This window comes from Lissotriton helveticus, chromosome 2_2, assembly GCF_964261635.1.
Source record: "Lissotriton helveticus chromosome 2_2, aLisHel1.1, whole genome shotgun sequence".
Lineage (NCBI taxonomy): Eukaryota > Metazoa > Chordata > Amphibia > Caudata > Salamandridae > Lissotriton > Lissotriton helveticus.
The window spans coordinates 517,741,214-518,029,571 of NC_136060.1; the positions used below are offsets into that span (position 1 = coordinate 517,741,214).

General features: G+C 48.1%; 2 protein-coding genes across 8 annotated transcripts in view; one reads left to right on the forward strand and one right to left on the reverse strand.

The window, feature by feature from the left end:
* Positions 1-25,517: 25,517 nt before the first annotated feature.
* M1AP (meiosis 1 associated protein) lies at positions 25,518-223,744 on the forward strand. 4 transcript variants are annotated; one of them, XM_078678829.1, is made up of 10 exons: positions 25,520-25,815; positions 37,840-38,131; positions 46,287-46,472; positions 58,947-59,127; positions 127,377-127,544; positions 127,943-128,075; positions 160,083-160,224; positions 184,043-184,249; positions 206,652-206,813; positions 219,594-223,744. In XM_078678829.1, the coding sequence occupies exons 2-10, from the start codon at positions 37,868-37,870 to the stop codon at positions 219,765-219,767; spliced, it is 1,617 nt and encodes a 538-aa protein (XP_078534955.1). In that variant the 5' UTR covers positions 25,520-25,815; positions 37,840-37,867; the 3' UTR covers positions 219,768-223,744. The 4 variants fall into 4 exon arrangements, with proteins under 4 accessions (XP_078534959.1, XP_078534955.1, XP_078534956.1 ...); XM_078678830.1 differs by lacking the exon at positions 25,520-25,815 and adding an exon at positions 26,360-26,521; XM_078678832.1 differs by lacking the exon at positions 25,520-25,815 and adding an exon at positions 28,175-28,193.
* Positions 223,745-248,596: 24,852 nt separating this feature from the next.
* Positions 248,597-288,358, reverse strand: part of DOK1 (docking protein 1) — a 203,335-nt gene continuing 163,573 nt past the window's right edge. Inside the window, exons 4-7 of one of the 4 annotated variants that reach the window (XR_013608392.1) lie at positions 278,577-278,749; positions 251,472-253,284; positions 249,556-251,439; positions 248,597-249,511 (exon numbers count right to left, since the gene is read on the reverse strand). Coding sequence is in view for 1 of the 4 variants with exons in the window: in XM_078678834.1 (XP_078534960.1) it covers positions 251,995-253,284; positions 278,577-278,749 (1,463 nt within the window). In the remaining 3 variants the exon portion in view is untranslated. Of the gene's footprint in view, positions 253,285-278,576; positions 278,750-288,358 lie in introns of all 4 variants that reach the window. The other 3 variants (XR_013608393.1, XR_013608391.1, XM_078678834.1) reach the window with 3 other exon arrangements.

Genomic DNA, 288,358 nt, shown 5'->3' on the forward strand with positions numbered 1-288,358 from the left:
TGTATACAGTTACATGCTGGCCTTCAGAAACCAGACCAGGCGCTTCAGACAACTTGCTGAGGCAAATCTGGAAGCCAGCCAGGAAGAGATGAAGCGGTGGTACGACCAGAATGCCACTCTGTTAGAGCTTCAGCCTGGACAAGAGGTGTGGGTCTTGGCCCCAGTGGAGCCCTGTGTACTTCAGGATAAGTGGACGGGTCCATTTGAGGTTGTGGAGCGCAAGAGTCCAGTAACCTACTTGGTGGACATGCAGACTCCCAGGAACCCTTTAAGGGTCCTACATGTTAACCGCCTCAAGCCCCACTTGAAAAGGTCCGAAGTGGGCATGTTGTTGGCAACTGATGATGGAATGGAAGAGGAGTCTGAGCCTCTTCCTGACCTCTTAGTGGCCTGTGAGAAAGATGGTTCAGTGGATGGAGTTGACTTCTCACCCACCCTGACCCCTGAGCAACAGGAAGACTGCCGCCAATTGCTGGGGCAGTTTCCAGATCTGTTCTCCCTGGTTCCTGGTGTCACAGATTGGTGCGTCCATGATGTGGACACAGGAGACAGCTTACCTGTGAAGCATAAGGCTTACAGAGTGACTGACAGGGTCAGGGCCTGCATCAAGGAGGAGGTCTCCAAGATGCTTGCTCTTAGGGTGGTTGAGTCCTCCAGCAGTCCTTGGTCCAGCCCCGTGGTCTTGGTCCCAAAGGCTGCTGCGCCGGGAGCCACACCTGAACTCCGGTTCTGTGTGGACTACAGAGGACTCAATTCAGTCACCAAGACTGACGCGCACCCTATCCCCAGAGCTGATGAGCTCATAGATCGGCTAGGGGCTGCCCGGTTCCTCAGCACGTTTGATTTAACGTCTGGGTACTGGCAGATCGCCTTGACCGATGGGGCAAAGGAGAGGTCAGCATTCTCTACACCAGATGGGCATTTCCAGTTCCGGGTTATGCCATTTGGAATGAAGAATGCCCCTGCCACCTTTCAGAGGTTGGTCAACCAGGTGTTGGCTGGGCTGGATGAGTTCAGTGCCGCCTACCTGGATGACATCGCAGTGTTCAGTGGTACCTGGCCAGAACACCTGCGACACCTCTGGGAAGTGTTGACGGCCCTGCGCATGGCAGGCCTCACAATCAAGGTGAGCAAGTGCCAGATTGGGCAGGGTTCCGTGGTGTACTTGGGACACCAAGTGGGGAGTGGCAAGGTGGCACCCTTGCAACCCAAAATTGAGACCATCCTGGCTTGGGAACCCCCCAAGACCCAGACTGCAGTGAGAGCCTTCCTGGGGCTCACTGGGTATTACAGGAGGTTTGTCAAGGGCTATGGCACTATTGTGACCCCCTTGACAGAGCTGACTTCTAAGAAGCAGCCCAGGAATGTGATTTGGACTGACACCTGTCAGAAGGCTTTTGACACCTTGAAGACTGCCATGTGCACGGCGCCCGTGCTCTTGGCTCCTGATTTCTCCAAGGAATTCATAGTGCAAACAGACGCTTCAGAGCATGGTGTAGGGGCTGTTCTCTCACAGATGACTGAGGAGGGCTGGGACCAACCTGTAGCCTTCATCAGTAGGAGGTTACTTCCACGGGAAAGTAGGTGGAGTGCAATAGAGCGAGAAGCATTTGCTGTGGTCTGGGCGCTGAAGAAGCTAAGACCCTACTTGTTTGGGTCTCACTTCCGGGTTCAGACAGACCACAGGCCCCTCAGATGGTTGATGCAAATGAGGGGTGAGAACCCAAAACTGTTGAGGTGGTCCATCTCCCTACAGGGTATGGACTTCACGGTGGAACATCGCCCTGGCACAGATCACGCCAATGCTGACGGTCTGTCCAGGTTTTTCCGCCTTAGTGATGTGGAACTCCCTGGGGTAGGGTAGTTCCCCCCACATTTCAGCTGGAGGGGACACGTGTTAGACCTGGCACCTTGGCGTGAGTTTCCCTTCCACTTTTTGCTGTTGTGCCTCAGATGTTTTTGCTGGTGTCCGCTGCTCAGGGCACTGCGCCACGGCCAACCCGTGCCGCAGTGCAAGTGCTCCCTACTGTAAAGTGTACATGTGATTGATGTCCATGATTGGTTCATTGGATTTACTGTTAGTCCCCAGTAAAGTGTACCAGGAGTGCCAGGGCTTGTAAATGCCAATACTGCTAGTGGACCTGCAGCGCTGGTTGCGCCACCCACAGAAGCAGCCTTTTAAAATGTGTCTAGGGTCTGCCATTGCAGAACCTGCGTGCAGTCTGGTACTGTCATGCTGGCTGGGCAAGTGCACACACTTGCCAGCCCCTAAACCTTCCCTTAACTTCATATTAGTCACCCCTATGGTAGGCCTGAGGGCAGGGTGCATTGTAAGTGTAAGGTAGGACATGCTCTGATGTGTGTGGCATGTCCTAATAGTGAATTACTGCCAAATTCATTTTTCACTATTGTAAGGCTACCTGTTCCCTTTAGGCCAGATGGGCTGCTGGAATTATTACACTCTATAATCCCAGCAGGCTCAGGGAACATGGTAGAAATTAATGTTTAGTATGCCTGAACTCAGAATAATAAAATACTTCTTTTAGTAAAGTTTATTTTAATATCCTGTGTTTGCAAATGCTACTTTTAGAAAGCTAGCCTTTGCTTGCCTAACCATTTCAGCCCGCCTCTGCTTTTGTGTGTATCTGACTGTCTGAGTTGTATGAGTGACAGGGCTGGGAGGTGACAGGTGGTGAATGGCAGATGACACCTTAGTGGGAGGTGGGAGTTTCCCTGAACTATGCATCAGGCTGTGCTCTGCCACCACAATGCTGGCTCCGCCCCCCTGGGGAGCGACTGATGACTCAGCCTGCACCTGGCCCAGGAAGGACCGAAGCTTGTCAACAAAGTGCTCCTGGCTGCCCCTATCCTCACAATGCTGGCTCCGCCCCCCTGGGGAGCGGCTGATGTGCCTGCCCTCACACTGAATGAAGAAGCCAGAAGTACCCACCACAAGTGCTCAGGGGCTGGGAGCAGTTATGCAAAGCCCCCCCTGGCCTGTAAGAACAAAAGAAACTGGGTATAAAAGTAGGAGCCCTGCTCCTTGTAAATTAGATCCTGTTTGCGCAACAAAGAAGAAGCTCTGCCTGAAGAGAAGGACCCTGGAAGCTGCATGGAGAAGTACTGCCTCTGACCCCAAGAGACTGGCCTGTGGTGGGTGCCTTGCTGCTGAAGGAAAGCAGGAGAAAGACTGAAAAGACTTTGCTTTATTTTTCAACTTGTGCCAAACTTTTACCAAGATGTCCAAGGGCTTGCTGTGGAACTTGCCCCCTGAACTGCGCCCCAGGAACAGTGGGCGCTACCCTCCCCCCTGAAGGAAGCTGCTGCTGGCGTGTGCTGTTTGTCCCTGCAGCGCCGAGTGAAGGAGAGCTGAGAGCGTCGTGCTTCTTTGCCGCGCTCTCTACCAATTTGGGCATCTGTGTCCCCTGAGCACCGAGACTGTGGCCTGATCGTGTGCCAGCTGCAAAGTGAAGACCAGCCCCTCGCTGGTCCGAGCACCGTGACTGCCCCCGTTCTGAGCCGTAGCTCACACCGTGAAGGAGGACCTGTCCGGTCCGAGCATCCCCGCCTGCTGATCCCCGTGTTGCAGGCTGCCCAGCAAAGACGGACTCTGCCTGTAATTGTGCCCTCTGTGACCCGGGCGCTGAGACACGCTCCCCGCAGCTGTGAAGTGAAGTGCTGCGGGGCCGCGCCTGGCTGGTACGTCTGGTTCTGTGGATTGTACCCCCATCAGCCCCGCCTGCAGCCGCTCCCCCTCCAGGGTCGAAGCGTACGCTGCGGGTACGTCTGTTTGCCCCACAACGCACCGTCCTTTGAGAGCCCTGCGCCTACGCCTGACGAGCCGTAGCCCACCTTGCCCCCAAGGAGCACCGCGACGTGAGAAGAACTGACCCCCGCTGCTGGACCCTTCGCATCACCCCCAAGAAGGTACTGTGACTGTGTGTAAGTGCGTGGCGCTCAGGACCCGAAGTCCGTGAGGCACGCACTCCCTCGAGCCCCCTGAGGCCCCTCCGCTGTGTGGCCGTACCTGCGAGACGTCCCCATCCTGTCTCCCAGCTCCAGTACGCCTCGCACAGCTCCAGCGCCCAGTACGCCTCGCCCCCCTGTGGTAAATAAATAAATAATACCTCTATTTTTGACTAGATATAACAATAACAGATAGCTCAATAAATAAGAGTCAAGATTCGAGGTAGTAGGAGTTTGCAGGTTTAATACAGCATAAAGGACAGGAACAGGACAACCTGCACGGGCAAGATCTGGGATGGCTAGCCAACAGGGGGCCCCGACAGCTGTCGGGCAGGATCTGGAATGAGCGCGCTGTCTTTTAATAACAATACACAAGTATATATACTAAAACAATTGCATTACAGTACATACAGTAGGTGTGACAGTGGGTGGAGTTAGCAACAGTCGCGAAAGATAAGGATGAAAGTGGGTGTAACAGGAGGCGTATACATAGACATGTGATGTAGACGTAACAGAATATGTCATAAATGGGGCGGAAACATGGAGGGGGCTACCTAAGGAGCCGGGACCTCTAACCTAGTGGTGCGCGCAAGCTGGCAATGACGTGTAACTAGGGAGAAGCTGGGGGCTATGACTTCTGCGCTAAGAGCAGAGACTGAAGTCTGGAGAGTCAGAGCGACATGTACCTAAACACTATCTAGTATCTGATGTTTAGAGAACATGTTGATAGAATCCAAAAGTTATCAGGGCAAAGGCTAACAGATTCTAAGACTGGTGCATGAATTATTCTACATGTAGTGTGTGTTGAGGAATATTAAATGACCATTAATACAGTATTTCTCTTACATGGAGACGTAAAGGCTAGACTGTGACGGAAACTATTGATGCGATTCAGTAGCTTAGGAATGCATAGAAGGAGGGCTGGACTGATAACTAGAATCATAACATACTCTTGGCAGACTGGCAGGCAGAGCCAGGACGAGCCGGGCACTGTGAGGCAGGAAGTAAGTGAAGGGTCAGGGATACAGGTGGGGGCTGTATCGCTCCTCAGCGAGGGTTCAGGAGACAGGAGCTGAATCTGAGTCCGGGCCCTTTTGAGGCCTAGAAACGGGGACTTTACAATGAAATAACGTGCACACTGAGAAACGTGGCAACATAACTTTACATAGGCCTGATGCTCGTTGTATTCACGAAAACTAGGAACTGGCATACTAGAGATGGACACAGCTGTAATTGCGTCTTTAATCGATCATGGGGAATACATATGCATATTAATCATGCACACATAACATAAGATGGGGAACACGTAGGGACACAGAACATGGCAAAATTTACTTTTCCACATTCCCTCCTTGTCACTACGTTTCCATCAGGAAACATCAATATTCATGATACCATCTATCATTTCATACAGTATCATTTGCTCGTCTCGAATCTTCTTGGAACGGGATTTAGGACGGGACTTGGGACTAGGAATACAAGAGGTAGCACAAATGCCGCAAATCGCAGGGCCACATTGTATACAGAGGCAGCAACTGAATATGATCGCTACTGCAATACCTAGAAATGACAATACTTTCCATCCCCAGGCAGAAATTATACTCCAGAACCAACCGGACCATGTCCAGGTGCCTGGATTCTGGTGTAACTGATGGGCAATTTTATGATGTCTGGTTATAGCTGAATAAACAGACGGCGCGTTATTAGGAATGAAAATGCAGCAACTAGATCCGATGACTCTACATGCTCCTCCTCTATCGGCCAGTATGACGTCAAGAACGAGACGATTTTGGAGCACGACAAATCTCATAGCAGATTGCTCTTCGGTTAAGTTACCTAGGGCAGAAGCAGTCTCATTCACTACTGCCTCAAGGGTTCTGGTTAATCTACGTATTAACTTACTATTCTGGATAGGTCCTATAAAGAAAAAGAATCCTCTATTGAAATCTGTATACTGTTCTAGAGCAGTTTCAGTTTGATCGACAATCGGGGACTCAATCTCCCTTCTATGTCTAATGTGTACTAGATGTGTGTTTCTATGATAATCAGATGGGGCTAGAAAAACTGGTGGCAGTAGGAAGGCAATGTAACAGGTTCCCTCCCAATCGAGGGGCAGACGAACATATGCGGTCTGACCACAAACAAAATAAGAATGACGTGAAGCTTTGAAAATAGATTTCCCACTGTCACTATACTTGACAATAGTAGTACAATCACTATGTCCTACATGTACAGAACCATTATTTCTGACACATAATTCGCCTTTGACTGGTAGTACTGAAATAGCAGGTAAGTCTGGAGTAGGATCAGACTGAACATTCAGGACCATGAAATTCGAAGAATAATTACCTAAATTATAAACTTCATTTTCTAGATCTAGCCCGATTCTGTGGGGAAGACCTTGCTTGTCTGGAAAACATGTACTGTTTAGAAGGGACATATCATTTGAGGATGACGTTAACGTGGACCAGGCTCCACATGAGCCATTATGTGAAAATGGATAAGGAAACAGTGGCAGAACTCCCTTCGGTGTCTGGAAAGGGGGGAGTCGACCACACACCCAACAATTAGTGGCATTGCTGGTCTGGTGTGAATAATGTAACATACGGATAAATGAATTGTTGCGCATAGCAAGACGATAGGATAGTTCGTGAGGAGGTAGATCACTAAACGTGTTCCTTACTGTAGCATTAGAAGACTTATTTACATGAGAAATTGGAAAACATAAATGAAATGCATAACTCGTGCAGGTAACCATCAGGCTGAGAAACAATATAAAACTTAGGAAAACGATACATCGGATTGAGTTTTGACTAACTCACTCACTATGGGGGTCTATTTCATACATGTCAGATACCTGTCTAACCGTTTCACCTAGGGGAGGACTTAGACAATTAAACTGGCTGACTTATTTTACTAGACCGTAACTTCTGCTTATACTCCTGCTGCGGAGTTTTCTCTAACAGGGGAGGCTTGGTATCAATGTCATTTGCGGGACAGTCCTTAAGAATAGTATCTTGGCAGTCTTTAAAATCTTGACAATCCTTGGAAAAGTTCTTGGAAACAGTTTGTAGTCGGGGTCCGTGAAATTTCTTAACATGAGACAAATGGACCCACCCCTTCCTGCCTTCCAACTTGACGGCAGTACGGGTGGTTAAGAGGACCAACTTCGGCTCCTTCCAGCGAGGCTCCAGCGGACTTGAACGATCGAAATTTCGGACAAGAACCAAGCTTCCTGGAACGATTTCATGCGGTTTCACCTCGGTATTGTCTGGGAATGCGGCGGCAACCTGTGAACGACAAGAGTGTAGGGCAGACATCAAGGAAGCTAGGTAATCTGTCAGCATATTACTGGAAACATCTGTAATACTTCGGGGTCTAGGTGTACCCCATACATTCGGGGGGCGGCCGAATACGACCTCATAAGGGGACAGACCTGATCTGAAATGTGCGACCATGCGCATATAGAACAGAGTGACTGGCAGGGCAACTAACCAGTCTACACCTTTTTCTTGACAGATTTTGGCAATGCGGATTTTCAAGGTTTGATTATGTCTCTCTACGAGACCGGCTGCTTCTGGATGGCGTACACAATGGAACTTCCACTGGTACCCTAACAAAAGGGAAACGTGCTTCATTAGTTCAGATGAGAATGGCTGGCCGTTATCAGAATATACGACCCTTGGGAGTCCATAACGGGGGAAGAATTCACGAACCAACTGCTTGGCAGTGGTTGCGGCTGTGTAATCTGGGACTGGATATGCTTCTGTCCACCTGGACAAAGCACATACAACTACAAGGACATACTTGAAACCTCGACATCGCTCCATCTGAATATAATCCATCTGGAGGACTTCAAAAGGGTGGACAGGGGGCTGGAATCCACCTTGTTCCACCGGGACACTTTTACCTGGATTGAATTGACAACATATCATACAAGTACGGACTTTCTGCTTGGCTGCAGCTCGTAAATGCTTGTTAAACCAAATGTTCTGGATACTGTCTAACATGGCTTTTTCTCCTAAGTGTGCAGGACTATGTGCGGTATTGATAATGACTTGAACCATTGAGTCGGGGAGAAACCATGTGGCTTTTCCCTTCGTCAACCATCCTTGATCTGTCTGGACCCCTCCTTGTTCGGACCATTTCTTGATTTCTTCGGGAGTAGCATGTAACTGGATATCTATGACATCTTGAGTAGGGTCCTTAACTGTCATACAAGTAGTCTGTTCTAGAGTGGATGTCGGTGTCTTGTTAACTGATATGTCTGGTGTCTGTGCTGTAAGCTTGGCTGTTCGATCTGCTAGATCATTACCTTGGGAAATAATGTCAGTGACTTTCGTATGTGCTTTGCACTTCATGATAGCGATAGATGTCGGTAAATGTATTGCATCTAGCAGAGCCTGAATAAGGAGACCATGCTGAATCTTGGTTCCATGAGAAGTCATAAAACCTCTCTCCTGCCAGAGCACTCCAAAGTCGTGTACGACTCCGAATGCGTAACGTGAATCTGTGTAAATATTAACTTTCAGGTTCTTGGCGTGTATGCAGGCTTGAGTCAGAGCAACTAGCTCTGCGGCTTGAGCAGACAGAGTGTCAATACGGTGTGTCTCAATAACTTTAGTGTCAGTGGTCACTGCATACGCGGCTACTAGTTCTCCTGTACTTGTTCTCATACATGAACCATCCACATAAAGTGTCAGGTCAGGATCTGGTAATGGAATATCTGTCAGGTCTTGTCTTGGTTTAGTCATAGTGTTAACTATTTCCACACAGTCATGTGTGGCAGGATCTGAGGAAACTGACGGTAACAGTGTAGCAGGATTCAGAACATTGCAGCGTCTGATTTCTATGTGTGGCTGGAACAGTGTCAATTCATAACCTGTTAAACGTGCAATTGTCAAGTGCTGGGTCTGTGTTCGATTTAAAAGAACTTCCACGGAGTGTGGAACTTGTACTGTCAAGGAATGTCCTAATACTATGGAATCACTTTGTCTGATAGCTAGTGCTGTGGCTGCAACTGACTTGAGGCACGCAGGCAGAGCCTGGGCTACTGGATCTAATGTGCTCGAAAAATAAGCACAGGGCTTGTATTGTCCTGCTTGATCTTGTGTAAGAACAGATAATGCTGTACCATCACGTTCTGTGACAAAAAGTGTAAAAGACTTACTGTAGTTCGGTGTAGCTAGAACAGGAGCTTGGCATAAAGCTTTCTTTAGCTCATTAAAACTAAGTGTATGTTCAGATGTCCAAGGGAGGACAGTCGATACGGCTGCCTCCTGTGTCGTTAACTGTATCAGTGGCTTGGCTAGAAATGCATACTGAGGAATCCATTGTCTGCAATAGGAAGTAAGGCCGATAAAAGCACGTACCTCCTTCTGGGTCTTGGGCTGTGGAAGACTCGCTATTAACTGGATACGGTCAGGTGTCAACTGCCTACCCCACTTGGACAGTAAGTGGCCTAAGTAGATCACTTGCTGGACACAGAATTGAAGCTTTGAAGGAGACACCTTGTGCCCCATCTCGGCTAGGAAATACAGGACTGTAAGCGATGCTCGCTCGCAAGCATGTTCAGAACGGGCTGTGATCAGTAGATCATCGACATACTGGAGCAGGGCAGTGTCAGTTGGCATGTGAATGTTGTCTAGTTGTCTCTTAAGTGCTTGACTGTAAATACTAGGACTTTCTGTGAAACCTTGAGGAGCTCGTGTGAATTTATAGCTCCTTCCATTTAAACAAAAACCGAAAAGGTACTGGCTGTCTGGATGAATTGGAACACTGAAAAATGCGTTTTTGAGGTCTATGACTGTGAAAAATGTAGCCTCAGAATCAATGGCTGTCAATAGAGATGAGATATCTGGAACAACTGGATACTGGGGAATGATACATTTATTGAGTTCTCGAAGATCAATCACTAATCGATATACTGGGGGTGCATTTGGATCAGTACGTTTCATGACTGGAATGATAGGAGAATTACATACATTGGAGTCAGTTTCTACAACTACTCCTTGAGCAATGAGCTCGTCAATAATTTTGGATAAGGCTGCTACAGCCTCAGGTGGCAATCTGTACTGTCTGATTCGTGGCAAGACTATACCTTGCTTGAGAGTCACACGATGAGGTGTGATTTGCATGAAACCAACATCAGTTGGACCTTGCGCCCATAGATGCTGCGGAACATTAGACAATCTCGGATCAAAATCTCGTAAAACATAGTGACCCTTGAAGTCACGTAAAAACAAACTTATTCCCTCTGGGGAACAGCAAATAACTGCACCTAATTCTTTCAGTGTCTTAATGCCTAACAAATTTTCTGGACATGTTTTCGTAAGCAATAGATCAGTAGTTCGGGACAATGGACCTACTTCTAGAGTAACTGGCTTTGATATCTCGTTTACAATAGGCTTTCCTGAAAATCCAAGGGAAACATTTCTAGAGCCTGAGAGCGGAGCCCCTGGAACCTCGTCGTGACTAATGGTAGTCCTACTTGCCCCTGTATCAATCAGAAACTTTCTGTCTTTCCCTAATACTTGACTGTGAACATAGGGACCTTCTTGATCTACAGGAATCTCGATGAGAGGCAAGCCTACCTCCCTCTCTAGGCTGTTTCATGAATACGCTTGATACTCTGGATACTCTGTCTGTGCATACTGGTACATCTGCTGTGTAACATGCTGTGTTGCAGCGATAGGCTGCGGTGCTGGAACTGTCTGTTGTGCATTCTGTGGCTGAGAAGTCTGTGAAACTTGTTCTTGTCTAGGCGGACGTGGTCTTTCTTTAGTTTTACCAGTGGCTATATTATGTTTCAGAACTGCACACTCGTTTATAAAATGACCTGGCTGTTTACAATAATTGCATGTCCCTTTAACGGGAGCTGCAGGATGACTGGCTTGATTCGGACCCCTCTTCTGACTGTCTTGTGGAACAGATTGTGCAACTAGTACTTTCATTTTCGTGTCTTTCATACGTCTTCTCTCGTGTTCTTGCTCTTCTCTGATTCTATTCTGGTGATACTGGAGCATCTGTAACATCTGGGACGGGGTACTAGCTTGCCATGTACTTTCGACTTTCAAAACTCGATTTTTAACTTGTGGACTTGAATTCTCGACTAATTTAGTAACAAAAAGATGAGGGTATGACTCGCTACTCGTCTTCAAACCACTGTTTATTTTCAAGCATTTCTCAAATCTGGAATAAAAATCACTAGTGTCTTCGTCTTGTTTCTGTTTACAGGCTGAGATTGCCTCCCAGTCTTCCTTTTTAGTGGCTAATAATCTTGGCAAAACTTGTATTAATAGTTCAGGTAATTCTTTACATTTACCTCCTAGACCGGTACCTGGTACACGTGTATTTTCTTCAGCTTCTAGAGCTGTCCAATCTATCTTTTTCTCTCCCACCTCCCAATCTTTTTCCTTGAGTTTTTCATATATGCCTGCAGGCAACAGGACTTTTAACATTTTAATAATATCTGGATACGTGTATTCTCCCATACGGAGCATGTCTTTTAATTCTCGGTGGAACCCTGCTGGATCTTTGTCGTGACAGGGAATTAATTTCTTCATCTCTAAGAGTTCCATCTTGGTAACTGGGGTGTAAACAAATACTCGTTGCATTTCACCATCTGGTGTCCTAACTGGGTGTACTTCTCGTAACGGATGCTGCCTGTCTATGTAAAACGGTTTACTTTCTGGAGGTGAGACATGAACAAAATGCGGGTTCAAAAACGTTCTGTATTTGTGGCGCTGTTCTAGAATGACACTAATTAAATCAGTACCTAAACCTTTCCATCTATACTGGAGTAACTCGTTCAGGACATCATGTAACGGACCTGGATCAGAATGTTGACCCTCATACAGCGTAATGAGGTGCTGGATCATATACATACCCACCAGTCGCTGCTCGGCTGGGGGCAGTTTCAGAAACATTTGTGCCACTATTTCGTCTGGAAAAGTGGTAGAATCAGTAATCCATCGGACTGCTGATCGGGCTAGTTCTTGTTCATGCATAGTACTTAATTCACTATAACCGATTCGTGATTTCAGAATTTGATCGGTAGCTTGAAATACTTGTTCTAGAGAACCTTGTTCTGGTGCTGGAAGATGAACAGTTTTCTTGTGTTCTAGGCGTAAATGTCGGTCTAGAATTCTAGATTTACCTACATACGCTATTCTGGCGGTATTCTCGTCGTCTACCTCTTCAGTAGAAGAGTCATTTTCTTTCTCGCTTACTTGTGCTTCTTTGCGTTGTTCGTGTAACCTTATTATTTCTTTACGTATTTTCTTGTACATACTCTCTATACTATTGAGTGTCTTGTGCTTACCCTCGGCTATATTATCACTCCATTTTGTCAGTATTTTCATTTCGTTCGGATCTTTAGTCGGGGAATCTTGTTCCCTAATTAAACAATTGATCAGAAACTTTAATAGCATGAACTGAATCTCAGATTTCCTGAGAGACATGACTTCACCAATACTTTCTGGATCTTGTCCTGTACGAATGAAACGATACATTCTGTCTAGATCTTCTTTCATATTCGGTAGGGTGACCAAATACTCGGACACCTGTCTTATACGTACGGAATATATAACCATACTATCCTCGCCTGGGACTGGATCATAACAGCATTCAGTAAGAAGTCGCCTGATTTCTGCAATGGACTTATATTTGGGCGTACGCTGTAACGCACGTTCATGTAACTCGACTGCTCCTAAACGTCTACTTGGCGGCGGGGTACCAGGAGGACCTCCTCCCGCGGCCCCTATACTGGAATCGTCGACTGATACTCTTCGTGCTGGCAGAGTGACTGATGTGGCGGGAAGTTGTACTACGGGCTGGACCGGGGGTACCGTAGCAGGTACTGCAAAAGGTGCCCCGGTGTCTGGAGGAGCAGGAATTACATTATTTACAGGAGCTGGCGGAACAGGATTTGCATATTCTGGGACTGTGTCGTCCAAATAGGACGAGATAAAAATATCAGCTGCGGTCGGTTTGTGACGTAGCTTGGTCGGAACTAAGGGTGGCGGAAAATTACTGGATGCCTCCGGGGTTGCTTTTGGCAAGCCCTCGGCAAGAAGAGGATACATACCCTTAATGAGGGCATTCCTCTGTCTGTCTGACTGTTCGGTTTTAACTCGTTCACCTATTTCGATTAATTCCCTTTCTTGGGCTCTTTCTAAGGATTCTCTACTTAATTCTGACTTTCTGATTTCTTTTTCGGTTCTTTTATGAGATTCTTTGCGCCATAACTCGATGGCATCTTTCTGTGACTGTCTGGCTTTCTTTTTCCATAATACTTCTTCTACTCGCATGATGCACTCGGCATCCCATGTACCCGATACGGGCCATCTGTACTTTTCTTCTAACTGTTTGGTGTACTCCACCCATAAATCTAGATATAATATGGCACTTATGCCATGCTTTTGATACATAAAATGACCTGGACTGTCCCTAGGCGGGACAGGAACTGCTTCTTCTAACAGACCTTTTCTAGTTTTTAACTGACGTAGTTTTGAGAGCAGCGGCATGACTGAACTGTAGTCTAGACACAATACAATACACAATGAACACGATAATTACACCACTTTCATACCACGACATTGAAATACATGAATGACATTTAAATTAACAGTTTTGACAAAATACTACCTGGAATACTGAAAACAGAATACATGAATTTCTCGAGAACAGAACGGACTAGAACAGAAACTAGATGCACTGCTAAAACAGTACGAAACTTACCGGTCTCATAAAGAGACACGTCAGGACCCGCATCCACCTAAGCGGACACTTCGTGTTGGATCTGTGTACCCAAACCCACGGACCAGAGACAATGCAATTGACCCTGTCTAGATACTACCCCAGCAACGGTACTCACCGGGCAGCAAGAACGGAAGGCCTCGGACTGGACTGGACTGCTTCGACGCCGGACGGACGAACTTCGGACTTCTGTTACGGGTGGGCCTCCGGATACCTCGGACCTTGGACTCTCGGCTTGGGCTCTGGTCGGGACTCGCCGCGTTCCTCCACCGCCTCGTCTGGATGCTGGACCGCAACCTCCGTCTCCTCCGTGGGCCTGAGGGATACTTGAAGCAGAAATATCTGCACGTGCACGGTATGGTTCCGTCACGGCTGCAGAGGATCAGGGGGCTTGCGTGGCTTCTCCGGCGCGTGGGGAAAGGGCAAGTCCCTGTTCGGGCGCCATTATGTGGTAAATAAATAAATAATACCTCTATTTTTGACTAGATATAACAATAACAGATAGCTCAATAAATAAGAGTCAAGATTCGAGGTAGTAGGAGTTTGCAGGTTTAATACAGCATAAAGGACAGGAACAGGACAACCTGCACGGGCAAGATCTGGGATGGCTAGCCAACAGGGGGCCCCGACAGCTGTCGGGCAGGATCTGGAATGAGCGCGCTGTCTTTTAATAACAATACACAAGTATATATACTAAAACAATTGCATTACAGTACATACAGTAGGTGTGACAGTGGGTGGAGTTAGCAACAGTCGCGAAAGATAAGGATGAAAGTGGGTGTAACAGGAGGCGTATACATAGACATGTGATGTAGACGTAACAGAATATGTCATAAATGGGGCGGAAACATGGAGGGGGCTACCTAAGGAGCCGGGACCTCTAACCTAGTGGTGCGCGCAAGCTGGCAATGACGTGTAACTAGGGAGAAGCTGGGGGCTATGACTTCTGCGCTAAGAGCAGAGACTGAAGTCTGGAGAGTCAGAGCGACATGTACCTAAACACTATCTAGTATCTGATGTTTAGAGAACATGTTGATAGAATCCAAAAGTTATCAGGGCAAAGGCTAACAGATTCTAAGACTGGTGCATGAATTATTCTACATGTAGTGTGTGTTGAGGAATATTAAATGACCATTAATACAGTATTTCTCTTACATGGAGACGTAAAGGCTAGACTGTGACGGAAACTATTGATGCGATTCAGTAGCTTAGGAATGCAGAGAAGGAGGGCTGGACTGATAACTAGAATCATAACATACTCTTGGCAGACTGGCAGGCAGAGCCAGGACGAGCCGGGCACTGTGAGGCAGGAAGTAAGTGAAGGGTCAGGGATACAGGTGGGGGCTGTATCGCTCCTCAGCGAGGGTTCAGGAGACAGGAGCTGAATCTGAGTCCGGGCCCTTTTAAGGCCTAGAAACGGGGACTTTACAATGAAATAACGTGCACACTGAGAAACGTGGCAACATAACTTTACATAGGCCTGATGCTCGTTGTATTCACGAAAACTAGGAACTGGCATACTAGAGATGGACACAGCTGTAATTGCGTCTTTAATCGATCATGGGGAATACATATGCATATTAATCATGCACACATAACATAAGATGGGGAACACGTAGGGACACAGAACATGGCAAAATTTACTTTTCCACACCCCTTCCTCAGCGCCGTACGCGTCTCACGCGAGATGCGTGAGGCTTAGCGGGGCCGCGCTGGATTCACCGAACGAGCCGCTCTGAGGCTCTGTGAAGCGTACCAAAGGGAGCGAAAGGAGTCCACACGCAGCGCACGGTGCTTGGACCATTGTAAACCTAAAATTAAACTGGGAAAGGTCATTTTTCACCCAGGAACATTGGTCCAAGGATTAAGAGAAATAAGCTAATTTAAACACTGTGACTTTGCTGAGAGTAACTGGAACCTGACATTTTTGAAGTAATTGAACTGTATTTACAAGCCTGCTGCTAAAAAGATAAAGAGAATATATTTTACTACAATACAGTTTGGTGTCATTGTGTGGTGGGTTGGTGGTGATGGTGTGATACTGCAAATGTTTAACCATATGTGCCCCAGAGATTAGCCTAGACTGCTTGCGCCACACTACCTAGAGGGTAAGCAGGGGTTGTTCTTGAAGGTAATCCTTTGCCCTGACTTGGGAGAGAGGGTCCCTGCTTGTCGCCAGTGCTGCACTGCGCCAACCAGAGACCCCCATTTCCAACAGTGACCCACTGGCGGTACTTCTGGGTGTTGATCGGAATCTGGTCTCGGGGGATCATGTCTTTGTCGCCCAGGGAGGCGAGGCACATGGCCGCGGACTCCCATTCTTCTGGTTCCATAGGGATCTCTTCTTCTTCATCCTTTTCTTCGCTCAGAGCGGCTGCAGTGATTCGTCGACCGGGGGGGCCGGTGGTGCCGGGCCGCTGGTACATGGGGCAGAGAGGATCATTGGCATAGTGACCCAGCCGCTGGCATCTGTGGCACGTAACGTTGGGGCGTGGCCCCGGTCGGGCTGGATGGGCCCCCCTCGGGCTGGAGGCTGGTGTAGAGGAGGCGGGCGAAGACCCCGGCGGGAGGTCTCGGCCTCGGCTGATGCCAGACCCGCCGCCTCGCGGCCGGTGGTTCCCCGGGGACCCTCGTCCGTATTCTCCTGTGGTGTTCCGGTGGACGCGGTTGCTCGCCCACCGATCTGCCTCGACCGCTAGCTTTCGCGGCTCGGTCAACTTGCTGTCGAGGAGGTGCTGTCGTAGTTCAATGAAGCAGTTGTTGGAGAGATGCTCCCATAACATAAGGTCGACCAACTGCTGGTAGATAGTGACCTGACTGCCTTTGACCCACCCTTCGAAGGCTCTGCTGAAAAAGTTCACATATTCCACCCAAGTGGTACCGGGGATTTTTTTACAGTCTCGGAACCTCTGCCGGTACATTTCGGGGGTGAGTCCGTAGCGCGTGAGTAGGGCCGTTTTCATGTGTTCATAGGTGGTCATTTCGGTGTCAGGGAGTTCCAGCAGGGCGTCCCTCCCTTCGTTGACGAACTTACCCACAGTCCGGCGCCCCAATCCTTCAGGGGCACCCGATGGGCGGTCATGGCCACCTCGTAGGCTTTGAACCATTGCTGCATATCATCGTTCTTGTAGTATTCTTTGACTACATCTTTCGGTAGGTGAACCTTGGTGTCCCCGGGAGGGGCCGAGGTCTTGGCCCCAGCCGCGCTATCTTCGTTGATCTTGGCTTTGATTTCTAGTTCTCTCAGGCCTCGTTCGTGTTCATATGCTAGCCGTTTTTCTTCGAGGTCACGTTGTCTCCGTTTCTCTTCTAGATCCCCCTCCAGCCGTAGTTGCTCGAGGGCTATCTTTTTCTCCGCTAGCTGGAGTTCTCCGTCTAGCCGGAGTCGTTTAAGCTCCAATTCGTGTAGCCGGTTGCGCTCTCGTTCTCGAGCGTCTTCATAGATGAGGTCCGCGTTTAGTGTTGCGGTTCTTTCCCCCGTCGGGGGTGCGCTGGCTTCCTGTTGCCCGTTCGGGCTATTCTCCTCTTGGGGTGGTCTGTCTCGGGTTTCCACCCAGGCTTGTAGGGCCGATTTGAAGTCCTCTTTTGTGCTCAGGCCAGTGGTAGCAATACCCATGTCTTTACAGAATTGTTTTAGTTCTTTGTGGCTGTATTCTTCTATCTTCTCTTTCTGGAATTCGGCAGGTAGGTTGGTTCCTTGGGTCGTCATGGTCTCTGTGTGTTTTTCCGTCGTAGCGGGTAGATCACTTTCTGTACGATGTTGCGTTGGCTCGGATCGCAGCGCCTGCCACCAATGTTAGAAAGGCAAACCCGGGGGAGGCAGAAGGTGTCTGACTGACCACCCCTAGGTCTACCCCTCCTTCAGAGAAGGGACCGAGCGATGTCGAGAGGCCTCCGACGTGAGGCCTCTCGACATCGACATCGTCTTAGAATCGTACAGCAGAGTAACCACACCACTACAAATGTACACCACACGTAGATAGAGTTTTCAATCTTTATCTGGCAATAAGTATTGTTTCAATATATACAGCAGATCCCGAGATCTGGAAAGTCTCGTGACAAGGGGCAAGGTAGCGGGACAGTCTTATAGATGGTCGGTAGCAAGGAGACCCTACGCACAGCTCTCAATCCTCGAGCTGGGGGGTTCCGGAAGGTTGGGCCGCGGTAGCGCCAGCAGGCTCCAAGATGGTTCAGCGAGTGTGGACCGCGGCAGTGCCAGCAGGTTCCAAGATGGTTCAGCGAGGGTGGACCGCGGCAGCGCCAGCAGGTTCCAAGATGGTTCAGCGAGGGTGGACCGCGGCAGCGCCAGCAGGTTCCAAGATGGTTCAGCGAGGGTGGACCGCGGCAGCGCCAGCAGGTTCCAAGATGGTTCAGCGAGTGTGGACCGCGGCAGCGCCAGCAGGTTCCAAGATGGTTTAGCGAGTGTGGACCGCGGCAGCGCCAGCAGGTTCCAAGATGGTTCAGCGAGTGTGGACCGCGGCAGCGCCAGCAGGCTCCAAGTAGAACAGCAAGGTGAGTTCGTCTCGGGGTCAGCCGCGACAGCATCAGCAGGGCTTCTCGACTCCGGGATCCAACTGCCGTCCTACTCCGGGGCTGGCCCAGATATAGGTCTGGAGTCCTTTGATGTCCGGACCCTCTCGCCTGGGGGTCCGAGGGGCCGGGATGATGGTGTCCAGACACCCAGCAGGGGGTGGAGCCAGCGCTCAGGGAGGCCGGAGGCCGATCGAAACCAGACATCCGGGGACGGTTGGAGAGCCATCGAAACTCCCCTCTCCTTGTCTCTGGTTGAGTGGCCACTCTACCACCCGGAGGGCTCTTGGTGCCTCGATGGCGGCTCGCTGGGGCCGTGGCCGCGGCTGGGCCGGGACCACGTGTCTGTGACGTGATGGGCCCAAGATGGCGTCGGGCCTGGAATGAGGGTCCGGGGGGGGGCACCGGACCGGTAATGCGGGGGTGGCCCGAGTGTGCCGTGTCAGTGGTTGCGGGCCGCCGGGTGGCGGATCTGGGGGTTTGTAGGTCGTGCACAGGTGTGCCCGAGCCCGACCCGGGCTGGATGGAGGGCCGATGTCGTTCGGGGCCCGCCATGCGGGAGGGGTAGGACCACGCCACGAGGCCGGGTCCAACACTACAGATAGATATAATTTTTGTGTTAGAATACCAATGTGCACTACATTATCTTTCTGTACTTATATACCATCAATGGTTGGACCAAAAAAATTACACAATCAATGCTATCTATAAATTAAAAACAATAGAAAAGTCGCTAAGTCCGTTCTCTACAGTAAAAGTAGGATCGGTTGGGGTCTGATTAATTACAATTTGTTAAATCCTTCCTTTTTGACTAACCTTGTAAAAGCTTTCTAATTAATAGTTAATCTTATGCAATAAATATGCGCCAGTTAAAATACTAAACTTGAGGTGTATTACTTGAATAAATGTTCTTCACGGTGGAGAAACATTATAATAGTTGTTTAGTCTGTTTTTCAGTTCTATAACAACAGAGAGCCTTGATTAAGTAAAATCGGTCAAGTCTGTTTTCTATGTTTTAACTACCAAGAAGTCTCCTTCAGCAGTCTATACGTCATGTAAATGCGCTGGTTAACAACAACACACCTGATGGTCATTACCCGAAAAACGCGGGACTGTGGATGTATATAAACGCCCTGAGTGAAAGTGGGCTTGTTTAAATATTTGGTCAACGAGACAATGCAGATGTCGGACGAGAACCCCCGTTTACCGTAAAGCCGCACACAAGCAAAGATACGTTTTAAATCGGTATTAGTCGGGATGCGGTTAGATATCTAGAAGGTTGTCGAGTATAATACAAGTATAGACGCTCATTAGCGTTTCTTTTTCTTTTTTTCTTTTCAGACAATCTATTTTACTTATCACAAAAAAACGACTACCCGTTATCAAACATATATCAGGTAATATTTGTTCGGCATATTAGATTACAAAACATAAGGTTTACCGTCTTGTGCAAATCAATATATATTTATATGATCTTATTGGCGGTTTTTCAGATTGAGAATCACAAAAACGGATGTTAGCGGCTTACAAGTAAAATAAACAATATCGATATAGACGAGCGGGTCTTCTGCATCTAAAACAAGACACTGTTAAAGGTAATAATATCTATCTCTAGGCCTGTTACATATCCAGCAATTGAAATGGTTGCATGTAAATGCAACTAGATGGAAATATCGTTTGCTTTCAATCTTTGCCTGCATATTCAGGAACATCCAGCACGCCTTCGCTGTGTATGAATTCAATAACATACTCCTCTTACTTTCATCTTAGACATAAAGGTATATCTTTTTTGCTTGTATCTTAGGGAAACAAACATCTTTCAAAATCAGAAGTGCTTTTGCTGAAATTTCCCGAAAAAATATTGCCCGGTGTGCAGACATCTACTAGCTGCAGTGATGTGAAAGATATTTTTAAAGGTATAAATATGAACATAGTAAGATCTTCCTGTGACACTACAGGTTTAGAGTCCCTTAATATGATTCTTTCTCCTCTTCTGTAGTAAAAATCAAGTGCTTTCTTGAAGAATAACAATAAAGGGGAATACTAAATAGAAGCACCGCTATATACCACACTTGTGAGTACCAGTTAGTCATCTTTTAGCCTTATCTCATAAAGAGGCCTTGTCAATAAATATAAGATAGGAGCCCTGATTGCTATTTTCTTTTACTAGCTGAAAGCGTTTTATTTACGTTCTATCTTTCTCTTTCTTCTTTTTTCTTTCTATGCTCTACTTTCATGTTTTTAAACAACAGAGAAAATGCCACAACCCTCGTGTCTTAATGAAGAAGAATCTATCAAATGGAAACCAAGTACAACTTCATGGAACTTGGTACGGTTCTTTTATTTATACCAGTTATTCTTATTTTTTAATTGTTTTTGAAGAAATTTTATCTATTGGCAAAAAAAGTTACACAATTAAACAATTATACAATATTTACAATTCTGACAACAAGACACCAAATCAAGACAATATCACAGTAACACAAGACATTATATATACAATATACATCTTCATCATTGTTTTGGAAATTAATTAATTAATTGAAAAAACAAAGCGATGTGAAATCAAGAGCAAGGACAAAAGTGCAACGTCTTTAAATTAATCAGTCAATGATATGACTTGCTCTTGTAGATGTGCCGACGCGTTTCAGGTTCGAATATCAAGTTTTCGAACCCTCATTAGGGCTTTGTTATTCGTCTGTGATTTTCAGGCAGGGCATCTTTTCATCTATAACCCTTAGGGACGTGGCTTCAAGCTTTTAATTCTCGCTGCACAGCGTCAAATGCCTCGTGAAGGGAGGGGATTGTGGTCACAGGGCCGACCTTGAATCTGCTTGTTCAAGTTCAGAAAAGGGGGTTTCAGTCTGTTAGTGGTGCGCCGCTTTTGTGTGGAATAACCTGAAGTGCCGGCTCGATTCCGGTATTCTTTTCGTAGTGCCACAAAGTCTCCGTCTGCTCGTTACGCACTTAATGAGTACGCGGGTGCCTACTTTCATGTTTTGACATGTTAATAAATGATGGCCCCAAGTTAGAATGTAAAGGAATTTGTACAATGTGAAAAATTGAACATAATGTTCATAACATTTTATTGCGTCTATTGATTAAAACATAAATACAATAGAGACAGTTATCAGCAAGGATAAGAGAATGCCCATAAACTGACGTTGGAGGTATAAGGAGATTTAATGTGTAAAAAACAAGTGAAACTATAAAGGACAGTACTGAGTGTCAAAAATGAAAACTAAGATTACTGATCTGTTAATGTGTTTTGTGCTGCTACTTATATGATGAAATGTACAATACTTTGATTGTAAATACTGACCCTATAGATTTTTAATATTTAAGAGTCTTTGTGTAATAGCGACCGACATGTATATATATGTTTATTCTGTTGTTTTATTTATCTTTTCTTTTAGATTTGTGTTGCACATTGTCATGTTTATAATCTGTGAATGACGGTCACCTGACGAAGGCTACTGGCCGAAACGCGCGTAGTTCTATTCCACCGCATTGCCTCCTTTAAATTTTCCAACGACCGAATATGTCGTATAGCACCTTTCTTTCTTTGATCTTATGTGTTATGTGATTACATGTGATATATGTAGTTGTATGTATTTTGTTAAATTAATTGCTACTAATGTTGAAAATATATTTAAAAATAACATAAAATATTTATAACAAATGAAAAAATATATAAATAAAATGGTTTCTGAATTTGGATATACATTTTTGTAGTATTTATGAACTGTATTAGGTCGCAAATAATTTGATTGTCTGTATAATCAGGGCGGTACAACAATATTGGTTTGCTATATAGTCTCTTTTCCTACTCATTTCCACAGAGACAACATGCCTAATTAAACAAAGTTAAGCTGATCAGAGGTCCAGAATGACACTCGTCATTGCTCTGTTCTGAAAGCATTAAGCATTACGTTCACGCCATGCCCACTGCTGTACTACATTTTGAAATTCTTTAGCTGTTACCATCTAAAGTGCAGCATATTTTTTTCCTCTTTTTGCAAATTATTTAAATAGCGCTTGTTTTGTACAAATTTAATGCCTGGGTACGTGCTGGCTACTGCCTCTAACTTGCATCATGAACGATCTGCTGTTTGCACTAAGTGCATCCCTTTCACCACAAGGTAAACTGGCTCCTGCACATGCATACCTATAATATCTTGTATTTTATTTCCACTAGCCGGATGTACTGTTTAAAAATGGAAATATTGGTATTTTGCAACCTGAAATGCCTTTTTAATAAAGTTAAAAATATGAAGTTGTGAAGGATCTAACACAGATCTAACCTGTCACTGAAACGGCCACAAAACCTCCGTAGTTTGCCAGCCAGCTCTCTTGTTCTCATTTTCCCCACCCCATGCTACCAGGGGTTACAGGAGTCCAAATTTCCACAACACAGTCCATTCTTTACTTCCCTCTCCATGCCATTGGTGTTCTGCAGTGAGCTCAGGGGTTCTGCTGGCTCAGACTGATCACAGCGCTGTCATAATTTCTATAACTCTGCTCTCTGGTCTTTCTTTTGTGTCTGATGGTAGTGCTTAGAAGCAGGCACTCTGGGTCATATTCTTTGTCCGTGCTGCTCACTCTTTCCACCAGGGAGGTCGAATGCTTCTTTCCCACTCAGCATGCCCTTTGCCACCACTTTACTTCCTAAGTGACCTTCCATTTTTGGTGCTTTGTAGCGCTTTTAAGATCTTCTTACAGTTTCTACTTGCTCAAATGTGTGTAATTTCTGATATTTATATATTTCCCTTATTCATTGATTGATTTGTTCGTGAGAACATGTCACTCATAGTGGTTGAAATGTCACTCATAGTGGTTGAAATGTCACTTATAGTCGTTGAAAGTCACTCATAGTGGTTGAAATGTCACTCATAGTCCTTGAAATGTCACTCATACAGTCCTGCCAAGTATCACGCATCGGGCGTGACTCTTACGCATTTCAGTGGAATGTTCCGCAACATCGCACTGAAATGCATTGTCACGCATTTTTAATGGTATTCTGAAACTCACTTATGGCAGGGTGCTGCGGGCACACCGATGCCTGTGCCGACAATGGCTTGCAGCTCGATAGTTGAGGACGTCCTGTATTGCTTACTTGACTTCGGACTTACTTGGAGGCTGGCTGGTTTTGCGTAAATATGGGCGCCGCGCTGCCTGTGTGGCGTGGAGTGCGTGCGCTCCTCCCTCTAGCATGCGGCTCGTTACGTGCCGACATCCTGTAGATAGTGCTCACTTCAATTCGGAGTTGTTCGTTGGAGGCTGGGTGATTTTTGCGTAAATCTGGGCGCAGCGCTGCCTGCAGTGTTCACACAGGGAGATGTGTGGCTCAGCTTCAGTACGTTTAAAATCATTCACTGACCCCGGTTCGAGGGGCCATGAAGACGGAGTCGGCAGGGGGGACTTCAATGGACTCTCAGGTGGCGGGCGGCAAACCTGTATTCCCGTGTCTCACGGCCTCAGCCTGCCGCAAGTTGAAGTAAGTGACTGTACTTGCTTCAGTGCAGCATTGTGCGAGTGAATTTAAATTTCTCCGTACAGTCTCACAGTCTCCGTACTATTAGGGCTGCATAATTATGTTTGGTCGTGGTCAATTGAAACCGTCACTTTCCTGCTTAACAGAACACTACGTTTAAAGATTAACTACTTGCCATGATCAATGTCACGTCGTAGCACATGTAGTCTCACTTTGGTTACAGACTGCGGCCGCCCGCAAGCCTCGCCTCTATTCATGCCAGGAATTCTGAGCTACTAACACAGTTAGCTCTCCTCTTTAACATGACCGGGCGGCAGCTACTGACTACAGGCGGAACTGCCTGATCTTGCGCTGCTGAAAAGGAAATTTATAGCCCTAATAGCACAGAGACTGTTGTCTTTGTGCCCTGTGAGACATCCTTATGCAGTGATTGCTTAGGGGAAGGGCATTTCATGCAAGAGACAAGAGTCAGTCTGGAGTTGAAATAAAGGGCTCTTAACCCAACTAGCAATTGAACAGGAAGTGCTCATCTGTAGGCGACTACTGCAGATTTGTATTTTTCTGAATATTACATTTTAGTGAATAAAAGATGCACTTTTTGTTTTCCCCGGCTGAAAGGGTTGCTTCAATCGGTTATTTTTTCTTGTTTGAAGCAGCCCTTTATTGTTTTTTCCTATCTACATAGAGCAATAATACATCATAAGGCTGTGCTCATTTTAACATGCCTGACAGCCATATTATTAACCCCTTATCATCCGAGGCAATTTATCACGTTAAAATTGTGACTTTATTATATGTGCTGTCTGCATTGATACTTATCTGGTGTTGTTGTTAGATTTCTAGTACTTTGACAGACCGACATCAACTGTGCGCCAGAAACAAAAAATAATTACACAGTTTGCAAATGGTTGTTCGCTTTTAAACAGCGGGGTCACCAGTGCTGTTAGTTGTTACCACCTCCTCCTTTTTTTCCTTTTCTCATCGGATTATGGGTACCTGATTTTGTACATGGTGGCAGAGCCTCATGGGCTACCGTTGCTTCCATTGCAGATAGCTGTGAGTTTCTGTGGTGAGTGGAGCTTGGCTCATGGAAGCTGATGCCGGGTTGCTATGAGTTGGTCGGCTGTGGTGCTGTCCACATCAGAGCAGCCAGGATGATGTGATGGAGTATGGCGGTATTTTGTGTTTGTGGCTGCACTTCCATGTTGGAGTCCACAGGTTGCGCTGTTTGGGGCGTTCTGTGCGAAAAGCAGGGCTTTCATGTGGATAGAAGCAAAAAGAGTGATTGGCCCACTTGGGCATACATTTATTGTTTGTGCTATTATTTTTAGCCTGCTTTTTATAGGTAGACAAGTTATTTCTGTCTATTGGAGAGCTTACCCGGAGTCCTGTGTGGTTTGTGCGAGAAATTAGCACAATTACATTGCTTGATTTTGCTTATGAGAAAGTGTCACTCATAGTTGTTAAAATGCCACTCATAATTGCACTGAAATTATGGAAATGTCACCCATGGCCAATCTGAAACCTTGGCAGCTGTGACCTTAGAAGAGCGCCGCTGCTTCCTGATTGGTCAGAAAGAATCGATAGCAAAATAGTACTATCTCGAGCGAACTGAACCTGTCTCCTGATTGGCCAATGGGCATCCCTCTCGTAGTAGGACTGTGTCCTCATTGGTGCCGTCTGCTTTGTGGTGAGAGTAGATAGAGAGGAAGGACTCTGAAGAGCCCCGGTCGGTCAGTGGAAAGAGACGAAGGACCAGGCGGGAACCGGAAGTCGTGGTGGACGCGGGAGCCGGGAGGGTCAGAGGCTGAGGAGGCGGCGGCGGCGGCGGCGGCTGAGGGAGCCCCCGGGCCCTCCGTCCTCGGTGCGGGGGGTGAGCCCAGGGGGCGGGAGCCCCCGGGCCCTGCGTCCTCGGTGTGGAGCTGTGAGCCCCGGCGGCGGCCTGAGCGCTGCGGGAGCCGCCGGGCCTTCCTTCCTCCTCGGCCTGGGAGGCCGGGCCCACCCCTGACGGGGGCCGAGGCTCGCCCCCGTGTGGCGGGGCCCCTCGTCTGCAGGGAGAGGGAGAGGTAAAGCCCTCGCCCGGCCCTGGCAGGAGATGCTTGCAATCTGGTGTTGTTCGTTGTGTTGTCAATAAAAGTCCAGTCACAAACGCCTCCTCAGACAGGACAACATTGAGTCCAGGCTCCTGGGAGATTTACAATAAAAAAATCGAGAGAATGAAAATTCCCCATTGACTTCCATTGTAGAATATGCAATTTCAGGCGGGAGACACTGAAATAAAGCCATTTTTGGCTTGATAAATCAGTAGTGTCCCACCTGAATCGGGTGTATTTGCCTGTACGCCTCCTGCCCGTCCTCCCTTGTGGCTGCACCTCGAACCCGGACCGTCCGCGCGCCGCCCCCATTCACCAGCCTGTCCACACGAGAATACCTACAGCTCTGTGTTGCACGGCGCCCACAGCCTTGCCTTGCACTGCTGTTATGATCTACGCTTTCAGCAGTGCACTGTGATGCCTCACGCAGGCCGTGTCAGCAGTGTCTGGACCCTACAGGCCGGAGCGCGGTCGGAAGCAGGGCGGTGGTAGACAGGAAGAGGAATGGGAGGGGTCAGTAAGAGGTTGGGGGAAGGACAGGGAATTCGGCACAGGAAAATAAGAAAAGAAAGTTATTCCATCTAACCAGTGTCCAATCACTGTTTTCAGGACACGACAACTAGCGACAAGAGTGGTCAACGTCCGTGACCTCCAGATGCCTGCGGTGTAGCTGTCCATAGTAAGTGCCTGCTGTGTGCCATTTCTAAGCCATCATCTCTCCGTATTACCAGCAACCACCATGACTTATCCTTGTAGCAGGAGCCCACCCTACTCTTCACCTGGCGGAAACCACTCCGCACTTCACCGTCTCCCTCCCACCCTTCTTTGTAACAGGAGCCCACCCTCCTCATCACTTGGTGAATTTTCCGTGGTCACGGGAGAACGCCCTGCACCAAAAAATTCAGGAACATACGCACACCTTCGAGAGCCCAGCCTACCTATATGCCGTCCTGCTGGCCTGACTGTTCCCCCGCTGCATTGGGGTAAGCTGATCTCCATCTTCTGTCTTCCCCGATATTTTCTGGTGACCTCCCTGCACTCCTGAAGCCTCGTGCAACTGTGTCCCTCCCAATTGGCCATTTTGAAGTCCGGCAGCTTGTTCAGGAACTTCGTTTCTACCGCATTAGCCATCTTAGAGTCGAGCACCCATGCTCCTGTTAGCCTGTATCTATACCTGGGGACAGTTTACATGCACACATGCGCTTACCTCACGATCCAAGCAATTCAGCACCTGGCAGATCTCTGACCTCACACATAACTGAAAATCTGAAGGATTCCTATTGCTGAATACGTTTGCTCCTCTTGCTGGACACCCTGGCTGTCCCGAAAAGGAAACAACTAATTGGAAAACACCCCTGCTGCACATCTTTGACGCATACAGAGCGTCAGATGTCGTACTCACTGGATACATTGCGTAACGCACAGCCTAAACCAGCTATGCTTGGTTTCTCCTTCTGACGCCCTCCAGAGCCTTTGACTCTCACCTGGCAGCAACTTCGGTCCCCATTGGCAAGAATGGCTGGATGACTTTGAAAAATTCATGAAGGGGTCACAAGTCACCAACGTAGATCAACAGCTTGCGTAACTTGAAAGGTAAAGACATTGGTCGTATCATCAAAGAACTGCTGGTGCTGTTTCCATGTCCTATCAAGACCTGAGAGACGCACTAAACAGGAAGTTTCTCCCAAAGGCAATTTTGATTAAGAACACTACACTTTCAGGGAAACGGATGAATCCATTGGAGACTTTATTACGGGTCTGAAATGCCTAGCCCGATACTGCACATTTGACAACTTAACTACTGAGGATGCCCTCTGCCTACAAATCCTAGGCGGTGGTCAATCACAATGACTACATCATCGTCTGCTGAAGAAACATTACTCACTGGATGACATTGAAGAACTGACGAGAGTCAATTATCAGGCCAAAGAACATGCTAAGAAAATGAAAGCAGGAAAAGTGGAAAAATGCAAACAAGTGTTCTGTTTTCAGTTTCAGCTGAAAGCACGATGCCAGTCGAAACAATGGCGAACTCCCAAATCCACGGACCGTACTTGCAGCACAAAACAGAGTTGAAGCAGTCAAAGACAATCAATCAATCAAGAGTTTTTGTAAAGCGCGCTACTCACCCGCTAGGGCAGGGGTTCTCAAAGTACGGCCCGCGGGCCAGTAGCGGCCCGGCAAGCCTACTGTGGCGGCCCGTGGACCTTGAGACATCGCACCTGTGTGTTTATTTTTTTAATTTCAGCAAACACCTCGGGGAGCAGCAGTGCATAATCAGAGAGACTGCTCTGTGGGGGCCCGGGCGATTCCAGCCACAGTCAAGAGTGGAGCTGCAGGGGCGCTAAGAGGTGAACAAAGCCTCATTAGGAAAACAAATGGTCGTTTAAAGACCTGTGAAGTACTGGGGTGCCCGGGAGGCTGTGTCAGCCAGGCTGACACACAGGGGAGAGGGGGTGGGAGGGGGGAGGACAGCAGGAACTGAGAGCCCGGGTGAGGGAGGTGGAGGGCAGAGCAGGGAGGGAGAGCCCGGGTGAGGGAGGTGGAGGGCAGCAGGGAGTGAGAGCCCGGGTGAGGGAGGTAGAGGGCAGCAGGGAGTGAGAGCCTGGGTGAGGTGGGAGGGCAGAGCAGGGAGTGAGAGCCAGGTGAGGTGGGAGGGCAGAGCAGGGAGTGAGAACCTGGGTGAGGGAGGTGGAGGGCAGAGCAGGGAGTGAGAGTTCGGGTGAGGGAGGTGGAGGGCAGAGCAGGGAGTGAGAGCCCGGGAGAGGGAGGTGGAGGGCAGCAGGGAGTGAGAGCCAGGTGAGGTGGGAGGGCAGAGCAGGGAGTGAGAGCCAGGTGAGGTGGGAGGGCAGAGCAGGGAGGAGAGCCCGGGTGAGGGAGGTGGAGGGCAGCAGGGAGTGAGAGCCTGGGTGAGGGAGGTGGGAGGGCAGAGCAGGGAGTGAGAGCCCGGGTGAGGGAGGTGGAGGGCAGCAGGGAGTGAGAGCCCGGGGGAGGGAGGTGGAGGGCAGCATGGAGTGAGAGCCCGGGTGAGGGAGGTGGAGGGCAGAGCAGGGAGTGAGAGCCCGGGTGAGGGAGGTGGAGGGCAGAGCAGGGAGTGAGAACCCAGGTGAGGGAGGTGGAGGGCAGAGCAGGGAGTGAGAGCCCAGGGGAGGGAGGTGGAGGGCAGAGCAGGGAGTGAGAGCCTGGGTGAGGTGGGAGGGCATAGCAGGGAGTGAGAGCCCGGGTGAGGTGGGAGGGCAGAGCAGGGAGTGAGAGCCTGGGTGAGGGAGGTGGGAGGGAGCAGGGAGTGAGAGCCTGGGTGAGGTGGGAGGGCAGCAGGGAGTGAGAGCCTGGGTGAGGGAGGTGGAGGGCAGAGCAGGGAGTGAGAGCCCGGGTGAGGGAGGTGGATGGCAGAACAGGGAGTGAGAGCCCGGGTGAGGGAGGTGGAGGGCAGCGAATTGGGCGGTTTCTGCGTTGTGAATGTTGCGTTGTGCGTTGCCCAAACGGCCGCTATCTCTTTTGTTCGATCAGCCGGCGGCCCAGTGGGTGTCTCTTAGTGGCTTTTCTGGAGGCAGATGGGCGCTCATTACCTCCCTTTTAGGAACAGGCAGAGGTGTTACTCCCTTTGTCTCGCTGGCCGGCCCATTATTGTGTCCACATACATAGCGGGGGGCAGGGGGCCTGAGCAGAAGTGGCCGCACTTGTTTCACCACTGTAAACTGACTCGTGCATTATTTTATGCCCCCCCAACGTTTTTTTTCTAAGATTACGCCAAATCAGTGATTTGACTGAGGAATGATTATGCAAATGTGGGCCGATTTTTTTTTTTTTTTTTTTTTATTTTTTTTTTTTGCGTGCCCGGGCCGATTTTCGATCCCAATCCAACCCTGGTGGAGGGCAGAGCAGGGAGTGAGAGCCTGGGTGAGGTGGAGGGCAGAGCAGGGAGTGAGAGCCTGGGTGAGGTGGAGGGCAGAGCAGGGAGTGAGAGGTCGGGTGAGGTGGGAGGGCAGCAGGGAGTAAGAGCCTGGGTGAGGGAGGTGGGAGGGCAGAGCAGGGAGTGAGAGCCCGGGTGAGGTGGGAGGGCAGCAGGGAGTGAGAGCCTGGGTGAGAGAGGTGGAGGGCAGAGCAGGGAGTGAGAGCCTGGGTGAGAGAGGTGGAGGGCAGAGCAGGGAGTGAGAGCCTGGGTGAGGTGGAGGGCAGAGCAGGGAGTGAGAGCCTGGGTGAGGTGGAGGGCAGAGCAGGGAGTGAGAGGTCGGGTGAGGTGGGAGGGCAGCAGGGAGTGAGAGCCTGGGTGAGGGAGGTGGGAGGGCAGAGCAGGGAGTGAGAGCCCGGGTGAGGTGGGAGGGCAGCAGGGAGTGAGAGCCTGGGTGAGGGAGGTGGAGGGCAGAGCAGGGAGTGAGAGCCTGGGTGAGGGAGCTGGGAGGGCAGAGCAGGGAGTGAGAGCCCGGGTGAGGGAGGTGGAGGGCAGAGCAGGGAGTGAGAGCCTGGGTGAGGGAGGTGGAGGGCAGAGCAGGGAGTGAGAGCCCGGGTGAGGGAGGTGGAGGGCAGAGCAGGGAGTGAGGGCCCGGGTGAGGGAGGTGGAGGGCAGAGCAGGGAGTGAGGGCCCGGGTGAGGGAGGTGGGAGGGCAGCAGGGAGTGAGAGCCTGGGTGAGGGAGGTGGGAGGGCAGAGCAGGGAGTGAGAGCCCGGGTGAGGTGGGAGGGCAGCAGGGAGTGAGAGCCTGGGTGAGGAAGGTGGGAGGGCAGCAGGGAGTGAGAGCCCGGGTGAGGGAGGTGGGAGGGCAGAGCAGGGAGTGAGAGCCTGGGTGAGGGAGGTGGAGGGCAGAGCAGGGATTGAGAGCCAGGTGAGGGAGGTGGGAGGGCAGAGCAGGGAGTGAGAGCCTGGGTGAGGGAGGTGGAGGGCAGAGCAGGGAGTGAGAGCCCGGGTGAGGGAAGTGGAGGGAGACAGACAGAGGGAGAGAGGGAGACAGACAGAGGGAGACAGACAAAGGGATGGAGACAGACAGAGGGAGACAGACAGAGGGAGACAGACAGAGGGAGACAGACAGAGGGAGGGAGGCACACAGAGGGAGAGAGGGATGGAGACAGACAGACAGCGGGAGGGAGCCAGAAAGACAGAGGGAGGGAGGGAGACAGACAGAGGGAGGGAGACAGGAAGACAGAGGGAGACAGACAGAGAGAGGGAGGGAGGGAGACAGAGGGAGGCAGAGGGATAGAGGGAGACAGACAGAGGGAGACAGACAGAGGGAGGGGGAGAGAGGGAGACAGACAGAGACAGACAGGCAGAGGGAGGGAGGGAGACAGACAGACAGAGGGAGACAGACAGAGGGAGGGAGACAGACAGAGGGAGGAAGGGAGACAGAGGGAGGGATGGAAACGGAGGGAGAGAGGGAGGGAGGGAGACAGACAGAGGGCAGACGGAGGGAGGGAGACAGAGGGAGAGAGACAGAGAGAGGGAGGGAGAGAGAGAAAGAGAGATGTGTGTGTATGCTGGTCTGTTGACTCAGTGGATGAACGCGTCAGCTGCAGGGGCCTGTGTTCAACTTCATGGTCCCAGTTTTTTTCTTTCTAGCCCCTTCCCCCTCCCCCACTGACCCCGCCTCCACCGGTGCGGCCCTCGGCCACAAACCACACTGTAAATTTGGCCCCTGAGAGAAAGTTTGTGAGTACCCATGCGCTAGGGTCTCAAGGCGCTGGGGGTGGTGGGGGGCTGCTACTGCTCGAAAAGCCAGGTCTTGAGTTGCTTCCTGAAGGAGAGATGGTCCTGGGTGAGTCGTAGGTGGGTGGGGAGGGTGTTCCAGGTCTTGGCCGCCAGGTAGGTGAAGGATCTTCCTCCGGTGGTGTTTCTGCGGATCCGTGGGACGGTGGTGAGGGCGAGGCTGGCGGAGCGGAGCTGGCGGGTTGGCGTGTAGAACGTGAGGCGGTTGTTGAGGTATTCGGGGCCCAAGTCGTGGAGAGCCTTGTGTGCGTGGGTGAGGAGTCTGAACGTGATCCTCTTGCTGACGGGGAGCCAGTGCAGGTCCCTCAGGTGGGCGGAGATGTGGCTGTGTCGGGGGATGTCCAAGACGAGTCGTGCTGAGGCGTTCTGGATGCGGTGGAGTCTTTTCTGTAGGTAGAATGTTATTACCGCGGCCAAAAATATCCTCATGTAGGATCTTACCAGGCCATGGGTCCATAATGTCGCTGTTGTGGAAAGGAGAATCACTTCGAAAACCTGCAGAGCCTCTCAAAAGGACTTGTCGCAACCCTCAAAAGATTACAGGTGCCCTCACCATGTGAAAGCAGTACATGACAGGCAAGAATGCTAACCAGCTCGTCACGAACCAGCTTAAAATCCCATGTTACATACAGATCTCAACGCCACTGATCTCGTGAGTCATCATCCCTCTCCCCGATTTCTGAAGACAGTGACAAATATGTGTGCTTGGTAGCTGATTCCGACAGACTAAAGAAATCCCAGAGACCGCATATTCAAATGAGAAATCATCCAGCAAAGTTTGTACTAGACAGCGTAACATCTCTCAACTATATATGCGTCATGGAATACAATAAAATGAATCAGAAACCTAAGCTGCAGATGGCTGCTGAGCGTGTGTACACCCGTATGTCCAAAGAACCACTACCATGCCTAGGGCAATTTCACACATCCCGGACAAACAAGGACAGAATGGTGCATGGCCCAACTCCATGTCATTGATGGGCCTGAAGCGGCCAACTGCCTTCTCATTCTGCCCACTTCAAAATGCCTGAATCGTGTAAATACTGTAAAAAGTGGATGACGAACCAGACATTGTAAGCAAATTTCCCAAATTGTTCACCAGGCTTGGAAAATTGACTCATTTTAAAGTCCGGCTACACATCAACGAACAGGTAACACCTGTGGCTCAACTTCACTGTAAAGTGCCATTCCACCTTAAACAAGCTGTGGACGATGAGTTACAGGATTTACTGGGGGCCGATATCATTGAGAGATCAACTGGCCTAGTGGTAGTACCTAAACGGAGATTGAACAACAAAGTGCGCCTCTGTGTTGACATGAGGGTGCTAAACACAGCAACGAACGAAGAGAGGCACACGGGGCAGCACATCAGTGATATGATTACTCGACTGAATGGGGCAAAGGTCTTTTCCAAATTGTACCCAGGCAAAGGTTATCATCAGCTCGAGCTTTATGAGAGGTTCCACTATATCACCACATTTTGAACTCATCAAGGCCTTTTCCGATACAAACACCTCAATTTTGGCACTTCATCAGCCGCGAAAATATTCCAAGAAGCAATGAGGCGAGTCATTAATCACAGTTCCATCTCCTTCAGCTACAGCAATGACATCCTGTTTTTGGATGACACCATCAAGGAGCACGGCAAAGCTCTGGATCGGGTATGTCACCTCCTTCTGGAAGCTAATCTGACCCACAATCGAGATAAATGTGAGATTCACAAATCCACGCTAAAATTCTGAGGTTACATTTTCTCCAGTGAAGGGCTGAGGCTTAATCCTGAAAAATTGACTGCATTAACTGACACTCCCTTTCCCCAAGCCAAGACGCCAGTGATATAAAGTCCTTCCTGGGAATGGCCAGCTATTGTGCCCAATGCATAAAGGACTACATCACCATCAGCTATCCCTTACGAGAACTCACAAAGCAAGGTCAACCCTTTCAATGGTCTGCAAACTGAGAGCAAACATTCACCAGAATCAAAACGGCTGTAGGATCAGCCGCCAACCCGCCATGGGAAACATCCTTTACAACACAACTGTTAAAACGCACTACCATTATGACGCAACCATTACAACGCAAGTCATTACAACGACTTGCGCTGGGGGGCGCTCTAGGATAGGGAATAGTTTTAATTTACTATCCAACACCTTCCCTACCAGCGACGGGGACTGGAGTTGGAATAGTAAATTAAACTATTCACTATCCCCCGCCCCCCAACGCAAGTCGTTGTAACGACTTGCGTTGTAAAACTTGCGTCGTAAAGGCATGCGTTGTAACGACATACATCCACCTGCCATACTTCAATCCTTGCAGGAAGACCAAAATTGCTGTAAACGCCAGTCCGTTGGAACTCAAAGCTATTCTAGTCCAATATGAAAACAAAGATGACCAACGACACATCGTAGGGTACACCAGCCTGCAGTTTGACAGACACGAGAGAGTATACTCAGCCAGAAAAAGGAAGCCTGGCAGTCGCCTGGGCCTATGAGCATTTCTATATCTTTATTTATGGAAAGCATTTTACTTTTATTATGGTTCACCAGGCCCTCATAAGCATATTTGGCAACCCTCGAGCAAAGATGCCACCTAGGATCGAGCGCTGTGGTATTTGCCTTCAAGAATACACCTATACAATTGTCCACAACCCAGGAAAGGCAGAAAACCCAGCTGACTACATGTCAAGACATCCTAGGACATCATCAAAGACGAGACACTTGCTGGCTGGTGAATCCATTAATATCATCATTGATCAAGCAAGACCACCTTCTGTTCCACTGGAAGCAACCACAGAAGCCACGGCTAAAGATGCTACGCTGAAAGACAGAATGTTTCACCTTCGAGCAAACTCATGGAGACACCTCAATGAATCACATGATGACAAAGGAATTTACTCATACGATCTGGCTTCCCTCTGACATGTCAAAGAAGAAGTCACAACTACGAGGTAAACGGATTGTCATACCACAACTGTTACGCAGGGCGCCATTAATTTGGTGCATGAAGGGCACAGGGGCATAGTGACCACCAAAAGGCTCTATTGGAATGAGCCTGGTTTACCCCTCTCGATTAAATTGTTGGAAGCCACGCTTCGAGACTTCCCTCCGAGCCAAGTGGTAGGGCGAGAAGAACCATGCCCCCCATTGTAGATGTCCGACTTGCTAGACGGCGTGTTGCAACATGTAGACATTGACTTCTTTGGCCCTTTAAATCCTGGCTGGTATATGATCGTCATAATGGACGAGTACTCAAGATTTCTCATCGCATAACAAGTATCGTCAACAAGAGCAACCATCATCATACCACACCTGGATGAGGCCTTTGCCGCCTGGGGCATCCCAAAGTAGTTAAAATTGATAATGGCCCTCCATTTAACGGACATGGCTTTTCAGATTTCGCCTGCTACCTCAACTTCAAACACTAGAAAATCTCTCCCATTTGGCCTCAAGTCAATGGGATGGTAGAGAGGTTTATGGCCACACTAAAGAAAAACATACCATAGGCAGAACTAACCATGTGAGATGTTCAGCTCGCTCTGAATGAAGTAGTAGGAGCATATCGACCACGCCTCATAGTCAGTAGAACTAGTGAGCCTTATCTTTTTTCTGTCATTTTTTACTATGATTCAGTGCTACTGCTTAGCATGGGGACACTCCTTGGAGTAACCAGGTGCTCTACAAATCTCAAAATAAATAGCACCACTGATAAATGTCCAGACACTCTGATGTTGGGTAGGACACGGCGTACGAGAATACCCATCATGCACACTGCAATACACACAAGTCCTCAGCAGCATAATCATGCAACATTGGCGGAAGTAGACAGGACCAAGAAAGCCAAACTTAAAGAATACGCAGATGCTCGATGGAACACAAGGCCATCTAACATTCAGAAAGGAGATTGGGTGCTAGTCCGACTAGAACAAAAGACAAAGACAGATAGCGGATACTATGGCCAACCCCGGCGTGTAATCACCCCCAAAGGGCCCATGGTCACAACTGCTTCGAAGACAAGAGAATCACACAAAATGTGTCTAATTTCAAGAAGTGTGATCCAGCAACTAATGCCCTAGTGGAATTTTCAGAACATGACCCTGATGAATCAAGAAAAGAATTACATAGCAGTGAAAGAATTGATGCTGCTTCGGACCTGAGGAATTTGATGGAACCAGACCCACCACTTTGGTTGCAGCGAACCACTTGGTGACCCTCTCGGCTCATTGAAGAACCGCAAGAGTGACTATTCACTGAACATTCTGCTGGGGATGGGGTGGAGGATGTAGTGTTTGCATGCATACTGTGTCAGCATAGCGCTATGGCCATGCAGGCTGGGGCAAGGTCGGAAGAAGGGAGGTGATAGACCGGAAGAGGAAAGGGAGGGGTCGGTAAGAGGTTGGAGGAAGGAAAGGGGCGAGTGCCGCAGGGAGTTCCAACACAGAAAATTAGAGAAAAGAAATAAAAAGGAAGTTATTACATCCAAACATTGTCCGTCTTTATTTACAGGACACGACAAGACTGGAATGATTCTTCATGCCTCAGTGAGCGGTATTATAATCGAACTCCATAATATTCATTTTAACAACCATTGAAGGTTGAAAGCCTGTGCTCAGCTATCAATCACTCCATGGTTCAGCCTTGTTGGGCCAATATGTGGCTGCGCTCAGATGAACAGTTTTAGGAAAGTGAACAATAGCAAACATACATTAAACAACTAAACAGGGTGCAAGAATGGTAAGTCCACAACACAATATTTTAGAAAACATTTTTTTTATTATTCTGTTCTTTTGATAGTTTTTAAATTCATTATTATTTTTTAGATTTAGGGATTTACACATATTTCAAGATATCTGATACATTTTGACATATTATTTACATCTCTAAGACATATTTATCAATCAGAATTTAGACAGCGGATCTATATGATGATGGCTAGCGGCAGAATAGAGACTACACGCGTTTCGGCACTGCTGCCTTCATCAGGACACCGTCTTATATGAACTTCATCTGGCCGTTGTACCTAGGATTAAGAAGGCCAGAAGTGGGGTTCGGCTTTTTTCCTACAATGCTGCAAAACTGTGGAACTCCCTTCCTCCTCTCTTAAGAAAGGCACCCAACCATCAGGCCTTTCGTATACTGCTGAAAACGTGGCTCTTCCCCTAACTGACTCCCTTGTTGCCTTAGTTTTTAAAATCGCTTAGCGCTGGGATCCCTCAGGGTAGCTACGTGCTCAATAAGTGCTACTTCATCTGAAGGCTACACACCCCAGGCCAGGAGTGTGTCTTGCACCTCTGATAACCTATCATCACATGCTTTGTTCCTGGCTGTCAGTTCCTGCCCTCATACACTTGTACTCAACTCACACGCAAACTCATCTCATCAACCTCATACATGTTTCACTCAATTCCAGCCCAATGCATGCAGATGGGATGAACATTACAGATCCTACTCACCAGTGCATGTCACAGTATGCAGTGCGGTAAACAGCACACCCTGCCTTAAAACACTTACGGAGCCATAGCTGAAACTTCAACACATCCTATACATCATCAGCATAAAAGATAAGGCATAGCCTGGCACCTTCCAATATCCCCCAAACTGCAGTTTAATAGAACTCCTTCTCTTCTAATTTCACTTATTCCCCTTCCATGCCACCACCTTTTATTTGCTCTACAGGATACCGGTACCTAATACACAACATGTGGAAGACAGGGCATGCAGTTTCTGTGCATTCTCTTTTAGGAAGCCATTTGTAAATATATCTTGACATAAACAGAATTTGACCACAAGGAATGGAACTGGAGTTGACTGATGAATAGTGATTCTCAAGCCTTAAACTAATGATCTTTAGTGAAGTTGCATTTTTAACCCCCCTCTTATTATGAAAAGACAGACCTGCTGCAGACTGACAAAGGATTATCTATAGAGCTTTCTCAAGATGAAAAGTTACGGGATACAATTCGACACAGGCACATCATTAGAGTTTTTCCTTGTGTTTCCTCTAATAGGATGCAAGGTTAAAAGCTTTATGATGCCCTAGGTACACAAGTAAAGCTACCTGCGTTCTCAGTAACAGAGATGAAGAGCTTTGACACGTATATATCTAGTTCTGTGTGTGCCTCAAGGGATGGAATAGCATGGGTGCTGTAGAAGAAGAGACGTGTGTTAAAAGGTCTGTAATAAGCTAGCAAGAGTTTAAGTATGTACTGACCTGATGCACCACTAGAAGTGTGACCTCTTGAAACCTGGATCAAGTGTTTCTCTGATGAGTTATGTTTCCATTTTACTCCCTCGTGTTCCTGCAGTCGACACCATCTCAGCGCTTCATGGACAATGAATTCCTCCAGTATGCGATTGGAAACAAGGACCGAGGCCTATGCTGGCAGACCACTGCCTGGCACAACACACGGACGACAGCCTCCAAGAATCCTGATCGTAGACGTGCTACCTCCGTTTTGGACTGGCACCTGCAACAGCCTTTGTGAAGCTCTGGAGAACTTCTTCTCGTTGGCCTGCAGCCTGGGCGGTCCCTGCCGTATACCCCTCTTGAGCGTGTATGCTGCACAGACCCAGCATGAATGCCTCCTTCCATTTGTGGTGAGTATTAAATTCCCACTTTTCAAATCATCGCCAGGGTCTGTTATAAACCCTTCTTCTTCCTAAAAGTATCATCTGCTATTACCCACCTTGAAACCTAATTGCGCTCCATTAATCCTGGTTATCCTGTGAGTGTTTCAAACATGATCCCACAGAAAAGGCACTTATGCACTCCCTATGTACCACTGATTTATCACCTTCACATGTAAATCCTGCTGTTAGCCATGGATTTCATAAACTTCACTCTACTTCATATCTCGTATTTGTAAGAGAATGTAGCTCCTCCAGTTCCTAGATGAGCAGCTCTGTTGTGCAAAGTAACCCTTTTTCCCAGAATCATCAATTTCTGCACCTGTCCAGGCCCTGGTCCTCCCACAGCAACACTGCACTGTTGTCTTTCTTATCACCATCCACTACCTTTCACTGGCCTCCATGTGAAAGCTGTTTGTCTCATTAAAAGGGCAATCAGCTGCTTCACCTCAATCCACTTGGAACTGCTCACGTAGCAAGGTGACATCATGTAGGCGTATGGCATTAATGATACATTTACTGGCCTGTCTGGCAGAGAAAAGAGCTTTTTCTGGTGGACTTTGTACAGCACAAGTAGATCACTTTCCAGAATTAAGTGAAAAATTACAAGATCGAGAAAACCAAAAAGGATCATTCTCATTTGTGAGCTGTAAAGAGCAGATTGCATACCCTTCCCTAAAACAAACAGCCGCAACCACCCCAACTCTTATTGCCACCTCAAGGTTGCATCAAAGCACTGAGATGGATAGAGCTCTAGTAAAGAAGGATGAAAAGAGAAGAAACATGGGGTCTACTAGGAGGAGCATTGTGGTTAAAGGGATTGTCGCAAAATTGTTGTAACCCACACGAGAGAGTAATAGTGTTTTTTTTATGGCCATTAGGAACCAGCAGTGACATAGTATTAGAATACTGTTTTCAGAATATCGTTTAACTTTAGAATTGTCTCCTAAATATTGTCTACAAAAAATTACCAGATTGTAGTTAATGGTTCAGTATTTTTCTAAATGATATTTTGGACACAGTATTCATATCAGATTATAGTTCTTAGTGTGATATTCTGACATAATGTGCCAGACAGGTCTAACCTCTGCATCCTACTGGAACTGTGCACTCTTCTGCCCATTATCACATCCCCCGCTGCCCACACATAGTAAGAAGAAGTGAGTCCAGTATTAAAAAGGGAAAAGGATGGGGCAAGAGAGAAAACAGAGACAATGGTTATTACTGCTGTGAATTTTCACTCTCCTGGGCAATGATGTCTGCAGGTAAAAGTGGATATCTGAAGACAAGATGAGATATATTATTATTCTATTTGATATTTGATATTTATTGACACTTGTAGAGCGCGGCTATCGCTCCGGAAGGAGCATCTTGGCGCTAAGCGATCAGAGAGCCAGCATGGCGAGGAGTGTATCAGATGGCTGCAAGAACTGCTGAGTCGGGCTGGAGGAAAATCCAGGTCTTCAAGAGTTTCCTGAACTGGCTTTCCGAGGGGACGTGCCTAAGGTTAAAGGGGAGACTGTTCCATGCCTTCGATGCCAGGAATGAAAAAGTTTTTCCCCCTTTTGTTTTTAGTTTTATTCTAGGTACTACAATCAGATTTGCTTCGGCTGACCTCAAACAGCGCGATGGAATGTAGCGCTGAAAGCGTTTGGCTAGATAAAGAGGGCCGGTTTCCTAGTGGCTTTGAAGACCGTGATAAGGAGTTTAAAAAGGACTCTTTTGTGAAGGGGAAGCCAGTGCAGCGTGTTGAGGGCTGCAGAGGCCGAGGACCTTTTTGGGAGTTTAAGAACTAATCTGGCTGCAGCGTGTTGGACGCTTTGCAATTTCTTTAGCGAAGACTTTTTTATTCCCGCCAGGAGGCCGTTGCAATCGTCCAGCCGGGAAAGGATTAGAGCCACCGCGACTGTTTTCCTGGCGGAGATAGGGAGGAAGTCAAAGAATTTCCTCAGCTGTCGAATGAGGTTAAAGCAGCACCCAGCTGTGATGCGTACATGGTCATCGAAACTCAAGGAGGAGTCAAATTGGACACCTAGATTGCGGGCCGAGGAAACCGCACAAGGCGGTACATCAGAATTTTGGGGCCACCAGTCCTTTGGTGAGAAAAGGACGTCTTTGCCCAGTGGAATAATTTCAGTTTTTGCACTGTTGCATTTTAGGTGGTTAAGATTGAGCCAGGAAAAGACTTGGGAGAGGCAGTTCTGGAATCTGAGAGCTGTGTCGGGGTATTTTTTATCAATGGTGACGACAAGTTGAGTGTCGTCAGCGTATGAAGTAACGAGGATGTTGTGGGATTCAATCAATGTTAAGAGGGGGGCCATATATAGATTGAAAAGGAGGGGGCTAAGTATGGATCCTTGGGGCACCCCGGATGTGACGGGTCTTTCGCTGGAAAGAAAAGGTCCAAGCGAGACTGTTTGTGTTCTATGTGATAGAAATGATGTAATCCATGTTAAAGCAGTACCAGACACACCAATCTCACGCATTCTGTTAACAAGGATAGCGTGAGAGATGGTGTCGAATGCCGCGGTCAAGTCGAGTAGGATGAGTACGGCATGTTTTCCGTCATCCTGCAGGAACTTGATGGTGTCTGATAGCTCAATCAGTGCGGTTTCTGTGGAGTGGCCAGGGCGAAAACCCGATTGCTGTGGATGCAAGATGTGGTTGTTTTCCACGAAGGCTTTTAATTCTTCGTGGACCAGCCGCTCGGTAATTTTGCCTAGTACAGGGAGTAGAGAAATGGGGCGCATATTAGCTAAGTCTGTGGGGGATTTGTTTTGTTTTTTCAACAAGGGCTTGACTGTTGCCTTCTTCCATTCAGCGGGGACAATGCCAGTGCTGAGGGAGTCATTAATAATGGCGTTGATGGAAGGGTTGACGGCTTCAATGAGGTGGTGAAGAATAATCGGAGGGCAGGAGTCAGTGGGTGCTCCTGACTTGCAAGTCATAATGGCTTCCTGTGTCTGTAGCAGGGATACCACAGAAAAGTTGTCGAGTGAAGGTAGTATGGGGCCGGCATCTTGCATATGAATTGAGGGGGGGGGAAAGTCTCTGTGAATGGTGTTAATTTTGTCAATAAAAAAATCCGCAATTTGATCGCAGAGTGCTTGAGATGGGGGAATTTCCGTTATCAGGGCCTTGGGGTGGGTGAAGGACTTGACTATGTTGAAAATGGTCTGTTGTTTTTGTTTGGCTGCTTCTATAGCTGAGGTAAAAAACTCCCTTTTGGCTATTTTTATGTTGGAGAGGTATTGTTTCCTCTGTAAGATGTAGAGGGATCTCGAAGTATCATCGTATGTTTTCCTCCATTCTCTTTCCAGGACCCTGCATTTGAGGTGACATTCGGCAAGGGTCTGGGTATACCAAGGGGCATTGGGTTTTTTTACGCGACGGGCTGATTTCAAGCTGGTTGGGTTGGAGAAGGATGTGACCATAGTGTCAATCCAGATGTGAAGATTTTTAGAATCTAAAGTTACATCTCTGACAAGAGTGGGAAGAGGGGCAGTGGGCCGGGGACTTAGCATAATACGTTCCGCGACTTTCTTCCAATTAGTCGGGAAGGGTGCGGGAGAGCGCATGGTGTTAGATTGCGCAGAGTGTTGTGTTGCAATGGAAAAGGGGATGAAACAGTGGTCCGTCCATATATGTGGGATAGGGGGCGAGACAGTTAGGGCAGTCAAGTTAGTGCAGATGCCATCCAGCGTGTGGCCGGCCCGGTGAGTGGGGGGGGAAACCAATTGGGTGAGGCCAAAAGTATCCAAGGAGTGTTGGAAACTCAGCGTGTGGGGGTCTGAAAGGGCTTCGAGATGGAGATTGAAATCACCAAGAAGTGTGAAGGTGGGGTAGTGGGTCAGGAGAGTGGCAAGGGTCTCGTCCAGGGAATCCAGAAATGAAGAGGCATTCCCAGGGGGGCGATAGACGAGACCACCTGAGAAAGAAGTGGATGGATTGATTTGAATAACAAATCCTATAGCCTCACAGTGCTTGATAAAGGTCAGGTCAAATGTATGGCACGTGAGGGACGACCTGACGATAATGGCTATACCCCCACCCCTACCAGAGGGTCTATCACGCCTAAGGATGGAATAATCAGTGGGGAGGGTGGTTGCTAAATCGGGGTTAGATGTATCGTTTAGCCACGTTTCGGTAATGAAGATGGCATCGAGGTCATGCGACAGTATAAGATCGTGAATATCCTGCGCGTGGCATGTTAGGGATCTGGCATTGATGAGGCCACAGTTGAGAGTGACAGTTTTATGAGGAGGGGGAGGGGGAGAGATTGCGTCAGGAGGTCCTAGAGATGCCCATTTACAGAGGCGGCATGAAAAAGGGCCCCATAGATGCTCAGTTAAGAGGTGAGCCTTACAGCTATGGCTGGGGCTGGTCAAGCGTATTTGGAGCAGGGCATCGGAATCATACCTGATAGTGGGAGGATTTAGGACAGCATGGCCCGCACCCTGCGCGATCCTGGCGCGGACGGGCGCAGACGGGCTTGGCTTTGGCGCGGCTTCGGCGCGCATCCGGCGCCCCCGCTGCGCCAGCCCGCTGCGCCGTCTGGTTGCTAAGCACATTTATAGGGAGGTGAGAGGGTGGGAAGGACGGCCCGACTTGAGCGCTGTCCCCACCAGCCTCACACAAGATGGCGCCCACCGCCGCCGGGAAAGGCTAAGAGAAGCGGCTGGGCACGAGCAGATAATGTGTTTCAGGGTGTCAGAGTGCCTAAAAATAATTCCCCTTAGCTTGAAGTCCCCCACAGTTAAAAATAAGGCGATTTAAAAATTTGTAACAAACGCTCCTGAAACGCTATTTAAATACATAAAACAGAAGTGACATGAAGTACAATTGCTCTGCAGCTCGCAGCCCCAGTTCCCCTCACCAGGGAGAGCTTCTAAAGGCGCTGAGCGCTGCGAATGGGCTGATCTAAATACAAAAAGAGGGCGGGAAGGACGGCCCGACTTGAGCGCTGTCCCCACCAGCCTCACACAAGATGGCGCCCACCGCCGCCGGGAAAGGCTAAGAGAAGCGGCTGGGCACGAGCAGATAATGTGTTTCAGGGTGTCAGAGTGCCTAAAAATAATTCCCCTTAGCTTGAAGTCCCCCACAGTTAAAAATAAGGCGATTTAAAAATTTGTAACAAACGCTCCTGAAACGCTATTTAAATACATAAAACAGAAGTGACATGAAGTACAATTGCTCTGCAGCTCGCAGCCCCAGTTCCCCTCACCAGGGAGAGCTTCTAAAGGCGCTGAGCGCTGCGGATGGGCTGATCTAAATACAAAAAGAGGGCGGGAAGGACGGCCCGACTTGAGCGCTGTCCCCACCAGCCTCACACAAGATGGCGCCCACCGCCGCCGGGAAAGGCTAAGAGAAGCGGCTGGGCACGAGCAGATAATGTGTTTCAGGGTGTCAGAGTGCCTAAAAATAATTCCCCTTAGCTTGAAGTCCCCCACAGTTAAAAATAAGGCGATTTAAACATTTGTAACAAACGCTCCTGAAACGCTATTTAAATACATAAAACAGAAGTGACATGAAGTACAATTGCTCTGCAGCTCGCAGCCCCAGTTCCCCTCACCAGGGAGAGCTTCTAAAGGCGCTGAGCGCTGCGGATGGGCTGATCTAAATACAAAAAGAGGGCGGGAAGGACGGCCCGACTTGAGCGCTGTCCCCACCAGCCTCACACAAGATGGCGCCCACCGCCGCCGGGAAAGGCTAAGAGAAGCGGCTGGGCACGAGCAGATAATGTGTTTCAGGGTGTCAGAGTGCCTAAAAATAATTCCCCTTAGCTTGAAGTCCCCCACAGTTAAAAATAAGGCGATTTAAAAATTTGTAACAAACGCTCCTGAAACGCTATTTAAATACATAAAACAGAAGTGACATGAAGTACAATTGCTCTGCAGCTCGCAGCCCCAGTTCCCCTCACCAGGGAGAGCTTCTATCAGTAAGGTGCTGCATCTAATCTTAAAAAGTAGAAAAGAAATACCTTTAAAGTATCTTATTGTAACCAGCATTCTGTGGTCGGATGTGAAGCTTATACTCCTGAAACTTCAACGTCAATATACTATTGGCAAGCTCATTTCCTTCTGCTTCTTGAATATACTCTTTCTGATGATGACAGACCTGGGGCCTGATTTAGAGTTTGGCGCAATGGTACTCCACCACAAATGTTGACTGATATCCCGGCTGTCTTATTAAAAGTGCATTATATCCATGGTCACTGGAAATATACAGCAGGGTAGGACCAAATTATTCGTGAGGGGTGACTAAATTATGCATCGCCAAAAGGCAACCATGAGGCGGAATTCTCACATTTTCTGATAGTGTTACTTCGTCATTTTGTCATTGGTACACCTGTTAACACTTTCTGGACAAAGGTTTCATCTCATTTGCATCAATTTAACACCTTCCTGGTCTTAAGTTGCTTACTGGAGACCCGTTGTTCTTCAAGTTGATTGCTTTGCCACAGTCCTCTTTGGAGATTTCTCGGCCGCTGCAAAGCCTCTTGCCTGGTAAGATGCAGCCATTCTATCAGACTGGCAAATTCCTCTCCTTGGGAGCAGAACTGGTCTGGTGTTTAAAAAGAATGATTTGCCACAGTGGCCCCTTTAAAGATTCAATGTAAACCCCCGTAGCCACCCGTGGATCCAAAAGGACAAGAGTATAAAACATTCTCATGCAACAATGTCCTGTCAAGTGTCGTTAGAGATCATACTTCTTGATTTATGCAATGCCAACTTTTAATGTACTGTTCGGCGCCACAAAGAAATCAGTGCCCGTATCCAAAAGAATTATCCTTATCATGTGTATTTAAATGCAGCATATATATTAATTATAACAAGTGAAATGAGGGCTCATTGCAGTGTAAACACACAGTGCTCAATAGCTTGTGCAGCAAAACAAGAGAGATATCTAATAAAATCAAGATAATGGGGGAAAGAACCCAGCAACATGCAGATTATGTAGTATTGAAGAAATCAAAGTCCCAGATTAAAGAAACCTACTTCTGTGTCTGCTTTGTTGGTAAGACTCCTGTTGTGTACAGCACACAAAAAAATTGAAAATGATAACAGATAATATTAATAACGCACCACTGGGTAACATTAAGCAGATTCCTGAGTAAAACCAAGATGATCCATGCCTCACTGTCCCCGTCCTTGTTGGCATCTCAAGTGTCCTGATGGCCCGCCTCCTCTTAATTGTCTTGGGCATCCACGGTTATACAATGGTCACCAATTCAATAACTGTAATTTAGAGTGAGATGACTCCCAAAAATGCTGGAACATGGTCTGTTGACAACCTCCAAAAGCAAGGAAATGGAACTCTGAGACCAGATCTGAGTAGTTGCTTTAGAATAATTGTTTAAGAAGTCGCTACTCGACGTCAGAGCCTCAGATCAAACACTGAAACAAAAAACAATGAAACTCCAGCTGCTTAGAACCTCGTTGCATGAGTAAGTCATCTTCACCATCCCATCTCACTTACGGAAGTGATGTAAAACTGTGAAGGACATAACTGAAGCCATAACATATCCAGTCTCAAACATGGACCAGCTAGCATGTTTATCCTTCCAGACCTGGAAACCACCCATTAGATCAGAGGCTTGTACCCGAAGGGTAGGTTTCATTCTGGCAGTGGTAAAGATAGGCTTCTGTTCACACCCATCAATGATGCTGCTGCCTCAGCCCCTGGCCTCTTCCATTTGACTCCTCTCAGGTGTCCTATCCTCTGTCCTCCTCTCTGCATCTCTGATCCAGGGTCCTCTCCCCCAGGTCTCCCCTTTACGGTCTTTCTTGGTTCTTCACAAAGATGCTGCGGGTAGTCTTCCTCCTTCACGTGTCCCTCCATTCCTAACTGTGGCCCCTGGTCATTCTCCTCCCTCCCAAGTTTTTTTGTTGTCTTCTCTCGCAATTGTCCTCTTGTATCGTTCCTCCTCGAGGTGTCCCTTTGTTGTTCACTCAGGTGTGCAGTTATATCTTCCTCCTCCCAGGTGTCCTGCTCTGTCTTCCTTATTCATATGTGTCCATCTTATTTTTTTATTTAGTTTTGATCTATGGTTCTTCAACTAGGCGAACCTCTAATCTTCACCCAAGTGTCCTGATCTACTTCTTTGATTATTCTTGCATTGTAGCAACTGAGTGGGAACTTCCAGCGCCTACAGTCCTGTGTCGCGGAGCTGAGGGCTGTGCCCAGGGAGGGCTCCTTCCACCCCAAAACGGAGTGCCTGAAGCGGGCTGTGCAGGACGGACTGCAGCAGTTTAAGCAGCACACCCGACTTCTGAGGGCCGGAGGAGGCCTCAGCAGCTGCTCTGTGGAGGTGAGAGCTTACTGAGAGGCCAACAGATGATAGGGAGCATGGGTCTGATGGACAGGTGGTGAGTGAGACTGAGTGAAATAGACATGGAGTGAACAGAAATGCTGAGAGAGTGAATGAGCAGTTTTAGAAAGCATGCAGATACCAAAAGGGTGTCCTGGCGCGAACCAATGGCAAATGACAAGGTCGGGCAGTCCCATCCTGATCACAGAGGGAATAGATGAGTTCCACGAACCTACGAAACAGCATAAAGATAGTTTGCGAGCGGATGGAGAGTGGAAGAGAATTTCAGTATTTAGGTTCAAGATGCAAAAAGGAGTGTTCACCCAGCCAGGCACAACAGACATTAGGAACAGTTAGAAGATGTAGAGAGAAGGGTCGTAACACATGGGTGAGATTGTGTCGTTGTTTCAAAGCAGCGTTGTCAAAGACTGTGAAAGGCATGGTGGCAAGTGTACATGGATTTTGGCTGGGTTAGGTGTTGGTTATTTTCAGGACCAGGAGATACTTTGAGGATAGCTATTGCGCTATATAAATTGTTTGATTGATTTTCGCTATAAGGAGCCAATGTAAAGCAATCAGGTGATGTTAAATTGGTGTATGCTGGGAAAAACCGAGAAGGAGACGAGCTGCAGCATTTAACAAAAAGGTGAAGTTTAGCATTGAGGTAGTGAGCACGCCCAAGAAAGAACATTTCCCATGGCCCAGTCAGGAGAGAACAACCACCCACATACAGTTCTCTTCACCTGGGTGGGAAGAAATGGAAGGGATTTCCTGAGAAGGCAAATGTCATGGAAGCGTGTTGCAGAGACCTGAGCTGCATATGCTTCAAACCAGAGGTGATAAATCCAAGATTGCGAATGGCAGAGGAAGGCTTAGGAATTAGACCGAGGTCCTTGTGCCACCAGTAGCTGACCAGATGAAGGTGGAGTGACCAAGCGGTAGGACTTCGGATTAGTGAAAATTTAATTTTAACCAGTTGACACTCAGCCAGTTGGCTACATGAGCTAATCAACTCTCTGCTGTTGGAGTAGGTATTGTAATGGAGTCGGAGAAGAATTTGAGTGTCATCGTCATAAGAAGTCATCTGCAGGCTGTAGGAAGCATCATGATTGCAAACCCCGTGTCCAGCAATACCCGATGTCAAACTTAATCACACAGTCTCATCCTTGACCCTTCCGATCAGCCATGAGAGCCCCTTCCGGACAAACTGCCGCTTCCACAGGATAGTCAATGCACGAAAAACCTGTAGCAAAGTTCAAGTCGAGACGTAGCAGAGAGATGAATAAACTGAGAACTCCGCCAAGTCTAAAGACTCCCCACACCGCCATGGGCTCCCAAGGTTGTTTCGTCCGCCATCTTAGTAATGCCGATGTATAGGGTAGTTACGCAGTTTCAAACCAACAACAGTTCCCATCAAAAGTCTCCGGAAAGGGAGCATCAAATAGCCCTTCCATAGTCGGCAACGATCGTAGGTCCGACAATCCATTTGCAGCATCAAGCTTGCTCTCATCACCGAAAACACTAGTCAGAGGCTCCAACGCCTCCCATAGTACGGGGTATGCTTCCTCACTCGAAGTGGCCATTTTGGGTATCTCAAGTAGTTTCGTTTCTTGCAGTGGATCAGGGTCCGATCCCATCCGCCCAATTCCAGACAAACACGCTATCAATTTGTGAATATGGGCTTCAACGCAAACATGAAGTGACCCTATGGCTGCCAACACAGTTCGTAGTGACGGATCACTCTCGGTCCGCTCCACAACTACTTGCTCAGTTTCGATCATATTCGCGTCCCCAGAGAGCCCGGTCTCCCCGGGGGGAACAGGTGGATGTGGAGCGGACGACTTCAGAGGGGAACTTATCGTTGGGAAGAATAACAATCCGAACTCAGCCACGGCAGGCGGAGATCCCAGCCCCGCGAACACCGGCGGGGCCCAAACCGGGCCACCGGGCCAGGGACCCCCGTCCACCGCTCCAATTGCACGTCGGCACCCCTCCTTCGATGTTCACCAACTCAGCCAACCATCGTCAGTTTCGGTCCAGCAAAATGTTCCCACCTCGGTAGACCGGACCCTGTCACACAACTACAGCCGATGTTGTTCCACTGAAACCCGGCTGGGCCAGTGCTTGAGACCCCGGCTTCCAGGCTGGTCTAGGCCGCAAACTGCCAGACGACGTATCTTTATCCACCAAACTGGTAGAAATCTCGGGATTACACCATTAAGCTCCAGTCTGGTTCATACACACGGAGGCAGGGCGCAAAATCAGGATAAATAACAGGATCTTCTGGCAGGAGTCGGAGGTCGGCGGAGCCGGGAGCTTACGCGGCCATCTTGTTTGCTAGCGTAGCTCCTCCCCAGTCCATTGGGTTCTTGATGCAGAAATTGACCTAGGAGACCTTTACCACACTATTTCCCATTTCAGGGTGCTGTGTGTAGTAGTCTGTTATTATAGTTGGAGTACAAGTGGCAGGCTGGGAATCAGCAGGTCAGAAGCAGAGGTGAGCTCTGAGTTCCTTAACGAATTTGCCACAGCTCAATAGAGTTCTTACATCGCTTTGGGAGAAAAGCAGTGACAAGGCCCCCAAACATACGACCTGCGTTTATCAACAAAATTGGTTTCAGCAGAGACCTCCTAATGGCGTCAAGCGTAGGGTAGCAACACAGAAGGTGCAACCATGATTCATGTTTATGGTTGCATAGTCTACAAGCACCCTCCTTACCCAGATGGCCCATGGATTACCGTCGGCTACTGGTAGACCTAACAGGTGCATGTATAAAATATCTCTGCGTGGCCATCTTTTAATGGCCAATGAGAGGTATGGCTGTGGCTTCGCTGATAAGCAAGAGCTGTTCAAAGTGGGCAAAATATCAGAAGACATTTATGAGTGAACATCTGACAAGTTTGAGGTTACTTGCGGCTACCTGTTGGTAGCCCTTTTCCGAGCCGTGTAAGGGATGGCATCTGATTTTAATGCGGCTCCTTCAGTTTGAAGAGAGGCAATTGCTTTTTATACTTGCTGTTGCCAAGGGATCCCAGGGCTCTCAAATGTGTCTTTCAGGCATGCCTTGAGTGAGTTAGCCTGTGCTTTCAGGACTCTGTTGTAGTGTTTCAAGGTATCGGTTTCACAGGTTAGAGTATGTCTTGACATGCCAAGTTCCAGATGGAGTCTGGTCCTCCGAAAGTTCCTAGGCACTTGGAATACTTTTTTTGTAGGACGTACATTGTGCATGGTTTAAAATAAGGGCACAGGCCCCAGAAATTGTCTGATGCCCATAGTGTAGTGCACCGAGAAGAGACGCCTTCATGACCTTCAGAATGGGCGCAGACGAGGCACTTTTTGGCATCTTATTAAGGCAAGTAAGACCATATGTGATGGCTCCAGCTTTCTTTTTCAAGGCAACTATGTGGGCTGTCCATTTGGAGGTGTCATTGAACCATACCTCAGGTAATTATACTTTGTTGTTGATTTGATGGGCGTGGTTCCCATGTGCCATGTTAGCAAATATCTTGTTCTTTTAGTGGCCAAAATCAGGACTTTGGTCTCATCTTGGTTGATTGTAAGGAAATTTACTTCATTATATACATGGGGTCTGCTCAGGGCTCGCTGAATCCCGACTTCGGTGTGACTTACAACAATGTCGTCAGCATATTGCAAGATGTGGAAGTTCGACTGGCCTAATCGTGGGGGTACCAAGCAGATACTCTCGAGGAATGTACCCAAGTCTGCTATATATAAGTTGAAGAGGAGGGGTCAACCCCACTTTCACTGTTCAGTGTCATTTTCGCTGTTACATTCAAAACACTAGCATTATCGTCCTCTTCTCTCTCCTCAGTTGAAGGTTCAGTAACCCCCTCCGCAATACATTTGACTCTCTCATGTTTTCATATTTTCATTTTACAAACATGAGCAAAATGTAAAATTTGTCCACCAGCACTGTATTTTTGTTTTATCACAGGACAATTCCTGTCATTAGCAAGGTGCTTCTTACTATCACATCTATAGCATCCAAGTGCTTGGCTCATGTTTTTTTTTTGTCATCTTTCTTAGGTAAGCCTTTACTAAACTTGTTCACCATAACTCTAGCAACTGTTCCACTCTCTACATCTGTGTTATCTTTCTTGAGTGCTTTAGTGCATCTTCTGGAAAACTCAGCCTTTTCTACAACTGACACCACATCTTTCAGAGGGCTGTCTCCATTGATCCACAACCTTTCCTTGATTGAGGGATCATGAGCATTTATTGCCACCTGATCTCTAGTTTGCTTATCCTGTATAACACCAGAGCGACAATCCAGAGTAATTGTTTTCAATGCAGTTACATATTCATCAATCGATTCATTCTTGTCATGTTTCCTGTGGAAAAACTTGTAACATGTTATGCTAATGCACTCTTTTGGGAAACAATATGCATATAATTGTCTAAGAATGTCATTAATGACATTTTCATTTCCTACATTGTCACCCTTGGAAAGTTGGTTAGAGACCCTCAAACCCAACGGATCTACAGAGTGAAGTAGCAATCCTTCTGCACATAATTTTTGGGCATGATCAGTGGTGGGAATATAGTTTAAGAAATGTTCTTTCCACTGTAACCAAGGTACTGGTGGCTTCCCTGTAATACACAAGAATTCTTTGGGTGCTTCACCGTAATTCTTGGTGCAGGAGTTGCCGTTTTTTAGAGTGGATTAGTTCTAAGAATGACCTTAGTCCAGTCTTCACCACCTCAACGTACTGCAGGTAAAAGTTGAACAAATTGCAGCAAGTACAATAATAATATCACAGAGAGGGTATTTTTGGAGTACTACCAGACTACCTGAAAAATGCAACCCAGTAGAGCATGAATGACTATTTTCCTGGTGGTAAGTAAAAGGCTTAACTTAGAGGCTACGTGTTTATGCAGCAATTCACACATCAATAAAGTGAAACACAACACAAGAAAAGTCCCTCATTAATTTAGAAACATAGAGAACAATGTAATAAATAATTTAAGACCAAAATGACAAGCTCCAACCAGTAGAACTGTAGATATGCAGTTTTAAAGATTTAAGTGAAAATAGCGCCAAAAAGCACAAAGCGCCAACTGTGGCGATCTGGTCGCGCTAGACCTGGACAAAGTCAGAAGTTGAGGCCGACCACAATGGTGCACAGGGTGGCTACAGGGACTTCGGTAGCCCTGCTGAACAGAGTACCATAAATCCTGGTTTGCGAAACGCTGTAAGATCCTACATTGAAGATGCATCGCTCAGTGCCAGTTCAGAGGAGCTGTGATCCGAGGTCCTGCATCATTGTTGAGGCTGCCGTTGATAAGGAGCTTGCGATGCAAATTCCTGCGTCAAGTATACATCGGACGCCAGCTAGTTCCGAAGAAGCTGCAGAGTTTTTCGCGGCTCTGCGCTTGGTCGGTTGTGCTGGAACCACATTTGGACTGGCAGAGCAACTTCAGGCCCACTTTCAAGGGGGTGGCACCACTTGGGGGGACCGGACTCACAGCTGGCAGAGTCCAGATGCTGGTCCAGGGCTGTTGGAGTCTGTTCTTTCCCTGAGGCTCTGCTCAGGAGACCTGCCAACTAGCCCTTGGAGTCACTCCACTATTCTTGGGTTTTAAAATGCAGGGACAATCCTTCTCACTCAGGCAGGAAGGCAGCAGCGTGGCAGTGCTTGCAGCAAAGCAGCACAGCAGTCCTTCTTCTGAGTCTTTCACAGGTCACGATGTGTACTGAAGAGTTGGGCCTGAGAGTTCATTATTTATAGCGGGTGCCCACTTTGAAGTAGGAGAAGGTTCTGGAGGTTTCCACCCCTCCTGAGGTATCAGTCATCTGTTTCCTCTCGACCCTGACACCAGCTTGTTTGGGGACACAAAGGACTAGTGACAAATCCTTTGTAAGTGTGCATAGGCAGAGCCTTTGTGATGTACAAGTGTGATAGATGACAGCTCCCCCCCATCAAGTCAGAGATGGCCCATCCCCCCCAACACTTATGGCTCTTTGTTCCACTGTTTGCCAGTTATACACAAAGACCAACTGCCAGCTACTCCTGGTCATGTGAACCAGTAAAAAGGCTGCAGCCACTAAATGTCTGGGATAGGAAAATACCAACTTCCTAAAAGTAGTATTTTCTAAACTATGACTTAAACTCCAACTTTACCATTAAAGAAGGCTTTAAATTACAATTCTTTAAGCACCAAACCCTAAATTTCTACTTGCTCCCAATTAAAAGATATCACTTACAAAATGTAATAAGTTAACCCAATGTTATCGTATGGGAGAGGTAGGTCTTACAGCAGTTGAGTTATCATATTCTGTATTTATTTGTTGTCAGAAATACAGGTAACCACAGAACAGCCGACACATGTACCTCCCGTGTGGCCGGCAGGCCAAGGGCTTGGTCAAGGCAGAAAGTCTTGTTATTATATAATCAGAAAGTCTTGTAATTAAATAATCTGCGGAGGAAATGGTTGCAAGGAAAAGAGCAAAGCGTCTAATATGGCTACTGTAAGATTGTTATAAAAAAATTGTGCGTACAGGTGTACGGTGGCATTTAAACGAGCCAAAAGGTTATAGTAGGATTAGGTTAGGATAATGTTCCGCGAGCTAGTGATGAAGTGGAAGGTAATAGCGAACATCATAATATTTGAAGATGTAGCTGAAAGATTATAATGGCTGTGACGGCCTGGCTGCGAAAATGCAAACATTTAACATGTGCAGGCGAATAGAGTGCAGTATATTAATGCCCAGGAATTAAAACTTACGGTCGTGGAAAAGCTTCGTCTGTAATGAGGAAAAGAAGGTCTCCACAGTCAGGATAAAGCTGGCTCTCGGATACCCAGATCCCTGCCGTCTTGTGAACCATACACAGCCCCTTGAAAGTCAACTGCTTCCTAACTGAAAGCCAGTGGAGTGACCGCAACCCCTCCCTGTCCGAATGATGTTTTGGAACTTTCAGGATCAGCCGGGCAGCCCCATTTTGGGTGGTCTGAAGTTAATTAAGGGAGAACTGGTTAGCATTTAGATATAGAGCATTACAGTAGTCAAGACTAGCTGTAATAAGAGCGATGACCACTGAAACTCTTAATTCTCCAGGCAGGAAGGGAACAATCTTCTTCTGAATCTAAATAATGAAGAAGCATGAACTTACTGTTTGATTAATCTGAGCATCGAAGGTTAGGGTGTTATCAAAGATCACTCCAAGATTTTTAGAAGCTACCACAGGAGTGGGTAACGGGCCGCATGTCTCAGGCCACCAGGGTTCGGGACCACACGAAGTTATCAGCCTCAAAGGCAACAATGTCGGTCTTCTCAGCATTCCTTTTAAGCCTGATGTCTGTCATCCAGGTACTGATTTCCGACATACACAACGTGAACTTATTTTCACTACAAGGACATGTAAAACTTAAAAGTACATATCCCCAAGATAGCTGACTATTCGAGAAAGGTACTAAGAACGATGTCGCAGGCTGTAGGTGTGTCTCTGGTTCCAGAGCCGCGCAGATGCCTGCTAAACATGTGGGAACCCAATGATCTCACACGTCTGGCGCAAACGTGGGTCACACTGGGGCTCATGGTGGCAAAGCGTAACATAGCGCAAAAATGGGGAGCCGAGGACTTACCATCGTTAGCGGCCTGGTGTAAAGATATGGACCTAGCTATGATGGCCGAAAGAACGGTTTTCATAAACCGGGGATGCCCCCAGAAATGGTCCAAAATATGGGAAGCATGGAACACATACCGGGGAACATATGTGAGCCAATACCTGATTACGAAGACGATAGTTCTGATGATGAGTTCTGAGATATGTAGGGGAACTGTGTTAAGTACATTGTCTAAAGTTTCAACTGCACTCAGCCAGATCAATGTAGAAATCAATGTTAATTCTTCAAGGCGATTATATAAGTTAACTGTAACATGTGATTCTGTACATTCTGATTTCATTGCCAAAGTTGTGAATGCAAATAATAAAAACAGAATAAAAAAAAAGTACATATCCAACTTTTTAAATACACTACACCCTGCCCTCTTGATTGTTCAAGGCCTACCCTAGGGGTGACTTATATATATTAAAAAAGAAGTATTGGGCCTGGAAAAAGTCTATTTTCCTAAGTTGAGATTGCAATGTAAACTGCACACACAGGCTCTGCCATGGCAGACCTGAGCTATGCTAGAGGGCTACTTAAGTGGGTGGCATTATCAGTGCTGCAGGCCCACTAGTAGCATTTCATTTACAGGCCCTGGGCACATGGGATGCCACTTTACTAGGGGCCTACAAGTAAATTAATATGCCAGTTGGTTATAAGCCAATTCTACCATATTTTAGGGAGAGAGCACAAGCCCTTTAGCACTGGTTAGCAGTGGTAAAGTGCACAAACTCCAAAGACCAACAAAACTAAGATTAGCAAAAATAGAAGGGTTGAAGGGAAAAAAGTTTGAGCAAAGGGCACCCTAAAGCTAACGGGTCTAAGAATGATATTTATATAGTGCAGAACAAGCCATCAGACAGCAGAGCGCCGTGCATGATCAAAGGCGAAGAAACCATCAGACAGCAGAGCGCCGTGCATGATCAAAGGCGAGCAAGCCATCAGACAGCAGAGCGCCGTGCATGATCAAAGGTGAACAAGCCATCAGACAGCAGAGCGCCGTGCATGATCAAAGGTGAACAAGCCATCAGACAGCAGAGCGCCGTGCATGATCAAAGGTGAACAAGCCATCAGACAGCAGAGCGCCGTGCATGATCAAAGGTGAACAAGCCGTCAGACAGCAGAGCGCCGTGCATGATCAAAGGCGAACAAGCCATCAGACAGCAGAGCGCCGTGCATGATCAAAGGCGAACAAGCCATCAGACAGCAAAGCGCCGTGCATGATCAAAGGCAAACAAGCCATCAGATAGCAGAGCGCCGGACATGATCAAAGGCGAACAAGCCGTCAGACAGCAGAGCGCCGTGCATGATCAAAGGCAAACAAGCCATCAGACAGCAGAGCGCCGGACATGATCAAAGGCAAACAAGCCATCAGACAGCAGAGCGCCGGACATGATCAAAGGCGAACAAGCCATCAGACAGCAGAGCGCCGTGCATGATCAAAGGCAAACAAGCCATCAGACAGCAGAGCGCCGGACATGATCAAAGGCGAACAAGCCATCAGACAGCAGAGCGCCGTGCATGATCAAAGGCGAACAAGCCATCAGACAGCAGAGCGCCGGACATGATCAAAGGCGAACAAGCCATCAGACAGCAGAGCGCCGTGCATGATCAAAGGCAAACAAGCCATCAGACAGCAGAGCGCCGTGCATGATCAAAGGCAAACAAGCCATCAGACAGCAGAGCGCCGGGCATAATCAAAGGCAAACAAGCCATCAGACAGCAGAGCGCTGGACATGATCAATGGCGAACAAGCCATCAGACAGCAGAGCGCCGGGCATAATCAAAGGCAAACAAGCCATCAGACAGCAGAGCGCCGGGCATAATCAAAGGCAAACAAGCCATCAGACAGCAGAGCGCCGGACATGATCAAAGGCGAACAAGCCATCAGACAGCAGAGCGCCGTGCATGATCAAAGGCAAACAAGCCATCAGACAGCAGAGCGCCGTGCATGATCAAAGGCAAACAAGCCATCAGACAGCAGAGCGCCGGGCATGATCAAAGGCAAACAAGCCATCAGACAGCAGAGCGCCGGGCATGATCAAAGGCAAACAAGCCATCAGATAGCAGAGCACCGGACATGATCAAAGGCGAACAAGCTGTAGAGCGCTGGACAGGATCAAAGGCGAACAAGCCATGAGACAGCAGTGCGCCGTGCATGATCAAAGGCGAACAAGCCATCAGACAGCAGAGCGCTGGTCATGATCAAAGGCGAACAAGCCATCAGACCGCAGAGCGCCGGACATGATCAAAGGCGAACAAGCCATCAGACAGCAGAGCGCCGTGCATGATCAAAGGCGAACAAGCCATCAGACAGCAGAGCGCCGTGCATGATCAAAGGCAAACAAGCCATCAGACAGCAGAGCGCCGGACATGATCAAAGGCGAACAAGCCATCAGACAGCAGAGCGCCGTGCATGATCAAGGGCGAACAAGCCATCAGACAGCAGAGCGCCGTGCATGATCAAAGGCAAACAAGCCATCAGACAGCAGAGCGCCGGACATGATCAAAGGCAAACAAGCCATCAGACAGCAGAGCGCCGGGCATGATCAAAGGTGAAGAAGCCATCAGACAGCAGAGCGCCGTGCATGATCAAAGGCGAACAAGCCATCAGACAGCAGAGCGCCGTGCATGATCAAAGGCAAACAAGCCATCAGACAGCAGAGCGCCGGACATGATCAAAGGCAAACAAGCCATCAGACAGCAGAGCGCCGTGCATGATCAAAGGCAAACAAGCCATCAGACAGCAGAGCGCCGGACATGATCAAAGGCGAACAAGCCATCAGACAGCAGAGCGCCGTGCATGATCAAAGGCAAACAAGCCATCAGACAGCAGAGCGCTGTGCATGATCAAAGGCAAACAAGCCATCAGACAGCAGAGCGCCGGGCATAATCAAAGGCAAACAAGCCATCAGACAGCAGAGCGCTGGACATGATCAATGGCGAACAAGCCATCAGACAGCAGAGCGCCGGACATGATCAAAGGCGAACAAGCCATCAGACAGCAGAGCGCCGTGCATGATCAAAGGCAAACAAGCCATCAGACAGCAGAGCGCCGTGCATGATCAAAGGCAAACAAGCCATCAGACAGCAGAGCGCCGGGCATGATCAAAGGCAAACAAGCCATCAGACAGCAGAGCGCCGGGCATAATCAAAGGCAAACAAGCCATCAGATAGCAGAGCACCGGACATGATCAAAGGCGAACAAGCTGTAGAGCGCTGGACAGGATCAAAGGCGAACAAGCCATGAGACAGCAGTGCGCCGTGCATGATCAAAGGCGAACAAGCCATCAGACAGCAGAGCGCTGGTCATGATCAAAGGCGAACAAGCCATCAGACACAGAGCGCCGTGCATGATCAAAGGCGAACAAGCCATCAGACAGCAGAGCGTCGTGCATGGTCAAAGGCGAGCAAGCCATCAGACAGCAGAGCGTCGTGCATGATCAAAGGCGAATAAGCCATCAGACAGCAGAGCGCCGGACACGATCAAAGGTGAACATAAAGTCACCAAGTGATAGTAGTGGAATCTGGTTGTGGATGGTTAATGCAGTGTGAGGTAGTGTACTTTACAGAAATGTCTTCAACTCTTTCCTAAATCGTGGCAGCGTTGGGCGGTCCTGATGGATATGGGGTGCTGTTCAAGATCCTGTGCACTTAGAAGGAAAGACCTGTACATGGAATTATACTGAATCCTGAGCAAAATGTATCAGAAGCACGCATTTTGCATTTGGATCTGTGCCCTTTCTGGCTCATTCATCTTAGTTAGACTTGCCAACCATAGTTGATTTTGCAGTGTAAGCAAACTTGGTGCAGCATGAAGTGAAAGGCGCGGAGCAGGGTAATTGTGGCAGCTGGCAGAGAACTAGGTAGCTGATACAGCATCATTTACAGATATTGTCACCAGATGTGATGATGATTATGAAAGCAATTTGTATCGCCCACAGCTACTCCAAGGAGTGTCCCGGCGCATTGCAAAGGTCGAGAGAGGCAAAACAGTGTGCATTTAGTCCTGCACAAAAAGCCATTTTTTTAGCTTTTTAAAAAAAACCATTGCAAGATTACTCACTGCGCGCTACTCCGGGGGTAGCTGATTCCATGCTACTGAGCCTGGGTAGGTGAGCGACCTTCCTCACACTCTAGTGCATTGAATTCTGGGAGTCACTGTTATTTCCAGATGGCAATGTTTGGGTGGCTTATGGGTTGGTCGGTCGGTAATAGCAGCAGAACCGATAGAGCAGGACCATTATTACATGTCAAATCTGGTGTATGAATTGTGTGCTGTGCACAAGAACCCTCCAGTTATTAGCCCTTGCACCATGGGCGGGGTTGCAGGTATCTGGCCATGCTTGAAGGGTACAACACACTCTGTTTCTAGTACAAGAAACATTCCACTTGTAAATGACTAAAGATTCCCGACATCCTGTATGGCCCTTCTGCTATGGGAATGTAAGAGTCAAGGCAGCCTTGAAGGACTCCCATTCCTAGGTATGTAATAGCCTGAAAGCTTGTGAGAGCCCTCCCCCACCCATCTAGACAGCCTCATCCCTGGAAGTGTAAGATTCCATTTAGCCTGTGGGAGCCCTTGTGTCTGATGTTTAAAACCCCTAATATACATAAAAATCCCTGTCAGAGGGTTTGTCCTAGTCGGCGTCTCTTCTCTGGACGTATAAGAGCCCTGATGGTATGTGAGATCTTCTGTCTCAGCGTGTGTAAGAGCCCTGACAGCCAGTGAGTTCCCCTTTGACAGGTATAGATTCCCTCTGGCTAACAAAGGTAACCTCTCCCTCTGGATGTGAATCGCGCTCGCTATCTTTCAACCCCTTCAATTGCTTGTTGTCTTTCAGATCACAGTTGTGACCAGCCAGCCAGGACGGCAGGTGGTGAGGGACCTGGAGGCTGGTTTAAAGGACACTGACCTGGTGAGCCTGAGGCGCCTGCAGGTGATCCACCTATCAAAGGGAGACGCGCTGGAGTCCATGGACGTGGAGTGGGTGTCGCACTCATCCGATAGTACAAGCCCCGAGGGTAAGCAAAAGAGGAGCTCTGAGAGTGAGTGAGGGGAACCTTGAGAAAGAGTGGCATGAAGATGAGAGCGCTGAGGCTCCTAGCGGTGATCCACTTCTCTAAATTGAGGCGTCCTGGAGTCCATGGACAAGGAGTTGGTGTCATATTCATCATATATGAGGGTAAGGACGAGCCCTGAGGGTAAATATGAGCCCCGAGGGTGAGCGAAGGAGGAGCTTCGACAGTGAGTGAGGAGAACCTTGAGAGTGAGTGGCGTGGAGATGAGAGCACAGAGGCTTCTAGGGGCAGAATAATATAACTAACGTGATTAGCTAAGGAACAGAACCTATGGCTGCGAGATGCCAGGACCTACTGCGAACAGGAAAACACAATTACATGGTGATGTAAAAAGGAATAGGCGAAATAAGCAATTATAAGGAGAAAGAATGGTAGATATACAAAATATATGGCACAAAGGCGAAAGTATTCGAAGAGCCAGTTTGTGTGAGAAAACACATTTAGATGAGTCCAAAGTGAAAGCATCTTTGGAACTGTTGAGGTTTGTCTTGAATATTGTCAAGGATTTGGTGGCTTGTAAGATAGGCAGAGAGAACTCCAGATCGAGCTGGATTGGAGCATTACACGTTCTGTCCAGAAAATGGAAGCTTCTTGGAGACGTTTTCCCGCACTGCGAAGAGACCGTTGGCCACTTTGCAGGATAAGTCTGTTAGTCCGGTATTGAGAAGTGGCCATTTTGGTAATATTGTGTGTGATGTATACTGTTTAATGGGTGTATAATTCAATCAAATATCTACTTGTCGATGGGACAGGTTGCTTTATAAATCTACTTGCCCAGTAAACAAACCCTCTAGTCTCTTTGGTGCCACATTGTGCAACAACAAATTATGAAGCAAGCACAAAGAGATGATGGATGGAGCACTGAAACTTTTCAGATGCTCACCCCCAGTCACAGATGTGAATCCATCATCGTTCTTCAGGGCACTTCGCCACCCCAGTTCAGACCCAGCCATATGCAAATCAGTCTTGACCCTTTGCCTCATGGGAGCAGTCCAAACCGAACTGCCAAGCCAGGTCTTCCCTGGACCGTAAACAAGCATCCTGGAAACAGTTTCAGGGTAACACCCCATATCAGCCAGGCTAGCTTGAATCCAGTGTCATAGTGAGCAAGGGACCCACTTCTGGGCATACCCAGCCAAAGTAGGGCAAACAAAGCAAACACAAGGAGATGATGGACGGAGCACTGAAACTTTTCGGACACTCAACCCCAGTCACAGATCTGGGTTGAATCCATCATCGTTCTTTAGCTCACGTTGCCACCCCAGTTCTCCAGTATTGAATCTTTTATAGATTCACATGCTTAAATCTTCCCTGTTGTCATGGTGGGAGGCCCACGGTAAGAAATAGCAGCAATACAACATCACCATAGACCTCCATAGAAAAGAAAACTCACGTAAGTAACTTTTCAGCCTCATTTTAAAATATCCAAACTTCAGCCAATCACAGCTGAGACCTCAGAGTTCCCTTTCCCCACAGAGCCACCATACCTCAGATTTCTTACCGCACGTCGTGGATCGGGATTCTCCCTGAGCTCTGCTCAGTTACAGAATTTTCTTCTCAACTTTTGACCTCCAGTCTCAGCTTTAGCTACTCTCAAGGTATTTCTTGGACTTTATACTTTTGACCTTCCTGCTTTTGAGATGCCAGAGCCTAAAACAGGTCTGTTTAGTCCCTGTAAGGCCTGTGGGAAGTGTAGTCTATTTTCTGAAGACCCCCACAAACAGTGCCTATATTTGCCTCTACCCTGGCCACAAACTCAGGGAAGGCAAGTATTTCCACACTTTTCATCAAAAACCCTCAAAGATAGGGAGGATAGGCTGTTACTCTGGTTGCAGAAGAGAAAGGCTGCTTCAGATTCAGAGTCAGAGCCTGAGGAAAAGGCTTATTCTTCCTCAAAGAAAAGAAAGGAGGGCAGTCCCTCTTCACATCATGGGGATTCTAAGAGAGCTAAGTTCACATCATGGAGATTCTAAGAGATCTAAGTCCCAGGACAAATCTGACCCTAAACATCAGCCAGAGGCTTCAAAACCCTCTTCAGCTCCTCCGTCTTCTTCTCCCCACTCCTCTCAGAGGCCAATCTTCTCGACAGTCGGCGTCGAAGATTCCACTCTCAAGAAAACCAGAGGTTCCAGTACCGTCTGCGACGACTACAGCGACGGCGGTCAAGATGCCGACGGTGGCAGAGGCAGCGGGAGCTTCGACAACAGTGACAACGTCGTCGTCGAGGAGGCCTTCACAGTCGAAAAGAATTTCACAGTCGATCACAGGTTCTTCGGTGGTTCTAGTGACGACGTCCCCGCAGACGAAGACCGACGACAGTACCACAGACCGAGGGAAAAATCAGTCTCCTTCAGCCCAGGCAAATTCAGGATTTCTCCAAAATATCTCCTTTACCTCCTGTATTTCCAAGAGTCAGAGGATGAAGGTATGTTTGGCCACTCATACAGTCCATCTCGGTTAAGAGTCAAGTGCCACGATTCTGATGATGAGGACATTGAGGGCAATGATCCATCTTATCTGGCAGGAGGATTTTCTTTTGCGGAAGGAGACACATCCGTCATGCAGAGGCAGTATACCTTCCAGGAACGTTATCCTTACGATGACAGAGAGGAGGAGCGTCATCAGTTTAGGGAACCATCAATAAACGTTCCAGTGTATCTTGTTTTCTGATCTCCGTCTCATGCTTAATGACTAATACAGGCGCTTTACGGATGCAAATGCTGCTCAGAGACCTTTACCTCCCCAAGAGGTACCCACTATTCTTCCGGGCCAAAGTACCCCCAAATCCACAAGGAAGAAGACCCTTCCTCCTCCTATTGTTATCACGGAGGACACTCAGACAAAAGAAGGTGAGATACAAACAGCCACAGATGCCCATGATGAATGGGATGACTACATAGTCCCGATGCCACCATCTCCTAACCCTCCTGCTGCGGATTCCCCTTTGGCGGATATCGTGGGATTTCATGATCTTCTAGAGCATGCCTCCAAACGTTTTGATTTGCCAGTGCCAACTAAACAGACTGAGTATTTTCTATATGATTTTAAACCAGGCACTCAACGTTCAGTGAGTACAATTCCTATAATTGACTTTCTATGGTGAGAAGGGCTAAAGTTAATGAAAACACCTGCCTCCATTCCAGCTGTTATTCCAAAACTGGACAAAAAATACAAGGCTCCTGACGACTCGCCTGCATACCTCATTGGTCACCCGAGACCGAACTCTGTTATCATGCAGGCAGCACAGAGAAGAGCCAAGAATACTGTATCTCGCTGTACTGCCCCACCGGACAAGGAGGGTCGTCGCCTCGACAATATTGGAAAGAGGTTCTCGGCACTGGCGGCTACCTCCATTTGAGCCTCTAGTGCAATGGCCATTTTGGGGAGATATATGACCGGCAGATGTGGTCGGACATTTCTACTCTATTGGAGTATCGCCCAGAGGATAAAAAGAAAGAAGCAAAATATATTCTTTTGGAGGGAGAAAGAGCGTCTTTGGAGCTCATTGAAATAGCTATGGACGTTTCATCCAGTGCATTTTGACAAACGGCAGGAGTGGCGGTTCTGCATCACCAGGGATGGCTAAAAGCAACCACCTTTCGTCCAGAGGTCCAAGCCAAGGTTTTAGACATGCCTTTTGATGGGGAGTGCTTGTTTGGTAAGCACATAGACGAGGAGCTACAATCTATTAAGAAGGACATGGATACAGTTAAAGCCTTAGGCAATCTTCAGCGGCGTCGCTTTCAGTCCTTTCTGCCTAGAGGTCATGGGCAATTCTTATCCCGTCCGCAATTTTAGCAGCTGTACCAGCCATGTCCACGGAGTACCTACCAGCCATACAACTGGTCCTTCCAGTCCAACAACGCTCAGACTTATTCAAGACTGGCGGGACGCAAGAGGCAGAAATCTGCTTGAAAGTCCCAAGACTCCAATAGGAGACAATGAAGCTCATCAGGCCCCTGCTGCTATAGTCCCACACCACGATCACGTCTTCTCCACATTCTTTCTGAAATGGAACGCCAATTCTTCAGACCGATGGGTACTAGATATCTTCCAACATGGCCACACGCTGGAATTCATTCAGCATCTTCCAAATGTTCCACCACGCAAAGTTCTGCTCCGTCACCTTCCAGATCTCAAAAAGGAAAGAACTGTGATTCTTCTCAAGCAGGCCATAGAGCAAGTACCCCTCAACCAGCAAAACTGGGGGTTTTATTCTCACTTCTGCCACATCAAAAAGAAAAATGGGAAATGGAGGCAGGTTATGGACCTCAGAATGCTGAACAAGTTCATCATTAGTCAATCTTTCAGGATGTTCTCTCTTCAGGAGATTCTTCTTCTCGTGGAAAAATAGGATTCTCTGGCTTCTCTCGATCTCCTTCACTCCTATTTCCATATTCCCATTCACCCTCAACTTGAAAAATTCCTCAGGTTCAAAGTGTGCCATTACCAATTCAAAGTGCATCCATTTGGCTTAAAGTCCGATAGCACCCTTCTTAAGACTTTCAGGTCACCAGGTGTTCCCACACCTGGATGATCGGTTCATAAAGGCTCCGTCTTTTCAAACAGCAGAAATTTCAACGAGAGCCTGTCAGGTTCTCTTCCAGTCTCTAGGTCTTCGCATTAATCTGGAATAATCGTCCATTATCCCGTCCAAATCATTGGTCTTTCGGGGTGCACGTCTCGACACAGAGCTGGGCAAGGCCTTTCCGACTCAGGAAAGAATAATGAAGATTCTGGATCCGACAAAGCTTCTTTCTACAAACAGGTTCATTTCTGTGAGCCAGTACAAGTCCATGCTGGGGATGATGTCCTCTTGCATCCCGCTCATTCCCCTTTGCTGACTTCGCATGCAACCGCTGCAGGAACAGCTCGATGCGCAGTGGCTTCAGTCTCAAGGCTCATTCAACGACAAGGTTCGTATTTCAAAATCAATGACGGCCGCTATGGCTGGTGGATGGTCAAGGGCAACCTTTTGCAAGGTCTCTCTTTCATTCACTCTGTACCTCAGCTAGTGATGACCTCGGATGCGTCGATGGACGGATGGGGGGCTCACCTTCAAGAATTACAGGTTCACTGCAAGTGGTCCATACAGGAATCAGAGTGTCATATAAACATTATGGAGGTCAAAGTAGTGTTTTTAGGTCTGAAGGCCTTCTTGCCTCAGATCAATGGTGCGTCAGTGCTCGCCAGGACAGACAAAACTGCGTCAATGTTTTACCTCCGAAAGCAAGGCGGAACGAGATCTTGAGCGATTTCCCTTCTTGCTCAACAGATATGGGAATGGCTCCTTGTCAACCACATCTCCTTGTGAGTGGAGCATGTGTCTGGGGATTCACGACGAGAAGGCCGACTTTCTCAGCAGGGCCTCCAAACAGTGCCATGAATGGGAGCTCAACGACCAGCATTTGACGGAGGTCTTTCCATCCTGGGGTTACCCAGCATTAGATCTGTTCACTACGTTCCTCAACAAAAAGTGTCCTCTTTTTGCATGCAGACATCCTCATCAAAATTCATGGGGAGATGCCTTCCAGTTTCCTTGGACAGTGATATTCGCCTACGCATTTCCCCGGTTTCCGCTCATTCCTCGAGTACTTCAGAAAATGAAGCCAGAGCCTTGTCAAGTTATTCTCATTGTTGCAGGTTGGGCAAGAGAATTCTGGTACACCGAGCTGCATCGCCTATCAGTGTGCTCCGATTTTCTTCCCTCCAAATGAGGATCTTCTCTACATGAACCAGGGCCAAGTGGTTCATCCACAAATTCCCTCTTTTCATTTGTTGGCTTGGCTCCTCACCACGCTGAATTTGGGGATTTGAGGCTTTCCAAGGAGTGTACTAAGATACTACAGAAGTCTCGAGCTCTGTCTACGTTGAAAAGTTATACAGCTAAATGGAAGAGATTCTGTACTTGGTGTATCTCGCAAGCATTGCATCCATTCTCTTCATCTCCGGAGCAGGTGCTGCATTATCTCTTGCCCATAGCAAAATCTGGGCCTTTCTCACTCTTCCATAAGAGTTCACCTCCCTTTAATTTCTAGGTATAGAAGACGCTCAAATAAAAACTTCTCTGTGGTCTAACCAACTCGTTCAAGAATTTCTGAAGGGACTTTTTAGAGCTTTTCCACCTGTTAAGCCTCCTACAGTTTTGTGGCAATTAAACACTCTTCTGTCTCAACTGATGCGTCCGCCCTTTGAGCCAAAACACAAATGAGAATTAAAGTCCCTCTCCTGGAACGTGGCTTTTCTCTTGGCCACTACATCAGCTAGAGACGTATCGTGAAATCCAAGCTCTCATCATAAAAGAACCGCATCCGCAGTTTTTGCTGGACAGGGTTATTCTACGCAATAACCCTTCCTTATACCTAAGATGCCTTCAGCTTACCACCTCAATGAGCCGATTGTCTTACCAATGTTCTTTCGTAATCCATCCTCAGCAGCGTAAAGGGCGTTGCATTCTCTGGACATTACACGTTGTTAAAAGTTTTATCTGCAAAGAACAGAGCCCTTCCGTAGATCCTCTCACCTACTGATCTCTTTCTCAGCACTTAGGAAAGGTCAAGCCGTGACACAGGCCAGCATTGCTCGTTGGGTCACCTCGACGATTTCCTTCTATCATGAGAAAGCTGACCGTCCGCTTCTTGCGAAAGCATACGCTCACTCTACTAAGAAAGTGGTGACTTCCTTTGCCCTGTTTTTTGGAGCATCACTCCTGGACATATGCCGGGTGACATCGTGGGGAGAGGAGTTGGCCTAACGGCTAGGGCGCTCGACCTCGGACCTGGGGATCTGGGTTCGAGTCTCGGTACCGACGCCAAAACCTCCTGTGATTCTGGGCAAATCACTTAATCTCCCCGTGCCTAAAAATTAAAGTGTGTCCTCATGTAACGTAACTGGAAAATATGTAAAGCGCTCTGATACCTGATTCGGTTCGGGTCTAGTTCGCACTATATAAAAAAACTCTGCTCACACATTCATATAGCATTACTGCCTTGATGTTTGGAAGAAGGCAGATATCGCTGTTGGACAAACTACACTTCGACGTCTCTTTGCCTAAGGTAGGCAGCTTTTAGCCTTCTATGTTCTTTTCATGCTGATTGTAAATTTGTATGCTTATTATTCTTTTGGTTTCTGATGCTACAAGTTTACGTCATGGTGGGATGGTTCGCCTTCCCACTACCCTTTCTTTTTCTCTTATTGTGTTTATACTGCTTACTAGTCGGATTCAAGCATGTGAATATATATAAAAGATTCAATACTGGAGAAAAAACAAGTTACCTGTACACTGTGGCTTTCCAGTATTGATATCTTTTATAGATTCACATACAACCCTCCCTCCTCCCCGATTAGGCTCACCAATCACCTCAGAGTTTTTGTATACCTATACACTTGTGCTAGAAATCTAAGGTATGGTGGCTCTGTGGGGAAGGGAATTCTGAGGTGTCAGCTGTGATTGGCTGAAGTTTAGATGTTTTAAAATGAGGCTGAAAAGTTTCTTAAGTGAGTTTTCTGTTCTATGGAGGTCTATGGTGATGTTGGACTACTGCTATTTCTTATAATACTGCGAGACTCCCACCATGACGACGGGGAAGATTCAAGCATGTGAATCTATAAAAGATATAAATACTGGAGAACCACAGTGTACAGGTGAGTAACTTGTTTTTTCAGACCCAGCCATATGCAAATCAGTCTTGACCCTGTGCCCAACAAATTATGCCAGCAATCTCATTATATAGGAGCTCTGATATAGCCTCTCTGATTATGCCAGGGCTCATACCATTGTTGTGTTTGAATACTAGCAATCCTCTTATATTGCCACGTTTCAGCAGATCTACATACCGGGGCTGAAGGTAGTGGTAAGCGATAGTTCCAGGGTTGGATTGCCCTTTTGAGTCAGTGCAAACCTACTAACTTTCATGTTTTAAGGGTTTTCACCAGCTCTTCTCTAATCTTTTCCTATACTGAAAAAAGGTTGGAAATTAACTCCAGACAAGGGTCAGAAGTAAAGCTTCTTCCAGGGCTGGGAAAAGTGGGGTTGGAGGGAAAGTGAAATTATAAACGCTCAACAGATTTTGGCAATCTACACATGCGTATTTGCTCTTGCTAAAAGTTTTCTAGGCGTAAGATTTCCTGGTCTACTCCTGCAAATCCTTGTGAATTCATGATATACGTAAATCTGCACCAATGCAAAGACATATACCATGGGTGCATTTTTGTGACTTTCTTGAAGAACTGGGTTGTAATGAGCTCTGCGGGTAACCAAGACCTTTTGTTTTTATTAAAATGTTCTATCTCTCTCTATCTATCTGTGGACTGGCTTCACTGCGAATGATCGCAATCTGCTGTCACAAGGAGCATATCGACTCTCAAAGTACATTTATTCAGTGCCAGGAACTACTAAGGCAATGTGGGCTTTTTGAGACCAAAAAATATGTTTGCTTTTTTCAATATTTTTTACAATAGTGAAGCCCCAGCAGCTCCCACAACAATAACGTTTTGCATAAGTCATGTCAAAATAAGACACTTATTGACAAAACCAAGACACTGACCACCAACGTTGGACCTATTGGCTTTGCCATTGCTTGTTTAATTTCATGTTTGCCATAATCTTGTTGAAAATGGTTACACTGACCTTCCATTATGAATATTTTATGGAAATAATAGCATACATCAACACATTTTACTAAATGATGCTTCAAAGAAATGGTACCTAAAATTTCACAGTAGGTTAGCAAAACGTTTTTTTTCCTAGTTGCATTTTTTTATGACCATTTTATTTTGAAACAAAAGAATCATCAATCTTGCTTTTAAGTTCCTGCAAATATTTGCATCTAATCAGAGAGCATTCTGAGAGCATCATACATAGGCTCATATTGTTAAAATTTGCAAATTTGTGTACACCTTTTTTACTGGAACCAATGTCAGTAGCGTAGTCGGATATCACAACATTTATTTAAACAGCTCACTCTATTAATAAAGTCTTTGCATTAATGAACAAAAGAGTAGGAACTCAGTTTTGTAGAGATCGAGTTTGAGACAGTGGGCAGTCTTGTACTTTCTTCAGTGTAAGAGCAAGGACCTGGAAGTCACTCGGCGAGGAGATCTTGAGGTAACGCTGTGAATCATCGACATAAAGATGGTAAAGAGTCCTAAGGGCATGAGAAAGGCTCTAAAAGATTCTAAGTAAAGGCTGAAAAGAGTTGGAGCTAAAACTAAAGCCGGAGGATCACCCTGTGACAAGGGGATGGAGATTGAGATGCAGTTGTCAAGTTTTAACTGTTGGGTTCAGTGTGATAAGGAGTGAATCAACTGAGGACAGTGGCTTTATGTCCAAACATTCTTTCAGAATATTAATAAGAATAACATGGTTAATAGTGTTGTTCGGATATGAATTCACCTTTAAAAAATTAAAAGACAAGAGGCATTTGGCAAAAGAGGAACAAGTTGGTTTAATTAAATGCAGCGGCTGGGAGAGTAGCCTCTGGAGACAGTCTGAATGTACAGAAGTTTTGGCCGATCTTATATACAGTTCATGAATGAATGAATGAATACACACTTATATAGCGCATGGCTACCCATGGGGCATCCCAGCGCATCTAACTTTGTGGTATTTTGGGAACATGAACTTTTAGCCAAACCTGTTTTATTGGGGCCCATTTTCTCGGGCCTGTTTATGGTGTAGCTCTATCTGCGGGATCGATGAAGGATTTCCCTGGTCGCACGTTTGTCTCTGGGCTGAGTGTAACCTCGCTGGTGTGACGTATCAATCGAAAAGCATGGGTGTAGATCGCAGGGTCTGTCTGACCACGTATCTCTGACTGAGGGTTGATTGAGAGGTCATCTTGGATGAATTCAGCAGCAATTATACGAGCTCTTTAATGTGTGTCTATAAAACATGGCAGTCATTGATATCATATTTAGCGGGATTCTCACTATTATGCTTAAAGTTGTCATAGCGTACTTCGACATCGCTTTTACTAGTTTTGACATTCTTATGCGGGCATATTTTGTGGCGTACATCGACATTGCATTTATTGGTAGTGCCGGTGTTGTGCCTGCATATATCATAGTATACATTGACATCACATTCACTGATAGTAACATTCCCCCATCTAGTTTAATTTTCAACTACATCGTTTACCTTGTTTGTCATGACAGTCACATTATTCGAAATGGTATCTGTTGTTGTAGTGTCTGCTATTCTTTCCCTAGCTATTTGCATACTACCTAATTTGAGGACTGCGTTTTTACAGAAGGAAAACCTCATTTGTAGATAACCACACAGCAGTAATACAAAAATGAAAAGCTGGGAGTAATGACATGAATAGTTCGGACATCTTTAAGGGGATCCAAGAAAAAATGCTATGAAACCAGTCCTGCTCAGGGCCACCTCCCTCCTTGTCAGCTTGTAGATGATGGAGTGTTTGGATGGAATTAGAGACAGTTCCTTTTTGCGAGATAATTTCCATGAATAAAAGTACAACAAGAAGCACCAATCTTGGCACACACCCCACCCTCCATTGCGGTCATCAAGTCCAACATGCACAAATGTTGCATCACCAGAAGGCAGGTGACTCTCACTTCTTCCTTGGTAGTATTTAGGCCGAATTCAGTGTCGCTGATCATCTTCAACATTTTCCACCTACTTATTTGTAACCAGCGGGCATGCTAAACTCTGCCGAAATGTCATTTACTGAGCCTAGCCAAAATACTCCACAGTTCTTCTTCTTCAAGCCTGTTTTCTTCTGTACCTGATGTTTGGATGGATGTATGACATTACAACGCATGCTTTTACATCGCATGCTTTTACAACGCGGTTTTTACAACGCATACCATTACAACGCATAGTGCTTTGGGGCGCTGGATAGTGAATAGTTTAATTTACTATTCCAACTCCAGTCCCCGTGGATAGTAGGGAAGGTGTTGGAGTAAATTAAACCTATTCCCTATCCTAGAGCGACCCCCAGTGCAATGCGTTGTAATGGTTTGCGTTGTAAAAGTTGCGTCGTAAAGGCACTGCGTCGTAAAAGTTGCGTTGTAAAGGATGTTTCCCGTTTGGATAACTCAGACAGATCTTCACCAGGGATGACCAGTGTTGGGGTGTGTATGGCCATCCGGGGACAAGCTGGGTGTAGGCAAGCTTGCCACACTGCCAATAAATATCCATTGCAGGTCCAGTATATGCAGTATTTTGTTAGAGGGTAGTTTTTTACTCACAGGAAAAATCACTGAATGTGTTATCTGAAATAACAGGATACACTTCTGAAAAGAAGGAATCAAGTCAGGAGTGGCACTTTATTTAAACAAGCAAACAATAAGTGTCAAAGACACATCATTAATAATAAATGACACCATACAATCTAGCAAATAACCAGTCTTTAAGACACATCAGTAATCGAGAGTAAAAAACATGCAGTCTTGGCAAGTTTAAACTCATGGCATTTCAAAGAGAGAGAGAGTGAGAGAGAGAGAAATTGAATATCAAAGTACAATGAGGCAGTATAACCTTATTTAATGTTCAATCAATCAATCAATCAAACAACTAGCTGGGAGCTCCTTGACGTGAATTACACTCTACAAGGTGATTAATGAGCTGGTCAGTGGGCAGTCCTTTTATACAGTTTTAATGAGAGACTGTTGACCACAAAATCTAAACATTAGCAGGTGTTTGACCGTAGAACATAATAAAAGCTGGACAGTTTATCGAAAACAATTGGCGTCACTTGTCTGAAAATTTAAAGCAGTAGCTCCTTATAAAGTGCGTAGTGCATTAAAAGGTTATTGTTTCATTTTAAGCCATGTCGCTGTCTTAGTTTCCAGAGCTAGCAAAACATCAGGTGAGAGGTTGCGTAAAGTTTTGGTTAGCCCCTACTCCTACTCTTAGCCCATGTTGTTCTTCTAGATTACAGATACATCCTGTTATTGCTACATCTTCTCAATGTTAAGTAAGATGTACACGCAGAGGGCAGGGGACCAGTGACTTGTTTATCGGAAAAGCAGTGAACTGAGGTTTGTGACCTTCACAGGAGAGACAAATCTCATTTTTGTAGATGGGCATGAGGCCTACTGTCTTAGTGGGCTCAAGGCAGTATGGACAATTTAGCACACCCTTACCTATTGACTGGCAGGGACATTCAAGACTCTTGTGCTTCAGATGTGAGAACAATGGGCCTGAGGCACTATATGGAAAAACTGGACCCTGCTTCAATTACTTCACGGTGCTCATTTGAACCAAGTGGTATAGTTCCTTTGCCTCTGAAACACAAAGAATACTGTGTAAGTTTCCGTACAGTTAGGGGTTGCACCTTTCCCTCCAACCATGTGCACCTATTACTCTCGGTATCCCAGATTTTTTGCCACTCGTGTCTATGCTGGCATTTGGCCCCCTCCCACTGGACTCATTTCCCCTAGCGTAGTTGAGGTGAGCGGCCCTGCACTGGAACTCTATATCCGGGGTCCACTTGTCATTAAAAAAGGTGGACCCATATATGTTAAGGGCCACTCTGGGATTGCAGACTGTGGCACGAGTAAACATATTTGTTCACTGATGCGGTGGTCTTTCTACCTCCAGGAACTTATTTTCTACAAATGCCCGTGGCCAAACAGTGTCCTCCCCGATAGTGCCCCTCTTGCGCAACCTGTCTAGTACATTTGAATGTCGCTAGGTTCAGTAAAAAGGTACAGTGCCATGGGGTTGGTCTCAAACCGAGTGATGTTTACGACTGCTCTATGGGGTTCTACTCTATTGGGTTGAATCTTGGCCTTAATCCTACGAAGGTACAGGTCGATGAGACTTTTTGCTTTCTCAGGGGCTATTTCTTGGGATAAGTAAAGCCTGTCTGTGCCTACGGTGTGGGGTATGAGAGAACATATGTAGCACAGCCTCTTTGTGATTTTTGTGCCTATGGTGGTCATGCGGTGATACCATGTGTTGTGTAGGAGTGTGCTGTGTAGTGCGTGAGGAATGCTAGTGTTTGGTTCAGCATAAGTGTAAGTAGGGTGAGAGAGGTTTCTGCGCATACACTTAAAAAATGACGAAGTAGGTTTCATGTAACAAGACATAGTTCTGGCTCCAGCGGGTGGAATAGCGGGGGGCGAAAACATTCATAGGCGTTACCATGGTGTTCAGGGATGTTTTTTTATGTCATCTGGGTGCCCAGGCCTGTCTTGTATTGATGTAGTAAAAAGAGTCTCTTTTTTACTTTAAAAAAAAAAAAAGTGTTCGTATAGTCAATTTGCAGTCTTTGTTCTTGAGCAGTTGGCCTTGTTGACGTCCTTTTGAGAGTTTCGATTGAAGGAGGTGGTGGCCGCTGTAAGTATGGGCATGTGTGGTTATATTGCAGAACTGTGGGATAAGAGCTGTACGTTGTAGGTTAGCTTGGAAAAAACACATTGTTGAACAGTTTTTGGAGAGTTCATATGTTTCTCTTTTTTAGGGTTACACTCTATATCTTTCACTGTGTGCAAAACTTTCTAGTGAGGTACTGGAAAGAGGTGGTGACAGTTTTAGGGAATGGTCAGTTTAAGTTGGGTAGCGTTAGTTTGTCAGTACTTCAGTTCCCCCTCTCCTTGCTGCGGCAGGAAGAGTAGCTTCTTTTGTGGGCTGCCTCCGTTAAATATATGTTTGTGTGTGTGTTGTTGTACCGGTGCGGGGTGTCCTTTTGACCTGCATGGGCTGCGTGCAATGTGAGGAGAAGTGAATTTTTATGTTCTCGTTGTCATTTGAATGTCCCTTTGGTCTCTGCACATAGCATGTAATGATGTTTTCCTTTATAAAGTTGGCTCTTTTGACTGTGCCCTGTTTCTGAAAGCTTTGGGTTTTTGGGCTCCTTTTGGGCTTCTTGTGGCAGGCCATTCGGCGCCTCATGTAGGACTGCTTGTAATGCGGCATACTGGTGGGGTTTGAGAAGCTGCTCTGTGGCCACCATTAGTCAGATGTGGCAATGACTAGAATCAGCCCAATTGCTTCCGATGTTCGATAGGTCCTGTGCATCTTATTCGGCAAATCGTGTGCGGTAACGAGCATCCCCATGCACTTTGCGTGGGGGGATGCTATGGTCATCTATGGAAGCCCTCCTCCTCTCTTTGCCCCCTCTCTCTCGGATCTAGGATGCTTTGGGTATGCTACCTTCGGCAGGAGTCAGGGACTTCCTACCCGGTGAAATGCGACTCCCGCTGCTCTGGAGGGTCCTGATCTGATTAGCTGACTTTGAATGTTTTTTGGAAGCATTAAGGGAGAGAAGGTAGTAGAATGTCCTGCTTACGATGGGAATTAGGTGCGCGGCAGGGACTTGTCGTGCTGAGAGGTCACAAACTGAAACAGCTGATTGCCCAGGTGAATTTCCTGATTGATTGGTGCCAAATTTTTGTCTAGACTACGGAATTCAGTGTGCCATCTTAACCCCCAAAATGCACAGAAAGCCTGGCTTTCGGCACCAGAGCTTCGCCTTGTTTTCTAACTAAAAACTGGGCCTCCATGTGCTGGAGGCCTAACAATGTTGAAGAATGGGGCCCTTTCGATCTGGGGTGTACCCTAGTGACTTGGGCGAAGGGACCTGGGCGCCTGCTTTTATGTACTGGCGGGGGTCGCCCTACACCGTCGTCAGAATGCCCTCCTCCTTGGGTGTGGTCAGCCAACTCTGCCCTCAGGGACTAGCAGCACAGTGGGGCCTAGGCCCCTATGGGCACCCAAAATAGCGGATTTAGCATGGCTTCCCAATCCACCGAACAAGCGGTGTTGGACTTGGCCCTTGTGGCAGGTTCACCCCTGAACTTTTTGCCTTGAAATATAGTGATTTCTGGTCTTTGCGCACTTTGACACTGTGGCGCAGTGGAAAGTGCGTGTGCACTTTGAGTGCATGTGCTGAGCTCGGCCTGCCCGCCCATAGGAATGCATGGGGAATGTATGTGTCCCTGGTAGTTCCTGATGCGTGGGGTGTACAGGCTCGAGTCTGGTATGTGTGAACTCGTGAGAGTGAATGCTGCGAGATGGTGTATGCGGCATGTATGTGTCTAGTGGGGAAGTACCATTTCTAGACATGGCTATGTGTGTGCTGTGAAGGTGCTGGCGTGTGATTGGCTGGAGCTGGCTGGCATGCCAGGCTCCAGGAAGTCTGGGTGGGTCTGCCCGGTGGTGAGTGTGAGATTAGCATGCTGATGGCTGGGGAGGAGTGTACCTGTGTCCTGAATGAGGCTGGGTTTTCCCCTGACAATGCTGGCTCCGCCCCCCTGTGGTGCGTCTAACGACCCTAGCCCTGCCAGTGAATAGAGAGGGTGGTTGAGCCCATCAACAGTGCTCACAGACCAGCTGCGACTGGTTCTGCCCCCACCCTGCCCAAAGACAAAGGATTTGTCTGTATAAAAAGAGGCTGTGACCTCTTGGAAAAGGTTCTTGTTCCCAACTTGAATCTTGCCAGGGGCGTGCTGCTGCTTGGGCTCAGGGGAAGGCTTGCCTCCCTGAGCCCTGCCCAGCCCCTGGACTGCTGAGATGCTGGATTTCTTTAGGACTTTGTGGCTCTTCGTGTTCTTAGCGCTTGGGAGCGCTTCATCTCTGCCCTGGCGCTTGAGAGCGCTTTACTTTCCACTTATAGCGCTGGGAGCGCTGTCCCTTGACCCCCTAGCGCTGGAGAGCGCTTTTCATGCCCACAAGCGCTTGGGAGCGCTGTTTATTCGAGCCGGTGCCCACCCGGCATTTGCCCCGTTCTGACAAGGGCCCCTGGACCCCCAGCGAGTGCCTACCTCGCTTGAGTGCTTATTATTTAATCTCTCGAGGGAGGCCACCCCTCGTAAATGCCCCCGAGATTCACCGCCGCGGCCCGAGCGCCGCAAAACAGGAAGCCAGGCACTACGGTGCCTGACGCGGGGCGGGACTTCCGGTTTGCCGGAGGAAGTCCCGCCCGCCGCCGCGCTGTGATTGGCTGCCCACCGCCGCCAACCGGAAGGGGATTGAGGCTGAGCGATGGCCGCCCGGGGCTCCCGTGAGGCGGGGAGAGCCCCGGGGCAGCCAGCAAAGTGCAGCGCCGGTGTTGCGGGGCTCCCATGTAATGGAGGGAGCCCCGGCCAAGGAGTCCAGCCCGCAGCACCGGAGAGCCCCGAGGAGCGGGAGCTCTCCTGCCCCCCAGCCGCCGCGAGACCGGTGAGTGCCCGTGAAGGGAGGGTGGGCGTCGGGCCCATTGCCTGCCCCTCCCCTCTAAGTGAAAGGCTCGTGGGGGCCTTACCTGCTTTTGAGCCTAATGAAAGGCTCCGGGGCAGTTCAGTTATTTCGAGCCGAGGGGCTCAAGGCGCCCCATGTGTGGAAGAGCCACGAGAGGCTCCAGACGGCACCTTTTGTATAGAGCCGCGAAGGCTCCCCGGGGGCAGTTTTCTTTCCCCAAATGGCACAGGGCCGCTCCAGCGACCCCGGGGGCGGTATTGATGTTCGAGCCCCGAGAGGCTCCAAGGGGGCAGTTTGTGTTTAGAGCCTGCGAGGCTCCCCCGAGGCCCCGCGTCCCCAGAACCAGATGGCTCAGTTTGGCGCCGTGGTTGTTCCAGAGGACTAGTGAGAGCCCTGTCGCAGTTCTGATTCCAGCTGCCCAGCAAGTAGTGGGCAGCTGCACCGTTTAGGTTTCTCTTCTAGGGACATGTACTCTGGACTTTAGGAGTGAGGCGCACTCCTTCATCCCTGGCCTTTCCCCAGCTGCGCAGCACTTAGTGCCAGCTGCAGCGTTTAGGCCCCCCTGTTCTGTCCCTCAGCTGCCCAGCAAGTAGTGGGCAGCTGCTACGTTTAGGTTCTGGCGCAAGTGGCGCAACCTGGACATTGTGAGTTCTGCGCTAAAGGTGATTTATGCGCTAACTGAGGTTTAGATGCTGTTATGATCTATGTCCTATTGCTTTTGGGTGTTAGGAAATGTACAATGTGTAGTATGTTTTGTGCACCCTGTGTTCTGCACCTCTGAATGTGTTGTTGGTGCATCATGTGCCTTGTTCCTTACACCGCTGAACGTGTGTTGATGCGTCATGTGTTTCTCTTACACCTCTGAATGGGTAGATTATTCATCATGTGTTCTCCTGCGCTGCACCTCTGAATGTGTTGATAATGCGTCATGTGCCTCCTTCCTTACACCTCTGAATGTATGCATTGCATCATGTGTTTTGTCCCCAGGTCTATGCCCCTACAGGTATTGTGATACTTAGGTGGTTGTTTTCTCCCTAGTACAGGTGGTGCTAGTGAGGTCCTGGTTACCAGTAGTTACTGGTTGTGTGCCCTATTTTTATATTTTGTGCTACAGTGATTTACATTCTAAGTGCTATTTCTGAAAGTGTTACTTCTGATTCCTGACAGTGGTCCAGGTGGCCCTGTCTTGTAAATATCCCCTGTAAATTCTGCCCGTGCCTCTGGCACATTGTAAAGTGTGTGTTTTATCTAATGTGTTTTGGTGTAATACAAAGGCTATTTTTTATATAACCTTGTGTGGAGTTTCCTTTGTGGTGGGTCCTGGGTGTTGTTGCTGGGGTGCGTGCGCAAATACTTAACTTACATCGCCTCCAAGTTTAGCCTTGCTGCTCGCGCCACGTTACCTAGAGAGTGAGCAGGGGTTATCTTGGCGTGTAACTCCCTTGCCCTGACTTGGGAGTGGTGGTCTCTGACTGACTTTGGCGAAAGCCCTGGCCGGCCAGGGATCCCATTTCCAACATTGGCGGCAAGCGGTGGGATAAGGATTTGTGTTTGCGTTGTACCACAGTAGCAGCTGGCTGCACCACAAAACTCTGCATTTTAGATGACCACATTTTTGGGGATTATTGCTTTAAGTTGGCTAAAAATGTCATTTCTGTGGAAATGTGTTTCTTATGCACTTTGAGTTAGGTGTGCCTAGCTCGGGAGGGTAGATCATCCCCCTAAGTGCAGTGTGTTTTCTGGATTCATCAGAAGGGTGGGATCCAGTGGTGGCAGCATAAGTGTGTCCAGTGCATGTGTCCCCCGTCCCTGCCCTGGAGTAATGGTACCTGTGTCAAGTGTGGTCAGGTTGAGAAGTCAGGGGTGGTAGAAACTGCCTTACCAGTCTGGGGAGGGGTGTGTGTGGATGAATGGTGTGTGGCACTGGACGTGTTTGTGAGTTCTCAGGATGGGGAGCTTGCTGAATGCTTGTGTACTCTTGTTTTGCTCAGATACCTAAGTCCTGTGTGTTGAACTTTTCCCAAGAACGTCTGCAGACAGTGGAGCCTGCTTTTTTATTTCTGTGGTCTGTTGAGAGACAGAATTTTGGAGTTGGTAATGTTCTGGGAGGAGAGAGGCATAGGGGATGGAGTGATTCCAAAAGGAGTGTCTGAGGTGTCTTCCAGCCCAGCGTGGTGGAAGAGGTTCAGTGTAGCCCAGCTAGGTCTCGGTGTAGGGGCTCACGTCCTGTCTCAAGAGGAGAAGGAGTGGGTGGGACTGCATGTCTCCAGGTGCCCGAAACCCAGTCTCAGGGCCTGGATTGTTCTTGAAGGGAACGTCAGGTCGGGGGACTAGGCTGTACCAATAGGTCATTTGAGGAGGATCTTCCAGAGTGTCTGGAGAACGTGGAACCTCTGTAACCAGGGTTCCAGTAGTTCTGGTGTCTGGCAGTACCGCTCCAGTTGGGAGGGTGCAGAAGTCCAGATGGAGGGGTGCGAGGGGGATAGGTTCCCCAGTGGAATAGCCAGTGGGTCAGGGGCCAGCCAGAAGGGTTGTGTCGCCAGGGAGTGACCATGGTGATGCCACTTCTGTCCTGAGTGTTAGGCAGACTTGTACACGACACATTAGTTGTGTCACCCTCAAGGAAGTCCTGGTGCGCCAGGCATCTGACCAAAGGGGTACGTCCCTCGGTTGGGGAGCCAGTAGCCGGTGTTTCCGGATCTGGACGTAAGGGCAACTGTACGTAGTGTCCTGAAGTTACAAGAAGGGACTCCTGCCTGAAGAGAAGGAACCGGGTAAGCTGTATGGGGGATTGACCTGCAGTGGTTGCCTTGCTGCTGAAGGAGGAGAGAAAGTCTTAGATTTTTGTTTTCAACTTGTAGAAGTCCTGGTGCGCCAGGCATCTAACCAAAGGGTAGCGTCCCTAGGTTAGGGAGCCAGGTTCAGGTGTTGCCTGTCCTGGACGGCAGGGCGACTGTAGCCAGTGTCCTGGCCGGTTTGTCTTCTAGGGGTACCCCTGTGAACACAGGTGGGGCTCATCTTAAGTGAAGAGACCCTGTGTTTCCCAGAAGGGGTGGTACAGGCCTAGCAGGGATCTTTAGGGTTCTTGGCTGAGTGTTGTGGTACTACCCTGAGAGCAGGTGGGGCCTACCTTAAGTGGGGGGACCCTGTTCTACAGTGGGAGGGTGCAGAACTCTGGAAGGGGGTCAGAGGAAGTCTGGCCCCTGTGCATCCGGTGAATTTGAATCCCAGGTGGTAAACCAGTTAAGGGAGCTGTGACTCCGTCATGACCACCCTGGTGTCCTGTAGGCACCACAACCAGGTGTCCTGTAGGCACCGCACTGAGCAACGTCCCCCTCGAGCAACGCCGCCTCTGCGCTCACCGACGTCGTCTCGACGCCGTCAACGAGCCATAGGCTGCACCGCAACTGGGGGGCACCGCAACGTGCAACGCCTCGCTACACCGTTCTGGTGGTGGTCTGACCGTGGTCACTGCTGCTGAGGAAGTCAGGTCCTAAACTGGTGGGAGAGTTGTGTTCTGGAGGGTGCTTCAGAAGTAGAGGTAGGGTGGGGCATTCTTGCCCGTGACCTCTGGTCAGCCTGAGGGTGCGGACCCTAGGTTGAAGGATCAGTGGTAGTTTGGAACTACACTGAGAAAGGGAGTGGAGAATGGCTATTGTAGGCCAGGGGTTACTACCCCCCACTCTGTGGATTGGCAAGGATCAGTGGTATCTAGGTGGCCTAGGGCCTGGTCCTAGCCGTGGACAACTATTTAACATCTTTATGTCCCCTTTGGCGGCCTTGGTGGAGGCTTACGGGGCCCAGATCGTCTCTTATGCCGACGACACGCAACTCCTCTTCACATGCGGGAAAGACCAAGAGTTTGATGGAGAGAGAATCCGGGACTGTCTTGCATTGGTCTTCGACTGGTTCCAGCGGAACAGTCTGAGGGCCAATTCGGGCAAGCCTGAGATTTTATTTTTCGGTTGCGTTGCCGATCCGGAGTGGCAGCATTGGTGGCCGTCCGACATGAACCCTCCAGCACAGTCTTCCTTGGTGGCCAAAAATTTGGGCGTCAGGTTAGACAACCAGCTGTCGCTACGTAGTCATATTCTTGGCCTGGCCGGCACCTGCTACGGAATCCTGAAGATGCTCCGCAAATTTTTGCCCTTGCTGTCTGAGGAGCACAGGAGGATTACTGTGCAGGCTCTTGTCGGTTCAAGGCTAGACTATGCCAATGCTCTCTTTCTTGGCCTCCCTGATTACCTGGTCCAGCGCCTTCAGGTGGTGCAGAACTCTGCTGCCCGGGCGATTTTCGGCCTAGGCAGACGAGCTCGAGCTTCCGGGTTGCTTCAGACGTTACACTGGCTCCCCATCAGGAAGCGGATCCAGTTTAAAACCCTGACCCTGATGCATAAAGCTTTGCATGGATCAGGGGCCGGATATCTGCGGCGGAGACTGACTTTCTATCATCCAGTCCGTTCTCTTCGCTCGGAATCCCTTTTTAAAGCTGTGGTCCCGCGGGTGAGGAAGGCTCGTGCTGGAGGGCGGTCTTTTAGTTGCAGAGCTCCCCAGCTTTGGAATCTGCTTCCACTCCCGCTCCGCAGCACTGCCAATTTACTCCAGTTTAGGAAGGGCCTGAAGACCTGGCTTTTTAACTATTAGTCTGTTTTATTGTCTACTGTTTTATTTTTTTCTTCTCTGTTGTCTTCCGTTTTTAGCTGTGTTGTGTTATTTTGAGCTGCTGGTGGAAAGCGTCGGGACACTCTTACCGAGTAGCCGTACGCTATACAAAAACTACATAACATAACATAACATAACATAACAACTATGGAGTACCAGTGGGGTAGCCTAGTTGGGCCTGTTTTTTTGTTTTTAGTATGTGCTTGTCTTATGGATCAACGTGGCGTAGAACCGGAGGGTGTCCCTGCAGTGCGGGCCCGCGTCCGTGTTCTATCGCCCCAAGCAGGGAAGTCCATCACGGTGGTGATTGGCCTACCCTGCGTTTTGGCTGGAAGGGGGTTGTGTTGGACTTGGCCCTTGTGGCAGGTTCACCCCTGAACTTTTTGCCTTGAAATATAGTGATTTCTGGTCTTTGCGCACTTTGACACTGTGGCGCAGTGGAAAGTGCGTGCGCACTTTGAGTGCATGTGCTGAGCTCGGCCTGCCCGCCCATAGGAATGCATGGGGAATGTATGTGTCCCTGGTAGTTCCTGATGCGTGGGGTGTACAGGCTCGAGTCTGGTATGTGTGAACTCGTGAGAGTGAATGCTGCAAGATGGTGTATGCGGCATGTATGTGTCTAGTGGGGAAGTACCATTTCTAGACATGGCTATGTGTGTGCTGTGAAGGTGCTGGCGTGTGATTGGCTGGAGCTGGCTGGCATGCCAGGCTCCAGGAAGTCTGGGTGGGTCTGCCCGGTGGTGAGTGTGAGATTAGCATGCTGATGGCTGGGGAGGAGTGTACCTGTGTCCTGAATGAGGCTGGGTTTTCCCCTGACAATGCTGGCTCCGCCCCCCTGTGGTGCGTCTAACGACCTTAGCCCTGCCAGTGAATAGAGAGGGTGGTTGAGCCCATCAACAGTGCTCACAGACCAGCTGCGACTGGTTCTGCCCCCACCCTGCCCAAAGACAAAGGATTTGTCTGTATAAAAAGAGGCTGTGACCTCTTGGAAAAGGTTCTTGTTCCCAACTTGAATCTTGCCAGGGGCTCAGGGGAAGGCTTGCCTCCCTGAGCCCTGCCCAGCCCCTGGACTGCTGAGATGCTGGATTTCTGAAGGACTTTGTGGCTCTTCGTGTTCTTAGCGCTTGGGAGCGCTTCATCTCTGCCCTGGCGCTTGAGAGCGCTTTACTTTCCACTTATAGCGCTGGGAGCGCTGTCCCTTGACCCCCTAGCGCTGGAGAGCGCTTTTCATGCCCACAAGCGCTTGGGAGCGCTGTTTATTCGAGCCGGTGCCCACCCGGCATTTGCCCCGTTCTGAGAAGGGCCCCTGGACCCCCAGCGAGTGCCTACCTCTCTTGAGTGCTTATTATTTAATCTCTCGAGGGAGGCCACCCCTCGTAAATGCCCCCGAGATTCACCGCCGCGGCCCGAGCGCCGCAAAACAGGAAGCCAGGCACTACGGTGCCTGACGCGGGGCGGGACTTCCGGTTTGCCGGAGGAAGTCCCGCCCGCCGCCGCGCTGTGATTGGCTGCCCACCGCCGCCGACCGGAAGGGGATTGAGGCTGAGCGATGGCCGTCCCGGGCTCCCGTGAGGTGGGGAGAGCCCCGGGGCAGCCAGCAAAGTGCAGCGCCGGTGTTGCGGGGCTCCCATGTAATGGAGGGAGCCCCGGCCAAGGAGTCCAGCCCGCAGCACCGGAGAGCCCCGAGGAGCGGGAGCTCTCCTGCCCCCCAGCCGCCGCGAGACCGGTGAGTGCCCGTTAAGGGAGGGGGGGCGTCGGGCCTATTGCCCGCCCCTCCCCTCTAAGTGAAAGGCTCGTGGGGGCCTTACCTGCTTTTGAGCCTAATGAAAGGCTCCGGGGCAGTTCAGTTATTTCGAGCCGAGGGGCTCAAGGCGCCCCATGTGTGGAAGAGCCACGAGAGGCTCCAGACGGCACCTTTTGTATAGAGCCGCGAAGGCTCCCCGGGGGCAGTTTTCTTTCCCCTATTGAGCGGCCCCAAATGGCACAGGGCCGCTCCAGCGACCCCGGGGGCGGTATTGATGTTCGAGCCCCGAGAGGCTCCAAGGGGGCAGTTTGTGTTTAGAGCCTGCGAGGCTCCCCCGAGGCCCCGCGTCCCCAGAACCAGATGGCTCAGTTTGGCGCCGTGGTTGTTCCAGAGGACTAGTGAGAGCCCTGTCGCAGTTCTGATTCCAGCTGCCCAGCAAGTAGTGGGCAGCTGCACCGTTTAGGTTTCTCTTCTAGGGACATGTACTCTGGACTTTAGGAGTGAGGCGCACTCCTTCATCCCTGGCCTTTCCCCAGCTGCGCAGCACTTAGTGCCAGCTGCAGCGTTTAGGCCCCCCTGTTCTGTCCCTCAGCTGCCCAGCAAGTAGTGGGCAGCTGCTACGTTTAGGTTCTGGCGCAAGTGGCGCAACCTGGACATTGTGAGTTCTGCGCTAAAGGTGATTTATGCGCTAACTGAGGTTTAGATGCTGTTATGATCTATGTCCTATTGCTTTTGGGTGTTAGGAAATGTACAATGTGTAGTATGTTTTGTGCACCCTGTGTTCTGCACCTCTGAATGTGTTGTTGATGCATCATGTGCCTTGTTCCTTACACCGCTGAAGGTGTGTTGATGCGTCATGTGTTTCTCTTACACCTCTGAATGGGTAGATTATTCATCATGTGTTCTCCTGCGCTGCACCTCTGAATGTGTTGATAATGCGTCATGTGCCTCCTTCCTTACACCTCTGAATGTATGCATTGCATCATGTGTTTTGTCCCCAGGTCTATGCCCCTACAGGTATTGTGATACTTAGGTGTTTGTTTTCTCCCTAGTACAGGTGGTGCTAGTGAGGTCCTGGTTACCAGTAGTTACTGGTTGTGTGCCCTATTTTTATATTTTGTGCTACAGTGATTTACATTCTAAGTGCTATTTCTGAAAGTGTTACTTCTGATTCCTGACAGTGGTCCAGGTGGCCCTGTCTTGTAAATATCCCCTGTAAATTCTGCCCGTGCCTCTGGCACATTGTAAAGTGTGTGTTTTATCTAATGTGTTTTGGTGTAATACAAAGGCTATTTTTTATATAACCTTGTGTGGAGTTTCCTTTGTGGTGGGTCCTGGGTGTTGTTGCTGGGGTGCGTGCGCAAATACTTAACTTACATCGCCTCCAAGTTTAGCCTTGCTGCTCGCGCCACGTTACCTAGAGGGTGAGCAGGGGTTATTTTGGCGTGTAACTCCCTTGCCCTGACTTGGGAGTGGTGGTCTCTGACTGACTTTGGCGAAAGCCCTGGCCAGCCAGGGATCCCATTTCCAACATGCGGCATCCCAGAGTATTCCTGAACGCAAGTAAAGGCTTTGAGGTTCCGTGAATTCAGACCCTAGGTCATAATGGTCGTGGTTCTGTTACGAATTTGGTAACAGCGAACCGTAAACAGTGAGCTCAGCAAGAATGAGTGTTTCCGTCATGCTACACTGATGGATTCACTGTGTATTTGACGGTTTCGTTCTGAAACTTTTGGGTTCCATTTTGTGCATGGCAGCCATTTTGTGGTTGCCCTCACATAGGCCCATGACTATGGCTGAACAAGTTTCTGGGACACGTGCAACTTAGCTTGAGTTTGTGCTGACTCCTGTTTGACCTGAAATAAACTGACCCTGCTGCCTGAAGCTGACCTTGCCAAACCAGTTCTTGCCCTTTAGCTGATCGAGATAGAGATCAAAGAGCAGGACATTGCTGAGTTTATGATACACGCACACACCTTTCTATCTTACGTCTCATCTGTTTCTGTTCCTTCTTTATGGCCTATTTACGATGGGGATGTGCCCGTTTTTATTATGGGTCCGATCGACCTGTCTGATGAAAAATGTTAAGTTTAACCAATGATTGATTTTGGTCTGGACAAACTGAAAAATGGGCTTGTCATCATGCTCCTGCTTTTGTCGTGGAAATATGTGAGTGGTCAAACTGTAAACAAGGAATGTTTGCCTGAAGCACAATTTTTTGTATAAAAAGGGATGGCTTGTTTTGTAAAGTTGAGCAGTCTCTTGAGAACATACACCGTGTTGTACTTCTAGGATCTCTGTTACTGGCTGCAGCTAATAAATTTGATCTTTGACGTCACGAAGAAGTACCCCGTGTCTCTGTATTCTAAGACAGGTGGAACCGGAGACTTTGGGCGTTTCCCCTGGCACCGCCGGGTCTTAAATAACCCGGCTCTTCAATTGGCGCCCAACGCGGGGCGACTTCAGCGGTACCGGTCCAAGCCTGAGGATCGTGAGGAGCTTCGTGTGAAAATTCTGGAGGAAGGCCTGCCACTTCATCGACCCCTGTATGTCGTCGTGGTCCGAAAGTCTTTGCTGCGAGGTTCCCCGCTTTCCGATGGCTACGAAGGACTGCTGCCCTGACTGTCGCCCTGTCTTGGAGCCTTTGATGATTTGTAGAGCGAGACGATAGACGGGTCTTCTGGCGACGTCATCGATATCTCAGTTAAGTATGAGTGGAGCGTCTCCCAGTCCTTCGTTTTTGGGTATCCCTTGGGATCTTTGATTTGGGACTTGCAAGCTCCAAAGCCGAGGGACTCGTGTATTCACGAGACTATCGTGTCTGATATTCCCTTGAAGTTTGAAGCTAGACTAGTGAGCGAAGATGCCTGGTCTTAGCAGACTTGGAAAGTTATTTTGTTGTGGTTGTAATAGGGATTCCCGATTGGAGGACTCGTGCCCGGTGCATCCGATTGGAACTCCAACCGATGAGCTCTATTTGAAACATGGCGTGGGCCCCATCACGTATAATAAAGTGGGGATCCGCTACACCAGAAAGGAAGGTGTCCTAAAGTGGCCCCAATATGGTAGTTATGACACGGAGATTTTAGATAATTTAGAAGTTAAACTCTTCAAGAAGAAAGCCCGGCCGGCGATGTTTGACTCTTTCCGCCTCTGGCAAAAGGAAGCCAAACAGAAAGAAATTAAATTAGCGAAGAGGAATAAAAGAGAGAAGGGTATTACGATAATGCAAGCTGCTATACAGTTTAAAGATAATGAAGAAGAACAAGCGAGTGAGCAGTTGCACAGGCAACGTAAAATGGCGATTGATAAGTGTTATCCAGCTTTGCCACCTCATCAGCAAGATGCAACGAAGGAACTTGAGAAGGATCCTTTGATGTCCCATTTGTTGAGGTCGCCAGCCCCTTATGTGCAGAGTGCTACAGCACCTCCGCAACCTTTAGTTGCGCAACCTCCGGTTGCCTTGCCTCCTGTTATTGCACAGCCGCCAGCTCCTCTTCAGTTGGCTCCTATTCCTCTGGCGCAGCCTTCTCAAGGGCCGCCGACTTTGTTACCTACTCCGTCTTTAATTTCTATGACTTTTCCGCCTGTTCTCGCTACCTCCTCTGCTACTGCTCCTGCATTAGCTTCCTCTCAGTCCGCTTTATCTCCTGTCCTGTCGACTTCTCCTTCTGTCCGACAGAGAATGACGGATACTATTACTAGTCTTTTGTCTCCTTTCTTTGGGTCATTAAGCATGACCCCCGTTTCAGAGCGTAAGCAGTGTCGTAGCCAACTGCCTGACTCCCAAGAGAGGGAAGTATTGGATCATTTGGCGCGTAAATTGGTCACTCGTTCTTTAAGATACGATGTAGAGTCTGTTATGGATGTCTTCCGTCAATGGGAAGCACCGAAGCAGAGATATGTTTTCGATAAGATGTGCATTTTTCTTCGTGAAGAATGGGAAGATGGTGATTTGGGACAAACCCCGTCTGAGTTGTTCCGTGTACAGTCCGAATTTGCGAAAGGCACGATTGTGGGTCTCGACGTCGAAAGAGTGGTAGCGAAACTGCTTTCGTTCAGGAGCGAGTCTCCTTCTCGGTCGTTGTTTGAGCCTGACCCTTCTGTTAGGAGGAAAGTGAGACAGTATCCTATGAGAGAAGTTCCCCCTGTATGGAAGGAAGCAGTGCAGGCTGATGCCGCTCATAACATTGATGCCGTACCGGCTCATTTTCAACGTGTTGGGTACATGTTCTGTGGAAGCGAGCTGAAGTTTTGGCTCTTAAGCAGACTTTGCCTGACCCCCGTAAAAATCCTGCAGGATATTATAAGGAATTATCACAGACTGCAGACTCATGTATTATGAATCTAGCTGATATAGACATGTTGTTTGGAAATGTGGTTCCACAGCCTTTATGGGGATTGATTCGTCACACGGATCATGCGCAGGAGTTAGGTGATACCTGGGTTAATATTGGTGCTGCGGATGGTCGACAAGTTGGTGGTGCTAAACCTGAGCCTCTAGTTGCAGAACTTCCTGGTAGGATCGTTACTTATATGAAGACTTTAATGCCTGCTATGCGAGTAAACTCGGACAAATTGTCTACGTGTAAGCAGAAGAAAGATGAAAGTGTATCTGATTTCTTCACTAGGTTTGAAGAGATGTTTATTGACCATAGTGGTCAAGACATGAGTACGGAAGGTGGTCAACGGTTGTTTGTTGATAAGTTTGTGCATAACTTACTTCCCGAGTTGTGTAATAAATTGAAGGATTCAGAGAGTTCCTTGGCTGTTTCCTCATCAGCACAGATATTGGCTACTGCACAGTATTACGAAAATAGGGATAAGGATGAGAAGGACAGAGCAGACAAGAAGACTAAAGAGTTGAAAACAAAGGTTCTTTTGCAGCAAGCGTATCCGCCTCGTAGTAACCAACGTGATTATCAGCAGCCTCAGCAGTTTCAGAGAAACTCGCAAAGGTTTGAGCCTCCTCAACCGCGTTTTCCTATAGGCCCTAATCAGTGTGCATATTGTAAAGAAGAGGGCCATTATAAAAATAGTTGCCCGGTTCTGTTAGAGCGCGCAAATGGTGTTTCTGGTGTGAGAGGTCGAGGTGTTCAGCAAGCTTCTAGAGGTAGGGGACGTGTTGTGTTCCCCCAGAATGCGCGTTCCTTTCCTCCACAAAATTCAATGAATTGTTTTGATCAGCAAAATGGTGCGTCTGGTAGGACGACTCAGTACTACGCTGACGACTACTATGTCGAAGGTGAGAATATGGACGGTAATGATTGCTAGGACAGCCATAGACAAAGAGAGGGAGTTGTTTCAGTTCCAGTGGATCAGAGTGGACCGTGTGTTGAAGTGATTACATCAGGTGTGTCAGAGCCTTTTCTGTTGGATACTGGTGCTGCGAAGAGTTCTATCATGCACTCTAAACTCCCTGGCGCACCTTTGTCTGGCTTGACAAATGTTTCAGTAGGATTTTTTGGTGCCCCAGTTAGAAACCCGATTTCTAGTCCTTTGTCTCTTTCTGTTGGACCTTGTGAATTGGAAGCACCCCTTATTTTGACGACAGGTTGTGGTGAGAATTTGTTGGGATTGGATCTATTGAAAAGATTGTATTCGACACTACAATGTTCTCCTTCGGGAGTACAACTTACATTGGGTAAGAGAGTGATCTCTCCGATGTATTTGTCGAAAGACCGACTCCCGGCCGAATTGTCTTCTCTCCCTGATACTCTTTGGGCTACTGGTCCTAATGATGTGGGTCTTTTGGAGATTCCACCTTACGTTGTAACGCTTAAAGCAAATGTTAAATTGCCACGCATTCCCCAATATCGGATTTCTAGTGATGGTGAAAGAGCGTTGTTAGCAATCTATGATCTAATTGAGAAAGATGTGCTTGAAGAGACGAGAGGTAATGTGCGCAACAGTCCTGTTTTGCCTGTCTTGAAACACACTGACCCTTCTCAGCCACCCATTTACAGGTTTGTGATCGATCTTAGAGAGGTTAACAAAATCGTCGTGCCACAGTTTCCAGTTGTCCTGGATATTACTGCTTTGTTGACTATGATTCCTGCTTCAGCTACTTGGTTTTCAGTCATCGACTTGAAAAATGCTTTCTTCAGTATTCCAATTGCTGAGGAGAGTAGAGATATTTTTGGCTTCTCTTTAGGAGGCCGAAGCTTCCGGTTTAAAAGAGCCCCTCAAGGCTATTGTGAGAGTCCTTCTATCTATAGCCAGGCTTTGAAAGGTCAACTTGATACTCTTGTGTTGCCTGCTGGTGCTGCTCTTATTCAGTATGTGGACGATCTGTTAGTGGCCGCTGATGATGAGAAAACTTGTAAAGAAGCTACTCTTTCTTTGTTGCGACACTTGTCGGACTTGCATCATAAAGTGTCACCTTCCAAGTTGCAGTATTGTTGCCAAGAGGTGACCTACTTAGGTCATCTCTTGTCAAAGGAGGGAAGAAGGTTGACCCCAGAACGAATTCAAGCGATTGCGCGAATGACTGTACCAAGCACACAGAGAGAAGTGCGTGCTTTCTTGGGTATCACGTCATATTGCAGAAAATGGATACCAAATTTTTCTCTGCTGGCCAAACCTCTGTTGGCATTGACTTGTAAAGATACACCGAATCCCCTCCCGTGGTCTGACGATTGTCAGAAAAGTTTTTCGGAATTACGTGATGCATTGTGTTCGGCTCCTGTGTTGGGTACCCCAGACTATAGCAAGCCGTTTACGTTGTATGTGCACGAGAGAGAGGGATGTGCGTTGTCAGTGTTGACACAATCTTTTGGGGACAAGCAGCGTCCATGCGCGTATTTCTCGTCGACGTTGGATCCTGTAGCTAGAGCGTTGCCGAGTTGTTTGAGAGCCACAGCAGCAGCTGTTTCTATTCGACAGTCTGCTGGCTTGGTGATGGATAGTACGTTGATTGTAATGGTTCCACATGCAGTGGATACATTGTTGAACAGGACCAAGACACAGCACTTAACTAGTGCTCGATTGTCAGGTTATGAGTTGACACTCTTAGCGAGCCATGTGCATATAAAGAGTAGCAACATGTTGAATCCAGCTACGTTGTTGCCGATTTCAGTGGAGACAGATGTTTCTGAACAGCATGATTGTTTTCTTAGGACAGAGGAGGAAACGAAAGGTAGAATAGACCTTAGGGATACTCCTCTTTCAAAGTGTGATGATACCTTATGGGTAGATGGTTCGTGCTTCAAGCTGCCGAATGGTGATACGACTGCGGCATATGCTGTTACGACTTTGCATACGATTGTTGAAGCTGCACGTATCCCACATAACTCAGCTCAAGCAGCAGTGCTGATTGCATTGACAAGAGCGTGTGTATTGTCAAAAGGGAAACGAGTGACTGTGTACACTGATAGCCAGTATGCGTTTGGTGTGGCTCATAGTTTTGGACGATTGTGGAAAGAGCGTGGGTTTCTGACTTTGCATGGTCAGTTGGTAAATGTACTCCTTGAGTCACTTACTTTGCCGTTGCAAGTTGCGATCGTGAAATGCAGTGCACATAAGAAGGTTACCGATGACGTTGGTCGTGGTAATGCGTTTGCAGATGAAGTTGCGAAGGAAACGGCAAGGGATGTGATGAGTCGAATGTATGTTGCAGGTCCGGCGAAATGGGTTCCGGATAGAGGAGTGTGTGAAGATACGATAGAGAGTGTGAAGTCAATTCAAGCTGAAGCTACAGAGAAAGAGTTGAGCGTATGGAGAGAGAGTACGGGTAAATTGGATTCGAATGGTTGTTGGGTTGAATTGTCAGAGCATCAGCGATGGTTGTTACCCGATGCGTACGTGCTGGCAGTGGTCACAATGGCGCATGGAATGGCTCATATCAGTACGAAAGGAATTTGTAAATTGTTGGCTCCAGTATGGCAAAATGCTGGAATTCCTAAGTGTGCAGAGAATGTGGTAAAAAATTGTATGGTTTGTCTGATGTACAATCCTGGCAAGGGAACTCCAACTCCAGCTGGTCATTTTGTGCCTCCGACGTATCCGTTCGAGGTTTTGCAGCTAGATTTCATCCCCATGGAGAGGTGCAACAATTTGAAATATGTACTCGTTGTTGTTTGTGCCTTTTCAAGATGGGTAGAAGCATATCCCCTGAAAGATAATACTGCCTTGTCCACAGCTAAAGCCCTTGTTAAAGAGTTTTTCCCTAGGTACGCTTTGCCGAGAATGGTCTGGAGTGACAATGGGAGTGAATTTGTGGGTCAAGTGATGAAGAGAGTATGTGATGGTTTAGGAATTCGTCAGAAATTCCATGCTGCAAATCACCCCCAATCAGCTGGTTTAGTTGAGTGCTATTATGACACCCTTAAGTTGAAATTGGCCAAGATACAGGCGAGCTCTGGTCTTAAATGGCCTGATGCTTTGTCATTAGCACTTCTGTCAACAAGGATGACTGTGCATTCTCGAGTGGGACTTAGTCCCTATGAAATAGTTTTTGGTCGCCCGGCAAACATATGGGGAGTGCCGAGGCTGACAAAATTCAGCGAGATTGAACACCCTGTATTGCTTGACTATCTGTACGAATTGACGGCTAAATTGCGTGTCTTACACCAACAGGTTCATGACACATTGCCTCAGGTTTCTGAAGATCCAGGACACACTATCGATCCTGGCTCCTGGGTTCTCGTGAAGAACTTTTAGCGGACAAAGAACGATCAGCCCCGCTGGACCGGTCCCTGCTTGGTGCTCTTGTCTACACGATCTGCAGTACGAGTGCAAGGGAAGAAGAACTGGATCCACGGCGTACATTGTAAGAGGGTTCCTTTGCCTCTGCCGTACGACCGGTGGGTCCAGGAGGGTATTGCTGATTCAGAAACTGACACTGTGCCTCGTTTTCTGCCTTTTAGCGATGCACGTTTAATTGGGATGAGTTCTGAGCGTGAAAGCGACAATCTTCTGCAAGAAGCTGTTCCACCGTCAGTTCGACTGGACACTACTGAGCCTGAACTTTTATTCCGCGACCAAACATTGCCCGATAAAGGCCGTTATAATTTACGACCAAGAGTCATGGGACAAATAAAATAAGAAATTTTCCTTTTTACTATTTTCGAAATTCAGCTCTCCCCTCTGAGAAACAGTTTTGGCCGATTTTTGTTTTTCGAACCGCCATCCGGGTTCAGCTGTAGGGTCGCGGTGTAAAGACTTGGGAGTGCAAGCCGAAGACATAAGGTCGACGGTTCTGGTTGGTCCTAGGGCGTTCCCTGGACTGACGGACGCATTCCTTAGGGCGGAACACCCAACCGCCGCGAGCAGCACGGTTAGAGGATGGAGTTTTTCGAGATGGAGAGACCTGTGGAAGAAATTAGTTTTAAGAGCAAAATGTGCCGAATTATGAGTAGAAAGTGTTTTTTGATATTATGTCTTTTCATGTTACTTAGCTTAATGATGTTCCTGATGGGATATATTATATTCTCTTTTCAAGTGACGTTTGCACCCACTACACAACCCATACCTTCTTCTACTGTTTCTCCGCATTCTTTTCATTCTCTGCCTGAACATGAGTCCATTAGTAGATTGGAATTCGTTAATAACTCTTTTGTTCAGCTTCTGCACCAACACCAGCTAGTAGTGAACACGACAAATTGTTGGGTGTGTGGCCTTATGCCCCATACTACCGATAAAAGTATTCCTTATCTGGTCCTGCCATTCAGCTATAATGGTTCCGTGTGGGCATACAGAACGATGTTCATCTATGCTCGTGAAGTCTACCCCCTACGTTCTGTGAAAGACAATCCAAAGAATAGTGCTCTAGTTAAAGGAATAGTGGATATGATTAAAGGAGCTAGTTCCTATGAGACTATCCCGAGAGATGAGACACTAGCGTATATTGGATGGAACGTGACCGGATATGGAGCTAGTCTGAGTAAGAACCAGCAAGCGAAAAGATCCTCTCCGATTTGGATTGTACCCCTTCAGGGTCATTACTGTCTGCAAGGTAATGGCAAGAATCCGAGAGCTCAGTTAGGGAAGAGTATCTGCACTGAGACGTATGTTTTTGCGTCCCAGACTTCCCCATCGTTCCTAGCAGCTAAGGGTACCTATTTCATCTGTCATGATAGAGCATACACATGGTTGCCCCCTGATTTCTCGGGCACATGTTTTGTCTCGTTCCTGTTGCCCCCTACCTATACAGCTGTGGCAGATTACCACAAGACAAGAGTTGTTAGAGGTGTCTTCAGTAAGGAAGATACTGCAGGACAAGAATTGGGAGATTTTCTGAAGGGTTTTCTGCCGTTTTGGGGACCTATGGTTAACAGCAGGAACATACGGCAATTGACGAGAGTGGTTGAGTCCACCATAGTTGAAACTGCCGGTGCCCTTAGTAACTTGACTGCTGAGCTCCAGTCGGATCGCCTTATGACTCTTCAGAACAGGGTTGCGTTAGATGTCATACTTGCAGATAGAGGAGGGTTATGTAAATTGATTCAATCGAGCTGCTGCGTTTTTATTCCAGACAACGCTCCGACAGTGTACCAAGCAATTTCCAAGCTACATAAGATCTCCGAGTCTGTGCATGTGGACGAAGGAGATCGGTCGTTGATGGGATGGTTTTGGGGATTGTTATCCACTTGGGGATGGAAGATTCTGATGGTCAGCGGGGTGGTATTAGCTATCCTTTTCCTGTTCTGTCTTTGCGTACAGTGTGCTCCTGCTATATGTGGCCTTTGTGCTACTTCGTGTTCGAGGAGACCTGTCCAGAGAGAGTTACTAAGTACTAGGATGATGCTACAGCAACATCTTGATGATCTGATGAGTATAGACCTGGATTCAGTTGACGTGAGTTCAGGTTATTGCCTATGTAAGGGCAAAAGGAGGGGCTGAGGTTCCGTGAATTCTGACCCTAGGTCATAATGGTCGTGGTTCTGGTACGAATTTGGTAACAGCGAACCGTAAACAGTGAGCTCAGCAAGCATGAGTGTTTCCGTCATGCTACACTGATGGATTCACTGTGTATTTGATGATTTCGTTCTTAAACCCTTGGGTTCCATTTTGTGCATGGCAGCCATTTTGTGGTTGCCCTCACATAGGCCCATGACTATGGCTGAACAAGTTTCTGGGACACGTGCAACTTAGCTTGAGTTTGTGCTGACTCCTGTTTGACCTGAAATAAACTGACCCTGCTGCCTGAAGCTGACCTTGCCAAACCAGTTCTTGCCCTTTAGGTGATCGAGATAGAGATCAAAGAGCAGGACATTGCTGAGTTTATGATACACGCACACACCTTTCTATCTTACGTCTCATCTGTTTCTGTTCCTTCTTTATGGCCTATTTACGATGGGGATGTGCCCGTTTTTATTATGGGTCCGATCGACCTGTCTGATGAAAAATGTTAAGTTTAACCATTGATTGATTTTGGTCTGGACAAACTGAAAAATGGGCTTGTCATCATGCTCCTGCTTTTGTCATGGAAATATGTGAGTGGTCAAACTGTAAATAAGGAATGTTTGCCTGAAGCACAATTTTTTGTATAAAAAGGGATGGCTTGCTTTGTAAAGTTGAGCAGTCTCCTGAGAACATACACCGTGTTGTACTTCTAGGATCTCTGTTACTGGCTGCAGCTAATAAATTTGATCTTTGACGTCACCAAGAAGTACCCCGTGTCTCTGTATTCTAAGACAGGTGGACCAGGAGACTTTGGGCGTTTCCCCTGGTGCCGCCGGGTCTTAAATAACCCGGTTCTTCAGCTGGAGTTTATTCCTAATGCTGTGTCACTAAGTCTTTATTGTTGTAGTGATTTTACTGAAGTGAGTTAGAAGTGTATGTGTCATATTGGGAGTATGTCTTTACTGTACATTTGTATTCTGTGGTTATACTACGGCATTGCCACCCCAGACAGTCACCCCTCCTTGACATGGCTGTGGCCCGGTACTGGCTGGGCTTCCTGTCAGCTGCGGTGGTTTCCACATAGTTGGCCAACCACCCAGCCCCTGATGCGATGGGGTGGCTGTAAGCTGATTTCCTTGAGGCTGATTATAAGACGCAAGTGCATTGCTCGAGGTTTGGTTATGGAGATTAATATTCTGCGGGATCTGTCCTGATACTATTCCTTTCTGCTCGTGATATGTTTTTAGGCAGCATCGGCTGGCAATGTGTCCCATTCTGTGACAATAGTGGCACTTTATGAGGACGGGCTGTATCCAGCTTCCCTGGCCTCGGCCGCTAGGACTTGGTGGATATCCCCTGGGATCCTAGGGCAGAGCTCCCTTAAAGACTGGTGCCATTTGCACGGTTGTGGCCAACACAGCCCCCTCGAGAGCGGTCTTTTTCAACCTCTGCTGGACAAATTTGACAGTGCCTCTCTAGGCCTGCTCCTGCCTTTCCTGGTCCTTCTCCTGTCTTTTCCGGTAGTAATGTAATATGTATTTCCCGCCATGGTTTGGTGTCTAGATACAGACCAGTCTAGATGGCATAGCCAACCATATGCCATCTAGACTGGTCTGTATCTCAGCGAGCAATCCATTTTTGATGATGTTGTAGAACAATGCAACCTGGGGACCTGCGTCGGTCCAGGGCTGTCCTGTCTCTTGACCCAGTTGTTCCCTCTTTCTACCTGAAGTCAGTCACGGTCTCCCCAGCCTTCATGCTTTCTGCCGTCAATCTCCCTCAGGGCCGTCCATATCTGGTGTCTAAATTAATTGAATGTGGCCCTGTCATGCTTTGTGTTGGTCAGCATGACTGCGGGGATGCGGGTTCTGGAAATCACTGCAATGGTCTGCTCTCCAATGAGGCTGCTGAGCAGAAGTTTGATGTCACCTATAGCTAAGTTAATTCCTGTGGCGTTTTCCTCAAAGCATGCGATCCACTTTCCTGCCCCATCCATCAATAGGGGCAGTTTGTTCCTGAGCCCTGCTTTGTCCATCTGTGCCCATGGTACATAGATGGTCCCTGACGGACTCGTCTGTAGCAGCAGGAATATTTTGATGTGGAGCGGCTCAGTCGGTTTCTACCCCATGTAGCACTCCCATCTTCTCAGACAGTCCTTCATGTAGGGAAAGTTCCACCACAGATCTCCTCCTTTGCGCCGGATGCAGTCTTCTGCGATGGCCATGTCTTCTGGTTCGAAGGATCCCTCCTTCGGCCAAGTTTCAACATACTGGCACCCCCTTTCAGTCCAGTGGGCTAGCTGCTGGCAAAATAGCCATGCAAATGCTTTGCCTTCTTTTCTGGACACTGTCTTTCTAGCAGTCAGTTTGTCCGACTGGCGTGTTCGGGGGGGAGTGGTGGACGTCCTCATCGTTGCTCTCCTTGTGCATGCATAAAGGTCACATTCTACTTCTCTTGTGTCTTAATTGTGTTTCAGTTAGGATACTCTGATTTCTTATTTCTTGGTCGGCCCCTCTCCTACACTGACGACCAGGTGGAGTTCAGATATCTGTTAGGAGCCTCTGTTCTGACACTTCTTCGGGTTTATCCTCATGTGGAACCCAGTGCCTAGTTCTGGATTTCTGTGGGAGAGGGTGTGTTGTTCTTCCTTCCCTCTGTACTTCACAGGCTAGATCTCTTTCTCCCTCAGTTCTCACCTCTCTACTCTTAACTCCTACCTGGGCTGTCTCCATCGATCAGTGCTGTGTCCGGTTCACCTTGGTAGTTTTTTTTACCTCAAGCTCACTCCCTGATGCTTCCTCCACAGCCTGAGCATACCCTGGGAGAGCATATCATACGACCCCCCCAATGTCAGAACTCTGAGTGCTGGGACCCCTATCCCCTCACCAACACTGGTGGTGGCATCATTCAGAGCCACAATAAACCTCTGTCTGACCCTAGAGCGTTCTGTGGGGCCGTTAGGAGCATGTGCTCCTTGTTCCGGTGGGGCTTGACGGGCTGCAACCAATGGATGTGGGGGGGTCAAACTTCGGGGGAACCTGGCCCCGGACTGGGAGGTTGCTGGCCTTGCCTGGGCTGGCTATTATAGTAGTCTCCCTACCCTTGGTCTGGTGGCTTGCTGCCTGATGGGGGCTCACCGGCCCCCTTGACCGGTGGGTTGGTGTAACCGAGCGCAGGGGCAGCTGGGATGGCAGGCAACATAGAGCACCTCCCTGCCATTGTATGGTGGGGGAGATGCGGATGCCTTGCATGCAGGTTCGAGGACAACTTTGCGGGACGGGGCTACCTCAATGATAGCCCATAGTTCTCGTAGGGCCTCTCGTTTAGCCTTCTTGTGAACTACATATCTGGTCTGTATGTGTGTTCTGTTATGTTGGTATTGACGGTTCCCCCCAACCTCCCCGAGGCCAGGAGAATGCACACGCATGGGTATGTGCATGCCACTCACGGCAGTGGTTCTCTAGCTTCCTAGCCTGTGTGGGGAATCTAGTTTGCATGTAGTCTAGCAGTGACTCCATGATGAGTTAGGAAACTTTTTAAGGAGTCTGTAAACTTCTGACTTCCTCAAGTTTTAAATAATTCCAAGTTCTACTCTGATTGTGGGAAAATTGTGTACATGTGGTTGTGCCAGTAACAGAGGTGTTAATCAAACCAGGAACAAGTTGGTTTAATTAAACGCAATGGCCTGGAGAGCAGCAACATCGTGTCTGAAGATTGTCTAGGTGTACAGAGGTTTTGGCCGACGTTATATATAGTTCTAGAAGTACAATAAACCTATTACACATTCTTATAGAGGACGTAAATCCAGGCCACGTCATAAACCATAAATTCAACCATCTGATAAAGGGACACAGGTGGCTCTCGAATTTTTCAGACCAAATGTGGGCCAGTGTGTGTGTCCCGATGTCTGGAATTGAGAGCTTGTGATCACTGTGTGTAGTGTGAATGCTGTGTTCTGATTGCCTGAGTGTTCCCAACTGCAGGTGACATCTGGACTTTGTGGTATTTTGGGCATGCGCGCCTCTTTGACCAAACGTGTTTTATTGGTGCCAATCTCCTCTGACCTTTTGTGGTGGAGATGTCTGTGGGATAGATCTGGGTTTTCTCTGCTCGCACGTTTGTCTGCGGGTTAAGTGTAATCCTATCTGTGGCTTATCAATCTATTCAAGCTAGCCTGGCTGATGAAAGCGGTCCCAGGATGCTTCTTTCTGGTCCAGTGAGGACCCAGAATGGCAGGCTTGGGTTTGGGTCGTAGGGCCTGTCTGACACGTATCTCTGACTTTATGGTGAGCTCATCTCGGAAAGATTTGACAGCAATGATACAAGATTGTTATTTCATGTGCGTATTAATATGACCGTCATTGATATCGCATTTACCGACATTCTTATTTTGAATGCATACATTTGTCATGGCGTACATCGATATCGTATTTACCAGTATTGACATTCTTATGTGTACATATATTATAGCGTACATTGACATCGCATTCACTGATATTAACAACACTACACTTGCTGTAAATGTGCTCTGATCCTGCACTCATTCATGGCTCCAAGGGGTCTGCGGTTCTTCTCTCTGTGTCCTAGAGTTTGAAACATGTGTAGGGCGGGTGCTTCCGGTGAATCCCCTCATAGAGCCGTGCTCAGACACTACACTTGCTGTAAATGTGCTCTGATCCTGCCTCATTCATGGCTCCCAGGGGTCTGCGGTTCGTCTCTCTGTATCATCCTAGAGTTTGAAACATGTGTAGGGCGGGTGCTTCCGGTGAACCCCTCGTAGAGCAGTGCTCAGACACTACACTCGCTGTAAATGTGCTCTGATCTTACACTCATTCATGGCTCCAAGGGGTCTGCGGCTCTTCTCTCTGTATCATCCTAGAGTTTGAAACATGTGTAGGGCGGGTGCTTCCGGTGAATCCCCTCGTAGAGAAGTGCTCAGACACTACACTCGCTGTAAATGTGCTCTGATCCTTCACTCATTCATGGCTCCCAAGGGGTCTGCGGTTCTCCTCTCTGTATCATCCTAGAGTTTGAAACGTGTAGGAAAGGGTGCTTCCGATGAATCCCCTCGTAGAGCAGTGCTCAGACACTACACTCGCTGTAAATGTGCTCTGATCCTTCACTCATTCATGGCTCCAAGGGGTCTGCGGTTCTTCTCTCTGTATCATCCTAGAGTTTGAAACATGTGTAGGGCGGGTGCTTCCGGTGAATCCCCTCGTAGAGCAGTGCTCAGACACTACACTCGCTGTAAATGTGCTCTGATCCTTCACTCATTCATGGCTCCAAGGGGTCTGCGGTTCTCCTCTCTGTATCATCCTAGAGTTTGCAAACATGTGTAGGGCGGGTGCTTCTGGTGAACCCCTCGTAGAGCAGTGCTCAGACACTACACTCGCTGTAAATGTGCTCTGATCCTTCACTCATTCATGGCTCCAAGGGGTCTGCGGTTCTTCTCTCTGTATCATCCTAGAGTTTGAAACATGTGTAGGGCGGGTGCTTCGGTGAATCCCCTCGTAGAGCAGTGCTCAGACACTACACTCGCTGTAAATGTGCTCTGATCCTGCCTCATTCATGACTCCAAGGGGTCTGCGGTTCTTCTCTCTGTATCATCCTAGAGTTTGAAACATGTGTAGGGCGGGTGCTTCCGGTGAATCCCCTCGTAGAGCAGTGCTCAGACACTACACTCACTGTAAATGTGCTCTGATCCTGCCTCATTCATGGCTCCCAGGGGTCTGCGGTTCTCCTCTCTGTATCATCCTAGAGTTTGAAACATGTGTAGGGCGGGTGCTTCCGGTGAATCCCCTCGTAGAGCAGTGCTCAGACACTACACTCGCTGTAAATGTGCTCTGATCCTTCACTCATTCATGGCTCCAAGGGGTCTGCGGTTCTTCTCTCTGTATCATCCTAGAGTTTGAAACATGTGTAGGGCGGGTGCTTCCGGTGAATCCCCTCGTAGAGCAGTGCTCAGACACTACACTCGCTGTAAATGTGCTCTGATCTTACACTCATTCATGGCTCCAAGGGGTCTGCGGCTCTTCTCTCTGTATCATCCTAGAGTTTGAAACATGTGTAGGGCGGGTGCTTCAGTGAATCCCCTCGTAGAGCAGTGCTCAGACACTACACTCACTGTAAATGTGATCTGATCCTGCCTCATTCATGGCTCCAAGGGGTCTGCGGTTGTTCTCTCTGTATCATCCTAGAGTTTGCAAACAGGTGTAGGATGGGTGCTTCCGGTTAATCCCCTCGTAGAGCAGTGCTCAGACACTACACTCGCTGTAAATGTGGTCTGATCCTTCACTCATTCATGGCTCCAAGGGGTCTGCGGTTCTTCTCTCTGTATCATCCTAGAGTTTGAAACATGTGTAGGGCGGGTGCTTCGGTGAATCCCTCGTAGAGCCGTGCTCAGACACTACACTTGCTGTAAATGTGCTCTGATCCTTCACTCATTCATGGCTCCAAGGGGTCTGCGGCTCTTCTCTCTGTGTCCTAGAGTTTGAAACATGTGTAGGGCGGGTGCTTCCGGTGAATCCCCTCATAGAGCCGTGCTCAGACACTACACTCGCTGTAAATGTGCTCTGATCCTTCACTCATTCATGGCTCCAAGGGGTCTGCGGCTCTTCTCTCTGTATCATCCTAGAGTTTGAAACATGTGTAGGGCGGGTGCTTCCGGTGAATCCCCTCGTAGAGCAGTGCTCAGACACTACACTCGCTGTAAATGTGCTCTGATCCTTCACTCATTCATGGCTCCAAGGGGTCTGCGGTTGTTCTCTCTGTATCATCCTAGAGTTTGAAACATGTGTAGGGCGGGTGCTTCCGGTGAACCCCTCGTAGAGCAGTGCTCAGACACTACACTTGCTGTAAATGTGCTCTGATCCTGCCTCATTCATGGCTCCCAGGGGTCTGCGGTTCTCCTCTCTGTATCATCCTAGAGTTTGAAACATGTGTAGGGCGGGTGCTTCGGTGAATCCCCTCGTAGAGCAGTGCTCAGACACTACACTCGCTGTAAATGTGCTCCGATCCTTCACTCATTCATGGCTCCAAGGGGTCTGCGGTTCTTCTCTCTGTATCATCCTAGAGTTTGAAACATGTGTAGGGTGGGTGCTTCCGATGAATCCCCTCGTAGAGCAGTGCTCAGACACTACACTCACTGTAAATGTGCTCTGATCCTTCACTCATTCATGGCTCCAAGGGGTCTGCGGTTGTTCTCTCTGTATCATCCTAGAGTTTGAAACATGTGTAGGGCGGGTGCTTCAGTGAATCCCCTCGTAGAGCAGTGCTCAGACACTACACTCGCTGTAAATGTGCTCTGATCCTTCACTCATTCATGGCTCCAAGGGGTCTGCGGTTGTTCTCTCTGTATCATCCTAGAGTTTGCAAACATGTGTAGGGCAGGTGCTTCCGGTGAATCCCCTCGTAGAGCAGTGCTCAGACACTACACTCGCTGTAAATGTGCTCCGATCCTTCACTCATTCATGGCTCCAAGGGGTCTGCGGTTGTTCTCTCTGTATCATCCTAGAGTTTGCAAACATGTGTAGGGCGGGTGCTTCGGTGAATCCCCTCGTAGAGCAGTGCTCAGACACTACACTCGGTGTAAATGTGCTCTGATGCTTCACTCATTCATGGCTCCAAGGGGTCTGCGGTTGTTCTCTCTGTATCATCCTAGAGTTTGCAAACATGTGTAGGGCAGGTGCTTCGGTGAATCCCCTCGTAGAGCAGTGCTCAGACACTACACTCGCTGTAAATGTGCTCTGCCTCATTCATGGCTCCAAGGGGTCTGCGGTTGTTCTCTCTGTATCATCCTAGAGTTTGCAAACATGTGTAGGGCGGGTGCTTCCGGTGAATCCCCTCGTAGAGAAGTGCTCAGACACTACACTCGCTGTAAATGTGCTCTGATCCTTCACTCATTCATGGCTCCAAGGGGTCTGCGGTTGTTCTCTCTGTATCATCCTAGAGTTTGAAACATGTGTAGGGCGGGTGCTTCGGTGAATCCCCTCGTAGAGCAGTGCTCAGACACTACACTCGCTGTAAATGTGCTCTGATCCTTCACTCATTCATGGCTCCAAGGGGTCTGCGGTTGTTCTCTCTGTATCATCCTAGAGTTTGCAAACATGTGTAGGGCAGGTGCTTCCGGTGAATCCCCTCGTAGAGCAGTGCTCAGACACTACACTCGCTGTAAATGTGGTCTGATCCTTCACTCATTCATGGCTCCAAGGGGTCTGCGGTTGTTCTCTCTGTATCATCCTAGAGTTTGAAACATGTGTAGGGCGGGTGCTTCGGTGAATCCCCTCGTAGAGCAGTGCTCAGACACTACACTCGCTGTAAATGTGGTCTGATCCTTCACTCATTCATGGCTCCAAGGGGTCTGCGGTTGTTCTCTCTGTATCATCCTAGAGTTTGAAACATGTGTAGGGCGGGTGCTTCCGGTGAATCCCCTCGTAGAGCAGTGCTCAGACACTACACTTGCTGTAAATGTGCTCTGATCCTGCCTCATTCATGGCTCCCAGGGGTCTGCGGTTCTTCTCTCTGTATCATCCTAGAGTTTGAAACATGTGTAGGGCGGGTGCTTCCGCTGAATCCCCTCGTAGAGCAGTGCTCAGACACTACACTCGCTGTAAATGTGCTCTGATCCTGCCTCATTCATGGCTCCAAGGGGTCTGCGGTTCTCCTCTCTGTATCATCCTAGAGTTTGAAACATGTGTAGGGCGGGTGCTTCCGGTGAACCCCTCGTAGAGCAGTGCTCAGACACTACACTCGCTGTAAATGTGCTCTGATCTTACACTCATTCATGGCTCCAAGGGGTCTGCGGCTCTTCTCTCTGTATCATCCTAGAGTTTGAAACATGTGTAGGGCGGGTGCTTCGGTGAATCCCCTCGTAGAGCAGTGCTCAGACACTACACTCGCTGTAAATGTGCTCTGCCTCATTCATGGCTCCAAGGGGTCTGCGGTTCTTCTCTCTGTATCATCCTAGAGTTTGAAACATGTGTAGGGCGGGTGCTTCCGCTGAATCCCCTCGTAGAGCAGTGCTCTGACACTACACTCGCTGTAAATGTGCTCTGCCTCATTCATGGCTCCAAGGGGTCTGCGGTTCTTCTCTCTGTGTCCTAGAGTTTGAAACATGTGTAGGGCGGGTGCTTCCGGTGAGTCCCTAGTAGAGCAGTGCTCAGACACTACACTCGCTGTAAATGTGGTCTGATCCTTCACTCATTCATGGCTCCAAGGGGTCTGCGGTTGTTCTCTCTGTATCATCCTAGAGTTTGAAACATGTGTAGGGCGGGTGCTTCCGGTGAGTCCCTAGTAGAGCAGTGCTCAGACACTACACTCGCTGTAAATGTGGTCTGATCCTTCACTCATTCATGGCTCCAAGGGGTCTGCGGCTCTTCTCTCTGTATCATCCTAGAGTTTGAAACATGTGTAGGGCGGGTGCTTCGGTGAATCCCCTCGTAGAGCAGTGCTCAGACACTACACTCGCTGTAAATGTGGTCTGATCCTGCCTCATTCATGGCTCCCGAGGGGTCTGCGGTTCTTCTCTCTGTGTCCTAGAGTTTGAAACATGTGTAGGGCGGGTGCTTCGGTGAATCCCCTCGTAGAGCAGTGCTCAGACACTACACTCGCTGTAAATGTGCTCTGATCCTTCACTCATTCATGGCTCCAAGGGGTCTGCGGCTCTTCTCTCTGTATCATCCTAGAGTTTGAAACATGTGTAGGGCGGGTGCTTCGGTGAATCCCCTCGTAGAGCAGTGCTCAGACACTACACTCGCTGTAAATGTGCTCTGCCTCATTCATGGCTCCAAGGGGTCTGCGGTTCTTCTCTCTGTATCATCCTAGAGTTTGAAACATGTGTAGGGCGGGTGCTTCCGCTGAATCCCCTCGTAGAGCAGTGCTCTGACACTACACTCGCTGTAAATGTGCTCTGCCTCATTCATGGCTCCAAGGGGTCTGCGGTTCTTCTCTCTGTGTCCTAGAGTTTGAAACATGTGTAGGGCGGGTGCTTCCGGTGAGTCCCTAGTAGAGCAGTGCTCAGACACTACACTCGCTGTAAATGTGGTCTGATCCTTCACTCATTCATGGCTCCAAGGGGTCTGCGGCTCTTCTCTCTGTATCATCCTAGAGTTTGAAACATGTGTAGGGCGGGTGCTTCGGTGAATCCCCTCGTAGAGCAGTGCTCAGACACTACACTCGCTGTAAATGTGCTCTGATCCTTCACTCATTCATGGCTCCGAGGGGTCTGCGGTTCTCCTCTCTGTATCATCCTAGAGTTTGAAACGTGTGTAGGGCGGGTGCTTCCGGTGAATCCCCTCGTAGAGCAGTGGTCAGATACTACACTCGCTGTAAATGTGCTCTGATCTTACACTCATTCATGGCTCCCGAGGGGTCTGCGGTTCCTCTCCACCGCCCCTGCACACCAGGGCCAGGACTCCATGAACGCCGGATATCCTGTCGCGTCCCTGGGAGCTGCTGGTAATGTCTGAGAGAGCTATCAGTGCTGACTTGTTAATGGATCTCTGTGGATCGATAAGCACAGACATCTTTCTAATGCTTTCCATGCTGAGAGGGCACTGAGAGACAGCTGGAAGCTCTGTGCACGAGTCGTGCACTCCTGCTCCCTGGTGGCCCTTTGGGGCAGCACGTGCTGCCCCTGTTGAACGCAGACCCCTTCACAGCCGCTTTGGAAGCTCTGTGCACGAGTCGTGCACTCCTGCTCCCTGGTGGCCCTTTGGGGCAGCACGTGCTGCCCCTGTTGAACGCAAACCCCTTCACAGCAGCTTTGGAAGCTCACTGACTGAGATGCACCAACGTCAGGCAGAGGATGGGTGGGAAAGAAGGCTGACCATTCATTATTTGTCCCTTCTCTGTCTCCCCACACAGGTCTAACTGCTCCTTGTGGTCTTGTTCTCATATCTAATATCCTGTGTTTTCCAGGGAGTGTTAGTGTTCACCCATCAGCAGTGACGTGTTGGCCTGTGCATCTGGTCGGCTACCTTTGCCTTTTCACCCACTAGACTGTTAACTCCTGTGTTCTTTCAAGACAAAAGGCAGAAATCAAGGAGCTTCAGTTTATTTTGCTTTTTACAACTCTGCGCTTTTGCATCATGACATAGGACACAATCATCTCTAAAGAATTTTCCGACCAGCAGCATGTTGCATTGCGGGGCTTTTAGTTTTGCTTTTAAGAGATTCATCAAAGGCTCAAAGTCCCAGCATGCAAAGTGTTGTTGCCTAAAAAGCCAGGATTGGCTGGAGTCTTATGCATGACATGGAGCCATAAGTCAGCTTTATTTAAAGTTTTACAAAGCCATCCGCTCCACTTTAGAAACTGCTTGTTTCATGCATAAAATCTAAGTGTTCTCTTCTTTACTCACATCATGCATTAAAACAAGCATTGGCAATGTGAATCGTTTGTTCTTATGCATAGTGGAAAGTCTTATCCCTAGCTTCACTGTACAATAAGGGAATAACGTGGACACCTGCAGCACAGCTGCCCTTGGGCAGATAAGTTAAGGACACGTGGCATTAGGAGACAGAGTATCAGACGATGCTCTGACACATTCAGGCCAGGTGCAACGCACTCCTCTTCATAGCACAGGTGCACCTAGGGCAGAAACAGTGCAAGCTTCCCAACTTCAGCGCAAGCCTTTTCCATTACCAGACGGTACAAACCGGGCAGCAGCAATGCACGCTGGATTTCCTCACAGAGAGGAACAGTATTGCAGCAGCAAAGCAGGTCTCCCTCTCTCACAGGAGACAGTGCATGCATTCTTCAATTCCCTGCAGAAGAGATTCAGCTGAGCAGACTAGTGCAAGCTTCCCTCTCTGACAGAAGGCAGACTATTGTGTTGAATGTTGCCGCGCGAACCTTTGCATGACAGCGCTTCATGTAACATTTGGTCCTATTGCTTGCAAATCTCTACTTTTAAAAACTGAATTGGAAGCTAATTTTTAAAATAACTCACCGCCTATTCCTGACGATCCTTGCCCGTTCTCCAACCCCTAGACCTTAGCCAATCGGCTGGAAGGAGGAGGAGCTAGAGGCGGGCCATGCATAAAAGCGGCTGCAGGGCGGAAAGTGGGCAATTGTGTTGAATGATGCCGCGCAAACCTTTGCATGACAGCGCTTTTTGTAAAATTTGGTTCTGTTGCTTGCAAATCGCTACTTTTTAAAAACTGCACATTGAATTGGAAGCTTATTTTTTAAATAAATCACCGCTAATTCCTGACGATCCTTGCCCGTTCTGCAACCCCTAGGCCTTAGCCAATCAGCCATTAGGAGGAGGAGCTAGAGGCGGGGCCAGGCATAAAAGCTCGCCATCACGCAGGAGCGCACAGCAGACGCGTGCAGCAGGCGCGCCAAAGGCAAGCCCGTCTGCCCCGTCCGCGCCCGGCTGGGCCGGGCCCAGAGGCCACGGACTATGGCCAAATTACCAGCTATTCCTGTAAAAAGCTACGGTCACTATCGCAATATTGCCCCCCCCCCCGTTAGACCCTGTTGCGTATGGTCGCATCTTGGCTAACGGTATCCTTCAAACTAAGCCGGGCCACGTCCCCCTACCCTCTCCCACTGAAGAAAAGCAGCTATTCTTTATGACTTACAAAAGCTGCTTGGCGTAAGACGCCTCTAATTCACTTCGATATTAACTAGCAAAATAAAGAGGTGGGCGCTGGGAACTGGAAGGCAAGTAACAGGTTTATTTCTCCAGAGGAGAACACATCAACTCGGACACACGGAATTCCTTCGGGAGGTGTTCTAACTGTACCTCCGTGGCCCGGCCTTTTATACAGTTTTTGGCACATTGCATATGTTTATTGGTATAGTAAAACATCTCTGGAATGCCCGCCAGGTTCCCACACAGACCCAACATCAATCGTACCCCCTCCCAGATCTATCAGATGATCGCTATCGCGCAGCTGGACATTCCGTCAGGAACCATAAATGCATGGGATCGGTCAGATCTAAGGGCCTGTGTCAATGATTAAATCAGGCCCCTTTGATGGTGAAACAAGTCCTGCCACGTGGGTACAATAAACCTATGTCCGCGAGGGTCAGTTAGTGCCTGGGACCGGATCGAGCAGCCAGGTGCGGGGATGGAGGTTATCAGGAACTGGCCTGCGTATAGGGGATGAAAAGATAAACAGGTTTGGGGCGGGAAGTGACTCCGGGGCCTAGCCATGATGATAAAGTTTTACAGCCCCGGTACATAGTGCGGGCTTGGTCAGCGCGCTGGGGGATGATAACAGGGTCAGGGTAAGACATAGGTGACTGGTGAAGTATGAAATGGCCGCGGTGTCTAAAATGTCTGCTGCTTACACGCACGTAGGGGTTCTCGTAGGGCAAGATGGCGCCGGCGATGTTCAGTTCTGTTGTTTAAATATTAACACTCCCACCCCTCACTTTCCCCCAATTATCGATCCCACAATAGCAAATCAAATCGCCCTTCGTATTCTTTACCTCAACACATGCTCCTTGGTAAAGCACGACTCGATAACTTTCTGCTGATCACTTCGGAAAAACCTGATGTTCTCCTGATCACCGAAACCTGGTTAACCCAGGATTCCACGCCAGACATCTTAGCGGCGCTCCTCTCAGACTACTACATCCTGTCGGCCAATCAGCCCCTAGGGAAGATGGGTGGCGGTGTTGCCGCCATTATACATAAAGATCATAAATGTATCACCATGACCTCCCTCGACCTTCCGGAGGTAGAGAACATTGTCATTAAACTCAACACTGACACGGGGCCGCTGGTGCTAGTGCTTATTTACCGACCCCCCCCCCAGGCAATGCCCACTTTCCCTCTCTCCCTAAGCGAACAAATGGCCACCTTCGCCGTAAATCATGCTAAGGTCCTACTTATTGGAGATATGAACTACTGGTTCAATGATGCCTTGGCCGGGCCACATACAGAAGAACTCTCCGAGCTACTCTCTAACTTGAACTTGGCCCAGCATTTATCCTCCCCCACTCATGAAAAGGGACACACTTTGGAACAAATACGGTCCCATAATCTCTCATTGTCGGTGCCCATAATCTCCCCATGTATATGGTCAGATCACCACTTGATATATTTACAGCTACTAAGAACAAGCCCCCCACACTGGCGGGAGGCATGATAAGAAAGTGGAGAACCTTCGATAAATTAGAATTCATTAACACCTTGTCTAGCTCATTACCCACCTTTAGCCCTGATGTCAACTCCATGGAAGAGAACATCTCGGATTGGCTACTGTCGGTAAGTAATGTACACGTCCCACTTGCTAAATTTTCACCACTGAACTCAAAAAACAAAAACTTGAGCTTTGTCAAAAAGAGAGAAAATGGAGACTAAGATACTCCACAGAAGACAAGGAGCAGTTCTCGCTAGCTTGAAGAGAGTATAAAAAAGTCATCTTGGATACTAAAGTGGCTTACTTCTCTACCAGAATACTAAATGCCCACAATAAATCTAAAGAAATCTTCATGATTGTGAACGACCTGTGCAATGACGAGACAACATTGCCCCAGTCAGGCACCTACTCAAGAGCTCTGCAATTCCCTGAACAATTTCTTTATGGACAAAATCTCCACCATCAAAGCCAGCATTCCCAATACTGCCAGCACGGAACCACTGGAAGATGTATCCAGTAACCAATCCACACTAGACCTCCTTCCACCTATTTGTCCCAAAACATTATTAGATCTAATGACTCGTGTTAAATCCGGGTCTCCTAATGACAGTTGTCTTGAGGGACATTTTCTCCGTCATGCCTCACAGTGTACTGCCTTTCCTAACGAATCACTTGCTCAGGGCAAGGTACCCAGCGCATTCAGGAACGCTACGGTAATTCCTCTTATTAAAAAACCAGGGGCCGACCCCTCGAATCCCCTGAACTATCGCCCTATATCTCTCCTCCCTTTCCTGGCCAAGATCTTGGAGGCCCACGTGGCCAGGTGCCTTTCCAACTTTATTGAACAATCAGGCTACTTAGAGCCAAATCAAGCTGGCTTTCGGCCGGCGCATTCAACTGAGGCTGTGATGCTCGCAGTTCTGTACACTCTCAGAGCAAATGCAGACAGGGGCGTCCACAAGGCTCTGGTGCTCCTGGATCTCTCGGCCGTGTTTGACACAGTCGACCACAACATCGTGTTGAACCATGTCGAACAGGCAGGTCTACAAAGGCCTGCACTCAGTTGGATTAAATCCTTTCTCGCTGACCGAACCCAAGCAGTAAGACTGGGAACTTTCACCGGTCCCAAGCTCACCTCCACATGCGGGGTCCCACAGGGCTCATCTCTGTCCCCCTTATTGTTTAATCTTTACCCCAGGCCCCTGATCCACTCGTTAAAAAACAGAAAGATCACCATTTTTAACTACGCAGACAACCTTCAACTCGTATTCCTACTGGATTCCCCTGATTCCGCTGCTGAATTTCAAGCTATCCTGCTTCATAACCGGCGCTGGATGGATCTGAACCACTTGAAACTCAACCCAGGCAAGACGGAATTAGTGTTGCCTGGGAAGAGCGAGATCTGCTGGGGCCGGCACTACTCGCCGGCCGAACTTGGACCACCCCCTATTCCCTCCCCCTCGGTGAAAAGCCTAGGGGTCACCATCAATGCAGACCTTTCGCTCAGAGGACAAGTGGGAGCAGTGGTTTCCTCCAGCTTTTTCCAACTGCGTAAAATTAGGAAAATCGCCCACTTGCTGACCCATTCAGGCCCATACAGGTGGTGATAGCTTTGGTTCTTTCGCGTCTGGACTTCTCGAATTCGATCTACCTCAGCCTACAGTTATGTCTACTCAAACACCTACAAATCGTTCAGAACCAGACAGCAAGACTTATCCACAAACAGCCTAAATGGCTGTCTGCTAGACCTGGGCTGCTTAAACTCCACTGGCTACTGATGGCCCAACGGGTAGCCTTTAAGACAGGATGCCTAGCCTTTAAGGCCCTGCACTGTAAAAGCCCCAAATTCATCAGTAGCATGATCATAAAGCACGTGCCACATCGAAGTCTACGATCGGCCCACCTTCACCTGTTAACCACCCTGACCATCAAACACAAACGGCAAGGAGGGTGCTGCTTCTCTTACCTCGCCCCTAAATTCTGGAACTCCCTACCTCTGGCACTCAGGAGTTGCGACAACCTCCTAGGTTTCAGGAAAGCTCTGAAAACCTGGTTGTTCGAGCAAGCCTACGCATAGTTCGATCCGCGGCAACACTACCCATGATTAGCGCCATGAAACCTCCGGGTGACCGTGCGCTCTAGAAGTTTTTATTAACATAACATAACATTAATTGCCTTAGAACATCTATATCCTACGGTCAGTTTAATTTCTAATGGCCCGAGAGTCAGTAACTCAACAGATTACGGGCAGAGGATTCCATCATAATAAAAACTGCAGACAAGGAAAGTGTTATTGTGATACAGGACAGGGAAGCCAATAATACTGAAACCATGAGGCAACTTAGCAGCCAGAATCACTATGCCGAACTGCCTGCTAACCTCCTCCCAGGATTAAGTGTAAATTTCTTCAGACTACCACCGGTGGCCTCAAGCAGGTATTCATAACCCAGCATATCACCAGGGACACTTGTACTGTATACCCTGCCAAAAATTCACTAATATTCCAGTAACCCCCCAGTTAGGCCCATTCTGTCCAGATGTGACCCTATCCTAGAGCCCTTAGGGGAGTACGTTGACATCTTCATCAAGGAATGTGTCCCCCTCTTACACACCTACGGGAGGGATAGCATGTACATGATCAACCTCTTTGAAGGTTTGGATTTTGACCCCACACAAGAGCTGCACGTAACCCTGGATATGGAGTCGTTGTATACCAACACTCCTCCGAGGGAAAGTAGGGAGGTTGTTAGACAGGTCCTGGATAGACACCCTTCCACGACCCTACAAATGTTATCCTGGAACTCCTTGAGATTGCTCTCACCGCGTACTATTCCATATGTGGTAGTGAGTATCGCTGACAATGCTGTGGGACACCTGTGGGGGCTATTTTTACACCTAATCTGGCTCATCTCGACATAGGGCAGTTTGAACTTGACTTTGTTACCTCAGACCACAACCCCTATGGCAATGACATCTAAACCTGGAAGAGATACCGTGACAACATCTTTGTGGTGTGGAAATTCCCCACTGACATCCTGGCTCTGTTCATACAGTATCTTAACAGTTGTCGGCCTTACCTGTAATTCACCCATAACGTTGACCACCAAAGCCCACCCTTCCTTGATTTCGAAATCAAAAAGAATGAAAACTATCTAATTGCGGCTTTATACAGGAGACCGACAGAGCGCAGCAGCCTTCCGCAATGTAAAAGCTACCACCCACAGGCTCTTAAAGATGGCCTTCCCTCGGACAGTTCCTTAGACTCCGGAGAAATTGCACCCTTAAAGAAAACATTTCTTAAGGAAAGTGCCATACTATGTAAGAAAATTCAAAAGAGAGGTGATCCCAAACGTCTCCTTGGGAACTCCATGATAAGGGCACTGTCTAACCCTAGAGAGCACATCGTTCTAGCCAAAGAAAGTCCCTCATCTGATAAAATCGCATGTCTTACTACCTACTGTCCAGACACCAATGAAACAGATAAGACTTTCAAGAAACACTGGTCCATTCTAAGAACTTTGGAATGTCATGGAGAAGGCCCTACGATCACCTCGAGGAGGGGACACAACTTACAGTCTGCAGCGCTTGAAGTGTAAATGGATAGACCAATGTGACTCTATAAAAAACGGACTCGACTCTATGGAAGAGTGGCGCTGATTCATTGCACTAATGGACTAATGCCTTGCTCCGGCTATAACAATGAACTACACCCTTGCTCTGGCAACAACGTTTGTTTAGACCCTGGCGATTCTACGAAACAGTCAGAGGGAGAGATCTCTCCTTCCTTTCTGTCTTGTTTCATTTAATGATACATTGTTTTCCTTGTGAAGGCTTGTTCATTTTTTATTTTTTTTTCATGTGATATATTGTTTTCATTGTTGTTGTAGGTCATTTAGGGCTAATTCAGTGCCCACCCTGCCTGTCCTACTGGTCGGGCACACTCAGTACCTGCGCACGACACTCTAAAATCCAGACTGTCTCACATGTTCACGGTCATCCTGTATGCATTCCTCAGTACTATGACATCCCTGTGCGATCGTGCACCCATGTAGATCCCTCTCTATCATCCTGGTTCATTTGGGGCTCATCTGTGGACGACCCCTAGTTCATTTAATTGTAATTATCATTTTTTCCTTATGGCCATCGCCCAATACTGAGTATAGGTTGCCATTTTTAAATTGGTATATGTTAGACCTGGCACAATTGGCGTGGGTCTCCCTTCCATTTATGCTGTTGCCTCATGTATTTTTGCTAGTGTTAGATGCTTTGGGCACTGTGCCACTGCTATCCAGTGCCACAGTGCAAGTGCTCCATATTGTAAATTGATGTATGAATCAGTGGTTCCATGTTTGGCTATTTGGTTTACTTGTCAGACCCTAGTATAGTGCACTGAGTGTGCCAGGGTGTGTAATCCAAATGCTGCTGGTGGGCCTGCAGCACTTGTACCACCCACAGAAGCAGCCTTGTAAAATGTGTCTAAGGTCTACCATTGCAGAGCATGCGTGCAGTCTGGTACTGTCATGCTGACTGGGCAAGAGTACCCACTTCCCAGTCCCTAAACCTTCCCTTTTCTTCATCTCAGTCACCCCTATGGTAGGCCCAAGGGCCGGGTGCATTGTAAGTATAAGGTAGGACAAGCCCTGATGTGTGTGGCATGTCCTAATAGTGAATTACAGCCATTTTCGTTTTTCACTATTGCAAGGCTACCTGTTCTCCATAGGCCAGAATGGGTTGTAGAGTTATTACATTTTATAATCCTAACTGTCTCAGAGAACATGGTAGAAATTCGAGTTTAGTATGCCTGGACTCAGAATTATAAAATACCTCTTTCAGTGAAGTTTATTTTAATATTCTGTGTTTGCCAATACCACTTTTAGAAAGTAGGTATTTGCTTGTCTAACCATTCAAACCTGCCTCTGCTAGGCTGTGTATTCCTTTGTCTGGTTTTGTGAGTGACAGGGCTGGGGGATTCCAAGAGACAGGCTGAGTCACCCCAGTGGTGAATAGAGAGATCTGCATCTAGATGGGAGGGGGGAGTTGCACCTGAACCTTGAATAGGGCTGTGCCTGCCTTCCACAATGCTGGCTCCACCCCCTGGGGAGCGACTGATGTCTCTGCCATGCACACTGAAAGAAGTGCAGGAGTCCTGTAAACAAAGTGCTCCAGGACTGTACTCACCTTCCACAATGCTGGCTCCGCCTCCTGTGGGGCGTCTGATGTGCCTGCCCTGCACTGTGAAAGGAAAGGAGAAGTCTGGTAAACAGAGTGCTTCAGAACTGGTTTGGACTGGGCAAAGACCCCTCTCCCATCAGAGAACAAAGGATTTGGGGGTATAGTATTGGGACCCTGATCCCATGATATTAGATCACTATTGGACTACAAGAAGAAACCTTTACTGAGGAGAGCAACCTGAAGAAACTGAGGAGAGACTATTCCCTAGCTGAAGTGCTGCTTGGGGGATTGGCCTGCAGTGGTTGCCTTACTGCCAAAGGAAGGAGAAAGGAACTTTGTGTACTTTGCTTTCAACTTGTGAAGGATCTCCAAGGGCTTGGAAAAGAGCTTGCCTCCTGTTGAAGTCTCAGGGACAACAGACTACACCCCCCAGCACCCCAGAGTTCTTTGGAAGTGCCTGCTGCTGTTTTGGGCCTTTTGAGGAACTGCGTGTTGCAAGGAGCTGGAAGCGCGACTCAGCGAGAAGAAGTGTGTCGCCGTCGCTGTGCCTGCTGTCGCAACTCCGATAGAGGGTGTCACCGCTGGAACTGTTGCACTGCACCGCATTGGAGAGAAGTGTGCTGCAACGAAAAGGAAGCATGTCGCCGTCGCTGCTGCTGCCGTCGCAACTCCGAAGGAGGGTGTAGCCGCTGTAGTTGTGGCACTGCACCGCATCAGGAGAAGAATCTCGCAACGAGGTCGGAGCGTGTCGCTGTGCCTGCTGTTGCAACTCTGAAGGAGGGTGTCGCCGCTGGAACTGTCGCACTGCACCACATCGATCAAGAGCACCTCGCATCCCGAGAAGCGCGCCGCCGGCGGAGTTTCTGCCGTCGCATCTTGGATGTTGCCACTGTAGTTGTCGCATCGTGTGGAAGCTTCACGCATCGTGGGAGAAGAGTGTCGCTGCTGGAGCTGCTGCCGTCGCATTGAGGAACAAGGGTGCCGCCGCTGAAGTCCACGCATCGAACCAAGAACTTCTTGCATCCCCGAGAAGCGTGCCGCATCTGGAAGATCTTCCCGTCTTTATTTCTTTGTATCTGAACTTTGTCGCATTTCCCATCACTGCGACATTGCTTGTCGTGGAAGCGCAACGCAACCTAAGGTACATTGACGCAAAGTGTCGCATCTAAGAACTGAACTAAACTAAGCGTAAATCTACGATCTTAAAGTAATCATAGTGTGTATTTTTGTCATTTATGGTCTTGTGGTAACTGTATATAAAGTTTACTTATTTTTAATATAAAACCTGTGTGGTGTCCATTTGTAATGTTGTCACTGGGTTACTGTATGTGGTCACAACTGCTTAACTCCTCTCATCGCAGATGAGGAGATGTTATTCCTTGATTGGTCGGGCAACCACGTCATGCACATTGCTAAGGCCATGCGTCTCCTATCCCGCGAGGACGTCATGCGGCTCAAGCTCCACTCCCGCAAGATCATTACACTGCTCAAGTCTCACTCCCAAAAGGACGTTACACAGCTCAAGCCTCGCTTTCACGATAACGTTACGCGGCTCAACCCTTGCTCCCAACAGGACGTTACGCGGCTCAACCCTCGCTCCCACGAGGACGTTACGCGGCTCAAACCTCACTCCCATGAGCCACTCCATTTCTGTAGTCTGTGTTGCGGACACTTATGATCGGCTGCATTCTGCACCTGCGATTCTCAGATTGGGAGTACGCCATTTTTGACGATATTGCAAGTTGCCCTGAATATTTAACTTTCCTGCTCCCAATCTCAACCCTCCGGGTGCCTTTGGTCCACATTCATTCTCCAGTTGACTCGCTCTACAGAGCGATGTTTGTGCAATAATATCATTATTTGATCTCATTTTTTGCTGAGTCCTAATGATATTTCACTTCATTATGTCCCCTTATATCTAGGCTCCACCCTCTGAAGATATGCTTTAATTTACGCTTTTATTTCAGTGAACATCTTCCACAAGGCACTTGTCTTACCATCTTTCGGGCCGTTTTTTTGGGTTGGGTATGCGTCTGTTGCACAATTAACTAGTCCATACTTGCGGCCATTTGTACAGCCTCCCAATGTGATTGCGGTACATTATTCCCAGCACAGACCCCTCCCCGGGCCCTAATAACTGTGACATTATCTGACGCTCCTGAACCGATGACCTGCACACAGGCGCCACTTCCTTTGACACACCAATATGTATTTCTTTTATTCCCCATCTACACTTTATTGCCTACCTTAGCTCTCGTGCTAATTTTTCTCATATCCTTAGTCCCCCAGCTCATCCACTGTCCTGATGAGACCCTCATACCCTGTGTAGGGTTGAAACGCCGTCGTCACCATCACAGACAGACCTCCTGTTTCAAATACACACTGTGGGAATTACCCAGCGTTAACAGATTGATCAAAGTGAATAAGGCTGTCTGTTCCAAAACCAATGTACCATTATTTTCACTTCCTTGCCTCTATTTTTAGGTCTCGGCTAAAGACGCGCGGAAGCGCGTCTCTGCCGAGATCTTATGTCACCGAGCGTGCTTCCCAGGAGACACTCCTGGCCGCGCGCAGGCGAATCTAAACTGGCACGCGCATTAGTACGAGCGCTGCGCGAGGCTCCCACACAACACACGCATACATAGAAACAGAAGCGCTCACGTACGCACATACATACAGAACCCCCCCACTCATATACACACACACACACACACACACACACACACGCGCGCGCGCGCGCACCGGCCCCCCCTTTCCCCTTTAACTTACTGTGGTAATCTGGGGGACTCCGCTCTCCGCACCGGCAGGGAGAGTTGACGCTGCGGCTCCTATCCCGGGACTCCCTCTTGGTCAAGGGAGCCCCGCAACACGCGTGCAACGTCCTGTTGTCGGCCCCGGGGCTCTCCACGCTCGCAGGAGCCCCGGGCCGCTCCACGCATTTCCTCCGCCTGCCTCCTCTTCCGGTCCGGACGCGGCTCCGCCCCCGTCACAGGCGACCTTGCCTGACTTCCGGTGCGGCCGCGGCGGAATTCCGGGGGCAGTAAGAGTTATTGTATATTTGGCTGCTAAATGAAAGCGTGTCCATCTGCCACTGACATTTCTTTCAAAGTCCAAGTGTCTTAGCTTTTGATGCTCTGAGAGTGTTCTTAATTTCTCTGAAACAGATCTCCAGCATTTGTTTTCGGTAATGAAATATGTTTGATAATTCGATACATTATTGTAAAAAGGCATATGGAGTCTATGGTTGTCATCCCCATTACAGTTTCTGCGCAACCTACATTATTTACGTTCCCTGGACTTTAAACTGTATTATGCTGTAGAAAGATTTTCTAGTTAAGCATCTTTTTATGTGTTTTCTTTTCAATTCTTGTGTAAATTCTATGTTCGTGGTCTGTCCAAGCGCATGGGGCACGTGGTAAAGATTTCATCTAGGTGATGGTAGGGAAAGGGAGGTTTTTAGTAGAGCCTGATTTTATTGTAGATAAATATATTGTATTAGCATCTTTGCAACTGAACACATTTGCTCCTGTATATCTTTAATTGTGTAAGATCCCTAAATGAAATCTGGTCATTTACTCTTCCTCTCACAGATGTTCAGATGTTACAACTTTATCAGTTCGTGATTTTCTTTTGCACATCTTTAGTTCCCATTTACTTTAAAATACATCTTACTTTTGATAATAGTTAATTTAATTATAGTTATTCTTGGTGTAGTCTTTGGGTTATTGCAGTAATAACTCTTTGCTTTCGGTTTCCATTATTCAACAGTATTAAAAAAGAGGAGTTGAGAGGGGTGGGCAACTTGAAGATGAGGAAAAGGACAGAGGTAGTCTATTGTGAATATTTTAAATGTTCTGTTTTGTCAAAAAGAAATGTCATGAGCAATGCCAATTGCTCTACCTTTAATGATGCCGAGACCATTGCATTGCAAATGCTTGTTCTTGTTTGATTTTGGCTTTTTAGGTCTCGCCTCTCAATGCGCATGCGCATTGAGCGGAGCGAGACTATGGGGGCTTAAACAGACGTTACCTAGACTGGCGATTTGATGCTGTGCCCGTGCGCTTTTAGGTCAATGCGCAAGCGCATTGACCTAAAATGCGCGTGCACAGCATCAAATCGCCAGCAATCTGTTCTCCAGCAGCTCTTCCCGCTCCGCCCACAAGCTTCCCCCAGCGTGCGCTCTGCCTCAGCCGCACTCCTCCTACACCTTGAAGTGAAGCTTAGCTTCACTTCAAAGGCCCCAGCTGCTTCACCCTCATCGCCACTCTCCCCGCTCCGCCCCCTGCTGCGGCCGTGTCGCATTTCTCCTCCCCCCTCCCCACAGCAATGCCCTCCGTCTTGTTTTATTGTAGCTGGTTTGTTGTTGTATTTGGTGCATGTAAAGCGTACGTATGTTAAAGCGGTGGTACCAACCTTTTTGTGAGTATTTCTTTGATGTTCTGACTGTGCTTAAAACGGAATTACCATGTTATGTAGCAGTCTCTCACTAGCGGCATATCACACATTCCTAATATTCCGTACATGCAGCAGCATTTTTTCCATGTGGTTACAGCGCCAGAACCCTCGATTTAAACTACATTTTCCTGGATTGCTATGACAAACATATTTTTATGTAAAGCGAGATGGTTTAAGCCACGAATACCGATTCTCATGACCTACAGCGCCGGAAATGTGTGTACTCACTAGCCAAGCAGATGTAGATCTTTTACGTGCCATTACTGTACACTTATAGATGTTATTTTTGAGAAATGGCCGTACTGGTCCATTAAAGACATAATTGCCATGCCTATGTATCTGTTCTTTAAAGGACGATTGTTAAAAGGTCGTCAAATTGGTGTATTAAAGACTGACGTTATTGGTAATAAGTGCCAGCGATGCACCATTGAGATGAATGACCTTACATTGTGCCAATGCAGGTTCATTGAAGAGTGACTCTGCTAATGTGATACGACTGCTGGTTTGCTAAATTATTGCTCAGAATAGTCTAACTTGTTGACATTTGCCAGTACACCCTTTGGAAAAGCGGGCATGCACATAATCACATCCAGTCATTTGCTGTCCATTGGATACTACTCTGCAGTACAGTTACCCTCTTCTGGGACAGGGTCATGCAAAATGCTTTTAACTGGTATGCTGTCACTACGGCACGTGCGTTCATTATTGGGAGTAGATGCCTGTACTTGATATCTCGTGATTCACGTTTGTCATTGAGTGAAGTGTTTACACATTACGTTTCTTTATCCTGCTACCTTTGCGGTGTCGTCATTGACGCACGTGTCCTGTCTGTCCATTTGTATGTGTGAATTTGTATAATTCTAAGGACAGTTTGACAGCTGTCTTAGACCATTATCCGTTGTTTCTAAAATTGCTATGTTGGCTCTCAGTTGCAGAGCCGAATATGCATCCAAGTTGAAAGAAAAGCTATATGGTTTATGGTCTGTCTTATGCTGCAAGTGGGTGTTTATTACCTTTGTGTCGATTTAGCTTACAAGCTGTAGGCATCGCATCGATGTGTCTCCAGTAAAATATGCTTTTTGAGCACGAATGTTCCAAGGAGTAGAAACAGCACAACTCTCTTCGCTGTGCGCTCCGTACTGCAAAGCCCACGGCCCCCCTCCCCTCCGAAAAACTTTAAGAAATCCAGGAATGCTGCTGATTTCATCTCAGTCGTTAAGAGCCCGCAGCGTCTCAGAACCAGCTTGCTTTTTTTTTAGTCATGCCATAAGTATGCGCTATATCCACATCCACATCCACCACCACATCCACATCCACCACCACTTCCACCACCATTTCCACCTCCACATCCACCACCACCGCATCCACCACCGCCAACACCACCACATCCACCACCACCACATCCACCATCACCTCCACATCCACCACCACATCCACCACCACATCCAACATCACATCCACCGCCACATCCACATCCACCGCCACATCCACCGCCACATCCACTGCCACATCCACCACCACATCCACCACACCCACCACCACTATATCCACCACCCCATCCACCACCACCCCATCCACCACCGCTTCCACCACCACCACCGCATCCATCACCACATCCACCTCATCCACCACCACCACATCCACCGCATCCACCACCACATCCACCACCACATCCACCATCACCACCACATCCACCACCACATCCACCATCACCTCCACATCCACCATGACATCCACAGCCACATCCACCACCACATCTACCACATCCCCCACCACCACATCCACCACATGCACCACCACCGCATCCACCACCAGCGCATCCACCACCACCACCACATCCACCACCACATCATCCACCACCACATCCACCACACCCACCACCACCACATCCACCACCACTTTCACCACATCCACCACCACCACATCCACCACATCCACCACCACATCCGCCACCACCACCACATCCACCACCACATCCACCCCCACATCCACCACCATCACCACCACATCCACCATCACCACCCCACCACACCCACCACCACATCCACCACCACCAGATCCCCCAGATCCACCACCACCACATCTATATGTGTGTGTGTGTGTGTGTGTGTGTGTGTGGCTCTGTGTGTGTAGGTGCAAATGCAATGTTCTTGGATTTTCGTCACAATAAAATACACTGAACATAATCTTCACAAAAGTTATTTACAAACGTTTAAGCTATTGCCATTATAAATTACAATAACTTTTATTTAAGTATTAATTATTTACAAAATTAAAAGCCATTGTTATTTGTAATATCAATACATCTAAGTCACGTAAATACAACACACATTGCATTACAAATGCTATAGGTGTCACATTTGCGAAAGTTAAAACTATTGACATTGTAACTGACAAAGCTATTAATTTTGCTATTTTCAAAACCAACACATAAATAAAAAAAAGTGTCATTTACAATACCAATCGCTCAAACTTTCCTAATGCGAGACCTATTGCATTTCCAATGCTTGTTTGACTTGGGGCTTTTTCTCAAATTCTTGTCTCACAAGTCACTCAATAGTGTATTTTCTCTTGTACAAATTAACATTTTGTGTCTTGAATAAATTTCAATTCGAATTAATTGAAAGCTATAACGTCATACAGGTTGTCACTAATATGTGTTGCTTCGAATTGATTTTTGACAGGTATTTTCTGTCCCATTATATTGCTTACTTGCATGAGTTTCATGTGAACGCCAGTTCCACGTTTATACTTGACACCTATGTTCACATGGACATTTGGGTTGTCATTTGTCACTTCTGTGGGTTGGCCTAGTGAGGAACGGATGAAACCGAGGTCCGTGGGAGTCCCCTCACAAGGGCTCCCATTGACCGTGGTTTGATCCATTCTTGTCGGGGCACTAGTCCCAGCCACACAAATAGCACGCCGTTTTTATCGCCACAAGTGGGGTACGGTTGGATGGTAGGGGTTTTGTGGATTCCTGCAAATTCCAGAAGTTTTCCTCACAGAAGTTTAAAGAAAATGTGTGATTTCAGGCATAGTTTGAGGTGTGCTGGGCATTGTTGGCAAAAAAAAACTCAATGGATCTATGCAAGGCACATGTTAGAAATGGGGTTTCTGGATGTCAATCGATGTGCTTCCTGTGCAAGCAGGAACCCTCACTCTAGTCAGAATGAGGAAAGGACCCACCTACGTTTACCTGTTCTTACCCTCTGGTAGGAAGGAACAGAGCAGTCACACTAAACTACAGAGGCAATGTGTAAAGCACTTGTGCAAACGTTCAGTAATACAGTGAAAACACCACAAAAGGACTACACACCACTTTAGAAAAATAGCCAATATTTATCTAATTAAAACAATACCGAAACGATAAAAAACACAACATACATATTAATTTCTTAAGGATAAAGCAAAAATACAGTTCCTTGAAGGTGATAGCATCAACTGGGACTATCACGGCACCATGAGCACCAAAATCCACAGTTCAGTCAGACCTTGATGGTGTCAAGGGCTGGCTATGGCATCGGAAAGGACCTGCAAACATTACCTTAGAAACTGAAGAGGCCTTGAAGACCTTGTGGTGAAGTACGACAGTGAGGCATTGCTGGTGTTGCGGACATCAGTGAAAAAAAAGTTTGTGCATGAGTCCGTGAAGCCACACACAGTGTAGGTCGAACTCCCTGCAATTGAAGTCAGGAGCGCAGAGGTCGGCAGTGCCGGGACTGCAGTGTCATCGCATGCGGTGTGTCATGCATGCCACAATGTTGTGTACGTGGCTTCGGTGCAGGCAGCGGCATGGCATTGGTGTGAAGCGCTGTCGTCGGTAGGCCCGGGGCTGCAGTGTCATAGCGGGCGGTGCGTCATGCTCATCACAAGACTGTGTTTGGGGCTTCAGTGCAGGCAGCGGCGTCGGTTGACGATACAGAGTTGATGTCGCTGTTGTCGGTAGACCAGGGGTTGTGGTGTTGTCCAAGACAGTGACCACGGCTATGGTACAGTCAGTGGAGTCAATGGCAACACGAAACTGCGTCGCCGGTGAGACCAAGGCTGCGTTGTTGTCGAAGTCTGAGTCCACGGCCAGTGTGCAGGCAGTGTTGTCGACAATGTGAAGAGGGGGCACCGGTGAGACAAGACCTGCTGTGTCATCGAGGTCAGTGCTGCTCTCCCCCAGCGAGTGCTGACCACGGTGTTGGTGCAGGCAGTGGCGTAGGGAATGCTTCCTTCGAGGTTACAGATTAGCAAACACCTCCAAAGGAAACACCTCCAGTGGCCCAGCACTGGAATTGGCACCACTTGGCAGGTTCAGGACTCCCAGCAATGGAGTCCAGGTGCTGTAGATGAAGTCTTTGATTGCCCTGTGACTTCCAATAGGAGACCAGCACACAGAAGCCCTTGGAGAACTTGGAAAGCAGTATTCCAGAAATCAAAGTTCAGTTCCTTTAACTGCCCAAGACAGAAGCTGCAACTGCAGGCCAACACAGCAAAGCTGCAAGCAGAGTGGCAGTTCCCCTCCTACTGCTTCTCCAGCACTACTTGGCAGAATCTCCTCGTAGTCCAGAACTGTTTTAAAAATATGTGATCACAGCTCCAATACTCATACCAGTTTCTGCCTATGAAGTAGGCGAACTTCAAAGGAAAGTCTTTGTAGTGAACACGACTGGTTCTTTCCTTGACCTGGCTCCAGACACACTACAGGTGGGTGGAGACAGCATTGTGTGAGGACTGACACAGCCCTAGTCAGGTGTCAGTGACAACTCCTCGCACCACTCTAGCTCAGGAAGACACATTAGCCTAGTGAGAGACCATCAGGATATGCACGCACACATAGCTCCCATTGTGTGACTGTGTGGGGTAAATGTACAGACAGCCCATCTGTCAGCCTAAACCAGACTTTGATTCGACTGGCAGACAGAGACACTGAATGGTAAAGCAAGAAAATGCCCACTTTATAAAACTGCCATTTTTAAACACATCATTTAAAAAACAATGTCACTAAAAGATGTATTTTTAAATTTTGAGTTCAGGGAGCCTAAACTCCAAATCTCTATCTCTTCCCAATTGAAAGTTACACTTGTAAGATGTTACAAGGCAGCTCCAATGATAACCTATAGGAGAGATAGCCCATGCAATAGTGAAAAACGAAATTAGCAGTATTTCAATTTCAGGACATGTAAAATTCACCAGTACACGTCCTACCTTTTATATGCACTGCACCCTGCATGGGGCTAACTTGGACCTACCTTATTCCTGCTACGCTGCATTGCTTGAAAAAATAAGAAAAATTAGCTTAAGTCTCTAGCTCAGCTCTACAAGGTTTGCTTTCACACCCACGGGAGACACGAGTGAACGCTTGAATGTGAGCAACAGGTTTTTGTAGTCCCGCAGAACTCCACCCAATACACCAATATATAGTTGAAGTGGCGTCAATGCTTTTGGGTTACTAACAGTCCCTAAACAGTGATAAGGGACAACATGGTGATCAGAAACAAACCTTTTTCGCTCTCTTCAAAAACGCACATAAGCTGTGCTAAAAAAAAGACACTTTAACTAAAAAGTGCATGTATTTCATTTGGTGCACCCTGTTGCTCAACACACCTAAACCAACCACACAGAATATGATTAAACCAGCACAAATGCATGTTGCGAACTAGAATAAAATGAATATTTCTAACATAGTTAAAATGTCATCTAAAAACCTAATGTCCTAAAACTAACGCTGTGTGCTAAAAACGACTTCTATGTGCTATGCTAGAAGAACATAGAGAGTAGAATAACTTGCAACTCAATTTTCTAAGGGAGAATGAGTGCACTGCATATCTGGTTATAGTAGAACTCTATAATTACCAGTCAAGGAGGCGGTGTTCACGGCAAAAGGCATACACATGTCGCATCAGTATCAGTTTCTCCCAGACTCTGTATCAGCTGTCAGTAAAAAGTGCGATGCAGGCAGGATCTCTGGCAGGCAGGATCATCTTCTGGCAGTATCTTGCTCACTATAATCTTGAGCGAAGGACCTCTCCTGACGAGTGGTCAAGTGACAGTCCTTTTATTCCATGTCTTATCTAAGATCAAACTTCCAACATCACCGTAGGAATGTTTGATATAACTAATCAGCATCAAGATGCTAGTCTAAGATACGTTTCTTTAAACATATGAGGTAATTATGTCTTAACGTCACCTGGTCAAAGTCAAAGGGTAATGTCGACCAGAATGGGGCGCAGGTCGGACACAGGGACCAGGTTTGATCTGGTGGAAAGTTTACCTTCTGACTTAGTCTTGCTCTTGGAGAAAATCTTTGTCGAAGGCCAGGGTTCCTGCTGGTGTCAGTTGTCTGGAGTGAAGGACTTCTGCGGGAGCCTCAGCATTGGTTGGAAGTTCGAGGCCCTCAATTTTGATGACGGGAAAATCTCCAAGTGGACGGGTGAACGACAGCTGGTCCTGCTCTGCGTTGTTTCCTGTGAAATCCTCTACATTCAAACTTAGAGACTTTTCTGGAAGTCAACATTTTTTTAGCAGGGCAAACTAGCAAGATGAGCCTGTTATATGGTCCTTAGGGTCATTCTCGACATTGCTAAGTTAGCATGAGCCCCCTGCCATGATGCTGCTTTTGCGCATGTAACTACATGACTTTATTTGGCAAGACTCTGTGTCTTTCACATGAGAATGGTCTGCTTTCTGCATTCTCTGCTGTTCTTGGAGTTTAATCTGAACACGATGTGCAAGGTCGAAAAACATGCCCCTGTTCTGGTCAGTCCCTATTACCTAGACAAAACGTGCTGCACACAGCTGCACTGCTGGAGAGCTTGTGCTTTGTTATTACGGGGATGCATGTTGTTTTAACACACACTTGGAGGGAAACTTTTCCTTGGAGAAGAGCTATGCAGTTCATATGATGTAAAGATAACATCTAGGCTCTAAGGTATGGGGTCTGCTGACAAAGCCCGGAGATCTTCCTTTATATAGTAAACCTTAACTTACCAAGGTGAGGGTGGTTAGTCCTTATAGTCCTATTTCCACTGTCTGTATATAATGACACCCCCCTTCTTATTCTATGGTATTTAACAATGCTAACTGTGCTAGGTTTATGCATTTTTGCTGCTGGTAGTGGCTTGTAAACTGCATTATAGAGCACAATAGTTAAAATATACATTTTGAACTATACAGTGACTCTGACACTCCTTATTGTGGACAAGTACGAGTGAGTGAGCGAAAGGGTTTGTCTTGCTACCGCGATTCCTGAGAGAGTCAGGAGTGCTGTGTTCTGGGTTGTCTAATCATTTGTAGCTTTGTGATTTGTTGGAGAACGAATGAGACACTATAGCTTGTCGGTTTTGGGATTTCGGGTACTAAGGTGGTAGGAAGGTACAACCCCTATGCACCGAGGTCCTGTTTTCCTGCGCATAGTTCTGTGTATGTGCAGTATTCCCGCAACAAGCCCAACCAGCAGTTCGACATTGGTGGTTCTTTTTACAAGAAGTTTGGGATAAAAAGTTCGTAAGTGTGCAGTCTTGAAAATCTTTTTTTTTTTTTAAAGAAATCTTTTTATTAACACCTTCCCCGCGGGGCTAATTCCCCTGCTGTGCTGGGGGGAGGGAAGGCACGCGCAGCGCCGCGGTGCTCATGACGAGCTTGGCTCGTCATGCAGCACCGTGGCGCTGTGCTCATGACGAGCTGAGCTCGTCACGAACACTCCCGTTCCAATGGAACGCCCAGCACAGTAGGGGAATTATCCCCGCGTGGGCGCGGCGCAATGGTCATGACGAGCTCAGATCGTCCTGAGCACAGCGCGACCGTGCCTCATGACGAGCTGAGCTCGTCATGAGCACGGAACGGGTTAAAGGTTGTTCAGTCTTGCAATTCTTGAAGGGAACAGAGTACATTCTACCACCAGCCGAGGGTGCAAGACATGGGAGCACCACTTGGGAGCTAGTAATCAACCTCACCGAAGCCACCAGCAGGGACCTGGGCGGATCCAGGTAGAACTGGTCAGCCAAGCTTTTAGAGTTGCAGGCTTCTTACCACTTTTGGGTTCCTGGAGCTTGATGGGAGGTTGGCAAACTAGCCCTTGGAGTCCACTCTTCTGTCCTAAGTACAAATGGGAGCAGGTCCGGCCCTTGGGGTCTCTCTTCACAGGTTACTGTGGCAGGCACAGTCCTTCTTTTGTCTTCCACAAATCCCGCAGTGTTCTGAAGAAGGTAGCCAGGGGTGCCATGTTTATGCCTGGCAATAGCTTGAGGATGGGGTGACTTCCAAGCAATGAGGAAAATGTTCCCACGGGCAACCCTATCCACTTTGACTTCATTTCCTACGGGTTTGGTGCTAAACAATCCCTATGCCCTGTGACACGGCAGGATCTTTCTTCCCTTGGTCAGAACTCTGGGCACACCCTGAGGTGTGTCTAAGGAAATGAGGAACTCCCCTAAAAACCTGGCCTGTGACAGGTTTTGGGATTGGTGCCACTCTGGCTACTTGGACAATGACGGGGGAAGCCTATGTGTGAAGTAAATCTGCCTGTGACTGACCACTCTTTTGAAGCTTATACAGTTAGTGGCTTCACCCCCTTGGCCATCCTGTCAGGAGGAGGTCACCACTACTCCCAGCCCAGACCCTTTGTTTCCCTTTCCTGAGAGCAATTCACAACTCCTAGCAGGCTGCCAGGTGTTTGTTGGAATGAGATCAGAAATGGCTACTCGGGGCTTAGGCATGAAAATGTCGACTTTCTAAAAGTGACATTTTCACATTAGTAGTTTAAAGTCCGACTTTACCATCAGATTGGAATTTACATTTTTATTGATTTGAGTCCTTGAATCATGGGTCTCACTGTTCCCAAACCGAAGATATACATTATAAGGTGTTATAGTGTAACCAAGTGTTTTTCTATGGGGCTGCCAGCCTTGCCACCGTGAAAAAAAGCCTTGGAGTTGTATCTCTGCCAGGACATGTAAAACGTGATAACACATGTCCAACTTTTTACATACCACGCACCCTGCCCTAGGGGCACTTAGGGGGCTGCCTTGAGGGTGACTTACCACTATTGCAAAGGATGGGTTAGGCCTGGCAAAAGGTGTAATTTGCCAGGTTGAACTTGAGTTTAAAAGCTGCTCAGCGAGGCCGCAGTGGCAGGCCTAGAATCATGGTTTAAATTGTCCTTCCAGTGGTAGCACAATCAGTGCTGCAGTCCTCAGGGGCATTTAACTTACAGGCCCTGAGTACACAGAAAACCGTATAAGGACTTATAGGTAAGTTCAATATGTCAAGCAGGGATTAGCCAATTCTACATGTTTAGGGAGCAGAGCAGATACACGGGGTACAGGGCGGCCGTGCCCCATTATTCAAAAAGTCCATTCACCAGGAGCATCAGACAAAAAATGTAAAGGTGTTCATAAAAAAAAGTGACCTCGCGTAACATTAGCTCCGAAGAATTATATTATCATGCCAGTTGTACACAGATGGTGAGAAATTGCACAACTTTTGGTGAAAAATATTTGATTTTGAGACGCGGGTGAGATATTAATAGCCCATTTCTCAATATCACTAGTCGCTTCCACATTGGGATTCTGTATGGGTCGCAACAACCATTTAAGAATGCAAACCACTTTATCCACTCATAAAAAGGTTTTTTTTCTTCCATGAAACAGAGTCAATTTGCAGTTGTAAACCCTGTGATTTTCCGAGTAGCAGGTTTTGCAGTCTAAAAAGTGCTTCATACATCAGGCTCCATTTGTCTTGTTTCGCCCCTCCCTATTAAGCTCTTTCATGTAACTTTTTGCCCACTGGGATTCGAGCTTAAAATGTCTAGAAGAAACTGAAAGTGATGTGTGCCCTGGTGCGGCCAATACATTTGCATCTCAAAGCTCTCTTCTGTATCTCCCATACATTTTTTTATTTGAGTTATGCCATTCTGTACATTGTGCATGCAGACAATCGGCGCAGTATATTTGAATAATAATACACCTATCCCAGATGCACCTCAACCCTTGTCTTTAGAACCTCCTGCTGTTACAAGACAATACCTGCTGGGGTGCTGCAGGTCAGGACTGCGGTGCACGGCAGAACCACAATTTGGGGGCGCTTCCTGAGTGCATTATCACTCCTGTAACAGCAGAAGCCGCTGCAGGTCAGGACTCAGGTACACCACGGAAGTTACAATTGCTGTGTTTAGGACCCTCCTTTTTCTAACAGGAGGTGCTGCAGATCGTGCGAGAGGTGCCTTGGCAGACCTGTGAGTTCTAGTCCAGTAACACCAGCAGGTACAGTAGGTCAGGCTTGAGGTGTATTACCTGCAAGTGGTATCCATCCTGTACGAGCAGGCGGTGCTGCAGGTCAGGCCTGAGGTGCACTGCAGAGCCATGATTGGGGTGCACTCCCTGCGTGCAGTATCTCGTCTCTAACAGCAGGACACGCTGCAGGTCAGGATTGAGGTGCATCACCAGAGTGTAGTACCACTCCTCTAACAGAGGAGGTGCTGTAGGTCAGACCTGAGGTCCAATGCCAGAGTGTAGTACCACTCTTCTAACAGAGGAGGTGCTGTAGGTCATACCTGAGGTCCATTGCCAGAGTGTAGTACCACTCCTCTAACAGAGGAGGTGCTGTAGGTCAGACCTGAGGTCCATTGCCAGAGTGTAGTACCACTCCTCTGACAGAGGATGCGCTGCAGGGGTGAAGTGCATTGCCAGAGTCATGTGTGGGACACATGCTGCGTGCAGTACCCCTCTTATGACAGTAGGGGGTGCTCTAGGTCAGCCTGGGGTGCATCTCCAGCGGGTAGTACCACTCCTCTGACAGAGGAGGCGCTGCAGGGGTGAAGTGCAGCCAGAGTCATGTGTGGGACACATGCTGCGTGCAGTACCCCTCTTATGACAGTAGGGGGTGCTCTAGGTCAGCCTGGGGTGCATCTCCAGCGGGTAGTACCACTCCTCTGACAGAGGAGGCGCTGCAGGGGTGAAGTGCTTTGCCAGAGTCATGAGTGGGACACATGCTGCGTGCAGTACCCCTCTTGTAACAGTAGCAGTCTCAGCTGGCCATCAGTTCTCCACCTCATTGATACGGCTTCTGTTTCTTCTGCAGACTCATCGATCCTCGGAGCGGATATTGATCTCCAGACCATCAGAAATGACGTGGTCAGCATAGAGACCTTCTTCAAAGCCTGGCTGCACGACCACGGGACTGACCGCGAGCACCTGCACCTCCTCCTGCCCCCCAGCGGCCTGGGGGCACCCCACAAGACTGACATGAGTACGACTGCTCCCTTCTGCCTCCGCCCCTCCCCCACCTGTTCCATACACTGAGATCTCTTCTGCCTCCGCCCCTCCCCCACCTGTTCTGTACAGTAAGCCTCCAGTGCCCTCCCCCCTCCCCCACCTGTTCCAACCAGTGTGGCTCCAGTGCCCTCACCCCTCCATCATCTGTTCCATACAGTGAGCCTCCAGTGCCCTCACCTCTCCCCAACCTGTTCCATACGGTGACCCCCGTGCTCTCCACCCCTCCCCCACCTGTTCCATACAGTGACCCCCGTGCTCTCCACCCCTCCCCCACCTTTTCCATACAGTGACCCCTCATGCTCTCCATCCGTCTGCTCTGCTTCACCACTGTGAGCTCCTCTTTCCTTAACCTTCATGTTTGTTTGTCCCCAGTGTGTGTAAAATGTGATGTCCAGGAGCGGGTGCTGAACCCTGAACTTCTGCCTGCCTCTGGAGTGGCTGTGAACCTGCCAATCAAGACGGCCGCCGCACAGACCACCTCCCTGTGGAAGCTGAGAGTCATTAAGTAAGTAGCAGAGGCCCTTTTCCACAGCGGTCTACATGACTACCTTCCAACCCCCAACCAGAGCTGATGAGTGGGTAGATCACTTACCAGTAATCGTCATTGATTATTTACTGGTATTCTGCATTAATTACTTGCAGGTAATCGTCATTGATTACTTACCAGTAATCTGCATTGATTACTTACAGGTAATCATTTTTGATTACTTAAAGGTAAACTGCACTGATAATCTTCATTGATTACTTACCTGTAAGATGCATTGATTACTTACAGGTAATCATCATTGATTACTTAAAGGCAAGCTGCATTGATTACTTACAGGTAATCGTCATTGATTACTTACCAGTAATCTTCATTGATTACTTACCAGTAAACTGCATTGATTACTTACAGGTAATCATCATTGATTACTTAAAGGCAAGCTGCATTGATTACTTACAGGTAATCGTCATTGATTACTTACCTGTAAGCTGCATTGATTACTTACAGGTAATCATCATTGATTACTTAAAGGCAAGCTGCATTGATTACTTACCGGTAATCGTCATTGATTTCTTACCAGTAATTTGCACTGCTCTGCTTTCACATTCTTTGTCCCGGTACTTCATACATGGATTGTGGAGGGGCTGTCTCCTGAATGGCACCCTTCGCACAGCATTCCTTTTTTTTAAGTACTCCTTGATTCCTTGATAGACCACCCTCCTTTGCTATGGTGTGGTCAAGATGGCCGCCCAGAGAAGCAGCTCCGTAACCGAGCTCCTCCTAAAGGATCTACTTCCAGCATGATAGAACAGGCCGCCTCGCCTCCCAACCAACCGACAGACTAAAGAAAGAAAGTACTCACCGGACCCCCCGGGCAGGTAAAGCCTGATTCGTGCCGTCGACGAGGAGCATCGCCACATCTGACTCTGGCCCGCTGCACCCATAGATGAACGGCACCTCCGCCCGCCATCCACGACACCAGGACATCCATCCCGGATCCGCAGGAGTACGAGAGCTGCGGGACTGAACCAAGGCAGCTACATTGATGCAACCCAACTGATTGCGGAGATCGAGGAAACACGGACCGCGACCGACTTCTTCCCGCCTGTCCCCAAAATGGCGCCCACAACAGGTCATCACGCCTAAAACGCCCAGCAACTTCATCCGCCACAAAGTAACACAGGGGTAAAGCGCCTCCGCCCGTCTTCCCCCGACACACGAGCATCCACTCCAGGATCCGCAGGAACATTACAACTGGTGAAACACGGAGACACGGTCCACGACTGACTTCCCCCATGCCTGGCCTCAAGATGGCGCCGAGAACCGGACACCATGCTTAAAATCGTCTGGCAACATCGGCTCTCGACTGGGGTATGAAGCCTCCACCCGTCTTCCCCTGACATTTGGTCATCCTCTCCCGAATACACAGGATCATTACAACTGCTGAAACCAACCCGAGACCGCAGAGACTCGGACCGCGATTGACTTCCCCCTGCCTGGCCTCAAGATGGCACCCAGAACAGGACATCACCCATAAAACGCCCGGCACCATCGTGCACCACATAGGGGAACGGCGCCTCCGCCCGTCCTACCTTGACATCAGGACATCCATTCCTGGATTCGCAGAAACGTCTTAACTGCTCAGATAAACCTGAGACTGCGGAGACACAAATCACGACTGACTCCCTCCTGCCTGGCCTCAAGATGACACCCAAAGCGGGACATCGCACATAAAATACCTGGCAACATCGCACACTGAAGCCATCCACAACCAAACTCAAGGGATTCTCCCCATCCCCGGATACGCAGGAGCTCAAGAATCATTATACATAACCAGAGGCAGAACCATCGGCACTACAAATCTAAAGGACCACTACCGATCACACCCAGCCTGTCTTCAACATGGCGCCCATGTCAGCTCATCGAGCCTAAAACTCCTAACATCTACCTGCGCTGAAGACATCACCAAGTAATCACAGAGGACCCTCGCCGCAGCAACAACTCCCTGGAATCGCGATCGCCTCCTTCCTCTTGAAATCAGCTCTTTCCTCTTGACCTAAATAGGACGTGACAACGAGAACTGCTCCCTGGATACACAGGCCCCAGTTGCGGGCGAACCCCGTTAAAGCCTCAGGTAAGCCGCCCATTGGCACAAGACCGACCTCGAAACCTCTAATCTCTTTACTAGGTCTCCACCACCATACCGGAACTCTTAACTCCCTAATACTACCCCTTTCTTCCTCGGAAACACCGCAGCCCCCATCCCATAACGCCCCCATCCACCTCCTTTACCCCTTCCCCAGCCTAGATACCTAGCGACCCCCTCCCTCTCGACCACGACCCTCACCGCTAACACAAACACCACAGCCCCATCCCATAATGCCCCCTTCCACCACCTTTACCCCTTCCCCAGCCTCGATACCTAGCCTTAATGCCTTCCACCATGACAATCGACTCCAACCCCCTTTCCTCTCCCCTCATAAAACGACATAGACCTAACTCCTTCTCTATCACCCCACCCCCCCAGCCTCACACCTAAGGCAAAAAAATCCCTTGAACACAAACTGATCAGACAATTCCCTGAATCCTTCTTTGCGGATGTCTACCACTGTCCCTCGAAAGGGCAAATAAAAATGGACCTCATCTTCCACACAGCCAGACCAGGCTATTGGATCTCTAACCTGAGAGAAAACGCCTAATCACCAAAACAACTAAGACGATCCATAGCTGCAAGCTCTCATTCTACTCCCCGAATCACATGCCCCATTACGGGATCACTTCAGTGACCATATACTCCAATGGCACTGTCTTGATCCAAGCCAACAACGCCAATCTGGAGGCTTTTGACCTCCTATTCCCCTCTCTACACACTAACTCTGTCACGCCTGATGCTCACCAAGGCCACCAGCCCCCAACGCTGGACACTCTCCCGGCACCATCCCCCGGGAACACAGTCACCCCTGTGCAATCCTTATCCCTCTCCAATCCCCCCAAAAACAAAGACACGGCCCCTCCCTCCGCCACAGCCCATACTCCAGAAGCACTCCCGATGCTGAACACCCCCCTAGCAGCACCTGATGACCGCAAGACCAGCCTCAAGTCCCTCCATCCCCAATCCCTACTGCCGCTCAAGAATAACCGCTTAACGCAGCCCATCCACCCCACTCCTCCACCCCAGACCACAACCCAATCAGACTCCACAACCCTAACGCCAAAAGCCAACACAACCACAGCATCTCTTCTCCCATACCCAGAAGCAACACCTCCCCACTCAAGAAGGGTCACACTGCCGCCTCACCCGTATCGAAAACCAAATCGACATTATAATACAAGGCCTTAATCTTATCCTTACCAACCTCTCCACACTCCACAACCCTCCCCCTAACACCCACTCCAACCTCTCCTACACCCACACTCCCCCCAGGCTAATTAACTCATCACTCCCTACCAACACACACTGCCCCTCCTCGTCCCATGTCCGGAGACCTAACAGAGCGGCGAAAGCTATGTCCTGGGAAATGGCACTCGAGCTGGCCGCCTCTTACACAACCCCCACCACCCACCTCCCTCAGTCCACTATACAGGTAATCACCGGTTTCAGAAATGATCATCCCGCCCCCAAGCCCCCCAGAACCCCAATCTCCCTCATCATCATCCCTACCGAACCAATAAAAAAAGACTCTCCCCGAACCAACTTCATGCTCATAAACTGCAGATCTGCCACTAAACATTCTACAGAGCTAGCAGAATCCATCCTCAACCATAACATAGACGTAGCATTCATCACCGAGACCTGGCTAAACGAGTCTTCCCCGCCTATCCTAGATATGCTTGTTCCCCCGGGCTTCTCCATCATCAATAAAGATAGGAAGGACCAAAAAGGCGGAGGCGTGGCAATTATCCACAACAACAACCTATCAGTGGTCGAAACCGATACCTTCAACTACAATTCGTTTGAATGCCTTACTACCAACATCAAATCCACCAACAACAATCTACTGCAATGCCACCTACTATATCATCCCCCTGGTAACAACACCATGTTCACCGAACAACTATCGGACCTGATCGCCCATTGCTCTCTCAGTGAATCCAACAGCCTCATTCTAGGTGATCTTAACCTCCACTGGAACAATAAGAACAGTGCTACAATAAAACCCCTAAACGAACTTCTACAATCCAACAACCTTACCCAACACTGCTCAAAAGAGACCCACAACAAAGGGGCAATCCTGGACTCCATCATCGCCCAACATGATGCAATCTCTATAGACCATATCCTTCCGGTAGATTGGTCAGACCATCACCTAATCCTATTCCACCTCACGCAACAGATCCTGTCCCATCCACCCATCGCAGCCCCCCCTACATGGTCCAGGAACCTATCACAAATCAACAAGATTGAACTAGAAGAAAGAATAGCCTCCTCCCTGCCAATCTCGGCGGAAGGCCTCTCAGCTACTGAACTCACCTCACACTACAACACTACCACGTCCGCCATCCTAGACCAATTGGCACCCCTAAAACAAAAAAAACCTAGGAACATCCCGTCGAGAACCTGGTTTAACAAGGACATCAACGAGGAAAGAAGACATCTCAGAGGCACAGAACGTCATTGGAGAAAGAACCCCTCCTCCAGCCGTTGCGAGGAACTCAGATCAGTAAGAAGAAGGTACAAGAAACATATCAATAGCGAAAAAACACACTTCTTCCTCAACGCGCTGGACAAGGCAAAAAACAGACCAAGAGAACTCTTTGACATCATCAAAAAACAAACATCCAAGCCATCTACTATGCATGCCCTGCCCTCCAAAACCTTATGTGATAACTTCGCCACCTTCTTCAATGACAAAATCGCCAAGATCGAACTATCTCTCGACACCAACCCTCATCCTCATGGCAAAAACGACCTAACAGCAACAGAAACCACCTCTAGAGATCCTTCCTCAATCACTTGGTCCTCTTTCGACCACATCCACGAAGCCGAGATCCTCAATCTAATTTCATCCTCCAAACCCTCATCGCACAACCTTGATCCCATCCCCTCCCAAATGGCCAAAGACCTGAAACTCACCCTTGCTCCACTCTGGTGTGAAATCATCAACAGCTCCTTAAAAACTGGCATCATCCCTGACTGCCTCAAAGTTGGCCAGGTTACACCACTTCTGAAGAAACCAGGCCTAGACTCTAACGACCTGAACAACTTTAGACCAGTCTCCAATCTGCCCTTCCTAGCCAAAATCCTAGAAAAATGTGTACTACGCCAACTAAACAATCAGATCGACAACATCAACCTTCTAGACCACAACCAATCAGACTTCAGAACAAGCTATAGCACCGAAACTGCAATCCTGAACATAGTGGATGACATCCGCAACTCCCTTGATTCAGTTCATTGTTGCCTACTCATCCTCCTAGACCTGTCAGCGGCCTTTGACACGGTAGACCACAGGCAGCTCATCAAGGCCCTCAGAGAAAGAATAGGTGCGGACGATGTGGTCCTGCAATGGTTCTCCTCCTTCTTTCAGAACCGCTTCCAAAGAGTCAAAATCAAATCCTTCACATCCGACCCTCTCCCCGTGACCAGAGGGGTACCCCAAGGATTTGTTCTTTCTCCTCAACTGTTCAACATATATATGGTACCCCTTACCACCATACTGAAAAAAGCGAACATCCCTTTCCATCTCTATGCAGATGACACACAGATCTACATAGAAACCTCCTCCTTTAACGACATTCTTAGACTCAACAACACTCTCAAAGAATTCCAAGACTGGCTAGCGACGAACCACCTTAAACTCAATCAAGGAAAAACTGAGATCCTCCTCATCTCTAACAAAGAGGACAACCCGCAAATCATTGAATGGGTGAAAGCTATCGATGCTCTCAAAGGAAATCTCACTCTGACTAACTCGGTAAAATCACTTGGAATCACCCTTGATCACAAACTATCAATGACGAACCACATCAAGAACTCCGCTGAGAGCGCCTTCCTCAATCTGAAACTCCTCAACAAAATTAAACCACACATTCCGCAGAGAGATCTCAAACAAGCCATCCAATCACTGGTGGGATCACTGACATAATATCGAGGGACATAATATCGACTATCAAAAATATCGTTGACAAAATATCGACAGACAGAATATCGACTTTGTAGCTACAAACAGGTAAGTACAAAAATATCGAGTAAAAAATATCGTTTACAAAAATATAGTTTATAAAAATATCGACTTTATTAAAAACAATGTTAAATTAAATTAATATTAAAAAATAATTACTAAAATATACTTAAAAATACTTAAATTACCTTATAATTATTAAATAATTAAAGAAAGTTATAAAAAAAATGTTTACAATCATATTTGTTAAAACATATATATAGTAACATAATATAATTAAATAATGATCAATATTATTACCGAAGGATAGCGGAAGTGTAAAAATTACTATTCCCACTCCAGAGAGTGCAACAGTAGGGAAAGGGTTGGATAGCGTAGGGGTAAAAATTACTATTCCCACTCCAGTGAGTGCAACAGTAGGGAAAGCGTTGGATAGCGTAGGGGTGTAAATTACTATTCCCACTCCAAAGAGTGCAACAGTAGGGAAAGCGTTGGATAGCGTAGGGGTAAAAATTACTATTCCCACTCCAGTGAGTGCAACACTAGGGAAAGCATTGGATAGCGTAGGGGTAAAAATTACTATTCCCACTCCAGTGGGTGCAACAGTAGGGAAAGCGTTGGATAGCGTAGGGGTAAAAATTACTATTCCAACTCCAAAGAGTGCAACAGTAGGGAAAGCGTTGGATAGCGTAGGGGTAAAAATTACTATTCCCACTCCAAAGAGTGCAACAGTAGGGAAAGCATTGGATAGCGTAGGGGTTAAAATTACTATTCCCACTCCAAAGAGTGCAACAGTAGGGAAAGCGTTGGATAGCGTAGAGGTAAAAATTACTATTCCAACTCCAAAGAGTGCAACAGTAGGGAAAGCGTTGGATAGCGTAGGGGTAAAAATTACTATTCCCACTCCAAAGAGTGCAACAGTAGGGAAAGCATTGGATAGCGTAGGGGTTAAAATTACTATTCCCACTCCAAAGAGTGCAACAGTAGGGAAAGCGTTGGATAGCGTAGAGGTAAAAATTACTATTCCCACTCCAGTGGGTGCAACAGTAGGGAAAGCGTTGGATAGCGTAGAGGTAAAAATTACTATTCCCACTCCAGTGAGTGCAACAGTAGGGAAAGCGTTAGATAGCGTAGGGGTAAAAATTACTATTCCTACTCCAGTTAGTGCAACAGTAGGGAAAGCGTTGGATAGGGTAGGGGTAAAAATTACTATTCCCACTCCAAAGAGTGCAACAGTAGGGAAAGCGTTGGATAGCGTATGGGTAAAAATTACTATTCCTACTCCAGTGAGTGCAACAGTAGGGAAAGCGTTGGATAGCGTAGGGGTAAAAATTACTATTCCCACTCCAGTGAGTGCAACAGTAGGGAAAGCGTTGGATAGCGTAGGGGTAAAAATTACTATTCCCACTACAGAGAGTGCAACAGTAGGGAAAGCGTTGGATAGCGGGAGGGTAAAAATTACTATTCCCACTCCAGTAGGTGCAACAGTAGGGAAAGCGTTGGATAGTGTAGGGGTAAAAATTACTATTCCCGCTCCAGTGAGTGCAACAGTAGGGAAAGCGTTGGATAGCGTAGGGGTAAAAATTACTATTCCCACTCCAAAGAGTGCAACAGTAGGGAAAGCGTTGGATAGCGTAGGGGTTAACATGACTACTCCCACTCCAAAGAGTGCAACAGTAGGGGAAGCATTGGATAGCGTAGGGGTTAAAATTACTATTCCCACTCCAAAGAGTGCAACAATAGGGAAAGCGTTGGATAGCGTAGGGGTCAAAATTACTATTCCCACTCCAGAGAGTGCAACAGTAGGGAAAGTAAATACTTCATATATTATTTAAAAATATATAAATTAATATCTATAAAAAATTAATTTAAAGTAATTACCAATTTAATATAATATAACATTTAATCAATTAAAATTACAAATAAAAATTAATTATTACTATTAGTTACCTATTAATCCAAATTAATTACAAATTAACAATTAATTAATTAACAATTAAACATTATTTAACAATTAATTCAAATTAAATACAATTAAATACATTGAATTATTTAATTAATTATAAATAAATTACTTCCCACCCTATTCCCCTATAAACCCACAACCCGCTACAGAAAATAAATTAGTAAAATTAACATAATTATCAATTAATCAATTAAATAAAATTAATTGCCAATTAAAATTTAATTAATTACCCATAAAAAAGTAATTAACAATTAATTCTAAAAAAATACCAATACATATTTTTACATATTTAATTAATTATAATTAAATTACTTCCCACCCAATTCCCCTATAAACCCACAACCCGCTACAGAAAATAAATTAGTAAAATTAACATAATTAGCAATTAATCAATTAAATAAAATTAATTGCCAATTAAAATTTATTTAATTACCAAATATAAATTAATTAACAATTAATTAAAAATGAATAACAATAAATAAAGTTACATATTCAATTAATTATAATTAAATTACTTCCCACCCTATTCCCCTATAAACCCACAGCCTGCTACAGAATTAAATTACGCAAAAATTAAAAAAACAAATTTCATTATTTAAAATTAATTATAACATAAACACACAATTTTCACACATATAATAACATAAAAAACACTATAAAACATTCCATACTATTACAAATTCGATAATTTTAATAACCTATATTATATACTTCGATATTTTAACTTTCTATATTTTTAACATTCGATATTACATTACTTACCTAAAAACGATATTTTTGATCTCTATATTCTGTCCATTCGATATTTTGTCCAGTCTATATTTTAAACTCGATATTATGTCCATTCGATATTTTGTAGTCGATATTATGTCTGTTTACCCACTGGTGCTGTCCAGACTGGACTATGGGATCGCAACCCTGTCCGGAACAGCTCTCTCCCACCTAGCGCCACTCAAAGTGACCCTCAATGCAGCTGCCAGAATGGTCTCCGGTGCAAAGAAATTCGACCACATATCACCCGTACTCAGAGATTTAAAATGCCTCCCAGTGGAAATGCGCGCTAGCTTCAGAACAGCCTGCCTTACACACAAAGCCTTGCACACAGGGAAACCGGAATACTTAGCCTCCAAGCTCAAGAAAGCCGTCCAATCCAGAAGTCTCAGAAGTTTAAACTCCCTCCTACTCATCCCCCTGAAAACCCGGAAACAAAAAACTGCAGCCCGCTCTTTTGCTGTTAACGCTCCTAAAATTTGGAACTCCATCCCTGTGGACATCAGAACTACCCCTTCCTTTCCAGAATTCAAGAGCCGTCTAAAAATCCTCTACCTCAACCATGCATTCCCGAACTCTACCTCCACAGCACACCCTGCAGCTCTGACTACCTCAAAGGTGCTACCTCAAAGTCGCCCAGCAGGCGCCAGACAATTTTGTTAATCTTTGAACATGTATGAATCTATCTTTGCTTTATTGTTCTATACCTGTCGTCTCCAAATCCACTGTAAAGCGCTCCGATAAATGTAAAAGAAAGTGTTATCCCTTGAACCTCCTGCTATCTTAATGCTCCAGAGACCCTCAAAGAAGACTTCGGGCTAGAGGGTGGGAAAGGAGGTACTGGGATCTGTAATGTAGAGTTAGAGTAATGAGCATTACCAGTAAACAATCTAGCCAAACCTTTTCATCCAGCATTCCTCATCCTATTCCTTTCGGAATGTAGACATGCCGAAACATAAATGTCTTCTTTGTACCTGATGCCATATAAACATATACCACAGCCATGCTGGAATAAATTAAATTACTCATAATGTTGCTCCTGAGCAAACAAACTCAACAATTTTAAGGCACCACATTTAACGTCAAGTCTTAGGTAGCCAAAATACAATTTAATATTTTTAGCTACGTTCAACATATAATGATAAACAACTGTTACTCCGGTTGCAGCGGGAACAGTTGTCAAAAATGCAGATTCCACCGCATTCTGCCTCAGAGGCTGCCACTAGTCTGTGGGCGAGCCTGTATGGAACAGAGGGGAGAATGGCTTGATTTACAACATGTGAAATAACTAGCTACGTAATCATCCCTTGCTGTGCAGATCCAGAAACATGTGTAACATCTTGCTAAAGGTTCCTGAAAAGCAAAGGCAGTGGTGGTCCCATTGCACCGCACAGGTCAGTGCCTTAGTTGCTGTCGGTAGAAAGAGCGAGCGAGCACCAGATGCTACAACACTATTTGTGCAAACAGTTATAATATGAACTGGCACCACAGGATTGTGTGAAATTACGTGCAGCTATTGAGATTATAACTAAACAATGCCCTGATGAAGTCCTATTACAGTAACGAAACGCACTGACTAGGCCATTCGTTTTGGAGCAATTGCAAGATATACTAATAAAGACGTGGAAAAGTTCCTGTGCTTGGGCTTTCTATTTCTTGATGCAAACTGCCTCATGGAATGACTCCTGGCGATCTGTATTGATCTTTGCAAGAAGTTGTTTATTGATCTATTAAGACACTTCAAGATTTATGTTGCTCTCCCATTTCTTAGGTTTATACCTTCTTGCTAAACCAAATTTAACAAAAAGAAAGTCACTCTACATCGATTTATATCTTCACCATTTTCCTCAGATCAGATGAAATTGCTGACCATTACCACAAAACTAAGTTTGAAAAGGGTCAAGGGAATATATTTAACGACCTGTCATTTCATTTCCCTACACAAGACATTATACATAACAACAAAAAATGACCGGTCTTATGTGTTGCTGTACTAGTAACTGAGAAAAACAGGACTCATGCAAATAATAAAGGAGTTACAACTGGCTGAGATATTCCCATCAGACCACCCTTTGGCGGAGTCTCATCATATGGGGTATTTGTTTAATCCCTCCAACCTACCGCCCAAGCCATCAAATGATGGTGCGGATATGGATGTGGAGTAGAAACTCTAGCCAAGTTGTTACTCGGAGGGTAGTGCTCAGGGGTGTGTAGTGCAGTGCTGTGGTGAAAACTTAAAATTAACGACTCAGACAAGAAAAATATTTAATAGGATTTGTCTGAGTGCCAAGGTTAAAATCACGCCCGGTAGTCTACTCACCGCGCGGTGAGTATTCAGGTAGGTTATCTTTTTCCTCTGTGAAAGAGTGAGTTCACTCTTGAACAAACAGAGTACAATTTACTTCTGTTTGATGTGTTGTCTGTACAGTTTCTTGTGAATATATGGCTACACATGTGAATATGTATTTTTCTTGTGCTTTTTTTCAACAGGATTAAGATAGAATGCATTTCTTCCTTGCGAACATTGGGGCTCCAAGTTCCTGGTAGATATAAGTATTCTGATATAATTTTGGCACCTAATTTTCAGTTACACTTATGCACTTCACTTTATCAGGTTGCAGTAGCTTATCATCTAGTTCCTGACGAAAGCCGGATAAAAACTTCCAATTTGGCTGAAACATGTCGACCGTCCTGCACAGCGCCACAGTGTGGTTATATGTTTAGACTACCGGGCGTGATTTTAACCTTGGCACTCAGACAAATCCTATTAAATATTTTTCTTGTCTGAGTCGTTAATTTTAAGTTTTCACCACAGCACTGCACTACACACCCCTGAGCACTACCCTCCGAGTAACAACTTAGCTAGAGTTTCTACTCCACATCCATATCCGCACCATCATTTGATGGCTTGGGCGGTAGGTTGGAGGGATTAACCAAATACCCCATATGATGAGACTCCGCCAAAGGGTGGTCTGATGGGAATATCTCAGCCAGTTGTAACTCCTTTATTATTTGCATGAGTCCTGTTTTTCTCAGTTACTAGTACAGCAACACATTGCTGACCATTAACCAGATCTGAACAGAAAATAAACATCTGTTGATTTTAATGAAAACATGAGATCACCGTAGCAATGAAACTCAAACCCAGTGTCAAGACCAATCTATCAAAACAAGATATTAAAAGATTGGGATTATACACGAATGCCATCTCCTTCAATATCTGATAGAGGATCTCAAAGATATCTGAAAACTTTGATCATTGTCTTCTGGAAAAACTGAGAAGGTTCTCCAGAGAAGAATAAGTAGGGTACAACAGATTTTCTTTTTTATAGAAACTAGATCCAATGGCAAACATATCTCCTCCCGCGGTATTACATCCTCAAACATACTTGGTCATTGATAATGAAAATAAAAGATTGATACTCCCAAACTCTTTCATCTCAACCCCAACCCGATAAACATAGATGTTGGGGTGAAAAACAGATGGAAGACAAAGAAGGCGTGAACTTAGTAGAAGAAACCACATGGTAGTTAACAGTAGCTCCCTCAGAAGTGGCAGGGCAGTCATTGCCTTCTTAAATCCCTGTTATCTTCTTCCTCCCTCTAAGTCCTTAAAAGTAACTGAGAAATCAATGTAATGTTGAAAAAGGCATTCAGTCTCTAACAACAGTCCATTGACATGTATGATGTAAGAGCCTCCATGCTTATTGATACTGAAACCTGGGGGCAAGAGAAGAAACTGAGAAAGCGGAGCAGTGTGCCGATCCACAGAAAATCCTGTTGTTAGCTGGCCATTTCTTTTGCATGTCTTTTGAAAAACTATTTTGGCCACCAATACTCTGTGATGATGGAAAATCTGCATAAAAAAACTGTTGTGATTCTGTCCTTCCTCTGATTCTAAATTCTTGTGAGAGATCTCAAGTCTTTTCAAGTCTTGCTGTCAATAACATTTTCCAGACCAAACTTTTCAAGAAATATGTCCTGAACCCAGACAGTTGATTCAAGACATTGGCAATTATGTGTCTGTTCCGACCAACCCGGCAGCCTGGCTGTCTTCTACAGAGGGCTGCTGAACCCTCCTTACTGTCAGTCTCTTATTGGAAGAGTGACTCTGCTCACGGGAAAACCACTGTCACCAGTCCAACGTTCTCGCCCCTCAGAGGACTGCGCCATTTCAGAACCCCAGTTTCAACCCTTGAAGCTTCGATCACAGAATTGGAGAAATGAGATTCAGGCCCCCACGGTCTTGAGAGGCTAAGTTTGGTTCTGAAGCATATACTGAACCAGTGGAACCTGACCCAAGGTTTAGCAGAGAGCTCTGAAAAGAACAGTATAAAAATTAAAGAGGAGACCAACCCTGGCCTTTTGGACCTACAGTTCGCTCGCAGATTGTTAAATAATCTAGACGCTCTCTCGACGTTCGCTTCCTCGCTAGCTGCCGATATACCATGTCGTTCTCTGCCTGGCCCCAAGAGTTGATGATAATCTGCGGACTCCGTGAGAGCTGTAGAAGAGTCTTGCATTCTGTCAGAAACCTACATTTTGTCTGCAGCAGAACCATTCTTTGCTTGTCGTTTCTCACTAACTGACCTTCTGAGTGAGATCTCATCGCACATGATTCTATGAGAGAAACTAAACATTCTCTACATGAAGACTCATCACAGGTGTCCTCAGGTCTGTGACCCTCCCGGGATGTCCTGAGTGTGAAGGTTAAATCTCAAAAACTGCCAATGCAACCTCAGATGCAGCTGATACTCCCTTAAGACAGGGAAACGTGGGTAAGGTTCTTCCAAGGCTATGAGCCTGTTTTAGAGCTCAGCGCTTTATTGGTTCATTCAGACATTGACGGGGCGCTTTCTAGATGGATATGGTGCAGCACAGAAGAAGTTGGGTCGAAATGTTGTACCTATAGGGAAGGCTTGTATTCCACATTCCTAAGATGTGAGACTTAAAAGAATCCATTTTAGTTGAAATATGGGCAGCCATCCGCTTACTTTCCTTCGGGTTGTGCTGATCATCGCTGTCAGTGTCGATGACTCTGTTGAACGTTAGAGTTCTGTGAATCCGTCCCATTACTCCATTGTCTAGACTGAAATGAGGTCTAATAGATGAAGTTTTAACTACCTTTCCTTGGTCTCTCTTAATGCTTTTTATTTCTTTCATAATACTTGTGATTTTGTAAACTCTCTGTGAATGGTATTCTCATTAAAGAGGACCTCTGTGTAACATCCTTCGATCCCCTCAAACACAGTCACTTTCTGGCCGCCACCATTTCTCCAGCGTAAATGAAGCAGCATTAAAAAGTCCTCTCTGATAGGTTCGTACCTTGCCCTTCCATGGTTATTAACAATCAGGCCACTTTCTCAGCCTTCAGGATTGATACTGAAGAGGATTGGACATTCTCTGCCTACGAATCACAAGGTTCACACTGTCAAAGAGCTGTCTGTCTTCGTTAAATTTCTGACAAAGATTCTATCACCAGCGGCTGGGGAGGCCCCATCTCCCTCATTGAGAAACACGTTCTCAGGATCTCAACTGAACAGAACAACTTACACTTGCTGAGCATTGTTTTGACTCCACATATTGCTGTAGTTTAGAAAACAAATATGAAATTAAACTTAAGCCTTGAACCGGCAGAGTATATTTTGTTCTGGAATAGCACCTTCTTCATCCTCATCAAGACTATGATGAAGAAGAGGGTGCAACAGAGGGAGAATGGTAAGCACCTGCCTTAAACTCCACTTTCACTTGCTTTGTGGTTTTTGTGATGGAGCAGACCTTTAAGAAGGTACGTGACATAGGAGACAGCCATCCTCAAACCGTGGAGTCCGCCTTATCAGGTCCTTGGAGGCAGCCATCCTCAAACGCTGGAGTCTACATCTTCAGGTCGTTAGAGACCCCCATCCTCAAACCCTGGAGTCTTCCACCTCTACCTCTTCTGCCTCATCAGGTCCCTGAAGACACCCTTCCTCAAACCCTGGAGTCCCCCTCATCAGGTCCTTAGAGATAGCCATCCTCAAACCCTGGAGTCTGCCTCATCAGGTCCTTGGAGATACCCATCCTCAAACCCCAGAGTCCCCCTCATCAGGTCCTTGGAGATACCCATCCTCAAACCCTGGAGTCCCCCTCATCAGGTCCTTGGAGATACCCATCCTCAAACCCCGGAGTCCCCCTCATCAGGTCCTTGGAGATACCCATCCTCAAACCCTGGAGTCCCCCTCATCAGGTCCTTGGAGATACCCATCCTCAAACCCTGGAGTCCGCCTCCTCAGGTCCTTGGAGACTTCATTCCTCAAACCCTGCAGTCCACCTTCACAGATCCCTGAAGACACCCATCCTTAAACCCTGGAGTCCGCCTCATCAGGTCCTTAGAGTCAGCCAGCCTCAAACCCTGGAGTCCGCCTCCTCAGTTCCTTGGAGAAAGCCAGCCTCAAACCCTGGAGTCTTCCACCTTAACCTTTTCTGCCTCCTCAGGTCCTTGGTTCATAATATTTACCTAGAGTGAGTGAAAGATCAGGAAATGAGAGCCCACGTTTCCCCCTTATCCTCGATGCAGTAAACAAGACATAAAAGGTTCATTACCTTTCACAGAAATGACACAACTTTAATGGCCTTTTCAAAAGGGATGAATTGAGCCATATCCGCCTAAAATTGATAGGTAAAGAGGGACTCCCTCACCCCACACCTTTATTACGGGGCCATTATAGCACCAGTACTGCACTCCTCCTCTGGGGCTACTCATCAGCTGCCAGCTAGAGTGTCCGGCTCCCCTGGAGTGACCCATTCTGAGAGCGGCCCATTGCACCAGAGAGCTCCTCTCCTGAGCCAAGAATAAACGGCCCGGCACCTACCTGCCCGGGTCACCTCTCTTCGGCTTTACTTGGATCTGCTTGAAAGGCAATGGCTGCCTGTGCCACCACCTTCCTCTTAGAATTTGGGAACCAAATCCACAGTACCACTTCCAAAGCAGCAAGCGCCTGCTGCGTCTAAGTTGAAACACCGGCCAGCGCAGTAAGTTTTCTTCGATCTGTGTAAAAAAAATACCCTCAAAACAAAGGTTTGAATCCACGTAGCTATACACGCTGCCCCTGCTCCCCTAATAAATTAATCAATACTTGCCGCAGCACCCCATCTAAATTAATAAATACCGGCCACTGCATCGTTACTAAATAAACATCGGCCACTGCATCCATACTTAATAAATAAATAACAACCACTGCACCCGTGCTAAATTAATCAATACTGGCCGCAGCACCCCATCTAAATTAATAAATACCAGCCACTGCATCGTTACTAAAGAAATAAATACTGACCACTGTACCCACACTAAATAAATAAATATCGGCCACTGCATCTCCTAAACTAATAAATAACGCTGCTCTCCTACTAACTTAATAAATACAGGCCACTGCACCCCTATTAAATTAACAAATACCGGAAACGGCATCCCTACTAAATTAATAAATACGGGCAACTGCACTCCTACTGAATAAATAAATCCTTGCCACAACATCTCTACTAAATAAATAAATATAGGTCACAGCACCATACTAAATTAATAAATACAAGCCTATGCACCCCAACAAAATAAATAAATACCGGCAACGTCACCCCTGCTAAATTAATAAATACCGACCACGGCACCCCTACTAAAAAAATGATTGCAGGCCAGGACACCCCTACTAAATGAATAAATTCTATCTGCTGCACCCCTTCTAAATAAATAGAGACAGGCTACTTCACCCCTACCAAATAAATACCAGCCTATGCTCCCTACTAATTAAATAAATACCAGCCACAGCACCCCTACCGGCTACGCCACCCCATCTAAATAAATACGGGCAACTGTACCCTTACTAAATAAGTAAATACAGACCACTGCATCCCTACTAAATAAATAAGTACCAGCCTATGCTCCCCATCTAATTAAATAAATACCAGCCACAGCTCCCCTACCCGGCTACAGCACCCCATCTAAAAAAGTAAAAAGGGCTGCCGTACCCCTACTAAGGGCTCGATTCCGATCCTGTAAAAAGCGCTCCGAATCGTCGTACGTAGCATTTTTTTCCATACGAATCGCACCCGTAACCGTCCCCGTACGAACGACGTAGTAAGATCCACATCCGATGCAGCTATCCGTCCGAATCGTACCAGGGACCGTACGAATGAAATTCCGGTACGAATCGCCCTCGGAAGCCGCTGTACACGACGATCATACGTTTCGCGGCTGCTTTTTACGACCCGGCAAGTACGATCCGTGTTGTGTATGCTCCGTACGACCCTTTTTCTACGGTAGCTGGAAACTGTCGTACAGTCAGAGTTCGCCCCGAAACAGGTACGGAACGCCCCCCCGGGTACGGCGCGTACCCCCCATGAACGCAGGGGTACGCGCCGTACCCCTGCTATCATGTGGGTTACGTGCCGTACACCCAGCGTACATGGGGTACGGCACGTACCCCATGTACCTGGGTGTACGGCACGTACCCCCCATGTACGCTGGGTGTACGACACGTACCCCCATGATTGCAGGGGTACGGCGCGTACCCCTGCGATCATGGGGGGTACGCGCCGTACGGTGTGTAGGTGATCGTGCGCTTTTCCGTACGAATCGACGTGGACCGTACGAATCGCGTCCGGGTCGCCCGATCGGGATCGGAATCATCCGGTCGTACGGCGTCCGTACGAGTCGTACGGAAACGGCTCCGGATGCGAGTCGTACGGACGGTGATTTTTACGGATCGGAATCGAGCCCTAAATAGATATATACAGGCGTCTGTATCGCTACGAAAAAAATAAATATGGGCCACTGCACCACCACTAAATAAATAAATACCGGCAACGTCATCCCTGCTAAATTAATAAATACAAGCCTATGCAACCCTACGAAATAAATAAATACAGGCAACGGCACCCCTGCTAAATTAATAAATACCCACCACGGCACCCCTACTAAATACATTATTGCAGGCCAGGGCGCCCCTTCTAAATGAATAAATTCTATCTCCTGCACCCCTACTAAATAAATATATACAGGCCAAAGGACCCCAACTAAATGAATAAACAGGGGCTGCTTTACCCCTACTAAATACATAAAAACTGGCCTCTGCACCCCTACTAAATAAGTAAATATGGGCCACTCCTCCCCATGTAAATAAATAAATAAAGGCTACTGCACCCCATCTAAATTAATCAATCCAGGCCCATGCACCCCTACTAAATAGATAAATGTGGGCCACTGTACAGCTGCTAAATAAATACATTTGGGTGACTGCACATCTACTAAATGAATGAATACTGGATACTGCACTCCTACTAAATAAATAAATACCGTCCATAGAACCACTACTAAATAAATAAATACTGGCCACAGCAGCCTTACTAAATAAATATATACCAGCCACAGCAACCCTACTAAATAAATAAATAAGGGCCACTGCACCACTCCTAAATAAATCGATACGGATCACTGCACTGCTACTAAATAACTAAATACAGGCTGTGGCAGATCTACTAAATAAATACAGGATGTTGCACCACTACTAAATTAATAAAAACCAGCCACTGCACTACGACTGAGTAAATAAATACAGGCCACTGCACCCCTACTAACTTAATTATAAATACAGGCCACTCCCCTCCCGCTGACGGGGGGAGGCCAAGGACACCGTTGGGTCGGACTGACTGCTCAGGGATCCCAGCAAGAAGAGTGTCTGTTACTCACAGCTGCTCCTCCTGTCGTGCCGGGCGGAGCCTTGCCCAGTGGTCATCCCAACTGGAGTCCTAAACTACGAAACCCTTGAATCTGAGTGTTTGGTGTGAGGAGTCGGCACTGGAGCGCTGGTTCGCTTGTACTTCTGATATCAGGTGAGTTTGTTTTGGTTCTGTCTGGATATGGTACCATTGTGGATTGAGTTTGTCAGGGTCTGAGGACTGTTTAGGGGACCTAAAGTGTTTGCAAATACTTTACCAGGCAAAATAAATTTTTCTTTGCCATGCCTGGCTTTAGCAAAGTTTGGACTTTGTGTTGCCGTTGTTCTGTATATGCCCGGTTCAAAGAAGCTCAGCCGGCGCCTATTGAAGGCAGTCCTAATTTGGATATGCGTGTGAAGCATGGTCTGGGCCCTATTATGTTTAGTACATTATGGCACAAATATACGAGGGACAATGCCGAGTTGCAGTGACCTTTGATGGGTACCTTTGGTGAACAAAAGATTGGGTTTTTACAGGAACAGTTGTTTAAGAGACAAAGTAGACAGTAATGTTTGATTCTTTTCGCACTTGACAGAGGGAGGCTAAACAAAGGCGAGAAAATGGAGAAAGAGGCACAGAAAGGGAGAATGCAGACATTGACGCAGAAAGCTGTAGCATATGATAGAGAAAAACAGGAGACAGGAATTGAATGTGAGGATAGGAGATTTCGGTTGCACATTGACAAGTTCTATTTGGCCAAAGACGAAAATTATACTTTTGTAGAGTTGTTAGACACTCGACCCCCACCTCCTTATTCCCCTTATGAATAGCATTAATTAGTATTAGGAATGTCAGGTGAATCATCGGGAGTTAACATCCCTTGAAGCGTGCACAACATTGTGTTCCATGTCATTGAAACGGGGAATTTGCGAAGCCATAACGTGTCTTCCCTTATTAGTGAGACCGCCTCGGTCTTGACCCAGTTTATCATTGAGTGAAACCATGCTTTCATTTGCGGGGGTTCTTCTGTTTTCCACTGGCGCGTAATGAGCCATTCGGCCACAACCAGGCCCAGAACTAAAAACCGAGAAGAGGCATTGTGCATTTAACTTCTAGGGAATATCCCCATTATACACGCCTCCCATGTCCGCTGCAGTTCCCTATCTGTGCTGGCGGCCAGCGCACGGATCACCCCCTCCCAGTACAGTTGCAATTTGGGGCAGGACCAGAGCATTTGTAATAAATTTGCATTAATCAATTTACATTGTGGGCAGCATGCATCTACCTTATTAAAATATCCATTGATCTTGTCTGGGGATAGGTATGCCGTATGAACGACATAAAATTGAATTAGCCTGAAACGTGCATTTCTAGGCATCGGTCTGGGGCTCACCAAAACGATGGACCATTCTTTATCTGCTAGGTGTGCTTCCCATTTGTTTTGCAACGGTGTTAAGTCCACCGTGGTGTGTTCCAGAATCGACTCCGCAAACCACTTTACAAGATGACACCCGTGCCCATTATGTGCACATATTGCATTAGTAATTGTGTTGGGGGCTCTTGCGAAATGTTTCCCCAATATCGCCTCAGCGTGGCCATCAGGAGGCATGGATGCAGCGTGCCCTCTCCATACAGGTCTCCTAGTGTAGCTATGCCTGCCCCCCAGCCAGTCTGTAAGAACCGTTACCCGGACTTGCCCTCTCGCTATCGGCGTACCCAGTGAAGGCATGGCGGCCGCATATGGCGTGACGTGTCTAGTAAGGCACAATGCCCTCCAGAAACTTTTCTTGAGCAATCTGGACCAGAAGTGGAAGCGACTCATGTGACAGGGGTGGAATAGGAAGAATCCTGTCTAGGGAATACGGGTCTCTCGTTCTGCTCTCTCTTCCACCCATTTTCCCACCAGGAGTATGTGGGATGCCAGAAAATAGTGCTTCAAGTTGGGTAGAGCCAGCCCTCCCCGTGACCGGGGTAGAATGAGCTTCGCCAATGCTACCCTGCACCACGTGTTATTCCAAAGAAAGTCTCTTATGACCCCCCTCCAGGGAACGAAAGAAGGAAGTAGGCAGGTATAGCGGAAGATTAGTGAAATAATAGAGAAGGCGTGGCTGCATTATCATCTTTATCCATTCCACCCTGCCTATAACGGACAGAATGAGCGCTTTCCAATATACGTTTTTGGGATTTAAGCACTGTAACTGCTCTAGATATGGTGCCATCCATGCGATCTTGGTCGAAATGCATATACCCAGATATTGGAACGCCATTGGTTGCCAATGTACTACAGTCCCATCCATCTCCAGATGAGCATCATCCGATCCAGGGGTAAAGGGGAATAGAGAAGACTTACCCCAGTGCACACCTAACCCATACAGTGAAGCAAATAATATCAGTGTGCCTGGAATTACCATCGGAATTTCCTGAAGATCTTTGACATAAAGTAAGATATCGTCCGCGTATAGCGAGACTGCGAGCAGACCATCCCCAAGGTGTATCCCACAGTCTGATGCCGATTTCCGTAGCGCTATTGCCAGAGGTTCTGTTGCCAGGGAAAAAATCAGTGGGGAGATGGACCCTGTCTGGTTCCCCTTTCTATCAGTATGGATTCAGAAAACAAAGTCCCCACACGGACCCAACCTGTAGGGGCTCCATATAGTAGCCTAATTAGGCTCGGTATGTAAGGTCCAAGCCCAAAATGATTAAGTACTGCAAACATAAATGGCCACTCCACTGTATCGAACATCTTTTCCAGGTCTAACACAACACAACCAGCTGTAGGCCAATTCATTGCAGCACAGCGCATCACCCGAAACAGCCGGCAGATGTTAAGCGATGTGTTTCGGGCCGGCACAAATCCGTTTTGGTCCTGGTGGACCAAATGCAGGATAACGGGCGCCAGTCTGCTTCCTAGTATACCCGCCAGAATCATATAGTCCCCGTTCAGGAGCGCCAGAGGCTGGTATGCTCCCGCATATGTAGGATCTCTACCAGGCTTGGGAAGCGTAATCAAAGTGTCTTCTGCAATTGAAATCGGGAGGGAGAGGGCTTCTAGCTCTTCCCTATATACTTTAAGTAGATGCAGGCTTAAAGGGTCAGCGTACGACTTATAAAATACGTGAGGGGAACCCATCAGGTCCCAGTACCTTTCCAGACGGCAAGGCCCTCATTGTACCTCTAACCTCTTCTAGTGTAAGCGAGGCATCTAGCTCCAGCCACTTCTCCGGCATTAAGGCCAGAAAAGAAACGCTATCCAGGAATTTCTGTATCGCTATCTCGGGAACCCTCGGACGGATCTGTATAATCGTGTGAAATGTGTGGACAGTTCGCCATGTATTTCATGTTGTGTATGTTTGAACCTCCCATCCTGAGACTGAAGAGCGATGATGGGTCCGACTGACTGCTCCTGTTTGATCAACTAGGCCAAAAGAGGCCCTGACCGATCCGCTTTAGCATGCGCAGACGCTGACTGCGCCGCAAAATTGAGACAGCGGTGACGTTCTAGAAGTTCAGCATGCGTCTTACGTGCCTTTGACAGGGGGGCCATTTCTGCAGCATCTGCAATCACTCGAGATTCTAGTGCCAACAGCTCCCTTTCTGCAATGAGTAGATCTTATTCTACCTGCTTTTGCAGCCCACAACCCAGTCCCAGATACTTCCTTCGCAGTGTGACCTTCATGGCTGCCCATTCCACCAGGGATGATGAAGCAGTCCCAGAGTTGAGTGCAAAGTATTCCTCTATAGCCTCCCCGACTGCCTCCCGATAAATTGAGTCTTCAAGCATCGCCGGTTGTAGCCTCCAGGTAGGGACCCCGGGAATTCCACCCTCCCGGGGTAGTGTGACACAGTGTGGATTGTGATCAGAGTGTGTACGTCCCCAATACTCCGAGCCTCATATATAAGGAAGTAAGGATGGAGATCCCAAAACCTATTTAAGCAAACATGGAGATTATGGGGTACTGAGAAGGAATACAGCCTCACCCCGGGGTTACGATGCCCCCAGACATCAATTAGACCCCATCCATCCGCCCATCCATTCAGCACCATAGAGTTTGCCGTGGCAGCCGTACCCTGAAGTGGGGGGGGGGCCTATCTATCCCCGTGTTTAGTACGTTATTAAAGCCCTCACCCAATAACCACAGGACCTCACACCATTTGTTCATCACTAGGGACAGCTGGCTGAAGAACTGACCTTGATCCACATTTGGGGCATACACGTTTCCTAATAATATGTGTCGCCCGTCCAATCTGCCCTTCAAGAGCACATATCTGCCCTCTTTGTCGGTGAGGACCTCGTCCACCGCAAAAGGCGTCCCCGGACAAATCCAAATGAGGACCCCTATAGCAAATAGAGAAATATTCATAGCATATACCTTTTTATTTTTTTATTTTTTTTAAAACCTTTATTTATTAAGTTTTTCTCGGTGAACAGCACAAAGAAGACACAAACACATAGGTTACACAGGTACATATTGCAATCAGTCGACTAACATATAGGCACTATACACGGGCAGGAGGTCAGCCTGGGCAGAAAGCGGTCACATAGCATAACTTATTCAGTACAATGGAGCAACCACTGCACAGTAATACACAGTAATTGACATTCACATAGACATGTAGCATGGGTAATGGTATCAAGCAGCAAGGCATCAGTTAAACAGCAGTCCAGATTCATTTCAATAGAACAGGTTCCGTACAATATCAAGGCATGAAGAGTGTAGTGCGTATAAAACCCTGACTTGCCTCCTAGGCAGGTTACGATCTAGTATGGGCCAGGTCCTCCCCTTAACCTATTTTCTATAGTGTCTCGCACCGGTGTACACTAGTGTGCCTCCTGGAGTGTCAATGAAGAGGGTCACGTATATGTGATAGTTATAGCCTGTGCACTCAACTGTCGTCACCTGAGTCTGTGGGTGTTGCTGCATTTTGTAACAGATATACCTGCAGTGGTCCCCAAATACTATTCGGCCTGCTCTGTACTGGCGTCAGATCGGCATAATTATTATTCTGATCCTGACAATAAACCAAGTCGTCAATCCATTCCTTAAACTTAGGAGCTCTTCCCCTTCCCCAACGAGACGCAACTCGTCTCTTAGCCAGTAAAAGTGCGACATCCGTGGATTTCCGAACAGACTTAGGCACATTCCTAGTGTATCCCAATAGCATAATTAACGGATCTCTGTCAATCGCCCCGGACGTCATAACCCGTAGAGCAGCCTGCACCTGTGACCAATATTCGTAAATTCCTGGGCACTCCAATGCTAAGTGGAAGAATCCCGCCCCTTCTACATTGCAGCGCTCACATCTATCGGTATCTGCCAAGTGAAAGCGTAGCTTTCTCACAGGTGTATAATAGAAACGTTGTAAAAATTTTAAATGAATGATCTTTAGCCTACTGCTAGACGAAATATTAGCTGTGATAGCACAACAATAGTGCCATTGGTCGTCAGTGATATCCCGGTCTAAATCCACACTCCAGTGGCGTCGTGCCGAACTCTCAGGCCCTTGGCGCTGTAACCTAATGTTATTATATAGTCTGGAAACAAGATGGCGGCCATCCGACAGAAGCATGGCATGCAGTGATAAAACCACGTCCGGTTCCTCCGAAAAATTGGGCAACACTTCCCTCAAGCCCTGTCTAAGTCGGATGTAATAGAACACCTCCAGAGGAGTGGGTGTGACTGCCTGAAACAGCTGTTCCCTGGTACGGAACCGTCCGTTGACGAACAGGTCCCCCCACATGGCAATTTTCGTACGCTTACACATCAACTCAAAACCCGTTTCCTGCAAAAGCGAGATGCGAGGGTGATACGTAAGTTCTTAGCATATACCTTACCCCTCCATCTATGTTGTAGCCTGGCTGTTTCCACCACATTTAAGTGCATCTGCTGTAATAACGCTATACGCATGTTGTGCCTTTTAGGGTAGGAGTATACTGGGTATCTGCGGGATGGCGTTCGGAGACCCCTCACATTCCATGTGACTATCATGTGACCCATCCTGGAGCTGATTTAAGCAAGCAATGAATGATACCTCAAACCACACACCCTTAAGTAGCAGTCTGATATGCACTGCAACATCTCCTGTACCGCACCCCCCAAGTGACTCCTGCGATAAAAGGGAAAAGGGATAAACCAACAAGGTGAAGGAACAACATGACAAGAGCAACCCTCACAACCTTGAGGTGTTGCCCAAACTTGACATTGCAGAGAAGCAGAGGGGTGTGTAACCACGCAGAGCATACCGTAATGAATCCCCAGTATCATCTAATTAAACATCAACATAGAAGTCTAACATAGAGCAGCCCTCAGGAGCGCAGGGACACACCCGGTGTGCCACCCCATGTTCAGGCCGTGTCTTGACAAATGACAGTGTACAGATATCTTACTCAAGGCAATTCAAGTGACAGTACTTAAAGTGAGTGCCAGATACAGTCTCTTTCATTCAATACCTTCTGCCGTCAGAGGCGTGACATCTGGCATTCTCAACAAGGTCTTGTCCGATGACTCCGCCACTGACGAACCTCCATCCCCTGAGGAATGAAGGGAAGTGTCATCTTTGTCCTCTGGCTCCACCATTTCTGCCATCTGTTGCACGATGCAGACAACCGCCTGACGCGCCCGTCGAATCTGGTCCAGACCAGGTGTCGATGATAAACCAAGGAATCGCCTCCTAGGCCATCGCCATGGAGGTCCCCTTCCACCTGCTACCTCATTCCATGCAGCTGATGTGCCTGTTGGCCGTGGCCCGAATACGGACCCAACGTCCCAAGCCAGTTCCAAGCGTCCTGGGGTGTATCAAAGAATCTTGACTTCCTATCAAAGATCACACAAAGTCGTGCAGGAAAGAGCAATGAGTAAGAGATATTCAGTTGGCGGAGCTTTTGCTTAACTGGCAAGAAGGACCCCCCGTTGGCGCTTGACTTTTATCGTGTAGTCTGGAAAGAACAAAACCTTTGTTTTCTCAAACTTGACCTCATCCAGCTTTCTTGTCTCCTGCAGGATCACATTGCGATCCTTGAAATGCAGCAGTTTAAAGATGAGTGGTCGTGCTCTGTCGCCCGGGGCCAGCTTCCTACCCGGGACACGGTGTGCCCTTTCAATGGTAAAGAACGGGGAGAACTCAGTCAGTAGCAATATGGTCTTGAGCCATTGCTCCATGAAGGGGACCGCATCTTGTCCTTCCGCTCCTTCAGGCACCTCCTAGGGCTGCCTTCTGCATCCTCCATCGGCTCCTTAAAGGTATCTGAACCAGACCTCGTGTGATGTTGTTGCTTCTCTTGGAATCCTGTGGCCTGCTTCAGTTCTGCTACGTCTTGTTCCACAGCAGTAACCCGTTCTTTAATTTCCGATGATCGGCGTGCAACAGGGTGAGGTCTGAGGCTACTTTATCCAGCTTGGCTTCCATTGATTCACGAGATCGCTCAATTGCATTCAGGATAGCTTCCAAGCGGTCATCCAAGGCCTTCTGCCCCTCCACTAGTTGCGGTTGATCCGCTTTATTCATGCCTGCGGCCTGCGACGAAGCCCTAGTTCCAGCACCTCTGGTTCGCCCCATCTATCCACCAGGCCTCACCTAACTTGCCACCAGGGTCTCGGATCGGCAATCAGGGCATGTCAGTGCGCTATTTTGGGGCACGTGGGAAATCCCTTGTGTGCAATGCGCGGGGGTACAGACTTGAGTAGTCCAAGTTGCCGTCCGAGTGCAGGCCCTTAGAGGTACGAATAGCGGCGCAGACTCCCCGCCCTCCTGGCTGGCCACGTGCGCAGGTCCAAAACCCCAATACTCATCTGGTATTGACAAGTATTACAGGTAAGTGCCCTCAGGTCACTGTATCGCAAGTCAATCTTCCAGTGCCGCTACCCAGAGTACCTCTTCCAGCTATGGGACAAACTCTGATATCCACTGGAGTCAAGATGGCTGATAGCCAGAAACCGGTCCTAGGATGCTTGATTCCGGTCCAGGAAAGACATGGCTTGGCAGTTCGGGCTGGACTGTTCCCATGAGGCACAGGGTCAAGGCTGATTTGCATATGGCCATGTCTGAACTGGGGTGGTGTGGAGTGCAAAAAAACGATGAATTTAGGCCCAGATCTCTGTACTGGGGTGAATGTATGAAATTGTTCTGCATTCTGTCCATCAACTGTTGTTTTGCATTTGTCACCCCGAGTGGGATGGGTATGCTCAGACGTGAGTCCCATGCTCTCCACACCACTGGAGTCAAGCTATCCCGGCTGAAGACGGCTGATAGCCAGAAACCGGTCCTAGGATGCTTGATTCCGGTCCAGGAAAGACATGGCTTGACAGTTCGGGCTGGACTGTTCCCATGAGGCACAGGGTCAAGGCTGATTCGCATATGGCCATGTCTGAACTGGGGTGCTGTGGAACGCAAAACAACTATGGATTTAGGCCCAGATCTCTGTACTGGGGTTAATGTATGACATTGTTCTGCATTCTGTCCATCAACTGTTGTTTTGCACAAACTCTGATATCCCCATGGGTCGAAGGCTTCCTCGTGGCTCCCAGGGCCTACCAGCTCCCGGCACCTTCACCCTCTGCCTGCCCTCTCCCGTAAGGCATGTTCGGTCGTCCGTCTCTCGTCTCCTTTCTGATCACCAGTTCCAGCCAGTACCACTCCTCTTGCCTGCTAAAAGGAGTGAGGCTCCAGCACAAGCTCACATAAAGGCACCGGGGAACCACGCAGCTCACCCAGCTCGTCACGTAGCCCTCTCCTGCCCGGGTGAAGCAGGGCAGTATGTGGCTGTTCCCTCCGCAGGGACTGCACCTGACGGCCCCTGTCCTTGCTCCCGTCCAGCGTCGCCGTACACAGCCCTGCCCATCTTTTGGTCAGGTGCTCGGGAAACCATGTGCCCCCACCGCAGAGCTCCGCTCCGCAGTTCAGCCCACCAATTTGACTCCTCAGCTGGCCGCACCCAGGCTTTGTCCTTTCCTCCCTGGCTTGTCATAGGCTGCCAGAGTACTCGCTCACAGGATCCCTTCTCCATCCATCTGTCGTCTCCTCACCGCCACCGCCACTTCCTATGTCTTTGGACCAGGCTTGTCAAATGCGTCTCCTTCGCCTGGGGCGCTTCCTGGATGCACTCAGTCAGCGCACCCCGTCTCCTCAACTATCCCAAGAACGTGTGCTACGGCTCCCAGCTTGCTCCCCACCACTTCACAGGCATGAAGCGTCGGCAAGAGTTCTGCCCAGTGAACCTCTTCCGACCGGGACCACGTTGCAGGCGTCTCGCCTGCTCGATTTAGTCCGCGGCCCTTTGGCCTCTCTCAGTTGTTCCGCTCCGACGGCCATGCCTGCGCTTTTACAGCACACTGGACCTTCAGGCTCAGCACTGCGTCTAAGAAACTGCATTGATGCCTGATAAATGTACCAGATTAAGGGGATGAATGGCACAGTAAAGGTAAAACACGTCCGCCATGCTGCCCCCTTCGGCCACCTCAGTTTACAGAAGTGAAAGGAGTGTTTGGTTTTGGTTATCTGTCTATGTCATAGAAAGCCATTGGGAATCGGTTATCCTCGTTATGATAACAATAAATAGTCCAACGATTTTTTTATGGAAAAACAGAATGTCACGTTGGTAGGTTGCATTATAAGGAACTGATAGTCCCCCGAGAAGCCGGTTATTATCCTGCTTGTTGCTCCATTGTGAATAGTACTGACACTTGCCTGTTTAGAAATTGCTCAGGAATAGTGTTGTACAAAAATACGAACCCCTTGGTGAACGACAACGATCCTATTACTTTCGGAATGAACTCCAGGTATGCAGCAGTGGATTATGAGGGACCGATTTATGCACACCCAGGGTTTTTATTTTTGTCTAAAGGGGCGTATTCCAATGTCCATAATGGTACAGATGATGTAGCACTTGGAGTGGTATTACCTTTTGGTATGCCCTGTAAGTATACCAAGCCTAATATATGATTGGTTAAAAGGACCCTGACTAAAGAATTCTGTGAGGGAGTGACCGATGTAGAGGTCAATAATTATAGTAATGGGATCACTTTTGGATACATCCTTTCTTCTATTTTCACATTGGGTGGTACTTCCATGGCCAGGGGCGCATGTTGTATGTTAAGGAGTACATAAAATAAAAGATGGATTCTTTTGGAAGGGTTGTCATAGAGATGCAACTCTCCGGCACTGCATGTGCTAAGCCCTGGAATGAAGAATCTTGGACCAGGTGGTAATGTGAGGGGAAGTTATTAGTGTGAGGCAGGAAGGTCCACAAACAGGCACCAGATCACAGTGTGTTTAGGGTTCACGCCAATCCGTGGTAAGGTCCCCAGATTCCTATGTTCCTGTCTCAAGCTGCTTAAACAAGAGTCAAAATATCTGACCTCATCTTCCTACTGTTTTTTTTGGTTATGCAAAAAGACTAGAGGCCCGATTGCGAGTTGGTGGTGTGAGAGCGGGCCGCCATGCCACCGCCCGTTCCCACACCCATGGGCTTCTGTGTAGTCTGGCGGGTGGTCCTTTGGCGATCCCACGGCGGTGCGTTTCAAAAAGGCCCTGCAATGGGAACGCCAAAGCCCATTCCTGCATGTCATGGACTGTGAAGTCTAAACCGTGCAGAAAACGGGTACATGCAGACAGGAAGGCACACCATGGGCCCCCTGCATGCATCCCATGGGCCTGAGGAAATAGGGGCCTTGTAGGGCCCTCTTTGTTTCCTCACCGCCTCCTTTTCCGATACAGGCTCACCAACATAGTTAGTGTCGCAGTGTGGAAACTCGTAATATGCTTGGTGGTTCATATTGCGGCCTCAAGATTGCTGTGCCACCACCAGTGATGACAGATCCCTGGAGGCTGCGGCGGTCCCATGGTGGTCCGGCTGCCATAGTTGTTATAATGCGGTCCAGACCGCCAGTGCGTACAGCCACTGCTATTCCACTCCAGGTTTGGCGCTCCACAGGCCGCCAAACTTGGAATCAGGCCCTTCGGGCCTTACTACAACTGGCAGCGGTCTGTGGACCGCCAGAGTGGTGGTCCACCTGCCCTATTGTGACTTGGCCGTTTGGACAGCCACAGGACTGCTGCAAATGCTGGGGATTCGTGATCCCGTGGTGTTAGGCAGCGGTCAGAGGCAGCAGTATGCTGGCAGTCACTGTGGATCCGTGATCCCGCGGCGGTTGCACAGAGGTCAGAGGCAGCAATATGCTGGCAGTCACTGTGGATCCGTGATCCCGCGGCGGTTACACAGAGGTCAGAGGCAGCAATATGCTGGCAGTCACTGTGGATCCGTGATCCCACGGCGGTTGCGCAGAGGTCAGAGGCAGCAATATGCTGGCAGTCACTGTGGATCCATGATCCCGCAGCGGTTGCGCAGCGGTCAGAGGCAGCAATATGCTGTCAGTCACTGTGGATCCGTGATCCCGCGGCGGTTGCGCAGAGGTCAGAGGCAGCAATATGCTGGCAGTCACTGTGGATCCGTGATCCCGCGGCGGTTGCACAGAGGTCAGAGGCAGCAATATGCTGGCAGTCACTGTGGATCCGTGATCCCGCGGCGGTTACACAGAGGTCAGAGGCAGCAATATGCTGGCAGTCACTGTGGATCCGTGATCCCACGGCGGTTGCGCAGAGGTCAGAGGCAGCAATATGCTGGCAGTCACTGTGGATCCATGATCCCGCAGCGGTTGCGCAGCGGTCAGAGGCAGCAATATGCTGTCAGTCACTGTGGATCCATGATCCCGCAGCGGTTGCGCAGCGGTCAGAGGCAGCAATATGCTGTCAGTCACTGTGGATCCATGATCCCGCGGCGGTTACACAGAGGTCAGAGGCAGCAATATGCTGGCAGTCACTGTGGATCCGTGATCCCGCGGCGGTTGCACAGAGGTCAGAGGCAGCAATATGCTGGCAGTCACTGTGGATCCGTGATCCCGCGGCGGTTACACAGAGGTCAGAGGCAGCAATATGCTGGCAGTCACTGTGGATCCGTGATCCCACGGCGGTTGCGCAGAGGTCAGAGGCAGCAATATGCTGTCAGTCACTGTGGATCCATGATCCCGCGGCGGTTGCGCAGCAGTCAGAGGCAGCAAGATGCTGGCAGTCACTGTGGATTCGTGATCCTGCGGCGGTTGCGCAGCGGTCAGAGGCAGCAAGATGCTGTCAGTCACCGTGGGTCCGTGATCTCGCGGCGGTTGCGCAGCGGTCAGAGGCAGCAAGATGCTGGCAGTCACTGTGGATTCGTGATCCTGCGGCGGTTGCGCAGCAGTCAGAGGCAGCAAGATGCTGGCAGTCACTGTGGATCCATGATCCCGCGGCGGTTGCGCAGCAGTCAGAGGCAGCAAGATGCTGGCAGTCACTGTGGATTCGTGATCCTGCGGCGGTTGCGCAGCAGTCAGAGGCAGCAAGATGCTGGCAGTCACTGTGGATCCATGATCCCGCGGCGGTTGCGCAGCGGTCAGAGGCAGCAAGATGCTGTCAGTCACCGTGGGTCCGTGATCTCGCGGCGGTTGCGCAGCGGTCAGAGGCAGCAAGATGCTGTCAGTCACCGTGGGTCCGTGATCTCGCGGCGGTTGCACAGCGGTCAGAGGCAGCAAGATGCTGGCAATGCCACCAAGCATATTACGAGTTGCCTCACCCCTATCATTTCCATGGAAAGGATGGCGGTGAGGCTACTCGAGGAGCCCTTGCAGGGCCCCTGTATTTTTGCATCCCCTGTTCCTGCACGGAAAGAAATGCACAACATTGTGCATTTCATGCAGCAACGGGCTGCGGCGGTCTCACGGATGTGCATGTCTAAGGCACACCTATGTGCCTTAGATACACACCACCATGGGCCCGCTGCAGCAGGACCCCCTGCAAAGGGTTAACTCGTAATCCGACGGGAGGTCTGGCTACGGGTTTGGCAGTCTTGCAGTGGGGTGCTGGCATAGCTGCCCGCTGCAAGACTGCCAAACTCTTTTATGTTTAACTTTGAAGAGAAGTTTATTGAAAACAGAAAGGAGATACATTCATTGAAATACATATGGATACAACATTGGAAGATGGAGAAGAGCAATAAAAATCAATTTAGAAATAAGGGAGAAGAAAGTAAAAGGTGAACTTAAATATATATGACATAACAATATATAAATGTCTGACTGTAAGCATTATAAAAAAAAAGAAAATATGGTTCAAAATAGTAAAAGTTAAGTAAGAAAACCAATACAAGTAAAAATGTTATTAGGGCAGTTGAGGTGCTTCTTGAATTGCAGGTGAAACTGTAGAAAATCTTTTGGTGAATCATCTAAAACCTGAGTAATTGGTGTCCAGAGAGAAGACCGCCAAACTCTTAGTCAGGCCCTAAGCATGGCGTGGAGCAGCCCTGTCTCTTCTCTGCCAGATGTGATACATATTTGTAGTTGTGTGAGCAGAACCTACTGTTCACACACTGAAGGCAGCTACTGCTGTCCTGATGGCATTAGTGACATTCTGACAGGAGTCAGCGATACTGGTGAACACCTCGCTTCTGTGTGGTTGCAGGTCTCTGAAAGCAGATGGGGTGTGCCAGTCTGTGCTTTACGGTCTGCCCGCCATCATCAGACCCACATGCTGCTGGAAACTGGACTGGGATGATCTGGAGGCGAATCAGCAACACTTCCAGGCGCTGTGTCACTGCCTGCTGGTGAGTCGGAGGGTTTCATGAGTGTGAGTGGTGGTGAGTTCACGATAGACCGAAGATTAAACCCAGAATCGTGACCTTGTGGTGAGTGTGGGTAGTGTTCAGATATTGAGAGGTTGAGGATTATTGACAGGTTTATGGGGTGGGAGTTTGCGGTGTCTTCAGTGATAGGAATATTCAGAGACTCACCTGGTGTAACAGCCTTTACCATTAAGAATTTGTGATCAGTCGTGAAGTTGTTCTTTGTGATGGGTTCAGGGAGTGAGGCTTGTGCTGAGAAGCTCTGCTGCCCTTTGGCTTGGTTTGCGCTGTAGACATTCAGTGTACATACAAACATACATGCATACAGACACACATACACACACACAGATACATGCATTCACACCAATAGACATACATACATGCTCACACACATACATGTATATGTACATGGAGCTCACGCAGTACTATATTCAGAAGTTGGGGGTGAGGAAGACCTCTGAAACAATTCACTTGAATAAAAACTGATAGCTTGAAAGCAGATCTTAAAAGAAAGTGTTGAGAGCTGAGATGAGGTTTTCATTTGTGATAAATTCAGAGGTGAAGGACCAGATTTACTATGATGTTGCATCACTTATGTGGTGCAGCCCCAACGTAAATCCTTTTTGGCATTTCTTAAGCCACAGAAACCCACTTCGTGTGGTTTTGCAGGGCTTAGTAAATACAAAGTAACGTAACACATAGCACTGCCTTGCGTTACGTGGCATTGGGAAGATGTTACAAGGGTCGTGGACCTTGGTCGGCGGACTCGATAATTCTCGCTTCGGTGCTTACTCTAATCAGGGGTTCCGCTCGGCAACTCTGGGCATTAGCTTGCCTAATCTCCACACCAGCCCCACCAATTCCGGGGATGCCTGGCTCCACCTTGAGGACTCCCAGCAAGGGTCCATCCCACAGGAAAAGCCAGGACGGGTTCCCCAGAGTTATACAGCGCCGGGAGACCTATGGACGGGTAGCAGTGCGCTTTACAAGCTCAAAAACATTTACAACATTTACAACAAGGGTGCAGAGTGGGCGTTCCCCGGCTGCCGCCAATGGATTTTGACGCCAACCAAGACTTACAAAGACTTGTAAACCTGAGTTTGCCTACCCCGCAGAGCAGAGGTGTAACGAGGGGGAGTATCTTCTTTTCTCTTTATTACCTCCTCTTCCTCATTCTGCAGCACACATAAAAAGAGGGTTATTCCTAGAAGGATTGGACCATGGCACAAGGTTGCCTGCCTTGGCGCTAGGCTGCACACAGTGCGCCAGTGCAAGGAGAGGGGAGAAAGGCTCCATATCTTTATAAGTACGGAGCACGTCTGCCCTCTCCCTTTCATGCACCGGAGTGTGTGAAATAATGGCAAATGTGCCCCAAAGAGTTTAGGATGATGTCAGGTGTTGTGAGCTCGTACCTGTTTTCGGATGTGGAACTTAAAATCAGTTTTAAGAATTCTGTATATCTACTAAGTTCAGTGATTGAGAGTGCACCATACACTTCGGTTAAACATTTGCCATTTGTTATTCGTGTGGAGAGTTCATTTTAGGTGTTAGGAATGTCTAATGTAGAACTCATGTGGTCTGTGCGTTGGATGCTAGCTCTGTGCATTGGATGCTAGCTCTAGCTCTGTGCCCTGGATGCGAGCTCTAGCTCTGTGCATTGGATTCAAGCTCTAGCTCTGTGCCTTGGCTGCTGGCTCTAGCACTGTACATTGGATGCTAGCTCTAGCTCTGTGCATTGGATGCTAGCTCTAACTCTGCGCATTGGATGCTAGCTCTAGCTCTGTGCATTTGATGCTAGCTCTAGCACTGTACATTGGATGCTAGCTCTAGCTCTGTGCCCTGGATGCTAGCTCTAGCTCTGTGCATTGGATGCTAGCTCTAGCTCTGTGCATTGGATGCTAGCTCTAGCTCTGTGCATTTGATGCTAGCTCTAGCACTGTACATTGGATGCTAGTTCTAGCTCTGTGCCCTGGATGCGAGCTCTAGCTCTGTGCACTGGATGCTAGCTCTAGCTCTGTGCATTTGATGCTAGCTCTAGCACTGTACATTGGATGCTAGCTCTAGCTCTGTGCATTGGATGCTAGCTCTAACTCTGTGCATTGGATGCTAGCTCTAGCTCTGTGCATTGGATGCTAGCTCTAACTCTGTGCATTGGATGCTAGCTCTAACTCTGTACATTGGATGCTAGCTCTAGCTCTGTGCATTGGATGCTAGCTCTAACTCCGTGCATTGGATGCTAGCTCTAGCTCTGCGCATTGGATGCTAGCTCTAACTCTGTGCATTGGATGCTAGCTCTAACTCTGTGCCTTGGATGCTAGCTCTAACTCTGTACATTGGATGCTAGCTCTAGCTCTGTGCATTGGATGCTAGCTCTAGCACTGTACATTGGATGCTAGCTCTAACTCTGTACATTGGATGCTAGCTCTAGCTCTGTGCATTGGATGCTAGCTCTAACTCTGTGCATTGGATGCTAGCTCTAGCTCTGTGCATTGGATGCTAGCTCTGGCACTGTACATTGGATGCTAGCTCTAACTCTGTGCATTGGATGCTAGCTCTAGCTCTGTGCATTGGATGCTAGCTCTGGCACTGTACATTGGATGCTAGCTCTGGCACTGTACATTGGATGCTAGCTCTAACTCTGTGCATTGGATGCTAGCTCTAACTCTGTGCATTGTATGCTAGCTCTGGCACTGTACACTGGATGCTAGCTCTGGCACTGTACATTGGATGCTAGCTCTAACTGTGCATTGGATGCTAGCTCTGGCACTGTACATTGGATGCTAGCTCTAACTCTGTGCACTGGATGCTAGCTCTAGCTCTACACTGGATGCTAGCTCTGGCACTGTACATTGGATGCTAGCTCTAACTGCATTGGATGCTAGCTCTGGCACTGTACATTGGATGCTAGCTCTAACTCTGCACATTGGATGCTAGCTCTGGCACTGTACATTGGATGCTAGCTCTAACTCTGCGCATTGGATGCTAGCTCTAACTCTGCACATTGGATGCTAGCTCTGGCACTGTACATTGGATGCTAGCTCTAACTCTGCGCATTGGATGCTAGCTCTGGCACTACATTGGATGCTGGCTCTAACTGTGCATTGGATGCTAGCTCTGGCACTGTACATTGGATGCTAGCTCTAACTCTGCGCATTGGATGCTAGCTCACATGCTTTAAATGCTAGCTCTGTGCTTTAAATGCTAGCCCTGTGCTTTGGATGCTAGCTCTAGCTTTGTGCACTGGATGCTAGCTCTAGCTCTGTGCATTGGATGCTAGCTCTAGCTCAGTGCTTTGCATGCTAGCTCTAGCTCTGTGCATTGGATGCAAGCTCTAGCTTTGTACACTGGATGCTAGCTCTAGCTCTGATCCGTGCTGCTAGCTCTAGCCCTGTGCTTTGGATGCTAGCTCTATATATGCATTGGATGCTAGCTCTAGCTTTGTGTACTGGATGCTAGCTCTATCTATGCATTGGGTGCTACCTCTAGCTCTGTGCATTGGATGCTCGCTCTAGCTCTGTGCATTGGATGCTAGCTCTAGCTCTCTGTTGGATGCTAGCTCTAGCTCAGTGCTTTGGATGCTAGCTCTAGCTCTGTGCATTGGATGCTAGCTCTAGCTCTCTGTTGGATGCTAGCTCTTGCTCTGTGCATTGGATGTTAGCTCTAGCTCTGTGCATTGGATGCTAGCTCTGGCACTCTACATTGGATGCTAGCTCTAACTCTGTGCATTGGATGCTAGCTCTGGCACTGTACATTGGATGCTAGCTCTAACTCTGCGCATTGGATGCTAGCTCTGGCACTGTACATTGGATGCTAGCTCTAACTCTGCGCATTGGATGCTAGCTCTGGCACTGTACATTGGATGCTAGCTCTAGCTCAGTGCTTTGGATGCTAGCTCTAGCTCTGTGCATTGGATGCAAGCTCTAGCTTTGTACACTGGATGCTAGCTCTAGCTCTGTGCACTGGATGCTAGCTCTAGCTCTGATCCGTGCTGCTAGCTCTAGCTCTGTGCATTGGATGCTAGCCCTGTGCTTTGGATGCTAGCTCTATCTATGCATTGGATGCTAGCTCTAGCTTTGTACACTAGATGCTAGCTCTATCTATGCATTGGATGCTAGCTCTAGCTTTGCACAAGGGATGCTAGCTCAAGCTCTGTGCATTGGATGCTAGCTCTAGCTCCGTGATTTGGATGCTAGCTCTAGCTCTGTGCATTGGATGCTACCTCTGGCTCTGTGCATTGAATGCTAGCTCTAGCTTTGTACACTGGATGCTCGCTCTAGCTCTGTGCATTGGATGCTAGCTCTAGCTCTCTGTTGGATGCTAGCTCTAGCTCAGTGCTTTGGATGCTGGTTCTAGCTATGTGCATTGGATGCTAGCTCTAGCTCAGTGCTTAGGATGCTAGCTCTTGCTCTGTGCATTGGATGCTAGCTCTAGCTCTGTGCATTGGATGCTAGCTCTAGCTCTGCATTGGATGCTAGCTCTGTGCATTGAATGCTAGCTCTAGCTCTGCAATGGATGCTAGCTCTAGCTCTGTGCATTGGATGCTAGCTCTAGCTCTGCATTGGATGCTAGCTCTAGCTCTGGGCATTGGGTGCTAGCTCTAGCTCTGCATTGGATGCTAGCTCTGTGCATTGGATGCTAGCTCTAGCTCTGTGCATTGTATGTTAGCTCTAGCTCTGCATTGGATGCTAGCTCTAGCTCTGTGCATTGGATGCTAGCTCTAGCTCTCTGTTGGATGCTAGCTCTAGCTCAGTGCTTTGGATGCTAGCTCTAGCTATGTGCATTGGATGCTAGCTCTAGGAAGAGGTGTGGCGCCGTGGCCAGGGCGACTGACTCCGGAATCTGGGGATCACGGTTCGATCCCCGGCACCGGCGGCAGATTAGCCCAGCACCATGTGACTCTGGGCAATAGCTTGCTTAATCTTCCCGACGGCCCCCAGCGCCTAGAGACCCTAACGGGTGATTGTGCGCTTTACAAATGTGGATATTAATATTAATTATTAATATTATTAATATTAGCTCAGTGCTTTGGATGCTAGCTCTAGCTCTGTGCATTGGATGCTAGCTCTAGCTCTGCATTGGATGCTAGCTCTAGCTCTGCATTGGATGCTAGCTCTAGCTCTGTGCATTGGATGTTAGCTCTAGCTCTGCATTGGATGCTAGCTCTAGCTCTGTGCATTGGATGCTAGCTCTAGCTCTGCATTGGATGCTAGCTCTAGCTCTGCATTGGATGCTAGATCTAGCTCTGTGCATTATATGTTAGCTCTAGCTCTGCATTGGATGCTAGCTCTAGCTCTGTGCATTGGATGTTAGCTCTAGCTCTGCATTGGAGGCTAGCTCTAGCTCTGGGCATTGGGTGCTAGCTCTAGATCTGTGCACTGGATTCTAGCTCTGTGCCTTGGATGCTAGCTCTAGCTATGTGCATTGGATGCTAGCTCTAGCTCGGTGCTTTGGATGCTAGCTCTAGCTCTGTGCACTGGATGCTAGCTCTAGCTCGGCATTGGATGCTAGTTCTAGCTCTGTGCATTGTATGTTAGCTCTAGCTCTGCATTAGATGCTAGCTCTAACTCTGTGTATTGGATGCTAGCTCTAGCTCTGTGCATTGGATGTTAGCTCTAGCTCTGTGCATTGGATGTTAGCTCTAGCTCTGTGCATTGGATGCTAGCTCTAGCTTTGTGCATTGGATGTTAGCTCTAGCTCTGCATTGGAGGCTAGCTCTAGCTCTGGGCATTGGGTGCTAGCTCTAGCTCTGCATTGGATGCTAGCTCTAGCTCTGTGCATTGTATGTTAGCTCTAGCTCTGCATTTGAGGCTAGCTCTAGCTCTGTGCATTGGATGCTAGCTCTAGCTCTGCATTGGATGCTAGCTCTAGCTATGTGCATTGGAGGCTAGCTCTAGCTCTCTCTGTTGGATGCTAGCTCTAGCTCTGTGCCCTGGATGCTAGCTCTAGCTCTGTGCATTGGATGCTAACTCTAGCTATGTGCATTGGAGGCTAGCTCTAGCTCTGTGCCTTGGATGCTAGCTCTGTGCACTGGATGCTAGCTCAAGCTCTGTCCACTGGATACTAGCTCTAGCTCTGTGCATTGGATGCTAGCTCTAGCTCTGTTCATTGGATGCTAACTCTAGCTCGGTGCTTTGGATGCTAGCTAGCTCGGTGCTTTGAATGCTAGCTCTAACTCTAGCTCTGCACTGGATGCTAGCTCTAGCTCTGTGCACTGGATGCTAGCTCTAGCTCTGTGCATTGGAGGCTAGCTATAGCTTTGTACACTGGATGCTAGCTCTAGCTCTGTACATTGGATGCTAGCTCTAGCTTTGTACACTGGATGCTAGCTCTAGCTCTGTGAATTGGCTGCTAGCTCTAGATCTCTGTTGGATGCTAGCTCTAGCTATGTGCATTGGATGCTAGCTCTAGCTCTGATCAGTGCTGCTAGCTCTAGCTCTGTGCATTGGATGCTACCTCTGGCTCTGTGCATTGAATGCTAGGTCTGTGCATTGGATGCTAGCTCTATCTATGCATTGGATGCTAGCTCTAGCTTTGTACATCGGATGCTAGCTCTAGCTCTGTGCATTGGATGCTAGCTCTGGCTCTCTGTTGGATGCTAGCTCTAGCTCAGTGCTTTGGATGCTAGCTCTAGCTATGTGCATTGGAGGCTAGCTCTAGCTCTGTGCATTGGATGCTAGCTCTAGCTCTGCATTGGATGCTAGATCTAGCTCTGTGCATTGTCTGTTAGCTCTAGCTCTGCATTGGATGCTAGCTCTAGCACTGTACATTGGATGCTAGCTCTAACTCTGCGCATTGGATGCTAGCTCTAACTCTGCACATTGGATGCTAGCTCTGGCACTGTACATTGGATGCTAGCTCTAACTCTGCGCATTGGATGCTAGCTCTGGCACTACATTGGATGCTGGCTCTAACTGTGCATTGGATGCTAGCTCTGGCACTGTACATTGGATGCTAGCTCTAACTCTGCACATTGGATGCTAGCTCTGGCACTGTACATTGGATGCTAGCTCTAACTCTGCGCATTGGATGCTAGCTCTAACTCTGCACATTGGATGCTAGCTCTGGCACTGTACATTGGATGCTAGCTCTAACTCTGCGCATTGGATGCTAGCTCTGGCACTACATTGGATGCTGGCTCTAACTGTGCATTGGATGCTAGCTCTGGCACTGTACATTGGATGCTAGCTCTAACTCTGCGCATTGGATGCTAGCTCACATGCTTTAAATGCTAGCTCTGTGCTTTAAATGCTAGCCCTGTGCTTTGGATGCTAGCTCTAGCTTTGTGCATTGGATGCTAGCTCTAGCTCAGTGCTTTGCATGCTAGCTCTAGCTCTGTGCATTGGATGCCAGCTCTAGCTTTGTACACTGGATGCTAGCTCTAGCTCTGTGCACTGGATGCTAGCTCTAGCTCTGATCCGTGCTGCTAGCTCTAGCCCTGTGCTTTGGATGCTAGCTCTATATATGCATTGGATGCTAGCTCTAGCTTTGTGTACTGGATGCTAGCTCTATCTATGCATTGGGTGCTACCTCTAGCTCTGTGCATTGGATGCTCGCTCTAGCTCTGTGCATTGGATGCTAGCTCTAGCTCTCTGTTGGATGCTAGCTCTAGCTCAGTGCTTTGGATGCTAGCTCTAGCTCTGTGCATTGGATGCTAGCTCTAGCTCTCTGTTGGATGCTAGCTCTTGCTCTATGCATTGGATGTTAGCTCTAGCTCTGTGCATTGGATGCTAGCTCTGGCACTCTACATTGGATGCTAGCTCTAACTCTGTGCATTGGATGCTAGCTCTGGCACTGTACATTGGATGCTAGCTCTAACTCTGCGCATTGGATGCTAGCTCTGGCACTGTACATTGGATGCTAGCTCTAACTCTGCGCATTGGATGCTAGCTCTGGCACTGTACATTGGATGCTAGCTCTAGCTCAGTGCTTTGGATGCTAGCTCTAGCTCTGTGCATTGGATGCAAGCTCTAGCTTTGTACACTGGATGCTAGCTCTAGCTCTGTGCACTGGATGCTAGCTCTAGCTCTGATCCGTGCTGCTAGCTCTAGCTCTGTGCATTGGATGCTAGCCCTGTGCTTTGGATGCTAGCTCTATCTATGCATTGGATGCTAGCTCTAGCTTTGTACACTAGATGCTAGCTCTATCTATGCATTGGATGCTAGCTCTAGCTTTGCACAAGGGATGCTAGCTCAAGCTCTGTGCATTGGATGCTAGCTCTAGCTCCGTGATTTGGATGCTAGCTCTAGCTCTGTGCATTGGATGCTACCTCTGGCTCTGTGCATTGAATGCTAGCTCTAGCTTTGTACACTGGATGCTCGCTCTAGCTCTGTGCATTGGATGCTAGCTCTAGCTCTCTGTTGGATGCTAGCTCTAGCTCAGTGCTTTGGATGCTGGTTCTAGCTATGTGCATTGGATGCTAGCTCTAGCTCAGTGCTTAGGATGCTAGCTCTTGCTCTGTGCATTGGATGCTAGCTCTAGCTCTGTGCATTGGATGCTAGCTCTAGCTCTGCATTGGATGCTAGCTCTGTGCATTGAATGCTAGCTCTAGCTCTGCAATGGATGCTAGCTCTAGCTCTGTGCATTGGATGCTAGCTCTAGCTCTGCATTGGATGCTAGCTCTAGCTCTGGGCATTGGGTGCTAGCTCTAGCTCTGCATTGGATGCTAGCTCTGTGCATTGGATGCTAGCTCTAGCTCTGTGCATTGTATGTTAGCTCTAGCTCTGCATTGGATGCTAGCTCTAGCTCTGTGCATTGGATGCTAGCTCTAGCTCTCTGTTGGATGCTAGCTCTAGCTCAGTGCTTTGGATGCTAGCTCTAGCTATGTGCATTGGATGCTAGCTCTAGGAAGAGGTGTGGCGCCGTGGCCAGGGCGACTGACTCCGGAATCTGGGGATCACGGTTCGATCCCCGGCACCGGCGGCAGATTAGCCCAGCACCATGTGACTCTGGGCAATAGCTTGCTTAATCTTCCCGACGGCCCCCAGCGCCTAGAGACCCTAACGGGTGATTGTGCGCTTTACAAATGTGGATATTAATATTAATTATTAATATTATTAATATTAGCTCAGTGCTTTGGATGCTAGCTCTAGCTCTGTGCATTGGATGCTAGCTCTAGCTCTGCATTGGATGCTAGCTCTAGCTCTGCATTGGATGCTAGCTCTAGCTCTGTGCATTGGATGTTAGCTCTAGCTCTGCATTGGATGCTAGCTCTAGCTCTGTGCATTGGATGCTAGCTCTAGCTCTGCATTGGATGCTAGCTCTAGCTCTGCATTGGATGCTAGATCTAGCTCTGTGCATTATATGTTAGCTCTAGCTCTGCATTGGATGCTAGCTCTAGCTCTGTGCATTGGATGTTAGCTCTAGCTCTGCATTGGAGGCTAGCTCTAGCTCTGGGCATTGGGTGCTAGCTCTAGATCTGTGCACTGGATTCTAGCTCTGTGCCTTGGATGCTAGCTCTAGCTATGTGCATTGGATGCTAGCTCTAGCTCGGTGCTTTGGATGCTAGCTCTAGCTCTGTGCACTGGATGCTAGCTCTAGCTCGGCATTGGATGCTAGTTCTAGCTCTGTGCATTGTATGTTAGCTCTAGCTCTGCATTAGATGCTAGCTCTAACTCTGTGTATTGGATGCTAGCTCTAGCTCTGTGCATTGGATGTTAGCTCTAGCTCTGTGCATTGGATGTTAGCTCTAGCTCTGTGCATTGGATGCTAGCTCTAGCTTTGTGCATTGGATGTTAGCTCTAGCTCTGCATTGGAGGCTAGCTCTAGCTCTGGGCATTGGGTGCTAGCTCTAGCTCTGCATTGGATGCTAGCTCTAGCTCTGTGCATTGTATGTTAGCTCTAGCTCTGCATTTGAGGCTAGCTCTAGCTCTGTGCATTGGATGCTAGCTCTAGCTCTGCATTGGATGCTAGCTCTAGCTATGTGCATTGGAGGCTAGCTCTAGCTCTCTCTGTTGGATGCTAGCTCTAGCTCTGTGCCCTGGATGCTAGCTCTAGCTCTGTGCATTGGATGCTAACTCTAGCTATGTGCATTGGAGGCTAGCTCTAGCTCTGTGCCTTGGATGCTAGCTCTGTGCACTGGATGCTAGCTCAAGCTCTGTCCACTGGATACTAGCTCTAGCTCTGTGCATTGGATGCTAGCTCTAGCTCTGTTCATTGGATGCTAACTCTAGCTCGGTGCTTTGGATGCTAGCTAGCTCGGTGCTTTGAATGCTAGCTCTAACTCTAGCTCTGCACTGGATGCTAGCTCTAGCTCTGTGCACTGGATGCTAGCTCTAGCTCTGTGCATTGGAGGCTAGCTATAGCTTTGTACACTGGATGCTAGCTCTAGCTCTGTACATTGGATGCTAGCTCTAGCTTTGTACACTGGATGCTAGCTCTAGCTCTGTGAATTGGCTGCTAGCTCTAGATCTCTGTTGGATGCTAGCTCTAGCTATGTGCATTGGATGCTAGCTCTAGCTCTGATCAGTGCTGCTAGCTCTAGCTCTGTGCATTGGATGCTACCTCTGGCTCTGTGCATTGAATGCTAGGTCTGTGCATTGGATGCTAGCTCTATCTATGCATTGGATGCTAGCTCTAGCTTTGTACATCGGATGCTAGCTCTAGCTCTGTGCATTGGATGCTAGCTCTGGCTCTCTGTTGGATGCTAGCTCTAGCTCAGTGCTTTGGATGCTAGCTCTAGCTATGTGCATTGGAGGCTAGCTCTAGCTCTGTGCATTGGATGCTAGCTCTAGCTCTGCATTGGATGCTAGATCTAGCTCTGTGCATTGTCTGTTAGCTCTAGCTCTGCATTGGATGCTAGCTCTAGCACTGTACATTGGATGCTAGCTCTAACTCTGCGCATTGGATGCTAGCTCTAGCTCTGTGCATTGGATGTTAGCTCTAGCTCTGCATTGGAGGCTAGCTCTAGCCCTGGGCATTGGGTGCTAGCTCTAGCTCTGCATTGCATGCTAGCTCTAGCTCTGCATTGGATGCTAGCTCTAGCTCTGTGCATTGTATGTTAGCTCTAGCTCTGCATTGGATGCTAGCTCTAGCTCTGTGCATTGGATGCTAGCTCTAGCTCTGTGCATTGTATGTTAGCTCTAGCTCTGCATTGGATGCTAGCTCTAGCTCTGTGCATTGGATGCTAGCTCTAGCTCTGTGCATTGGATGTTAGCAACTCTAGCTCTGCATTTGAGGCTAGCTCTAGCTCTGTGCCCTGGATGCTAGCTCTAGCTCTGTGCATTGGATGCTAGCTCTAGCTATGTGCATTGGAGGCTAGCTCTAGCTCTGTGCCTTGGATGCTAGCTCTGTGCACTGGATGCTAGCTCAAGCTCTGTGCACTGGATGCTAGCTCTGTGCATTGGATGCTAGCTCTAGCTCTGTGCATTGGATGCTAACTCTAGCTCTGTGCTTTGGATGCTAGCTAGCTCGGTGCTTTGAATGCTAGCTCTAGCTCTGCACTGGATGCTAGCTCTAGCTCTGTGCATTGGATGCTAGCTCTAGCTCAGTGCTTTGGATGCTAGCTCTGTGCACTGGATGCTAGCTCTAGCTCTGTGCATTGGAGGCTAGCTATAGCTCTGTGCATTGGATGCTAGCTCTAGCTCTGTGTTTTGGATGCTAGCTCTTTTGAATGCTGGCTCTAGCTCTGTGCATTGCATGCTAGCTAGCTTGGTGCTTTGGATGCTAGCTCTAGCTCTGCACTGGATGTTAGCTCTAGCTCTGTGCATTGGATGCTAGCTCTAGCTCAGTGCTTTGGATGCTAGCTCTGTGCACTGGATGCTAGCTCTAGCTCTGTGCATTGGATGCTAGATCTAGCTCAGTATTTTGGATGCTAGCTCTTTGGAATGCTGGCTCTAGCTATGTGCATTAGATGCTAGCTCTGCATTGGATGCTAGCTCTAGCTCTGTGCATTGGATGCTAGCTCTAGCTCTGTGCATTGGAGGCTATCTATAGCTCTGTGCATTGGCTGCTAGCTCTAGATCTCTGTTGGATGCTAGCTCTAGCTATGTGCATTGGATGCTAGCTCTAGCTCTGATCAGTGCTGCTAGCTCTAGCTCTGTGCATTGGATGCTACCTCTGGCTCTGTGCATTGAATGCTAGGTCTGTGCATTGGATGCTAGCTCTATCTATGCATTGGATGCTAGCTCTAGCTTTGTACATCGGATGCTAGCTCTAGCTCTGTGCATTGGATGCTAGCTCTGGCTCTCTGTTGGATGCTAGCTCTAGCTCAGTGCTTTGGATGCTAGCTCTAGCTATGTGCATTGGAGGCTAGCTCTAGCTCTGTGCATTGGATGCTAGCTCTAGCTCTGCATTGGATGCTAGCTCTAGCTCTGTGCACTGGATGCTAGCTCTAGCTCTGCATTGGATGCTAGCTCTAGCTCTGCATTGGATGCTAGCTCTAGCTCTGCATTGGATGCTAGCTCTAGCTCTGCATTGGATGCTAGCTCGAGCTCTGTGCAATGGATGCTAGATCTAGCTCTGCATTGGATGCTAGCTCTAGCTTAGTGCTTTGGATGCTAGCTCTAGCTCTGCTTTGGATGCTAGCTCTAGCTCTGTGCATTGTATGTTAGCTCTAGCTCTGCATTGGATGCTAGCTCTGTGCATTGGATGCTAGCTCTAGCTCTGTGCATTGGATGCTAGCTCTAGCTCTCTCTGTTGGATGCTAGCTTTAGCTCTGTACCCTGGATGCTAGCTCTAGCTCTGTGCATTGGATGCTAGCTCTAGCTCTGTGCATTGGATGCTAGCTCTAGCTCTGTGCATTGGATGCTAACTCTAGCTCGGTGCTTTGGATGCTAACTAGCTCTGTGCATTGGATGCTAGCTAGCACGGTGCTTTTGATGCTAGCTCTAGCTCTGTGCATTAGATGCTAGCTCCAGCTCAGTGTTTTGGATGCTAGCTCTTTTGAATGCTGGCTCTAGCTATGTGCATTGGATGCTAGCTCTAGCTCTGTGCACTGGATGCTAGCTCTAGCTCTGCATTGGATGCTAGCTCTAGCTCTGTGCATTGGATGCTAGCTCTAGCTCAGTGTTTTGGATGCTAGCTCTTTTGAATGCTGGCTCTAGCTATGTGCATTGGATGCTAGCTCTAGCTCTGTGCACTGGATGCTAGCTCTAGCTCTGCACTGGATGCTAGCTCTAGCTCTGCATTGGATGCTAGCTCTAGCTCAGTGCTTTGGATGCTAGCTCTGTGCACTGGATGCTAGCTCTAGCTCTGTGCATGGGAGGCTAGCTCCAGCTCAGTGTTGTGGATGCTAGCTCTAGCTCTGCATTGGATGCTAGCTCTAGCTCAGTGCTTTGGATGCTAGCTCTGTGCACTGGATGCTAGCTCTAGCTCTGTGCATTGGAGGCTAGCTCCAGCTCAGTGCTTTGGATGCTAGCTCTAGCTCTGCATTGGATGCTAGCTCTAGCTCAGTGCTTTGGATGCTAGCTCTGTGCACTAGATGCTAGCTCCAGCTCAGTGTTTTGGATGCTAGCTCTTTTGAATGCTGGCTCTAGCTCTGTGCATTGGATGCTATCTCTAGCTCTGCATTGGATGCTAGCTCTAGCTCTGCATTGGATGCTAGCTCGAGCTCTGTGCATTGGATGCTAGCTCTAGCTCTGCATTGGATGCTAGCTCTAGCTTAGTGCTTTGGATGCTAGCTCTAGCTCTGCATTGGATGCTAGCTCTAGCTCTGCATTGGATGCTAGCTCTAGCTCTGCATTGGATGCTAGCTCTAGCTCTGCATTGGATGCTAGCTCTAGCTCTGCATGGGATGCTAGCTCGAGCTCTGTGCATTGGATGCTAGCTCTAGCTCTGCATTGGATGCTAGCTCTAACTTGGAGAATTGGAGGCTAGCTCTAGCTCTGTGCATTGGATGCTAGCTCTAGCTCTGTGCTTTGGATGCTAGCTCTAGCTCTGTGCACTGGATGCTAGCTCTAGCTCTGCATTGGATGCTAGCTCTAGCTCTGTGCACTTGATGCTAGCTCTAGCTCTGCATTGGATGCTAGCTCTAGCTCTGTGCACTGGATGCTAGCTCTAGCTATGCATTGGATGCTAGCTCTAGCTCTGCATTGGATGCTAGCTCTAGCTCTGCATTGGATGCTAGCTCGAGCTCTGTGCATTGGATGCTAGCTCGAGCTCTGCATTGGATGCTAGCTCTAGCTTAGTGCTTTGGATGCTAGCTCTAGCTCTGCTTTGGATGCTAGCTCTAGCTCTGCATTGGATGCTAGCTCTAGCTCTGCATTGGATTCTAGCTCTAGCTCTGCATTGGATGCTAGCTCGAGCTCTGTGCATTGGATGCTAGCTCTAGCTCTGCATTGGATGCTAGCTCTAGCTTAGTGCTTTGGATGCTAGCTCTAACTTTGAGCATTGGAGGCTAGCTCTAGCTCTGTGCATTGGATGCTAGCTCTAGATCTGTGCACTGGATTCTAGCTCTGTGCCTTGGATGCTAGCTCTAGCTCTGTGCATTGGATGCTAGCTCTAGCTCGGTGCTTTGGATGCTAGCTCTAGCTCCGTGCTTTGGATGCTAGCTCTAGCTCTGTGCATTGGATGCTAGCTCTAGCTCTGCATTGGATGCTAGCTCTAGCTCTGTGCATTGGATGCTAGCTCTGGCTCTGTGCATTGGATGCTAGCTCTAGCTCTGCATTGGATGCTAGCTCTAGCTCTGTGCATTGGATGCTAGTTCTAGCTCTGTGCATTGGATGCTAGCTCTAGCTCTGTGCATTGGATGCTAGCTCTAGCTCTGCATTGGATGCTAGCTCTAGCTCTGTGCACTGGATGCTAGCTCTAGCTCTGCACTGGATGCTAGCTCTAGCTCTGCATTGGATGCTAGCTCTAGCTCAGTGCTTTGGATGCTAGCTCTGTGCACTGGATGCTAGCTCTAGCTCTGTGCATGGGAGGCTAGCTCCAGCTCAGTGTTTTGGATGCTAGCTCTAGCTCTGCATTGGATGCTAGCTCTAGCTCAGTGCTTTGGATGCTAGCTCTGTGCACTGGATGCTAGCTCTAGCTCTGTGCATTGGAGGCTAGCTCCAGCTCAGTGCTTTGGATGCTAGCTCTAGCTCTGCATTGGATGCTAGCTCTAGCTCAGTGCTTTGGATGCTAGCTCTGTGCACTGGATGCTAGCTCCAGCTCAGTGTTTTGGATGCTAGCTCTTTTGAATGCTGGCTCTAGCTCTGTGCATTGGATGCTATCTCTAGCTCTGCATTGGATGCTAGCTCTAGCTCTGCATTGGATGCTAGCTCAAGCTCTGTGCATTGGATGCTAGCTCTAGCTCTGCATTGGATGCTAGCTCTAGCTTAGTGCTTTGGATGCTAGCTCTAGCTCTGCATTGGATGCTAGCTCTAGCTCTGCATTGGATGCTAGCTCTAGCTCTGCATTGGATGCTAGCTCTAGCTCTGCATTGGATGCTAGCTCTAGCTCTGCATGGGATGCTAGCTCGAGCTCTGTGCATTGGATGCTAGCTCTAGCTCTGCATTGGATGCTAGCTCTAACTTGGAGAATTGGAGGCTAGCTCTAGCTCTGTGCATTGGATGCTAGCTCTAGATCTGTGCACTGGATTCTAGCTCTGTGCCTTGGATGCTAGCTCTAGCTATGTGCATTGGATGCTAGCTCTAGCTCGGTGCTTTGGATGCTAGCTCTAGCTCTGTGCACTGGATGCTAGCTCTAGCTCTGCATTGGATGCTAGCTCTAGCTCTGTGCACTGGATGCTAGCTCTAGCTCTGCATTGGATGCTAGCTCTAGCTCTGTGCACTGGATGCTAGCTCTAGCTCTGCATTGGATGCTAGCTCTAGCTCTGCATTGGATGCTAGCTCTAGCTCTGCATTGGATGCTAGCTCTAGCTCTGCATTGGATGCTAGCTCGAGCTCTGTGCATTGGATGCTAGCTCTAGCTCTGCATTGGATACTAGCTCTAGCTTAGTGCTTTGGATGCTAGCTCTAGCTCTGCTTTGGATGCTAGCTCTAGCTCTGCATTGGATGCTAGCTCTAGCTCTGCATTGGATGCTAGCTCTAGCTCTGCATTGGATGCTAGCTCTAGCTCTTCATTGGATGCTAGCTCGAGCTCTGTGCATTGGATGCTAGCTCTAGCTCTGCATTGGATGCTAGCTCTAGCTTAGTGCTTTGGATGCTAGCTCTAACTTGGAGCATTGGAGGCTAGCTCTAGCTCTGTGCATTGGATGCTAGCTCTAGATCTGTGCACTGGATTCTAGCTCTGTGCCTTGGATGCTAGCTCTAGCTCTGTGCATTGGATGCTAGCTCTAGCTCGGTGCTTTGGATGCTAGCTCTCGCTCCGTGCTTTGGATGCTAGCTCTAGCTCTGTGCATTGGATGCTAGCTCTAGCTCAGTTCTTGGGGTTATAGCTCTAGCTCTGTGCATTGGATGCTAGCTCTAACTCTGTGCGTTGGATTTATCTCTAGCTCTGCATTGGATGCTAGCTCTAGCTCTGTGCATTGGATGCTAGCTCTGGCTCTGTGCGTTGGATGCTAGCTCTAGCTCTGCATTGGATGCTAGCTCTAGCTCTGCATTGGATGCTAGCTCTAGCTCTGTGCATTGGATGCTAGTTCTAGCGCTGTGCATTGGATGCTAGCTCTAGCTCTGTGCATTGGATGCTAGCTCTAGCTCTGCATTGGATGCTAGCTCTAGCTCTGCATTGGATGCTAGCTCTAGCTCTAGCTCTGTGCATTGGATGCTAGCTCTAGCTCTGTGCATTGGATGCTAGCTCTAGCTCTGTGCATTGGATGCTAGCTCTAGCTCTGTTCATTGGATGCTAGCTCTAGCTCTGTGCATTGGATGCTAGCTCTAGCTCTGCATTGGATGCTAGCTCTAGCTCTGTGCATTGGATGCTAGCTCTAGCTCTGCGTTGGATGCTAGCTCTAGCTCTGCATTGGATGCTAGCTCTAGCTCTGTGCATTGGATGCTAGCTCTAGCTCTGTGCATTGGATGCTAGCTCTAGCTCTGCATTGGATGCTAGCTCTAGCTCTGTGCATTGGATGTTAGCTCTAGCACGGTGCATTGGATGCTAGCTCTAGCTCTGTGCATTGTATTTTAGCTCTAGCTCTGCATTGGATGCTAGCTCTAGCTCTGCATTGGATGCTAGCTCTAGCTCTGTGCATTGGATGCTAGCTCTAGCTCTGCATTGGATGCTAGCTCTAGCTCTGTGCATTGGATGTTAGCTCTAGCACGGTGCTATGGATGCTAGCTCTAGCTCTGTGCATTGGATGCTAGCTCTAGCTCTGTGCATTGGATGCTAGCTCTAGCTCTGTGCCTTGGATGCTAGCTCTAGCTCTGTGCATTGGATGCTAGCTCTAGCTTAGTGCTTTGGATGCTAGCTCTAGCTCTGCATTGGATGCTAGCTCTAGCTCTGCATTGGATGCTAGCTCTAGCTCTGCATTGGATGCTAGCTCTAGCTCTGTGCATTGGATGTTAGCTCTAGCTCTGCATTGGATGCTAGCTCTAGCTCTGTGCATTGGATGCTAGCTCTAGCTCTGTGCATTGGATGCTAGCTCTAGCTCTGTGCATTGGATGCTAGCTCTAGCTCTGTTCATTGGATGCTAGCTCTAGCTCTGTGCATTGGATGTTAGCTCTAGCTCTGCATTGGATGCTAGCTCTAGCTCTGTGCATTGGATGTTAGCTCTAGCTCTGCATTGGATGCTAGCTCTAGCTCTGTGCATTGGATGCTAGCTCTAGCTCTGTGCATTGGATGCTAGCTCTAGCTCTGTGCCTTGGATGCTAGCTCTAGCTCTGTGCATTGGATGCTAGCTCTAGCTCTGTGCATTGGATGCTAGCTCTAGCTCTGCATTGGATGCAAGCTCTAGCTCTGTGCATTGGATGCTAGCTCTAGCTCTGTGCATTGGATGCTAGCTCTAGCTCTGTGCATTGGATGCTAGCTCTAGCTCTGTTCATTGGATGCTAGCTCTAGCTCTGTGCATTGGATGCTAGCTCTAGCTCTGCATTGGATGCTAGCTCTAGCTCTGTGCATTGGATGCTAGCTCTAGCTCTGCATTGGATGCTAGCTCTAGCTCTGCATTGGATGCTAGCTCTAGCTCTGTGCATTGGATGCTAGCTCTAGCTCTGTGCATTGGATGCTAGCTCTAGCTCTGCATTAGATGCTAGCTCTAGCTCTGTGCATTGGATGTTAGCTCCAGCACGGTGCTATGGATGCTAGCTCTAGCTCTGTGCATTGGATGCTAGCTCTAGCTCTGTGCATTGGATGCTAGCTCTAGCTCTGTGCCTTGGATGCTAGCTCTAGCTCTGTGCATTGGATGCTAGCTCTAGCGTAGTGCTTTGGATGCTAGCTCTAGCTCTGCATTGGATGCTAGCTCTAGCTCTGCATTGGATGCTAGCTCTAGCTCTGCATTGGATGCTAGCTCTAGCTCTCTGCATTGGATGTTAGCTCTAGCTCTGCATTGGATGCTAGCTCTAGCTCTGTGCATTGGATGTTAGCTCTAGCTCTGCATTGGATGCTAGCTCTAGCTCTGTGCATTGGATGCTAGCTCTAGCTCTGTGCATTGGATGCTAGCTGTAGCTCTGTGCCTTGGATGCTAGCTCTAGCTCTGTGCATTGGATGCTAGCTCTAGCTCTGTGCATTGGATGCTAGCTCTAGCTCTACATTGGATGCTAGCTCTAGCTCTGTGCATTGGATGTTAGCTCTAGCTCTGCATTGGATGCTAGCTCTAGCTCTGTACATTGGATGCTAGCTCTAGCTCTGCATTGGATGCTAGCTCTAGCTCTGCATTGGATGCTAGCTCTAGCTCTGTGCATTGGATGTTAGCTCTAGCTCTGCATTGGATGCTAGCTCTAGCTCTGTGCATTGAGTGAGTGAGTGAGTGAGTTATGTCTTATACAGCGCAGACTTAGCCCAATGGCATCAAGTTGATCGTGCAACTTGTTGAAGTTATGGAGCCAGACTACAGATAGGCCTCAACAAAGAGATGCGTTTTCAAGGCTTTGCGGAAGAGGGCAATGGAAGACTGTCCTGCCAGTTCAGGGGGGAGAGAATTTCACAGCCTGGGAGCCACGGAGGAAAAGGCTCTCCCTCCCCACCTTTTTTTGACAAACCGGGGGACTGACAGAAGATTTTTATTAGAAGAGCGGAGGACCCTACAAGGAGAATAGAAGTGGAGTAGGGCCCCAATGCCCTCCGAGCCTGAGCCATATAAGGCCCCATGAACAAGGCAAAGGATCTTAAAAGAGATCCTGGCCTGTACGGGCAGCCAGTGCACGTTCTTCCTGGCTGCAGAGGCTGAGGACAGCCTGGCCGCCGCATTTTGCACTATCTGTAAGTGCTGAATAAGGTTCTTGTTGATACCTAAATAAAGCGCATTACAATAGTCTAGTCTCGAAGAGACAAGGGCCACTGTGACCTGCTTCCGCGATTCGGGCGAGAGGAAATGAGCAATCTTTCTGAGCACCCTGATGATCCCACAGCAGGTTGAAACAGTTCTGCTGACCTGACGTTCAAAAGAGAGGGTGGAATCAATCAGGACACCCAGATTCCTAGCAAATTGAGACGGGAGAGGACACGCCCCAAGAGACAGAGGCCACCAGTCACTCGACCAGATATTCTGGTTGACCCCGAAAATCAGGACCTCGGTCTTCTCTCTGTTTAACTTCAGGAAGTTCTGAATCATCCATAAGGAGACTGCTTCCATGCAGTTCCTAAAGTTAGAAGCGGAAAGACTGACTGATTGAGAGAGAGAGACCATGATTTGGGTATCGTCAGCGTATGACAATACCTCTAGGCCAAAAGATCGTACCAGCCTGGCCAATGGGGCTACGTAGATGTTAAAAAGTGTGGGGCTCAGGGAATAGCCTTGAGGAACCCCACACTGCACTGGTTTAGAGGGTGAAAAAAATTCACACAGTTTTACCCTCTGTTCTCTTTTACTGAGAAAGGAAGTAGGAAGGTTCAGGGCTGGGCCGCCAACTCCAATCTCCTAAAGGCGGGCAATCAGTACAGAGGGGGACAGAGTGTCAAATACTGCCGTAAGGTCGAGTAGGACCAGAAGAGTGGTCTGGCCCAGATCGACCTTCACTCGAATGTTGTTAATAACCATCGTGAGGGCGGACTCCGTACTGTGGGCTCTTCGGAAGCCGTGCTGGGAGAAATCCAGCAAATTGGCGTCATTCAGAAAGGCACTTAAATGATGATTAAGATGGGCCTCAAGAATTTTAGCTAGGACGCGCAGCAGTGAAATTGGCCGGAAGTTCTTCAACACCCCAGGGTCCAGAGTGGCCTTTTTGAGAAGCGGTTTAACCACTGCCATTTTCCACGAGAGGGGAAAGTTTCTTTCCATAATCACAAGGTTCAGTACCTCTAAAAGGAAGGGGAGGACCACCTCCCTGCACTCCTTGAGTCACCTCCCTGCACTCCATTGGATGTTAACTCTAGCTCTGTGCATTGGATGCTAGCTCTAGCTCTGCATTGGATGCTAGCTCTAGCTCTGTGCATTGGATGTTAGTTTTAGCTCTGTGCATTGGATGCTAGCTCTAGCTCTGCATTGGATGCTAGCTCTAGCTCTGTGCATTTGATGCTAGCTCTAGCACTGTACATTGGATGCTAGTTCTAGCTCTGTGCATTGGATGCTAGCTCTAGCTCTGTGCATTGGATGCTAGCTCTAGCTCTGTGCATTGGATGTTAGCTCTAGCTCGGTGCATTGGATGCTAGCTCTAGCTCTGTGCATTGGATGTTAGCTCTAGCTCTGTGCATTGGATGTTAGCTCTAGCTCTGCATTGGAGGCTAGCTCTAGCTCAGTTCTTGGGGTGCTAGCTCTAGCTCTGTGCATTGGATGCTAGCTCTAGCTCTGTGCATTGTATGTTAGCTCTAGCTCAATGCCATGGATGCTAGCTCTAGCTCAGTGCTTTGGATGCCAGCTCTAGCTCTGCATTGGATGCTAGCTCTAGCTCTGTGCATGGAATGCTAGCTCTAGCTCTGCATTGGATGCTAGCTCTAGCTCTGTGCATTGTATGTTAGCTCTAGCTCTGTGCATTGGATGCTAGCTCTAGCTCTGTGCATTGGATGGTAGCTCTAGCTCTGTGCATTGGATGCTAGCTCTAACTCTGTGCATTGGATGCTAGCTCTAGCTCTGCATTGGATGCTAGCTCTAGCTCTGTGCATTGGATGCTAGCTCTAGCTCTGTGCATTGAATGCTAGCTCTAGCTCGGTGCATTGGATGCAAGCTCTGGCTCTGTGCATTGAATGCTAGCTCTAGCTCTGTGCATTGAATGCTAGCTCTAGCTCTGTGCATTGCATGCTAGCTCTAGCTCTGTGCATTGTATGCTAGCTCTAGCTCTGTGCATTGGATGCTAGCTCTAGCTCTGTGCATTGGATGCTAGCTCTAGCTCTGCATTGGATGCTAGCTCTAGCTCTGTGCATTGGATGCTAGCTCTAGCTCTGTGCATTGGATGCTAGCTCTAGCTCTGTGCATTGGATGCTAGCTCTAGCTCTGCATTGGATGCTAGCTCTAGCTCTGTGCATTGGATGCTAGCTCTAGCTCTGTGCATTGGATGCTAGCTCTAGCTCTGTGCATTGGATGCTAGCTCTAGCTCTGTGCATTGGATGCTAGCTCTAGCTCTGCATTGGATGCTAGCTCTAGCTCTGTGCATTGGATGTTAGTTTTAGCTCTGTGCATTGGATGCTAGCTCTAGCTCTGCATTGGATGCTAGCTCTAGCTCTGTGCATTTGATGCTAGCTCTAGCACTGTACATTGGATGCTAGTTCTAGCTCTGTGCATTGGATGCTAGCTCTAGCTCTGTGCATTGGATTCTAGCTCTGTACATTGGATGCTAGCTCTAGCTCTGCGCTTTGGATGCCAGCTCTAGCTCTGCATTGGATGCTAGCTCTAGCTCTGCATTGGATGCTAGCTCTAGCTCTGCATTGGATGCTAGCTCTAGCTCGGTGCTTTGGATGCTAGCTCTAGCTCTGTATTGGATGCTAGCTCTAGCTCTGTGCATTGGATTCTAACTCTGCGCATTGGATGCTAGCTCTAGCTCTGTGCTTTGGATGCTAGCTCTTTTGAATGCTGGCTCTAGCTCTGTGCACTGGATTCTAGCTCTGTGCACTGGATTCTAGCTCTGTACATTGGATGCTAGCTCTGTGCTTTGGATGCTAGCTCTGTGCTTTGGATGCTAGCTCTTTCGAATGCTGGCTCTAGCTCTGTGCTTGGGGTTATAGCTCTATCTCAGTGCATCAGATACTACCTCTAGCAATGCATTTAATGCTAGCTCTGTGTTTGGATTCTAGCTCGTAGGCTGCTGATTTGTTTGGCCAGGCCATTCTGAGACACATCTGGAGTTTACACTTTTGACTTCGGCTACCACTTTTGTTAAGTCTCTGACATGTAACTGGCGTTTGTAGGAGTAAGTAGTGTCTTCTCTGCTCTCTCTCTGTCTTCCTTTCCATGACCCACTTCACATCGCGCCTCTCTTGGGAACAGAGACTTGTAAAAACATCTTTAGGAAAGATGTAAACTCCTAAACATTTATTAAAAATCTCGAACTTATTTATGCATCTAACTACAAAGATTTCGACACAGCCTTAAGGCCACTGTAAAGCACTTGATCTCACGTGTTGGGACTTGATATAGACTAGTAAGCTAGCCCTAACCCAGAACATATGGAGAGTGAGGTGAATGGATTTAGGAATTAAATACAGGCTAAAGAATTCGTAGGGAGATATTTATGCAAGTTGGAGCTTTTTGGCACATATTTCCAAGTCTCTTCTCGCAATAGTTGTTTTTGTAGCCGCTGTTTTAATGTAGAATGCTTGGACAGGTTTTACATCCACTCAGGCTTCCCTTTTGGTTTCAAATTGTTGGGCGCATTCTCACCTCGTGCACTGACAGAGGTGGGCATCCATTACACCAAGGGTAAGATGGGAGGATGGTCTTGGAGCGCAGGAGGTACTCATGTGGGTACCCTGTACTGTGGAAGGATTGGGACGTGTTTAAGCAATGCACAGGCTCGCCTGGAGGGTGTGAATTGGAATATGTCACAATATTAAGACTGTGGGAACAGCTAGCTGAAGGAATGGTCAGAATTGTCAAACACACAAGTGGTTTCTTCCTTCCAGACAGAAGCCGACAGTTAGGGGTTAGCCCATCTGAATCCAGCTGGAGACCATCCACGTGTGCGGTCCACCACAGGGCATCGCGGTCCCTGTTCCCTTAGAGTGTATACGTATTAATGTATACACGCGACCCCTTGCCCAGGTCATCCATCTCTATGAACTCCAGCTCTGAGTGTGCCGAGACGACACCCAGATCCATCAACTGCTGGAGAGGGACACAAGTGATGAAGCATCGTGACTGCATGTTTGGATGAAGGAAAGCCGCACATGCTGGGACTCTCTGCCCTCACATTGGATCCTCATGGGGTGGAACTGATGAGATTTCCTTAAAAAAAAGCCTGGCAGCGATAGGTAGAACTCTAAGGTCAAAAAACACTCCAGCAATCCTATTAATTATTGAATTCAGAGTTTGAAGGTGTGGAAAGATGTTGATAGTGAGATCTTTGTAGACGGTAAAGGATTGAGAACTTGGCAGTCATTGAAGGTTGAGTGTTCAGTGGGAGATCGAGGATGGAACGTGCAGTAGAACGAGAATAAATGTGAACCTTTTGTTTATTTTTATCTTGAAGGATAAAATACTTGAAACAAGTCTAAATGCTAAGAATGTGGTCCTTAAGAATCAGAACATTTGTTTAAATTCTTGGAGCAAGTATAAGCAGTGGAATTTGGAACATTTTTGAGAGTCCACCTGTGAGGCTTGATTCACGAGTAAGTGTTTGAAGGGTCCTGTGTCGGTGTGTGGTGACACCACAGTCATATCTCCAACATTCCCTCGTTTCAGAAGAAAGACCTGGTGTTACTTGCAAAGAATGAGCCCCAGGCGGTGGGTCCCAGCTGGAACGTCACTGTCCACGCCTATTACATCATTGCTCCATCTCCGTCATTCACCCTGATGGCCAAACCCGTGGCGACCAGAGAGCTCCTGCTCCCCTGCGACTTCCCGGCGCTGCCAGAAGACCTTCCAGAGGGAGAGCTGAGAGAGATGGAGGTAAGTCCAGAGCTCGTTACTGTGGTTAGTGCTCGGTGAGAGGAGGTGCATAAGGACAAAGCATTTCGGGCATATTTATGAGCCCCTTTCTGTTGCTCTTGCGCCACGCAACGCGGTGAAAGACTGACACAAAAGAAACATGGCTCTCAATTATGGAGATTTGACGTAGGGCAGCGCAGCAAGTCACCTTCCTGCGCTGCCTCGCGCTAAAGCGAAGGGCAGGAATGCACCGTATTTATCCAATATTCCTGTTATTTCCCCCAGTGCTGGAAACACCCACCACAGGCCCATGGAACACCTCCCACGCGCAGAGTACGGTAACAGCGGTTTCCGCTGCCGTGCCTTACTCCATATCTATGAGCCCATTCAAAGCCACGCGCAGTCGTTGTGTGTGGCCTCCTAGATATGATTTCAAGATTTGCGTTGCCAGACGTAAGTGATGCTCCGATGGCACAGGAGGCTCAAAAATGTGCTCCCTGTATTTTTTAAGCCACGCAAGGCAACCACGCAACGTGTCCACCAAACAATCCTACATGCAACGCAGGCACCCTTGCACAATGGCGGCTTTGCATCAGATCTTCTCAACGTTTCAACAGGGATGTTAGATGACTGTGATAGATCAACCTTAGAGTAGAAAATCCTGAAGATGTGCGTTGTAAAAAATACCTGCAAGTCAAGAATCTTCTATTTCAGTTGCACGTGTGCGAATCATCTCCAGAGGAAAAGAGGTAGTGGTTCCACACCTCAAGAGGATTCTTTATCCACCATTTTTAAGATGTTTGACTCCTAATAACCAGTTTATGAGAGACATTCACCCAGGACTTCCAGACAATAGTGACAGTCATTAAACTATGGAATTACACTTCTGTTTCAACCAACCAGTGGCATCTCCAGAGCAAAACATCGATTGCAGAAGGCAAGCAATAGTGGATTCTTTCAAGGCGAGCTTAGATCCATGTAGGTGTGGGCATTTCTATGCTGAGAGCCTGGTCAAGCTGTGTTGTACTTTAATTTTGGGGGAAAAATATAGTCAATCTTTAATATTGTTGCTGTATTATAGTAATGTCATTTATAGGATGTGGTCCGTCGGCTAGATTGCCGACTTTGAAACCATGGTTCAAGCCTCAGGGTTGCGTCCATAGCCTGTGATTCTGGGCAAATCACTTAATCTCCCCGTGCCTGAATGTGTCCTTGTGTAACGTAACCGGTGTCATGTAAAGCGCTCCAATACCTTCAGGTCGAGTTTGCGCTATATAATATCTGCACATTTTTTTTTTTAATGATGGTCATGTATATTATGGGATATTTTGTTGCAGGGAAGAATATTGTACCTAATACTGAATTTAAATGTTGTATATAATATCATGAATAACTTTTTTTAATTGATTTTTTAGTAGTTGATAGTATAATTTTTTTTGTTAATTTATTATTATCTATATTATTTTGATTGTTACTTTAAACGAATCTGTAAAGGTCAGAAGACCTGTTCACCAGAAGGGTCAGGAGATGTGAAACAAGGGGTCTGGGGAATACATCATCCTGGGGTAATATACGTCAAAAGTTTTGACATGTTATTTTGATTGTACATATTTTAGGAGCGGGTTGTAGGCTTGGTAGCGGAATAGGGTGGAAGTGCTTTTAATCTTTTTTTGTAATTTTAGTATGTTATTTTATATTTTTTTAACTGTGCATATTTATTTTATATATTTATAAAAAGTGTTAAATATTTTTTGTTAATTGTTTATATTTTTCTAGCTTGTTTAATTTTTAGTCTGTAGTTTGGTTATTTCTCTTGTTTTCTTACCTACACTTTTCCCAAAGTGGTTAAGTTTGGAGTGAATATAGTAAATTTACCCCCCAAAACTTCAACAATTTAAACCCTCCCCTCGCCCCCAAAGTCCAAATCTTTCCCCAGTGTGGTTAGGTTTAGACTGGGAATTCTAAATAAACTTTCCCCCCCAAAGTCAAACACTTTACCCAATATGGTTAATTTTGGAATGGGAATAGTAAATCTAAACCCCAAAGTCAAACACTTTCCTGAATGTTTCAAGTTTAATTTATTTACATAGTTAATTAAAACCGTTGCAAATCAAAATAGCTTCATTTAAAACCAAATATACATATAGAAATGTAATAGTTCATAAATCTTATATTTATAATTCTTTGAGTCTGTGTTGTAATCAGCCAAGTGAAGAAACAAGTTTCCTAGCCAAATTATTTTTTGATTTTGCACATATCATTTATAGGTTAAGCTACTTAATTCCAGTCTGAACTTCCCTTCACTAACTATGCCAGTATTCTGTAAAAAGTGCAAAGAAGTGCTTTAGACTTGAATAAAATGCATCAGTGCCAAGAAGGGAGTATCCTCTTCAAGCCTCTGTGTTAAACTTGCACCTGTTTATAAAGGCTGAAGTCGTTAGTAGCTGTTGTGCTGGCATATTCTTTTTGCATAACCTCAGGAACTTTGCTAGACAACAGTTCAGTTGTGGTTCATTAGGAGCAAAGATACCTAATTCCAGTCCATCCTTCCCCTCACCAATCATTCCCATGTTCAGTTAGAGGTGCTTTAGACTCAGATAAAGTGCATTAGTGCCAAGAAAAGAGGTATATGGAGGCGTCCTCTTCAAGCCTCCTCGTTGTACTTGCACTTGTTCCAGATGATTAAAATGTTTAATAGCTACAGTGCTGGCATTTTCTTTTCGCTTAGCCTCAGGAACTTTACTAAATAGCAGTTCAGTTGTGTGTAAAACATGCCAACGCCACTTGTCTCCTGGTGCGTATCCCTCGTTGATTAAATTGGCTTTTTAACAGTTGTTTCCGTTCCTGTAAAAGTTCTTTACATGAACATGGTAGGTGCAGCAGATCTTCTGGCGCTGAGCCGCATACACTTTCCTGAATGTGATTAGATTTGGTGAAGGAATTGTAAATCTACCCCCATCAAAGTCAAACACTTTCTCCAGTGTGGTTCAGTTTGAAGTGACAATAGTAAATGTACCCCACCTCCAAATCCAGCCCTTTCCACAACTTGATTATGTTTGCAGTGGGAACTGTAAATCCCCCCTCCTTCCAAAGGTCCTACAATTTCCCCCAATGTGGTTATGTGTGGAGTGAAAAGAGCAAATCTAACCTCCCCAGCAAAGCCCAACACTTCCCCTGTGTGGTTACATTTGGAGTGGGAATGACAAATCTACCCCACTCTTCCAAAGTCCAACAGTTTCCCAATAATGTGGTTAAGTTTGGAGTAGGAATAGTAAATTTAACCCCTCCAGAGTCCAACACGTTCCTCAGTGCGGTTATGCATGGAGTGGAAATTTTACATATAGCCCTCCAAAGTCCAACAGTTACTCTAATCTACTTGTTTGGAGTGGGAATAGGTAATACAAATTCCAAGAATAGTTTGTTTGGTTAAGTTAATTACTTTGGTGTTAAAGGTATTTAAGTATAGTTAGTGCAGAACTATGTCCAAGTTGTTTGAGGAGAGTGCAGACGGTCTTATTCAGTTTTATTGTATATGTATTTGTATTGAGGGAATGTATGTTATATTTTAATCTGGTTTTTTTATATTTTGACATGTGTGTTAGTATTTATGTAGGGCATGTTTGTTTTGAGGGTAGGTTTTCTGTGTCTTCTTTAACAGATGTTTTTATTAAAGTTATACTTCTGTTTTTAGATAATGGGCTTGTTTAACCTTTTTATAAGGGAATGTAGTAGGGATTTTATTAGCCAACTATTTATTATATTTTTAATAGTTTTTTGCTAATTTCGTCGATCAATCATTGGTATTTCATTATATATTCTTCAGGTTTTGGGTGTCTTAACTTGATTTTAAATAGTGGTTATATTTTATTAGTATTTTTGGGGGCTCTATTTTGTATACTTTTGTGATGGAGTATGTGTTGTCTTAGATGTTCTATTGTCTACAGAGGACTTTAGTTACAAAATTGAGAGTCATTGTATTTTTTATGTTATTTATGTGTTGGTCAGGATTTTTTATTGTATTGTGTTCATATTTTGCTGTTTTGTAATTATGTGTAATGTGTTGTATTATTTTCTTTTTTTGATCTGTTTGCCTTGTATATTGTATGTTAATTTTGTTATTTGGAGAAATATTGTATTTAGCGTGGTAAAAATTATGTTATAAATTAAAATTAATAATATGTAGTTTTTGGTTGTTTGTTTTTGTTAAGTTAGGTTTTATTTTGATTTATTATCTGGTGTTTTTTTACTGTAGTGTTCTAGTGTTCTGGCTATTGGTTCAAAGTAGGGTATGTCTTGGTGGTTAGCAAATTATCTCACCTTGCTTCATAGCTTTTCATGAATGTGTTTAGTTTGTATATTTTTGTTTACTATTTGGGTCAGAGATTTTTCTAGTATTACCTCTTCATTTTTTTTTTGTGAGTATTTATTATAAATTGATATAGTGTAGAATATCCTTTTCCAAATGTTCCTTGGAAGGAACTGTGCCACCCTCCCGCTGCAATGTTTGTTTTTGCTTCTTGGGAGATGCTGCTGTTGTGGACTCTTCTCTAACAAATGTGAAATGTGGGTTGGCACTTGCGTCCTGATTGGTGTAGGCGACTAACCCAAGTATCTTCAAAATAGTCCAATATTGGTGTTTTTTTCTTTGGTAGTATGGTCATTTTTAATAACATATTGTAGTGTTTGGCTACTTCAATGGCAGGAATGTGGGTTAATACTATTAACGTTTTGATTTCAGATGCAAATTCTGCATTTGTGGTGTATTCTGTAATAAGCATGGATTTTTGTAGGTGCCCCTATATACTTTAGCTGAAGTGCTAGTAACACTGTTTAGATGATTGCAATCCTTGCTGGTTCAAAATCAGTAATACTTCTTTGGGGATTATTATTATTTAGTTGTGTTTGATTAGTGTTAAGAGTTTCCTGTAGGTTGTACTTTGCTTATTCGACAGTAGTGCATATATGAGAGACATATTTGTGCTGTAGTATTGGCCATAGCTAGTCTCTATTCATGTGCTGGCAGTGGGCATGATTTAAAGGTTCTGTCCACCATCCATGTGTTGTTGCCTTGTGTTAGGATTAACACATTGTTGTTAGTTTCATAGACAGTGATGCTTTTTGTTATTTTCATTGTCAAGCTTGAATTTCAGTCATGTTTAGAGGGCCATTGGGTTCCCTTACACTTTCAGCGATATCTTCTTCGGTGGTGACCGTACCTTAGCAAGTACCGGAAATAAAATGTAGTGCATTTCCAATTAATCCTTTGAGGAGAAGTGCTTTTGTTGCTAAAGATGTATCCCTACAACTTAATAGTCGTTTAGACTTTTATGATGTATTATATGTTGCTGTTTCTACCATATCTGCGAATTCCAGAATTATTAATATATGTTATTCTTTTGCATATAGTGTTTTAACAAAAGGCTAATATTTTTACAACTTGTTTTACATCATTAACTTACATTATGGGCATTTTTGTTTTTTTGATCTAGTTGGTTCTGTGTTATTTGGTGGGCTGTTCTGGAAAATTATTAAATATTGGGTTTTTTTTGGCTTGTACTTTTTTGCCAACTTCTGCATTTCTAAAAAAAGTTTGCTTATTAATTAATGTTAGGGGTCATGTTTCTCGTTGTAATTTAATGTTGCTATCGTTAAGTGGTTTGCCTTGGTATCTGTGTTTTGGAGACATAATGTTGAGATAATTGTTGCCTATTTGTGTGTCTACTAAAATATTTAAATTATTTTTTAGTTAACTTTATGTATTATTATTTTTTGGTATTTACTTTGTAAGCTTTATTTTTGGAGAACATTTCAGCATTTCAGGTTGTAGCTTCAGGCAGAAAGAGTGGCGCTTTCCAGAGGTGGTAGCTTCTTCTGCAGCACTTAGTTACACATTTAATTTCCTTTTTATACTATTTTTTATTGGTAAACTCTTTCTTAATTCTTTAGCTTTAGCTTCATTGGTTGCTGGGCTACACGTTTGAATATTATTTAATTCTTGCACCTTATGTATTAAACGTTAATCATATTGTTTTGTTTGTTTGTTTTTGGTATTTGCTTTAGGTTCACACAATTTTTGTTTTTGTAATTTTGGTTAAATTCCTTAGGATTTATTATGTTTACAATATTTAAGATCTCGTTATTTTTGCTTTTGATATTTAGGTTTATAATAGATTTCTGCAGTGCATAATTATATTTTTATATTTTATGTACAGGCTGGTGATATTTGTGTTCTCGAAAAAATTTTAATACTATATTTGTATGTCTCAGTTATTTCTCTCAATATTATGTCATAGACGCAACCCAGCAGCCCAGTGGATCTCAGCTGTCCACGGGTAAATTATATTTTGCATTTTTATACTACCCAATACTGGATTACACTTGAGGCTACTGCTTGGCCAAGGAGGGCGGCAAGGTATTTCTTTAAACCTTTGGAACTGGGATACATAACAGAGGCCATATTCTGTATGTCTCCCCTATACTCCTCTGCCATTTCATAGCAGTTGAAGGCAGAGGCACATCATTTTGGGGCCATAGATACCATAGAAAATAGATGGGTGTAAAGGTAATTATAGGGATGTTTTTCACCTCAGGGTTTTGAGTGACATCAAAGACAACGCGAGCTTCACTCTTGTCATCAATAGCAGCCTGTGACGTAACAAGTACCCCAAGAGCAGGCTGTGACTTACCAAGTACCTCAAGAGCAGTCTATGACGTAACATGTACCTCAAAGGCAGTCTGTGACTTAACAAGTACCTCAAGAGCAGTCTATGACGTAACAAGTACCTCAAAGGCAGTCTGTGACTTAACAAGTACCTCAAGAGCAGTCTATGACGTAACAAGTACCTCAAAGGCAGTCTGTGACTTAACAAGTACCTCAAGAGCAGTCTATGACGTAACAAGTACCTCAAAGGCAGTCTGTGACTTAACAAGTACCTCAAGAGCAGTCTATGATGTAACAAGTACCTCAAAGGCAGTCTGTGACTTAACAAGTACCTCAAGAGCAGTCTATGACGTAACAAGTACCTCAAGAGCAACCTGTGACTTAACAAGTACCTCAAGAGCAGCCTGTGACTTAACAAGTACCTCAAGAGCAGCCTGTGACTTAACAAGTACCTCAAGAGCAGTCTGTGACATAACAAGTACCTCAAGAGCAGCCTGTGACTCAACAAGTACCTCAAGAGCAGCCTGTGACTGAACAAGTACCTCAAGAGCAGTCTATGACGTAACAAGTACGTCAAGAGCAGTCTATGACGTAACAAGTACCTCAAAGGCAGTCTGTGACTTAACAAGTACCTCAAGAGCAGTCTATGACGTAACAAGTACCTCAAGAGCAGTCTGTGACTTAACAAGTACCTCAAGAGCAGTCTATGACGTAACAACTACCTCAAAGGCAGTCTGTGACTTAACAAGTACCTCAAGAGCAGTCTATGATGTAACAAGTACCTCAAAGGCAGTCTGTGTCTTAACAAGTACCTCAAGAGCAGTCTATGACGTAACAAGTACCTCAAAGGCAGTCTGTGACTTAACAAGTACCTCAAGAGCAGTCTATGACGTAACAAGTACCTCAAGAGCAGCCTATGACTTAACAAGTACCTCAAGAGCAGTCTATGACGTAACAAGTACCTCAAAGGCAGTCTGTGACTTAACAAGTACCTCAAGAGCAGTCTATGACGTAACAAGTGCCTCAAGAGCAGCCTGTGACTTAACAAGTACCTCAAGAGCAGTCTATGACGTAACAAGTACCTCAAAGGCAGTCTGTGACTTAACAAGTACCTCAAGAGCAGTCTATGACGTAACAAGTACCTCAAAGGCAGTCTGTGACTTAACAAGTACCTCAAGAGCAGTCTATGACGTAACAAGTACCTCAAAGGCAGTCTGTGACTTAACAAGTACCTCAAGAGCAGTCTATGACGTAACAAGTACCTCAAAGGCAGTCTGTGACTTAACAGGTACCTCAAGAGCAGTCTATGACGTAACAAGTACCTCAAGAGCAGCCTGTGACTTAACAAGTACCTCAAGAGCAGTCTATGACGTAACAAGTACCTCAAGAGCAGCCTGTGACTCAACAAGTACCTCAAGAGCAGTCTATGACGTAACAAGTACCTCAAAGGCAGTCTGTGACTTAACAAGTACCTCAAGAGCAGTTTATGACGTAACAAGTACCTCAAAGGCAGTCTGTGACTTAACAAGTACCTCAAGAGCAGTCTATGACGTAACAAGTACCTCAAGAGCAGCCTGTGACTCAACAAGTACCTCAAGAGCAGCCTGTGACTCAACAAGTACCTCAAGAGCAGCCTGTGACTCAACAAGTACCTCAAGAGCAGTCTATGACGTAACAAGTACCTCAAGAGCAGCTGTGACTTAACAAGTACCTCAAGAGCAGCTGTGACTTAACAAGTACCTCAAGAGCAGCCTGTGACTCAACAAGTACCTCAAGAGCAGCTGTGACTTAACAAGTACCTCAAGAGCAGCCTGTGGCTTAACAAGTACCTCAAGAGCAGCCTGTGACTTAACAAGTACCTCAAGAGCAGTCTATGACGTAACAAGTACCTCAAGAGCAGCCTGTGACTTAACAAGTACCTCAAGAGCAGTCTATGACGTAACAAGTACCTCAAGAGCAGCCTATGACTTAACAAGTACCTCAAGAGCAGTCTATGACGTAACAAGTACCTCAAGAGCAGTCTATGACGTAACAAGTACCTCAAGAGCAGTCTATGACGTAACAAATACCTCAAGAGCAGCCTGTGACTTAACAAGTACCTCAAGAGCAGCTGTGACTTAACAAGTACCTCAAGAGCAGCCTGTGACGTAACAAGTACCTCAAGAGCAGTCTATGACGTAACAAGTACCTCAAGAGCAGTCTATGACGTAACAAGTACCTCAAGAGCAGCCTGTGACTCAACAAGTACCTCAAGAGCAGCCTGTGACGTAACAAGTACCTCAAGAGCAGCCTATGACTTAACAAGTACCTCAAGAGCAGTCTATGACGTAACAAGTACCTCAAGAGCAGCCTATGACTTAACAAGTACCTCAAGAGCAGTCTGTGACTCAACAGGTACCTCAAGAGCAGTCTATGACGTAACAAGTACCTCAAGAGCAGTCTATGACGTAACAAGTACCTCAAAGGCAGTCTGTGACTTAACAAGTACCTCAAGAGCAGCCTGTGACTTAACAAGTACCTCAAGAGCAGTCTGTGACTTAACAAGTACCTCAAGAGCAGTCTATGATGTAACAAGTACCTCAAGAGCAGTCTATGACGTAACAAGTACCTCAAGAGCAGTCTATGACGTAACAAGTACCTCAAGAGCAGTCTATGACGTAACAAGTACCTCAAGAGCAGTCTATGACGTAACAAGTACCTCAAGAGCAGCTGTGGATTAACAAGTACCTCAAGAGCAGCCTGTGACTTAACAAGTACCTCAAGAGCAGCTGTGACTTAACAAGTACCTCAAAGGCAGTCTATGACGTAACAAGTACCTCAAGAGCAGCTGTGGATTAACAAGTACCTCAAGAGCAGTCTATGACGTAACAAGTACCTCAAGAGCAGCCTGTGACTTAACAAGTACCTCAAGAGCAGCTGTGGATTAACAAGTACCTCAAGAGCAGCCTGTGACTTAACAAGTACCTCAAGAGCAGCTGTGACTTAACAAGTACCTCAAAGGCAGTCTATGACGTAACAAGTACCTCAAGAGCAGCTGTGGATTAACAAGTACCTCAAGAGCAGTCTATGACGTAACAAGTACCTCAAGAGCAGCTGTGGATTAACAAGTACCTCAAGAGCAGTCTATGACTTAACAAGTACCTCAAGAGCAGCCTGTGGCTCAACAGGTACCTCAAGAGCAGTCTATGACGTAACAAGTACCTCAAGAGCAGCCTGTGACTTAACAAGTACCTCAAGAGCAGCCTGTGACTTAACAAGTACCTCAAGAGCAGTCTGTGACTTAACAAGTACCTCAAGAGCAGTCTATGACGTAACAAGTACCTCAAGAGCAGTCTATGACGTAACAAGTACCTCAAGATCAGTCTATGACATAACAAGTACCTCAAGAGCAGTCTATGACGTAACAAGTACCTCAAGAGCAGTCTATGACGTAACAAGTACCTCAAGAGCAGCCTGTGACTTAACAAGTACCTCAAGAGCAGCCTGTGACTTAACAAGTACCTCAAGAGCAGTCTATGACGTAACAAGTACCTCAAGAGCAGTCTATGACGTAACAAGTACCTCAAGAGTAGCCTGTGACTTAACAAGTACCTCAAGAGCACTCTGTGGATTAACAAGTACCTCAAGAGCAGTCTATGACTTAACAAGTACCTCAAGAGCAGCCTGTGGCTCAACAGGTACCTCAAGAGCAGTCTATGACGTAACAAGTACCTCAAGAGCAGCCTGTGACTTAACAAGTACCTCAAGAGCAGCCTGTGACTTAACAAGTACCTCAAGAGCAGTCTGTGACTTAACAAGTACCTCAAGAGCAGTCTATGACGTAACAAGTACCTCAAGAGCAGTCTATGACGTAACAAGTACCTCAAGATCAGTCTATGACGTAACAAGTACCTCAAGAGCAGCTGTGACTTAACAAGTACCTCAAGAGCAACCTGTGTCTTAACAAGTACCTCAAGAGCATCCTGTGACTTAACAAGTACCTCAAGAGCAGCCTGTGACTTAACAAGTACCTCAAGAGCAGTCTATGACGTAACAAGTACCTCAAGAGCAGTCTATGACGTAACAAGTACCTCAAGAGTAGCCTGTGACTTAACAAGTACCTCAAGAGCAGCTGTGACTTAACAAGTACCTCAAGAGCAGCCTGTGACTTAACAAGTACCTCAAAGGCAGCCTGTGACTTAACAAGTCCCTCAAGAGCAGTCTGTGACTTAACAAGTACCTCAAGAGCAGCCTGTGACTTAACCCCTTCCACGCTCATGACGAGCTGGGCTCGTCATGAGGTAGCCTCCTCGCACGCTCATGACGAGCCCAGCTCGTCACGAATAAAGGGAATATGTAAATCTCAGCACAGGAGGGGAATATGCTGAGCATCGATCTGGTTAACAAGTACCTCAAGAGCAGTCTATGACGTAACAAGTACCTCAAGAGCAGTCTATGACGTAACAAGTACCTCAAGAGCAGCCTGTGACTTAACAAGTACCTCAAGAGCAGTCTGTGACTTAACAAGTCCCTCAAGAGCAGCTGTGACTTAACAAGTACCTCAAGAGCAGCCTGTGACTTAACAAGTACCTCAAGAGCAGTCTATGACGTAACAAGTACCTCAAGAGCAGTCTATGACGTAACAAATACCTCAAGAGCAGCCTGTGACTTAACAAGTACCTCAAGAGCAGCTGTGACTTAACAAGTACCTCAAGAGCAGCCTGTGACGTAACAAGTACCTCAAGAGCAGTCTATGACGTAACAAGTACCTCAAGAGCAGTCTATGACGTAACAAGTACCTCAAGAGCAGCCTGTGACTCAACAAGTACCTCAAGAGCAGCTGTGACTTAACAAGTACCTCAAGAGCAGCCTGTGACGTAACAAGTACCTCAAGAGCAGCCTATGACTTAACAAGTACCTCAAGAGCAGTCTATGACGTAACAAGTACCTCAAGAGCAGCCTATGACTTAACAAGTACCTCAAGAGCAGTCTGTGACTCAACAGGTACCTCAAGAGCAGTCTATGACGTAACAAGTACCTCAAGAGCAGTCTATGACGTAACAAGTACCTCAAAGGCAGTCTGTGACTTAACAAGTACCTCAAGAGCAGCCTGTGACTTAACAAGTACCTCAAGAGCAGTCTGTGACTTAACAAGTACCTCAAGAGCAGTCTATGACGTAACAAGTACCTCAAGAGCAGTCTATGACGTAACAAGTACCTCAAGAGCAGTCTATGACGTAACAAGTACCTCAAGAGCAGTCTATGACGTAACAAGTACCTCAAGAGCAGCCTGTGACTTAACAAGTACCTCAAGAGCAGCTGTGGATTAACAAGTACCTCAAGAGCAGCCTGTGACTTAACAAGTACCTCAAGAGCAGCTGTGACTTAACAAGTACCTCAAAGGCAGTCTATGACGTAACAAGTACCTCAAAAGCAGCTGTGGATTAACAAGTACCTCAAGAGCAGTCTATGACGTAACAAGTACCTCAAGAGCAGCCTGTGACTTAACAAGTACCTCAAGAGCAGCTGTGGATTAACAAGTACCTCAAGAGCAGCCTGTGACTTAACAAGTACCTCAAGAGCAGCTGTGACTTAACAAGTACCTCAAAGGCAGTCTATGACGTAACAAGTACCTCAAGAGCAGCTGTGGATTAACAAGTACCTCAAGAGCAGTCTATGACGTAACAAGTACCTCAAGAGCAGCTGTGGATTAACAAGTACCTCAAGAGCAGTCTATGACTTAACAAGTACCTCAAGAGCAGCCTGTGGCTCAACAGGTACCTCAAGAGCAGTCTATGACGTAACAAGTACCTCAAGAGCAGCCTGTGACTTAACAAGTACCTCAAGAGCAGCCTGTGACTTAACAAGTACCTCAAGAGCAGTCTGTGACTTAACAAGTACCTCAAGAGCAGTCTATGACGTAACAAGTACCTCAAGAGCAGTCTATGACGTAACAAGTACCTCAAGATCAGTCTATGACATAACAAGTACCTCAAGAGCAGTCTATGACGTAACAAGTACCTCAAGAGCAGTCTATGACGTAACAAGTACCTCAAGAGCAGCCTGTGACTTAACAAGTACCTCAAGAGCAGCTGTGGATTAACAAGTACCTCAAGAGCAGCCTATGACTTAACAAGAACCTCTAGAGCAGCTGTGACTTAACAATACCTCAAAGGCAGTCTATGACGTAACAAGTACCTCAAGAGCAGCCTGTGACTTAACAAGTACCTCAAGAGCAGCTGTGGATTAACAAGTACCTCAAGAGCAGCCTATGACTTAACAAGTACCTCAAGAGCAGCTGTGACTTAACAAGTACCTCAAAGGCAGTCTATGACGTAACAAGTACCTCAAGAGCAGCTGTGGATTAACAAGTACCTCAAGAGCAGTCTATGACGTAACAAGTACCTCAAGAGCAGCCTGTGACTTAACAAGTACCTCAAGAGCAGCTGTGACTTAACAAGTACCTCAAAGGCAGTCTATGACGTAACAAGTACCTCAAGAGCAGCTGTGACTTAACAAGTACCTCAAGAGCAGCTGTGACTTAACAAGTACCTCAAAGGCAGTCTATGACGTAACAAGTACCTCAAGAGCAGCTGTGGATTAACAAGTACCTCAAGAGCAGTCTATGACGTAACAAGTACCTCAAGAGCAGTCTATGACGTAACAAGTACCTCAAGAGCAGTCTATGACGTAACAAGTACCTCAAGAGCAGCCTGTGACTCAACAAGTACCTCAAGAGCAGCTGTGACTTAACAAGTACCTCAAGAGCAGCCTGTGACGTAACAAGTACCTCAAGAGCAGCCTATGACTTAACAAGTACCTCAAGAGCAGTCTATGACGTAACAAGTACCTCAAGAGCAGCCTATGACTTAACAAGTACCTCAAGAGCAGTCTGTGACTCAACAGGTACCTCAAGAGCAGTCTATGACGTAACAAGTACCTCAAGAGCAGTCTATGACGTAACAAGTACCTCAAAGGCAGTCTGTGACTTAACAAGTACCTCAAGAGCAGCCTGTGACTTAACAAGTACCTCAAGAGCAGTCTGTGACTTAACAAGTACCTCAAGAGCAGTCTATGACGTAACAAGTACCTCAAGAGCAGTCTATGACGTAACAAGTACCTCAAGAGCAGTCTATGACGTAACAAGTACCTCAAGAGCAGTCTATGACGTAACAAGTACCTCAAGAGCAGCCTGTGACTTAACAAGTACCTCAAGAGCAGCTGTGGATTAACAAGTACCTCAAGAGCAGCCCGTGACTTAACAAGTACCTCAAGAGCAGCTGTGACTTAACAAGTATCTCAAAGGCAGTCTATGACGTAACAAGTACCTCAAGAGCAGCTGTGGATTAACAAGTACCTCAAGAGCAGTCTATGACGTAACAAGTACCTCAAGAGCAGCCTGTGACTTAACAAGTACCTCAAGAGCAGCTGTGGATTAACAAGTACCTCAAGAGCAGCCTGTGACTTAACAAGTACCTCAAGAGCAGCTGTGACTTAACAAGTACCTCAAAGGCGGTCTATGACGTAACAAGTACCTCAAGAGCAGCTGTGGATTAACAAGTACCTCAAGAGCAGTCTATGACGTAACAAGTACCTCAAGAGCAGCTGTGGATTAACAAGTACCTCAAGAGCAGTCTATGACTTAACAAGTACCTCAAGAGCAGCCTGTGGCTCAACAGGTACCTCAAGAGCAGTCTATGACGTAACAAGTACCTCAAGAGCAGCCTGTGACTTAACAAGTACCTCAAGAGCAGCCTGTGACTTAACAAGTACCTCAAGAGCAGTCTGTGACTTAACAAGTACCTCAAGAGCAGTCTATGACGTAACAAGTACCTCAAGAGCAGTCTATGACGTAACAAGTACCTCAAGATCAGTCTATGACATAACAAGTACCTCAAGAGCAGTCTATGACGTAACAAGTACCTCAAGAGCAGTCTATGACGTAACAAGTACCTCAAGAGCAGCCTGTGACTTAACAAGTACCTCAAGAGCAGCTGTGGATTAACAAGTACCTCAAGAGCAGCCTATGACTTAACAAGAACCTCTAGAGCAGCTGTGACTTAACAAGTACCTCAAAGGCAGTCTATGACGTAACAAGTACCTCAAGAGCAGCCTGTGACTTAACAAGTACCTCAAGAGCAGCTGTGGATTAACAAGTACCTCAAGAGCAGCCTATGACTTAACAAGTACCTCAAGAGCAGCTGTGACTTAACAAGTACCTCAAAGGCAGTCTATGACGTAACAAGTACCTCAAGAGCAGCTGTGGATTAACAAGTACCTCAAGAGCAGTCTATGACGTAACAAGTACCTCAAGAGCAGCCTGTGACTTAACAAGTACCTCAAGAGCAGTCTATGACGTAACAAGTACCTCAAGAGCAGTCTATGACGTAACAAGTACCTCAAGAGCAGCTGTGGATTAACAAGTACCTCAAGAGCAGCCTGTGACTTAACAAGTACCTCAAGAGCAGTCTATGACGTAACAAGTACCTCAAGAGCAGCTGTGACTTAACAAGTACCTCAAGAGCAGCTGTGACTTAACAAGTACCTCAAAGGCAGTCTATGACGTAACAAGTACCTCAAGAGCAGCTGTGACTTAACAAGTACCTCAAGAGCAGCTGTGACTTAACAAGTACCTCAAAGGCAGTCTATGACGTAACAAGTACCTCAAGAGCAGCTGTGGATTAACAAGTACCTCAAGAGCAGTCTATGACGTAACAAGTACCTCAAGAGCAGTCTATGACGTAACAAGTACCTCAAGAGCAGCTGTGGATTAACAAGTACCTCAAGAGCAGTCTATGATGTAACAAGTACCTCAAGAGCAGCCTGTAACTTAACAAGTACCTCAAGAGCAGCCTGTGGCTTAACAAGTACCTCAAGAGCAGCCTGTGGCTTAACAAGTACCTCAAGAGCAGTCTATGACGTAACAAGTACGTCAAGAGCAGTCTATGACGTAACAAGTATCTCAAGAGCAGTCTATGACGTAACAAGTACCTCAAGAGCAGTCTATGACGTAACAAGTACCTCAAGAGCAGTCTATGACGTAACAAGTACCTCAAGAGCAGCCTATGACTTAACAAGAACCTCAAGAGCAGTCTATGACGTAACAAGTACCTCAAGAGCAGCCTGTGACTTAACAAGAACCTCTAGTGCGGACTGTGGCTTAACAAGTACCTCAAGAGCGTTCTGTGACGTAACAAGTACCTCAAGAGCAGCTGTGACTTAACAAATACCTCAAGAGCAGTCTGTGACTTAACAAGAACCTCTAGTGCGGACTGTGACGTAACAAGTACCTCAAGAGCAGCCTGTGGCTTAACAAGTACCTCAAGAGCAGTCTATGACGTAACAAGTACCTCAAGAGCAGTCTATGACGTAACAAGTACCTCAAGAGCAGCCTGTGGCTTAACAAGTACCTCAAGAGCAGCCTGTGGCTTAACAAGTACCTCAAGAGCAGTCTGTGACGTAACAAGTACCTCAAGAGCAGCTGTGACTTAACAAGTACCTCAAGTGCAGTCTGTGACTTAACAAGAACCTCTAGTGCGGACTGTGACGTAACAAGTACCTCAAGAGCAGCCTGTGGCTTAACAAGTACCTCAAGAGCAGTCTATGACGTAACAAGTACCTCAAGAGCAGCCTGTGACTTAACAAGTACCTCAAGAGCAGTCTATGACGTAACAAGTACCTCAAAGGCAGTCTGTGACTTAACAAGTACCTCAAGAGCAGTCTATGACGTAACAAGTACCTCAAAGGCAGTCTGTGACTTAACAAGTACCTCAAGAGCAGCTGTGGATTAACAAGTACCTCAAGAGCAGCCTGTGACTTAACAAGTACCTCAAGAGCAGCTGTGACTTAACAAGTACCTCAAAGGCGGTCTATGACGTAACAAGTACCTCAAGAGCAGCTGTGGATTAACAAGTACCTCAAGAGCAGTCTATGACGTAACAAGTACCTCAAGAGCAGCTGTGGATTAACAAGTACCTCAAGAGCAGTCTATGACTTAACAAGTACCTCAAGAGCAGCCTGTGGCTCAACAGGTACCTCAAGAGCAGTCTATGACGTAACAAGTACCTCAAGAGCAGCCTGTGACTTAACAAGTACCTCAAGAGCAGCCTGTGACTTAACAAGTACCTCAAGAGCAGTCTGTGACTTAACAAGTACCTCAAGAGCAGTCTATGACGTAACAAGTACCTCAAGAGCAGTCTATGACGTAACAAGTACCTCAAGATCAGTCTATGACATAACAAGTACCTCAAGAGCAGTCTATGACGTAACAAGTACCTCAAGAGCAGTCTATGACGTAACAAGTACCTCAAGAGCAGCCTGTGACTTAACAAGTACCTCAAGAGCAGCTGTGGATTAACAAGTACCTCAAGAGCAGCCTATGACTTAACAAGAACCTCTAGAGCAGCTGTGACTTAACAAGTACCTCAAAGGCAGTCTATGACGTAACAAGTACCTCAAGAGCAGCCTGTGACTTAACAAGTACCTCAAGAGCAGCTGTGGATTAACAAGTACCTCAAGAGCAGCCTATGACTTAACAAGTACCTCAAGAGCAGCTGTGACTTAACAAGTACCTCAAAGCCAGTCTATGACGTAACAAGTACCTCAAGAGCAGCTGTGGATTAACAAGTACCTCAAGAGCAGTCTATGACGTAACAAGTACCTCAAGAGCAGCCTGTGACTTAACAAGTACCTCAAGAGCAGTCTATGACGTAACAAGTACCTCAAGAGCAGTCTATGACGTAACAAGTACCTCAAGAGCAGCTGTGGATTAACAAGTACCTCAAGAGCAGCCTGTGACTTAACAAGTACCTCAAGAGCAGTCTATGACGTAACAAGTACCTCAAGAGCAGCTGTGACTTAACAAGTACCTCAAGAGCAGCTGTGACTTAACAAGTACCTCAAAGGCAGTCTATGACGTAACAAGTACCTCAAGAGCAGCTGTGACTTAACAAGTACCTCAAGAGCAGCTGTGACTTAACAAGTACCTCAAAGGCAGTCTATGACGTAACAAGTACCTCAAGAGCAGCTGTGGATTAACAAGTACCTCAAGAGCAGTCTATGACGTAACAAGTACCTCAAGAGCAGTCTATGACGTAACAAGTACCTCAAGAGCAGCTGTGGATTAACAAGTACCTCAAGAGCAGTCTATGATGTAACAAGTACCTCAAGAGCAGCCTGTAACTTAACAAGTACCTCAAGAGCAGCCTGTGGCTTAACAAGTAACTCAAGAGCAGCCTGTGGCTTAACAAGTACCTCAAGAGCAGTCTATGACGTAACAAGTACGTCAAGAGCAGTCTATGACGTAACAAGTATCTCAAGAGCAGTCTATGACGTAACAAGTACCTCAAGAGCAGTCTATGACGTAACAAGTACCTCAAGAGCAGTCTATGACGTAACAAGTACCTCAAGAGCAGCCTATGACTTAACAAGAACCTCAAGAGCAGTCTATGACGTAACAAGTACCTCAAGAGCAGCCTGTGACTTAACAAGAACCTCTAGTGCGGACTGTGGCTTAACAAGTACCTCAAGAGCCGTCTGTGACGTAACAAGTACCTCAAGAGCAGCTGTGACTTAACAAGTACCTCAAGAGCAGTCTGTGACTTAACAAGAACCTCTAGTGCGGACTGTGACGTAACAAGTACCTCAAGAGCAGCCTGTGGCTTAACAAGTACCTCAAGAGCAGTCTATGACGTAACAAGTACCTCAAGAGCAGTCTATGACGTAACAAGTACCTCAAGAGCAGCCTGTGGCTTAACAAGTACCTCAAGAGCAGCCTGTGGCTTAACAAGTACCTCAAGAGCAGTCTGTGACGTAACAAGTACCTCAAGAGCAGCTGTGACTTAACAAGTACCTCAAGTGCAGTCTGTGACTTAACAAGAACCTCTAGTGCGGACTGTGACGTAACAAGTACCTCAAGAGCAGCCTGTGGCTTAACAAGTACCTCAAGAGCAGTCTATGACGTAACAAGTACCTCAAGAGCAGCCTGTGACTTAACAAGTACCTCAAGAGCAGTCTATGACGTAACAAGTACCTCAAAGGCAGTCTGTGACTTAACAAGTACCTCAAGAGCAGTCTATGACGTAACAAGTACCTCAAAGGCAGTCTGTGACTTAACAAGTACCTCAAGAGCAGTCTATGACGTAACAAGTACCTCAAGAGCAGTCTATGACGTAACAAGTACCTCAAGAGCAGTCTATGGCTTAACAAGTACCTCAAGAGCAGCTGTGACTTAACAAGTACCTCAAGAGCAGCCTGTGACTTAACAAGTACCTCAAGAGCAGTCTATGACGTAACAAGTACCTCAAGAGCAGCCTGTGACTTAACAAGTACCTCAAGAGCAGTCTATGACGTAACAAGTACCTCAAGAGCAGTCTATGACGTAACAAGTACCTCAAGAGCAGCTGTGACTTAACAAGTACCTCAAGAGCAACCTGTGTCTTAACAAGTACCTCAAGAGCAGTCTGCGATTTAACAAGTACCTCAAGAGCAGCCTGTGACTTAACAAGTACCTCAAGAGCAGCCTGTGACTTAACAAGTACCTCAAGAGCAGTCTATGACGTAACAAGTACCTCAAGAGCAGTCTATGACGTAACAAGTACCTCAAGAGCAGCCTGTGACTTAACAAGTACCTCAAGAGCAGCCTGTGACTCAACAAGTACCTCAAGAGCAGCTGTGACTTAACAAGTACCTCAAAGGCAGTCTATGACGTAACAAGTACCTCAAGAGCAGTCTATGACGTAACAAGTACCTCAAGAGCAGTCCGTGACTTAACAAGTACCTCAAGAGCAGTCTATGACGTAACAAGTACCTCAAGAGCAGTCTATGACGTAACAAGTACCTCAAGAGCAGCTGTGACTTAACAAGTACCTCAAGAGCAGCTGTGACTTAACAAGTACCTCAAAGGCAGTCTATGACGTAACAAGTACCTCAAAGGCAGCCTGTGACGTAACAAGTACCTCAAGAGCAGACTGTGACTCAACAAGTACCTCAAGAGCAGCTGTGACTTAACAAGTACCTCAAGAGCAGCCTGTGACTTAACAAGTACCTCAAGAGCAGTCTATGACGTAACAAGTACCTCAAGAGCAGTCTATGACGTAACAAGTACCTCAAGAGCAGCTGTGACTTAACAAGTACCTCAAGAGCAACCTGTGTCTTAACAAGTACCTCAAGAGCAGCCTGTGACTTAACAAGTACCTCAAGAGCAGCCTGTGACTTAACAAGTACCTCAAGAGCAGTCTATGACGTAACAAGTACCTCAAGAGCAGTCTATGACGTAACAAGTACCTCAAGAGTAGCCTGTGACTTAACAAGTACCTCAAGAGCAGTCTGTGACTTAACAAGTCCCTCAAGAGCAGCTGTGACTTAACAAGTACCTCAAGAGCAGCCTGTGACTTAACAAGTACCTCAAAGGCAGCCTGTGACTTAACAAGTCCCTCAAGAGCAGTCTGTGACTTAACAAGTACCTCAAGAGCAGCCTGTGACTTAACAAGTACCTCAAGAGCAGTCTATGACGTAACAAGTACCTCAAGAGCAGTCTATGACGTAACAAGTACCTCAAGAGCAGCCTGTGACTTAACAAGTACCTCAAGAGCAGTCTGTGACTTAACAAGTCCCTCAAGAGCAGCTGTGACTTAACAAGTACCTCAAGAGCAGTCTGTGACTTAACAAGTACCTCAAGAGCAGTCTATGACGTAACAAGTACCTCAAGAGCAGTCTATGACGTAACAAGTACCTCAAGAGCAGTCTATGACTTAACAAGTACCTCAAGAGCAGCCTGTGACTTAACAAGTACCTCAAGAGCAGCCTGTGACTTAACAAGTACCTCAAGAGCAGTCTGTGACTTAACAAGTCCCTCAAGAGCAGCTGTGACTTAACAAGTACCTCAAGAGCAGCCTGTGACTTAACAAGTACCTCAAGAGCAGCCTGTGACTTAACAAGTACCTCAAGAGCAGTCTGTGACTTAACAAGTCCCTCAAGAGCAGCTGTGACTTAACAAGTACCTCAAGAGCAGCCTGTGACTTAACAAGTACCTCAAGAGCAGTCTATGACGTAACAAGTACCTCAAGAGCAGTCTATGACGTAACAAGTACCTCAAGAGCAGCCTGTGACTTAACAAGTACCTCAAGAGCAGTCTGTGACTTAACAAGTCCCTCAAGAGCAGCTGTGACTTAACAAGTACCTCAAGAGCAGCCTGTGACTTAACAAGTACCTCAAGAGCAGTCTATGACGTAACCAATACCTCAAGAGCAGTCTATGACGTAACAAGTACCTCAAGAGCAGTCTATGACTTAACAAGTACCTCAAGAGCAGCCTGTGACTTAACAAGTACCTCAAGAGCAGTCTGTGACTTAACAAGTACCTCAAAGGCAGCCTGTGACTTAACAAGTCCCTCAAGAGCAGTCTGTGACTTAACAAGTACCTCAAGAGCAGTCTATGACGTAACAAGTACCTCAAAGGCAGTCTGTGACTTAACAAGTACCTCAAGAGCAGCCTGTGACTTAACAAGTACCTCAAGAGCAGCCTGTGACTTAACAAGTACCTCAAGAGCAGTCTATGACGTAACAAGTACCTCAAGAGCAGTCTATGACGTAACAAGTACCTCAAGAGCAGCCTGTGACTTAACAAGTACCTCAAGAGCAGTCTGTGACTTAACAAGTACCTCAAGAGCAGTCTATGACGTAACAAGTACCTCAAGAGCAGTCTATGACGTAACAAGTACCTCAAGAGCAGTCTATGACGTAACAAGTACCTCAAGAGCAGTCTATGACTTAACAAGTACCTCAAGAGCAGCCTGTGACTTAACAAGTACCTCAAGAGCAGTCTGTGACTTAACAAGTACCTCAAAGGCAGCCTGTGACTTAACAAGTCCCTCAAGAGCAGTCTGTGACTTAACAAGTACCTCAAGAGCAGTCTATGACGTAACAAGTACCTCAAAGGCAGTCTGTGACTTAACAAGTCCCTCAAGAGCAGCTGTGACTTAACAAGTACCTCAAGAGCAGCCTGTGACTTAACAAGTACCTCAAGAGCAGTCTATGACGTAACAAGTACCTCAAGAGCAGTCTATGACTTAACAAGTACCTCAAGAGCAGCCTGTGACTTAACAAGTACCTCAAGAGCAGTCTGTGACTTAACAAGTACCTCAAAGGCAGCCTGTGACTTAACAAGTCCCTCAAGAGCAGTCTGTGACTTAACAAGTACCTCAAGAGCAGTCTATGACGTAACAAGTACCTCAAAGGCAGTCTGTGACTTAACAAGTACCTCAAGAGCAGCCTTTGACTTAACAAGTACCTCAAGAGCAACCTGTGACTTAACAAGTACCTCAAAGGCAGTCTGTGACTTAGCACATACATCTAGAGCGGTCTGTTATAATCTGAGCTGTGAGAAGTCCAACAGTCCTTAACAAGTACCTCAGCAGCTGTCTGTGATTGTCAGAGGTGGGAAGAGTATTCTGAATGAACGTAGGTGCTTCAGGAGCTGTTTATAGGAGACTGAGACGTGGCTAGTCTAAATGTCCTTAACAAGTCTGAAGAGCTGTCTGTGGTAGTCCAGGGTGTGGGCAGGAGTTTGAAAGTCCATGGTGTGGGCAGGAGTATGACTGTCCTCTATTAGACCCTCAGGAGCTGTCTCTGATAGTCTAAGGTGCGAGGAGGTTTCGGTGGTGGCCTGATACGTGTGTTGATGGTGTTGGTAGAGGCTGCTGATGGGACAGGCATGTCCTGTCCTGCAGAGGAATTTCTTGGGAAGACAGATTCTTAACCAAACATTGTCTTCTCTTATCTTTAGATTATTCTCAACAGTTTAGAAGTAGACCAAACTTACAATCCCCTGCAATGGCAAAACAACCTGTACAAACACCTGCGGAGCCTCCTTGCCAGAGCTCCACCGTGCCGACCGCAAGGAGCACCACCAGCGGCACTGCGAGAGCAGCGCCCCCATCCCAGACAAGTAAAAAGAACATTTTCATCCTCTCGTTTCCTTTCAGCCTCTGTTTTCTTCCTGTACACTCTTTATTTGCTTCCTTTACTTTAATTTCTTTTCTTTCTTCCTTTCCTGGCTTCTTGTCTCTCTCATCGTCTTACATCACCCGTTTCCATTCTCACTGTCCTGTACTTTTATGTTTCCTTCTTTTATTTTTACCTTCCTACTTGTGTTTTCAATGTTTTCTCATATTTCCTTGCATCTCTAATTTCCTTGCTTATTTTTTACTTTTTTTCTTCAACACATTAATTTTTATTTATAAACTCTATTGAGTTGCCTCTCATGGTTAAATGTTCGGTCATACCCGCTGGAAGTGTCATCAGCATAGACACCAAGTCTTCTTATAATTCTTATCACAGCCTCTGGCTCAGCATAGTGTCTCTCCTGCCTTGGCACAGTCCCGAGAGCTCGTGGTGGGTTGTGTCACATACAGTAACATGCAGTATCTCTCTTTGCCACCATGAATCTCATTTTAGCCAGAGTGCGGGACTCATGAGTGCCCTCAATCCCTCTTCTATAATCCAAGTATTGCTAGTTGAGGCTCTGCCACTACCACTGCCAATGTGGTGGGCACTTATCGTTAGTAGCGTGCCACCACTGGGCATTCCCATATCCTGTGGAAAAGGTTAACAGCAGAACTGCATCGGGGGTAGTGGTATACAACCTTTACAACGAAACTTTTACAACGAACTACCATTACAACGCAACTTTTACAACGCAAACTATTACAACGCATTGCTCTGGGGGGGGCGCTCTAGGATAGGGAATAGGTTAATGTACTATCCAATAACCTTCCCTAGTGTCCACAGGGACTGGAGTTGGAATAGTAAATTAAACTATTCACTATCCAACACCCAAAAGCGCTATGCGTTGTAATGGTATGCGATGTAAAAACCGCGTTGTAAAGGTATGCGTGGTAAAAGTATGCGTTGTAACGTCATACATCCGGGGTAGTACACGCTACATTGTTTTGCCTTTCGCCAGAGTTCTGATTTATTCAAAATGTATTCCGCGATCAACTGCTGGAATGGCTTCATATGGTTTTTGATCCAAATATTTCCCAACTTTGAGATCCCCAATCAAGTTCCGGGCTTTGAATTCCCTGGGGTCGGTCACCAGTGCAAGCCAAGTGCCGTGCCACAAAAGGGTCTCACCCGTCAGGGTCTTGAATCATTTAAGGTGCCGAAGGGTCTGTTGCCAACAAGTGAGTAGAGATTTAGGATCTGATAAAGATCTCGGCGGTTGGGTTACTTCGTGCAAACAGAGATGGATATCCTGTCCGTCTAAATCTAAGTCCCATTCTATCCCACGGGGTTTATATTTCTGCAGACGGGCTATCCGTCGACCTCGTGACAGAGTAACCCATCCGTCGAGATCTAAATCAGGCCCTAGGACTCAATAGCATTCATATCTCAGAGGACGGGATATCCGTCACCGTTGTGATAGAGTAATCCATCCGCCGAGATCTAAATGAGGCCCTAGGATACAATAGCATTCATATTTCAGAGGACGAGATATCCGTCACCGTTGTGATGGAGTAACCCGTCCTTGAGATCTAAATCAGGCCTAGGATACAATAGTATTTATATTTCAGAGGACGGGATATCCGTCACCGTTGTGACGGAGTAACCCGTCCACCAAGATCTAAATCAGGCCCTAGGATACAATAGCATTTATATTTCAGAGGGCGGGATATCCGTCACCGTTGTGATGAAGTAACCCGTCCGCCGAAATCTAAATCAGGCCTAGGATACAATAGTATTTATATTTCAGAGGATGGGATATCCGTCACCGTTGTGACGGAGTAACCCGTCCACCAAGATCTAAATCAGGCCCTAGGATACAATAGTATTTATATTTCAGAGGATGGGATATCCGTCACCGTTGTGATAGAGTAATCCGTCCGCCGAGATCTAAATGAGGCCCTAGGATACAATAGCATTCATATTTCAGAGGACGAGATATCCGTCACCGTTGTGATGGAGTAACCCGTCCTTGAGATCTAAATCAGGCCTAGGATACAATAGTATTTATATTTCAGAGGACGGGATATCCGTCACCGTTGTGATGGAGTTAACCCCTCAGCCGAGATCTAAATCGGGCCCTAGGATACAATAGTATTTATATTTCAGAGGACGGGATATCCGTCACCGTTGTGACGAGGTAACCCGTCCACCGAGATCTAAATCAGGCCCTAGGATACAATAGCATTTATTTCAGAGGGCGAGATATCTGTCACCGTTGTGATGGAGTAACCCGTCCACCAAGATCTAAATCAGGCCCCAGGATACAATAGCATTTATATTTCAGAGGACGAGATATCCGTCACCGTTGTGATGGAGTAACCCGTCCGTCGAGATCTAAATCAGGCCCTAGGATACAATAGCATTTATATTTCAGAGGGCGGGATATCCGTCACCGTTGGAGCCGAGTGGAGCTAGATGACAAGGCCTCCAGATCAAACTCCTGGGAGGATCAACCTCCAGTTGGAAGGATAAGTCACCCCTCTCTCCAAAAATCCAATCATTGATAGTGATAAGTTGGGACGGCCAATAGTAAAGACAAGTGTCTGTAATTCCAAATCTGCCATCTTGAGGCACCTGCGCGCACCTAAAGGACGGTACCCTGGAAAGCACCGACGCCCACAAGAATTCTACCAGAGTAGACCGAAAATCTGAGACAAGTTTGGTGGAATTGTGTGTAGGTCATTCAAACGTACATATATAAAGCAGTCTTGTTAAAAAGCGCAACTTTCGTACAGACCACGTCTTCCAGTGCAGAGGTCCCTTTCATTTATGTTTGAAAACTTGTTTTTTGAACCGGAAACAAGTGATGAACTGTGAGTCCATCAAAGGCACGTTTGTAGCATTTGCTTCTGTTCTGTGAATGCTCCATGAAGTATGATCAGCCGGGTCGTGCAAATCACATTCAGGTTTAGAAATGTTTCCAGGATGTCTTAAACTGGTGCTACCCAGTGAGGTGGACTGTACTACTGTGGTTTTCCTCACAGAACACAGAGATACTAGACAAAGGCGACTCTAAAGACGGTCTGTGAAACCGTTGCCGTCCTTACATTACGCAGAGATGGTACTCAAAGGCGACTCTAAAGACGGTCTGTGAAACCGTTGCCGTCCTTACATTACGCAGAGATGGTACTCAAAGGCGACTCTAAAGACGGTCTGTGAAACTGTTGCCGTCCTTACATTACGCAGAGATGGTACTCAAAGGCGACTCTAAAGACGGTCTGTGAAACCGTTGTGGCCCTTACATTATGCAGAGGTAATACTGAAAGGCTTTGAAATAACGCTGCGGAAGTGCTCAAAGGCTATTTTATGGAGGCTGTGAAACCGTCCTGGTCCTCACATGGCGATGAGGTAGCTCTTGGGAGCCATTCTGAAGATGGGATGTTAAGTTGTGGTTCTTATGCTGCACGGATGTAGTGGAAGTTGGCCATGTATCTGTCAGGGTTCTTATGGTGTGTAGAATGCATATCGATGGCTGATACAAGGGTTTGCTGTGAAACAGTCATGCATCTACGTAGAAGTGGCTTTGGACCACCAAGTGTGTCTGAGGGGAGTCAGCAGCTTTGAGTTAAAATTGAAATTGTTTCAGCGATCTGTAGAGAGGGGAGGCCATGATATTTGAGTAAGACCCTGTGATGTTCTGGGAGCCCACGATTGATGTACCGTGAGCCCACGATTGATGTACTGGGAGCCCACGATTGATGTACTGTGAGCCCACGACTGATGTACTGTGAGCCCACGATTGATGTACTGGGAGCCCACGATTGATGTACTGGGAGCCCACGATGCCTAAGGAAGCCAAAATAGATGCTGAGGATCTGCGCTTGTTCTGGGTAGCAAGGTTGTACGTCCTCTTAGTGGGAGATCAAGTGTGCTGAGGACAAAAGAATTGGTCAAAGACTTGACTCAGTGTGAGGTGGGCACAGAACTTCCGGATGAATCGTAGGGTGTAATCAGCAGGTGTTGAGGTGATGAACTTGGACAGGTGCGCATGACTATCGAAGGAGCTTCCTTCTCCTGTTATATTGTGTAGATTTGTAGAGCGCACTATTACCCACGAGAATATATTGGTGCTAAGCAGATGTGTGTGCCTCGCCCTGCCTAGGGTAGGTTGGTTAATCACCCGCAAGAGTTTCCTGGAGCCGAGCTGGTGTGTGTGCCTCGCCCTGCCTAGGGTAGGTTGGTTAATCACCCGCAAGAGTTTCCTGGAGCCGAGCTGGTGTGTGTGCCTAGCCCTGCCGAGGGTAGGTGGGTTAATTATCCGCAAGGGTATCCTGGTGCCACACTTTAGGAGCGATGTCAGAGATTGCCCTGTGATCTGGTTCTGTGTATCGTGCGATATGTGTGAGTAGGAGTAATGCAGAGTGGAGGTGTCTGGGTGGTTGGTGGAAGGAGATATGGTTCAGATATGTGGGGCCTAAGTTTTGTAGTGCCTTAAATGTGTTTGTGGGGAGTTTGAAATGAGCGTGTTTGTGTATCGAGAGCCAGAACTCCCTGAGCTGTGGTGCGATGTGAGCTCTGTGTGCTAGGTTGAGGATGAGTCTGGCTTTCAAGCTCTGGATGGCTTGCAGTCTTTTGGTGAGTTGCTTTGTTATTCCAGCATAGAGGGAGTTCTCGTAGTCCAACTTGCTGATGACTAGGTCTTGAATGACAGTTTCTCTGGTGTTTCTTTGGAGCCATTTGAAGGTCTTCCTCAGCATCTTCAGGGTGAGGAACGAGGATGCCGTGCCCGCGTTGCCCTGTGCGTTCATGTCTAGTTTGTTGTCGATTATGATTCCATGGTCCCTGGCTTGGGTGCTAGGCGTGGGTCTGAAGTTAGTCAGCCACCAGTTGGAGTCCCTTGGTGAGGAACGAGGATGCCGTGCCGGCGTTGACCTGTGCGTTCATGTCTAGTTTGTTGTCGATGATGATTCCATGGTTCCTGGTGTGGGTCTGACGTTAGTCAGCCAGCAGTTGGAGTCCCTTGGTGAGGTATTCTTGTCGAAGATCACTACTTCTGTCTTGTCGGCGTTGAGCTTGAGATCGTTGGCTTTCATTCAGTTAACGACTTCGATCATGCAGGTGGTGAACTTGTTTCTTTTGTTGGGGGTTTAGTCCTTAGTTCCTTCTCCTTACTTCACCCTATGCCGCATTTGATGCCTTTTCTCTCTTAGGACTTATTCTTTCCTTCAAGGTTCTTACTTGTGCCCCTCTTCTTCTACACCCTTATGTCTCCTCTTAGCCACATCCTTTGCTTCTTAGATCCTTTTTTCTCCTTTTAGATCCTTCCTTCTCCTCATGAGTCCTTGTTTCCCCCAAAGACCATTTTTCTTCTACTGGGTCAATTCTTTGGCTGCTAGGTCCTTCCTTCGCCACCAGGTCTTTTCTTTGACTCTTAAGTTTTAATTCCCCTCCTATGTCCTTCCTTTGCCTTGTTTTTCTATTTGACTCTGTAATCTCGTCTTACACTGCCCCTTGATCTCTTAGGCCCTTTCTTCTTAATCTTAGGACTTTTCCTCTGTTCTTACGTTCTCCTTCCCCTTTTTGCGGCATTCACTTTCCCTCTTATATCATTCTTTTCTCTCCTTAATACAATTATTTTTCATTTTTCAATTGTTTCTTTCCTTTACTTGTTTCTTTTCTTCTTTAATCATTTAGTTCTTGTAGATCTAGGGCCTCATTTACAAGCTTTTGACGTAGGGCAGTGCCACAAGTCACTTTGCTGCACTGGCCTGTTTCTAAAGAAAAGGGCAGGAATGTGCCAGTTATGAGATAATGTAATGTAAAAAATTCTCATAGAGCCCACTTACACCCAACGGTTTCTTGGCGCTATAGGCGCATGCCTGTCCTTTTCCCCTGCGCTGGTGCACAATTGGCTGCCATGCACCAACACTGCCTTGTAGGAAAGGTTGTTGAAAACATTCAATGGAGGTATTTTCCTCCTACTATTGTAATGATTATTAACAGACATTTATAAAGCACAAACATTCACCTAGCAGGTGTCATCGTGCTGTCATACAGCCTGAAAACGCAACCAACCTCCCTACTTGTGCACCAGGTACTGAGTGCCCCACTCTCTCCTTTGGGACAAGCCATGTTTTAGACTCTTCCTCCAGCTGTAGAGGTTCGATTGGCTCGCCGGGAGTCTGGGCGTGTACCCCACAGCTGAGCTGCCTTAGTCTGGGAGGACCTCCCGCCTGTCTCAATCTCCTGAACCTTGGAGCACATACACAGTTAGCTGATGCGGATCGTAAATGCCTCTGGGGTCGGGAGTAACTGGGTTTCTTTTGTAATAACACAGGCCCGGTCCAGGTTACCGCTTTATGGACCATACGGAGGGCCACAAAAACACAACTCTCCTCGTCTGGGAGCCAGTGGAGTGCTTTCAAAGTGCCCGAGGCAGAGGCATATCTAGACTGTTTCAAAGCCAGTTTGGCAGCTAAGACCTGTATCCTACACAGTCTCTTAACCAGGTAGTCAGGCGCTCCTGGAAGTGAATGCAGTAGTAAATCCTGCTTGATATGGTGCACGGTGCCACTAGTTTCTAAGCTGGCCGGGGTAGTAAAGGAACAATTTAGTTTAGGTTCTTCATCAATCCGAAACACGTGGCAGTCGTCCTTTTGATATGTTTCCATGGATAATTTCTCATCCATGAATACCCCCAAATTCCTTCCTGCCGGTGTCATCCCAGGATTCTCAGCCCAAGTCCAGGGCCAAACGCTCTCCAGAAGTGTGTGTGGCCCTTTAGACAGGGCCCACACAGGATCCAGTGTTACTGCCATTAAACCTCAGTGCGTTCCTCCCGAGCCAATGGCCATTCTTTTCGGCAGATGTGTAATCCCTCCAATCAACTCTGGCTATTGTTGTCTAAAGACAGGATTACCTGGGTATCATCAGCATAGTTTATGAACGAGATCCCGTGAGATCCAATCAGCTTCAGTAGTGGGCGCGGATACACATTAAAGAGGATGGGGCTCAGGGCGGACCCCTGGGGGCCCCGGGTGGGATTCCCATGAACTCAGAAGGGGGAATGAGACCGCCTGACATCTGCATGACAGGTAGGATTTAATCCACTTCAAAAAGGTCCCATCCACCCCTATATCTAGCAGTCTCTGTATCAAGATTTGATGTTGACCATGTCAAATGCAGCTGAAAGATCTAAAAGTATCAGTACCGCGGTCTGACCACCGTCCACCATCCTTCTCAGTTCATCCACCGCCAGAAGGGGCGCTGTGTCTGTGCCGTGTGCTCGCCTGACGCCACTGCGCTCATCCTCCAACATGTTATCAGTTTCCAGGTAGCTCGCGAGGTTTTTGCTGATCTACTTCTCCACAATCTTCACTGGGTTTGGAGGCTGAGATATTGGGCGATATGGTTCAATGGTTAGAGCGGCAGACCCTGATGCAGAGGTCTGTCCTGGACCAGGGTTCAATTCCCGCCTCGGCAGGTATTGGGCTCAATCTCCCTGGACCTGATAATTCTCGCCTCTGTGCCTATTCGAATCACGGGCCCCACGCTGCAACTCTGGGCAATAGCTTGTTTAATCTCCACAACGGCCCCAACAGCGCTTGGATGCCTGGCTTCACCCTGGGGGTGCCCAGGAGTGGACATTTCACAGGAAAGCCAGGAAGGGTTCCACAGCGGTATGTGTACAGCGCCTTGATACCCCTTCGGGGGTGATACGTGCGCTATATAAGCACTACTACTACACTACATAGATACTTGGAGCGTTTACATCTGTCGAAGGTTTGTTTAGTAACGGGGTAACTCACGCCTTCTTCCAGCCGATGCTACTTCACCACTGATCAATGATTGAGTACATATTTGTAGTCGTCCTGGAAGCAGTTCATCTGCTCTTTCTTTTCACAGTAGAGAGTTTGAAGCAACAGTAGATGCCGGAGCCCCTCTTCTCTCATGAGTTCAGTCTTTTGTCGTCTGGTGCTTGTCACCTCTCCTTGAGGAATCATCATTCATTGCTTCCCAATTCTTTATGTCATTTATGATTTATTCAATTTTATTGTTAAAAATGTCTGATAAACTGTTACGTAGTTCTTGTGAAGGATTCACAGTTTGCCTTAAGCATTCTGGATTCTCTAGCGCATTCACCATGTTCACTATTCTTTTCGATCTATTTACAGCTTCAGAGATCGCTTTAGCACAGTAACTCTACTTGGCTTTCCGAATTTCAGGGCAGATTTACAAGAAAGGGCTCAGTGCATTCTGCAAGCCCTTTGGCTGCGCAACGCTGCCAAAGGGGCACCTTCCTACACAAAAAAAATCACTGCAGGCATTTTCCTCTTTCGAAGCGTGCTGTAGAATGCAGCAAGCATTAAAAGAGTAAAAAACGAGGACAAATCCAAACGTTTCTCCACGTTGCACCTCGGTACGCCTCCCCTGGGGTGCCGTAGCAAAATCTGGAAATGTGTCTGGTTCCATGGGTGTTGCGTGGGAACACCCACAGCAACACCCATGGAACGCCCCTTCAACGCACAGTGCTGCATGTGAAAGGGCCGTATTTGCAAGGACCAGAACAGCCACGCAGGGTGGCTTTTCCTGTAATTATAACTATGGAGCAGGAAAATACGCCACTAGTACGTCTCAAAAAGTAACGTACTAGTGGCGCAGGGGCCTTATAAATCTGCCCTAAGTTTTTTTTTAAATTCTTTAATACAGTTTCTAAAAGCTGCCTATCGCTCTCCAAATAGGTCCTTCACCACTGCCTTCAGCGCTAGGTTTTACTGCCTTTGAAAGTTTCCGTAAACCCTGGTGCTCAGGGTCTGGGCTCCACGGTTAGCTCTTTTACTGGTGCTATTTTATCCAGCGTGCCTCTAATCGTCTCCTGTAAATGTTCATAATTTACCTCCACTGTGTCTTTCTCTTGATAACAGTCCCATATATGAAATGTCTTTTCTCCTTTCCTCTTCCTTAACTTGGACCAGGCTCTACCCTGTGCTGTTCTCTCAGCAATATTTCCTTCTTTCTTCAGATCCGGTCTTCGTAGTTCAAAGTTAATTAAAAATATATCTTACCAGTTTACCGGATCCGATTCCTTCACAGCGATCAGGTCTATTGGGGCCGGTGTTGAATCCAGGGTGTGACCCCTTTGATGAGTGGTACCTTTTACCAGCTGTTTCAGCCACAGCGTCTCACATGAGCACAGGAACTCCTGTCCGTGGCTGAGGGTGATGGCTTCCGCCCATTTGTTTAAGTCCCCAACACAAAGGAGTTAGAGTGGGTGATTGCAAGGGTTGTCACTGTGCTCAGAAATGGTTGAATCTCATCATGTAGGTTCTCTAGTGGTCGTTAGCAAAACATTCCTGAGGGCCATCTCAGGTTTTGCTTTTGAGGAAAACCTAACACCTCTATTCCTTGTATTTCTTCAATTTGAAGGATGCCTATCTCCCATTCTTTCTTTAAAAAGGATTTCTACCCCTTTCCTCCCCCCTTTTCTCTGCTCTTGGATGGTGGATCGCTTTAAAGCCCCTTAGGCTGGTTAGTCCAGCTCTCCTCCTAAGTTCGAAGGAATCCAGGTCTTGGGAACAAATAACACATCCCACTCCTTCGACTCCAATAAGAGGTATACTTCCTGAGCTTGCGTCACCCACGAGCGCGTATTCATGAATCCACATCTAATAGGCTCTCCTTCATCCTTTAACTTGCAGGGGTTGACACCCGTCTCAATGCTACCCACCCAGTTATCTTTCCCCCGGCTAACCTTGGATGAGCATTAGTAACTCCTTACTTGTATAGCTCTGTCTGCATTGCCCCATATGCCTTCTGAGTTCAGACCTGCAGTATGGCGGGGGCTGGGGCTGTGCGCAGTCGGTACGTGGACTGCTGCAGATGGGCTTGCCTTTGGCATGCCTGCGGTGCGCACGCTGCGCGGTCTCGCCTGCCTGCCTGCAGTATGGCTGGGGCTGTGCGCAGTCGGTACGTGGACTGCTGCAGATGGGCTTGCCTTTGGCATGCCTGCGGTGCGCACGCTGCGCGGTCTCGCCTGCCTGCCTGCAGTATGGCTGGGGCTGTGCGCAGTCGGTGCACGGACTGCTGCAGATGGGCTTGCCTTTGGCATGCCTGCGGTGCGCACGCTGCGCGGTCTCGCCAGCCTGCCTGCAGTATGGCTGGGGCTGTGCGCAGTCGGTGCGTGGACTGCTGCAGATGGGCTTGCCTTTGGCATGCCTGCGGTGCGCGCGCTGTGCGGTCTCGCCAGCCTGCCTGCAGTATGGCTGGGGCTGTGCGCAGTCGGTGCGTGGACTGCTGCAGATGGGCTTGCCTTTGGCATGCCTGCGGTGCGCACGCTGCGCGGTCTCGCCAGCCTGCCTGCAGTATGGCTGGGGCTGTGCGCAGTCGGCGCGCGGACTGCTGCAGATGGGCTTGCCTTTGGCATGCCTGCGCTGCGCACGCTGCGTGGTCTCGCCAGCCTGCCTGCAGTATGGCTGGGGTTGTGCGCAGTCGGTGCGTGGACTGCTGCAGATGGGCTTGCCTTTGGCATGCCTGCGGTGCGCACGCTGCGTGGTCTCGCCAGCCTGCCTGCAGTATGGCTGGGGCTGTGCGCAGTCAGTGCGCGGACTGCTGCAGATGGGCTTGCCAAAGGCATGCCTGCGGTGCGCACGCTGCACGGTCTCGTCAACCTGCCTGCAGTATGGCTGGGGCTGTGCGCAGTCGGTGCGCGGACTGCTGCAGATGGGCTTGCCTTTGGCATGCCTGCGGTGCCCACGCTGCGCGGTCTCGCCAGCCTGCCTGCAGTATGGCTGGGGCTGTGCGCAGTCGGTGCGCGGACTGCTGCAGATGGGCTTGCCTTTGGCATGCCTGCGGTGCGCACGCTGCGCGGTCTGGCCAGCCTGCCTGCAGTATGGCTGGGGCTGTGCGCAGTCGGTGTGCAGACTGCTGCAGATGGGCTTGCCTTTGGCATGCCTGCGGTGCGCACGCTGCGCGGTCTGGCCAGCCTGCCTGCAGTATGGCTGGGGCTGTGCGCAGTCGGTGTGCAGACTGCTGCAGATGGGCTTGCCTTTGGCATGCCTGCGGTGCGCACGCTGCGCGGTCTGGCCAGCCTGCCTGCACTATGGCTGGGGCTGTGCGCAGTCGGTGCGCGGACTGCTGCAGATGGGCTTGCCTTTGGCATGCCTGCGGTGCGCACGCTGCGCGGTCTCGCCAGCCTGCCTGCACTATGGCTGGGGCTGTGCGCAGTCGGTGCGCGGACTGCTGCAGATGCGCTTGCCTTTGGCATGCCTTCGATGCGCACGCTGCGCGGTCTGGCCAGCCTGCCTGCAGTATGGCTGGGGCTGTGCGCAGTCGGTGCGCTGACTGCTGCAGATGGGCTTGCCTTTGGCATGCCTGCGGTGCGCACGCTGCGCTGTCTCGTCAACTTGCCTGCAGTATGGCTGGGGCTGTGCGCAGTCGGTGCGTGGACTGCTGCAGATGGGCTTGTCTTTGGCATGCCTACGGTGCGCACGGTGCGCGGTCTCGCCAGCCTGCCTGCAGTATGGCTGGGGCTGTGCGCAGACTGCTGCAGATGGGCTTGCCTTTGGCATGCCTGCGGTGCGCACGCTGCGCGGTCTCGTCAACTTGCCTGCAGTATGCAGCACACATAGAAGGGGAAAAACGAGGAGAAATAGGGATGTTTCTCTCTGTTATGCCCCCCTGGGGAGGCGTAGGCTTTTGACACTGCACTGGGTCTGCTCCCTGCATTGTCAGTGCGTCAAAAGAAGTGAAGCACTGGTGGCGCAGTGGGCTTGTAAATAAACCCCCTAGTTGTATGCCATTTTGTCATGAAGTGCAGTCCTCCTCTATCTATTGTTCCTTCCATCCTCGGGCTTGTTACTTGCTTTCATCTTTGTTGTATTGTTTGTCTTCCTTCTTTATTTCCCCTTGCTTTCTCAAATGTCTTTCCTTTGAAGCCTTTACTTCCATCCACACTTTTTTCATTTACTCCACTTCTCTTGAATACTCTGTCGTCTTTTTGTACTTACGCCCCTCTTCTTTACTACCACCCTGCCTCATTCACTCTCATCCATTACCTCCATCCTTGCTTTTTTCATTTCATCCTCAGATGTTTAATTTAATTCTCCTTTGTTTACTTTCGTACATCTTCAGTCCAGCCTATGGTAACTTCATACTTCAATCCTCTCACCTACGCCCTCTTGTATTTTCTTTGAATCCTTGTTTTATCACACTCTTTCTTGTTAACTTACATTCTTTCATTTATTTTGATTTGCTTTCATTTACTTCCTTGCATCACCATTTACTTTCACTTTCCCTTGTTAACTTCCTCTCGCGCTGATTTGCTTGCAACCTCCATTTTCTTCAACCCTGTTTGTTGGCTTCCATTTATCCATGTTTGACTTCCACCCCTTCCTGTTTTCATCTTTCTTATTGACTTTTACTGTATTCATTTCATCCCACCCTCCCTTGTATACTTACTCCCTCTCATTGTTTAGTTCAGTTCCTCCTTATAATCATCTACTTGTCCTTATTTACTTCACCCATCCCTTTGTTTACCTCTAATAACCCCTATTCTTTACCTCCTCAGTTATTCATTTTACTTTTCTCCCTCTCGTTTACTTGCATTTCCTATGTTTACTTCAACCTTCTCACATTTGCTCTTTTTCTATTCCCTTTCTTCTCCAACTTTTCCTTCTTTTTCACTTCTTTCCTTACATTGAAATAAAGATTGGGTCTGTTGGCCCCGGTAAGACTTGAGCTCTTCCCGGATATGTTATTTGCTATGTTTATCACTTTCTTCCAGCTGCAGAACCAGCAAGTCCACACCAAAGCGCGGGCCAGGGTCGCCCCGCTGCCGATGATCCATGTGCCACCATGCCCACCTCCCAAGGTCTTCAAGCCCATCACCTTCAACAAGGACACCTGCGACCTCAGCTTGTTCTCTGACGATGATGATGAATTTCTGCATGGATTTTAGGATGCCGCACTCGAAATGAGGTCTAAACCCAGCGGCTGCACATGGCTCTGTCCAGGGCCCATGTCTTATCCTGCTCCTTTCTGGTGTCTGCACAGGCGCTGCGTCTCCTTCTGTGCATGGCTGCACGACTGCTATGTTTTGTGGTAGGCGTGTGATCAGACATCCCTCAGCAGCTCTTACAAAAAATGTACACCCAAGATGGCCGACCTGTGATGGCTTGAAAGCTCTTTTCTTCATTTGTTTCATTCATGGTAGGCCTCTGATTGAACATCACGCTGTAGCATAAGAAAGGTGTACATCCACGATGGCCGACCTGTGAAAGCTTGAGAGCTCTTTCTTCATTTCTTTCATGGTAGACCTCTGGTTGGACATCCTGAACATCATGCTGTTGGATACAAAAGTGTACACCCATGATGGCTGACCTGTGATGGCTTGAAAGCTCTTTCTTAATTTGTTTCATCCATGGTAGGCCTCAGGTTGGACAGCAGGGTGTTGCATATAAAAAGTGTATACCCAAGATGGTCGTCCAGAGATAGATGCGAGAGACAAATTCATCTGCCTCCATCTGTTAGAGCAATGGTGTGTGGAGAAGGGATTCTATTTTAAGGCATTTAGACCCATCAATTTATGGGCTGTGATTTTAGATGTGAGAATTATACGATTAAGCCAAGCTGCACAGCTTAAAGGGCAGAATGTTCAACACATTTGGACTGCACGCCTACAGTCTAATAACTACTATTCTAAGTCGGCATATATTGCCTCATGTTCTCACTACTAGAGACCCAAAGACGACAGACCATCAGCGTACCCGTACTTAAGGTGACAGGTAGAAAATGCCCTGAGGGAGGCTCATGCTGTGATCTTTCGGAGTGTGGAGCTGCACCCGAAGCTCACAGTCAGGCGAGGAGCCAGGGAATGCTGTTGCATGGATTCACCTATGCTACTAGCGTAGAGCACAGTAGGGTTCTTGAGACGCTCTTTCAAAAGACGCATCCTTAGAGTATGAGCCTGTGTTCTTTCAACAGCTCTCTGCTATGACCAGGAGGGATCCAGTGTGTAATCATTTGTTCTTTAATACACAGAGTGCAATTCAAAGAGCCTGTATCGTGTGACTTCATGTTTATTCTAACCCAGCAGGATTATGGAAGCGACACTGCCTGAGATGTTCTTTAATTCTACCCAGAAGGGTCACAGGTCGTGTATTCCTAGAGCTGATTACTGATAAGGCACAGCGCAGGGAATGGTCTGTATCCAGTGAGCTGCTCCCTCTAGAAAGCAGAAGGGTGGACAAGCCGCCACCACTCAAGCTTTTCTTGAATGTATTCAGAACGGTCATAGCCGAGTAATCCATGAGCTGTTCACTGAAAAGACACTTTGTGGGTCACAGAGCACGTATACCATGAGCAGGTCTCCAAGGAAACCCAGAAGCTTCATAGCACCAACGTCTCTAGAGCTCTTCTCAGATTGGACCAAGAAGGGTCATAGGTTCCGTGGGCCACAATCTGCTCTGCTTTGATTTAGAGTTTATCAAATAATCTGAATCTTGTGAGCGGATCTCTGATTGGACCAAGAATGGTCAATCAGTTTGCACCCAGAGAGCTGCTTCCTGAGAGCATCTCTATGATTGTGCCTTAAAGGATCATAGAGTTCACATCCTGAGAATATCTCTATGATTGTGCCATGAAAGATCAGAGTTCACACCCTGAGAGCATCTCTATGATTGTGCCATGAAGGATCATAGAGTTCACACCCTGACAGCATCTCTATGATTGTGCCATGAAGGATCATAGAGTTCACACCCTGAGAGCATCTCTATGATTGTGCCTTGAAGGATCAGAGAGCTCACACTTGACAGCATCTCTGTTATTCAGCAACAAAGAATCCTAGAGTTCACACCCCAAGAGCTTCTCACTAATTGAACCTCAAAGGTACACAGAGTCCACCCCTGAGAGCTTGTCTCTGATTGAGCCACAATAATCATAGAGTCTGTACCAGAGAGCTTCTCTGAGCCAAGAGGGATTCACATCCCGAGATCTTCTCTGTGCTTGGGTCTGGGCGGATAGTAAGGTCTGCGTTCCGGTGCCTCCTCTCCAGTAGAGCTTGCACCCCATGGCTGCTCTCAGACAGAGCGTGGTAGGTGTATGGAAAGGTTTTCCTGCTTTAAACAGGCCTTTATCAGGTCAATAGGGTGTCAGAGCACATGCAGTGTCGCCTGACCCAACCGGGTTTAAAACCCTCAAACCAGATAGTTCTTGGTTGGTTATCGCAGAAGGGCAAGGACGTAGTCCTATGTTTCATCGATTTGCCCTGCATGTTATTCTTTTGTACCGTTCCTAACTGTGCAGCATATTATGAATAATTCCTGTTTTTTGCTCAAGCACCTGTCAAATGTTTGAAGTGACATCTGAGGCTTCCTTTAGGACAAGACAGGCTATTTTCTTCTGAACATGTTGCACTTTGTTTACTTGTTCATATGATCCACGGAAGACTAAACATGGACAAGGCTTTCCAAATCCATCTCTTCTCTTAGGTTATTCAAAATTATCTGTAGACTGAGTTCCATTTATAACAAAGATGTCAGAGTATCCCACGTGCAGCAAGGGACTCTCATATCTGGAAAGGTCTTAGCCCAGCAACCTCTCTGTGGCCTTGACTTGACAGGCAAGTGATAAAATCATAAGGCTTGCAACCCTGACCTTCGCCTTTTTTGTGAGCTTGGAGAGCTGTTCAAAGCACTCTGAAGGGAAAAACCCCCCTTAAGGACATATCTACAACACCCCCAAAGACTTACACCAGCATTACATCTCACTTCTGACACTGCATCACATCTATTCTCTTTGGACAGAGGCTCACCGGGTGGGTGAATCTGCTTGGGCCAAATTATTATTGTCGATGAAGAGCATGAGTGTCTACTCAAGAACCAGTAGAGGCTGATCCGAGACTGATTTTCAGGTGAACCATAGACTACGTAAATGGGATGCGTATAGATTTAAGTGGTTATGTTGAAAATCTGGCATCGATCCAGCTTTCCTAGACCTTCCTTTAATATTGTTGCTGTAAAGCACCCATCTTTCATCTCATCATTTATGACTGCAACACGTTCACACTCTTAACTGTGATGGAAGACTCGACAAACTGCTACTATGGCCCTTAAGTAGTCTTAATATGTTTTAAAAAATTGCCCTGTTAAGTTTCTCCTAAGAATCCAGTCTAATGCTTATTGGTTTAAGTGAAAAAACTTTAAAAAGTGCTGCAGGGTCTTACAAAAACTTGTCTAGGATAGATCGTCAAGCGGCCCTTAGGGTCTATAGCTGTGCAAAAATTGTAAGGACCCTCAGAAGGCTTACAAACCTCCCAGGAATATCAATAGAAGTATTTTCAAAAGTGCCTTGAAGATCTGTAGCAGGTGTTGTAGACATCTTAAAGATCTGTAGGGGGTTTCTGAAAAGCTCTGGAAGGCTTCACAAAAGTCCTGCAATTACCCAAAGATGGCTTTGCAAAAGTCACTAAGATCTTGTGACGTTCCGTATCAAGCATTACAAAACTGTGAGGACCATAGATTTCCAGAAGGATTTCTTCTTTCTCTTGAAGGTCTAAGAAAAAATTTGAAATAGCTTTTAAAAGATCAGTAAGAAGTTGAAATAATTAATCTACAGACATTGTTTTACAAGGTCATCTGAAACTTTCAGAAGTTCTGTGCATAGAGCATACCAAGATCATTTGTAAAGAATTTTAATATGGTTATTTACATGAGTTACATGGAGATTGTCTAGAAATATTTAAAACACAATTTTAAGTTGTTAAAATTTTTATGAAGTTACAATGACGGTTATGATGTCAAAAAAATGTCTTATTGAAAAATGTATTCTAGGCCAGAATGGTTTCTTGGTCCTGTTGTTTGCATTCATGGGCATAGTTGTTTTTTATCATTATTGATTTTGATTCTTCATATTCTTAATAAATGTTATTTATTGCAATCGTTAATCAAGAGTTTTATCTACTGAAGTTGTTCTCATCGATGCAAGATCCATGTTGAAAAACCAGTATCACGTTTCAGAGCGTCTTTGAGACCTATTGCGGCTTCCATCGTATCAGCTTCTAATGAGGATTCTTCACTTCATGGAAACAAAGAACCTGCTTGTGGGTTACAGAAACAATTTTATTTCTCAAAACATTCAATCAGACACTGAAGTGCAAATTGGATATAAATCTGATCTCGAAGATAAACTGCACTATCAGCAAAATCCCAAGGCCTACAGAAGAGCCATACAAAACCCAACAAATACTCCTTTCAAAGTATCTCATCCCAACCCCTGCTTATCTCAGAAACTTGCGATACTCTGGATTCCAAAACCTGTTCCTCGATCAGAGGATGTCACCCTTGGGTGACCTAGAAGGAGCAACATCCTTGAACAAAAGAGGTCACCTTGGGTGACATAGAATGGGTGATATCCTTGAACAGATGTCACCCTTGGGGACACAGAATGAGTGACATCTTTGAACAGATGTCACCCTTGGGGACACAGAATGGGTGCCATGCTTGAACAGATGTCAACCTTAGGAGTCTTAAAAGGAGTGACATCCTTGAATAGAGGTCACCCTTGGATGACACCGAATGGGCAACATCCTCAAACAGGTATCACCCTTGGGCGACATCCTTGAACAGATGTGAACGGATGTCACCCTTGGGGACACAGAATGGGCAACATCCTCAAACAGGTATCACCCTTGGGCGACATCCTTGAACAGATGTGAACGGATGTCACCCTTGGGGACACAGAATGGGCAACATCCTCAAACAGGTATCACCCTTGGGTGACACAGATTGGGTGACATCCTTGAACAGAGGATGTCACCCCTTCTGTTGAAGTGAAACTCAGGACCTCAGGACATACCAGACACTACAATTGGCAGTGCTGAGTGGTAAGCATCAGTCTTCCTCTATTCCCAATGAGCTAGGCTCATGGACACGAATACCCACAAGTTCTCAAGGACAAGAACCAGGACAATAACCAATAAAGTGCAGGCCCAAGCGGAACACCTAGTTAGAGATACCTAAGTGCAGAACAATGATGCTGGTTCAAGCCAATCCTAAGAGTCTTTTAAGAATGCTGAGCCTCGCCCACCTTTAGATGGCGTACTTTCTAACATAACACGTGTATTTGTAAAGCGCACTTATCACCCGTGGGACTCAAGGTGCTGAATAACAGATGTTTATTGTTACCCAACTCAATGGTATTCATTTTATCGACCTCAAATGGATGAAAGGCTGAGTTTACCCGTCGGGATTTGAACCTGTGACCATGAGGTCGAACACAGGCTCCTGCAGTGGATGCATTAGTCAACTAAGCCACCAGACATGTTAGCATTCTCCAAGCTCACTGAAAGGAGTTACTCTGTATAGAAAGGCTAGAAGGTACAATATTTCTTTAGGGGAGGTGAGGGATGAAAAGTTCAAATTACCTCAAAATGCGCTAGTTCTTTTTATTCAAGGCCTCCCCGTGCTACGATTAACATCATCACACAGAGTAATGATCCCTGTAAATCAGACCAGCATGTTTGAGCCCCTAATAACAACCCCACTTCGGACCTGGGCTTTTCATCAGGACATAAAACCATTCTACTGTGCGCCTTTTGGAACAGTAAATAAGTGGAAGCACTAGGTGTTAGTGAATCATATGTGAAAGTGAATTAACAAAACCTACTAGTTGTCATAGATTTTGGACTCACTCCCCAGTTGAAGTCATTTAAAACACTGGGCGGCTCCTGATTTAGACTAAGGGGTCGTGTATGCTGTAGACTAAAGACTGAGGAGTCCAGTAGGCTGAAGACTAAGGGGTCGTGTAGGCTGGAGATTGAAGACTGAGGGGTCGAGTAGATTGAAGACTGAGGGGTGGGGTAGGCTGGAGACTGAAGACTGAGGGTTTGGGGAGACTGGAGACTGAGGGGTAGTGTAGGCTGGAGACTGAAGACTGAGGGGTAGTGTAGGCTGGAGACTGAAGACTAAGGGGTGTGGTAGGCTGAAAACTGAGGACTCTGGTAGGCTGCACACTAAAGGTTGAGGGGTCGGGTAGGCTGAAAATGGCTCGGGTAGGCTGGAGACTGAAGACAGAGGTCGGGTAGTTTGGAGACTAAAGACTTAGGGGTCACGTAGGTTGGAGACTAAAGACTGAGGGGTCGGGTAAACTAGAGAATCTACGCGAACTCAAGAGTGTACACTCCCCACTTGAGAACATAACGTGGTCACAAACGGTTAGGTTAAATTAGGTCACCTCCAGAATGATTAGCTTGAGTGTTATGATATCACATTTCAGGGAACTCTTGTGCCATAGAGTGGTGGCTACGGTTTTACATGTTGGCCGTAAGCAAACATTTGAGCAAGGTAAACTTGTGATAGTCACAGGGCATCAATTTGTCTCAATTCAGAAGGTGTGGTGACCGCGTCGCATCTGCCACCAGTTAGGCGTATAATGCCTAAGTCGCTCCTGCAATAATTTACTGCTCAGAGGTTTCTGTGTACTGTGAATGTGAACAATCGTGTGATTAAAGAACAACTCTTTGAAATGATTGCTGCAATTAACCAGCATGTCATTGAAGATCCCTCTTTTGTGTGAATTAGTAACAAAGGGGATAATACATGATATGGTTCCAATCGCGTCACCACTTGGCTTCGTCCGTTGATAAACCCAGAACCGACAAGTATCATGAAGCCAAGCTGGATGTTGATAATCCCAGAACTGACAAGTATCATGAAGTCAAGCTGGACGTTGATAATCCCAGAACCGACAAGTGTCAAGAAGCCAAATTGGACTTTTATAAACCCAGAACCGACAAGTATCATGAAGCCAAGCTGGACGTTGATAATCCCAGAATTGACAAGTATCCTGAAGCCATATTGGACGTTTATAAACCCAGAACCGACAAGTATCCTGAAGCTAAATTGGATGTTGATAATCCCAGAACCGACAAGTATCATGAAGCCAAGATGGACGTTATAAACCCAGAACCGACAAGTATCCTGAAGCTAAATTGGATGTTGATAATCCCAGAACCGACAAGTATCATGAAGCCAAGATGGACGTTATAAACCCAGAACCGACAAGTATCCTTAAACCAAACTGGACGTTGATAATCCCAGAACTGGCAAGTATCATGAAGTCAAGATGGACGTTGATAATCCCAGAACCAACACCTATCATGAAGTCAAGTTGGACGTTAATAATCCCAGAACCGACACGTACCATGAAGCCAAGATGGACGTTTATAAACCCAGAACCGACAAGTTTCATGATGCCAAGCTGGACGATGATAATACCGGAACCGACAAGTATCATGCAGCCAAGCTGGGCGATGATAATCCCAGAAACGAAAAGTATCAAGAAACCAAACTGGACGTTGATAATCCCATAACCAACAGAAGCCAAATTGGACGATTATAAACCCAAAACCGACAAGTATCATGAAGCCAAACTGGACATTGATAATCCCAGAACCGACAAGTATCATGAAGCCAAGCTGGACGTAGATAATCCCTGAACCGACAAGTATCATGCAGCCAAACTGGGCGATGATAATCCCAGAAACGAAAAGTATCAAGAAACCAAACTGGACGTTGATAATCCCATAACCAACAGAAGCCAAATTGGACGTTTATAAACCCAGAACCGACAAGTATCATGAAGCCAAGGTGGACATTGACAATCCCAGAATTGACAAGTATCATGAAGCCACGATGGACGTTTATAATTACCATAACCGACAAGTATCATGAAGCCAAGATGGACGTTTATAAACCCAGATCCAACAAGTATCATGAAGCCAAACTGGACGTTGATAATCACAGAACCGACAAGTATCCTGAAGCCAAGCTGGACGTTGATAATCCCGGAACCGACAAGTATCATGAAGCCAAGCTGGACGTTGATAATCCCTGAACCGACAAGTATCATGAAGCCAAACTGGACGTTTATAGTCCCAGAACCGACAAGTATCATGAAGCCAAGCTGGACGTTCATAATCCCAGAACCGACAAGTATCATGAAGCCAAACTGGATGTTGATAATCCCCAAACCGACAAGTATCATGAAGCCAAGATGGGCGTTGATAATCCCAGAACCGACAAATATCATGAAGCCAAGCTGGACGTTGATAATCCCAGAACCGACAAGTATCCTGAAGCCCAGCTGGACGATCTTGCAGCATTAAATGTCATTTGTTGCACTGGTCAATGTGCCTAGAGAGACTGTGAAAGGAATCCATGTGTGGACAGATAAGACCTCCCCATTCGGATGTCAAATCCAGAACTTTATTTTTAAAGAAAACATATTAGGGTCGTGTAGAATTGAAAGTCTCTAGTGCATCATCATATGACATTCTGATCCTTATTAGGATCCTCCTCCCCTTCCATACCCATTCCGAACGTCCAGCTCCACCAGAATCTCTTCCCACTCAAGTTGCCTTCCGCCCTACTTTCCACTGACCTCACTAGCTCCTTCCCTAACATATCCATTCCGAGCGGGCAGCTCCAGTATCCAGAATCTCTTCCCGCTGAACTCATGCAGTCTCCACCCGCCCTACTTTCCCCTGACTTCACTAGCTCTCTCTCGCCCCAGGAACCCGGGGGCCGTGCCTCCCAATCCCATCCACACTCCTCACTGGAAGGCCGCCTTAAAGAGATAACACGCTGCCTACAACAACTTAAGACAGAGGTCCGCAGACTACTACACATCACTAAGGCCTTGTCTGCAAACTCCAGTCCAAGCTGCACTACCACGAAAAATCACCATTTCCGCTCGCTCCCTGATCGCGGGCTTTCCGGTCTCCCTCCCTACCTTGATGCACGGAGGTTACCGTCTCATGTCTTCCACATACCTCATAGGTGGGCCTCCGCTCTGCTCCCTAATGACCCTGAGCGCCCTTCCAGATGCAGAGCCTCTCTGTCCAATACAGATAATCATTCTCTCCTACTTTCCTATGTTCCAGCTCACCCACCCTCCATAGCAAACTTGCAACAAATTGAATCCATCCTCACGGATCCCTTCAGGGAACCTAGGCCTAACACCAGAACCTTAAATGAGAACAACCTCACGCGAGTCACCACCAAGCTTCCCACTCCAACAGACACCATCATTAGTCTCAAATGTGTGCTCCTAAATTGTAGATCGGCAGATAAACACGCTGCGGACATTGCCGACCTCACCCTGGCGCAGGATCTTGACTTTGTAATGCAGACGCAAACCTGGCTTAATGACTCAGCTACCCCCTTCCTGGACCTCTTAATACCTCCCAACTACGATATCAGTAGGTTGGACAGATCCTCAGGGCAAGGTGGAGGCATTGCATGTTTACATCAGAGTAATCTTACAGTGAAGGTACTACAGGCCGACCTTCTGCCGTCCTGTGAATACCTATGCATCGAAGTGACTGGGAGCAACAATCACCCCTGCAAACTGCACACATTTTACCACCCCCCTCGCGACAACCTTCCCTTCACAGAACAGATCATGGACATTATTTCATCCAACGTAGACTTCCACGGCTCCCAAATCTTCCTGGGAGACTTCAACCTCCATTGGAATGATGTAAACAATGGGGTGGTTAATAGACTTAAATCCTTCCTTCTTGACCTCAACCTAATCCAAATCTGTGACAGGCCCATGAATATCAGAGAAGCTACCCTAGATCTCGTCATTGGTAAGCCCAACTCTATCCTCCTGGATTCTTTCTTGCCGTGTGATTGGGCAGATCACTATTGCATCACCTTCCGTATCCTGGATTTGGTAAGAACAAGTAAAGCCCAGTCCAAGAACCCAAAACAGTTGAAAAGATGCCTATAGAACATCAACCTGCATGATCTGACTGCTCTCTGTGATAACATTCTGCCCTCACCACCGTACATGCCGGATGTCCACAAACTTACGGCCCATTATAATCACGCAATGCTGAATGTCCTAGACTCGGCCGCTCCACTTCAGCTCAAAAGAATCTCCTCTAAACTCTCCAAACCATGGTTTACCGATAGTCTTAATTCGGAAAGAAGAAACCTAAGGCTTGCTGAAAGGATGTGGCGGTCCAATCCATCCCTTGAGCATCTCTGTGAGAAGTTGGCCTGATATATGATGCTCACTAGTTCTAGTGATCACCTTGTATCAGTCCAAACAACCCTTATGGTGATTGGTTGTAAGTCAACCTTATAGACCAGCTATCCTAATGGTAGCATGGACAAAGCAGTCTTAGGCTAAACTCTTTTGGCATGTGAAGCCAGCTGTTTTACCACAATATAACCCCTTGAATACCAGATGAAAGGACACCACACAGGATGTTATGAAAATAAACAGTATATTTATTAATAACAACACCTCTGAACTCTTTATGAGGTCAGAGGGCTAAGCACATGACAATCTCTTACGAAAAATACTACAAGTTGCACAAAATTACAATGTTGCCCTAGGGGCACGACAAACCATATTCTAAGTAAGTGGAATGTGAGAGTCGATAAAAGGAATGGAGCTGTCCAGAGGCTGTAGGATCGATGGGACCACGCTACCCTAACTCTAGGTAAGTAATAGGATGCCCACGGAACGCGTGTGCAGAGTGTGAACTCACACGCGAGATGCGTAACAACGTCTATGGACAGTACAGTTCAAGTTAAAGGTGAGTACGGACAATCCTGACTAGGTAGGACTAAAACGACTGTGGAACTGGACACTAGGACAGTTAAACTACCCTTGAGCACCGAAATGCTCTTGTTACCTCACCCACGGGCCGCGGGTGCATAGGTGTCAAAGTGCGTTGGGTTCTTGCGTTGAAGTCAATGGAGCCTGAAAGAAAAGATGCGGCAGGCGACCAGGAGGAAGATGTCCGGTGCAATCCAAGGCTGGATTGTTGAAGAAGGAGACCTGAAAGCAGAGGGGACAATGGGGCATATTACCAACGTTAAGCGATATTTATTGCTAACGATGCTTAGCAACGAATTTTTTAACGCTAAGCATCGGCAGAAATTATCGCAGATAAACCTTGCTTTTATCAAGGTTTATCGCAAATGCGATAAAAAACAGCCGCAATGCATGAATATCGCTGCAAAGTCAGCGATATTCATGCATTACCGAGCTAATGCTCTTAGCCATGTTATCCACCTCCCATTGGATAACATGGTGAAGAACTGCTCAGGGCTGGTGTTAGCTTTTGGAGATATTCCTGCTAAGCGCGAATATCTCCAAAAGTTGGTAATAGGAGATAGCAATGTTAGCGACTGTTTCCAGTCGCTAACATCTTGGCACGCCCACTTTGCATATCATTAGTGATAAATATCACTGACATGCAAAGTGGGGCCCAAGATGGTCGCTATCTCCTACTAGCTGTCGCTAACTGGTGTTAGCGACAGCTAGGTAATAGGGAGATAATTTTATCTCCGCTTTCTTGGCTTTTAAAGCCAAAAAAGCGGAGATAAACCCCCTTGATAATATGCCCCAATGTTCTCAGTCACTAGCCAGTGACTGGAGTGGAACCAGGAAGGAACCAGGGGGCATATTATCAAGGGGCTTTATCTCCGCTTTTTTGGCTTTAAAAGCCAAGAAAGCGGAGATAAAATTATCTCCCTATTACCAAGCTGTCGCTAACACCAGTTAGCGACAGCTAATAGGAGATAGTGACCATCTTGGGCCCCGCTTTGCATGTCAGTGATATTTATCACTAATGACATGCAAAGTGGGCGTGCCAAGATGTTAGCGACTGAAAACAGTCGCTAACATCGCTATCTCCTATTACCAACTTTTGGAGATATTCGCGCTAAGCGCGAATATCTCCAAAAGCTAACACTTGCCCAGGAGCAGTTCTTAGCCATGTTATCCAATGGGAGGTGGATAACATGGCTAAGAGCATTTGCTCGATAATGCATGAATATCGCTGACTTTTCAGCGATATTCATGCATTGCGGCCGTTTTTTATCGCATTTGCGATAAACCTTGCTAATAGCAAGGTTTATCTGCGATAAAAATCGCCGATTTGCGGCGATACTTTTTGTCTCTAAATAAGTTAGAGACAAAAATTATCTCTATTGGTTGGTAATATGCCCCCAGATGTCGTCGTCGCGATCAGGTGAAGAGTGGACGCTTGACTCTGCAGCCATGTGGACCAGGAGGTGTCTTCGACGACCAGGATGGAGGCACGAGCTGTCCCACGCAGGCTCTCGCTGTCGGCGGTGTCGGATCCGGGATTGGACTCAACAGGCCTTGGCAAAGGCAACCCACGCGGTGAGTGAAGAAAGCGTCTGGTGCGGACTAGGAGAGTCCGGGGTGCCCCTCTTTTGGAAGGGAGCAAGGGCCAGTCTGGAGCAACCAGACCAGCAGCAAAGATTCAAAGGTTCGTCGTCTAGGAGGCCACTAGCCAGCCGGCAAGTGACCAGACAACGCGTCGAGCAGCAACAAAGCAGAAGGGCCCCACGCAGATCTCGTGGATGCTGGAGGGCTGATCTTCGGTGCAGGGGCTGCTCGGGGCTGGGGCGTCTCAGTCCCCAAAGCACTTGGTCGTGTTTACCTCGGGAGTTGTGCTGGAAGCGAAGTGCAGGTTCGTTCAAGATGGCCGGTCCCACGTGTCTCGTCGCACCCACGGGTCTCAGCTTTGCTGCAGATGTAGGTAGAGGTCGGAGAGGTCTGGGAATCCGGGTCTCGTCGGGCTCTGAAGTCTGGATCCTCGAAGGAAGACGACACAGTGAAGCCGCTGGATGCTTGATGGTGCCTGCAGTTGCAGGGTGGACACTCCTTGTCCACAAGGGAGATTCCTCAGTCTTCTGTGGAGCAGAACGTCGAAGGCCAGAGTTTCTTCTTGTTGAATAGTTCAGGATAATCTAATTTGGAATGGGACCAGCTCCTACCTTTATTCTCCTAAAGGGGGCTGCACTACTGACTAGGTCCCTCCCCTGGGTGGGACCAGGAAGGGGGGTGGCTACACCCCCTATCCTTTGTCCGGTTTCCCGCCAGAGCTGGGGCTGGGATGCCCCAGCAACTGGTTTGAACCGTGTATGCACAGGGCACCTTGTGTGCCCCAGGCATGTCTCATTCCTTTCAGGCCTCCCTACCTCAATACACAAAATCCTGTCTGGGGTGGTGCTAGCACCTCCCAAGGCAGGAAACCCTTTGTCCAAGCCATCCTCGCTGGAAGGACTCCCAGCAGCAGGAGGTCAGACTTGTGTCTGTGGTGGCAGCATCCATTTTGTGATGCTGAGGCTCGAGTTAACTTTAACCGGGGTTCACAGTTACATACATGTCGTGTCCCTCTAGAAGGGTGGAATGCTACCCCCGTCGCCAGAATTGGCGAGGGGGTAGTATTCCAAATCGTATGACACCTTACTCGACATGTTTTGATAATGTTATACCAGAGTTAGCATTTAACTGCGAGGTTGATAATGCACTTAAGAGTATATGGTATAGCGTTATCATGGAACAGCTATTAGGACTTGGTTCCGCAAGCTGCAAACGGTCTCAGCTCATGCCAGAGCACCATCTCACATAATTCCAAGCACTCTACCTTCAGGATTGATACGGCCTTCCATAGGAGTGACTGACAGGAATATATGTGTCCATTTTAGGGTTAGATATAGGTATACTATATCTACAGCAAAGGGTGTTTACACCACCTTGCCCCAGCTGTCATGCAGCCAGTTGTGTCAGATGTAGATGGCCAGCCAGGGGTGGCATAATACATGCTTCAGCCCCTGGTAGGCCCTGGGTACACCTATGCCCTGAGTACAGGGACTGATAAGGTGGCCCAGTACCAATTGGTAAATGCACCTAAAGTACATGGTTGTCAATTTAGAGAGAGAACAGCTAGGCTGTGGGTCTGATTAGCAGGCCCACAGCCAGGGAAAGTCGTAAACCAGTGAAGCAAAAAGCAAAAATCTGGGGTGACCATAGGATTGCAGACCCCACTCTCCTACATAACCCCCCCCCCCAAACTTAGGGACATTAAACTAACCTTGACCAGGTGAGTCTTCCTGTTCTAAGTGGAAATACCTGGAGAGACCATCTGCATTGCCATGGTCAGTCCCTGGTCTGTGCTCCACCGTAAAGTCCATCCCCTGTAGGGAAATGGACCACCTAAGAAGTTTGGGGTTTTCACCCTTCATCTGATTTAGCCATAAGAGGGGCTTATGGTCGGTCTGAATCTTGAAGTGAGTTCCAAACAAGTATGGCCTCAACTTCTTCAGGGCCCAAACCACAGCAAAGGCCTCCCTCTCAATAGCTGACCAACGTTTCTCTCTAGGGGTCAGCCTTCTGCTTATAAAAGCAATGGGCTGGTCATGACCATCAATATTCTGTTGAGAAAGAACAGCTCCCACACCCAACTCAGATGCATCTGTTTGGACAATGAAGGTTTTGGAGTAGTCAGGACTGTTGAGAATAGGTGCAGTACACATGGCCTGCTTTAGGTCATCAAATGCCTTCTGACAGCTAACTGTCCACTGAACTTTCTTTGGCATTTTCTTGCTTGTCAAGTCATTAAGTGGTGTCACTATGGACCCATAATTTTTGACAAACTTCCTATAGTAACCAGACAGGCCCAAGAAAGCTCTGACCTGTGTCTGGGTGGTTGGAGGAGCCCAGTCCTTTATGGCCTGTATCTTGCTCTCCAATGGTTGAACCTGGCCTCCACCTACAAGGTGGCCCAGGTACACAACCTGACTCTGCCCTATCTGGCACTTAGTAGCCTTGATAGTGAGGCCTGCCTTTTGCAGGGCCTCCAAAACTTTCCTCAGGTGGATCAGGTGATCCTCCCAGGTGGAGCTAAAGACAGCAATATCATCTAGATATGCTGCACAGAAGTCATCCAACCCAGTGAGAACTTGGTTCACCAACCTTTGAAAAGTGGCAGGTGCATTTTTCAAACCAAAGGGCATCACCACAAATTGGTAATGACCTCCTGGGGTAGAAAATGCTGTTTTGGCCTTGGCATCCTCAGCTAACCTGATCTGCCAATAACCAGCTGTTAGGTCAAATGTACTTAAGAAAGTTGCAGAAGCCAACTTGTCTATCAGTTCATCTGCCCTAGGTATTGGATGGGCATCTGTCTTAGTGACAGCATTGAGACCCCTGTAGTCTACACAAAACCTCATCTCTCTCTCTTACCATCCTGGGTGTGAGGTTTAGGCACTAGAACTACAGGACTAGCCCAAGGGCTCTCTGAGGGTTCAATGACTCCCAATTCCAACATCTTTTGGACATCTTTCTTTATGCAGTCCCTGACGTGGTCAGGTTGCCTGTAGATTTTACTCTTGACAGGCAGACTGTCACCAGTATCCACCTCATGGGTGTACCAGTTTGTCTGACTGGGGGTCAGTGAAAACATTTGCCTGAAGGATTGAAGAACCTGTTTACAATCCTCTTGTTGATGGGCAGAGAGGCTGTCAGAAAAGACTACACCATCTACTGACCCATCATCAGGGTTCTGAGTGAGCAGGTCTGGGAGAGGGTCACTCTCTTTCTCCTGCCCCTCATCTGTGGCCATGAGCAAGCCCATGTCCTCCCTGTTGACAAATGCTTTGAGCCTGTTTACATGGAGCACCCTGTGGGGGCTCCTGGGAGTTCCCATGTCCACCAAGTAGGTGACTTCTCCCTTTGCTCAATGATGGTGTGGGGTCCAGACCATTTATCTTGGAGAGCTGCTGGGGCCACTGGCTCCAACACCCACACCTTCTGTCCTGCATGGTAAACAGTTAGGACAGCCTTTTGGTCATGCCAAGCTTTTTGAAGTTCCTGGCTGGCCTCAAGGTTTTTAGATGCCTTCTCCATGTACTCTGCCATCCTGGAGCAGAGACCAAGTACATAGTCCACTATGTCAAGCTTAGGCTTTTTGAGAGGTAACTCCCATCCTTCCTTTACAAGACATAGGGGTCCTCTTACAGGATGCCCAAACAGAAGCTCAAAAGGGCTGTAACCAACCCCCTTCTGTGGGACCTCTCTGTAAGCAAACAGGAGGCAGGGTAAAAGGATGTCCCATCTTCGCCTGAGCTTTTCAGGTAACCCTTTTATCATCCCTTTGAGGGTCTTGTTGAATCTCTCAACAAGCCCATTGCATTGTGGGTGATAGGGTGTGGTAAATTTGTAATTTACACCACACTCCTTCCACATAGCAGTCAAGTATCCTGACATGAAGTTTGCACCTTTGTCAGAGACAACCTCCTTAGGAAACCCCACTCTGGAGAAAACTCCAAGTAGGGCCCTGGCCACAACAGGAGCTGTAGTGGTCCTAAGGGGAATAGCTTCTGGATACCTGGTGGCATGATCCACTACCACCAGTATAAATCTGTGCCCAGATGCTGTTGGGGGGTCCATTGGTCCAACAATGTCAATCCCCACTCTTTCAAAGGGAACCCCCACCACAGGTAGTGGTATGAGGGGGGCCTTTGTTGTGCCACCTGATTTGCCACTGGCTTGGCAGGTGACACAGGAGCGACAAAACTCTTTAGTGTCTTCAGACATATGAGGCCAGTGAAAGTGTGGGGCAAGCCTGTCCCAAGTCTTGTTCTGGCCTAAGTGACCTGCAAGGGGAATCTCATGGGCTAAGGTGAGAAGGAAACCTCTAAGAGACAAGGGGATGACCAGCCTCCTGGTAGCACCAGGCTTGGGGTCTCTTGCCTCAGAGTATAGGAGTCCTTCCTCCCCATATCACTTATGGGCACCTGTAGCATTCCCTGCAGCCTCAGCAGTAGCCTGCTGTCTGAGGGGTTCAAGAGAGGAACAATCTAATTGGGCCTGCCTCAAGTCTGCCCTGGAAGGCCGCCCTGTCCCAAGAAACTCAACCTGTTCAGGCTCAAGCTCTTCTAGGACAGTTCCTTCTGGGGTCTCTGGGTCAGCCTCCTGAGAGGGCTGATCCTCAACCTGAGGCAGGGGGGAAGGCTCTGCCTTAACCCTACCATCCCATCTCTTGGGTAGTGTCTGGTCCATTCTTCCAGGATCCAGCACTTGTTCAGCTGGGCATTTCTTGGCCTGTGACCTAGTCACAGCAAGGACATGTGAGGAGAGACCTAGCATTTCTACATGAGTCCTGTACTCCACATCTGACCACAGTGAGGATTCCAAATCATTGCCCAAAAGACAATCTACTGGGAGGTCTGAACTAACTACAACCTTTTTGAGGCCAGTTACCCCTCCCCAGGAGAAATTAACAATTGCCATACTGTGATTGGTAGTGACATTGCTAGCATTGGTCACTAGGTAGTCTGAACCTAGCATGATCTGGTCAGGGTCCACAAATGTTGGTGTCACCATGGTGACACTGGCACATGTGTCCCTGTAGGCCCGAGCCATTTTTCCATTGATTAAAGGCGTTTGTCTGTATTTGCCCAGAGTACTAGGACTTACAGTAGGGGTCATATCCATGTCCCCAGTACAAACAAGAACTGCCTGAGTAGGAATTCTAACTAAGTCAGAACCCACCTCAGTTCTCAGGGTTAACCCAACTATAGCCTTGTGAGGTACACTACCACTACTAACTGTACTAGGGGGTGGAGGTGTCTTAGGGACAGTAGTGGTAGGAGTTTGGCCTTTCTTGGTGCACTCACTAAACCAGTGAGTTTTACTTTTACAGTATTGGCACCATGGTTTCTTAGGACCATCATTCTTCTTCTTTTGGGAAGTTTGGGACCCACCCTCCTTAGGTTGTTGGGGCCCTGTTGAAGACTTCTGGTCATTTTGCTTATTCTCATTACCCTTCTGGTCTGCTTTCTTCTGGCCACCACCCTGGTTCTGGTTCTGTTGCTTGACCCTTGTCCTGACTCATCTGTCTGCCTTCTTTCCCAATTCTTGGGGAGAGGTCAGATCTGAGTCAATCAGGTGCTGATGCAACAACTGGTTCTGACCATTATTAAGATTTGCTCTCTCATAATTAGATTATACAATCCTGTGTAATCAGTAACTTTACTTCCCAGTAACCAGCCCTCCAGAGCCTTAGTGGCACAATCCACAAAGTCAGTCCAATCTTGAGCCTGAGTTTTCTGGGTATCCCTGAACATCAACCTGTACTGTTCAGTGGTTAAGCCAAACCCATCAATCAGAGCAGTTTTCAAGACTTGGTAATCATTTGCATCCTCATCTCTAACAGTGAGGTGCTTGTCTCTACCTTTACCTTCAAAGGAGAGCCACAATATAGCTGCCCACTGACTCTGGGGTACCTGCTGTACTTTGCAGGCTCTCTCCAAAGCAGTTATCCACTTGTGGATATCATCTCCTGTCTTATAGGGGGGCACTATTTTACTCCGGTGTCTATTATCAAAACTCCTGTCTCTATCCCTAGGGATAGTGCTGCCGCCAGTGGGGACTACCCCACTCAACTGTTGCTCTCTAGCAAAGGCAAGCTTCTCTTTGGCAAGGGCAAGTTCTTCCCTCTGGATCCTCAGATTAGCCTGCTTCATCCTTGCTTCATGCTCTCTCCTCTGAGGGGAAGTCATTCTCCTCTGAGCAGAGCCATGAGAGTGCACAGATCTATTGGAGTCCTTAGAATGAGATCTATCTCTCCTAACTCCAAAGTTAGGCCTGCTCAGTGTCAGTACTGGGGGTCCCCCAGATCCTTCCCTATGTAGGTCTAAGTTGGCCCTTGTGAGTCTGCTGACTAGCTCAGGACCTTTGTCTGCCTCATCCCCAGATGGTTCTTCTTCTTCCTCCTACTCTTCTACATTCTCTGTTTCAGGGAGGTCTGGATATCCAAGAGTACCTTCTAAGGCTGGCATGCTCCCATCTGTGTTAGCAGCCCTTCTGGCATCATATGTCTCTAAGAGACCTAACAGAAAAGGAGTGGTAGGGTTAGAACCCTGTTTCAATTTCCTGGAGGTACACAATTGTCTCCTCTCCTGGAAACTGAGTGCTGCATATCTGGAAAGGACCCGTGGAGGGTCACTAACCACTTGGGGAGTCTCTGAAGTCTCTCCATGGGTAGACATGCTTTCTAGTGAGGTGTAAGTGGTGCACTTACCTACACTATGGGTTTCCTACTGATCCCTTGCTAAGAGTTGTAGTCAGGGTGTGCTAGGCCCTTTCTACTACAACAGCTGGTTCAGTAGAACTCAGAGTATTTCTAAGCTTGTTATATGTACCTAGAGTACCTTATGTGATCTTTCAAATGATATTTCAAGATTATACGTGGTAAAAACAACAGCAAGCTCAAATCCCCACCGCTGCACACCAATGTGAGAAGTTGGCCTGATATATGCTGCTCACTAGTTCTAGTGATCACCTTGTATCAGTAAACAACAACCCTTATGGTGATTGGTTGTAAGTCAACCTTATAGACCAGCTATCCTAATGGTAGCATGGACAAAGCAGTCTTAGGCTAAACTCTTTTGGCATGTGAAGCCAGCTGTTTTACCACAATATAACCCCTTGAATGCCAGATGAAAGGACACCACACAGGTTTTTATGAAAATAAACAGTATATTTATTAATAACAACACCTCTGAACTCTTTATGAGGTCAGAGGGCTAAGCACATGACAATCTCTTACGAAAAATACTACAAGTTGCACAAAATTACAATGGTGCCCTAGGGGCACGACAAACCATATACTAAGTAAGTGGAATGTGAGAGTCGATAAAAGGAATGGAGCTGTCCAGAGGCTGTAGGATCGATGGGACCACGCTATACTAACTTCAGGTAAGTAATAGGAGGCCCACGGAACGCGTGTGCAGAGTGTGAACTCACACGCCAGATGCGTAACAACGTTTATGGACAGTAGAGTTCAAGTTAAAGGTGAGTACGGACAATCCTGACTAGGTAGGACAAAAACGACTGTGGAACTGGACACTAGGACAGTTAAACTACCCTTGAGCACCGAAATGCTCTTGTTACCTCACCCACGGGCCGCGGGTGCATAGGTGTCAAAGTGCGTTGGGTTCTCGCGTTGAAGTCAATGGAGCCTGAAAGAAAAGATGCTGCAGGCGACCAGGAGGAAGATGTCCGGTGCAATCCAAGGGTGGATTGTTGAAGAATGAGACCTGAAAGCAGAGGGGACAATGTTCACAGTCACTAGCCAGTGACTGGAGTGGAACCAGGAAGGAACCAGATGTCGTCGTCGTGATCAGGTGAAGAGTGGACGCTTGACTCTGCAGCCACGTGGACCAGGAGGTGTCTTCGATGACCAGGATGGAGGCACGAGCTGAAGTCTGGATCCTCGAAGGAAGACGACAAAGTGAAGCCGCTGGACGCTCTATGGTGCCTGCAGTTGCAGGGTGGACACTCCTTGTCCACAAGGGAGATTCTTCAGTCTTCTGTGGAGCAGAACGTCGAAGGCCAGAGTTTCTTCTTGTTGAACAGTTCAGGATAATCTAATTTGGAATGGGACCCGCTCCTACCTTTATTCTCCTAAAGGGGGCTGCACTACTGACTAGGTCCCTCCCCTGGGTGGGACCAGGAAGGGGGGTGGCTACACCCCCTATCCTTTGTCTGGTTTCCCGCCAGAGCTGGGGCTGGGATACCCCAGCAACTGGTTTGAACCGGTGTATGCACAGGGCACCTTGTGTGCCCCAGGCATGTCTCATTCCTTTCAGGCCTCCCTACCTCAATACACAAAATCCTGTCTGGGGTGGTGCTAGCACCTCCCAAGGCAGGAAACCCTTTGTCCAAGCCATCCTCGCTGGAAGGACTCCCAGCAGCAGGAGGTCAGACTTGTGTCTGTGGTGGCAGCATCCATTTTGTGATGCTGAGGCTCGAGTTAACTTTAATCGGGGTTCACAGTTACATACATGTCGTGTCCCTCTAGAAGGTGGAATGCTACCCCTGTCGCCAGAATTGGCGAGGGGGTAGTATTCCAATTCGTATGACACCTAACTCGACATGTTTTGATAATGTTATACCAGAGTTAGCATTTAACCGCGAGGTTGATAATGCACTTAAGAGTGTATGGTATAGCGTTATCATGGAACAGCTATTAGGACTTGGTTCCGCAAGCTGCAAACGGGCTCAGCTCATGCCAGAGCACCATCTCACATAATTCCAAGCACTCTGCCTTCAGGATTGATAAGGCCTTCCATAGGAGTGACTGATAGGAATATATGTGTCCATTTTAGGGTTAGATATAGGTATACTATATCTACAGCAAAGGGTGTTTACACCACCTTGCCCCAGCTGTCATGCAGCCAGTTGTGTCGGATTTAGATGGCCAGCCAGGGGTGGCATAATACATGCTTCAGCCCCTGGTAGGCCCTGGGTACACCTATGCCCTGAGTACAGGGACTGATAAGGTGGCCCAGTACCAATTGGTAAATGCACCTAAAGTACATGGTTGTCAATTTAGAGAGAGAACAGCTAGGCTGTGGGTCTGATTAGCAGGCCCACAGCCAGGGAAAGTCGTAAACCAGTGAAGCAAAAAGCAAAAATCTGGGGTGACCCTAGGATTGCAGACCCCACTCTCCTACAATCTCTACCACCTAAGATCCCTGAGAAGCACCTAAAATAAACGCATCAGATGCTCGAAGGCCACCTTTTTCAGATCTCAGTTAGACCAAGTAAAAAAAGTGCAAAAAAACTGTTCAAACTCATCAAGTCCCAAGCCAATAGTCACCCGAACGCCGCATCACTGGGTCAAGGGACATTGCCCAACTGAGAAGAATTAGCACAAATGTCTTCACAGATAAGACCACTAAGATTGAAACTGAACTACGATCGGCCTGTAACCACCTGTCGATCAGTCCACCAACCCCCTTATGCCCACCTGGTAGGGATTTCATGGTCCCGGCGCAATCACACCTCCTAAAAAACAATGCCTCCTGGTGTCTCATCCAAACCTTGGATGAAGGCGCTGTACGCAAAACACTGTCAACTCTGAAACCTTCCAACCACTACAATGACCTGTTGCCATCGAACCTTTTCCCGGAAGTTAGATCCTCCCTACTAACATTGTGCACTACGATAGTCAATGCATCACTGCGGCAAGGTGCAATTCCAGATTGCCTAAAAATGGGTTGCCACTCCGATTTTAAAGAAACCTACTGCGGATACTTTGGACCTTCATAACTTCCACCCAATCTCCAACATCCCCAACTTAGCAAAGCTCCTGGAGAAATGTGTGCTTGCCCAACTCTGCAACCATAGCGACCATTTCCAACTCCTGGACCAATGCCAATCTGGTTTCCGCTCGTGCCCTAACGCACATTGTTGATGACGCGTTAAGAATGTTGGACCTCAATGAATCATGCCTACTGATCCTTCTTGACCTTTCATCAGCATTTGACACTGTCAAACATGATACTCTAATTGACCTCCTGGAACACAGGATGGGGCTGTCTGGGCCTGTGCTTAACTGGGTCTCTTCGTTCCTCCTGAATAGATCCCAACGCTTCAAGGTGAACCAATCCCTGTCCCATCCTGCACCGGTTTAGCTGGGGGTTCCCCAAGGTTCAGCACTCTCTCCTACTCTCTTTAACTTGTTCATGGAGCCTCTAACAGAAATGCTGAAAGCAACCAGCGTTCACTATCACATGTATGCGGACGATACTCAACTTAACCTGAAGATCGCCTCCCCTGAAGACATTCAGTCCCTCAACTCAGTCCTGCTGGAAACTCAAAGCTGGCTGACACATAAACACCTGAAACTAAATGCTCTAAAAACTGAATTCCTCCTTATCTCACCCCATAAGCAATCACTGGATATGAACAATGGTTGAATCAGCTTACGGCTCTTTACTGCAGACCTTACCTCATGGACTCGGCATCCTCGCTTGATATCATACTAAACAAGAGTCTGAACATGCGAAAACACATCAGTTCACTCACCAAAGGTGCGAACTTCCAACTCAGCATCCTTAGGAAGCTCAAACCCTATCTCCCTGCTCATGGCCTAAAGGTTGCAGTGCAAGCATTAGTGATCGCAAAGCTGGACTATGGCAGTGCTACGCTGTGTGGCTTGCCCAGAGTGCAAACGGCTCCCCTTAGGGTGACCTTCAGTGCTGCGACCAGGCTCGTAACGGGCACAAAAAAATTCAACCACATCTCTCCGAACCTGCTAGTTCTGAAATGGCTCTCTTATGAAGCTCGGATAGAGCTGAAAATTGCATGCATGACCCACAAAGCCATCCACCTCAAGAGCCCGATGTACCTCACTCAGAAACTGGAGCTCTCATGTGGTTCAAGAGCCTCTAGAAGTGCCAGCACCCTCTTACTCAAACCACACAAATTCAAGGGAAAAATACCTATAATCGAACATTTTCAGGTCTGGCGCCATGGATCTGGAACTCTCTTCCCCCCGAAGTCAGGGTGATCCCTTCTTCTGCCCTCTTCAAATCAGAAGTTATAGAGCTCTTGATGAAGAAATATCTGCCTCAGTCTTCCTTTCCCACTTGACTCCTGGGCCATTCGACGCTGGTTCGTGTCCTAGATGCTAGGCTCTTGAGAATGTTGGACATTCTAAGTCTATGTACTTGTTGATATGTTGATCATTTGTGTTTGCATGTACTCGTCCTACTGCACTATCTGTAAAGCTCTCTGATACCCTCGGTGGTCATGTCCGCGCTATATAAAACTTTCAAATAATTTCACGATTCTGGTTGAGGCAGCATATTTTACTATGAAGGAGACCCGCACCACAGGCTCCCTGACTGACGCTCCACATGATTTCGGGTGTTGTTCACTAACGGAGTGCTAGACTGCGCTTGGGGTCCCATGGCCAGGCCAGGAGCCGACTAATGGCTGGCTACAAATTATTTGTTCGATCTCATTACCCAGTTCCGTGAGCTCACAGTCTAAAAGGGTTTCTGTGGTTCCAGGACAATAGAAATACTTCTCACAAGTTTTGCTTAGTTGCCTGTGAGTTGCCAAGACCCCTGGCCACTGGACATGGCAGGTTGGAACAAAGAACTTGGGCCCAATTTACTAACATTTTGCATCCTGGTTGCGCCACTTTTTCGGCACAGACATGATGCAAAATGCTAGGCAACATTTAGAAAACCACACAAGGGACAATTTGTGTCGCCTTGCGTGACATGGAAAAACAAATGTAGCACAGTGTTGGGTAGGCATTACATGGGTGGAGCCCGGGCGTCATACATCCACACGTGTATTGTGATACAAACCCAGATTTACTAAAGGCAGTAAACCTAGGATTGCGCAAAAATGAGGCTCCTACCAGAGAGAGGCGTAAAAAGGAGAAATATGTTCATTTCTTCCTGTTACTTCTTTCCGTGCAGCACACATAGAAAGATAAATATGCCGCTGAGGATTGTTTTTGTGCAGGGAAGGATCCCTTTGCAGCCTGAGTGCAATCAGCTCTTTAGGAAACTGCATACTGAGACCACACCTCAGGAGCACCAGGGTAGACGGTCGTCTCTTCTTATTCCGGAGAAGCTTAGTCGCAGTTCCCAGTGATGGGGGAAAGATTGCAGTTCAGTTCATCTTCAGTCTTCACGCTGAGGGGCTCTGGCTGCACAAGGTGCAGTGTCAGACCTCTTGATGCAGCCAATGATTACAAAGTACATTTCCATTAGATGTGATTCAGCTCTGTGGTAACCAACTACCAATGAGAACGGTCACTTTTATTTTCTAGACTGGAGCCGGATGTTCTCTGTCCAATCAGGAGCTGCTGCTGGGTCCTGGTGTCTTGGGCAGAGCAGGGCACAAAATACTAGTAAATGGATTGATGCTCCAGCTCTTTGTGTAGGTGGGCAGCTTCGGCAAGCCCTTAGCTACAGGTTTTTGTTTAAGTGCAGCTAACCTGCTTGAACACCCTTGTCCACCTCTGCTTCTGTCAGTGCAATCACAGACCTGCTAAAACATACAGGGGCTCATGTATGAGCCTTTGCGTCACTTTTGCGCCGCCGATGTGTCACGTTTTGTGACGCACCAGCAGGGTAAAAAATGCGCCATGTTGCGTCATATTTACAAAGTGACGCATCCTGATAGATGCGTCACTTTGTAAACCCCTGCGCCACAATATACCTGCGCAAGGTATAATGTATGCAGGGTTGGCTTCTTGATGCGAGTAAGCCTCGTAGAAGTGACGCGGTGAAATCTATGGGATTTCCTGCGTAACTTCTAGGACGCAAATGCGTCAGTATCTTACGTCTGCCTCACAGCAGACTGGCGCAGGCACATTTGAAATGGGACTGCCCATTTGAAATGACCCATTGATGGAGTTGCGGCACTTTCATGAGACACTCCAGCAAAGCGTCATTTTTGCGCCTACAGATACGTCAGAAATACTGTCGTATCTGTAACTCCTTGCAACATGATGCGTCATACTGTAAATATGCGTCACTTTTCATAAATGAGGCCCACAATGTCCACTTCTGCTTCTGTCAGCCCAACCTCTAACAACCTGGAACACACTTGCCCACCTCTGCTTCTGTCAGTCCAGTTGCTGACCTGCTGGAACACCCCTTGTCCACCTCTGTTTCCGTCAGCTCAGCCGCTGGCCACCTTGAACTCACCTAGTCCAGGAAGGTACTTCCAGATCCACACGGACCCCATGACCACCTTAAGAGGCACCTCGTCTACAGACCACCCGGACCCCGCCCCTAATTCTGCAACTCCATCGCCGACTTCATCAGCATGCACGCACCTCCACCAACTACATCCTCCTTGGCGACCTGAACTACCACCTGGAAAACAACAATGACAGCAACTCATCCACACTGATCGACAACCTCGCCACCCTCGGGCTAACACAGATCGTCACGACACCCGCCCACATCGCCGGCCACACGCTCAATGCCATCTTCACCTCCAGCCCCCACATTGCCTTCAGCCACGCCTCCGAACTCACCTGGACCGACCACCACTGCGTCCACTTCAGCTTCCAGAAACCCGTCTCACATCGCCGCACCCCACAGATCCCTAGACGCCGCTGGGGCAAAGTCACCAAGGATCTACTACAAGCTCACCTCGCACTCAACCCCCCGACCAACCCCACCGACCCCGAGGAGGGGGCCCACGCCCTTAGACACTGGATGGAAGACTGCGCCAACGCCTTAGCCCCTTTGAGACAACATAACAATAGGGACACCAGCCAGCGTGCCAGCTGGTTCACCCCAGAACTCCTTGCCTCCAAGCGCGCCTGTCGGAGACTGGAGAACACCTGGCGCGACGAGAAAACGCCCGATAGCCACGCAGCCCTCAAGGACGCCATCCGCAACCACCACCACCTCATCAGGACCACCAAGAAGGCCTCCTTCAAGGACCGCCTCGACAACAACACACACAACAGCAAGGAGCTCTTCGACATCGTGAAGGAACTCTCAAACCCTGGCTCCTGCACCAACGACATCCCACCATCGCAAGCCCTCTGCGACGCCCTCGCTGCATTTTTCCACACCAAGATCACCGACATCCACGACAGCCTCAATCCCCGAACTCGACCCAACAACCCCACCGCACTGCTACCACCAACCGACCACGACCACCTCACCGCATGGACCAACATGACCACCGAAGACACCGTAACAACCATGAGCACCATCCACTCCGGCGCCCCATCCGACCCTCTTCCCCACCACATCATCAACAAGGCCGACAGCTCCATTGCACCCCACCTGCGCAACATCATCAAACTCTCATTCGAGACCGCAACCTTCCCTGCGGGCTGGAAGCACGCCGAATCAATGCCCTACTCAAGAAACCCAAGGCCGATCCGAGCAACCTCAAAAACTTCCGGCCCATCTCCCTGCTCCCGTTCCCGGCGAAGGTCATCGAAAGGATCGTCAGCACCCAGCTCACCCGCTACCTGGAAGAGAACAAGATCCTCGACTCCTCCCAGTCAGGTTTCCGCAAGAACTACAGCACCTAGACTGCTCTCATCGCCGCCACAGACATCAGAATCCTACTCGACTGCGGCGAGACAGCAGCCCTCATCCTCCTGGACCTCTCCGACGCCTTCGACATCGTCTGCCATCACACGCTACGCACACACCTCTATGACGCAGGGATCCGTGACAAGGCCCTGGACTGGCTCACCTCCTTCCTCTCTGACAGAACCCAAAGAGTCCGCCTCCCCCCGTACCACTCTGGAGTCACCAAGACCATCTGCGGCGTACCGCAAGGATCATCACTCAGCCCGACGCTCTTCAACATCTACATGGCTCCACTCGCATGCATCGCCAGACTCCACGACCTCAACATAATCTCGTATGCCGACGACACCCAGCTGATCCTCTCCCTCACCAAGGACCGCCAAAACCAACCTCCACCGTGGCATGAAGGCTGTCGCCAGCTGGATGGAAGACAGCCGACTCAAACTGAACACGGACAAGACAGAGGTCCTCCTCCTCGGACCCATCCCCTCCGCCTGGGACGACACCTGGTGGCCCTCCGCTCTGGGCACCGCCCCGACGCCAAATCAACGCAGTCTCCTCAACCTGCTTTTACACCCTCCGCATGCTCCGCAAGATCTACAGATGGATCCCTACAGACACACGGAAAACCGTCACCCATGCCCTCCTCAGCAGCAGACTCGACTACGGAAATGCCCTCTACGCCGGAGCCCCGTCCATGCTCATCAGCAGACTACAGAGAATCCAGAACGCCTCGGCACGCCTGGTCCTCGACGTTCCCCACTGAGACCACATCACCCCCCACCTGAGAGACCTGCACTGGCTCCCCGTCAACAAAAGAATCACCTTCAAACTCCTGACCCACGCACACAAAGCACTACACAACACCGGCCCAGAATACCTCAACAGCCGACTGTCATTCTACGTACCCAACAGAGAACTCCGCTCCGCCGACCTCTCACTGGCCACAGTCCCTCACATCCACAGAACCACCTCCGGGGGAAGATCCTTCTCCCACCTAGCCGCCAAGACATAGAACCTACGACGAACAGAAGACCCACAGACCTTCAGGAGTCTACTCAAGACCTGGCTCTTCGACCGCTAGCTGCGGCCACCCTCCCCCAGCGCCTTGTGACCCTCGCGGGTGTGTAGTGCGCTCTAGAAATTTCCTGATTGATTGAAGGTAACAAAAATGATGATGTTCTCATTAGCTTCAGGTTCATGTAATGTCCAACGAGACGCATGGACTTGGCTTTACGATAGTTTCTCCAGGGATTAAGGTAGACAGCTCGGTGACCATTAACCTCTATGGAGCACCATCCTGCCTTTCTCATGTACAAGAAAGACCCCATCCAAGGAGTACCCAGCCCCACGTGTAACCAAGCTCTCCTCACACATACACTAGATGCAGTTAGGGGGCTCAGTCATAATACACTACACAGAGTTACACCAGGAGAGCCAGTCGGCAGTGCCCCTACGGCGGTGCTGTTCAAAAGACAAAAAATACAGTTGATGGACAGAATGTAGAACAATGTCATACATTCACCCCAGTACAAGGATCTGGGCCTAAATCCATCGTTTGTTTACACTCCACACCACCCTGGGTTAGACACTGGCTATATGCAAATCAGCTCTGACCCTGTGCCTCATGGGAACAGTCCAGTCCGAACTACCAAGCCATGTCTTTCCCAGACCGGAATCAAGCATCCAAGGACCGGTTTCTGGCTATCAGCCTTCATCAGCCTGGATAGCTTGACTCCAGTGGTGTGGAGAGCCTGGGACTCACGTCTGAGCATCCCCAGCACACTCGGGGTGAAATTGCAAAAAACACAGTTGATGGACAGAATGTAGAACAATGTCATTCATTCACCCCAGTACAAGGATCTGGGCCTAAATCCATCGTTTTTTGCACTCCACACCACCCTGGGTTAGACACTGGCTATATGCAAATTAGCTCTGACCCTGTGCCTCATGGGAACAGTCCAGTCCGAACTACCAAGCCATGTCTTTCCCAGACCGGAATCAAGCATCCAAGGACCGGTTTCTGGAGCATTTTTGGAATTAAAACAAAACAAACACATATTACTTAATGAAGAAAAAATTGTAATAAAACAGTTTTGGTTAAAACCAATAAACAGTGCTTCAACACACCAGGTGTATTCTATACCTGGTCCAAGGATTCAGATATCAATTGATTGACGCAGGTGAACTCTCCCAGGTGTCACTGCACCTGCCACACACAGAACGCTGATTCTTGGGTATATTTACAAAGCAATGGCGCAGCACGGAGCTGCAAAGAATTTGAATGTGCTGCGTCATTGAATAACGCTGGGATGTGCCTTCTGTACAGGAATACAGCGCACGCATGTGTTCTTCATTGCGCTGGTGCCAAAAAAACTGCCTAGCGCCTATGTAGACACCCTTGCGCCTTGATGCCAGGGTGCCGGCATGGCAGGAATGATTATTTATGTGCAGGAAGGTGTCCCTTCGTGCACATAAACAATCATTAGCACGCGTACAGCGAAAAACAAGGAGAAACATGCAGTGATGCATGAACAGGAGTCATATTTACAAGGCCTTGTAAAGCCACGCGAGGTGGCTTTGCGTGGGCCAGGTCACAGCACCACCGGAGCTTCGACAAGAGTGATGCACCGGCAGCGCAAGGGTCTTGTAAATATGCTCCTCTGATCTGTCATTCTCTGTGGTACACGAGTGTCTCCTACAGTGAAGCACAGTCACAAACTCAGCTCTTTCCTTGGGTCTTACTCCGTGCACCCCCACCCACTGGTGCCACTTTCAAACACAAACACTGTGGGGTCTCAAAAGCAGCTGTCTATCAGTGTGGAAGCCTCCTTGACATAGTGCCTTGCACTGGACCTGTAACTTCTACGCTCATCCCTTGGTTGATTGTGGGGCAGGGATAGAGGGCCCGGTTGGCTTGACTGAGGGACAGTCACCTCGACAGAGGGGCAGAGTTGTCTCGACAGAGAGGCAGAGTCGCCTCCACAGAGGGGCAGAGTCACCTCCACAGAGGGGCAGAGTCACCTCCACAGAGGGGCAGAGTCGCCTCCACAGAGGGGCAGTCACCTTGACAGAGGGGGAGAGTCGCCTCCACAGAGAGGCAGAGTCAGCTCCACAGAGGGGCAGTCGCCTCAACAGATGGGCAGAGTCGCCTCCACCGAGAGGCAGAGGTGCCTCGACAGAAAGGAAGAGTTGTCTCGACAGAGGGGCCAAGTCGCCTCAACAGAGAGACAAAGTCGCATCGACAGAGGGGCCGAGTCGCCTCAACAGAGGGACAGAGTCCCATCGACAGAGAGGAAGTGTCGTCAGAGAGGAAGAGTTGTCTCGACAGAGGGGCCAAGTCGCCTCAACAGGGAGACAAAGTCGCATCGACAGAGAGGCAGAGTCGCCTCAACAGAGAGACAAAGTCGCATCGACAGAGAGGCAGAGTCGCCTCAACAGAGGGACAGAGTCCCATCGACAGAGAGGAAGTGTCGTCAGAGAGGAAGAGTCGCCTCGACAGAGGGACAGAGTCGCCTCGACAGAGGGACAGAGTCACCTCGACAGAGGGACAGAGTCACCTCGACAGAGGGACAGAGTTGTCTCGACAGAGAGGAAGAGTGGTCTCGACAGAGGGGCCAAGTCGCCTCGACAGAGAGACAGAGGTGCATCGACAGAGGGAGAGTCACATCGACAGAGAGAAAATGTCGTCTCGACAGAGAGACAGAGTCGCATCGACAGAGAGACAGAGTCGCATCGACAGAGGGAGAGTCACATCGACAGAGAGAAAGTGTTGTGTCGACAGAGAGGAAGAGTCGCCTCGACAGAGGGGCAGAGTCGCCTCGACAGAGGGACAGTCACCTCGACAGAAGGACAGAGTCACCTCGACATAGGGGCAGAGCCGCCTCCACAGAGGGGCAGAGTCACCTCCACAGAGGGGCAGAGTCACCTCCACAAAGGGGCAGAGTCGCCTCGACAGAGAGGCAGAGTCGCCTCGACAGAGAGGCAGAGTCGCCTCGACAGAGAGGCAGAGTTGCCTCGACAGAGAGGAAGAGTTGCCTCGACAGAGAGGAAGAGTTGCCTCGACAGAGAGGAAGAGTGGTCTCGACAGAGAGGAAGAGTGGTCTCGACAGAGAGGAAGAGTGGCCTCGACATAGGGGCCAAGTCACCTCAACAGATGGACAGAGTCGCATCGACAGAGGGAGAGTCACATAGACAGTTCCCAAAGCAAGCGCCTTGAGACCTTACGGTGAAAAGGCGCTATATAAGAACGTATGATTTACGATTTTTACAGAGTCACCTCAACAGAGGACAGTCATCTCGACAGAGGACAGTCACCTCAACAGAGGGCAGTCACCGCGTCAGAGGGGCAGAGTACCTAAGCAGAGGGGCAGGGTCACCTAGACTGCTGTCATGAACATAAGGTGCTGCCCCTGTGGCCATCAACTTATCACTTATAACTTTGATGAGGAATTAGGGGTCAAACCACAGGCGCTGATGGGGGCACAAGTAGGCGACTAAAGTAGCAATAATAGGGATGTGCAGTATCCCTGTTTCCCTCTTCCCTACACATGCAGCAGTGTTGTTGTGGCATAACAGGGTGCCCTTGGCTTCCCACAGTGCCCTTATCATCCGAAGGCCTTTGGCATCTGCAGGCGCCCTACTCATGTGATGCGCCCTTTGCATCGGAGGAAGTCCTTGATATGTGGGATGTCCTTGGCATGTGAGGTATGTGAGTACCCCTTGTATGTCAGGAGGCCATTGGCATCTGAGGGAGCCCCGATATGTGATGGTGCCTTCTAAACGTGAGGGTGCCCTTGGTATGAGAGTGAGACCTTTGCTCATGACTGTGCCCTTGGCATGTGAGGATGCCCTTGGCTTGCCACAGTGTTCTTGTCGTTGAGGGTGCCCTTGGCATGTGTCACTGACCTCTGAGGAGGCCCTTGGCATGTGTCACTGACCTCTGAGGAGGCCCTTGGCATGTGTCACTGACCTCTGAGGAGGCCCTTGGCATGTGTCACTGACCTCTGAGGAGGCCCTTGGCATGTGATGGGTGCCCTTGGCATGTGATGGGTGTCCCTTGACATGTAGGTGAAGGCAGCATAGGCTGAGAGGATACAAAACAGAGTAGGTTCCAGAAGTAGGCATCAGAAGGGTTTCCTAAGGAGTGTTGGCAGCCTGCTCAGTCCTTTGATATCTGGGGATGGCACTGAATGAGTGACGTGTTTTTCAGACTCCTGTGCCCCTTGACTGTACCCACAGGCAATGCTCATACTAGTAAGATTGCGCTTGGCTTGTCACAGTGTTCTTGTCGTCATTGTGCCCTTGGCATGTGTCACTGACCTGTGAGGAGGCCCTTGGCATGTCACTGACCTGTGAGGAGGCCCTGGGCATGTGAGGAGCGCCCCTGTACTGTACCCACAGGCACAGCTCATACCCCTGGGCTGTACTCACAGGCACTGCTCATACCAGACTGTGCGCACACTACAACTCCCCAAGGTCCTCGTAAATGCTGGTGCTTCTCTGCTGTTCCACCGATGGCTCTTGGCCACCTTCCATCTGGTCGCTGGAGGAAGGCAGCGTGGCCACGGGTCCTCTGCCCGGCTTGATTACACGGCTGTACACTGCGTCGGAGCTGGGGATGCTGCTGTTGCTGTTGTTAACGTTGTGAGTGCCCCATGGACCTCTGCAGGCTAAGCCCTCTCTCCCTGACATGCTTGGGTCCCCAATCCGCTCGCCAAGCCTGGTCACTTGAGGCTTTGGGGCAGGTACAGGTTTCGGGCCCTTGGGTTTGGCTTTCGGCTTCTGGTTGAGTGGTTGGAACAAAGGCACAGAATAATCGTCAGTGCTGGCATTGTAGGGGTATTCGTACCCAAGCTTCTCGTCGATAGCCTGGGTCTTCCATGCGTCCTGTGACAGAACAGCTTCATCATAGATTCTCAAAGCAGCTAGGCTCGTGGTGGGCATCGGGGCAGGAGCCCGAGCTCTGCCCTCCGGCTCGTCATAGATATGGTTTCCCTTTTGAACCTTCCCTTTGGCCTCAGGAGGTGGATTCAGCATTGCCAAGTCTACATCCTCATAGAGATCGGCATAAAGGGGACCCAACATTTTTTCCTCTGGCATGGCATGGGGCCTTCCCAGAGTGGCACCTTTACCTGCGCCACTGGCCATGCTGTCCACAGGGTCAGAGTACAGGTTGTCTGCACTCGGCTTGTGGAACCTCATAGAGTCCTTGGGCTCAGAGTAGACAGTGGTTGGGTCCTCTGGGCTTCCCAGCAGGCTCTTGGGTGCCTTGTGGAGTGGGGAGCGAGGAGGAGTGCTCGAGGCTGCTGGCTTGGCTGGTGGCAATGGGGGGTCTGGGAGAACCCGTGCCTTGAGGATCTTGGCTGCATCTCTCTCGTCCAGGCTTCTGACCTTCACCTCTTTCTTCATGAACAAGGCCTCGTTGGAGCCCAGCTTGTTCGCAGGCCGGGCCCTGGTGGCATCTTCAGGAGGTCTGAAGTCCACGTTGGTTGTATCTCCTGGGAGCTCCTCGCCTGGGGAGGTGGCACTGTTGGCAGCCACAGACTCCGCGATGGTGTTCCTGATCTGCATGAGCAGAGGGCAGTCAGCGTCCAGGGATGAGAAGCTCTGGCGGTCCTCGTCCGCTTGTGCTTTTTGCTCCTTGATTGAGGACTCAACGATGACGAAGATCTCATTACCCTGCTTGGTCTCGAAGGTGAAGTTCCCGGAACCTGATTCACAGCGCCTGCCGGCCTCGAATGAAAACATGACCTGAGGGAGAAACAAAAGAGATTTAAGGAATCCTTCTTGATATAGCACAGTACAACCAGAGCGACGTAGGAGCATCTGCCATCACAAGCAGGCTTCGGCTCCGGACTGTCGCCAAAAGCGAACATATTACACATATATCAAACGCATCAAATGCACTTAAAGCACTTTATGGAGCAATAGGTTGACAGACTCTTTAAACATCTCTTAACATATACAATGAAGATTCTGCCGACTCTTTTATATGCCACAGAGACAATCAATATTAATCAATGGCACTTTATGCATAAGGTGGAGCGGAAGATTCTTCGCACTGTTTGCACTTTGAATTCTATGGTCTCAGTAGAAGCCCTAAGGTTAGATCAGGATTGGTGAGCTCTTTTATAAACGGACAGGCTGCTATCTTACGATGGTATCATTGTCTATTACATGCTAAAGAAAAGTCTTTAAGGAGTCTTGTGGCTTCTGAATATTTAATTCCAACTATAAAAACTAGATTATTTTTAACCAATATTTTATCTGCACTTCAGCACTTTTCTTTGACTAGATTAGAGTTCCAGAGCATGAGCTATATCCACCCTAAAAATCATTTAAAACAAACCATGAGAAAGTGCTCCATGGAAAATTATATAGAGGTTTGTAGAGCAGAATCTCGTTTCCATTGTGTTATTCAATCCTGTCAGGCGGCTGTCCCTCATGCGTATTTGCGTTGGAACCTGGAACACGGGTCGCGAAGGTGCTTAATGCTCTGTAGGGGGAAATGTTTCCTGTTAAAAAGGGAAACATCCTTTACCCCGCATGCATTACTCAGCATAACATTATCCCACAGTTTTTACACCGTGAAATCTTTCACAATGCAGGGCTTTACACCGCAAACTATTACAACGCATTCCCTCAAAGGTTCAAACTTCATGTCTGCATACTTGACACACATGTGGGATGAGTGTAGAGTGGTCTATAAGTTCACAACACCTTACCACTCTCAAACCAATGGCCTTGTTGAAAGATTCAACAAGACATTGAAAGGCAGGATAATGGGTCTCCCAAAAAGACTCAACGGGAGATGGATTGTTCTGTTACCCTGTCTGCATTTTGCCTACAGAGGGGTGCCTCAGAAGGGAGTAGGGTTTCCCCCTTTCAACTTTTGTTTGGCAAACTGATAAGGGACCACTCTCTTGTGAGGGAAGGATGAGAGAAACCCCATCATGTACCAAAGCAAGATGTTGTGGACTGTGTACTAGGCCTTCATGGTCCTAGTCCCCAAATCTCATCAACAGGGTAGAAAGAGAGAAATGAGTTTTTGTGTTGACTGCAGAGGCATCAATGCCGTCACCAAGACAGATGCACACCCATACCCAGAGCTGATGAACTGATAGATACGTTGGGGGCTGCCAAATTCCTTGGTACCTTTGACTTGACTGCAGGGTACCAGCAGATTGGCCTGGCCCCTGGAGCAAAAGAAAAGACAGGATTCTCCACATTTGATGGGCACTTCCAGTTTACTGTGATGACCTGTGGTCTAAAGAATGCCCCTGCCACCTTCCAAAAGTTGGTGAATGAAGTCCTTGCTAAGTTGGAAGGCTTTAGTTCAGCTTATCTTGATGATATTGCTGTGTTTACCTCTTTCTGGCAGGATCACCTGGTCCACCTGGAGAAGGTTTTACGAATAAAAACTTGGAGGCAAAGAAGACATTGCAAGAGTCCTTGGTTGAGGCTGCAGCTCCTCCAGTTATAAGGAGCAGATATCTCCTTCGTTCCTTACCAGAACGGGAATCTCTACAAATTTCCTCCTTAAATCAAACGCGTAGCCTGTTTCCAGTCCCTCTGACCCCACGACAAAAAAAAATAGAGAGGAGGGGGGAAGTAAAAACGAAGAGGTGAAAAAACAGAAGAAAATATCTGCTGTATTAAAGCCGGCTCCCTCCTTAATATCTTACTTTAAGATAATGGAGAAAACAGTATCTAAATTAGACACAGCCACAGCCACAGCCACAGCCTCTAAGCAGGGGTTACCCCAGGCTGATTTACAAGTGTCTACCGCTACTGTTACTGGGCTTGGCTCGGAAGTGACCCTGCAAAATAGGTATGCCCCTTTACTTACAGAGCCAGAAACGGACTTAAGAGAAGACTCCACGAACACTCTTCTACAGGGGGATAATAGGGAGAACTCCAGCCCCCATGCTTCCACTGAGCTCTTTTCTGGGTAACTCCACAGGCTACAGCTAGTACAGTTGGTGGCTTCCTTTCGGAGGTAACAGACCCACTAGTAGGTGTCAGCCAAAGAACAGAACAGCAACAGAAAATAGGAGAGGAAAATATGGAAAGTTTATTTAGATCCCTGCGTGATGATCTTTTGGCAAAACTGTTACCCAATTTTGAAATATCTGAAGGAAACCAGAAAGAAATTACACAGAAATGTACCATCCTTGAAAGTAAACTTGACAATATCAGTACAAGAACAGAAGCCCTAGAGGGGGAGGTAGCAGCTCTCACAAGAGTCACGCAGGTACATTCAAAAACAATATTTGAACTGAAAGCCCAGAATCAGACCCTACAGCAGGATATGGAGCGTCTGGAGATTCATGCGAGACGCAACAATCTGAAATTCTTAAAAATCCCTGAGGGGGGCGAAAATGGCGACGTAAAGACTCTGATTTGCAAACTTTTGAGGGAAGGTGTCCTGAAGGATAGATCTGACATTAACCTTGAAAATGAAATACAGCGAGCTCATAGAGATCCCTTTCGTCGTCATCCCGACAGGAATGCTCCCAGGAAAATCTTGGTAAACTTTTTATCATATTCAGTCAAGGATCTAATACTAAGTAGAGCTCTCGTTGATTCCACACTTCAGATCGACTCCTCCAAGTACCTAATCCGCTCGGATGTAGGCAGAGTGACCGCACAGAGGCAGTGGGAGCTGGGGTCTCGGATGCAGGAATTAAGAGGGTTGGGTGCACAAGTTATGATGAAGTTCCCAGCCTCACTACGGGTGGTATGGAATAATAAGACTCATAACTTCACGTCCCCTCAGGAAGTAGATAGCTTCATTGTTAGCCTGAAAGAAGCTCAGAGATAGTTTGATACCACAGAACTTCTATCATGAGAATTTAGTAGGCCTTATTATTGGAATATAGTATATGTAAATATATATATATATATAGACATGCTGAGTCTTAAAAAAAAAAAAAAAAAGTTTAAAGAAGGAGGGTCTGTAGGAGAGTAATATCTTCTGACGAAAAAATTGAAAAGGGGAAAGAAGGGGAAAAGAAAAAAAAAACATTAAAAAAAATATATATACATATATAGAAATATAAAACCTTATATAAAAAAAAATATATATATATATATATATATATACCTTTAGGGTGATAGTTGGATGTAGGTACTTTTTTTTTTTTTCCAGAAAGGGCCAGAATCCGGATCGGGGAGAAGGGCCCCAATGGCGATACAATCGCCAAAGGTAATAAGGGGTGGTTCCTCATGGGGGGAGGAGGGTGGTAGATGGGAGGAAGGGGCACAAAAGAGAAAACTATTTCCTCATAAATCTAGAAATGATGAGATGGGTATGAGCCAACCTGTGTTTAGAGTAGACACCGCTGTAGATATTGATGTTAACTATATAGCTATACAACGATATAACCGATATGTTTTCTTCGTGATAAATAAGGAATATGGAGAATAAAATAAAAATAATAAACTGGAATGTTAACGGGTTAAGGGAGAGTAAAAAATGTTGTAGAATATGTGAATCCCTAAATAAGTCTGGGGCCCATATCCTCCTTTTAGAAGAAACCCACCTCGAACAACAGGAGTGTAGGATAGCCTTTAAAAATCAAAAATGGATACAGGACCTCCTATGCTCTCAACAGAGTGGTAACACCAGAGGAGTGGCGATAATCACTAGAATTAATAGCGGGATAAGAGTTGAAAAATATGAAACTGATCATACAGGTAGATGGCTGACTGCATCTTTAGCCATAAAAATATAAAACTGACTTGTGTAGTCTATTATGGACCAAATCAGGATTCCCGGGAGGCTTTGATTAGCATAAAAACCAGTCTGCTTGAAATAAATGCTCCCATCATTTTAGGTGGTGATTTTAATCTTGTTCTTGATCCAAGATTGGACCATACCTCCAAGGTGGCTTCGCCCCCTCTACTTAGATCTAAAAGAGAGCTCAGGAATATCATGAGGGATTTCAATGTATTGGATGTCTGGAGGATCAAAAACCAGAACATCAGAGACTATTCATTCTATAGCGACAGGCACAGACATCATTCACGCATAGACTTCTTCCTCATTGATCAAAGTTTGCTCTCTGAGATCTTGTCTACCTCCTATATCCCGGCAATATTATCTGATCATTCCTTGGTAGAGTTAACAGTTAAACTTCCACAAAATAATCAAGTTAGGAGATGGACCCTAGATAGATCCTTATTAATACAGGAAGAGCTAAAGAATGATCTATTGATACTTATGGCGGAGTACTTTGAATTTAATAAGGCGACTGCATCAGATCAAACAATATGGGAAGCCTTCAAGTCATTTCTAAGGGGGATACTTACAGCTAAAATGATAAGAAGAAATAAAATTAGGAAGAAGTTAGAGGAGGACTCCGTATCCAAAATAAAGCAAAAAGAACAAGAACTACAGAAAGCCTCCCTAGAACAGCAGACTAACCTGACATCAATACAGAAGGAGTTGGAGAGTTTGAAAGCTAAATATCAGGCTAATCTAGATAAAATCATCAAGGAGAGATGGGATACAAGCAGGCTGCAAAACTTCTCCTATGGAGAGAAATGTGGCCGAATTCTGGCTTGGAAGGCTAGATCCGATCGTACTAGGAATCAGATAAGTAGATTGAGAATACCTAGCTCTGGGGACATATCTTTTGATAATGGTGAGATTTTGGAAGAAGTTACAACATATATGCAGAATCTATATAAGGGCAATCTTGATAAAACATCAACTGAAGATGCTGTTCACTGGTTGGAGGGGCTAAGCCTTCCACACTTAACTGAGACAGATAGCCTGTTTTTGAGTTCTCTGATCAAAGAGGGGGAGGTACATGACCAACTGAAGAGAATGGCTTGGGGAAAGGCAGCCGGCCCAGATGGGCTTCCGGCAGAAATATATCAAATGGGGTCTGACATTTTAGTTCCCATTCTCACGTCCTTATTTAACAAAATACATCTAGCAGGAATGTCTACTCCCCCGACTTGGTCTGAGGCTACGGTCACTTTGGTTCTGAAGCCAAATAAAGACCCTACAATAGTTGAGTCATATCGGCCAATCTCGCTGCTAAACGCAGACTATAAAATCTTTGCGGGCGTGTTGGCAGCGAGATTGGCCAAAGTAATTAAGTCTTTAGTTCATGAAGACCAGAGGGGCTTTATGCCTGGCAGACAATTGAACGAATTGACCTTCCAGGCAATTGCGGCAATCGACTTTGCAACAGTTGAAAAGCTCCCATTAACTATTGTAGCTATCGACGCCGCCAAGGCTTTCGACCAAGTTAATTGGTTGTACTTATGGGAAGCTTTGTTAAGGTTTGGTATACCAACTAATTTCATAACATCCCTGAAAGCATTATATCTCCATCCTAGAGCCAAGTTTCTTGTAAATAACTTACTTACAGATTGGGTCCAAATTACACGCGGCACCAGACAGGGATGTCCCCTCTCTCCCCTATTGTTTAATTTATATCTAGAGCCCTTAGCTATACAGTTAAGATCGGATACTCTAATTGAACCTTTCCGCATTAATGAACTAGATTTAAAATTTTCCTTGTATGCGGACGACCTTTTAATGTTTACACCTAATCCTGAAATATCAATCCCTCAACTATTCCATCATGCAGAAGAGTTCGTAGAGGTCTCAGGATATAAAATCAACAAAGAAAAAACCGAGGTCATGCAATGGAATCAGGAGGAGCAATTCCCTGGAACAAAATCTCGGATGAGGTACCTAGGTGTACATCTTGTTCATAACATTTCAGAGACATCCAAAGTAAACCTAGACAGAGTATATAAGGACATCAAAGTGCTCTTACATCATTGGTCGGGTCTACCATTGAACATTTTTGGGAGGGTGAACCTAGTAAAAATGGTCATTTTACCAAAGATCACCTTCCTATTTAACTCGATACCACTATCATTCAATTCCAAGGAAATCGCCAAATTGCAGGGACGAGTAGGATCTTTCATCTGGAATTCTAAATCGCCCAGGATTTCCCTGAAAAAACTGAGAAGGAAAATTAGGTCAGGTGGACTCGCTATGCTGGACATTCTTCATTATTGCCATGCATTTCATTTTAAAAACTTTAGGATATTGGCTGATAAAGCTGATACATCTTGTTTGGGTTTGCTATTTCAGGCGCTACTACATAATATTCCTCTGGGCCATGAATCTTTTTTATTTAAGTTTGGGGACCCAAAGTTTTACAAGAAGGTTAGACTAAAGGTCTTGGGCACGGCTCTGAGAAACTGGGTGTTTGTAAGAAAACGATTAGGCATCTCTTATTATTCACCTCTTGCTCCAATTTGGGATTCCCCGGGAACACCCGAATGTCTCAGAGATCAATTATCGCTTCCCCTTAAAACAGCTGGTATCATGCAATGGCAGGATATTCTCGATGGCTCAGAATTATTGGGGTGGGATGCACTTTCTCGGCTGACCAACGGAACTCTCACTAGGTTCAAATCTTATCAGCTCTCCAGCTGGTGCAGCACCATAGCTTGGAGCCCCATAAGCAATTCCAAGTTTGAACTTGTAAAGAAAAAAGGGCGCTGGAAAAAAGAGATCTCCTTCTGGTACGAGGCACTAAACGAGAAAGATGAAGTTACAGAACTCGAACTTAATAAACTATGGGGGGAAGTAGCAGCAGGGCAATGTGACAATATACTGGCACTTTGGGGAGATTCTCTTAAATTATTGTACATAGTGGTGAAACCAGCCCCTTTAAAACGAAATCATCTGTTTACTTTATATAGAGTATACATATCCCCTAAGAAATTGGCTAAGTTTACAAATCTCGAATATTGTTGTCCACGTTGTAAGTTTCCTGCTGCGGATGATCTGCACATGTTTGTTGAGTGTCCAAGACTATTTCTCTATTGGTCTAAGATTGAAGAATTTATAAAGGAAGTATTAGACATACATTTTGTTATCACTCCTATGATTATTCTCTTTGGCCTAGAGACAGGGTACCAGCTTAAGGAGATGAGGACTAAAATCATATTTTATGTAATGATTTTAGCAAGACGAGAAATATGTAAGTCTTGGAAGTCAGAGAATGCCCCAATGTTTGCTGACTGTCTTAGATATATTATTTATACTAGTGAGTCCGACATCGCATCTGATATTTCTAGCCTTGTTAAGACCTGGGCAGCCTTAGTGGCTTGGCGGAACCGTTGAGAAATATTCCTATGATTTCACCTGGGTACTGTTGGTGCTTGGTCTCCAACCCAACCGGGGGCTGTCCAGATTAAAGGGTATGGGGTGGACCTAGCAAACAGTTAAGTCTGGAGGGGGATTCTCTTTCCTCTCCTACCCCTGATTAAATTCCTTGGATTTGATCCTGGAGGTTGGCATATTGTAACTTGGAGAGGTGGAGATACCCTATCCAGAATACCCATTATTGGTATATGAGGAATAAACAAAAAGAAAAAAAAAACAGGGTAGAAAGAGAGAAATGAGTTTTTGTGTTGACTGCAGAGGCATCAATGCCGTCACCAAGACAGATGCACACCCATACCCAGAGCTGATGAACTGATAGATACGTTGGGGGCTGCCAAATTCCTTGGTACCTTTGACTTGACTGCAGGGTACCAGCAGATTGGCCTGCCCCCTGGATCAAAAGAAAAGACAGCATTCTCCACATTTGATGGGCACTTTCAGTTTACTGTGATGACCTTTGGTCTAAAGAATGCCCCTGCCACCTTCCAAAAGTTGGTGAATGAAGTCCTTGCTAAGTTGGAAGGCTTTAGTTTAGCTTATCTTGATGATATTTCTGTGTTTACCTCTTCCTGGTAGGATCACCTGATCCACCTTGGGAAGGTTCTGCAAGCCCTGTAATCTGCAGGACTGACTATCAAAGCATCCAAATGCCAGAAAGGACAGGGAACCGTTGTGTACTTGGGCCAGCTTGTAGGTGGAGGTCAAGTTTAACCACTACAGCTCAAAATCCAGACAATCCTGGATTGGGAAGCTCCAGCCACCCAGACCCAAGTCTGTGCATTCCTTGGCTTGACTGGATACTACAGGAGGTTTGTGAAGGGATATGGGTCCATTGTGACACCCCTCACAGAACTCTCCTCCAACAAGATGCCCAAGAAAGGTAACCGGACAGTTAGCTGCCAAAAGGCTTTTGACACCCTGAAAGAAGCAATGTGCTCAGAACCTATTCTCAAGGTTCTAGATTACTTCAAGCAGTTCATAGTGCAGACTGATGCCTCTGAGCTGGGGATAGGAGCGGTCCTATCCCAGACCAATGATGAAGGCCAAGACCAACCTGTTGCTTTCATAAGCAGGAGGCTACTCCCCAGAGAGCACGTTGGAGTGCCATTGAGACGGAGGCCTTTGCTGTGGTTTAGTCCCTGAAGAAGCTGAAACCCTACATGTTTGGGACTCACTTCCTAGTTCAAACTGACCACAGACCTCTCAGATGGCTAATACAAATGAAAAATGAAAACCCAAAACTTTTGAGGTAGTCCATCTCAATACAGGGATTGGACTTTACAGTGGAACATAGACCTGGGACTGTCAATGCCAATGCAGATGGCCTTTCCAGGTTTTTCCGCGTAGCCAATGAAGGCTCTCATGGGAAAGGTTAGTCTAATCCTCTTAAGTTGGGGCGGGGTTGTGTAGGAAAGTGCCTCTTTTTGCATGGTTACCCCCCACTTTTTTCCTGACACGTGATGCACTTTGACTTGATGTGCCCTGGGTTCCTGCCAATCAGGTTCCCAGGGCCTGTGTTCTTTCCCAAAACTGTACCTTCATACCTACAATTGGCACATCTCTGGCCAAAGGTCAGCCCCTTGTAAAAGATACCCTGGGTATCAAAGGCACTGTGATCAGGGAAGGCCTCTAAGGGCTGCAGCACCTATTGCGCCACCCTTAGGGGCCCTGCAACGTAACACCCACACGCTGCCTTTGCAGGCTGTGTGTTTTGCTGCAGAGAAAAGTGAAGAGTCGACATGGCACACACTGCCTGATGCCTAGGTAAGTCACCCCTCTAGCAGGGTGCACTAGCCCCCAGGTGAGAGTGCGGTTGCAGGAGCACTGTGCCCCTACAGTGTCTAAATCCATTCTTAGGCATTGTAAGTAAAGCAAAGTCATAAAAAGTATATGGTCTAGGAGTTGGTCACTACGAGCTCTGAAACCTGTGAAGTTTGGTATCAAACTTCTCAGCACATTAAACCCACATTGATGCCAGGGTGGGGTTTAAAGTAAACTGCACTCAGAGGGCATCTTAGAGATGTCCCCTGAAAAATGACCAGCCCTGGTGTGGTTCCTGAGTGGCTTCCTGCCATTTGCCACCAACAGACACATGTCTGGACCCCTGGGTTGAGGGCCTCTGCTCTCTGGGTCCAGAAACAAAGCCCATCTTGAGCAGAGGTGTCATGCCTCCTCCTCAGGATGGTCTGAGTCCACGTAGGGGAAGCTTTAAAGGCCTTTTGCTGCCCCCAGCAACTGGCTCCCACTGGTTCTGACCCCTCCTTGGGCAGGAGAATCAGCGGTAAAACCAAGTGAGGTGAGGGTGCCAACCCTACCCCTGTACCATCCCTAAATTTAGTATTTAGGGGCGACCCTGAACCTTGCCTCCTCAGATACTGTAGTGTAGTTCCTATATTCCCAATAGGCTCTGCGCATTGGAATAATATATCCTATAGATATGACGTAGGACTTAGGTCAGTAGATCTCTATCGATTATGCTCAACTTAATAGTGAATAACAGCTAGCTCAGAGGTCACTATAAACTTTCTCAAATACACAAGAAGGGATTCGTTTTTGACAACTGCATAAACATGACGACTTTGTTTCCCTAGGACTGGAACGAATATCTTCAGAGTCGTGGAAACAATAGGTAACTGATTTGGTAACTGATTATGGGAAGGTTCTGCTGATTGGGGATTTTAACTACTGGGCCAATGATATTCTTGGCGGCCCACAATCAGCAGAACTGACCGAGCTCCTTTCCGGACTGAATCTAACTCAACAGGTCTCCACGTTTTTACAGTTTTTTTTTTTACGTCCATGCATATAAAGGGACACATTCTTGATCAGGTCTAGACTCAATCTTTCTCTGTCTCCCATTTCAGTCGCACCTTGCACCTGGTCCGATCATTACATTATCAAATTTAATGTTCAAATTAATCTTGTGAATTGCCATTCTAGTTTGGCTGAGCGCACTTGCAGGAACTGGAATAAGATTGAGAAACTGTTAGATCTGTCAGCCCTAGGGTGGTCTTTCCCTACTTTTTTCGCCCTTGCCTCATTTTTTCCCACCTTCTTTTTGTTGGCCCTTAGGTCTCCGGGCACCTTTCCATGGCCAATCCATGTTAAGGTGCAGGTGCTCTCTACTCCAAACATGGCTGCCACTGGCCCCTGCTACTGCAGCGTGGTCTTTTTCTAGTAGCACCCTAGTTGCCAGGAGCTGGCTGGAACCCTATACATTGTTGCAATGCCAGCCTGCCATCGCCTGCCCATAGGTAGAGGGGGGAAGCTCCTGGAACCTTCCAGAAGAAAGGCGGAGCCTATTTTTGCCGCCTTAGAGAATGGTGACCTGACCTGGGCATACATAAGCAAGGGAGGGAACTTTTTTTAGTCAGTTGGGGCATCACTGACCTGGGGGACCCACGCAGGAGATTTAGGCGGTAGGGCCTAGTCAGGGACCTATGCCTCTGGGAGTGACAGGGCTGAGGTGCTGCCTCCCAAGTAGAGTGAGGTATCCTAGGCTAGCCCACTGATCTGGCCCGGCGGGAGGGGAACTCAGGGACCATCTTCAGTGACCTGAGGAAACTTGCCAAGCCTCCAACTCAAGACCCCCCCCCCCCTCTTCAAGAAACCACCTCATAAGGGCGCAGTACCAACCAGGCGCCGAGAAGACTACTTGCCCGTCCTACAGAGGACTACTGGGGGAATCGACCAGGTACTGGACTGTGCTGCCCCTGCGCACTCCCTGCCTCCACCTGGGCCTGTGCTGTCCTGCCTGCCTCCCCCTGACTGAACTGCTTGAATTCCTGTCTTGCCTCACCCCCCCCTGCTGAATCGCTTGAGGAGCGCTGTAACCTGCTCCCCTGACAAGCGCTGCGACTTAGTCTGCCCTCCTTGCCAGAACTGCTGAGGGTGCTCCCCCTCTGCGTGCTCCGGAGCGCTGTAATTGGCCCAAGCGCTAGACCGCCCCACGTGTGTGCCCCATGTGAAGCGCTGGCCAGGTAACTCACCGCCGCGGCCCAGAGCTGTTCGCGCCCTTCTGAGGCGCCTGAGGAAACTTCTCCCGGTGACCGCGGTTCCAGCGCCGCACATAGAACACCCCCCGGGACGCACCGTGCCTTCCAGCGCCGCTGTCCGCCTCCGCGCTGTGCCCAGCGCCCCCAGCGGAGCCAGCGCCGTCATCGTGCCCCCCCCTTGGCGGCCCCCAGGAGAGGGCCGCCGCGCTAGGCCTGAAGTCATTGTCTCCTTCATCACGTGACGGGGAGCGCCGCCGCGTCATCGGCCGCACCCCCGCCAGAGCCGCCGGTGATTGGACCACGGGGGAGAGGTCCGGGCCCGTCCTGCTGCTCCTTGTCTGCCGCTCTGCCTGTGACTGGTCCCGAGGCCGGAGGAGCCTAACAGAGGACCGGGACCGGTACCCCCTAACAGCGAGGGGCCGAGTAGAGGCCCACGGAGGGCTGGAGCCCTCCCCCGCAACTCGATCACCGCAAGGGGCCCGGCGGAGGCCCGAAGACCCAAGGTAAACCCCCGGGGAGGAGAGCGGAAGGCCGGAAAAGGCCCCGACTTCGCCCCTCCTCTGGGGGAAACTGTGACTGGGCCCCATTGGCCCCAATTCGCCTCTAATGACTGCGAGGCCCTGTTTGATAACAAGGTGGTTCGGGACGGATTACCTGTTTACGCCTGATTAACTGTTTAGGCCCTGATTTATAACAAGGTGGTTCGGGCCTGATTAACTGTTTATGCCTAATGACCTGTTGATTCACCCCGAAGTGGTTTAGCCCTGCACAAGGGAGGTGTCAGCCTCGCTGAAATGAGTTACCTTTAATGAACTGGTTATTTTTATAGGATGAAATGCTCCTTCTTACTACCTGAAATGCTGGTTCATGATTAATGAAAGTATCTACTTCACTTGACTATTTACTGATTTGCTACCTTTGCTCCCATGATGAAAATGCTTTAGTGAAATACTCTAGGAAATGCTGATGTATTGATTGCCCTGATCCTAATCCTATATAAAAGCTATTGATTTTATTCAAAAGTACTGGTGTGGTCTCCATTATTGCGCGCACTTATTGTCTCAGTGGGGGAGTGTGTTGTTTAGCTACTTTACATGTAAGCCCCTGGTTGCCTACATGCTCGAGCCAAGGTACCCCCGGGAACTGGAGGTCCCAGTTCTTAGTGGAGAAGTGTGGCTCACTGGTTAGAGGAGGCAGACCCTGATCCAGAGGTCAGACCCGGGACCAGGGTTCAATTCCAGACGCGGCAGGGTCTTGAGCTCAAAATGTCCATGGACTCGATAATTCTCGCCTCGGTGCCTACTCGAATCATGAGTTCACACTCTGCAACTCTGGGCAATAGCATGCTTAATCTCCACTACGGCCCCACTGCGATGGGATGCCTGGTCTTCACCTTGGGGATGCCCAGTAGGGGTTATCTTGCAGGGAAAGCCAGGACGGGTTCCCAAAGCAAGCGCTAAGAGACCTGTCGGTGATTTGGCGCTATATAAATCGAAATTAACAGAACATAACATTACTTACAGAAACCTTTATACCTAACATCAGCATGGAACAGCTTGATAATCTACGCCCCATCTCGCTCCTCCCGTATTTCGCGAAGATCGCGGAAAAGGCAGTTAATAAACAGCTATCTGCTTACATCGAGGCTAACAGCCTCCTCCATCCTACCCAGTCAGGGTTCCATGCCCTCCACTCGACCGAGTCAGCACTATTAATATCTACTGAAACCCTGCGGAAATACGCGGACGAAGGTCAAACAGCAGCTCTGATCTTACTCGATCTCAGTGCTGCATTTGACACTGTGGCGCATCACACACTGCTACAATGTCTGAAAAAGGGAGGAGTGGTGGATAAAGCTTGGTACTGGCTGGAGTCATTTCTAACAGACCGCAGCTTCCGAGTGGCACAGGGACCCTTTCGGTCTAAAGAATTTAGCCTCAAACAGGGAGTACCTCAGGGATCCAGCCTTAGTCCCACCCTCTTTAATCTGTATGTTGCACCTGTAGCAGCTATTACGGACAGATTTGGGGTGGAAGTAGTGTCCTATGCAGACGACACACAATTGGTTGTGACTTTATCACAGCCACAGGAACAATGTGCCGCCAACTTCATCATGTGCATGCAGGAACTTGCCACTTGGATGGCTGACAATTGCCTCAAGCTGAACGGTAATAAGACGGAGGTGCCGATTGTGGGTAGGACTCCCTCAGTATGGACCTCAGCATGGTGGCCTGCTACGCTGGGTACCCTCCCCACTCCCAGCAGTTCGGTGAAGAACCTGGGGATCTGGCTGGACAATAAAATCTTGTTCGAGCACCAGACCAAACAAGTGGCAGGCAGCTGTTTTGGTATGCTGAAGGTCCTCAGGAAGACATTGGACGTCCTTCCTCTACCTGCCAGGCAAACCATGGTCCACGCTCTAATAACATCTAGACTGGACTATGGGAATGTCCTGTACATGGGAGTCAATGCAAGGTGCATCCAGAGGCTGCAGCGAATACAAAATGCGGCTGCTCGCCCGATTCTGATGATTCCTAAAAGAGCCTCAGCTAAGAAGGCGCTCAGAACCTTGCACTGGCTGCCTATTAAAGAACGTGTGATTTTTAAGGCCCCGTGTGTAGGCCATCGTATCCTACAGGGGAAGGGCCCAACGTACCTACACAACCTACTTAACCGATACCACCCTACCCGACAACTACGATCAAGTGGGACCGGGCAAGTTCTCGTCCCCAAGTTCAATAGAGTTAGAATGGGAGGGCGCTCCTTTAGAGTCATGACCGCCACTCATTGGAATAAATTGCCTCAGAGGCTCCGTCTGGAGACATCAGAGGCCGTCTTTCGGAAAGAGCTGAAAACCATCCTGTTCCCCAAAGAGCAATGTTAGGACCATGGGCTCCCAGAATTTACGAGCTTTAGGAATCAGTCAGGTCATGTCTATACAGCGCGGGGACACACTAGCTAGTGTAACCAGGCGCTTTACAAGCTTCATAAAATAAATAAATAAAAAAAATAAAAGTGTTTAGGAATGCCATGTTTGACGTAAAGTCATGAATGAACCCCTAAGGAATAGATGTTAATTGTAAAATAACTGAGTTTTTGGAGAAATCAATATTCAAGCAAGGGGAAGTCCCTAACGGCTTAGGAGTCTGGTTATCCAAGAAATCGTTGTGACGTTGATGAACGGATGGAAGTAGCCATGCCTGTATTTGGACTGCATGGGCTATGCCCAAATAAGGGCTTGATTTCTATGCCTATATAAGGGCAACGCAAATTGTACCTATATAAGGGCATGAATCAGGCAAATTCATTCAGAATCTAAAACGCCATACGAGAAGAAGAAAGAAAAAGGACCAAATAAACTGTGCCCATGAAGAAAGAAGTAGACATCAACTGCTTTGGCCCCAGCCCTACCGGCCTATCTGTTTTCGACCTGCACCAGCGAAACCCCGATGTGTCCAGCGGCCATCCAGAACCCGGAGGAACTGCCCTGCCTTCACCAGAACGACTGTCTCCTGTGAGCCCTGAATTTGCTGAACCAAAGACTTAAACACAGAACCCGGATCCAGGCGGCTCCACGTTTCGGCACCACTCTCCATCCGAGCCCATGGTGCGCGTTCGAGTGGCCCAACACCACGAGAAGATCTCCCCAGCGATCCTGACCTGGTACCTGTTGGCCCTCTGAATTACCTCGAGCTTCAGACCTACGCCTGCGACCTTAACCTGAGGGGTCCCCTGACCGCGACTGGAGCTGGTATGAAGAACCGATGCCTAAAGACATCCCTGCACCCGATGCCCCACTTGCTTGGGTGCCCCAACCGAAGGTGTCCAGGCACTCCCCAAGATTCAAACTTACCTCTCCTGCCGGTGGTCACCCTCAGGAAACCTCCTTGCATGTACCTGCTGCATTTTCTTCGAACCGGAGATCTCCATGCAGTTGTGATGATAACCTCAGGAGCTTGGTCCCACAAACCAGTGGCCTGCTCATAAGCAGCCCCTGACCGAAGGCCCGATAGCCCAGTTGGCTAGCATTGGGCCCGGGTACTCTGCACCCGCCCGACCTAGTGCCGTCGGTGGTGCAATTGGAGTCCCTTTTTAAAGCTTGGGGAACCTTGGTTCTCACCCTAAAAAGCTATTCTTGCAGGACATTTACTTACCTGCAAACCGATAACATTTTTTTCTCCCATAGGAACCAATGTTATGACTTTTGTCCCAAAAATGTTCTTTGTTGAACTGACACAGCACCAGGCCCCATGGGCCTAGGGACACAGCACCGGGCCCCACCGGCCTAGGGACACAGCACCGGGCCCCACCGGCCTAGGGACACAGCACTGGGCCCCACTGGCCTAGGGACACAGCACCGGGGCCCACCTGCCCAGGAACACAGCGCCGGGCCCCACCGGCCTAGGGACACAGCACCGGGCACCACCGGCCTAGGGATACAGTACCGGGGCCCAGGGACACAGTACCAGGCCCCACAGGCCTAGGGACACAGCACCGGGCACCACCGGCCTAGGGATACAGTACCGGGCACCACCGGCCTAGGGACACAGCACCGGGCACCACCAGGCATCTATAGGATTTCACTGCACCACTTCTAGGACTGAAATGCGTCAATTTCTTACGCCTGCCTCACAGCAGGCGTAAGACTGACGCAGGCCCTTTCACATGGGGCTTGCCCCATGTGAAAGGACACATTGCTGGAGTTGCGTCACTTTTCATGAATGAGTCTCTTGCACCCAGTAAGGTGAAGCAGCAGTTTGCTCTGCGTTGGCTTCCTCTAGATTTTGAAGGCACTCAAAGCCACGCAAAGTGGCTTCATAAATCTGACTCAGAGCCCTGCGTCACGCACGTACCCCTTTGCGTGGTGGAAACGTGACGCAAGCCTCTCATACATATGCCCATTCATGTTTAATCCCACAACCCCGCCAGGCATGGCTCAATTGTCTTGTAGTGTGCGTGTAAGGGTGTAGTGCTGCCAACCGCCAGCAGATGGAGGTGTTGTGTCTGGTTTCAAATGCTGTGTTTCCCTCCTGCACTGCATGTGTAGGGCCGGTGGTGCAAAGTCCTTTTGGGTTCCTAAACCGGAAACGTTTTATGGCTCGTAAAAGTGCGTTTACGATCTTTTTGAATGACCATAGGAGGGGGGGCGATGGGGGGCTCCAGCTGCCCCACGCACTCCGGGAAGGTCTTATCCAGTTTATTCGCTTACGATGGAAAAGCCCGAGCCTGACGCTCATCCATTGACGTCAAACCTACCCTCCATATCAACCTCCGGGTGATGAACTTGGAATAACTTATCAGACTTCTCAACTGGAGCCAGTGTGAGAAAAGCATCTCTCCGAGCACGCCGAAGGACCCGACGACAGCCTCTCTCTAAAGCTCATGCGATGGAGGCCACATTGAGTAAGACTTTGGCATATCCTTGATTTGATGTTTAATCTTAATCCGTCACATACATTGTATGAATTTGTACATTTCAGGGATTATTTACAAATCCAGTGCGCAGCCAGAGCATCAAGTTTTTTGGCATTCTGCGGCTCGCAGTGCAGACCCATATCTACAAGGCCACAGACAGCCACCCTGCATGGCTTTTCATGGCCTCTTAGATATGGTGTAAGGCAAATCAGCACAAGTTGCTGCGTTGCCTCACACTGCCCCAGAGGAGGCGGGCCATGGGCATTGCAGTGGGTGTTCCCACTCAGCGCCCATGGTTTTTGACACATTTCCATATTTACAAAATAGCGTAAATCTGCTAATACTTTAAATCCCTGCGTCTCCCCAGGGGTTGCACAAAACAGCCTGATTTTAATGCGGGCGTACTTGCGCCTTGGTGCAAGGGTGCCTGTGTTGGCACTAGGCAGCCACCTATGGGCAACGCAGTGTAAGAGGACAGGACAGTGTAAGATAACAGGACAGTGTAAGAGGACAGGACAGAGCGGCATCTCATAGATATGACGCAACCTGCCCTTTTTTTGACGCATGGCAGTGCAGCAAAGTGGCACCCAGCGCTGCCCTGCATCAGATTGTTGTAAGTGAGGCCCTGAATGCCGACCCCAAAATGAACACTTGACAACGGAGAGGGTCGTAGATGCCATAACACTAGTATCGCCCCAGGCCTAGTGGTGCTCCAGCTCCAGATGGAACCAGAGGGCAGTGACCGCAGCGGTGTCCAGGAGCTTCCATTAGCGGACTGGCCTCGACCTTCATCCTCCTCAAAACACAACTCGTAGGTACTTGCAGTTAATCCTCAGCACGTAACTTCATGGTTTGTGACAGATGCCACCGCTGGCCCATCGGGAGTAACACGCTTGTGTAACACGAGGACTCCCTCCCTGGTGTGCACACAAGGACTTCCCCCTGGTGTGCACACGAGGACTTCTCCCTGGTGTGCACACGAAGACTCCCCCCCCTGGTGTGCACACGAGGACTACCCCCTGGTGTGCACACGAGGACTTAGCCCTGGTGTGCACACGAGGACTCCCCCTGGTGTGCACACGAGGACTACCCACTGGTGTGCACACAAGGACTACCCACTGGTGTGCACACAAGGACTACCCACTGGTGTGCACACAAGGACTACCCACTGGTGTGCACACAAGGACTCCCCCTGGTGTGCACACAAGGACTCCTGCCTGGTGTGCACATGAAGACTCCCCCCTGGTGTGCACGCGAGGACTACCCTCTGGTGTGCACACGAGGACTCCCCGAGCTCTGCACACCAGGTGGGAGCAAATCAGAGTTTTTCCCACTCCACGCTACAGAACAGAGTTTTTCCCACTCTGTGCTACTCTAAGAGCAGAGCAGAGTTTTTTCCACTCCACGCTATTCTAAGAGCAAAGCAGAGTTTTTGTTACTCCGAGCTATTCTAAGAGGGAAGCAGAGTTTTTCCCACTCCATGCTACTCTAAGAGCGAAGCAGAGTTTTTCCCACTCCACGCTACTCTAAGAGTGAAGCAGAGTTTTTCCCACTCCCTGCTACTCTGAGAGCGAAGCAGAGTTTTTCCCACTCCACGCTACTCTAAGAGCGAAGCAGAGTTTTTCCCACTCCACGCTACTCTAAGAGCGAAGCAGTTTTTCCAACTCCCTGCTACTCTGAGAGCGAAGCAGAGTTTTTACCACTCCACGCTACTCTAAGAGCAAAGCAGAGTTTGTCACTCCACGCTACTCTAAGAGCGAAGCAGAGTTTTTGTCACTCCACGCTACTCTAAGAGCGAAGCAGAGTTTTTGTCACTCCACGCTACTCTAAGAGCGAAGCAGAGTTTTTCCAACTCCACGCTACTCTAAGAGCGAAGCAGAGTTTTTCCCACTCCACGCTACTCTAAGAGCGAAGCAGAGTTTTTGTCAATCCACGCTACTCTAAGAGCGAAGCAGAGTTTTTGTCAATCCACGCTACTCTAAGAGCTAAGCACAGTTTTTGTCACTCCACGCTACTCTAAGAGCGAAGCAGAGTTTTTCCCACTCCATGCTACTCTAAGAGCGAAGCAGAGTTTTTGTCACTCCACGCTACTCTAAGAGCGAAGCAGAGTTTTTCCCACTCCACGCTATTCTAAGAGCAGAGCAGAGTTTTTCCCACTCCACGCTATTCTAAGAGCAGAGCTGAGTTTTTCCCACTCCACGCTACAGAGCAGAGTTTTTCCCACACCACGCTATTCTAAGAGCAGAGCAGTTTTTCCCACTCCACGCTACTCTGAGAGCAGAGCAGAGTTTTTCCCACTCCACACTACTCTAATAGCAGGGCAGAGTTTTTCCCACTCCACACTACTCTAAGAGCGAAGCAGAGTTTTTCCCACTCCACGTTACTCTAAGAGCGAAGCAGAGTTTTTCCAACTCCACGCTACTCTAAGAGCGAAGCAGAGTTTTTCCAACTCCACGCTACTCTAAGAGCGAAGCAGAGTTTTTGTCACTCCACGCTACTGTAAGAGCGAAGCAGAGTTTTTCCCACTCCACGCTACTCTAAGAGCGAAGCCGAGTTTTTCCAACTCCACGCTACACTAGGAGCGTCGCAGAGTTTTTGTCACTCCACGCTACTCTAAGAGCGAAGCAGAGTTTTTCCCACTCCACGCTATTCTAAGAGCAGAGCAGAGTTTTTCCCACCCCACGCTATTCTAAGAGCAGAGCAGAGTTTTTCCCACTCCACGCTACAGAGCAGAGTTTTTCCCACTCCACGCTACTCTAAGAGCAGAGCAGAGTTTTTCCCACTCCACATTATTCTAATAGCAGAGCAGAGTTTTTCCCACTCCACGCTATTCTAAGAGCAGAGCAGAGTTTTTCCCACTCCACGCTACTCTAAGAGCGAAGCAGAGTTTTTCCCACTCCACGCTATTCTAATAGCAGAGCAGAGTTTTTCCCACTCCACGCTATTCTAAGAGCAGAGCAGTTTTTCCCACTCCACGCTACTCTAAGAGCGAAGCAGAGTTTTTCCCACTCCACGCTACTCTAAGAGCGAAGCCGAGTTTTTCCAACTCCACGCTACTCTAAGAGCGAAGCAGAGTTTTTGTCACTCCACGCTACTCTAAGAGCGAAGCAGAGTTGTTGTCACTCCACACTACTCTAAGAGCGAAGCAGAGTTTTTCCAACTCCACGCTACTCTAAGAGCGAAGCAGAGTTTTTGTCACTCCACGCTACTCTAATAGCGAAGCAGAGTTTTTCCTACTCCATGCTACTCTAAGAGCGAAGCAGAGTTTTTGTCACTCCACACTACTCTAAGAGCGAGGCAGAGTTTTTCCAACTCCACGCTACTCTAAGAGCGAAGCAGAGTTTTTCCAACTCCACGCTACTCTAAGAGCGAAGCAGAGTTTTTGTCACTCCACGCTACTGTAAGAGCGAAGCAGAGTTGTTGTCACTCCACACTACTCTAAGAGCGAAGCAGAGTTTTTCCAACTCCACGCTACTCTAAGAGCGAAGCAGAGTTTTTGTCACTCCACGCTACTCTAATAGCGAAGCAGAGTTTTTCCTACTCCATGCTACTCTAAGAGCGAAGCAGAGTTTTTGTCACTCCACACTACTCTAAGAGCGAGGCAGAGTTTTTCCAACTCCACGCTACTCTAAGAGCGAAGCAGAGTTTTTCCAACTCCACGCTACTCTAAGAGCGAAGCAGAGTTTTTGTCACTCCACGCTACTCTGAGAGCGAAGCAGAGTTTTTGTCACTCCACGCTACTCTAAGAGCGAGGCAGAGTTTTTCCAACTCCACGCTACTCTAAGAGCAGAGCAAGGGAAATCTTCCTTAAGACCACCTCCCAGTGAGATTTCTCAACACAGGCAGTCGCAAAAGGTCGTTAGTCCTCATGTTGAGAAACCTTCTGTTTGATTTAAAAAATCGGCAGCGCAAGTAACACATCTACTCGAGCGGCGGAAAGAAGCACCGCCCTCTTGCGCTGCGTGTGGCACCGTTCACGCTGATTATAAAGCACAGGACAAATATTCCGCACTGAAAATCAGTGCAAACGGCACGACCTAACGCACCATCTGGGAAAGAGCCTGCAGAGCGCCCACGTGCCCCCAATTCACAGAAAGTCATAATGAGGTGTTGTCTCATCCAGCGGAGACTGAAAGGTCCTCAGACGTGCACTGGAAGGGATGGGGAGATACAGGGTAAAACGTCATCCTACAAACACCATTAGAGTCGACGCTCTGGCCAGGAGGCGCTAGAGGAGGCGAGTAGTGTCCTACCCCAGCCACTGGGACCGCTGAGTCCAAGCTACAGGCGGACAAGCTTCAAAAACACCCCGAGCAGGCTTCTTTCATGAAATAACAAAGCCAAACCCAAGGGAGGGAAGTTTGAAAACAAAATATAACATTGTGGGTGTTTATGATAGGAGCACATCTCAAACAAGATTCAGGGGGGAAAACACAGTGTCAGTCACAGAACCAGTGTAAGTCACAGATCCCTGGTGAGGTACATAACCACTGTCAGTCACAGAACCAGTGTAAGTCGCAGAACCAGTGTCAGTCACAGAACCAGTGTCAGTCACAGAACCAGTGTCAGTCACAGAACCAGTGTCAGTCACAGAACCAGTGTCAGTCACAGAACCAGTGTCAGTCACAGAACCAGTGTCAGTCACAGAACCAGTGTCAGTCACAGAACCAGTGTCAGTCACAGAACCACTGTCAGTCACAGAACCAGTGTCAGTCACAGAACCAGTGTCAGTCACAGAACCAGTGTCAGTCACAGAACCAGTGTCAGTCACAGAACCAGTGTCAGTCACAGAACCAGTGTCAGTCACAGAACCAGTGTCAGTCACAGAACCAGTGTCAGTCACAGAACCAGTGTAAGTCACAGAACCAGTGTAAGTCACAGAACCAGTGTAAGTCACAGAACCAGTGTAAGTCACAGAACCAGTGTAAGTCACAGAACAAATGTAAGTCACAGAACCAGTGTCAAGGAGAGAACCAGTGTCAGTCACAGAACCAGTGTCAAGGAAGGAACCAGTGTCAGTCACAGAACCAGTGTAAGTCACAGAGCCAGAGTCAGTCACAGAGCCAGAATCAGTCACAGAGCCAGAGTCAGTCACAGAGCCAGTCAGTCACAGAACCAGTGTCAGTCACACAGCCAGTGTCAGTCACAGAACCAGTGTCAGTCACAGAGCCAGAGTCAGTCATAGATCCCTGGTGAGTCATAGAACCAGTGTCACAGTACGAGGGTCAGTTAACAGAGCACTGTCAGTCAGGGTTCGAGGGTCCGTTATCAGAGCACTGTCAGTCAGGGTACAAGGGTCAGTTATCTGAGCACTGTCAGTCAGGATACGAGGGTCAGTTATCAGAGCACTGTCAGTCAGGCTACGAGGGTCAGTTATCAGAGCACTGTCAGTCAGGTTACGAGGGTGAGTTATCCGAGCAGTCTCAGCCAGGGTACAAGGGTCACTGTCAGTCAGGGTACGAGGGTCAGTTATCCAATCAGTCTCAGTCAGGGTACGAGGGTCAGTGTCAGTCAGGGTACGAGGGTCAGTTATCCGAGCAGTCTCAGTCAGGGTACGAGGGTCAGTGTCAGTCTGGGTACGTGGGTGAGTTATTGAAGAAGTGTGGGTCAGAGATTCATCCTCAGAAGTTTGAGCACTAACTCTGACCCGGAGGGTCCCCCTGGTCTCGTGGTGGTTGTAGGAGAGTAGAGTCTCCTTCCTATGGTCACCCCCACTTTTTGCTGTGATTCTCTGTTTTTTCGACTTTAGTGTGGCTGTGGGCCTGCTAATCAGACCCACAGCCCAGCTGTTCTCTCTCTAAATTGATACCATGTACTTTAGGTACATACCTGATTGGGTATTGGGTCACCTTTGTGAGCCCCAGTATAGTGTACCATAGGTACCCGGGCATAGGTGCATCCAAGGCCTACCGGGGCTGCAGCATGTATTATGCCACCCCTGGCTGGCCATCCAAACTGACACCATAGGCTGATCACTCAGCTTGGGTAAGGTGGTGTATATCAGCCCTTACTTAGATATAGTATATCTATATCTACCTATAAGTCACTCCTATGGTAGGCCTCGACAATCCTGTAGGCAGAGTGCTTGGTTTTATGTGAGAGGGTGCCCTAGCATGAACTGAGCCCCTCTGCAGCTTTCGGAACCATCTCCTTATAGCTGTTCTATGATATAGCCATACCATATACTCTTAAGTGCATTATAATCCTCGTGGTTAATGCTAACTTTGGTTTGGCTTTATCAAAACATGTCGTGTAAGGTGTCAAACACTTTGGAATACTATCCCCCGCCAATTCTGGCAGCGGGGGTAGCATTCCACCCTTCTAGAGGGAAAAGACACGTATGTTACTGCTTTACCCGGTTAAAGTTAAACAGAGCCCTAGCATCACAAAATGGATGCTGCTGCCACAGACACAAGTCTGACCTCCTGCTGTTGGACGAAACTCCGGCAGGGGAGGCCTGGACAATAGGTTTCCTGTCCAGGGAGGTGCCAGACAGGCTGATGTGTATTGGGACATGGAGGGCTGCATCAACAGATGCTTTTTGAGACACTGCCTGGGACACACAAGGTGCCCCATGCATAGCCCGGTTCAAACCAGTTGCTGGGGCACTCCAGCCCCGCTCTGGCACGAAATTGGACAAATGGAAAGGGGTGTAACCACCCGCTTCCCAGGTCCACCCATAGGAGGGACCTAGCAAGTAATCCAGCCCATTTTCTTAGTATAAAGATAGGAGCTGTGTCCCCAGGACTTTAGATTATCCTGGAACGAAACTTTGATGCAGAAATCTTGAACCTTCGACGTTCTATTCTGACTAGAAGACTGAAGACATCTCCCTTGTGGTCAAGGAGTGACCACCCTGTGCAAACAGGCACCACCAGTAACTTGCCGGTCTGCTTTGTCGACGCTCCCACTGGAACCCGAAGACTCAGCGACACAGGAACTGGACTCTCAGACTTCTCGGACTCCGACCCACATCCACAGCAAAGCTGAGACCCGTGGCGGACACGAGAGACGTGGGACCGGACACCCTGGACATCCTGCATTTTGCTAACAGCTTGACTACCGAGGTAACCTCGCAGTTGTGCATTGGTGTACGAGAAGCACCAGACCCGAGCGCCATTTGCACCGAAGCTCAGCCCTCCACGAGTTCCGCGTGGGGCCTGCTCTTGCATTTCAGCTCAACGCGTCTTCCCGGTTGCTATCCCACTGGCTAGTGAGCCCCCTGAAGACAAATCTTTGAAACCAAACTGCTTTCCTGGTTGCTCCAGCTTCCCTGCAAAGGTAAAGCTCCTCAGACCTTGCTGGTCTGCTCCAAAGCCAATCTTCACTTCCTGCGTGGATTGCGTTTGCCAAGGCTTGTTGGGTCCAGTCCGGATACCGACACCGCAGTCAACTAGATCCTTCATGGGACAGCTCGAATCCAGCTCCTGGTCATCGTCAACACCTCCTGGTCCTCGTGGCTGCAGAGACAAGCTTCACCTTTTCACCGGAGATCATCGCGATATCGCCTGGTTCCTTCCTGGTCACTGGCTAGTGACCCAGACTCTGTCCCCTCTGCTTTCAGGTTCTTCACATCTTCGATCCACCCTTGGATCCACCCGGACACACTTCCCCTGGCCGCCTGCAGCACTTCTTTGCAGATCTCCATTGAAAGCATCGCGAAACCCGACACCAAAAGGCACCCATGCACCCGGCTTTCCTGGGTGAGGTAACACGAGTACTCCGGGGCTCCCGTGGGTCTTGACTCTCGAAGTGTCCTAGATTAAAGGGGTTTTGTCGTAGTCCATCCGGAAGTGCCCTTAAACAATAACTTTGTAACTTCTTCGTTCTCCATTATAAGTCAATGGTAACTCGTGACTGTGTTTAGACACTGCACGCGTCTCCTGTGGGTCTCCTACTTCCTAACCTTTGGTTGTTTAGTGTAGCCCCAGCGATTCCCTAGGTCCTAGGCCTACTCACTATTTCTGAAGTGGTTCTTATACCACTTACTTAGTATATGGTTCGTGAGGCCCCTAGGGCATAACTGTATTTGTGCAACTTATCGTATGCTAATTGAGTAACTTGTGATGTACTTCGATCTCTGACCTCAGTGCAGAGGGGTTGTGTTAGAAATAAATACATATATATTTGATATATACCTTGTGTGGTGTCCTTTCATTTGGTATTCAAGGGATTATATATGGTAAAACAACTTGCTTAACTCGCCTACTGAAGTCTTAGCCTGAAGACTGCTGGTTCATGCTTCCACTAGGATAGCTTGTCTATAAGGTTGACTTTACAATCGCCATCAATAAGGGTCGTTTAGACTGGTGCAAGGTGCCCACTAGAATAGTGGACATCATATGCCAGGCTAACCTCTCACAGTGGTTTTGTCACCCCAGCCCACCAGGCACCAGCGCTCAGTCCCCGCACCTGGCTAACCTCACCTTGTCTCTGCCATAGCGCCGTAGGAGCTTGTAGGGCCAGGTGAAGAGGGGCAGCTTGGTCCGTGGATCCTTCAGGATCAGTCCCTCCTTGTCCGCCTTGAGGGCGTAGGATCCATGGAGGCCGCAGCGCTCCGCGGCCTCAGTCTTCTGCACCGTCACCCAGAATTCATTCACTAAAAAAATAAATAAACACAAGGCAGCATCAGACCAGACGGACAACAGCTAGGGTGACCAGATCAGAGCAGTGAGGGACCAGACGGACTCCACCCAATGGTGATGCCCCACACATGAGCGGTGCCAGCGACAACACCAAGCCTTGGCAAGGCAACTGGCCTCGCCCTTGGGACTGTATAAGGTAAGCCGATGCCTTTTGGCAATGCTGTGCAGCGCTGGCAAGATGCTTAGCAGCATGCCCAAGAGTAAAAGGAATGACAGCATTATGACACGGGTGGCTCAATTTATCGGTGTGATGTGACAGCCGTTATTTCATTTGCCCAGCCAAGATGGGTTGGCAAATAAAAACCTTTAAAAAGAAGCAACGTCACAGCATTTTGTTTAAGGTGAAGGCGCCCACAACAATTTACTGTTCCTAATCTCCCAAAAATTATAATTACGAAAACTGACGGCGGGCACTGGGGCAACTGAAGAGAGGGTGAGGAGCCAACGGGCAGAGAGAAGGAAAGGGGGAAAGCAGCACAGGAAGGTAGGGGGCAACTTGGGCTAGACGGGTAGGGGGTGAAGTAAACAAGTGAAATATCAAAACAATGCAAGCAGGGCCGACTTTAGGATTTTTGAGGCCCTGGGCAGAGAGGGAATGTGCGAGGCACCTCTACATTGCAAAGACGTGACACATTCAGGGCTGTTTGCATCTCAATAGAGCCCCCTGCCCCTGAAGCTGCAGCCCCTCCCGCTCAGCCACCTCCAGGCACCTCTGAACGGGTCATCAAGGGCTGAAGGTGTGAGGGTTGCCTCCCCCCCTCTCAGTCACCTTCGAAGCACCTCTTAACAGCTCATCAAGGGCTGGAGGTGTGCGGGTTGCCCCCCCCTCCCTCTCAGTCACCTTCGAGCACCTCTTAACAGCTCATCGAGGGCTGGAGGTGTGCGGGTTGCCCCCCCCTCCCTCTCAGTCACCTTCGAGGCACCTCTTAACAGCTCATCAAGGGCTGGAGGTGTGCGGGCTGCCCCCCCCCTCTCAGTCACCTTCGAGCTCCTCTTAACAGCTCATCAAGGGCTGGAGGTGTGAGGGCTGCCCCCCCCCCCCCTCCCTCAGTCACCTTCAAGCGCCTCTTAACAGCTCATCAAGGGCTGGAGGTCTGAGGGCTGCAGCCCCCCCCTCTCAGTCACCTTCGAGCACCTCTTAACAGCTCATCAAGGGCTGGAGGTGTGAGGGTTGCCCCCCCCCTCCCTCTCAGTCACCTTCGAAGCACCTCTTAACAGCTCATCAAGGGCTGGAGGTGTGAGGGTTGCCCCCCCCTCCCTCTCAGTCACCTTCGAAGCACCTCTTAACAGCTCATCAAGGGCTGGAGGTGTGCGGGCTGCCCCCCCTCTCAGTCACCTTCGAGCACCTCTTAACAGCTCATCAAGGGCTGGAGGTCTGAGGGCTGCAGCCCCCCCCTCTCAGTCACCTTCAAGCACCTCTTAACAGCTCATCAAGGGCTGGAGGTGTGAGGGTTGCCCCCCCCTCCCTCTCAGTCACCTTCGAAGCACCTCTTAACAGCTCATCAAGGGCTGGAGGTGTGAGGGTTGCCCCCCCCTCCCTCTCAGTCACCTTCGAAGCACCTCTTAACAGCTCATCAAGGGCTGGAGGTGTGCGGGCTGCCCCCCCTCTCAGTCACCTTCGAGCACCTCTTAACAGCTCATCAAGGGCTGGAGGTCTGAGGGCTGCCCCCCCCCCCTCCCTCAGTCACCTTCAAGCGCCTCTTAACAGCTCATCAAGGGCTGGAGGTCTGAGGGCTGCAGCCCCCCCCTCTCAGTCACCTTCAAGCACCTCTTAACAGCTCATCAAGGGCTGGAGGTGTGAGGGTTGCCCCCCCCTCCCTCTCAGTCACCTTCGAAGCACCTCTTAACAGCTCATCGAGGGCTGGAGGTGTGCGGGTTGCCCCCCCCTCCCTCTCAGTCACCTTCGAGGCACCTCTTAACAGCTCATCAAGGGCTGGAGGTGTGCGGGCTGCCCCCCCCCTCTCAGTCACCTTCGAGCTCCTCTTAACAGCTCATCAAGGGCTGGAGGTGTGAGGGCTGCCCCCCCCCCCTCCCTCAGTCACCTTCAAGCGCCTCTTAACAGCTCATCAAGGGCTGGAGGTCTGAGGGCTGCAGCCCCCCCCTCTCAGTCACCTTCGAGCACCTCTTAACAGCTCATCAAGGGCTGGAGGTGTGAGGGTTGCCCCCCCCTCCCTCTCAGTCACCTTCGAAGCACCTCTTAACAGCTCATCAAGGGCTGGAGGTGTGCGGGCTGCCCCCCCTCTCAGTCACCTTCGAGCACCTCTTAACAGCTCATCAAGGGCTGGAGGTCTGAGGGCTGCAGCCCCCCCCTCTCAGTCACCTTCAAGCACCTCTTAACAGCTCATCAAGGGCTGGAGGTGTGAGGGTTGCCCCCCCCTCCCTCTCAGTCACCTTCGAAGCACCTCTTAACAGCTCATCAAGGGCTGGAGGTGTGCGGGCTGCCCCCCCTCTCAGTCACCTTCGAGCACCTCTTAACAGCTCATCAAGGGCTGGAGGTGTGAGGGTTGCCCCCCCTCTCAGTCACCTTCAAGCACCTCTTAACAGCTCATCAAGGGCTGAAGGTATGAGGGTTGCTTGTCTCCAGAGAGGGTTAATACTGCCATGGAGGTACACAGCAGGGCAAATGACATCCTGCTGTGCCTCTGCATGGGTGTGCCTCTGCTTGGGTGGGGGGTGGAGGCCTAATTGCCGGAAAAACTTGAGGAATGTGTCTTCTTGCAACTGAGAATGGGCCCCCCCCTCCCCTCGGGTTCCCCTTGCTTCACCATCGCAGTGAGGCCAGGGGAGGAGGACCCCCTAAGGTGGCGCACTTTCAAGGTGGCCCCTTTCATGCCGTGGTCTGACTCTGTCGCATTGGTGCAGGCCCCAAGTTGGAGGGCTGACTACGGGGCCCTGGGCAGAGGCCCACACTCTGCATGCCTAGCGCCGGTCATCCTGGGGAATCAAGAAGGCGGATTCCCCGGCACGACCTGTGAGGGGGGGACATAAACAGCATTGTACCAGATCGATTGTATCTAGTGTATGCTTGTCACTATCATCACATCTTTGATGTGTACCTAACGCCACAACCTTGACCCAACAGGTTGGAGCTGCGTTTGCACCTGAGGCAAATCGTCTAGGTCAGATGGGTCACGATGCCGGACTTTTGCCGGTGAGTGGTTCCCACCTTAGCTAATGTATAAATATACTAGAACAACATACGACACTGCATATGATTGTTTGAATGTTGCTGCTAGTACCAAATCGGACCAAGATTTAGAGTCTCTTGCTCTGGAACAACGTGGAACTGCCAGATATGGGCTGCTATAACAATCAGAAATCGTTTCCTATGCTTGGTATGTGGTTGATGTCCCCCCCCCACGGGTCGTACCGGTGACTCCGCCTTCTTGATTCCTCAGGATCACTGGTTTTGTATTGCAAGTAAACACAACCAATGCATTCATTTGTTTCACCTGTCAACTCAATTTTTTTCATGGCAGTAGCTATTTATTGATCCTGAAGAAGGCCACAACACTGGCCAGGTCATTGGCTGAAACATGTCGATCACTATACAACTGAATCTAGTGTTTTCAGGCGTACATTTGCGTTTTTAATTCTAGCACCGGGTAGCCACAATAAAGTTTAAAAGGTGAACCTTGTAGTTAGTTTTAATCGACCTTTTCACTTGCACTGCACCCCTCACGACACCGTATTAGCTCCATTAAAACATCCCTGAGCTCCTCCTTCGCAGCGAGGGGGTTGTAGCCCGCACCTGGACTAGGATTCATGGTGCGAGGGGGATTCCCAATGATGAAGCAAGCCACCATTGGTGGGTGAGGGAAACTGCCTAAAAAGTGATACCCCCTTTAAGGTAATCCCCGTGTGTTGCAGATCCGCACCTCACCGGACCCGAGGGCCCTGGGTGTGTTGAATTGTATGGTTTTCTCCTCGTGGCACAGTAGGGATGTGTGTTGTGGCTCCAGCATGTTACACACACAGACATGATGTGTTTTCTTTCAAAGGCTACTAAGGAGAGAAAGAGAGGGCCTGTATGGGCCCAGCGCCTTGAGGCCCTCACGGGTGAGTAATGTGCTCTATAAATCCCTGATTGATTGATTGATTGATCAATGTTCTTTCTGCTTGCCCTGGCCGGCACTGGCCCCCTTAGATGTCTGGATAGACCCAATATGTCATCTGCAGCAGATGTGACCCGCTGCAGGCAGTGCAATGTCTGCCGCAGACTCCAGACACCTCCCAAGCATGGCTGCTGCGAACCGGCCACTGGAGCTACTTCAAAGCGAGAGATGAGGCGGTCTAGTTGCAACGTCTTCACTTTGAAATACATTGATATCGAAACTGCATGACAAATCATGATTTAATGTACAAAAATAAACCAGGAAATAAGAATGTATCACTTTAATGATTGATCTTTTGAATACTATATAGAGGCCCTCTGCCTATAACCGTGCGACAAGTAGCGTAGGGTTTTCCCTACGCTCTCTAGTAATTTATTTGTGATTTGAGGGCTTCTTGTCAGCACGCAAAACATTTTTCACACAGTGTAGACTTTAGGTGAAATACTGATAAAAACAGGTGTGCAGGCCCACAATTACATATATTAGTCATGATCAGATGCCACCAGAAGACCTTTGACCTGAGGCAAAGAGGGGCTGGCGGAGACATGCATGTGTCAGGGAGAGGTGAAGAGGGGCAGGCGGAGACATGCATGTGTCCGGGAGAGTCGAAGAGGGGCAGGCGGAGACATGCATGTGTCCGGGAGAGTCGAAGAGGAGCAGGCGGAGACATGCATGTGTCAAGGAGAGTCGAAGAGGGGCAGGCGGAGACATGCATGTGTCAAGGAGAGTCGAAGAGGAGCAGGCGGAGACATGCATGTGTCAAGGAGAGTCGAAGAGGAGCAGGCGGAGACATGCATGTGTCAAGGAGAGTCGAAGAGGAGCAGGCGGAGACATGCATGTGTCAAGGAGAGGTGAAGAGGGGCAGGCGGAGACATGCATGTGTCAGGGAGAGTCGAAGAGGGGCAGGCGGAGACATGCATGTGTCAGGGAGAGTCAAAGAGGGGCAGGCGGAGACATGCATGTGTCAGGGAGAGTCGAAGAGGGGCAGGCGGAGACATGCATGTGTCAGGGAGAGTCGAAGAGGAGCAGGCAGAGACATGCATGTGTCAGGGAGAGACGAAGAGGGGCAGGCGGAGACATGCATGTGTCAGGGAGAGTCGAAGAGGGGCAGGTGGAGACATGCATGTGTCAGGGAGAGTCAAAGAGGGGCAGGCGGAGACATGCATGTGTCAGGGAGAGTCGAAGAGGGGGCAGGCGGAGACATGCATGTGTCAAGGAGAGGTGAAGAGGGGCAGGCGGAGACATGCATGTGTCAGGGAGAGTCGAAGAGGGGCAGGTGGAGACATGCATGTGTCAGGGAGAGGTGAAGAGGGGCAGGTGGAGACATGCATGTGTCAGGGAGAGGAGAAGAGGGGCAGGCGGAGACATGCATGTGTCAGGGAGAGTCAAAGAGGGGCAGGCGGAGACATGCATGTGTCAAGGAGAGGCGAAGAGGGGCAGGTGGAGACATGCATGTGTCAGGGAGAGTCGAAGAGGGGCAGGCGGAGGCATGCATGTGTCAGGGAGAGTCGAAGAGGGGCAGGCGGAGACATGCATGTGTCAGGGAGAGTCGAAGAGGGGCAGGCGGAGGCATGCATGTGTCAGGGAGAGTCGAAGAGGGGGCAGGTGGAGACATGCATGTGTCAGGGAGAGTCAAAGAGGGGCAGGCGGAGACATGCATGTGTCAGGGAGAGGCGAAGAGGGGCAGGCGGAGACATGCATGTGTCAGGGGGAGGCGAAGAGGGGCTGGTGGAGACATGCATGTGTCAGGGAGAGTCGAAGAGGGGCAGGCGGAGACATGCATGTGTCAGGGAGAGACGAAGAGGGGCAGGCGGAGACATGCATGTGTCAGGGAGAGGCGAAGAGGGGCAGGCGGAGACATGCATGTGTCAGGGAGAGTCGAAGAGGGGCAGGCGGAGACATGCATGTGTCAGGGAGAGTCGAAGAGGGGCAGGCGGAGACATGCATGTGTCAGGGAGAGGCGAAGAGGGGCAGGCGGAGACATGCATGTGTCAGGGAGAGGCGAAGAGGGGCAGGCGGAGACATGCATGTGTCAGGGAGAGGCGAAGAGGGGGCAGGTGGAGACATGCATGTGTCAGGGAGAGTCGAAGAGGGGCTGGCGGAGACATGCATGTGTCCGGGAGAGTCGAAGAGGAGCAGGCGGAGACATGCATGTGTCAAGGAGAGTCGAAGAGGGGCAGGCGGAGACATGCATGTGTCAAGGAGAGGTGAAGAGGGGCAGGCGGAGACATGCATGTGTCAAGGAGAGTCGAAGAGGGGCAGGCGGAGACATGCATGTGTCAAGGAGAGGTGAAGAGGGGCAGGCGGAGACATGCATGTGTCAGGGAGAGGCGAAGAGGGGCAGGCGGAGACATGCATGTGTCAGGGAGAGGTGAAGAGGGGCAGGCGGAGACATGCATGTGTCAGGGAGAGTCGAAGAGGGGCAGGCGGAGGCATGCATGTGTCAGGGAGAGTCGAAGAGGGGGCAGGTGGAGACATGCATGTGTCAGGGAGAGGTGAAGAGGGGCAGGCGGAGACATGCATGTGTCAGGGAGAGGTGAAGAGGGGCAGGCGGAGACATGCATGTGTCAGGGAGAGTCGAAGAGGGGGCAGGAGGAGACATGCATGTGTCAGGGAGAGGTGAAGAGGGGCAGGCAGAGACATGCATGTGTCAGGGAGAGGTGAAGAGGGGCAGGCAGAGACATGCATGTGTCAGGGAGAGGTGAAGAGGGGCAGGCAGAGACATGCATGTGTCAGGGAGAGGAGAAGAGGGGCAGGCGGAGACATGCATGTGTCAGGGAGAGTCGAAGAGAGGGCAGGCGGAGACATGCATGTGTCAGGGAGAGTCGAAGAGGGGCAGGCAGAGACATGCATGTGTCAGGGAGAGTCGAAGAGGGGCTCGTGGAGACATGCATGTGTCAGGGAGAGTCGAAGAGAGGGCAGGCGGAGACATGCATGTGTCAGGGAGAGTCGAAGAGGGGCAGGCGGAGGCATGCATGTGTCAGGGAGAGTCGAAGAGGGGCAGGCGGAGACATGCATGTGTCAGGGAGAGGTGAAGAGGGGCAGGCGGAGACATGCATGTGTCAGGGAGAGGTGAAGAGGGGGCAGGCGGAGACATGCATGTGTCAGGGAGAGTCGAAGAGGGGCAGGCGGAGACATGCATGTGTCAGGGAGAGTCGAAGAGGGGCAGGCGGAGACATGCATGTGTCAGGGAGAGTCGAAGAGGGGGCTGGCGGAGACATGCATGTGTCAAGGAGAGCTGAAGAGGGGCAGGCGGAGACATGCATGTGTCAGGGAGAGGAGAAGAGGGGCAGGTGGAGACATGCATGTGTCAGGGAGAGGCAAAGAGGGGGCAGGCGGAGACATGCATGTGTCAAGGAGAGCTGAAGAGGGGCAGGCGGAGACATGCATGTGTCAAGGAGAGCTGAAGAGGGGCAGGCGGAGACATGCATGTGTCAGGGAGAGGAGAAGAGGGGCAGGTGGAGACATGCATGTGTCAGGGAGAGGCAAAGAGGGGGCAGGCGGAGACATGCATGTGTCAGGGAGAGGAGAAGAGGGGCAGGCGGAGACATGCATGTGTCAGGGAGAGTCGAAGAGGGGCAGGCGGAGACATGCATGTGTCAAGGAGAGCTGAAGAGGGGCAGGCGGAGACATGCATGTGTCAGGGAGAGTCGAAGAGGGGCAGGCGGAGACATGCATGTGTCAGGGAGAGTCGAAGAGGGGCAGGCGGAGACATGCATGTGTCAGGGAGAGTCGAAGAGGGGCAGGCGGAGACATGCATGTGTCAGGGAGAGGAGAAGAGGGGCAGGAGGAGACATGCATGTGTCAGGGAGAGGAGAAGAGGGGCAGGTGGAGACATGCATGTGTCAGGGAGAGGCAAAGAGGGGGCAGGCGGAGACATGCATGTGTCAGGGAGAGGCAAAGAGAGGGCAGGCGGAGACATGCATGTGTCAGGGAGAGGCAAAGAGAGGGCAGGCGGAGACATGCATGTGTCAGGGAGAGTCGAAGAGGGGCAGGCGGAGACATGCATGTGTCAGGGAGAGGCGAAGAGGGGCAGGCGGAGACATGCATGTGTCAAGGAGAGTCGAAGAGGGGCAGGCGGAGACATGCATGTGTCAGGGAGAGTCGAAGAGGGGCAGGTGGAGACATGCATGTGTCAGGGAGAGGAGAAGAGGGGCAGGTGGAGACATGCATGTGTCAGGGAGAGTCGAAGAGGGGGCAGGCGGAGACATGCATGTGTCAAGGAGAGTCGAAGAGGGGCAGGCGGAGACATGCATGTGTCAGGGAGAGTCAAAGAGGGGCAGGCGGAGACATGCATGTGTCAAGGAGAGGCGAAGAGGGGCAGGCGGAGACATGCATGTGTCAGGGAGAGTCGAAGAGGGGCAGGTGGAGACATGCATGTGTCAGGGAGAGTCGAAGAGGGGCAGGAGGAGACATGCATGTGTCAGGGAGAGGAGAAGAGGGGCAGGTGGAGACATGCATGTGTCAGGGAGAGGAGAAGAGGGGCAGGCGGAGACATGCATGTGTCAGGGAGAGTCAAAGAGGGGCAGGCGGAGACATGCATGTGTCAAGGAGAGGCGAAGAGGGGCAGGTGGAGACATGCATGTGTCAGGGAGAGTCGAAGAGAGGCTGGCGGAGACATGCATGTGTCCGGGAGAGTCGAAGAGGAGCAGGCGGAGACATGCATGTGTCAAGGAGAGTCGAAGAGGGGCAGGCGGAGACATGCCTGTGTCAAGGAGAGGTGAAGAGGGGCAGGCGGAGACATGCATGTGTCAGGGAGAGTCGAAGAGGGGCAGGTGGAGACATGCATGTGTCAGGGAGAGTCGAAGAGGGGCAGGCGGAGACATGCATGTGTCAGGGAGAGGCGAAGAGGGGCAGGCGGAGACATGCATGTGTCAGGGAGAGGCGAAGAGGGGCAGGCGGAGACATGCATGTGTCGGGGAGAGACGAAGAGGGGCAGGAGGAGACATGCATGTGTCAGGGAGAGTCGAAGAGGGGCAGGCGGAGACATGCATGTGTCAGGGAGAGTCGAAGAGGGGCAGGTGGAGACATGCATGTGTCAGGGAGAGTCGAAGAGGGGCAGGCGGAGACATGCATGTGTCAGGGAGAGTCGAAGAGGGGCAGGCGGAGACATGCATGTGTCAAGGAGAGGTGAAGAGGGGCAGGTGGAGACATGCATGTGTCAGGGAGAGTCGAAGAGGGGCAGGCGGAGACATGCATGTGTCAGGGAGAGGCGAAGAGGGGCAGGCGGAGACATGCATGTGTCAAGGAGAGGAGAAGAGGGGCAGGTGGAGACATGCATGTGTCAAGGAGAGTCGAAGAGGGGCAGGCAGAGACATGCATGTGTCAGGGAGAGTCGAAGAGGGGCAGGCGGAGACATGCATGTGTCAGGGAGAGGCGAAGAGGGGCAGGCGGAGACATGCATGTGTCAGGGAGAGGAGAAGAGGGGCTGGCGGAGACATGCATGTG

Coding starts and splice junctions, on each gene's coding strand:
- M1AP (XM_078678829.1), top strand. CDS start 37,868: ATGAATTCCTCCAGTATGCGATTGGAAACAAGGACCGAGGCCTATGCT. Junction 46,473..58,946: donor TCAGCAGCTGCTCTGTGGAG/GTGAGAGCTTAC, acceptor GTTGTCTTTCAG/ATCACAGTTGTGACCAGCCA. Junction 127,545..127,942: donor ACCCCACAAGACTGACATGA/GTACGACTGCTC, acceptor GTTTGTCCCCAG/TGTGTGTAAAATGTGATGTC.